The 286697-nt window shown below is 41.1% G+C and overlaps 15 protein-coding genes and 9 pseudogenes across 32 annotated transcripts; 13 read left to right on the top strand and 11 right to left on the bottom strand.

Annotated features, from left to right (window-relative positions):
- The first annotated feature begins 10079 nt into the window (after window positions 1–10079).
- On the top strand, window positions 10080–19000 carry LOC147826239 (E3 ubiquitin-protein ligase TRIM38-like; annotated as a pseudogene). Its single transcript, XR_015439370.1, has 6 exons — window positions 10080–10549; window positions 12544–12639; window positions 14846–15076; window positions 16127–16149; window positions 16240–16352; window positions 18478–19000. The product of XR_015439370.1 is annotated as an E3 ubiquitin-protein ligase TRIM38-like (transcript).
- A 1978-nt stretch (window positions 19001–20978) lies between these two features.
- Window positions 20979–28991, top strand: LOC110347639 (E3 ubiquitin-protein ligase TRIM38-like; annotated as a pseudogene).
- Window positions 28992–32716: 3725 nt separating this feature from the next.
- Window positions 32717–36708, top strand: LOC110349818 (eukaryotic translation initiation factor 4B pseudogene; annotated as a pseudogene).
- A 2220-nt stretch (window positions 36709–38928) lies between these two features.
- On the top strand, window positions 38929–57421 carry LOC101710920 (E3 ubiquitin-protein ligase TRIM38). 3 transcript variants are annotated; one of them, XM_021260514.2, is made up of 9 exons: window positions 39144–39579; window positions 40745–40809; window positions 40963–41512; window positions 43697–43792; window positions 45345–45575; window positions 46716–46738; window positions 46832–46944; window positions 50033–50548; window positions 54062–57419. In XM_021260514.2, exons 3-9 carry the CDS (start codon window positions 41105–41107, stop codon window positions 54292–54294), a joined length of 1620 nt encoding a protein of 539 aa, XP_021116173.1. In that variant the 5' UTR covers window positions 39144–39579; window positions 40745–40809; window positions 40963–41104; the 3' UTR covers window positions 54295–57419. The 3 variants fall into 3 exon arrangements, with proteins under 3 accessions (XP_087037968.1, XP_021116173.1, XP_021116174.1); XM_021260515.2 differs by having other exon boundaries at window positions 39144–39521; XM_087181842.1 differs by lacking the exon at window positions 43697–43792 and having other exon boundaries at window positions 38929–39579; window positions 54062–57421.
- A 5410-nt stretch (window positions 57422–62831) lies between these two features.
- Window positions 62832–64760, bottom strand: LOC101702641 (protein mono-ADP-ribosyltransferase TIPARP pseudogene; annotated as a pseudogene).
- Window positions 64761–66396: 1636 nt separating this feature from the next.
- Window positions 66397–84681, top strand: LOC101703013 (E3 ubiquitin-protein ligase TRIM38-like; annotated as a pseudogene). Its single transcript, XR_015439378.1, has 5 exons — window positions 66397–66813; window positions 68962–69057; window positions 70907–71137; window positions 72282–72304; window positions 72389–84681. The product of XR_015439378.1 is annotated as an E3 ubiquitin-protein ligase TRIM38-like (transcript).
- Window positions 84682–87368: 2687 nt separating this feature from the next.
- Window positions 87369–99039, bottom strand: LOC147826240 (eukaryotic translation initiation factor 4B pseudogene; annotated as a pseudogene).
- A 3725-nt stretch (window positions 99040–102764) lies between these two features.
- LOC147826241 (E3 ubiquitin-protein ligase TRIM38-like) lies at window positions 102765–110779 on the bottom strand (annotated as a pseudogene). The gene is made up of 5 exons (XR_015439379.1): window positions 110641–110779; window positions 107664–108106; window positions 105446–105534; window positions 103511–103739; window positions 102765–102911 (listed from the first exon to the last, which is right to left on the bottom strand). The product of XR_015439379.1 is annotated as an E3 ubiquitin-protein ligase TRIM38-like (transcript).
- A 1976-nt stretch (window positions 110780–112755) lies between these two features.
- LOC101710557 (E3 ubiquitin-protein ligase TRIM38-like) lies at window positions 112756–124032 on the bottom strand (annotated as a pseudogene).
- A 4432-nt stretch (window positions 124033–128464) lies between these two features.
- Window positions 128465–147654, top strand: LOC101701617 (E3 ubiquitin-protein ligase TRIM38-like). Of its 6 annotated transcripts, none has more exons than XM_021260509.2 (5): window positions 128465–128688; window positions 130327–130876; window positions 134585–134815; window positions 135778–135800; window positions 141536–147654. In XM_021260509.2, exons 2-5 carry the CDS (start codon window positions 130493–130495, stop codon window positions 141948–141950), a joined length of 1053 nt encoding a protein of 350 aa, XP_021116168.1. In that variant the 5' UTR covers window positions 128465–128688; window positions 130327–130492; the 3' UTR covers window positions 141951–147654. The 6 variants fall into 6 exon arrangements, with proteins under 6 accessions (XP_021116168.1, XP_087037970.1, XP_087037969.1 ...); XM_087181844.1 differs by having other exon boundaries at window positions 130327–130579; XM_087181843.1 differs by having other exon boundaries at window positions 130439–130876.
- Window positions 147655–162319: 14665 nt separating this feature from the next.
- On the bottom strand, window positions 162320–176457 carry H1-1 (H1.1 linker histone, cluster member). The gene is made up of 2 exons (XM_004847570.3): window positions 175556–176457; window positions 162320–162494 (listed from the first exon to the last, which is right to left on the bottom strand). The coding sequence occupies exon 1, from the start codon at window positions 176395–176397 to the stop codon at window positions 175750–175752; it is 648 nt and encodes a 215-aa protein (XP_004847627.1). The 5' UTR covers window positions 176398–176457; the 3' UTR covers window positions 162320–162494; window positions 175556–175749.
- Window positions 176458–178714: 2257 nt separating this feature from the next.
- On the top strand, window positions 178715–179245 carry LOC147826242 (histone H3.1). Its single transcript, XM_087181846.1, has one exon. The coding sequence runs from the start codon at window positions 178765–178767 to the stop codon at window positions 179173–179175; it is 411 nt and encodes a 136-aa protein (XP_087037972.1). The 5' UTR covers window positions 178715–178764; the 3' UTR covers window positions 179176–179245.
- A 470-nt stretch (window positions 179246–179715) lies between these two features.
- On the top strand, window positions 179716–180375 carry LOC101707460 (histone H4). The gene has a single exon (XM_021260508.2). It carries the CDS (start codon window positions 179769–179771, stop codon window positions 180078–180080), a length of 312 nt encoding a protein of 103 aa, XP_021116167.1. The 5' UTR covers window positions 179716–179768; the 3' UTR covers window positions 180081–180375.
- A 3395-nt stretch (window positions 180376–183770) lies between these two features.
- On the bottom strand, window positions 183771–184195 carry LOC110343840 (histone H4). Its single transcript, XM_021260505.2, has one exon. The coding sequence runs from the start codon at window positions 184142–184144 to the stop codon at window positions 183833–183835; it is 312 nt and encodes a 103-aa protein (XP_021116164.1). The 5' UTR covers window positions 184145–184195; the 3' UTR covers window positions 183771–183832.
- Window positions 184196–187946: 3751 nt separating this feature from the next.
- On the bottom strand, window positions 187947–188705 carry LOC110349752 (histone H3). The gene has a single exon (XM_087181847.1). It carries the CDS (start codon window positions 188405–188407, stop codon window positions 187997–187999), a length of 411 nt encoding a protein of 136 aa, XP_087037973.1. The 5' UTR covers window positions 188408–188705; the 3' UTR covers window positions 187947–187996.
- A 459-nt stretch (window positions 188706–189164) lies between these two features.
- On the bottom strand, window positions 189165–199014 carry LOC101708761 (histone H2A type 1-J). Its single transcript, XM_004847566.4, has 3 exons — window positions 198850–199014; window positions 190025–190029; window positions 189165–189630 (listed from the first exon to the last, which is right to left on the bottom strand). Exons 1-3 carry the CDS (start codon window positions 198944–198946, stop codon window positions 189232–189234), a joined length of 501 nt encoding a protein of 166 aa, XP_004847623.2. The 5' UTR covers window positions 198947–199014; the 3' UTR covers window positions 189165–189231.
- Window positions 199015–199171: 157 nt separating this feature from the next.
- On the top strand, window positions 199172–200316 carry LOC147826243 (histone H2A type 1-like). The gene has a single exon (XM_087181849.1). It carries the CDS (start codon window positions 199287–199289, stop codon window positions 199677–199679), a length of 393 nt encoding a protein of 130 aa, XP_087037975.1. The 5' UTR covers window positions 199172–199286; the 3' UTR covers window positions 199680–200316.
- Window positions 200317–200416: 100 nt separating this feature from the next.
- Window positions 200417–200903, top strand: LOC147826244 (histone H3). Its single transcript, XM_087181848.1, has one exon. The coding sequence runs from the start codon at window positions 200466–200468 to the stop codon at window positions 200874–200876; it is 411 nt and encodes a 136-aa protein (XP_087037974.1). The 5' UTR covers window positions 200417–200465; the 3' UTR covers window positions 200877–200903.
- Window positions 200904–207599: 6696 nt separating this feature from the next.
- On the bottom strand, window positions 207600–209077 carry LOC101709836 (histone H1.2). The gene has a single exon (XM_004847569.3). The coding sequence runs from the start codon at window positions 209036–209038 to the stop codon at window positions 208400–208402; it is 639 nt and encodes a 212-aa protein (XP_004847626.1). The 5' UTR covers window positions 209039–209077; the 3' UTR covers window positions 207600–208399.
- A 21669-nt stretch (window positions 209078–230746) lies between these two features.
- Hfe (homeostatic iron regulator) lies at window positions 230747–240626 on the top strand. Of its 5 annotated transcripts, XM_021260492.2 has the most exons (7): window positions 230747–231064; window positions 231970–232070; window positions 234381–234641; window positions 234842–235117; window positions 235853–236128; window positions 236255–236368; window positions 238260–240626. In XM_021260492.2, exons 2-7 carry the CDS (start codon window positions 232025–232027, stop codon window positions 238415–238417), a joined length of 1131 nt encoding a protein of 376 aa, XP_021116151.2. In that variant the 5' UTR covers window positions 230747–231064; window positions 231970–232024; the 3' UTR covers window positions 238418–240626. The 5 variants fall into 5 exon arrangements, with proteins under 5 accessions (XP_021116151.2, XP_004847610.2, XP_004847611.2 ...); XM_004847553.3 differs by lacking the exon at window positions 231970–232070 and having other exon boundaries at window positions 230750–231064; XM_004847554.3 differs by lacking the exon at window positions 231970–232070 and having other exon boundaries at window positions 230756–231064; window positions 237287–240626.
- A 3827-nt stretch (window positions 240627–244453) lies between these two features.
- Window positions 244454–245932, top strand: LOC110349754 (histone H4). Its single transcript, XM_087181852.1, has one exon. It carries the CDS (start codon window positions 244486–244488, stop codon window positions 244795–244797), a length of 312 nt encoding a protein of 103 aa, XP_087037978.1. The 5' UTR covers window positions 244454–244485; the 3' UTR covers window positions 244798–245932.
- LOC147826245 (histone H1t-like) lies at window positions 245770–248221 on the bottom strand (annotated as a pseudogene).
- An 804-nt stretch (window positions 248222–249025) lies between these two features.
- Window positions 249026–260561, bottom strand: LOC101703959 (histone H2B type 1-C/E/F/G/I). Of its 4 annotated transcripts, none has more exons than XR_015439384.1 (3): window positions 260135–260561; window positions 259264–259409; window positions 249026–250468 (listed from the first exon to the last, which is right to left on the bottom strand). XR_015439384.1 is itself a non-coding variant. In XM_004847549.4 (2 exons), exon 1 carries the CDS (start codon window positions 260518–260520, stop codon window positions 260140–260142), a length of 381 nt encoding a protein of 126 aa, XP_004847606.1. In that variant the 5' UTR covers window positions 260521–260561; the 3' UTR covers window positions 249026–250468; window positions 260135–260139. The 4 variants fall into 4 exon arrangements, 2 of the variants coding, with proteins under 2 accessions (XP_004847606.1, XP_004847607.1); XR_015439383.1 differs by having other exon boundaries at window positions 260131–260561; XM_004847549.4 differs by lacking the exon at window positions 259264–259409.
- A 224-nt stretch (window positions 260562–260785) lies between these two features.
- LOC101703584 (histone H2A type 1) lies at window positions 260786–261307 on the top strand. Its single transcript, XM_004847548.4, has one exon. It carries the CDS (start codon window positions 260839–260841, stop codon window positions 261229–261231), a length of 393 nt encoding a protein of 130 aa, XP_004847605.1. The 5' UTR covers window positions 260786–260838; the 3' UTR covers window positions 261232–261307.
- Window positions 261308–286697: the final 25390 nt, after the last annotated feature.

Genomic DNA, 286697 nt, shown 5'->3' on the forward strand with positions numbered 1-286697 from the left:
AGCCAAGAAGACATAAAATCTCTGAACAGTCCAATAACAGGCAATGAAATTGAGGCAGTAATAAAAAAACCAACCAACCAACCGAGCAAAACCCAGGACCTGATGGATTTACCACTGAATTCTACAAGAACTTTAGGGAGGATATAGTGGTGATATTCCACAACTCTCTCTTTTAATGAAATTGAAAGGGAAGGAGTATTTCCTAACTCATTCCTGGAAGCCAGCATCACTGGCTGATTGCAAAACCAGGCAAAGAACAAAATATAAAAGAAAACTACACATCAATCTTTCTAATGAACATAGATGCAAAAATCCTCAACATAATATTGACAAAATGCAACAAATCAGAAAATCATACATCATGACCAAGTAGTTTCCATCCCAGGCATGCAAGGATGGTTCAAAATATATAAATCAATAAATGTAATATACCACATAAACAGAAGCAGAGAAAAAAATCACATGATCATATCAGTAGGTGCAGAAAAAGCCTTTGACAAAATTCAACGTTCATTCTTGATAAAAACCCTTAAGAAAATAGATGTAAAAGACCTTATCTTAATGTGGTAAAGCCCATTCATGACAAACCAGTGGCCAACATTATATTAAATGTGGAAAAGCTGAAAGTTTTCCCTCCAATATCAGGAACAAGACAAAGATGTCCACTATCACCACTGCTGTTCAATATAGTACTTAAAACAGTAGCCAGAGAGATCAGGCAAGAGAAAGAAATAAAAGGGATATTTATCAGAGAGGAAGAAGTCAAAATATCACTATTTGCAGATAACATATAACATGATCTTTTGCATAGAAAACCTGAAAATTCCCCCAAAGGCTCCTAGAATCAATATGCAAATTTAGCAAGGAAGCAGGACACAAAATAAACACAAAAATATCAATAGTATTCCTGTATGCTAATGATAAACCCACCAAGAAAGAAATTAGGAAAATAATAATGTTCACAGTAACAACAAAATAAAATAAATACTTAGAAATTAACATAACCAAGGAAGTGAAAGAACTCTACAGTGAAAACTACAGTACTCTTAAAAAAGAGATTGAAGAGAACATTGGAAAATGGAAAGACATGCTCTGTTTCTGGCTAGGCAGAACCAACCTTGTCAAAATGGCCATATTTCCAAAACAATATATAGATTTAGTGCAATATCAATCAAAATACCAACGAAATCCTTAACAGAACAAGGGAAAACAATCCTAAAATTCAAATGAAACCAGAAGAGACACAAGATAGCAAAAGCAGTCTTGGGTAACAAAAGCAAAGCAGGAGGCAATCCAACCCCAAATTTCAAGTTATATTACAAAGCTACAGGAACAAAGGCAGTATTGTACCTGTATGAAAACAAACATGAGAATTAATAGAACAGACACTCCAGAAACAATTCCAGACATGTTCAGCCACCTGGTCTTTGACAAAGGGGCCATAAACATACATAAAGATACATCGAAGGAAAGATAGCCTCTTTGATAAAGGGTGCTGAGAAAACTGGCTATACACATGCAGAAGACTGAAGCTAGATCCTCTTATCATGTAGTAAACTAAAATCAAAATGTTTCAAAGATACAAATATTTAAAAAGTAATACTTAACCTACAGGAAGATAAAATAGTAAAATTCTTGAAGTCATAGGTGTAGGCAAGAACTTTCTAAACAGCACTCCAATTACACAAAAAATAACACCAAGAACCAACAATGGGTTTATATCAAAGTAAAAAATCCTCACAGCATAAGAAACAATCAAAAGAGTGAAGACACTACCTACAGAATGAGAAAAAAAATTTCCCAGCTACATGTCTGACAGAAGACATGTCTAGAAAATATGAAGAACTAAAAAATATGAACTTCCTCCTCAAAGAGTAGGCAACAGAAATGAACAAACACGCCTCAGAAGAAGTACAAATAGCCACTAAATACATGAAGAAATGTTCAACATTGCTGGCTATTAGATAAATCCAAATTAAAATAAGACTGAGATTTCACCTTATTCAGAAATAAAGAATATCATCAAGAAATCAAATATAACAAATGCCGGCAAAGATATGGGGGAAAAGGAACTCTTTTGTGTTGTTGATGGGAATGTAAACTAGTACAGCCAAGGTGGAAATCAGTATGGAGGTTCCTCAAAAAAGTTAAAACTAGAAATTCCATTTGATCCAGCTATTACCCTAGTAGGTGTCTTCCCAAAAGAACTAAAGACATCATACTATAGTAATACATTCATGCCCATGTCCACAGCAGCACAATTTATAAAATCTATTTTGGGGAAATGCCCTATATGTCCATCAACAGATGAATAGATAAGGAAATGTAGTATTTATACACAGTAGAATACTATGGTGCTATAAACAAAGATAAATTTGAGTCATTTGTAAGAAAATGGATGCATCTTGAAACCATAATGTTAAGTGAAATAAATCAGATACACAACTTCAAATATTGTAGGGTTTCTCTTATACGAGAAACCCAAATTATTAGTACAGAGTAAAATAAAAGATAGATAAAAGGAAACTGAGTGATAAATATTTTGCAGATGGGAAAGGAATCAAGTGATGGAATGTGGGGAGGAGAGAAGGGGAAGGAATGTAAAAGGCATTAAAATATGTCATGTACATGAAGCAACTACTCACAGTGAATGTAATTATTATGTATCACAAACATTAACTTAAAAATGGGGGAAAGGATCTAGATGGAAGGAAGGAATGAAGGAAGGAAGGGGAAGGAGAAGAGAAATTTGAAAAATTAAGAATGTTAAGTGTATGTATCTATTCCCTAAAGCGTTGCATACTACAAACATGTATTAGTAGAAAAATTTAAAAAGGAAAGCAGAAAAGCCTAAATAGGGTGAAACTGAACAAATTCATTCTCAGATACAATGTAAGCTGCTGAAAACTAGAGATCTGTTTGAAAGACTACAGATTTCTTATCAGAAGTCATGGAAGCCGGAAAGGAATAACACAATATTTTTCAAGTACTGAAGGTTGAGAATTATTGGTACTGAATTTTGTATGCAGTGAACATATCCTTTGGGAATGAAGGTGACGTAGAAACAGTCTCAGGATTTGAAAAAATAGAAAAATTCATAAGCAGCAGACTTGCTCTAAAGGAATCATTCAAGGTCTTCAGACAGATTACTGACACTAGATGAAATGGTGAGACACCAGCAAAGAAATAGAAACAGAAATGCAGCAAAGAATGGAAATAGAGTTGCTCTGTATTTACAACTATAAATAACAGTTGGTAAATATAATACTTATAATAATTGATAAATACAGTACATTTTTCTTTTTTTCTTTAGTTCCCTAAGGTATGTGTCTTAGTTGCTTTCTTGTCACTGAGACACAATATCTGACACCCACAACTCTAAGGAGGGAAGGTTCATTTTGGCTCACAGTTTGTAGAGATTTGGCTCCAAGGCAGGTGACATAGCAGAGGGGCATAGTGGAGGAGAAGTACCTTCATGGCATGGCAACAGGAGCAGAGAGAGGGAGCAAGGGTGGAGGTAGGGAAATATACCCTTCCAGGCCACGTCCTCAGTGATCCACTTCCTCCAACCAGGCTGCACCTCCCAAGTCGTATTCAGCTATAAACTCATCAGTGGATCAGTCCACTCATAAGTATCACGCCCCTGTGATCAAATCATCTCATTAAAGCACCACCTATGAGCATATGAGGCTTGGGCAGGACATCTAGATATTAACTATAACTGTCTGTCTCTGAAAGCTAAATTTATAACACCTTCTGAGATGATTATTCAAGTTTATAGATGTAATATATAACACACCTATGATTGTAATGGGAAAAGGTAAAGGAGCCAATAAACTACTAAGGTCTCTACCTGAAATAATAAAATATTAATTCCAAAGGTAATAAATGCAATGCAATGAATATAAGGAGAAAAATGAATATTATTCTTAATAGTCATCCAAAGATAATCACACTCTTGGTGTTTATAATTTCTGATTTATTCTGGTCCATAGATATGTACTCATGGAGACATACATTTTTAAATTTATTTATTTATATTTTTCCCCATTAAGTTTATTGGTACATTTTACATATAAAATACAGTTACATTCATCACAATGGATCTTGTACCATTACATGAGTATCTTGGTTCTCTTTTTTTCCCCTTCCCTTGCCCTCCCTTCACCCCTTCCACCCTTCCCTATTTGAAAAGACTTTTTTTCCACTTTTTTCCTTTTCTCATATTTTTTCTTTTCCCTTTTTTCCTTTCCCCTACCCCTCCTATGTCCCCTGCACCTTTAGACCTTTTCTTCCTGTTACACAATATCAATTATACATTTTTTTAAGTTACAATATCAAGATCTAGGAGACATTACCACAGATTTTACAGAATTTAAAAGGATATAGAAAGCATATTACAAAAATCTGTTTTGAAATAAATTTGACAACTTCTAAGAAGTACCTTGGAAGACAAATTAATGAAACTAACTCTGGAGGAAATATAAAATTTAAATAGCATCTATTAAAGAAAGTATATTCCTAGCTTGAAAACCTACCTATATGACAACAGCAGGCTCATAAACATTTTAACTGATAAATTATATCAAACATTTAAAGCAGAAAAAAGAAGGAATACTTCTCCCCTCATTTTAGGAACTCAACATTGTGCTAATCCTAAAACTGGATAAAGATAATAGAAGAAAAAAGTATGAACATAGATAGAAATTTGTTTAACAAAACAAACTATTAGAAGTCAGATCTGGCAGGATGTAGAAAGTGGTTTTGTTATAGGGATGGCAGTATTGGTTCAGCATTGGAAGATTCACCCCCAAAAGTCATCATTTTAACAGAGGAAAAGAAAAAGCCATATGATCCTGTCACTAGTTGGAGAAAAAGTATTGGACTAAATTCTACAGCTGTTCATGGTAAAAGCTATCAGGAGACTAGAAGTAGAACAGAACCTTCTCAACAGATTAAAGACATGTACTCCATACTTCCAGCAAGAACGCCTTATATAAATGGAGAAGATACAATGCTTTCTCCTTAAAGTGGGGAACAAGGGCAAATATGCTTACTCTTTATCTGTCCATTAAACTTTGAAACCTAGGCCCAAACCAAAATAGTCTGTCAATAAAATGACACAATTAGGATAGGATTGGCAAGGTAGAAGTAAAATCTTTATATGTAGGTGAAATGATCTTCTACAGAGAAAATACTACGAAATCTCTAGGAACCCCTAGAACTTGTACTTGAATTTAGCAGGATTAGAAAACACAAGATATATATAAAAATTCAGGTCTGTGTATACTTGCTATAAATGAAGAATTGGATATTGAAATTTAAAAGTTATGTAGGAGTAAAAAAGACCTAGAAAAGTTAAAAAAAACACAACAGTGTTGGAAGATGTTTAGTACCTAATTTTAAGACTTATTCTAAAGCTACAGTAATCAAGGCAGTGTTGGTGTAAGGAAAGATATATAGATCATTTGAATAAAGCAGAGAATCTAGAAATAGAACCACGCATATATGGCCCACTGAGTTTTGAAGGATTATTTAACATTAGAATTTTATAGAATATAAACTCAATTCAAGAGCTGAGGAAGAGATAGTGTTTTCAGCAAATGGCACTAGAACATTCCTCTTCTTGGTATCTTCCCTTAAAATTAAAAATATCATACCACAGCAATATGTGCACACTCATGTTTATAGCATTACAGTTTGTAATAGCTAAATCTTGAAAACAGCCCAAATGCCCATCAACTAATAAGTGAATTAAAAAGATGTGGGTTTTTTTTAATACAATGGAATACTACTCTGCCACAAAGAAGGATGAGCTTCAGACATTTATCGCTAAATGGATGGACATTGAGACCATACTCTTAAGTGAAATAAATCAGACACACATGTTTGAGTGCTGTGTTTTTTCTCTGGTGTGAGAAACTGAAAGTGGAAATAAGGACTAAAATTTGGGAGATTGGGTCAGTAGTAATCAAAAATTTGGGGTTTCTTCCTATTCTGGGCAAGAAGGAAAAGCCATCCCTATGTCCTATGTCTGGGATTGAATGAATATTTGAGCTTTTGCCTAATGGGAAAGACATCCTTGGGATGGTATTTCCTAAGTCATGGTCAAGAATCCATGTAGGTGACTAGATGAGGGCTGTGATTAAGAATGGCACCTTTGAAATAGTGGTAGTTCCAGCATGTGGTTATCTGCCCAAAGGCCTGCATTTTACCTTTTTTTAACATCCCTTTAATCAAACAGCTTGAAGCCTTTTTCCCAGATGAACTCTGACTTTCATGCTCTGAGAAAATATCCCTCAGGACTGGGCCCTCCTTAACTGTCTATCTTCCCTCTAATCTATGTAAATTTCTGGATGGCTATCTTATGTAAAATACAATAAAAATTTATTGTACATAGTTTCTATTAAATATTAAAGAAAACATAAAATTGAAGATAGAGCTATAGGAAGTAGGGAGAAGCTCTAAAAGCTCCTCAAATCATATATTCTGTGGTTTCAAAAATACTTCACTATACATGCTAATTTGTTTCATTTATACCACTAGATCATTTTAGTTCATTGGAAAGAACGTTTTGTGCTATTATCTATTTCTTTGTTTTTTGTCAGAGTCTTTTTTTTGTCTATGACTTGTACTGTAGCATTTTGGCCATTCTTCTAAAATCATGGTAATTTACTAATGTTATTTTTTAATTTATTATGAAATTTTTCTCTATTTTTCCATAGAAGATTATTTTTAACAAATATTTTCCTTATTAATATCTACTCATATTACATTGAAATAGTTTTAAATTAAAAAATAAAAGAAGAGGGGAGGAAGGTAATGCAGTTCTTCTGGAAGCTTCACTGTGCCATTCCTAGATTTATTTGCAAATAATCCTGCGGGGGAGATAGAATTTGGGCCTGAGAAGGGCAAACCTGCATTTGTTGGACAAAATGAAGAGTCCCTTTTTTTCCATAAGGGCAGCTTTCAAGTCTTTGAGCTTTCAAGAAAATGCAAGTTCTGGTTTTAGTAAGTAACAAGTGAATGACCCAGGCAAAGGTTTCTCCTCTGTCCCTACAGAGGATTTTGTCTCTGACAAAATCAAGCACTAACCCCCCTCTGGAAGAAATCTTTTCACACTTGGCTTTAATAACCCAAAAGCAATTTTATCAGAACAGTGAATAAAAATGACAAAGTATTCAAACATAGAATGGGTTGTAGAAAGAGAGGCAAGAGTGGATAAAGGGAAACCATGTATGAGGGTCTAAAATACAAGGCTACAAGTGATGGTGTTTAGCATTACATGGATCTTTATGTTTAAAGTGAATTTCTTCTAGGCAGCATATAGTGGGGCCTTTCTTTTGATTCTTCCTTTCTTTATAAATTCAGTCTGACAACCCACGACTTTTGAATTGGAGTGTTCAGATTATTTACATTAAGTGTGATTATTGACACCTAATTGCTTTTCTAGTTGCCCATGTGTTCATTGTTTTCTTCCTGAGCTCCTCATGTACTGAGTACTCTTTTCTTTCTCTCTTTCTTTCTTTCTTTCTTTTTCTCTTGGTACTGAGGATCAAACTCAGGACCGGGTGCTTGTGAGGCAGGTGGCGGCACCACTGAGCTAAATCCCCAGCCCAGTTCTTTTTTCTTTTAAATAGATTTTATTTGCAGTACCAGGGATTGAACTTATGGCCTTTTCACTGAGCTATGACTTTAGTATAATTTTTAGTTACTTTTTAAAAATTTGAAGCAGTGACTCACTGAGTCACTACATTGCTCAGGATGGGCTGGAACTTGCAATCCTCCTTCTTCAGCCTCCCAGGATACTGGGATTACAGGCTTAAACTACCATGTCTGTCTCGAATTCTTTCTATGATTTCAATTTATTGCCTTTTAAAAAGGCATTTTAGCCATAATTCTTTGTTTTTTTATTTTATAGTATGCAACATTAATTTATCATGTTTCACCTACAAAAACTCTAAAATAGTGAATTTCCCTTGCTCTTTCTTACATTTGTGCTGTTGTTGTCATATTTTTTACTTTTACAAACACCACACTATATTATTAACTATTTTTGCTAAATCAATCAGCCACTTTGAGATTTAAATAACATTTTTAAAAATGTCATCTATTTACCCTCATAGTTACAATGTCTAATGTTCTTTTTACTGTGGGGAGGGGCAGAGGCCTGATTCTGGCCTCAACTATACGGATTTGTTAGTCCACCTATCATCAGGCATGTGAAAAAAACCACAAACCTATAAATCAGTCAAGGCACAGGCCCTGAGTGAGCCCTAGACTGCTTCCAGAATCCAAGATATTTTTCCTCTTTTCTGTGTCCCTAGCTCCTTTAGCAGCTTCTTAGAACCATTGCATATATACATTTCTTACACAAGTGTTTCTCTTGCACTTAGAATAAAGGCCTCCTATACCCAGGCTATTAATGTGGCAAGGTCTTATTTCAAGGTGGTAATTCACTTTTTCCCATTTAATAGTAGTTCTCCCTTGGGTGGTGACAAAATCTGTGGTCTGGTTATGAGATGGGGAAAGATCTCCCATCAGAGCTATGAGCTGGCCCTCTGCAGACTCCTACTCCTCCATAGCCTGTGCTGGGAGTTTCCTGGGTTGTTACTTTGTTCCTTTAAAAGAGGGTGTTTCCCTGTTCTCCTTCCCTTTCAAGAAAAGCTGAGGGCAAAATAACCTCAGAAACTCCTTTAGCCCTGAACCTATGCCCTGCCTCTCTCAGCAGTTTCATGCCTCATTTTTCCTCTGACTGCCTCAGCTCCCGGAAGTGGCAGTCTTGACAAGATCGGTAGCCAGTAGGGGTTGTCCTTCTGATAGCCCCTGAACAGGGTCCTCTGGGTGGAAGATGGAGCAGGGATGGGTGTGTGAGAGCACGGTGGGGGTGAAGACAGCGTTTGCTGACAGTGCAGCCCTGTTCTCTTAGTCAGGAAATGCCTGAAATCGGCTCACAGCTCTCACTGTTTCATCTGCTCTGGATTTCACCAGACTCTACACTATATCGCAGAAGATCCAGAACATAAGGTGAGTGAGATGCAGGATGGGGATGTAGAGTCTTGAAGGAAGGGAGGCTCTGTTCCCCAGAAGCCCAGTCCCTCTAGCATTGAGGGGGCCTAGTGTACCCCTGGGGGAAGTGACTGACAAATAATAGAAGCTGCAGAAGAAATATATGGCCCTAAGAGACTGTTCCTCATTGTAAGAGGAGAAGGGCCGACTTGAGAACTTTAGTTATTTAGTAAAACCTAGTTTTTCATTCTAGGCACAGCCATTGTAAAGGAGAGATCACCTTGAACCCCCCCCCCCCACCATCTTTTTCTCTTCTGTCAAACCAACTCCATGGGAGTATGGTGGGGGTGAAGGTGAAGGTGAAGTTCAATTGGACTGTCTCAGTGGAATCCTCCACAGATCACCCAACTATCTGAGGGTTACCACCAGGTATAAAGAGATCATTCTGGTAGTGATGGTGCTTATTAGAATGGGAAGGAGTTTCTTACTCCTTCACTGAATTGTGGCTTTTGGTGCAACTTCTGTGAGGAAGCCTATTGTGATTTTCCATCTCTCTCAGCACTGGCCCCAGAGAACTTCCCAGCATGATTGGATGTTGTACGTCCAGATTGCTTTTGCTTGTTTGGTGATGCTTGGGACCGGGGCTTCAAGTATGCCATGTAAGCACCCTGCCACTGAGCTATATTCCAGCTCTTTCTGTATTATATGTTATTATAAGACAGGGATTCAATAATTCACTGAGGCTGCCTTTGAACTTACCATCCTCCTGCATCAATCACAACAGTAGCTGGAATAAAAGATGTGAGCCACAAGTCCTAGCCTGTCTATCACGTAGACATCAGCCACATGAGATCGTCAGGCAATTGAAATGTGGCTAGAAAGACTGAGAAAGGGATTTTAAATTTTACTAAATATTCATTAAGTTACATTGAGATGGCCAACCATGGTAGCGGCTAGATTATCAAACAACACAACTACATACCTGTGTATATTCTACATTCCAACTCGTTTCTTTACTCTAGGTTGAAGATTTTAAGAACTGTGGAGGCTTCACAGGCAAGGGTGAGGTGTATTTCTAGAACTGTGGAAATTTGGGCAGCTTGATTTCTATATCTGGAGCTTCTTGAGAAAAGCTACGGCCTCAACAACAATCACTCAAAAGATGAAAGAGATTGCCACCTGCCCCATATGCAGGAAAATGATGATAGAACCAGTAAGTGTCAAATGTGGACACAGCTACTGTAGAGTATGCATCATTGAAGTGCTTCTTTTCAGAGAGCCGAATAAAAAGTCCTGCCATCTCTGTAAGAAACAACTTAGCTTAGACATCATCCATAGGAACTGGCCATTGGAAAGCCTTATTGAGCTCATCCAGGAGATGGAGAAGGCAGAGCAGGAGCTGCTGTGTGAGGTCCATGGGGAGCGGCTCCAGCTCTTCTGTGAAGATGACGGCCAGCTCATCTGCTAGCACTGTGAGTGGGGACCACAGCACCAAGGGCACACCACGGTGCTGGTGGAGGACGTGTGCCAGGGCTACAAAGTGAGTGTGCAGCCAGGCCCAGGCCCCTGGGTATGTGCAGAACACAGGCAGGCAGGGACAGGGGAAAGTGAGCCATGGGCCAGGACCTGAGTGTCAGCTCCAAGTCTCAACCCTAGACAACGGTGTCACCTGTCATAGTTGCATAGTCACTTGGGAAGTAGAAGATCAGGGCCATTGAGAAAAATCACCCAGTTACTCCTAGAACACAAGAAATCTCAAATTGTCCCTTCCAGCAATGTAGCGAGATGACAGTTTCAAACAAAATTCCCGAAGAACAGTTAAAAACTTGGAAATGATGAGTGCAGAGTGTAACTGAAGGGAGAGGTCTGGCAGCTCCTGGCTGTCCCCTGAGAGCTTCTAAAGGATGGTCCTGTGTGGTGGTGAAGGAAGGAGCTGGCTTAATCCTGCTGCCCTGGGCCTTGGCCCAACTGGAGCTGAGGATCTTGTGCTCAGTGCAGGCTGCTGGCTTATCCTCCAGGGTGTGGAGCTGGGTTTCCAGGAAGTCTCCTTGACCTTCCCAAGGTCACATCAGTCCTGACCCCTGCTCGGCACTGGCACTCCTGGTGCTTCCTTAGACTCCATGGAGCTGCTAATGCCTGTAATTGGAATGGCCCTGTTTGAATTTCTCCCCCAGCAAGTAGGAGGAAGAACAGTAGCACAAATTCATGGTTGTCATCCTCAGGGCACATAGTTTAGGTTGAAATCCTACCCCTGGTCCTTACCATGTGGGCAGTTTGAGGTGATTTATTTAACAGCTTCATGCCTTGGTTTCATATCTGTGAATAGGGATGTAAACCAGGCCCTCCCCCATCAGTGGACTTTGAGGTCATTGAAATATGTAAAGATCAGAATGGCACGTGACATATTCAGGGCAATGTACCTTTGCTAAGATAGCTAGGTAGAGCCCTTCCCTGAGAGTGCTATTCAATTGCATTTGCTGGGTTTATAGAGAATAGTAGCCAATTCTTTTTCTTTTTTGTGTAATTTTTATTAGTACATGTTTGCAGTACATAATGATCATATTTTTTTACTTTTGATTATGAGGAATAATTGGTGTCTGCTTCAAACTCTTTGAAGAAAGACATGAGTAACTGTTTTGAAAAATAACCGAAAAGCTTGACACGGGTATTAAGTCTTTCTAAATTCATTCGCAGAGGTGCTATACCTGACCTGGTGTTAGGAGTAGGAACCTGGCTAGGGAAGGTGCCACTGGGAGTGTGACCTGGAAAGGTTTATCTCCCAGGTTGGTTCTTTCTTGTTTCCTGACTGCCCTGATGTGAGCAACTCTCCCTGCTCAGGCCCATTCACCATGCTGCTTCTGCCTGGAGCCTGAAAACTATGGACTGGAACTTGAACAAATTAAATTTCTCTTCCTTTAAGTCATGGCTACTGTGTACTATGTCCCAGCAATGAGAAAATGATGAAGACATGTGCCAAACACCATAGAATTGGTTATGTTTGTGCAGTGCATTCATTCATAAGATCTTGTTTAAGGTAATTATCACATCTATATGCAACTTTTCCCTGGCCACACTGTGGTAGTGGACATGGCTTAGGCTCTGGTCAGACCTGGAGACTGGAATTTCAAGCCCACTGCCTACCAGTAATTCTCCAATTTGTATGTTATTCAGCCTCTTTTGAGACATTTTTTGCAAAGTCTAGAAAGGATATTAAAAATTTCTTCCTTTCTGTGTTTTTTTTTTCTTTTCTGGTAGCAGGGATTGAACTCAGGACCTTGTGCTTCTGAGGCAGGTGCAGGGCCACTGTGCTAAATCACCAGCCCATGATATTAAAAATTTCTACTGACTTTTCAAGGTTGGTGAGGGGATCTGTATGTCATAGCATATACTGTACTCAGCAATCTCCCTGGCAAACGTTAAACCTCAAAAAATGTTCACTGTTAATTTTAGCACATCTTGAATGCTAGGATTTCCATTAGGTATCTAATGAAGAATGAAATTGAATAGACTTTACTCACCCAATTTTTCCTTTAGGAAAAGCTAGAGCAAGCTGCCAGAAATTTGAATCAACTTCAAGAGGAATATATGAATCAAAAACTGCGCATAACCACACAAATAAATGAATGGAAGGTAAGAATCTGATTCAGAGAACTTGACTATTTGCCATCCTAGTGTTTAGGGATAGAGAATGATTGAGATAAAACACTAAAATGGTTTATTCTCCCTGCACCAGACCAGATACTTGAAAATGAGAGCATAGAGTTTGGTCATCAGCCTTACAACCTTTGAGAACATTCCTAAAACAAGCTCCCTACAGACGAAATTCATGAGGCCAATAAAGAAAGACAACATGAATTATAAGGAGCATCCTAGCTGCTGCTAGAATCTCTACACTTGGACCCGCAGGCTGAAGGCTATCAGACCCTTTCCATGGTTCCTAAGGCTCCACATTATAAGATACATTCTGTGTGGCAATATATTTGTAATCCATTAGCTGGCAGTCCATGTCTCACTGGATAGTGAGTTCCACTACTTCTTTCAGGATCCTTTGTATCTTCTATCTCCTTTGTGTGTACAGGTTTAACCAGAGCTTCCAGAGAATAATCTTACATCTCTTATTTCTGAGATCTTGTGCAGGAGGAAGATCTCGAGTATAAGTGACACATAGGAAAGCCCATCAATACAGGGGGTACAGATGCACTGGTCTCCTGCACAAAACTTCCAATTCATCCTAAGTCAGTGACATTCTATAACAGCATTGTAATTAGAGTAAGTCCCTGATTAATCAAGGAGTTCCATTCCAGAACATTCCTAAGTCGCATTTGTTCGTAAGTCTGACAAAGTGAGACTTATACACCTTGACAAATGTACAATGTAAAGTATAAAAAAACAAACACACAAAATACTGTAAATAAACTATTTTTACTTTTACACTTACCTTCAAATGCTGGTACAGTACAGTACAAGTGTAAATAAACTTTTTTTACTTTTACTGGCATCTATTATTTTATCGCCTCAGTCCAATCCCTATTATTTTCACTTTCATTACTATGGTTTTTGCTTTGCACTTCCCGGCAGTTCCCTTCACTTCACCACTGCTTTTCCTCTTGCTTCCAGACATCCTGGGCTTGATTGAGCACTGTACTACTGTACACTATTGTGCTGTACAGTAAGCACACAGCAGCATAACTGTGAAAATGTCTGGCAGACATGTGAGCTACTTCTGCAATTTTCTGGCCTCTATGAATGTTCATAGATAAGTTCGTTCCTATCTATGAAAGTTCACAACTCGAATGTTTGTAAGTTGAGGTCTTACTGTATTGAAATTCTGCATAAGTTTAGAAAGCACACCTGGAAATTGCAATTCTACACTTATTTAAATAAAAGCTAAGTCTATTAACATGTATCACTTAATCTGGGCTTTTATACATAGAGATGATTACAATGACCCTGGAAAAGTGGATAAATATTGTCCATTAGCCATAACACAAGCCTGATATACCTGTGTTCTCTCCTCTAAGAATTTGGGACTATCCTACAAGACAGCTTATCTTAAACTCACTCTTCCTGATAGTTTTTACCAGTTTTGCTTTCCCTCAAACTCAAAGATAGCTCTCAAATCCCAAATAAAAAATAGTTCTCTCCTTGTAATTGATAAAGTAATTGAAACTAATCCTAGTTCCACAAATGAATTATCTTCTACTCCTATTGTCCTCCTGTATCTGGCTTTATAAGAAAAAAATTAATCTGGTGACTGTAGAGGAGTCAGGGTTAATCTCTCCCACATCTGAGTGTCTGTAGGAAGCTTGGAACATTCTTCCAGCTCTAGTGACCCATGGGAAAATTGTGTCACTGTAGCTGACTATATTTTGTGTGTGTGTGTGTGTGTGTTAAAATAAACATAAGATTGAGTACCCTCACTATTTTAAGTGTGCAGCTTAGTAGCATTAAGTACTTTCATACTGTTCTGAAGCCTCATCCATTTCCAGAACCTCTGTCATATTCCAAAGTGAAACTTGGCCCCCATTAAACACTAAATCCCATTCTCCCTTCCTCCTATCACCTGGTAGCTGCTATTTTGCTCTCTGACTCCACAAACTTAACTATTGTAGGCACCTAGTTTAAGTGAGAAGAACATGATGTGTCTCCTTAATTCTGGCTCATTTCCCATAATAGAATGTCTTTGAAGTTTAGCCTGGTACCATGGTTCAGACTCTCATTCTTTTTAAGGTTCAGCAGTACTCCCTTTTACCTATATACCACATTTTGTTTATCTATCATCTATGCATGGACACCTGGTTTGTTGACACTGTTGACAATACTTTCTAAACTCTAGCAGGAGATAGAGATCCAGAAAGAAAAAATCAAGTCTGACTTTAAGCATCTGCAGACTTTTCTCCATGAAGAAGAGCAGTTGTATCTCTGGAGGCTGGAGAAAGAAGAAGAGAAGATGCTGAGGGGACTGAGGGAGAGTGAGGCCAACATGCAGCAGAAGAGCAATGAGCTCAAGAGCCACATCCTGGAACTGGAGGCTAAGTGTCAGGGTTCAGCCCATAAGCTGATGAAGGTGAGACTGTGGACTTGGAGAAGGAAAGGAGGATTCTGACACTGAGCTGTTAGGAGGAGGATGGTCAGGAAGCATGGGGAGATGAGCGATTTGCTTGTACTCCAACATGAGCATTAGTGTGGGCACTTAGGCATTGTGCACTACTCTGTAAACCCAGCTACTTGGGAAGCTCAGGTAGGAGGACTACAAAGGTAAGACCATCCTGCATGACTTAGAGAGACTCTGTCTGAAATTAAAATTTATGAGAAAATACTGGGGATATCAGTCAGTGGTAGAGAGTTTGCCTAGCCTGAGTAAGGCCTTGGATTCAATCCCCAGCACAAGAAAAAAAACTAGTTTGAAGTAGGTGAATGTAGAGTGGGAAAATGGAGACAAGGGTTAGCTTTAGGTATTTTCCCCTTGGCTATGTGCAGAGATCTGAGGCAGGTTCTTTCCTGAAATACTTTTCTAGATGACAGATGAGGCAGTGGGGCAGCCCAAAGAAGGGCCTTTCCCTGATTTGCTGGTAGAGTCCTTGCTGCTGAGCAATCATGGGCTTTCTTACAGCTGTACAAAGGTAAATAACTGGAGCTGTGCACTCGGCATCTCGCTAGTGGGATTAGTTGTGAAGGTGGCATAGCACCACCACCCCTCGATACGGGCTGCTACCTTCTAGGTGCCCCAATTTCAGGAGCTGCCTGTGCAGTCACCACACACAACTGTGGTGACAGATGATCTCTACAAGGGCTCACTCTGCAGGACATCAGGTCCCTGAGAGCCAGTCTTGCCAGAGGGAGGCTGAGCAAAGCTCCTGCCACATCCCCAGTAGCCACAGGCTGATTCCACCAAGGCCACTGCTCTTCCCCACAGGCTTCTGCAGGGAGGTCACAGCCTCCTGCCGAGTGGGCAGAAGCTGGGTGGGATCATTGCTTCTGATGCTGCAGCAGTGTCTCCGGCTGGGTCCCTCTTTCCTTCTTGGGGAGTTGTGTTTATAGACAGAGGACTCCGATGTCACAGCCCACAGAATGCTGATGTTAACACCCTCACCTTTTGTTTTTTTGTTCCCTACAGGATGTGAAAGACACCTTGAGTAGGTGAGTCCCATGTGAATACAGGAAAGGAGGGTCTGGGTGGGTAGAGCTGAAGGGAGAGGACCACTGAGGCTCTGCCTCTGCTTCTTCCAGGGCTTGTGCTGTGAAGCTGGAAACACCTGAAGCCTTTTCCTTGGAGACAGGGACTGCATGTGATGTTGCTGAGCTTTACTTGGATGTGAAGACGATGTTAAGGTGCCATCAAGGTATAAGAGATCAGGACTCCCTCAGTGCTGTGTGGGGAGGGTCCTTAACCACTTACCTCTGTCTTGGGTAGGCTGGAGTAAAGGTTCCGTGATTATTTTGTGCAGGGCTTCCTCATTCTCGTTGTCCTGTGTGCTCTATGCTGAGTTAGTACTACCTCCTGCTATCTGTGGGAAGCTTCCAGCTCCTGAGCTCTAGTGTGGTGGCCCCGTCTCCCCCATCAGTTCCTGTCTTTCAGTATCCCTGTCTGAGAAATGAGTGTATTCACAGTTCCCACTACACAAAATTGTCCTGATAACATAGTGTCTGGCGTAGGATTCGGGCCCCAGCATAGATTAGGTCTGCTGTTATGTTTCTTGTGACTATTTCCAATACCGAGAACAGTGCAGAAAGATAGGTGAGCATGATGGACAATGGTTTGAAAAATTTTAAGGAATTGCCTCATACAGCACAGGAAAATGTCAGAATCATGACAGAAACTAGTTCTAGCATCTACTTGCCACCTTTGCTCCATTTATCAGTGATTGCTAGATTTCTACCTACTTTTTCTCCATAATTAAAAATATAAAATCTATGAAAATAGGAAGTTTTACTGTGATAACTTGCCTACATAATTAGACCTTAATTGAAGTTATATGCTGGTTATATTAATTATCTATTGTTATCAACTAATTAGCAAAGTTTAGTGTCTTAAAACAGTACAGTTACATTATCTTACAGACTTTATGAGTCCAGAGTGTGAACACAGTTTGAGGGCCCTCTGCTTAGGGTCACAGGAGGCTGCAGTGAAGGTGTGGCCAGGCTGTGTTCGCATTCGAACACTGGTCTAGGGAAGGTACCTACCCTTGCCCTCTTAGGTTCCTGGCAGGATTTATTCTCCTTGGGTTGCAGGGTGTATGGCCCTAGCTTCTTCCTGCCCTCGGTTCCAGAGGCCTCCCGTTGGCTCCTTTCACACAGGTACCCACATGGCCAAGTATTTCTTCAGTGTGCTCTCAGGAGAGGGTTGTTATAGCTCGTATACTGACATTATAAAGGTAGGTAACAAAACTTATCTGCCATCATAGTCTGAGAACGTTTTGATCATAATTGTGATGATGGAGAGAGTTGCTGTGTGGACGGGGAGACTTCTTCTACATCACACCTTCTCATATAGAAATTGTGTTCATGTTTTATCAAACTTTTCTAAACATATTTCTTTTCCATACCTCTTGCCAGTGTTGCACATATACATTACATGTTTGTTCCACAGATTGACTAACTGATGATGAAACCGTCTGGCCAGTTTTTTATGTAGAAACACAGAGAGAAAAAATATAATAACATGTATTGTATAGCAAGCCAAACATTGATATATGTAATATGAAAATTGCATGTTTGATGTAATGTATTATAATAAGATGCAATACAAAAAATACTGCATATGTTAATATATAAAAAATGGGCTTTGAATTTATATATTATAAATATAGCCATATATAACATGAAGTGCACATGTTATAAACATATTTTAAAAATACACATGCTGTTATATATTAATATGCAGATAGCTGTACATAAAACTTGGTTTGTTATGGTTTATACTGATTAGTGCACAGTTTCTTCTTGCACGTGTATGTGGTTATGCAATGGAGATGGAGGAGCACTCCCTGTGGCTCCTCTGTTCCCTGATTCCTGGAGATCAACAAGGGAGAGGAAGGGCTTTGGACAGGATGGGAACCATATTCACTCTGGTTAGTGCTAGTCCTCGGCAACTCTGAATGACTGAGATGGGATGATGATAATGATGGAATTTTTGAAATTATTATTACCTCTACTTGTTAAGATATCACTGTGTCCTACGAATTTTAGTGCTGGGTAAAATTAGCTCTCTGGATTCTCCATACCTTTCTCTGGAACAGATATGATGATTTTCACTGTAGAGCTAGTTCGTATAACTATTAAGAAATCTTAAGGACTGGGATGTAACTCAGCGACTGAGCACTTGCCTAGCATGCCCAAAGTCCTGGGTAGAATCCCAGGCCAAAACCAAACCATTCTTGGATTTAAAAATAAGTTGATTTTATTTAAGATAAATTCTGTTCTCAGCATCAAAAATATATTTAGTTTTCTTGACTTACATTTTTGCAGTCAGTGTGACTTGGGATCCATACGAAGCTCATCTTGCCCTACCTCTGTCTGAGGATCAGAGACAAGTGTCTCCTGGATGAAGCCAGCAGAATCCTGGGCTTTCCTCCAGGAGATCTACCACCTTTCCCTGCTTCCTGGGCAGAAAGGGCTTCACCTCAGGAAGACATTACTTCAAAGTGGATGTTGGAGAAGGAACAGCTTGGGATGTGGGAGTCTGCATGGCAACTGTGCACAGAGGCCTAGACACGAAGCAGAAGCCAGAGTTGGATTCTGGACCATTCAGCTGTGCACAGAGAATGGCTATGTAGCACTGACCTCTCCCCCCACTGCCCTTGAGCTGCATGAGCAGCCCCTGCTGGTGGGGGTTGTTCTGGACTATGAAGCTGGAGCTGTGTCCTTTTACAACATGACCAATGGCTCCCACATCTTTACCTTCCCCAGGGCTTCCTTCTCTGACACTCTGAGGCCCTTTTTCCAGGTTTATCAACATTCCCCTTAGTTCCTGTGTCCATTAGGTGAGTAGGGAAAGGAGCAAAGTCTCCTTGGCTTGAAAATATGGGAATCTTGTAAGGACAGAGTTGGTCAGTTTTCTTCTCTGGTATGTCTCTAGTCTATTAGAATGGTGCTGGGCTGTTAGTCTCTGAAAACACACCACATGATAAGCCTGAGAGGGAAAAACAAGATAATGTCATGACCAGACATTGTCCTCTGCATCTCTCTTCATTTCCAGTGGTGACTGATTGATGAGTAGGGTGACTCTGAGGCCAAGAGGTCCCAATTCTCTTACTTTATGTGAGCCATTTGGAGTCATGTATGGCGGATTAAAGAAAGTTGCATTTTTTTGCCAACTCTCTAAAGAACAGGAAAATTAAAAATGTGTTGTTTTATCCAATCAATAACACATTTATTTTTAATTTTTAATGGGAGCTGCAGTCTTGGAGTGAGCCAGACCTGGTGAGCTTGCCTGGAAAATCACCAAGAAAGGTTGAGAAAAGCTAAGGCTGGTGTACTGTGAGAGGCTTCAAATGGAAACAGGAGTAGGAGTAAAACATGATTTTCAAAACAAGACTCAGTTCGAGAAAAGAGAGTAATGGGTATTCTGCAGGCTGGGCTAGAGGCAGCTATAGTGAGACATTTTGAAATCTCAGTAAATAGTTATTTGTGGGATAACTGTCGGCAATCTTTGTTATGGCTATGATATGATCAAACAGACCTTAATTCTACACATGAGTTTGTTTAGGAAGTAAATTCCAGTTGGTTTTACATGGTCTTACCTGAATGGGGTAATGACAGGACAAAGCCAAAGAACCTCAGTGTTCATGATAGAATTCACAAAATTGCTAAAAGTTATGATAATTTGTAGCTGATATAAAAATTAATGTTTGCTGATGTTGAGGTCCTCTGATGTCATGTCTCTAAGAATGAGAGAATGAAGCAGAGCAGTTTCTGGATGGTGGAGTCATTCTGGGGCCTCCAGCTCTGCCCAAAACAGGACCTAGACGAGGTCAGACCATCGGCCAAGCTCCCAGTGTCATAACTTCTCATCAGAATGGTGGCACATGGATTTTCAAGAATAGGTGAAGGGTCTTGAAATATGCTACCCTACTAGATGTCATTTCAGCATGGGATTATTTGAGCTAAAAACAATTAAGAAAAATGAGATACAATAAGCACACTCTACCCTGTTCCATCTTCCTAGAAACAGAACCTCAATTTGTAAAGGTATCTCCGAGACTCTAGCCTGGAGTAATTATTCTTCACAAACCTTGTAAATACCAGCCTTTATCTACCATTTCTTTTCCTATATATTTGCTTTCCTGTCATTTACCAACCTGAAAACTCAAAGTCCTTTGCCTTTGCTTTGTCACTTCTCTAGCAATGTATATACTTAAAATACAGGAAAGCTCAAATTCAAACCACTCATTTGCCTTACTTATCTCTTGCTATTCTATTATGTGCATGTGATGGACATGGTGAAAACTTCTATTTGCTTTTCTGTTCAATGTGTCCTTTTAGTCTAGTTTCTAGAGACTCACTTACTTTTCCTCTCCCCCTTATAAATATAGTGCACTAGCCTTCATTGCATAACTGATGAATTCACTTTTGTGAAGCACCCATGAAAGGGCAACCGGGTTATGGACACATTTCTATTTCTTGCTTTTGTGGAAATAAAACAGAGTATGGTGAAAACAATATTTCAAGAGCTTGTAAAGGTAGGGCTTATGCACAATTCCGGTTGCAGCCTGGTTAAGTCACCTCCACCACTTGCCTATGGTCATCTCAAACAATGGTGTGAAAAGAATAATCATGGGCTCCGGGACTGAGGGGCTAGTTCCTGCTCAGATGTCTGTGTGCTGGTTTCCCAGGAGTTAAACTGTCCTGTACTGTGTGTGGTCTGCTCCCATAGGACCTGCCAGGACACAGAGAATTCCAATGTGGAAAATGGCAGAAGGCTCTGTGAGCACCCAGGAGGAAGAGTGCCCTAAAGAGTGCCCTACTGTTTAGGGTGGGAGAAGAGGACCCTATTTCACTTTCTTGCCGCTAGCCTGGGCTGTTGAACCAGGAGGGATGTGATCCCCTGAAGTCCATTCTCCCCACACAGCCTATTGCCAGTAACTCACTATGGGCAGCTGTCAAGGTGAGCAGTGACTCTGGGCAAGATTTCAGTGTCAGGCGGACTAGGAGCATGGAGTTGGCCCTAGAGAACACCCAGAATCCACATTTATCTCCTTTCTTTCATTATCTCCAGGGCCCTATACCAGCTCCTGAAAGAAGTGCATGTGGTAATTTTTGATACAAACATTCCTTGTGTATGTACCATAAATGCCTCCTCCATCTGAGGCTGCAATGTGTCTTTTTTCAAGGTGGCAATGTGCTTTTCCACATTAATAAGAATTGTGTCTTCGGTGGCAACAGTCTTTTGCTATCCTATACCAATGGAGGGCCTAGGCTGAGTCCCTCAGGATGTGACATCTTACTCCACAGTCTTCTCTGCAGTGTGCAGAACAGAATTATGGGTCTCAGGGTCTCAGGGTCCTTTGATGAGGGAACTCAGTGCTGGGCCATTAGTGGCTCCTGTCTCCTGTCTTGGGTAGGGGCCACTGGCTACTGAAAAACATCTGAGTCCCCCAGAGGGATAATGAGGAGGAAAAGGAGACACAGAGTAAGACAGGGAGGAGTGGGAGATTGGCTTGGGAGGATGTTGTGTTGCCAAGGAGCCCACTGTGCTGCTTCTCCTTTTCATGCCATCAGAACTGTGAGACAACCACAAGTCACCAGAAGGGGCTGAGATTATCATAGGTCAGGAGGCTGTGGACTCCAAGAATGTTGAGGACAAAAGAGAAAGATCTCTCATCAGAGCTGTGAGCTGGCCCTCTGCAAGCCTCCTCCTCCTCCACAGCCTGCGCTGGGGTCACAAGGGAATTTACTGGGCTTTTATTATGTCCTTTGTTTCTGCTGCTTTTGAAGAGGCTGTGTTTCTTTACTTTGAGGACAAGCTGAGTGGAGAGGAAATGAACATTATCATTGGTTCAAATCTACACCCTCCTCCCGCAGTACCTTCCCTTCTCATTTCTCAGGTCTGAGGTAACTGACTGCCTCAGCCCAGGAAGTGGCAGTGTTGGCAGGACTGGCAGCGGACAGTGAGTGTCTTCCTGACATGCGGAAGGAGGCTCCTGTGGGTGGAGGATGGAGCAGGGCTGAGTGTCTGTGACAGTGTGGTGGGGTGGAGAGAGAGTTTGCTGACAGCTGAGCACCTGGCCTCTAACTCAGGAAACCCCTGAGTATCCACTCACAGCACCCACCCTTCCTCTGCTGTGGCTTTCACACTGTCTCTGGGAAGAGCCAGCATGTAAGGAAGTGAGGCCAAGTCTGGCCACCTAAGATCTACAAGCAGGGGAGGCTCTGGTCTCCAGGAGCCCAGCACAAGGCAGAGAGGGGCCTAGTGCACCCCTGAGGGAAGGGACCACCAAAGAACAGAAGCCTGCAGAAGAAATCCTGTATGACTCCAAGAGACAAGACCCAGTTATTTGAGAAAAATGACCTATTTGGTAATATTATTCGAATTCCTGTTTTTAAATCTAGGCATAGACATTTTTTGAAAATTCACCTTTCTCACTTTCCCCCATTTTGTACTTCCCCCAGATAATCTCCCCGGGGTGGAGTGGAGTTTGATCAGGACAGGGAGGGCTTCAAAGCAGACACAGTACTGGAAAGAAGGACACAGACTTGGCTCCCTCTCAGGGTCTGGTCATCAGGTCTTCTGGGGGGGATACAAAGGCGTCTAGTAGCAGGATCCCACAGAGACCTGATCCCCATCTCCTTTGCACCTTCCTCAAGCTCTGATCACCTGCACTTCTCCTGGAGGAAGTTCTCAACTTGCAGAAGACAGTAAGCTCACTGGTCACCAGATTTCTGTCCCCAGGAATAACTGGACCTCAAGTCCCACCTTCCCTCCCATAGCTCTTTGTGGTTCTCTTTCTTTCAGCTTAGGGAGAAGGACAAGAATCGAATTCTCCTATATGCCCTGGTCATGTTTCCCATCCTCCTGGTTTGTTCTTTACTGATACTTTCTGAATATCATCTCTTGTAATTTATGTGGGCTGGGGGTCTAGATGAAGGTGGAGTGCAGTTTAAATATTGAAGTAGCATCCTCCATACACCCCCCTTTTGGGCTGATTGTTACCACCCAGTATAAAGGGATAATTCTGGTGCTAACTGTTCTTGATGATTATTGGAAAAGGAAGGAATTGCTTACTCTCTGGCTGAGTTGTGGCTCTCGCTCCAGCATCTGTGTGGAAGCATGCCTGGTTTTTCCATCTCTCAGCACTGGTCCTTGGGGCCTTTGAACAGCGATGTAATGTTCTATGGCTGGGCCATTCTATGAACACTTGCCACAGGAGGCTATTGGGCAACTGACTATGGAGAAACTGGACTTTCAATTTTATTAAATATTCATTAAGTTATATTAAATGGACACAAAGAGTAGTGGCTACAATATGAGACAACACAGCTAGATATCTGTATATGTTCTTAACTCTGACTTACTTCATTCTTCCAGAAAGAGGTCTGCATGACCTGTGGAGGCAGTCACAGCCAGCTCCTTGTACACAGGCTCACTTTGGCTCTCCTTGTATCTTGTGCAAATTCTAACTGCTTCATCTCCATGTCCAGATCAGCAGTGGAGGTTCTTGAGAAAAGTCATGGCTTCAGCTACTGGCACCAACAAGGTGAAAGAGATCGCCACCTGCTCCATCTGCCTGAACCTCATTATGCACCCAGTAAGCATCACCTGTGGACACAGCAACAGTCAGTGTGGTTTGAAGCTGCACCTCTGCCAGATGTCCCAAAAGCAGGGTCAAAAGAGATTTCCCCGTCCTGAATGTCGGGAGCCTTTTCATAAAGATAGGCTGTGTTCCAACAGGCTACTGGGAACTCTCACTGAAGTTATACAGGAAATGGAGGAGACAGAGGATGAGCTGCTGTGAGGCCCATGGACAGCAGCTCCAGCTCTTCTGTAAAGATGACAACCAGCTCATCAGCTGGCACTGTGAGCGGGGACCACAGCACCAAGGCATGCCCTGGTGCTGGTAGAGGATGTGTGCCAGGGGTACAAGGTGAGTATACATCCGGGCCTCAGCAGGGACCCACCCTGTGCTGCTTGCAAGACCTGAGCTTATTGGTCCCAAAGCTAAAAATGATGACCCTGAAGCACAGAGATGGTATTCTTTTGAAAAATACCTTGTGATGGGTCTTTGCTGAATCCATATCTAAGTGTCCCCCTGACATTTAGCAGGATGCTCAAACTCCTGTCCCTATTCTGTGTGTCATCATGGACTTCTCCCTGCTCTGGGACATGCCAACCAAACACCTACCTGGGTTCTGCTTCACACTGTGTGTACTGGAAGGGGAGGAGATTCTAGAGTTCAGAGTCTTAATACTTCAGGAAAGTGACTTCCTGGAGCACCTGGCTTTGGTGCTGAGAGAGGAGTGGTTCATCCCAGAGGTGGCTCCTGAGACACCTCTACTTAGCCCCTGCAGGGTGCCCAGGCACAAGGATCTGCACATGCAAAGGCACAGGCATGGGGTTTCTGATTCACCTTGGCCAGGTTATGGGCTGTGTGCAGAGGACAGGCAGCTGGGAACAAGGGAAAGGAAGACAGGCCACAGCATCTGAGTGGCAGCTCCCAGTCTCAATCCTAGACCGTAGTATATGTAACCTGCCACAGGGGCATTTCTACATGCAGAGTAAAGATTCACTACCATTGAAAAAATTATCCATGCAGTCTGAAAATACAAGGAATATCCAGTTAGAATTCAAATGATCCCTTCAAGAAAGGAAGCCAGAGGGAAGTTTCAAACAACATTCTAGAGGGGTGATAGATTTAGGAAGTGATGGACGTTGAAGATGAGTGGAGACAGTGGTTTTGAAAGCTCCTAGGTATCCACCGAGAGCTTGCAGGGGACTGGACTGTGCAGTGGTGAAGGAAGGAGCCAGTTCTGCTTCACTGGCTCTGAGCCCTGTTAGAGCTCAAAAGCATGGCTGAGCTTGGGCTCCTGGTTCTCTCCTTTGTGATAGAGAGCTGAGGTCCTATGAAAGATCCAATGCCTTCCTAAGGTCACATCAGTCCTGACCTCGACTCAGCACACAGTGCTTCCTTAGACTCTATGGAGCTTCGAATGCCTGTAACAGGGGTGCTCCTGTTTGAGTTTCTCTGCCACCCCCAGTGGGGACAGGAGCAACACAGGATCATGGTTGTCAGCCTCAGAGGCAGACAGCTGAGGTTGAAATCTTAGCTCTTGTGTTACTAGAAGGACAGTTTGAGGTAAGTTATTAAGTGTCTTCAGGGCTTGGTTTTCCCAAGGAATAAAAGCATTCCCCTCCCTCCCTAACACACATGTCCAGGGAGTGCATGAGTTGTAAGGATATTATCACATGTAGAGCTTAGAATAACATGTGGCTGGTAGCCAGAGCAAGGCAGTCTCCTAAATCAGTTTGGTTGATAGCTTTCCTGAGAGCGTGAGAGAATTCATGCATGTCCTTGTGGGGCTTACAAAAGAAGAGCCATTGCTTTTGACGATGAATAATTGGTGTTCACCTCAACTTGCTTTCAAGGAAAGTTTGAGAGATTGCTTTGAAAGATTGGCTAAAATTTAACATGGGCACTAAGACGTTTTAAATTGGATTCATGATTCTGTCTTCACTGCACTCTGGAACTCTTCAATGGGTGTTACCTGCTTCTAATAACTTCAGTTGTCATCCTGCTCTTTCCTTTCTGACTCACCCACAATACTAACAAAGTTAGAGGTCTCAAACATCATGGAAGTGGTTATTTTTGGTTCAGCACATTAATGTATAAGATTTTGTTTTGATGATGGTCGTATCTGTTTGTAATTTTCCCTTGGCCCTAGTGTGGTGGGGCACATGGCATAGCCCCTGGTCAGCATGGGGCATGAGAATGGCAGCCCATTTGCCTACCAGGTATTCTCCCATGGCAGTTATTCAACCTCTTCAGAGGCTCCTTTTCCACAGTAGAAAGGATATTCAAATCCTTACTAACTGTTCAGTGTTGGTGAGGGGATCTGTACGTCACAGCCCCTGCAGCATGCAAGAGTCTCTCGGGCAAACCTAAGAACTCAGTTAATATTCACAGTTATTTTAGTACATCTTGGATGCTGGAATTTCCATTAGGTGTCCCAGAAGAATCAAATTGGGTAGACTTTATTCACCCAATTTTTCCTTCAGGAAAATCTAGAACAAGCTCCCAGAAAGTTGAATCAACTCAAGAGGAATGCGTGAATCAAAAATGTTTATAACAATCCAGATAATGGAAGGTAAGAATCTGATTCCTGAACCTTGAAATATTTTGCATTCTGGAGTTTAGGGACAGAGGATGATTGGGAAAGACAAAACACAAGGATGGTTTATTCTCACTGCACCTAGCCAGGCCCTTCAAACCAAAAGTGCAGAGTCTGATTCTCAGCTTTACACCCCTTAAGGGCATTCAGTAAATAAGCCCCTTCTTGGTTGGGATTCATGAGGCCAATGAAGGAAATTAACTTGTGTTATAAAGGACAACATCGATGCTGCTAGAAACCATACACTTGGCCCTGCAGACTGAAGGCTTTCAGAGCTTTCCTGTGGCTCACCAAGCTCCACGTTACCAGAGAAACACTCCTTTTGCAACATGTCTCTGTGATCCTTTAGCCTACAGTCCATGTTCACAGGCCAGTTAGCCAGTCTGCCTGTTTCAAGGTCCACCCTCTGCCTCCTTTGTGTGTCGAGGTTGATCTCTAGCTTTCAGAGGATCATCTTATTTCCCTCTTTTTGGGGATCTTTGGCAGGGGGAAGACTTTGACTGTAGCTGGCACATGGGAAAAGCCTCAATACAAAAGGCAAATGTGTACCAAGTTCTTAAACAAAATGTTCACTTCATCCTAATCAATGACCTCCTGTCACAGTATAATTGCCATTGAAATTCTGTATTAATTAATTCTGGGAGCACTCCCAGAAACAGATAGGCCTACACCTAATCATAGGAGAGCTATGTCATTTATTTCCTTTGTCTTATACATAGGGATTATGAAGGTGACCCTGGGAAGGTGGGTGAGCACTTGTCCATTAACCATGACACGACATGCCACAACTGCCCACCTACACCTCTAAGAATCAAGAGGTGCTCCTACCAAATAAACTTTATTAAAATGTACTCTTCTTGATGTTCTTAACTAGCTTTTGCTATAACGGATTTCCTCAAACTCTAATATACTTCTTGCATCCCAAACAAAAACTTGTTTTTACACATCCCTAGTTCAATAAGTAAATTACCTGTACACTTATGCACTCCTCTCCTGCGTTTAGCTACATAAAAAGACATTAATCATGTTCCATAAATAAATAGCATAGTGCTCCTGTCCACTTTCCTCTTGTATTTGTCTGCATGAGGAGTTTTATCAGTCAACTATTGAGAAGTCAGAAACAATCTCTCACACATCTGAGTGCCAGCAGGAACCTTAGGAGTTTCTTCTTGCTCTAGTGACTCATGGGAAATTTATATCACAGTGTCTGATTATACTTTATTTTTTATGAGTAGAAAAATATAAATAATATACACTGTGTCATTTTTATTAAGTATACAACTCAATGGTAGTGAGTACTTTCACAGTGTTATAAAAACATTGCCATAACCATCTCCAGAAGTTTTCATGTTCCAAAATGAAACTGTGTCCCCAGAACAGCAACTCCCATTCTCCATTTCTCCCACTACCTAGTAACCACAATTACGCTTTCTGTCTTTGTCAATATAACTACTGGACCTTCCTGATAGAAGTTTAATCTACAATGTTTGTCCCCTTGTTCCTGGTTTGTATATTTTAGTAGAAAGTCTTCAAGGTTCACCTTTGTAGAAAGGAGTAGATTTCCATTCTTTTTGCAACTGGGTAAGACTCCATGGTATCTGTATAGCAATTTTGTGTATGCATTCATGCAGGTGTAGAGACTTGGTTTGTTTGTAGTTCTGATCATATTTTCTTGACTCTAGGATAAGACAGAGATTCAGAGACAGAAAAATCAAGTCTGAATTTAAGAATCTCCACACTTTTCTGCACAGTGAGAGGGATTCTTATCTGTGGAGGCTGGAGAAAGAAGAGCAGATGCTGATGAGCCTGAGGGAGAATGAGGCCAACTTGGAGTGGAAGAACCATGAACTCAAGAGCCACCTCCTGGAACTAGAGGCAAAATGTCAGAGCTCAGCCCAGAAACTGGCGCAGGTGAGGCTGGAAGAAGAAAGAGAAATTCTGATCCTAAGCAGCTAGAAGAATGGTCAGTAACCATAGGGAGAGTGGGAAGACCTGCTTTCACTCTAATGTGGGCATCAGTGTGGGAATTTAGGTATATTCCACATCAGTACTATCAGCGGAGCTCCATTAGTCTATGAGGTCTCTGTATGTGAAATATAAAAGCACACTTCCCCACAGCATGGTGCTCCACTCTGTAATCCAAGCTAGTGGGGAGGCTCAGGCAGGAGCATCGCACATGTGAGGCAATCCTGGGTGGTTTGGTGAGACTCGGGAGGAAATTAAAATGTATAAAAATGGACTTGGGATGTTGGTTAGTGGTACAGTGCTTGCCTAGAATGTAAGAAACCCCAGGTTCAACGTCCAGCACTGGAAAAAGGAAAAGCCTCTAGTCAGTACAGAGTTGCCAAATGGACAAGTATAGAACTTTAACTATTGCCCCCACCCCCTATATCATGTGCACAGAAGCCAGGCTGTCAGGCTTTCCCATCAAATGTTGTGCCAAGTAACAGATGGTAACAGAGGGGTAGCCCAGCATTTTCTCTGATTTGCTGGTATAACCTTTGCTCTAGAGATATTGTGGGGCCTCTTACAACTGCATAAAGGATGCATCTCATAATGACAAACAGCTGGAGCTGTTAATTCAGGATCCCACAAGTGGAACAGAAGGTCTCACCCTGGGGCTGAAAAAGGTAGCACATCTATTCCACCGACTGTGATGCCTGTTGCCACCATCTTGGTGGCCCAGCTCAGGAACTGTGTATACAGCCAGAGCAGAAGATCTCAGTAACAAGTCATTTCTACATGGGCTCACTCTGCAGGACATCAGGTCCCCGAGAGCCAGACTTGCCAGGAGGAAGCTGAGCAACGCTCCTGCCTGCATCCCCAGCAGCCACAGGCTGATGCCACTGCAGCCATTGATTGCTCTTCCCCACACACTTCTGCTGGGTCACAGCCTCCTGCTGAGTGGGCAGAGGCTCGGTGGGATCATTGCTCCTGCCTCTGCAGCAGTGTCTCAGCCTGGGTTGAGCTCTCATTCCTTTTTGGGGAGTTGTGTTTATAGACGGTGTCTACCATGCCACAGTCCAAGGAGTGCTGAGGCTAGCATACTTCCTTTTGTTTTTCTTCCTTAGAGGATGTAAAAGGCATCTTGTGCAGGTGAGTCCAGTATGAATACAGGAAGGGAGGATCCAGTTGGTCTGGGCTGAATGGAGAGGACCACTGAGGAGTCTCTGCCTCTGCTTCTTCCAGGACTTGTGCTGTGAAGCTGGAAGCACCTGAGGCCTTTTCCTTGGAGGTTCAGACTGTGTTTGGTGCTGCTGAACTTTACAGGAATATGAAGATGAAGTTAATGGGTTATCAAGGTATGAGATCCAGGGATTCTCTCAGTGCTGTGATGGGAAGGACTTCAAGCAACCTCAGGGATCGTGTGGGTATTTTCAGCAGGGCTGCCTTACTTTCCCCATTTAGCATGATCTTGCTGAATTTGTTTTGCATCCTGGGCATATGAGGAAACCTTTAGTTTCTGCTCTGCTCTGTCACCTCAGGCAGCTCCTGTCACTGTTTCCCCTTTGGAGAAAGAAGTGTATTCACAGTTCCCAATATACTGAGTTGTCCTGAACACTAACTGCAATCACACATGAAAACTGTTCTCATGGTGCTTGGCACCGGATGGAGTTAGGTGGAGTAGGATGGATTTTCTTTGGCGCAGGTGACTGTCATGCTTCTTGTGACTGTTTCAAATTCTGACAGGAGTCCAGAAAGTTAGATGAGTATTACAGACCATGTTTTCAACAGTTTTAGGCACTTGACTTAGACAACACAGGTAAATATGATAACCTTGACAAAAATTATGTTTCACTATGCCAATGGCTTGTCTTCCTGTTCCATTTTTCAGTGCTTGGTTTATTTCTATAACTTTTTCCCATAACTACAAAATGCAAAATCTGTGAAAACGGAGTTTTATTTTGATTATTTTTCCTGCATGAGACCTGAACTTGAACTGTTTTGCTGGCTGTAGTACTCATTTATTGTTACCAACAAAATAGCAAAATTCAGTGTCTTAAAACAATTCAAATATCTCATCTTTGTGAGTCAGGAACCTGGGTGCAGCTCAGGGGACCTCTGTTTAGAGCCTCAGGAGGCTGCAGTGAAGGTGTAGCTGGGCTGTGTTCTGATCCTGACTCTTGCCTGGAAAAGAAAACCTCCCACACTCACTTAGGTTGCTGGCAGGATTCATTTCCCTTGGGTTGCAGGTTAGAGGGTCCTGGTTTCTTGCTGGCTGTGGCTCCAGGCTGCCCTGACTCCAGGGTCTCCAGTCAGCTCTTTGCACATAAGCTTACACGTGGCCGAGTATTTCTCAAGCATGAGCTTAGAAGGAGCCTCCATAGGGAATGTGTCAGTGAGATAAATAATGTGTATAAATAATCAATCACTGTCACAGGATTCATATCCTAACATTTGTGCCATACTGCAGGGGTCAGAAGCAATTCTCAGGCCCTGCCTGCAAGTGAAGGGAAGGAATTTCACTATGTCTGAACACCAAGAGGCAGTGTCCTCGGATTGCCCCCCACCCTTCCTTTGAGTCTGTCTGTCCCAGGGGACTCACCTGAACTCCACTGATGTGAAGTTATCTGGAGTCCTACTTTATCCCATGTACTTTGAATATAGGTTTTGCTACAGAAATATTGGTGCTTTTGGTCACAAAATTCTGCCTTGAACCCTGTGGGAAGACACATCATATAGAGACTAGGACCTTGAAGAGAAAGTGCTGATGTTTGAGATGCATGTGCCATGTTCCTAGATCCTACAGAGAATGCAATTTTGCCTCTCCCTACTCTTCCAGCAGCAATAGAACAACCAGTGTTCCACGTCTTCTTGATTGTATGTATATAATTTTTTCCCAACTGATGGATTTGAAATGGTACCTAATTGTGCACCCAATTTCTGTTTCTCCATTTTCACTAATGAGTTTGGGAGTTTTACTTGTTCATGTTTTCTTTGTAACGGTTTATGTCTAAGACCCTTTGGGTTTCTGTGATTTACCTCTGATTTACTGGAGTTTAATAATTTTTAAACTCTATGTTATGGCTTGTGTCTAGATGTCTGCCCAAAGCGTCATGCATTCATAGGTGGGGCTTTTTCTGAGGGGGCTGAATATAGAATGTGTGATTCATGGTGCAAGGCTAGGCAGGCGAACACTAGGTTTAAGAAGGTCAGTAATACCCACCTAAGTAGTCAGAGTAAGACAAAAGGGACAGAAAGATACTGTTGAGGTCCCCTGTTGCTTTTGCTGTCTTTTGCCACCATGAACTGTTGCCCCTCTGCCAAGCCACCCTGCCACGGAGCCAGCTGATTATGGATTGAAACCTCTTGAAACTGTGATCTAATAAACCCTTTCCCCTTTGTCTTTGAATGTCGGGTATTTTGTCTCAGCAGTGAGAGAACAATAACTAACATATTTAGGTTCTTAGATCCTTATTAATTTCTAGGAGACTATAGCCAATGTTTCTCCTGTTATATGCGTGGCATTTTCACTTTCTTTTTTCTGATTAAGTTTCAAACTTAGGGTGACCATATTTTCCTTTACAGTTGGTGACTTTTGTTTCCAAAGAGCCCAGTCATCAATGGGCATTGAATTTCACCAATGAGTTAGTTGCATTCACTGCGAGCATCCTGTGATTTCTTTCCTTAAATGTGCTGAGGAGGTGATTCAACAATTTACTTTGTAATGTCAGTCTTCAGTTGTATTCACAGGATAAGCCAAATTTGTAAATATAGATTTTATACATATATGTACATATGCTATATATATATGTATATATGCTATGTGTACCATACTGAGTCAATACCTCAGTTTGAAGTTAATTTGCTAATCATTTCTGTGCTGCATTGTTGTCAGATAAGGGCTGGTTTCCCAGAATAGTTAGCATACACATAAGCCACTGCACAAGGAAGACTCTCAAAATTATAAAAGTGGGTAAAACCAGTTAGCTGCCAACTAGGCTTACTTACAATTTGATCATATTTGTGTTGGAGGTGAAGACAGTTGCTAAGTAGATGAAAAATCTTTTTACATATCAGTCCTGCTCATGTAGAAAGTGATTTCATATATTTCATTAAAGTTCTGTAAATATATTCTTATTTCTTTATTATAGTCGGCATTGTATCAGCTCTGTATGTTTGCTCCACAGCTTGATTTTTCCAATTGGTAATGGAACTATCCAAGTTTTCAATTTATCGATGGGGGAGAGAAAACTGTATCTCAAATAATAATGTAGTATATACAGAACTAAGCTTGCATTTACATATACAATATGTGGATATGCATGTGTTTGATATAATGCATTATATATTATGTACTATAAATAGCATATAATATATATTAATATATAAAAGTCTGGCTTTTAATAAAATATGGTCATATGTAACAGGTATAACACGTATGTTGCACTATAAACATTATTTTAAATGTAGCCTTTGTGTTCTCTCTCCCTCTCCCAACATAGCGACCTCATCAAAAGAGAATAGGAAGGGGAAACTATCTCCCTAACAGACTTTCTGGATGACAGCAGAGGCATTGATAGAGGAAGAAGCACTTATGGCCTCAAATCAATCAGCTGGGCTGATGAAACAGATGACTGGGAAGAGGATGTTTCAGCCAGATGGCAGAGTGGGGATGAGGATGTGTATGGGGTTCCTGGAACTGACCATGTTGTCCTTGCCACCGCTCCATGTGCTGCTCAGGAACCCAGTGTCGACTGGAGCTGTCTGCCCAAGTCTCTGCCCTACCCTGCTTTTCTTGGGAACCTTCCCAAAGATCTGATCAAAGATTTGGTTAAGAACTTCTTTAGAGGATTAAATATCAGGGTGGTGCATTTACCATGTGACCCCTGCAATCCAAAAAGGTAGAAAGGTTTTGGTTCTGTTCAGTTTGGGAACTTGGATTCCCTGCTCTGTGCCCTGAGTCTCAATAAACTGTGTCTAGGCAAAAGAATAGTTCGAGTTGGATTAGCTGATCAAGCATAGCAAGACAGCACACAGGAGCCTGACAAAACAGACACAGACTGGAGGGCCCGACCTGCCACAGACAGCTTTGATGATGACAGCCCACCCAGAAGCAGTGATGATGGCTTTGGATGCAAGTATCAAGACTGTTATGATTCAGATAGTGGTGGGTATCAGAATGGCCTATCCTGGCCTATGAATCCATATAGGAGCCGGGATCATTAGGGCCACCAAGGCAGCAGAGACTCTGATAGAGACTGTGATTCCAGAATAGGCAATGGCAGAAGAGCCCTCCATAGTGAGTGCCATAGAGATAATTACTACAAAGGAGGTGGAGACCATGGTGATGACCCATATGCTGACAGCTCATGGGGCTCCAGAGATGATTACTAAGACAATTCTTGGTGCAATTGTAGAGGTCTGCCCCACAGACCCAGACTGAATCTGAAACCTGGGAGTACTCCTAAGGAAAACGATTCTTCCACCACCCCCTTCCAGCCCAGTCGAGCACCTTCCATCTTTAGAGGGGTAAAGCCTGTTGACACAGCTGCTAGGGAAAGAGAAGTGGAGGAATGGATGCAGAAGGAGCAGGAGAGATCTTCGTGGGGGCCAGATAATCCAAAACTAGAATGGCGGTCAGGCTGGCAAAGGGAAGAAACTCAGGTATAGGAAGGAAAAGTGAATCACTGAAGACTGGAACCTCAGGCCCACCTGGCAAAAATGCATAAAGAAGAAAAAGAAGTCTCTAGAAAATCAAATACTCGGTAAGGTGGAAGATTGTCACTCTCCAATTTCTAAGCTTCCCCAAAGGTGATCAGCTTCTAAAGGTAATGCCAGCCACCCCACCAAAGGAGAATGGGTGGTAAAGCACCATCCTGCTCCATCTCAGAGCTCTGGCACAGAGCAGAAATCTCCTAGAGATGGTAGTGGCTTGGAAGGTAGCTCCAACTCAGCCACCTGAAGAAAGACCAATAAGGAAAATTGCAAATAAAATGGATGGGGTGTGTATCCAAAAAGGCTAACCTGAGAACTCCTGTCATAATTCAGGAGACAGAGAAAAAAAAATCACTAGAAGGAGGTAGATAGGAAGGAGGGCAAAGAGAATCAAGACTCCAGCTCTGCACTTGTGCAAAGGAAAACAGGAAAATCCAGCCTCCAAGTTCAGTTCTGCAAGCAGGTAAGCTGCTCTCTCCATGAGTGGTGAAGATGGAAACGAGGGAGAGGACTCTACAACATAGACCTCTGTATCCTATGCATTCTCCTAATCACTTTCCACCCTGGAACATTTGAGAATAAATCAAACCTCTCTGGACAAAATGAAACTTACCATGTTCTGAAGATGTTCCATTTTTCAAAAATGCAATTCCTTTGCATAATTCTGCATCCTTTAAAGTACTGAAGTAAGCAGGGAATCACCAATGTAGTCAGAGACAGAGTCTGCAGCTTTATTTTTTCAGTATTTCTTTTATGAGTGCATATTTGAAGTACTTAATGTTTACACTCCTTGAGTGGAGTTGGTACATATACATAACATATCTTAATTTCCTTTTCTTCATCCCCTTTCCCTTTCCTTCCTCACCTTTCCATCCATCTCTTGAGCCTTTTCCAGTTTGGTTTTAAAGTTGTGATGTGTTCTTCTAATACCGTGTCACTTCCTGTGTTATTAGTACCTAGGGACCTCTCTTTAGCAGAAATCATAATGACAAAGATGTAAAATCTGAATTGGTTGAGCAGTAGAGGAGATGTAAGAGGGAAGTTTCTACCTTTTACTTCTCATCCTATTCTGACATATATGATTTATCAAACATTACCTGAATATATTTCCTACTCTTGGAAAAGTAGATTTAGTGTCTCAAATTGTTTCCCTTTCCAGGAGGCCATCAGTCCTATCTCTTATTTTTATTCTAGAATTTTGGGGCCAACCTTAGGAAAATTCATTAATTTTTTTTTACCCCTCAGAGTAGTTGGGAGTCTCCAGACCACTAACCCTTGCTCCTTTGAGCATGGAGTATTTGAGCTGAAAACAGCTGAGAAAAGAAAGATACAATAAAAGCTCTCCACCATCCCCCTGCATCAAAAAGCAGGACCTAGATTCATAAAATTGTCCACCCTGCCAATGTTCACCAGTAAGGCCAGATGTCAATCTCCAGACTCCCAGAACGCAGGCAGTCCCTGAGGAAACTTCATAACAAATTTTGTAAAATTCAGGCTTTGTCTACTGTTAACTTTCCTATATATTTGCCATCTCACCAGCTTTCACCCAAGAAACTCAAAATTATTTTCCTTTTCCTTGTCACTTCTTTAAAAATTTACTTTTCTATTTAAATGTTCCCTAAGCTCACATTTTAACAATCCTTTGCATTTCTTATCTGTTGAGGATGCCAACATGCATGTGTGATAACGTTCTATTTCTGTTTGCATGTCTCTTGCTGATATGTCTTCTGTTAGTCTAGTTTACAGTGACTCAGATGGAGAATTTAAGAGGCTGGAGAAAACATATATCTTCTTCTCCCCAACAAAAGAAGCATCACACTTAAAAAAAATGGTACTGGGGATTGAGTCCAGGACTTTCACAATTAATTTTTGTTATGAGTCAGAGTCATCCTAAGTGAATAAATTGTCAAGGCTTGGTTCAGTTTGGAATCCTTCTGCCTCCACCTCCCACAGTTTCAGAATTACAAGCATGTGTGAACATTCTGGGCATGAAAGAGCTTCAGTCTTACTTGTTCTTAATTCCCATATCTCTAGTGCACTGGTGCTCATTGAGTAAAATTCACCTTTGTGAAAGACCTATCAGGTTGAAATCTGGTTATCTATAAATTATCTTCTTGGTTTTATGATAATAAAAAAAGTCTTGAAAGAATTTTTCAAGAATGGGGCTTGTGCACAATTTCATCTGCTGCTTGTTTATATCAACTTCACCCTTTCCATGCAGTCATCTGGAACAATTTGTATCACTAGAATGAACCCTGAAACTACTTACAGTCTGTTGTCTTGTCAGTCAGATGCCCCTTGTTTACAAAAGTTAAGTTTTGCTTGCAAATAACCAACAACCTGTTCCAACCACCCACCATCAGTGGAATTATTATATACCCCCCACTGGCCAGTAGATGGCGCCAGACGTCTCCAATGGCTCTGGAGGCCACGTGGACCAGAGCAGTTTGAGAATATAATGAGAAAATTAGATTTATGAGATTGCAATGATAAAAAAACACACACACCTGTGCCAGACATATCTGACCATGTATAAATTAGGGAAGAAAAGAGCTGACACCTGCTTCCTGAAGATCTGCTCCTAAAAATCCACAATGAAAGATGAAACAGATTAGAAAATTAAAAATTGGACTATGGCAAGTTATAGGAAGAAAAAGAAGACCTACTTGTCTACCATCATTTAATCTTTCTGGGAACATGTTTAAGTCCATTCCTTTTCTGGGCCTTCATTATTACAAAAATGTAAGAACTCAATTTTGAAAACGAGAAAAACTTTTCACTAGCTTATGGGATTCACCCCAGCTAGCAGATCTGGACTTCTGGAGCACACTGTGTCCTCCAAAGAGCACTTCAATGACCCACTGACCCTCAGCCTACTCTATACAAATTAAAAGGGATGTGGATAAGGGAGTTCAGGAGAGGACTGATGTCTTGCAGATCTACAGTAACACAGAAAGGACATGTCCCAAGGCTGTCACCAGGATTCAGTTCCTTGGCTTTGCCTTGATCCTCACCCATACCAGATGATCCCCTAGAATAATGTCAGCTTCTCCCTTGTCCCTCACTCTCTGGCTTTGTGGGGGTCCTGGAGGTAGTTAAGACCCCATGGTCAATGGGCTTTCCTTTGGGCTGGGCCAGGCCTTGGGCTCCTGAAATGAGAGGCTCTGAAACTCTGATGTTTCTAAGTGGAGCAGGGCAGGACACAGAACCCAGGGATAATTATCCACCCTAAACCTCAGTTCACCCATGAGTGAGCAGGCTTTGGTGAAGCTTTCCCCCCATACCGTGGAAGTTTGAAAAGCTATGATTCATGCTTGCATGATGAGTATGTACAATCTATTTGCATAGAATCCCAAAACTTTCTTGAAAGATGTGGGTTTTTTGTCATTACTCTCTTAAGTCAGTGTCTGCCCAGATTTTGCCCCCTTTGTTCCTAAATCCTTTCTACTTTTGAGTGGTACTTACTGTCTTGCTTATGATCATCTGGAAGTTCATGCTCAGGATCGTTTTGATACTTGCATGTTACCAAAGCTCTCAGCTTTCATTTGCAGTATTCAACTTTTGTCATACTTTGTGTGTAATCTTTTCCCCAGTCTAAACCATCATCATTTTCTATTGGAAGGAGAGAAGTAGTTTTCAAGAAAACCAGTAACTATCATGCATTTTCATACTTTCTGATAATATTGGTGGCAGTAAGTTGCCTGCCCAGCCCAACACACATGTAAGTACTATGTATATACACTCCAGGACATATTAGCACACAGCCACATGCCGGTCAGATCACATCACACACATCGGATGCACAAGTGTGGATACATTTCCTAAGATGTTTGTTGAGTGCAAGTCAGGCATTCAGTCTTTCATTTAATACATATCACTGTGCCTGATGTGTAGTCATCTGGGATCTGCCAGAGAATAATATTGATGAGTTTCTTTGCCCTTATGGAACCTTCACTCTCATAGGGGAAGCTGAGAAAAAAAAAAACCCAACATAAATAGGTGAAAGATTCCATGAACATGTCCTGGAAAGAAAGTAGTGGGATTTAAGTGAATGTGAGAGTGAGAGAGGGCATAGGTATGAACAGATGGTCAAGGAGAGCTGGGTGAGAAGGAAGCCTGAAAGCATGTGTTCAGGGGCCACCTGGGCCAACTCTTCCTAGACAGACACTCAGTCCATGGCTCTTTCAGGAGAGTCTGGCGATCCAGTCCCCACACAAGGCCTGGGTCCTCTGTAGCCTAGACTCCCAGGCTCAGCCCAGCATTACTTACTGGTGATGACACCTTCCTCTATAGAGAGTTCCTGTTGGCATCACCCTAGGTCTAGCTTTGGGGATGCAGATGCTTCTCTGCCCCTTTCCCGTTCTAATCCCTACAGCTCCTGCATGACCAAGTTCCTCCTTCATGCAACAGGAAAGAGGTGTGAGGAAGGGCAGCTCTCACAACACAGGCTCAGTCTTATTTTCACCTTCACGGTGGTGCTTTTTGGTGGTGGTGGGTTTTGTTTTTTTTTTAAGAATTTGCAAGCTTCCTTTTCTCGTTGGTTTGATAAGAAAAATTTGGAACACACTACACCTGAATCCACAGTTGAGGTACAGAACTAAAAGGGAAGCCTGTGTACAAGGAGTCCTTATGAGATCTGAGATTGTGGGGCTCATTCCTGCTTCAGTGTCTGTGTGTTAGCCTCTCAGAAGTCAACCTATTCTGAGCTGTTTGGACTCTGTTCCCACAGGACCTGCCAGGGAACAATGAGTTACTAAGTGGCACAATAACAGAAGGCTCTGCGGCTCCCAGGAGTGCAGGGTGCCCTAAATAGTCCTGTTTAGGGTGAGAGGAGAGCATCATTTCACACTCAAGGTTGAGGTGAGGACCTGATGGACTGTAGCCCCCTGATGTCTGTTTTCCATCTGCTGCCTCTTGACCCAGCACTCAGGGTTATCCCTGGGTCAAAGGTACTCATTGCTGGGCCATTAGTGACTCTTACTTGCTGTCCTAGCTGGATGTCTTGGGATACTGACAAGCACCCGAATCCTGCACAGGGGCAGTAAGGAAGAAAAAGAGACTCAGTCCGCACAGAACAGAGAGGAGTGGGAGGCTGGCTTAGAGGATGTTGTGAGGCCAAGGAGTTTGCTGTGTTGCCTCCCCTCTCTACCCCAATCAGAGCAGTGAGAAAACCACAAGTCACCTAGAAGGAGTTAAAAACACCAAAGGTCAGGAGGCTGTGGACTCCAGCCAGGTTGAGAACAGAAGAGAAAGATCTCTCATTAGAGCTGTGAGCTGGCCCTTTGCAGGCCTCCTGCTCCTCCATGGCCTATGCTGGGGTCACAGGGGTTTACTGAGTTATTAATAGGTCCCCCTTATATTTGCTATTTTTAAAAACCAGTTTTTCCTATGCTCTCTGTTCCCTTTCAGGACAAGCTGAGAACAGAAGCAGTTTTTTGGCGCCAAATCTATGACTCCACCTCCCGCAGTAGTTTCACTTTCGAACTGCCTCAGCTCCAGAAGTGGCAGCTCTGCAGGACCAGCGGCTGGTAGGGGTTGTTTTCCTGATAGGCCCAAGCGGGCTCATCAGGTGGAGACTCAGAGCAGGTGTGGGTGTCTGAGAGCGCGGTGGGGGTGCACAGTGTTTCCTGACAGCAGAGCACCCTACTGTCTACCCCAGGGAAGGCCAGAGAATCTGCTCAGAGAAAAACTCACGAACCCGACTTCCCTTATTCTACTCCCCTCCCAATCTCCCAACAGTGAGGTGGGGTTGTAGGGCGGGCGACATGGATGGGTTCACAGAAATAGCTACTGCAAGAGACAAGGGGACAGACACGGCTCCTGGTCCTGCCTCCACAGCATCTTGTCAGATTCTCATTGGTAGACACAGAGCTTCTGGCACACATCCCACGGAGGCCCGATACTCACCCTCTTTCCGTGCTCCCCTTGTCCGAGCTCTGCTCCCTCCCTGCACTCCCAGGACCTGCAGTTTTCCTTGAGGAAGGTCCTGTCCTGGAGAAGAGACAGCGATCTTCCTATTTCTCCAGTGCTCTGTCCCCAGGAATAATTGAGCCCTACAACTCACTTCTCCTCCATCAGCCTCTTTCTAGTTCTCTTAATGTCAGTTCACTCAGTGGTCGTAAAAAGAATACACCCTTTCTTCCAATTGCCTTGGTTTCTTTTATTCGGGGCTGGTTGTGTCTCCACCAAAACTGTATGAACATGATTTTTGTGACATGTGTGGAGCAGGATAGGCATTCAGGTGGAGTCCAATTTGACTGTCTAAACAGAATCCTCTGTAGAATACACAGGGTTCCAATGTTTGTTAGTGCCAATTATAAGGAGATAATTCTGATGCTAACTGACTAACTATTCTTGATCCTTATTAGAATAGGAAGGAGTTTCACATTCCCCCACCGAGTTGTGGCTCTTTCTGTAACTTCTGTGAGGAACTCTGCAGTCATTTTCCATCTTTCTCAGCCTGTTGCTCCTTAGACTTTCCCACTGTGATGGAATGTTCTATGTCCTAGCTGACGTGTGTGTGTGTGTGTGTGTGTGTGTGTGTGTGTGTGTGTGTATGTGATGCTGGGGATGGAACCCAGGGCATTACATATATCAGGCAAGTGCCCTACCACTGAGTTACATCCCCACCTATTTTATTATTATTATCATCATCATCATTATTATTATTTTGCTTTTATTTTGAGATAGGATATCACTGAATTGCCCAGGTTGGCTTTGACCTTGTGATCCTCCTGTATTACCCTCCCAGATAACTGGAAGTACAGATACTCACCACCACATCAGGCTGGGCTCTTCTATAGCCACCAGTCACATGTGAGTATTCAGCAACTGAAATGTACATAGCAGGACTGCTGGATTTTAAATTTCATTAAATTAAATTTAAATGGCCACATATTGCAGTGGCTATAGTATTAAACAACTCATATTTGTCCATGTTCTAAATTCTGACCTGTTTCTTCCTTCTAGAGAGAGGCCTGCAACCTGTGGAGGCTAATCCCAACCAGCTCCTGTTACAAAGGCTCAGGAGAGACGATTTCTATCCCTGTGGAAATTCTGGGTACTCTTCTTCACCTCTAAATCCAACATTGGAGCTACTTTGGGGAAAGCTATGGCCTTGGCTATCATCACCAAAAAGATTAAAGAGATCGCCACCTGCTCCATCTGCCAGAACCTAATGATGAGCCCAGTGAGCATCACCTGTGGACACAGCTTCTGCCAGATGTGCTTGGAACAGCACCTTTACAGGGTGCAATCCAGTCAGGGGCAGAAGATGTTCCCCTGCCCTCTGTGTCATGTTCCATTCAATAAAGACAGCTTCCGGGCCAACAGGCATCTGGAGAGCATTACTGAAGTCTTCGAGGAGATGGACCATGATCTGGTGTGTGAGGCCCATGGAGAGCAGCTCCTGCTCTTCTGTGAAGATGACGGCCAGCTCATCTGCTGGTGCTGTGAGCGGGGATCACAGCACCAGGGACATGCCATGGCGCTGGTGGAGGACGTGTGCCAGGGCTACAAGGTGAGTGTGCCTTTGGCAGGGACGCACCTGGTGCTCCTCCCTAGGCCTGAGGGGAATGACCCAAAGACTAAGATGATGGCCTTGAAATACAGCCTTGTTTTTCTAGTTGAAAAATAGCTTCTGATGGATTTTTTGCAGAGTCCAGTCCGAACTGTCCATAATGACATTCTACAGGATGCTCAGACTCCTGTCCCCATTTCCTGTGTTATCATGGATTTCTCCCTGCTCTGGGACATGTCCAGCCAGACACCTGTATAGGCTCTGCTTCACACTGTGTTTACTATGAGAAACCACAGTATGCAGGACTCTACAGGAGGATCTGGAACCATGACAGAGGGGAAGAGGATGCACACACTACCTGTGGGGACCCTATAGTCTAGTAGAGTTAAAAACCAGTAAAGTGATTGCCTGGAGCCCCAGCCTTTGGCAGTGAGAGGGCAGGAAGGGAGGGAGTGGTGCATCCCAGAGGTGGCTCCTGAGAAAAAATAAGCTTAACCCCAGCAGGGTGTCTAGATAGAGGAAACTACACATGGTGCAGAGGCACAACTTGGGGTGCCCCTGCCTCACCATGACCAGGCCCTGGGGTTTATATAGGTGGGGACAGGTGAAAGAGAGCAGGGCCCAGGACCTGAGTGTCAGCACCCAGTCTCAATCCTAGACCACAGTGTTACCTGCCACTGGGTATTTTCACTTGCAGAGTAAAATGGTAGTAACTGAAAAAAATCACCCAGGAACTCCTAAAATAAAAGGAATTTCAAGGTTAGAATTCTAATTATCCCATCAAGAAAGGCAATGAGACGATAGTTTCAAGCAAGTTTTTAGGAAGAGCCACAGAGTAGGAAATGAGTGTGTGGGGTATGACTGGAGGGAAAGGTCTGGGCAGCTCCTAGGTATCCCTAGAGTTTGTAAGGGACAGGCCTGAGAGTAGTCCTGCTGCCCCCGCCCTCAGCCTTGCTGGAGCTGAGAACCCTGTACTCAGTGTGGGTTCCTGGTTAATCCTCCATGACATAGACCTGGGTTCCTATGAAAACTCTGTGACCTTCCTAAGATCACAGCAGCCCTGACCATTGCTCAGCACATGCAGTGCTTCCTTAGAATCCATGGAGCTGCTAATACCTGTAATGAAGATATTCCCATTTGAGTTTCTCTACCACAAAGTGTTAGGCTAAGGAGCAGCACAGGTTGTCAGCCTCAGAGGCCTATGGTTGAGGTTGAAATCTTAGCTCTTTCATTTACTGGAATGACAGTTTGGGGTAAGGTATTAAATGTCTTCATGCCTTGGTTTCTCCATGGAAAGGTGGAAATAACTCACTCCCTCCCTAACACATACATCCAGATACTGAATTAGCTTTAAGGACATTAATATATGTAAACTTAGACTAGCCTGTGGTATACGGCAGGGGTAGTGCAGTCTTTTGCTAAATCAGTTAAGCCCTTTCCTAAGGGTGCTAGAGAATTCATGAATGTACTTACTGCACTTCCAGGGAAACAGGAGGGAATTTTTTTACTTCTGAAAATGATGAAAAATTGGCACTAGCTTCAAATCACTTTCAAGTAAAATATGTGAAACCAGTTGTAAAAATAACTCAAACCCTTGGCATGGACACTAAATCCTTATAAATTGACTTCATGATTCCCTTCTTCCCTGTCAGAACTCCTCCAACTGTATTAAATGTTGCTAACTTCAGCTGATGTCTTCATCTATCTGGCACACCTATAAGTTCCTCAAAGATTCACATGTGCAAAACACACTGCAATTGGTATTGTTGACTTTAGTGCATTATTGCATAAGATCTTAGATTAGCTGATTACCATATCTATGCTCCCAGTTTCCCCCGTGACAGTGTGGTGTTGGACATGGGTCAGGCCCTGGTCAGCATAGCAGATTGGAATTACCGATCTATTGCTGGCCATTGATATCCATTGTAGGTGAGTTACTTACCTGCATTCATGCCTCTTTTTCCACAACCCTTAAAGGATATAAAAAATCCTACCACCTGTTCAGGTTGGTTAGAAGATCTGTGTGTCACAGCACATATAGCCTTCAGCAGGCTCTCTGGCAAAGTGCAAGAACTCAACAAGTACTCAGTTATTTTTAATACATTTTAGAGTACCAGGATTCCCTTTAGGTGTTTAATGAATAATCAAATTCAATAGACTTTCTTCACCCAATTTTTCCCTTAGGAAAAGCTCCAGAAAGCTGTGGCAAAACTGAGTGAACTCCATACAGAATGTATGAATCAGAAATCATTCATGACAACACAGATAATTGAGTGGCAGGTGAGAATCTGAGGTTATCAATCTCAAACTATTTTCCATTTTAGTGCTCAGGCACAGAGAGTGACTGGGCTAAAGTACAACAATGCTTTATTCTCACTGAACCTGACTAGAAAGATGAAATCCAAAGGAAAAAAACAGTTGTTTTATGACTGCTTATTTACTTCCATGAGATGTCATCACCAAGGCCTTCAGTCTTCCAATACTAATTGGTTGAGATTCCTGATACTCACTTAAAAGAAGTAGAATTGTGGTAGCCATGTGAATAGGCATAGCCTTGGCTTGATTTCACATGTTAACCACATCATATGGCATACAGGATTTAAACTTATCTCTTTATTGCAGTTACAATAGGACAGGGTCTGGCTGTCAGCTTTCTAGGTGCAGAAACTGCCTTGGAGAACATTCAGAAAACAGGCTCCCTCTAGGGAGCTTCATGTAAACGACTTCATTTACATGAAGTCAATAAAGGAAACCAGTTTGAGTTATGAGAAGCATCACAGCTGTGACAAGAACCTCAACCTGCAAGCTGAAGGCTTGTGGACCATCTCCATGTCTCTCCAGGCTTCACAGTATCAGAGACACATTCCTTTGTGGAAATATCTTTGGACTCCATTAGCTGTCAGTCCATGTGCACAGGCTAGTGAGTCAGTCTGCTTCTCCCAGGGTCATTTCCACCCTTTGCCTTCATGTATGGAGGGTGAGCCAGAGCTTCCAGAGGATGCTCTTCTGCCCCTCATTTCTGGCATCCTGGCCAGGGGAAGACCTTGAGTGTAGCTAACACATATGGGAAAGCCTTCAGTACAAAGAGGAACTCTGCTCCAGTCTCCATTAGGATCAGTCATCCTATACATAGGAACCATTAGGGTGACCCTTACCACAACACAAGCCTGCCACAATAGGACCTTCCTCGGCCAAGAATCAAGGACTTTCCTTCCAGCGCGGGTACTTAAAAGACAGAAATTCTTCAGGTGACTTTAGAGAAGTCAGAGCCAACCTCTCTGAGTCTGAGTGTCAACAGGGAGTTTGATACATTCTAAAATCTTGAAAGACTTATAGGAAAATTATGTCATAGCATACTATCATACATTCATTTTCTATGTGTGATAAATAGACAAAATTTGAAATTTGTGATTTTCTCAATTATTAAGTGTGCAGTTCAGTGGTATTAAGTACTTTCCTATTGTTTTGAAGTCATTACCCTATCTATCGCAGAACTTTTTCATCTCCAAGTGTGAGACTGTCCCCATTAACTAACTCCCATCACCTAGTAACCACTAATCTGTTTTCTGTCTCTACAAATTTAACTACTGTATATATCTGGTTTAAGTATAATCTATAATAGTTATCCTCTTCATTCTGGCATATTTCACTTCGTGGAATGTTAAGCTCTGATTCAAGGTTCATGCTTGTTAGCGTGGCCAGATTTTTATTCTTTTAAAATAACTACTCGCAATGGGTGATTCTCCATTATGTACTACATTTTGTTTATCCATTCATGTTGTATGGATGCTTGTTTTCTTTTATACTATTTATTATATTTTCTTGTTTCTAGGATACAGTAGAGATTCACAGACAAAAAATCAAGTCTGATTTTAAGAATCTCCATAGTTTTCTGCATGAGGAGGAGAAATCTTTTCTTTGGAGGCTGGAGAGGGAAGAAGAACAGATGCTGGAAAAACTAAGGGAGGTTAAGGCGAAGCTGGAGCAGAAGGGTGATGAACTTGAGGATCATAAGGTTGAGCTGGAGGCAAAATGTCAGGGCTCAGACCAGAATCTGCTACAGGTAAGGCTGTGGACTTAGAGAAGGAAAGGAGGATTCTGATATTGAGCTGTTGGGAGGAGAATTGTCAGGAATTATGAGAAGATCGGCTTCCACTGCTTCCACTCCAATGTGTGCCATAGTGTAGGAAATTATTCTCTATATTTTGCATCAGTATCATCAGGATAGCTTCATTAGTCTATGGGGTTCCTGTATGTGAAATATAAAAGTATACTTCCCCATGACACAGTGCTCCACTCCTGTAATCCCAGTTAGTGGGGAGGCTCAAGCAGGAGACTATCCTGGGTGGTTTGGTGAGACTCAATATGAAATTAAAATTTAAAAAATATGGACTGAAGATGTTGGTCAGTAGTGGAGAACTTGCTTACCATGGGCAAGGCTCTGGGTTCAATCCTCAGCAGTGTTAAAGAAGAGAAAAGAAAAGTTTCTCCTCTAATGGATAGCTTATGTCATCATTTCCCCTTGGCCCATCTACACAAATGCCTGTCTGTCTGTCTTTTTCCTAAAATACTGTTCCAGATGACAGATGGTGACAGTGGGGCAGCCGAAAGCAGGATAAACTTTTTCCTGATTTGCTGGTAGAGTGCTTATTCCACACCTACTGTGGGGCTTCTTACAGCTGCATGAAAGGTACACCATTAAGATAAACCACTGCAGCTGTTAATTCTGGCTCCCACTAGTGGGACTGGAGGTCACACCCTCCTTGAGAGGGTAGCACATCTGCTCCACCACCTTGTGATATCAGTTGCCACCACTTTGGTGGCTTAGTCTCAGGAGCTGTGTATGCAGCCACCATGGAGGACCTTTGTGACAAGGGCTGTACATGGGCTCACTCTGAAGGACTTCAGGTCCCTGAGAGCCTGTCTCGCTAGATAGAGGCTGAGCAAAAATCCTGCCCCAGTCCCCAGCAGCCACAGGCCAATCCCACTGTAACTACTGCTCTTCCCCACAGGCTTCTGCAGGGAGGTCACAGCCTCCTGAGGAGTGGGCAGAGGCTGGGTGGGATCATTGCTCCTGCCTCTGCAGCAGTGTCTCAGGCTGGGTCCCTTTTTCCTTCTTGGGGAGTTGTGTTTACAGACAGTGTCTCCCATGCCACAGCCCATGGAATCCTGATGCTAACACACTTGCCTTTTTTCCTTACAGGATGTAAAAGGCACCTTGAGCAGGTGAGTCCTATGTGGACAAAGGAAGTGAAGGTCCAGGTAAACAGAGCTGAATGGAGAGGACCACTGAGGAGTCTCTGCCTATGCTTCTTCCAGGGCTTGTGTTGTGAAGCTGGAAATGCCTGAGGCCTTTTCCTTGTCGATTAAGACTGTGTGTGATGTTGCTAAGCTTTACTTGGATGTGAAGAAAATATTAAGACGTCATCAAGGTATTTGAGCACGGCACTCCCTCAGTGCTTTGAGGCAGAGATTGTGGAGTTATATTCAGCAAAGCTGTCATGCAGTCCCTGTTCTGTGTGCTCAGATGATGAGTATGTACTACATCCTGATCACCTGTAGGACCTTCTGATTCCTGCTGTGTGCTATGGTGACAGCAACTCCCATCATTCAGTTTCCACATCTGAAAAATGAGATAGTGACAGGTTCCTTTCATTCAGTTGTGCTGAAAACCCACTACATTCACATGTGTGAGCTTCTAGTACTTGTCTGGCAGGTGGGCCCAGGGCATGCTGTTAGGTGTGGCTCTAGTACTTCTTGTAAATATTTCAAATTCTAAAATGCAAGAAAAGTGGGTGAGAATTATAGACTAGGTCTTAACTCATATAACACAGTTAAATTTAGAACCATGTAAGAAGAAAAAGAATTAGTGCTGCAAGCTTGAGTTTTCTGCTCCCTTTTCTTTTGTTAAACACTGCTTTCTATAGTTCCAAAATTTCATATCCATAATTGCCAAATTGACCCAAAAGCTTTGAGAATTTTACCATTCATTTGGCTGCAGAATTGCCTTTAACTTGAAATGATTTGGTGACTGCTTGAGTTATCTATTGCCACCAACAAACTACTAAAATTACATAAAACAGTGCAAACATATGTCACAGACTTTATGAGTCAGGGATCTGGGTACAGCTTGGGGGGCCCTCTCCTTAGGGCCTAAGGAGGCTGCAGTAAAGGTGTGGCCAGGCTGTGTTCTCATTTGAACACTGTTCTAGGGAAGGTTCTTGCTTTCTTACTCGCTGGCAGGATTCATTCCCCTTGGGTTGCAGGATGTAGGGCCCTGGCTTCTTGCTGGCTGTGGCTGGAGGCTGCCCCAGCTCCACAGGCCTCCTGTCAGCCCCTTGCACATGGGCATCACATATGGCCAATTATTTTTTCAGCATGAAGTCAGGAGAAGATTCTCCATAGCATATCTGCTGGTAAGATGGGTGTAAATGATGAATCACAATCACAGGAGGTATATTCCCTCATCTTAGCTATATTCTGCTGGTCAGAAGCAATTCTCAGGCCCTGCCCACACTTATGGAATTGTACGGGAGCCTGAACACCAAGGAGGGGGGTCCAGAGATAGGTCCCCCTTGACCTTGAGTCTATCTGCTTCAGGGTACTCATCTGAACTGCCCTGATATGCGGCTACTTAAAGTTCTGCTTTATCCCACTTACTTTGAATATACTTTTACTTCAGAAATACTGATTCCTTTAGTCACAGGATTCTGCCTTAGACCTTGCAAGGAGAAGATATAATTTGGCGAACAAGACCTTGAGGGATATCAAGACCTTGTGCTGGTATCTGAGATTCATATCTTAAGATTAGGAGATCCTATGGATCATGAGATTGTACCTCTTCAGTTGAAAAAAAAAAGAACAACTGCTGCGCCACACTCTGCTGTTTTTCAGGGTACAATTTATACATTTTGCCTAGTGGATTTGAAATGGTACCAGTTGTATTCTTAATTTCAGTTTCTCCCATTTTACCAGTGAGGTTGAGATGTTTGTTTTGTTTTGTTTTGTTTATTTTTCTTTTTGTATATCTATTAGTCCTTCAGATGCTCTGGTTTAACTGTGATTATCTGTGATTTAACAATTTTTATTTAGTTCTGTTGTATTTAATTTCTGGAAGCTTATTGTTGCTAATAAGCTCCGATTTGTGAATATCATTTTACACTTTCATTCTGTTTCTTGATAGAATTTCAAATCTAGGGGGGAGTTGGTGATCTTTGAATGCAAAGAGAACAGTCCTCATTAGGCACTGAATTTCATCCATGAATTAGATTCATTCGTGGGGATCACCTTGTAGTTCTTCCTTATAACGTCATGATGTAGTGATATGATGAATTACTTTCCAATATTAAATCCAAGTTGTGTTCTTAAGATAAACAAAATTTATAAATACATCTAACACAAGTATTATATATAACATACAAATCTGACAGCACAGTTTAAAGATACTATCCCCGTCTTTATTGTGCATCAGCCATATAGCCAGATAAGAGCTGGTTACCTAGAGTAGTTAACATAAATGTAACCAATGGGGCAAAGAAGAACCCTGACATCATAAAGGTAGGTAAAGAAAATTTAGCTTCCAGTTGTGGTCTAAGAGCATTAGGATCACAGCCATGATGTGCAAGGCACTTGCTAAATAGGTGGAGATCTTCTTATGCATCAGATCTGCTGATATGGAAATTGAGTTCCTATATTTTATTAAAGTTCTGTAAACATATTTCTGTTTCCTTACCATAGTCACTGCTCCGTGAGCTCTGTTGTGATGCATTGTTATGTTTGCCCTACAACTTGATTTTTTCCAGTTGATAATGAAACCATCCTTCTACTCATTGTATTTACATAAGAGGAGAGAAAAACCTACACCTCTAATAACATGTAACGTATATAGACACAAAGTTTAATTCATGTATGTAAAATCTACAGCTTGCATAATGTATTGTATATTGTGTACTGTAAATAACAAAATGTATTAACATATAGATGACTGGCTTTTAATTTATTATAAAATATGTATAACAGGTATGCCATATTTGTTATATTATAAATATTTTAAATGATATGTGTGTATATGGATATAACATTTGATTTGCTCTTTATACTATTTTTACACTCTTTCTTCCTGCATGTCTATGTGATTATGAAGTAGAGATGGGTAAGGGCTCACTGCAGCTCCACTGTTCCACGACCTGGACACCATCAGGGGAGAAGAGGGGCTTCGGACAGGACAAGAACCATGTTCTATTTAGTTCTGGTCTTTGCCAACACTGAATGACTAAGTGATCATGAAGATGATGGAAAAGTAGGAAATTACTGCATCCCTGGAGTTTTACTAACAATAGGCAAAAAGTAACTCACTGGATTCTCCCCAACATTCTCTGCAGTAGATATTACAATTTTCACTTTATGGGACTAGCTGATATAACTAGTAAAAACTAATTATTGGATTTTAATACAGATTGGTTTTATTTAAAATTGTATTCTCAATATAAAAAGAAATGTTTGGTTTTATTTATATTGCAGTCATTGTGACTCTGGATCCAGATACAGCTCATCTGGCCCTAACTCTATCTCAAGATCAGAGGCAAGTGTCTCGTGAATGCAGCCAGCAGAATCTTGAAGTTTCTTCCAGGAGATTTACCACCTTCCCTTGTGTCCTGGGCTGTGAGGGCTTCACCTCAGGAAGACATTACTTCGAAGTGGATGTTGGAGAAGGCAGTGGCTGGGATGTGGGAGTTTGTATGGAAAATGTGCAGAGAGGCCTTGGCATGAAAAAGACACCTGAATTTGGATTCTGGGCCATCCAGCTGTGCACAGAGAATGGCTATGTAGCACTGACCTCTCCCCCCACTGCCCTTGAGCTGCATGAGCGGCCTCTGGTGGTGGGGGTTGTTCTGGGCTATGAGGCTGGACCTGTGTCCTTTTACAACATGACTGGTGGCTCCCACATCTTCACCTTCCCCAGGGCTTCCTTCTCTGACACTCTGAGGCCCTTTTTCCAGGTTTATCACCATTCTCCTTTGCTCTTGTCTCCACGAGGTGAGTAAGGAAAGGAGAGAAGTCTCCTGGGCTTGAAAATATGGGAATTCCATAAGGGCAAAATGTGGTCCAATTTCTTCATTGCTATTTCTCCAGTCCCTAGAATAGTGTGGAGTTTTAGGAGGATATTTAATAAGTCTGTATTGAATTAATGGATCTAAAGACAGTAAGGATACCATAGAGAGTCAGTCTGACTGAGGGGAAACCGAGATAATGTGATGATTACTTATGGGCCTCTGCACCCTCCTCAGTGCACTTAGCAATTTGATTTCCAGTGCTGATTGGTTGATGAGTGGGGTGACCCCAAGGTCACAAGCTCTCCTTTTCCCACTGTGTTTGAGCCATTTGTGTTCCTCATGGGGGATGAAAGAGACTTTCAGTTGTCTGCTTACTGCAAAAGAGAGTGACTGTTCCAAACACTAGCATATTGATTGGAGCTACAGTCCTGGACACTGCCAGACCTGTGAGCTTGCCTTGGGAATTATCAAATAAGCTATGAGAAAGCTAAAGTTAGCTTACCGTGAGAGGCTTCAACTGGAAAAGAGAGTATGAGTAAGAAATGAATTTCAGTGGAGCTGAGTTCTAGGAAAAAGACGGGTTGGTCTTTTCCAGAGCATGCTAGAGCCAGCTACTTTGAAATATTTTAAAATCACAGTCAATAGTTATTGTTGGAATGACTATTGGTAGTCTTTTTTTATGATTGTGTTATGATCAAACAGCCCTTAACTTAATATATAGGTTTATTAGGAAAAGTAAGTTCCAGTCAGTTTTACATGGCCATACCTGAGTGGGCAAATGGCATGTCCAGAGTGAAATTAGTCAAATCACAAACAACCTTAAATTTGATGAGCACAGTGACAAAATTGCCAAATGTTATGATAATTTGTAGCTGATATAAAGATTAATGCTTGCTGACGTTGAGGTCCTCTGACATCCTGTTTCTAAAATCAGAGCAAATGAAGCCAGAGATGTTTCTGGATGTCAGAGGTGTTCTGGGGCCTCCATCTCTGCCCAAGGAGACCTTGAAGAGGTCAGATGATCCACTAAGCCCCCAGTGTCAGAAGTGCTCCCGGTCAGGCCAGTGGGGGCTAAGTTGTCACGAACAAGGGAATGGTTCCAGAATATGCTACTCTAAAAGATGCCACAGAGCCTGGGATTATTTGAGCTAAAAACAGTTGAGAAAAACATTTAATGAAAACTCCCTACTCTCCCCCTTTTAGCCTGAAGGCAGGACCTAAATTTTAAAGGTGTCTCCCCCTTTCAATCTCTAGCAAGGACAGAAGTTAATTACCAAAGACCTTCCTAGTGTAAGTATCAGAGGAAACATCACAACAAATCTTGTAAGAACCAGGCTTCCTGTGCCATTAGATTTCCTATATATTTGCCCTCCCACAGCTTGTCACCTTAGAAATTCAATGTCTTCATTTTTTGCCATGCAATTTAGCTAACAATTTATTGCTCTTTCTTTAAAATGCTCTAAAAGTCCAAGTTCTAATCACTCTTTTACATTAATTATCACTCTTATTCCCCTTTGCATGTGATGCACTTGTTAAAAAGTACCTGTTTGCTTTTCTCTTGTGAATGTGTCTTACATTAGTCTAGTTTATAGGGCCCTCTTATTTGTTCTTTGACATCGGAACTGTAGCCCTCTAGCACCTATTGAATAACTGAGAAGTTCACCTTTGTGCAGGAAACAGGAAAGTGTGATATGGGTATCATTAAATTCCCTTCTTCCTGCTCTTTGGAAAATAAAAGGAAAAGTGTGATGAAAGCAACACCGAAAGAACTATTGAAGAAGGGCTTTTGCAGAATTCCTGCTGCTGCCTGGTTATGTTCCTTACACCCTTTGCCTGCAGTCACTGGAGCAATGGTGTCCACAATTGGACCCTGAAATTTCTTGTTCCTTGTAGGGCTGCCAGTCAGATGGTGCTTGTTTGCAAAAACTTCAACCTGAATGCTGACAATCACATGCTCATGCTGCCAGCCACTCAGATATCACATATCTCAACTGTCCATCCTGGGGTGTGGGCAACTCCTGACTGGTTCTTGGGGTCCACAGCCCACATTGATACTCTAGAGCATCTTAGGCTCATTTTAAGGAAAAACTAACAAAAAGGCCTACGGCCACCATGAGAGATCCAACCAGGCATTTACTAGGGAAGACGAGAGGTGGCATCTGATTCCTAGAAATCTCTCCTTCTGTTAAGAGCTCTCGGGGACAGCTTGTACACCATATCCCCTCCCAAGTCCCAGTAAAAATAGACACCCCAGACCTTCTGGATCTGAGGTGCCTTTAGAGTAGCAGCTCCCCTTCTGTATTCATGAGCTAGTGAATAGAATTTCCTGCCTGCTCCCAGAACTGTTTGCTCATTTGCTGAGGGTATGGAGTAGGCAAAGAAGCTGCTGCTTAGTAAACAGGACAGTTACACTGGGCCCTGTGCCCAGAGGCTTCAGATGGGCATTGAGAGGGTAGAGGACTCTTATTCTGTGGAACTCTGTCTTCTGTTTATCTATTATTGTCTTTATTTTCTATTAGTCACCTATCCTATGTTCCTTGTCAACATTTAGTAGTCTATAAGAGCTCCCACTTTTCCTGGCTGGTGATACCAATTTGGAGTTATCTGAACCTGTGTGATCTGAGTTTCAATTCACGGGGCTATAGCAAGGTACAGGAAGAAAAATAGGACCTGCTTGTCCACCACACTTAATATTTGAGGGATCACGGGTTAAGTTTGTTCCTTACCTGGACCTTTGTTACTCTAAAAAAGTAAGAACTCAATTTTAGATATGAGGAAGAAATGTTGTTATTGGTGTGTGGAACTTGCCCCAAACCAGAGAATCAGAACCCATGTGGCTCCTTGGGTTCTCTGGAGAGTACTTCTGTGACCTACTGAAGCCTGTTCTGCTCCAAAAAAATTAAAAAGGACTCGGGTGAGTGGTGCAGTAGGGTACTGATGTCCTGCAGCTCTGGAGTGACATGGAGGGACTTGACCCAGGCTGTTACCAGGGGTCAATACCTTGGTCTTGCTTAGGGCCTCCCCTACTTCAGGTGAGGCCCAAGACTGACATCAGCCTGTCTCCTCTCCCATGCTCCCTGTCCTTATGAGGTCCTTCATGTGTTCAGGCCCCACGAACAGTGGGCCTGCGCTTGGACTGGATAAAGCCTCAGGTTTCAGGACCTGATATGAGGAGGCACCAGGACTTCGGATGTCCCCAGGTTGAACAAGTTGGGATGTGGGACCCTTGGGGCCCTCTGAACTGTAGTGTCCCCTTCCTTATGGGTTCCTGCAGCCAGGGGAGCAGCAACTCCCAAAGGAGAATGCAGGGGTTTAAAATACTCTTTCCTTGCCATTGTCACATATGAGAGGCAACAGGTTAAAGCTCTGAAAGAACAATGTCACGAATAAGAGTTTATTTCTCGTAAACCTATTCACCAGTTTGTCTCTTCTAATAACTTTTTCTCTTGTTTTTCTTTCTCCATTGGACCTTCGGGCCATTTCTGGTGGTGCACAGGGCAAAAAGAGGATGCCCAAGCAGAGGATTCCTGGAGTTCCTGCAGAGAGTCCCATGACACGAAGTACTGGAGGTCAGGACATCACCTGAATCCCACTGCAGGACCCTGGGGACAGCGAAGGGTTTTCCCAGACCCCAGTGCTGGACAGGATGACACTCTGGTGCCATCCAAGCGCCAAAAGACCCTGCCTGCTGCCCCAGCCCTGCCTTGCTCAGACCACATTGAGCCCTAAACCAGCCCTGTCCATCTCTGTAGTCATCAAGGTCCCTCACCCACATACTGGTTGCTTCTTACAGTTACAGAGAGGCTGGCTGTACTTGGTGACCTTGACTCTTTCTCTGATGGGTCTCTGTGAGGGGCTGAGGCCAGGGGACCAGGCTGGTGTCTCATAGGAACAGGACCTTCCCGTAGAAGACTCTTAAGTAGGTGTCTTAGTTACTTTTCTCATTGCTGAGACAAAATACCAATATCCAAAGTTAAAGAAGGAGAAGTTTATTTGGTGTACAGTTCATAGAGGTTTCACTCCATATTGGCTGGCTCCAAGGAAGAGTGGTACATGGCAGAGGAGCATCAGAGAGGAGAAATAGTTCATTGCAGAAAGAAGACAGCAAAAGCAAATAAGAGATGGCCACAGCTCTTTCTATCCCTTATATTTTATCCAGGCTACTTAGGGAGGGTAGCGCTCACACCCTTAATCCTAGTGCCCTTGAGCCTAGCATTGCACCATGAATCAATCCCAGAGTCACACACTCTAGATCCAGCCACCTCTGAAAAAGCCCCACCTGTAACTGCCTGAGGCTTTTGGGGGGGGGGGGGCGAAACGGGACCATCTAGGCACAAGTCCTGACACTGGAGAAACACAAGAATAATGTGATGGAACTATGCACACTCATTGTGCCCATTTCTAAAGCTTGACATGTGACTGAGATGTTGTTTACAGATTTAAAAGGTGACAAGGGACACCCAAAGAAGAATGTGTTCCGAAACCCCTTAGAGGGTCTGAAGAGTGTTTGTATTCTCTCAATGCCTGTTTTTAATAGAAATATAAAAAGAAGTTGCCCACACATGATTTAGGTGGATGGTCAAAGAAAGACAAGTCAGTGTCAGTGCATTGCTATCTCCCCTGGCTTTTGTATGTGACCTCTTCTCACTCACTTTTCCCTGTGATGGTACTGATTTCATTTCAGTTCTGTAGATTCACACACTGGAGTCCATGACGTAGAGTGAAGCCCTGTGGGACCCACAGCACACACCACAGTGCGAGGTCCACTGTTCCATGCAAGGACATACACGTGTGCTGCACACTGTAGACTGCAGAGCTGCTGACTTCCCACTTGGCTCCTAAATTTGGGATTTTTAAGAACTTTCCACATGGCTGTGTCTCCCTTAATGGCCCTCAAGTGCTCCTCTGGGGTGCGTTCACTTCTCCTCTCCTCCAGGCGTCCTGTTCACTGTCTCCTTGAAGTATCCCCATGAGGTATTTCCAGTTCCAAAAGTAACTAAGTGCCACCAGGTGTTCTTTCACAGGCTCGAGAATTGTAGACCCCCATTTTGGTTTCTTCTACAGCCTCAACCACCAGCAGTGTTTTCTAGTGTTGTCACTGGGGAGTAAAGTGATAAGTATGACCGCTGCTTTGTTGTCCACCAGTTTCTGTTACTAAGAGTTGTAAATCTCTTTACATAATTGTTAGCATTTCAGTTTCTCCATCTGTAGTCTGCCAGATGATATATTTCATCATGTTTTCTTTGTCTTTTGTATTTTCTTACTAAATTTCACATGTAACAGTCTGGATATTAGTCATTCATTGTATCTCAGTATTTTAAGTACTTTCACACAAATATGTTAGCGTTTTTGTAGATCCTTAATTGAGGAAACTTTCTTTTAATGTAATAAAATCATTAATTTCTCCCTTCTGACTTGTGCTAAGAGATTTACTTCAAGAAATTCCTCCTTATGCCTAATTTGCCTCTTTTATTATATTACAAACTTGAGAATCTACCTTACACTTTAGGCATCTACTGCATTAGGTTCCCACCTCCGTTCAGGACTAAGAATTAATTTTGCAAAAAGCAGACTAACAAGAGAAAAACATAGAGGAGGGAAGTTTTTTCCCTCATCCCTCTGAAGATAGTTTGGGTCCAGTGTAGTGACTTCATCCAGGAAGGGATTTTTCCTGGCTATCTGTCCCTCCTCGGTGTGTGCTGTCTCTGTGATATAGTTCAGTCCCCACCATCAATGTAGAAGGGTTCCTTTGCCCCTGCAGCATTGCCAGCATTTGCTTATTATTTGGTTTCTTAATGGTAGCCATTCTTTCTGGAGTAACATAGAGTCTCAGTGGTGTTTTAACTTGCATTTCTCAAATGGCCAGCAATGTTGAACATTTTTTCATATGTTTATTGGCCACTTATACTTCTTCTGAGAAGTGTCTATGCATTTCACTTGCCTATTTTTTATTAGGCTTTTTTTGGGGGGGACTAATTTTTTTGAGTTCTTTATATGTTCTAATAGTAGTCTTGTGTCTGAGGAATAGCTGGCAAACATTTTTACCCCATTCTGTAAGGTGTCTCTTCACTCTGTTGGTTGTTTCCTTTCCTGCACAGAAGAAATTCTATTCAATCCAGTGATTCCACTTCTGGAGATCCTGCCAAAAGACTTTAATTTATCATATTACAGTGATACACGCATATCTATATTTACAGGAGCACAATTCATAATAGCTAAATCTTGGAAGTGGCCTATATATCCATCAACAGATGAATGCATAAAGAAAATATGGTGTATATATACACCACAGAGTACTGCTCTGCTATAAAGAATGATAAACTTGAGTCATTTGTAGGAAAATGGATGCACCCTGAGACTATAATATTAAATGAAGTAAGTCAGATACACAAGCTTAAATATCACATGGTTTCTCTTATATGAGAAGCCCTAAATATAAATAAAGAGCAAAATAAAAGACAGATGAGAGAAGTAGGGAGACAGATCTGTTTTTTTGTATGGGAAGGGGAGGAAGAGATGAAAGAGGACAGGAGAGGAATGGTATGAAAAAAGAATTGAGATGTATTATGTACATGAGCCAACTCCCCACAAGGAATGTAATCATTATGTATTGCAAATGTACTAATAAATTTTAAAATTAAATAAAAAGCTATTGAGACTTGTTTCATAGCCTCATAAACAATCTGTTCTGGAGAATGTTCTATGTGCATGTGAGAAAATTTTGTGTTCTGCTGTTTTTGGATAAAGTATTCGGTAGATACCTGTTAGTTTGTTTAGTTTTTTTTTTTCTTTAGTGTTAATAAATCTCCTCTTTCATTATTTGTCTTCCATTAACTTTTTGATCAAGTACTTAAAATAAATCATGAAGGCCTCCAGATACTATCATTAAATTTTTTATTTCTTTGATTCTGCCAGTTTTATTTCATGCAGGTGGGGCTCTATTGTTAAGTGCATATATATTACAGTGTTATGTTTTCTTGATGATTTGATGCATTTATCATTTTACAATATTTTTCTTAGTCTCTTGTAACAGAGTTAATTTTAAAATTTATTTTGCTTAATCATCATGTAGCTAATCCAGTTTTCCCTTGTGTATATTTGTGTTATGCCTCTCATTCTTTAATTCATCCTATTTGTGGTTTTGACTCTAATGTACGTCTCTTGTATATAGTTACATGATTTTAAAAATTTATTCTTCCAACATCCTGTTTTTAACTCACCTGTACTTACTCTGTTGCTGATAAAGCAGGATTTACATCTTTCATTTTGAGGTATACTCATTTTTGGTGTTATTTTTCTCCATTACTACTTTATTTTGTGTTAAATATTTTTCTTGTATACCATTTTAATGATTTCTCATTTCTTTTAGCACACTCTTTGTGTTATTTTCCTAAGGGTTGCTTTGAAGATTACAAGTAATATTTTACATGAATTGGTTTGAATTAATACTAACTCAATAATATCTGAAAATTGCTAATCTCAATAATATCTAAAAGTTTTACTACAACGTAGTTCCAGTCAACCTCTCTTCCTTTGTCCTATTATTGTCAGACAAATTGTATTTTTTATATCCCATGCCTAAGTACCCAGATTTATTACAACTTTAGTGCTATTTCAAAAGAAATAGAAGGAAAAAAGAATTATGAATAAAAAATACATTTATGCTATCTTTTATATTTCTTAGGTAGCACCCTTTCCTGGTACCTGTATTTCTCCCTGTGGATACAGGTTCCTGTCTTGTGTCCTTTCATATCGGCCTGAACCATTTTTTGTAGTATTTCTTATAAAGCAAGACTTTTTGTGATGGACTCCGTTTTATTAGTGAATGTACTCATTTCTCCACTTTAGAAAGAGTTTTTCTGGTTGTAGAATTCTTGGCTGACTTTTCTTTCAACAAATTTTAATGTGTCACATGTGGACCCCGACCTCCGTGGTTTCTGATTAAGGTGATCTGCTAATCATCTCAAAGATCTGTTATATGTGAGTAGTTGCTTCTTTCTTCCTTCCTTCATGATTCTTTGTCTTTTAATCACCTGCTCATTATGTATGTAGACAGAGATCTCTTTGAGTTTATCGTATGTGAAATTCATTGAGCTTTGAATTTGGGGAGTTTGAGGCCATTATTTCTTCAAATATTCTTCTCCTCTTCTATTTCTTTTTCCTCTGGAGTTTCCTTGTGCATATACTAATATATGCTGATTGTACCCCGCAGGTTCTGTACTTTCCCTTTATTCTCTCTTCTTTCTGTTCCTCTTCCTGGAGAATCTCTACTGACCTTTGTCCAAGCGCACTGACCCTTTCTGTGCTCTCTGCTGATGATTGTTGGTGGATTTTCCTTTCACTCATTAGCCTTTAATCCTAAGAGTGTTTATTTGGGTGGAGAACTTTAATAAGTAAATATTTTTGTAGCGCTTGGAACATAGCCATTATTTAATAAAGCTTAGCTGCCTTTAGGTGCATTATTGCTAGCTGCTTCTGGGACTACTCAAGGAAATTATCCACTATAAACTTCAGCTTACCCTTACAGCAGGATTTAGTCAATTATTTATCCTTATCAGGGAGATTAAAAAGCTATATTTCATAGTCTTGTGACAGCTAAGTACAAACTATTTTCAAAGGATTCTAAGACTCTCTTAGGGGATGTGCTTTGCCAGGTCTATCATTCTGAATTCTTCAATACAGTCTCTTCTTATATTTATACTCTTCTTTATTCCTATATTCTTCCTCCCACTTCTTTGTGGTACTTATTCCCTTCAGGTTTATCATCTGGAAAGTTTGTTCTCGTGGTCACTTTGACTCTTTGATGTTACTAAATCTCTTCTCAGTTTTCATTCCCTGAAGCTCAGTGCTTCTCAAAATTCCATTTTCATCTTCTCCCAGTCCAAAGCATCTCTGTATCTTACAGAGTGGAGTGAAGCAGCTCTCTGGAAAACCAATAATCACTATGCGTTCTGGGATTTTCTGGTAGCATTTACATTGCTAACCTTCTTAAACCATCACCACACATGTACATACAATGTATATATAATCCAGGACACACAGGCACACAGCACTTATGCCACATCACACATATTAGGCACACAAGTGTGACTACACCTTTGAAGATGTGCATTTAATGCTGTTCACACAATTAGTCTTTCATTTACCACACATCACTGTGCCTGAAGCTGTCGCAGACATTTGGAATCATCCAGTGAAGAGTGCTGAAAAGGATTTCTGGCCTTAAAGAACTTTATTTAAAGGGAAAGCAGAAATTAAACAACATAAATAAGTAAACTATTTGGTGAAATGTGCCATGGTAAGAAAATAGAGGCATATTTGAGGGGTTGGGATGAGGGAGAGCATAACTGTGAGCAAGGTGGGCTGGTTGAGAAGGAAGACCAAAGTAGTCTAAGGGAGACTCTCAAGGCCTATGTGGGGCTAACTCTTCCCACCGAGAGAATACTCAGCTCTAGACTCTTTCAAGAGACTCCAATGATGCAGTCCGCACTCAGGGTCTCTGTCTTCTGTACCCCAGACCCTCAGGATTGGGCCCAGCCTTACTTACTGGTGATAATGCTTTCCTCCATGGGAGAGTTTCTTTTGGCATCACCCTAGGTCTAGCTTTGGGGACACAGACCTGAGGTTCTTCTGCCTCTTTCCCCCTTCTAAACCCTGCAGTTCCCTGCATGAACAAGCTCATCCTTTATGCAACAGGAAGCAGATCTGAGGTACGGCAGATCTTAGCACATAAGCTTGTTCTTGCTTTGGTGGTCCGATGTGTTTTAGTAGCGGTAGTTTGTTTGTTTATTAGCATTTGCAAGTTTCCTTTTCCTTCCTTTCTTCCTTCCTTCCTTCCTTCCTTCCTTCCTTCCTTCCTTTCTTTCTTTCTTTCTTTCTTTCTTTCTTTCTTTCTTTCTTTCTTTCTTTCTTTCTTTCTTTCTTTCTTTCCTTTGTACTGGACCTTGCACTTGTGAGGCAGGTGGTGGCACCACTGAGCTAAATCCCCAGCCAGCTTCCTTTTCTTGATGATTTGATAGGACAAATTCGAGATGAACCAATCTGAGTCCACAGTTGCATCCACAAAAATGAAAGTGCGGAGTATCAAGAAGGAGTCTTCATTGGCCCAGGGATTGAAGGGGTCATTGCTGTGCGGGTGTCTGTGTGCTAGTTTTTCAGAAGTTAATCTGTCCAGTGCTATGTGGAGTCTGCTCCCAAGAATCTGCCAGGGTCTATTGAACTACTCTGTGGCAAAATAACAGAAAGCTGAGGAAGGGACAGGGCCTCAAAGAGTCTCCTGTCTAGGGTAGGAAGAGAATACCCTGTTTTACACTCTTGCCTCAATCCTGGTGTTTTGGGCCAGGACTGTGGCCCACTCATGTACATGTCCCTCTGCTATCAGCTGTCCCATTACTGACTGTGGGTAGCTATCAAGGTTAACACCTGGTCAGCCAGGTCAGGAGTCAAGAGTTGGCCCTGGAGAGAGACAATACAGCTTTACCTCTTCTCTCCCCTATCCCCAGTGCCATTATCAGCTCCTTGAGCCACTGCATGTGTTAATATACACAAGTATTTCTGGTGCATGTATCCCTACATCTGAGGCTTTGAATGTGCTGAGGGCTTATCCCAAGTTTGCAAACTGCTGTTTCCCAGCCAATAATAATAATTCTGTCTTAGGTGATGACAGTTTTTGTGCTATGATTTGGCAACAGAGACCTTGCAGCTGAATCACTCAGAACATGATTCATGACACCACAATCTTTTCTCTCCAGTATGTTGGGTGAAGTTATGACTCACAGGGCCACAGGGCCCTAGGACAAGGGGACTCTTTGCTGAGCCATTAGTTACTTCTATTTCTTGTTGGGTAGCTGACTCTGCCTATTGAAAAGTAGGAGAGTCCCACAGAGGGACCATGAAAAGGAAAAGGAGACCCAGCGCAGGACAGAGAGGAGTAAGAGGTTGACTTGGGAGGATGTCGTCATGCCAAGGAGTCTACTGTGCTGCTTCCAATTTCCGCTCCCAATCAGAGCAGTGAGAAAACCACAAGTCACCTAGAAGGAGCTAAAAATATCACAGGTCAGGAGGCCGTAGACTCCAGGAGGGTTGAGGACAGAAGAGAAAGATCTCTCATCAGAGTTGTGAGCTGGCCCTCAGCAGGCCTCCTGCTCCTCCACAGCCTGTGCTGGGGTCACAGGGAGCACACTGGGTTATTATTGTGTCCCTTGTCTTTGCTGCTTATTTTCTATTTTTTAAACTTTAATTTTTATTGGTATATGTTTACAGTAATAAGGATTATCTTCCCAGTAGGGAGTTGGTGCATATATTAATATGTGCTGCTTTTAAAGAAAGAATTACTATAACTTTTATTTTTGCATAGTTTTATTAAAAATAAATGTCTAAAGCTCTCATTTCCTTTAGGGAGAAAAAAATGGAACAAGTTTTATAAAAATCAAATCATCAGTGGTAAAATGTCTTAACTTGAAAAGATTTGGATCAAGTTATACCTGAATGAAAGAACAACTACCATAATTGCCTGTTTCTTGCCGAAAGGCAGTGAAAAACAGGATCAACTGGGGTAAAAATAAATAACTGCGTGGAAGCTCTGGTAAGTACCTAAACAGGGATCAACTGAGTCACCAGCATAGCAGCACCTTGCTTTAACCAACATAGAAGTTCCTGAAAAGTTGCGGATAAATGAAACAACCACAAACAGACTAGGAGACTTGGTATCTGAACAATACTGTGGTAAGTTATTTTGAGAACAACCACTTCCACTTCAGTAAATCTGGGTATTTAGTTTGTTTAAGTGAAGTAGATCCAGCTGCTGCCTCTCTGAACTGAAGCAGTAGCACATTCGCCTAATAGTGTTCTAGCCGGGCACAATTTCCAAGTGTGCGTTGGTATTAAGCAAGTAGAATAAAGTCAGACAAGGAGCCAGCTGCATCTAGTAAGGCAGTCATAGGGGTGGGATTTTCACCTTTAACAATAATTTCAGTCCCAAGTACTTTTGAGAAGCTACTTGGTGGGAAGAAAATTCTAGTCTTTCCCACACTGAGTATACTAACAACAATTAATAAAAAAAGAATAAGTGGTCCTTTTAAAACTTGATTTTCTTTTAAAAAATTACACTTCCTCAGTCTTTAAAAAAAAAAAAAGGGCCTGAAAAGTGCCCTAGTATTGCTCAATGCTGATTCCCGTGCAATACCCCCCCCCCGCCCCCCGCCCTTTCAAAACCTGCTACACATGCTGGCTTGGGTTCATATTGAGTAACAGCATACCACAACTTTTCAGATGAAAACAGTGTCATTGACATCTTCATATTGGATAATAAAATAAGGGTAACTCTGATCATCCTTAAAAAGGACAAAAATCTGAGGCTCAAAGAAATTATTGAAAGTCACACAGGTCATTGGCGATGGTGCCAGGATTGACAGGAGGGGCCTTCTCAAGCCACAACTGCCCATTGTGCATCTGCCAGTCAGGCCTTACACCAAAACCCCAAAATGGATATTCCGCCAGAGGAGCTTTTAGAAAAGTGATGAAAGCGGCTTTCTTCCTTTGCAAAATAACTGCCTTGTCTGAACATTGCAGCAAGCTTCTACTGACTCAAGAATCAAAGCTGTGTGGCTGATTCTATCTGCCACATCCTGGGTTGTTTCATGAAATAAATATCTCTTGTTTATTATTCTGTCATAGAATATTTTTCTGATCATGTAGTCCTTTCTCCTTTTATATTTCTTGCAGAGACTGGTCATGGAGTCTTAATATTAGTAAAATTCTATATTTAAACTCAAGGATAGTCTTATGAAAAAGATGTAAAGTTTTTGGTAACTTTTATCCTCTGCAGAAACAGGTACTTGAATACCATCTTGAGATGGATGTATATAAACCCAAGTTTCAGGGTAAAAGTTTGTTGAGGCGATGCCATCTGAGCAGATTATTTGTGAAGCTAAAGTTGTTTCAAGAGGTGCAGGAGCCTGAATAGGGACCCTACCACGTATCTGTAAATATGGAAGCAACATAAAACCACGGAGGAAGAGAGGTCTCCTTTTAATTTCTCTCCTTAAGGATGAGTTGTGCAAGTTGTAGTGGTTATTCTACATCATAAATTAGATCACTTTCAGATCCCAAGAGCCAATTTCTTTAGTTGTTCAAGTAATGGGCTCAAGACACTCTCTATCCAATGTGGTCTCCACAGAAGAATTCCAAAAATGTATGGTAAGTAGAGTTGACACTGCTATAGGGTGGTGTGGATAAGGCTTCATAGTTGATCCAATTCAGTTGTTTTATACATGTTCATGGCACTCAAATCTGACCCAAATTTTTCTCTTCCATACTTCATTCTTATTCTATCATTTTCTGTATTATAATAAAATCCATGTACTCCTGAGCATCATGGGATACACTCTGCTACTTTTGAGTAGTTGTCTTCTTGATCTTCCAGTGGTATGGCAAGACCTTGTGATACTTTAAACAATCCCTGCAACAAATACAAGTGCCTTGAGTGGCTAGGAGAAAGTCCATACAAATTTCAACTCCATTCTCTTGGTGATTGTGGTACTGTCACTGGTTTACCAGCTCAAACAAGAGGTCAAGAGAAGCCTCTTCACTTTTATCCTGGAAGAACTCAGTACTTAACTTACCACTGGTGTCCCAAATGTACTAGATTGTAAAACTATTGCCTTGAAAAACCCCTAGAACATAGTCTATGATTTATCCAAACAATCAGGACTAATAGGAACATCACCTGAAACCAGCACAAAAGGGCAGTCTGGAAGGGCCCTGCTGTAGTGTCTGGTGGAAAGCTGTGATCCTGGATAGGAACTGCTTGTCCTGAAGCATCACTGGAAGGATGATAAGCTTCTTGGTTTTTGCCACCCGATATTTGTCCCATCAAGAAGCAGGACAGACATTCTGTTTTCTGCATGTGGACACACTGGATTGATTTCCTATAGATTCATGTAGGCTGGTTTCATCTGCACTCTGGTCTCTAGTACTATAAACCTCAAGTGAGCCAGATACTGGCAAAGTGTTTAACATTGGCCTCAAAAACCTCAGGGTTCCAGTTCCTAATCTCTTCTAATTCTGCTTTTTCTTAAAAATCAATCAAAAATAGACTTCAATGGGTTGATCTCAGAGAGCTTCATTTGGCATGAAGAGTTATCAAGGAAGAAGGGCTGCACTGCACAATCTGGCTCAGGTTCAGTGGTTTCCATTTTTATTTCCATGTGATGGATTAGCTCCAAGTACTCCTCGAAATCTAAAACTCTTCAGTGGGAGGCTGAGAGAATGGAAGACAGGAGCCACATCACTGGTGGCCAAGCATTTAGGGAGGCACCGCCCATTCAGCCCCAAAGAGTGCAGAAATCCGCTACAGGCCAGGTCACTCCCAAAATGTGGTGCTTTAAGAGGCTGTTTTCCTTGTGTTCTCCCTCCCTTTCAGGACAAGCTGAGTGCACAGCCTTCTCAGTGATCCTCCTTATTGGCCCCAGTCTGTGGCCCCACCTTCCTCAGTAGTTTATTTCTCTTTCCTCAGTCTGAGGTAACTGATTGCCTCAGCTCCCAGAAGTGGCAGCCTTGGGAGGTATTAGCAGCAGACAGGTGAGTGTGTTCCTGAAAGGTGCAGACCTGGGTCCTGTAGGTGAAGGATCGAGCATGGGTGGGTGTCTGTGTGAGTTGGTGGGGGTGGAGAGAGTGTTTGCTGACAGCAGGACCCTGCCTTCTTCTTCAGGAAATGCCAGAGAATCTGCTCACAGCTCTCACAGTAAAGCTTCTGGGTTCTGCAGCACTTTGTCTCCAGAATAATCAGGCTCCTGTACCCTTCTAGGGTTCTTTTCAGTTTTTTCCTTAAGTTGAGAGAGGGAGCACAAAAAGAAATAAACTAGTTCTTCTGATTGCCTTGGTTATATTTGTCATCTTCCTTGTTGGGTCTCCATTGCACTTTATGAATCTTACCTCCTATAATATATGGATTGGGAGTTGGGATTATAGTGGTGTCCAGTTTGATTGTTTAAACAGAATCCTCCGTAGACCACCCAATTGCCCACAAAGTAAAAAGGATAATTCTGGTGCTAATTGTTCTTTCAAACAAGAAGGGGTTTTACACTGCCTTACTGATTTGTGGCTTCTGCTGCAACATCCCACTCTGATAGAATGTTCTTTGGCAGGCCTGTCCTATAAACACCAGTCACAAGGGGCTATTGGGCAATGTAAATGTGTCTAGCAAGTCAGAGAAAGTGGATTTTCAATTGTATTGAATATTTATTTGTAGGAGACCAAATAATGAGGATTGAGGCCTAATTGACCTTCTCTGAAAGCATAGAGAAGAAAAACAACAGGCTGTGTCTCCTTTGCCAACATATAGACATACTGGCATGTTGCAAGTCCTAGAAAAGAGTCTATAGAGCTGAGATCTGGTTGTTTACCTCGGTATATGCTATGGCTAACAGGAGGCAGATGAATCTTCTATTACCCTGGTTGCTTGCTCCCCTGTCTGAGTGAATAAAGGTGAGGTGAGCCAAATGCTCAGGACTCCTATCCAATAGAGGGAAAGAGCTTCCTGGCCCCATATTCCAAATTAACTCTGTGTTCTTTCTTTCTTTTGTTCTCATTCATCCTGCAGTCAAGGCCAAACTTGTAGGCTGGCTCCCCACACTTATTAAATTAAATTTAAATGTCCACACATGACAGTTTCTATTGTATTGACAACACAGCTAATTACTTATGCATTTTCTAAATTAAAAAGACTTTCTTCTTTACAGAGTTAAGACTGCCACATGTATTGAGGGCAAGAGCATTCAGCTTCTTGTACAGTGGTTCATCTTCACCTCTAGATCCACCTTAGAGCTTCTCTAGAAAAGGGAAGGCCCCAGCCACTCCCATGGAGAAGATGCAGGAGATCACCACCTGCTTCCTGTGCTCAAACTTGTTGGCTCACCTGGTGAGCCTCAACTGTGGACACAGCTACACAACTTGTGTATGTGGATCTTCTGTACAAACAAGCCATTGCCATCAGTGTTCCTGTGTCCTCAGTGTGGGTCCCCATTTCATATGAACAGCTGGAGGCACAATAAGCATCTAGAAAGAATCATTGAAGTTATGGAGGAGATGGAGAAGATGGAGTACAATAGAGAATGTGAGGCCCACAGGGAGCAGCTCCAGCTCTTCTGTGAAGACGATGGCCAGCTCATCTGCTGGCACTGTGAGTGGGGACCGCACCACCAAGGGCACGCCATGGTGCTGGTGGAGTACGTGTGCCAGGGCTACAAGGTGAGTGTGTGTCTGTGTCCTCAGCAGGAACCCATCCTGTGCTGCTCCCAAGGTCTGAGAGTATTGATTCTGAAGCTAAGATTAAGACTGAAACACAGTTTTACTGTAGTGTTCTGAAAACTGGTTTATGATGGATCTTTGCTAAATCCTGTCCAAACTGTCCATGCTGACCCCATCCCATCCCCATCCTGAGTGTTACCATGGATGTTTTCCTGCTCTGGGCTATGTTCAACCAAACACTTGCATTGTGTCTGCTTCACTGTATATAATTTGTGAAAGCACAGTGTGCAAGACTCTGCAGAAGGATCTGGAAATGAAGGGGAAGAGGACACAGTGGGGATCTCAGTGTCCTGTTGAGACAATGACCAGCAAAGTGACTACCTGGATCCCTGGATTGGATGGTGATAGAGGCAGGAGGGGAAGGAGTGTTACATCACAGCAGGGACTCCTGAAAGACACATAAACTCAACCCCTGCATTGTTTCTGGATAGAGGGACTGACACATACAAAGGCACAGCCATGAGGGCTCCTGTCTCTGTGACCAGACCATGGAGCACATGCAGAAGACAAGACTGGTATGGAAGAAGCAAAGAGCCAGGACCCAGGACCTGAGAGCTCCAAGTGTAGTTCCTAGATTCCAGTGTCCCATGCCTGTGGAAAATTTCATTTGGGCAATGAAAGTCACTGACATTGAAATCATCATCCTGGCATGTGAAAACAAAGGGACTCTCAAGGAGTAAAATGCAAGTTATCTCTATCAGAAACAGAATGAAATGGCAGATGAAAACAAGATTTCAGAAGAATAGTCATAGATTTGGAAATAATGGTGGTGAGGGGTAAGTGGGAGATGGGTTCTTGGTGGCTTTATGTGTCCCCTGAGAACTTGGAAAGGGTGGTCCTGTGTAGTGGTGAAGGAAGGAATAAGCTTAGTACTGCTACCCCAGCCCTTGGCTCTGCTACAGATGAGAACATTGTGTACATTGTAGGCTCCTAATTCATCTTCCATGACACAGAGTTGGGCTCCTATGAAGGCTCCATGATCTTCCCAAGGGCACATCATCCCTGACCACCGTTCAGTTATGCAGCACTCCCTTAGACTCCATGGAGCTGCTAATGTCTACAACAGGTATGCTCCTGTTTGAGTTTCTCTCCTACCCAGCAGTAGGGATGGGAGCAGCTTGGGTCATGGTTGTCAGCCCCAGAAGCAGGTAGCTGAGGTTGAGATCTTAGTTTCTGACACTTACTAGATGCACACTATGGGGTAAGTTATTTAATGTCATCACGCTTTGGTTTCCCAATCTACAAGTGTACATAACACAGTCTTATCCTTTCCTAACACATTTAAGTACATTAAAATATGTAGAGCTTAGACCTGCACATGGCATATAGCCAGACAACACAGTCTTGCTAAATCAGGTAGGCTGAACACTTTCCTGAGAGCACTAGGGAATTCATAAATACACTTACTGGATTTAGAGAGGACAGGAGACAGTACTGGTATCAGCTTCAAGTTGCATTCAAGAAAAATAGTTTTGAAAAACAATCTAAAATATTGACCTAGTTACTAAGAGCTTTTAAATCGTTTTTATGACTCTGTTCTCTAACCATATCAGAAGAGTCAAAAATGTATTAACTGTTCTAAAACTTCAGGTGGTGTGGTCTTTCCTTTCTGCCTCACTTATGATACCATGTTCCATGCACACCAAACACCCTGAATTTGATTATGCATTATTCAGTACATTTTTCTAAAAGATCTTATTTCCCATGATGACCATATTTGCACTAACCTCTTTGGTGACACTGCTGGTGGACAAGGGCATGGTTGGACACAGTTGTCATCCTGGTCAGTGTAGCCTCACTGCCTCCCAGCTACATACCACATTGGGCAAGTTACTCAACCCTTCCAAGACTCTCTTCCTACAGTGCACAAATCATGTTAAAAATCCTGCTACCATTCCGGGTACTGAGCATATCAGTGTTACCACCCATGTAGTCCCCAGTGTTTTCCAACAAAGTATAAGAATTCAATACAGAAGTGAGAGGGGAGATTCATTCTATTTTAACACATCCTGGAGTGCCAGGCTTTCTCTTAGGTGTCTAATGAATAATCAAATTAAATAGACTTTCTTCATCCAATTTTCCGCTCAGGAAAAGCTCCAGAAATCTATGGAAAGACTGAGTGAACTCCACACAGAATGTATGAATCAAAAAGCATTCATGGCAACACAAATAACTGAGTGGCAGGTAAGAATCTGAGTTTATTGGTCTCAAACTATTTTCCATTCTAGTGCTTAGGAACAGAGAGTGACTAGGGTAAAGCACAAAGCCAAAGTAGAAAGTTGTTTATGCCCTACTTCTTTACATTCATGAAATTCCATCATCAAACTTTTAACCTTCTAACACAAATTGACTGGGATTCCTACTAATACCTTATTCAGGAGAAGTAGAATTGTAGTGTCAGCAGGGATTTAGCTCAGAGGTGCCGCTGCCTGCCTCATAAGCACAAGGTCCTGAGATCAATCTCCAGTACAAGGAAAGGAACAAAGAAAGAAAGAAAGAAAGAAAGAAAGAAAGAAAGAAAGAAAGAAAGAAAGAAAGAAAGAAAGGAAGAAAGAAAGAAAGAAAGAAAGAAAGAATTGTAGTGTCTATTTGCCTAAAAATAGCCTTCCTCAGATTTGACATGTTAACTGCATCTTCTAGTGTGCAGGCTTTAAACTTATTCCCTCATTTCATTTACCAAGTGGAAGGACTGGCTTTCAGCCTTCCGGGAGGAGAAACTGCCTCTCAGAGTATTAAGAAAACAGGTTCCTCCAGAGTAGGCCAATAAAGGAAACCGGCCTGAGTGATAAGGAACATAATAGCTGCTACAAGAACCTGCGACTTGCACCTGCAGGCTGAAGGCTTCCAGATGATTTCCATGGCTTCCCAGGCTCTCCATAGTATCAGAGACACCTTCCTTTGTGGAAATATCTTTGGATTCCTTTAGCTGGCAGTCCAGGTCCACAGGCTGGTAAGCCATTCTGCTCTTCAAACATCCTTTCCACCCTCTGCCACTTTTGGGTGTGGAAGTTTAATCAGCGATTTCAGAGAATCCTCTTAGCTTTCACATTGCTAGGACCTTGCACAGAGGGCAACACTGAGTTTAACTCACAAGTTTAATTAACTCATTTAAGGGAAGACTTTCAGTACAAAAGTTAAAAGTACACCAGTCTCATACAAGAAACTTCCACTTCTTTCTAAATTGATCAGTTTCTATCACAACATCATAGTCATTGAAACACTGCAAGTATTTAGACAGCACTCCTGAAAATTGCAATTCTACATCTACTCAAATGAAAGTTAAGTCTAATGAGATACATCATTTATTTCTGGCATCTTATACATAGGGATAATAAAATGACCCCTGGCAGGTACATGAATATTTCTCAGTAAACAATAACACAAGCCTGCCTCTGCAGGACCTCACATTGCTGTTCTGTCAAGAATCAGGGACTCTCCTACCAGCCTGGGTGCTTAGAAAAAGGAAAGAGGTCAAGGTTAATCTCTCCAATAGCAGAGTGCCAGCAGGAAGCTTAGGACATTCTTCCAGCTTGAGTGACTTATTGAAATATATCACAGTAACAGAACATACTTTTTGTGTATGGTAAAATAGACATAACATACACTTTGACACTTTTACTATTTTAAGTGTACAGTTCAGGGACATTAATGCCTTTCCCACTGTAGAGCCATCACTGTACCCAGCTCCAGAAATTCTTTTATCTTGTAAAATGAAACTTTGTCCCCATTAAATATAAACTCCCATTTTCCACTACTCCTAACCAGCTGGTAACTACTATTTTTTTTTTCTATCTCCATGAATTTAACTATGGTAGGGTCTTCATATAAGTGAGAGCTACACTCTTTGTCCCTTTATTTCAGGCTCATTTTACTTAGCAGAAAATCCCCAGGTTTCATCCTTGAAGGATGGGTCAGATTTCCATTCTTTTTAAGGTTGGATAAGACTCCATTATATCTATAGATCACATTTTGTTTACCCATTCACTCAGCATGAACACTTCATTTGTTTGCCACACTTTTTTTTTTACTCTAGGACAGGATAGATATTCGAAAACAAAAAATCAAGTTGGACTTTAAGAATCTCCACACTTTTCTACATGAGGAGGAGTGGTTGTATCTCTGGAGGCTAGAGAAGGAAGAAGAGCAGATGATGAGCAGGCTGAAGGAGAGTGAGGCCAACCTGCAGCAGAAAATTGATGAACTCAAGAGCCACATTCTGGAGCTGGAGGCAAAATGTCAGAGCTCACCCCAGAAACTGCTGCAGGTGAGGCTATGGACTTGGAAAAAGAAAGAAGTATTCTGAGGAGAATGGTGAGGAAGCAGGGGGAGATTGACAAAGCTTGCTTCCATTCCAGTGTGGGCATTCATGAGGGAATTTAGGTAATATCTACCTAAGACTATACATGAATATCATCAGGGTAGCTCCACTAGTCTATGGGGTCCCCTTATGTGAAATATAAAAACATATTTCTCCACAGAATGGTGCTCCATTACTGTAATCCCAGTTATTAGAGAGGCTCAGGGTGGAAAAGCACAACTATGAGGCCGACTTAGTGAATCTGAAATTAAAATTTAAAAAAGGTTCCTAGGATGCTGGTCAGTAGTAGAGCACTCTCTTAACATGAACAAGATCCTGGGTTGAATCCTCAAACAAAACTTGAGTTTTCTGGGTAGATGAACATAGAGGGGCCAAATCAAACCATGGAATAGCTTTTGCCATCATTTCTCCTGTGGTCCATTTGCAGATCTTGACTACCAGTCTCCTGAAATATTCACTCAGGTGTCAGGTAGTGACAGTGGGATAGCCAAAAGGAGTAGTAATCTTTTCCTTGATTTGCTGGTGGAGCCCTAAAGTTATTGTGGGGCTTCTTACAGCTGCATAAAGGATATATCCTATAAGATAAGCAGCAGGAGCTGTTAACTCTGGCTCCCACTAGTAGCACTGAAGTCATACTAAGTTGAAAAGGTGGCACATCTGCTTTAGCACCCTGTGATACCTGATGCCACCACTTTGGTGGCCCAGTCCAGGAGCTGCACATGCAGTTACCACAAAGCACCTTGGTGACAAGTGATGTCTACATGGGCTCACTCTGCAGGACATCAAGTCCCTGAGAGCCAGTCTTGCCAGAGGGAGAGTGAGAAAAGCTCCTGCCTATGTCCCTAGCAGCCACAAACTGATGCCACTGCAGCCACTGGTCTTCCCCCTCAGGCTTCTTCAGGGAGATCACAGCCTCCTGTTGTGTGGGCAGAAGTGGGGTGGGATCATTGTCCCTGGCTCTGCAGCAGTGTCTCAGGCTGGGTCACTCTTTCCTTCTTGGGGAGTTGTGTTTATAGACAGCAGACTTCCATGCCACCACTCATGGAGTACTAAAGCTAACACACTCGCCTTTTGTTTTTGTTCCTTATAGGGTGTGAAAAGCACCTTGAGCAGGTGAGTCCTGTGTAAAGGCAGGAAGGGAGGGACAGAGCTGAATGGAGAGGACCGTTAAAGAGTCTTCACCTCTGCTTTTTCCAGGATTTGTGCTGTGAAGCTGGAAGCACTAGAGGTCTTTCCCTTGAAGATTCAGACTGCGTGTGATGTTGCTGAGCTTTACTTGGATGTGAAGGCGATGTTAAGGCACTGTCGAGGTATGAGAGCTCAGGACTCCCTCAGTGCTGTGATAAGAGAGATCTTCAGCACTCACCACTGTCCTCACCATCCTGGGCAGCCTGGAGCACAGGTCGTGTGGGCATTTGCAGCAGAACTGGCTTACTCTCCCTGTCCTGTGTGCTCAGAGGCTGAATATATACTGTATCCTGTTCTCCTATATGAACTTCCAGTTCCTGCTGTCTGCTTTGGTGACCCTGTCACCAGGCAACTCCTGTCACTCAGATTCCACATCTGAGAAATGAGATAGTTTCCATTTCATGGAGTTGTGCTGAAAATGCACTGCATTCACTTGTGTGAGCTTCTAGCACCTATCTGGCAAGTGGTGAGCCCCAGGGCAGGGTATTAGATGTGCCTCTAATGGTTCTTATGAGTATTTCAAATTCTGAGAGACGTTCAAGAAAGGTAGGTGAGTATGGTGGACTATATTTAATATTAGAGACCTGACTCAGGTAACAGAGGTGAATATTAGAAATACAACAGATACTATGTGATTAATCCAAAACCCACATTTACTATTCCTTTTTCTGCTACTGCTGCCTATATTTCTAGAAATTCTTATACATAATTACTAAATTTTAAAAATGCTGATAATGGAAACTGTCACCATGATTAAGTTGGCTAGAAAATGTGACTTAACCTAAAATGATTTTGTGCCTGTATGAGTTATCTGTTGTCATTTACAAATATCCAAAATTATCTAAAGCAATATAGATATATTATCTCACAGTCTTTGTGAGTCAAGAAACTGAGCACAGCTCAGTGCCGGGGGGGCGGGGGAGGGGGCTCTGCTTAGGGTCTCAGGAGGCTGCAGTGAAAGTGTGCCTAGGCTATATTCTCATCCAGATACTCACCTGGGGAAGGTCCCCTCTCACACTCACTTAGGTTGCTGACAGGATTCATTCCCCTTGGGTTACAGTATGTGAGGCCCTGGATTCTTGCTGGCTGTGGTTGCAGGCTGCCCTCAGCTTCAGGGTTCTCCCATCAGCTCTTTGCACAGTGGGCATACACATGACCAAGTATTTTCTTCAGCATGAGCCCAGGAGAGGGAGTCTCCATAACAAATCTTCTGGCAAGATGGTGTGTAAATAACGAATTGTAATCACAGGAGTTACATTCCATCATCTTCTCCATATTCTGCTGATCAGAAGAAATGCTCTGGCCTGCCTATCTTGAAGGGAAAGAATTTTACAAGGATTTGAACTGTATCCAAGGATTGTCCCCTTTGGTCTGTCTACCCCAGGGGACTCATCTGAACTGCACTGAAATGAGGCTATTTAAAGTCCTACTTTATACCATGTACTTTAAATATACATTTTGCTGCAGAAATATTGTTGCTTTTGGTCCCAGGATTCTCCCTTAGGCCTTGCAGGGGCAACATGGAATTAAGAGAGTAGCACTTTGAGAGAAAGTGCTGATGTTTGGGATCCAAGTTACAATGTGCTTAAACCCTAGGGAAAGCAAAATTGTACCTCTTCATCCTACTCCAGCAATAACAGGATAACCCCTGATCCACATACTCCTGATTCTGTGTTTACAATTTGTAATGTCTTCCTATATGATAGATTTGAAGTGGCACCGAATTGTGTACTTATTTTCAGTTTTTCCAGTTTCACTAGTGAGTTTGGGGGTGTCTTTTTTGTTTTTGTGGGTATTTTTCATACTTTTTACATGTCTATTAACTCTTTAGCCTTCTGTGATTTAACCCAGATTACTATAGTTTAATAATTTTATTGCTTCTTTCCTTACTGATTTCTGGGAGATTATCATAGCCAATATCTTCTCTTGGCATGTGAGTGACATTTTTCTCTGTCTTTCTTTCATTTTTTTTGATGCTTTCAAATTTAGTATATACATATTTTCTTTTGAAGTCAGTGACTTTTATTTTCCAAGAGCCCAGTCATTAGTGAGTATTGGCTTTTATTCCTGAGTTGGATGTATTCTCTGATAGCATCCTCTGGCTACTTTTCCATAATTTGATAATGTGGTGATTTGATGAGTCACTTTCTAATGTTAAACTCCAATTGTATTTTCAGAATAAACCAAATTTATAAATACATATTATGCGTACCCTGCATATAACATACAAATTTTATAATTCTGTTTGTAGACAATATACAAATCATTACTGTGCTATAATTATGTGGCCAGATAAGACCTAGTTACCTAGAGTAGTTACCAAAATGTAATTCACTGGGCAGGAAGAATCTTGACATGATAAAAGTAGATAAGAAAAATTTAGCTACCAACTATAGTCTGAGTGCATTATGATCATGTATTTGTGTTGATGGGAAACACTGTTGTTAAGTAGTTGGAGAGTGTCTACTCACAAATCAGACCCATTTATGTAGAAAGTTACTGTATATAGATTCCTGTTCTTTACTGTCTTTTTCTTTACTAGCTCTGTTGTGATGCTTGACTCTGACCAGTTGGTAATGAAACTATCTCACCCATTTTTTATTTTATAGACAGAAAGAAAACTGTATCTCTGATGGCATGTAATATACAGAACAAAACACACACACACCCATATATTAATATATATATAGTGGAAATTACATAGTTTGATATAATGTAGCATACACTATGTATTATAAATATCATAAACTCATAAAAATTGGCTTTTAATCTTTGTATATATAACAGGTAATATATATTTGTTGTATTAGAAACATATATCAAACAAATAAATAATGTTATAGATGTTAATATCCATAAAACTTCATTTGTTGTTATAGTATTTTGCACACAATTTCTTCTTTTCTGTAATTTTTATTTTTAATAGTACGTGTTTGCAGTACTAATAAACATGTTTGCAGTTTCTCTTTCAATTTCATGAAAGATTTTTGAGGAGTATTGACTTTAGATCTTCCTTGAAGTCCTTATAGAATTCAGTGGTGATTCCATCAGGCTTTTCTTAGTTGGTAGGTTTTCTATTACTGCCTCAATTTCATTGCCTATTATTTGATCACTCAGGGGTTTTTTGTACCTTCTTGGTTCAGAGTTGGTAATTCACGTGTATCTAGAAATCTCCATTTCTTCTGGATTCTCCAATTTATAGGAGTTCAGTTATCAAAGTAGTTATTAATAATCTAAGAATGAGAAAAGAAAATCAAAGGGGAATGAAGTTTTTAAAAATGAAAAAAAAATTTGATATCTGCTGCTATCTGGAACAATATTCCAATCGTATTGCTCTTGAGAGTAAATTCTTTGAAAAGTTTACAAAGAATAACAAGGTCCACAGATGATTAAAGTAGTTTGAAATACAGGAGAAAAAGATCAGTCCTCTTGGATGACAACATCATAGTGGGAAAAAAAAGAACAAAGAGATCCTGGGACAATAACTGGGACCTCACAAACAGACTCCAGAGGCTCTGGGGACTGAAGTAGAACAAGAAGTCAGCACCTACTAATTGAAAGGGACAAAGAACAGATGGCCTGGAAAACTCCCTCCTTGGATAACAGATGCTAAACAGGACCTGACTTACTATACTGTACAGAGGTGGGCTCCCAATGCATTAGACACCTAAAGTTAAAGGTAGATTCTCAAGATTGTAAGAGAAAATAAAACTAGGAATGGGGAAGAATTCCTTGAAATAAATTGCATAACCACAAGTCAATATGCAAAAATTAATCATTTTTACCACATTAAATTTTCTATCCAGTTAAGGATATTGTGGTGGTTAACTAATTGTCAATGTGAGTGGGGAACACCCAGTTGAATTGAGTCAGCATGGTTGTTGGCACAGTATAAAAGGACAACATAGGGAAGTATTTCAGCTGATTTCCCTTGCAAGAGCTTTGTTCCAGCTGCTTTTTTTTTTTTTTCAGAGGGGCTTTGGCTTTTCTCTAGAGAGCAGACAGTTCTCTTGCACTCTTCTATATTTGACTCTGTGGGTAAATATTGTAACCTAATCTTATAAATTTCTGTGTACTGCATCACATCTGATTCAGAACATGTGCAATCTTTTGAGGAGCCTTGCCCCAGCCCTGCAAGCTCTTGTAAGCACTGACTAGAACAGATATATAGCAACACTAATGTTTATTAAGTGTTTAAAATATTGAGAAACAACACATCATTGATATTGAGGCTATAATAACTTCTGAACAATTAAGAAAACATAATGGATGAAATAATTTTTAAAGAATATTAAGTAGCAGTACATCAATGAGAAAATTGTAGTAGTCAAGAGATTTACAATTCATAGTAATAAAAAAAGGCAGAGAAATAAAACAACCATCACGTATTATTTCACTACTATCTGACTGGCAAAAATGAAATTGTTAGACAACATCATGGGCTATCAGGGATGGAACTGAGAGAGTAAAATGGATCTTTAAAAACTAGGATTTTCATTAAAGCTAAAGTTTGCTTATGCTGAGTGTGAACTGATTCCCTGGGCCTAATACTATTAGTGTTATAGGCCCGTACACTCAGCTTCATTTCCTCTCCTTGGATCAAACCAAAGGAGCCTATTTATTTTGGTAAAGAGAAAAAAGAATTCACTCAAAGCTAGCTCCAAAGAGATGGAGGGTCCACATCATTCAAATCACCATCTCACCATTGTAAAAGAAAAAAAAAGTTTATTTAGTTAGCTTATGAATGGGGCCACTATCTAGGCAAAGGGCCTGAGATGGAGTTGGGTGGCTAGCCATATTGGTGAGAACTAAAATAAGAATGGACAGTGAATTAGGATTTTGGACCAAAAAAGAACTTAGTCAACATAGAACACAACCTCACACACGCTAAAAGGAGTTGCAGCCACTCCCTAGTAAGCTCCTGAGTTTCCAGGAATTTAAAGTAAAAAATAACCAATTTTCTCTAAAATCTCAGTTTCCTTTAAACCCTATGTGATGAGTGAGTGAGTTAGAGAGGCTGACTTCCAACTGGTCATTTTAAATTCAGAGTCACCTGTTATAGGTGGCCATTAATCAACTGAGCAATTCCCATGCTCTGCTTATCCATAAAAAGTTCTGGACTGAGGGGACATGTGGAAATTCCACTTTTCAGATTCCTCTCCTAAAGAAACCAAGAGCCTTTTTATTCTTTCTTTTTATTTTCAATAAAACTTTTTAAAATTCCTCCTTTTCATTTGTGACTTCATTCTATGATTTTTGTGAAACCATGAACTTGGTTTGTACAGAATTAACTGTTTCACCATGTACAACTGTAGTAGGTTCTTTAGAGCACAAAACAGTGAAGTGAGGGAATACAATGAGGGAATAGACATGTCCAGGCTTGTTTCATCTCTTCTTGGACTCTGACCTCAGTTCCTTCCCTGTGGAAATGAAATTGGAGTTAGACCTCCTTGTGTCAGCATCTACATATTCTGTTCTTTCACCTGACCTGAGAAGTAGGGGTAGCTGTTTATGCCTAGGCCTGAGGAAGTCTGAAGAAGCCGCTTGTCTCCAAAGAAAATATCTAACTTTTAATGTGCCCCCCCCCAAAAAGAGCCAGGTGTGTTGGTGCATGCCTGTAATCTATGCACTCGAAAGACTTTGTCTCAAAACAAACAAATAAAGTTCCAGTTTGCCATGATGATTCCAATTCCCCCCTTGCTTTAGTCTTGTCCTCAATCCTGAGGGCTTGAGGGGTCATGTCATCTGCCTGTCACCAATGTTGGATTGGTGAATATATTCCATCAAAGGTAGCTGATGCATATGCAAAGGGAAGCCAAATGCTTCAGCCTGAAAGGGTACTGTTACTAGATGATGAGTCCCAAGAAATTCTTTCCAGGTTTTTGGTGTTCTGAACAAAGAATTAGACAAGACACACAGAAAAGGTAGCAGGGATGTACATTTATTGAATGTGGAAAAGAACAGACCAGTGAACAGACTTGCAAAAGCCATGAAGATAAGGGAAAGGGGTCTTTTATATCTGGAATTCCTAGATTAGCTGTTTCCTTCATGTAAATAAGGCATTGGGACAGTTGTCCTATCAAATATTTGCTGGGCCTAGAGCCAGATTTAAACTGTACAACAAAGAGTCCCTTGATTTCATGCCAAATGTAAATGTAGAATGGACAATAACACTTTTCTGATTGATTCTGCATGCAAGTTTTTAAGGTAATCTCAGAGCCATCTTGAAATATGGCCTTATACTTGGTAAGACATTCTCTGGTCAATCACAAGTAACCTTTTATCTCAAGAATAGCACTGAGCTGATGGGTAGTTAGGACTTTTATTTTTTGTTCCAAAGTTAATTTTCTGGTTTCTTCTGTTAGCATAGCTATAGCTGCTACTGCCTCCAGGCAGGGCAGCCACCCAGAAGCCACTTTACCTAATTTTTTTGAAAAGTAGGCCACTGGGTGGGATCCTGGTCCCTGCTCTTTTGGTCAAGACACTCAAAACAATTCCTCTCTTTTCTAATATGTACAGGAAGAAGAGCTTTCTTAAGCCAGGTATTCCCAGTGCTAGAGCCTGAGTGAGGGCTTGCTTTACTCCTTGAAAAGCATTTTCAGTCACTTTTGTCTATTCTAAGTGCTCAGGCTCAGAACCTTTGACAGCCTCAAATAAAAGTTTTCCAATTAGTACAAAATTAGATATCAAGAATTGGCAGAAGCTGGCCATTCTCAGGAAGGAACAAAGCTATTGTTTGGTGTCAAGGGGCCTGAGGTTACACATAGCCTGGATTTGGTTCCTAGAGAGTTGTCATTCCCTGGGTGTAAGAATGTATCCCAAGTATTGACTCTCTAAAGGGATATCTGAATCTTTTCCTTTGAGACTTTGTATCTTTTTTAACTAGAAAATTGAGAGTTTGGATAGTATTATGGTTGCATAGCTCAGTAGTTGGGCTGGAGATTAGAATATCATCTACATACTGTAGGATGGTCCCCTCTTTAAGCTCTAGGTACCATAAATATTTTCCCAGTGACTGAGCAAAATGGTGAAAAGCCCTGTGGGAGAACTATCCAAATATTTTTTTTAGTATTATTTTTTGTTTGAGATTGGATTTTCCCATAGAAAAGCAAATGAGAACTGGGAGTCTAGATGGAGACCAATAGAAAAGAAAGCATCTTTGAGGTCCAAGACTGAGAACAAATTTGTGTCTCCTGAAATTTGGGAAAGGATTATGTATGGATCTACCACTAGATGGTGCTTTGGGATTACAGCCTCATTAATGAGGCAGAGAGTTCTTGTACCATCTGATTGTTCTTCTGAAGGTTTTGCTACAGGGAGAATGGAGATATTGCAAGGGGACTGGAAAGGCCACAGAAGGCTATATTTGAGAACTGTCTATAAGAGCCTGAAGGCTTTAATAATAATAATAATTGTTTGATTGGATATTATTTTTGGTTGGGAAATTGACTAGGATCTGTTAATTTTATCACTGCTGGCATTAATGAATTTGCCTTCCCAGGTATTGCATTACACCATGCATCAAAATCCACCTTTTGGCTATTTAGGTAAGGGAGGTCTGGTGTAGTCTCACCAGGTGATATCTATTTCAGCCTTTGCTGAAATTGGAGAACTGCCCCCAATTTTACTAGTAAATCTCTTCCTAGTAATGGAATGGGACATCATGAGACAAGGAAAAACTCATGGTTGGACACTTGACCAAATTTATATGTCAAAGCAAGCACAAAGAGTTTCTGACATGGGCTCTCCTCAACCAAATTATGGCTATAGATTTAGAGGAGGATTTTCCAGAGAAGGGAGGTAAAACAGAGTAAGCTGCCCCTGTATTTAAAAGGAAATTGAATTTGCTTACTCATGACATCCAGGGTCATATGAAGTTCCTCACAAGAAATGGAGATGTACATGGACAGGGGCATTGCAATTTGCACTGAGCCCCTTCAGTCCTCTTCGTCAGAGAGGGAGGTGAGGGTTTTGGCTGGCCTAGCTTTCTCTGGGAATGGGGACAGTCATTCACCCAGTGCCATGAATCAGGCACATCAGCCACCTAACACATGGAGCAAGACCTGGGTGATGGCCTAGGACAGTCACATGCCTAACATTCAGTTTCTTTGCATAAAAAAGAAACACTTTCCTTGATTTGCTATGGGTTTTCCTTTGGATAACTTGGGTGTGCTTAAAGTACTGCCAATTGCAGCAGCCATAATTCTGGCCTGAGTTTGTTCTTCGTTTCTCTCCTTATTATCATCCTCCAGATCCCAATTGTTGAATACAGAAAAGGCTGTGTCCCCAGGTGGATCAAAGGTGTTTGGGGGTCCATTGGAAGTTTTGGTCATTAATGCCAAATATCTGAGGCTGATTGACTAATGAAATGCTGTCCCATTAGTGCCTGTCCTTCCTTAGAAATTGGCTTTAAGTGTGTCTTTATGGGAATCTTCTACTTATGAAGGACAGTTGAATTTTCCTCTTTGCCTTGTGTAACCTCTCTCATCTTTTTATAATTAATAGGTTTCTTCATGCATCTTTTCATTTCCATGATAAGAGCAGTCATCATTGTAGACCTCATGTTTAGTCAGTCCCCAGTATTATCCCCATTTGGTTCTGTCAGAGGGGCAGTAACCTCTCCAGGGTGAGAGGTTCCTTCTCCTTTGGCAGCATATTGTTCATCTGCATATCATCTAGCCTCTTCTTGAATTCTTTGTTTTTCATCTAGAGTATAGCAAGTGGCCAAGAAAAATTGAGCATCTTGCTCTGAGATGTCAAAAGCAATGGTCAAATTCTGAAAGCCATCTGCAAATCTATTAGAATCTTCTGAAAATTGGCCTAAATGTTCTTTGCACTATTGGATATCTGTCCCTGAAAAAGGCACCTGAACTCGAGTACTGCTCTCTGATCCTGGCACCTCTCTTAGGGTCAGGATGAACTGTGAGTTGGAAGAGTAAGTAACTCCACTCTGAGTGTGCCCTATCTGTAGAGGACAAGGAGGGGCCTGGGGATTACTGGGTCTCTCCAGGGAAGTAGCCACTGATGGAGTTTCTGAGACATCTGGAAAGGATGGGACTGACTTACTAGCCTGAGGATTATAAAATCATAAAAATGTGGTTGAAGAGACCTCCCAGTGTAGTTTCTTTTATTAAACAAATAGGGGCGATCCATATCCTCTTGAGTGACAGATGGGGATCTGGGGATGAGATCATCAGTGATAGCAATCTCCTCTTCAGGGTTTCTTTAAGTACCCTGTCTCTTGGGCAGTTGATGAAGATGAATGGTTTCTGACAAAGAGTCATAAAAGCCTAAGGGATTTCAGACCACTTTCCTTGCTTTTTGCAGAAATGATCTAACTGAACAATAGTATTATAATTTAGGCTGGCATTCTGTAGCCATGTCTTGTCATTTTCTAGTTTATACTTCTATTTAAAATGGAAGATATGGGGTTTTTTTCTCAAATTTTCAGTGTCAAATTGTTTCCATTTTTAAAGGATACATCCTGATGGTGAGATTGGTGGGATCTGTGCAATGTTTCCCGTGATACTTTGTGAGGTTTATAGAGAAAGAGAAGTTCAGGTTTGGGGTCCTCTTAAGGCTGTCCCCACAGAAAGATGGACAGCCATTAAGCTCTGAAGCATCCCTCACGAAACCCAAATTGCATTACCAGATGTCTCTGGTGAAGTGAATGGCACTGTGCCTTTTCTTCCCTCAGACCTCTCCAAAATGGCCCAAGATAGTTTCTTAAAGATCAAAGTGGAGCTCCTCTCAGGCTCCATCTAACTACTTAAGGAACAGAATGTCTCGCATTTATCCTGATAACAAAAGGTTTGTTAATTATTTTTTAATGCAATGAAAACAGAAGCCTATTTTTCAGCATTTAAGAAAAAAAGCCTTGAAAAGTTCCACATACAAAGAAAAAATGTATTATCTATTGACTAAAATACTCCAGCTCTACCTTTGCCTACTCACAGTCTAAGTGACTCACTAAAGGGAAATAAAAGGCTATCTAGGAGAAAAGCCCAAATGAGACTTTGATCACGGTGGCACAAAAGGGGGCAGGTTGGGATGAGTGGCTAATCAAGCAGGAGATCAAGTTACTGATAGCCATTCCCCCTCAAAAGAATGAGAAAGCTGAATTAAAGTATTGGTATTGGGAAGGAAAAAAGCATGGGAGCAAAATACCTATTGAACTTTAGGTCTCACACAGCTAGAACCTATATTGTGTGTAGAAGATTTTTTTTTGCACTTGGCAGAGCCTAAAATGGTCTAGTCTGTGACTAGGTGAGAGGCAGAAACCCTGGGTTAGAAGCATACCCACAATGAGTGACCAAAAAAAAAAAAAAAAAGGGATAAATGTTCCCCAAAGGGGTTCTACCTTCTGGCCAAGAGTATCATTAAAAATCATGAGGTCAGATAGGAAAGAATGGCAAAGTCAGGAGCTATCTAAAGCTACATCTGCTTCTGGAAGGGCTTTTGTTTAAAGTAATCATGGCTGAAATCTTTTATAACTTCTACAGCTCCATTTATCTTCAGCAGAGTTGAAACACAGGTGACTCTTTCATCTTCACAATTCTCCCCCTTTGTCTCTTAATGAATTCCCTTTTCTTCTGATGCCATTCACCATTTGCAGTCCTCTCCCTCTGTACCGAGGTAGATTTCCCCAGTGATGATCAATCAGAACATGTCCTAGTTTGGAGAGGATACAACAGGTATTGAAGTTCATGTCTTAAAACATTTTTCCCCCAAATTTGAGCAATAACAGATATTTTAAAAGAATAGATCTTAGGCTAAATTTTACTAGAGTCTATTGTCAAGTCTAATCTTACCTATTCTGTAGACAGCACTCAGAAACTGTAATTTTTGTAACTGGCACTGCAAAATGAAATTTTAAAAGTTAGAATTTTTTTGCCCAGGCTCCTAGGGCAGAGAAGCTCAGCTGGTCCCAGCACCCAGAAGGAATCTCCCCTGCTGCCATCCCAGGCCCCCAGGGCAGAGAAGGTGAGCCATATGGGCTCCAGAAGCACCCCCTCCCATGGAAATGAGAAGACACATAAACAAGTCTCAAAAACAGACTTCTGGATCACCTACAGAAACCCCAAAGGAAAACGAGATGGAACAATCTGATATTCAACCACCTGGACTCTCTGAACTAGCAACAAAAGAGGATCTGGGAAAAATGAAATCAGAAATAATTACTCAGATAGCAGCAAAGATTTTGCTCATGGTGCAAGACATGATTAATAAATCTAGGGAGGACACAGATAAAAAAAATAGAGGATCTGAGGAACATGATGGAATCCCAACATAGGAAACAAATGGAATCCATAAAACAGATACAAACAGATTTCCAAGAGATTAAAAACTCCATTGAAAGTCTGTGCAGCAGAATGAACCAATGTGAGGATAGAATTTCACATATAGAAGACAAGATTGCAATTAGTGACCAGGAAAAGAAAAATTGCTTTAAAATTGTAAGGAAACATGAGAAATCAATCCAGCAGCTGCTAGACGATGCAAAGAAGAATAACATAAGACTGATTGGAGTCAATGAAGAAAGAGGAGAGAGTGCAGATGACATAAAAAAACTATTCACAGAAGTGATGGCAGAAAATTTCCCAAGGAGGGAAAAAGAACTTGACATACAGATAAGTGAGGCATATAGGACTCCAGCTAGCCTTAACCAAAAAAATCTGCACATAGGCATATAATAGTTAGGATTCCAGAAATCTAACAGAAGAACAAAATTCTACAAGCAGTGATAGAAAAGAAACAAATCACATACAAAGGAAAGCCCATCAGAATCACAGCAGACTTCTCAATGCAAACCCTCAAGGTAAGTAGAGCTTGGAGTGATATATTTCAAGCCCTAAAGGAAAACAGCCTCCAACACAGATTGATGTACCCTGCAAAACTATCTTTCAAAATTGATGGAGAAATAAGATAATTTCATGACAAAGAGCACCTCAGGAACTTCATGAACACCAAACCAGCACTATAAATATTTTAGACAATACCCTAGGAAAAGACAATGAGGATCACAACCTCAGGAAACCCAGCAGAATTAATCCATTGGACGTGACAAATTAAACGCAAAGGGGGAGAATCCAACAAAAAGAAAAAGTCATGACATGGCTTTTAAAACTTTGAACTTCATCTCCCTAATGAGTGTATAATTCAATCTTATTATTGTACTGATTAGTATTTTTCTGATTCTAGAGTTGCACACCTTTCCTTGTGCTATACTGGCTATTTATCATCTTCTTTCATCTACATTTTAGTTGGATTGTCTATTAATGAGCTCTAAGAATTCTTTATATATTCTGGTCATAGGTTATATGTATTGTAAATATGGTCTGTTTAAGGACTACTTTTCATTTTAATGATGTCATTTAAAGTTCTAAATTTTGATGGAATCTCATTTATCAATTTTTTTCTTTTATACATCCTGTTTTTTGTATCCTAGGTAGTTCTTGCCTACCCTGAATTCATAAATATTTTCCCTTATAATTTCTTCTTAACGTTTTATATTTTTAGGCTTTCTTATTTAGGTTCATAGATCCCTTCAAGTTATTTTCATGTATGGAAAAAAAGAGTTGAGGTTAATTTTTTATATACGGATACCAGATGTTCTAGTGCCGTTTGCTGCAAACACTATCTCTTCCTCAGCTCTTGAATTGAGTTTATATTCTATAATATGCTAATGTTATATAATCTTTCAAAACTCAGTGGACCATGTGTGTGTGGTTCTATTTCTAGATTCTCTGTTTTATTCCAATGATCTATATGTCTTTCCTTACACCAACACTGCCTTGATTACTGTAGCTTTAGAAGAAGTCTTAAAATTAGGTACTAAATGTCTTACAACACTGTTTTTGTTTTTAACTTTTCTAGGTCCTTTGTACTCCTACATAACTTTTAAATTTCAGTATCCAGTTCTTTATTTATAGCAAGTATACACAGACCTGAATTTTTATATATACCTTGTGTTCTCTAATCCTGCTAAATTCAAGTACAAGTTCTAGGGGCTCCTAGAGATCTCTTAGTATTTTCTCTGTAGATGATCATTTCATCTACATATAAAGATTTTGTTTCTGCTGTGCCAATCCTATCCTAATTGTGTCTTTTTATTGCCAGACTATTTTGGTGGGGCCTAGGTTTCAAAGTTTAATGGACAGATAAAGAGTAAGCATATCTGCCCTTGTTCCCCACCTTAAGGAGAAGGCATTCTTCTCCATTCACACAAGGCATTCTTGCTGGAAGTATGGAGTACATGTCTTTAATCTGTTGAAAAGTTTCTGTTCTACTTCTAGTCTCCTGATAGCTTTTACCATGAACAGCTGTAGAATTTAGTCCAATACTTTTTCTCCAACTAGTGACAGGATCATATGGCTTTTTCCTTTCCTCTATTTAAATGATGACTTTTGGGGGTGGATCTTCCAATGCTGAACCAACACTGCCATCCCTATAACAAAACCACTTTCTACATCCTGCCAGATCTGACCTCCAGTAGTTTGTTTTGTTAAACAAATTTCTATCTATGTTCATAATTTTTTCTTCTATTATCTTTATCCAGTTTTAGGAGTAGCACAATGTTGAGTTCCTAAAATGAGGGGAGAAGTGTTCCTTCTTTTTTCTGCTTTAGTTTTTTAATATAATTTATCAGTTAAAATGTTTATGAGCCTGCTGTTGTCATATAGGCAGGTTTTCAAGCTAGGAATATACTTTCTTTAATAGGTGCTATTCAAATTTTATATTTCCTCCAGAGTTAATTTCATTAATTTGTCTTCCAAGGTACTTCTTAGAAGTTGTCAAATTTGTTTCAAAAAAGATTTTTGTAATATGCTTTCGATATCCTTTTAAATTCTGTAAAATCTGTGGTAATGTCTCCTAGATCTTAATATTATAATTTAAAAAATGTATAACTGATATGTGTTACCAGAAGAAAAAGTCTAAAGGTGCAGGGGAATTGGGAGGGGTAGGGGAAGGGAAAAAAGGGAAAGGGAAAAATATGAAAAGAGGAAAAAAATGGAAACAAGGTCTTTGCAAATATGGAAGGGTGGAGGGGGTGAAGGGAGGCAAGGGAAGGGGGGAAAAGAAAAGAACCAAGAGACTCATGTAATGGTACAAGATCCCAATGATGAATGTAATGTATTTTATACCAAAAATGTACCAATAAACTTAATGGGAAAAAGTTAGAATTTTTTGCCTTAGGGACAAGTGGTTTCTTCAAACTTTCTCAGGCCTAGAGCATAAATAGCCACCCTTACTTATCCTCACTCCAGATGAACAGACAGAATATGGAGATATTGCTACAAGGAGATCAAAGTCCAGTTTCATTTTTACAGAGAAGAAAGTGAGAGGTCAGAGTCTGGGAAGGATGAAATAAGCCTGGATATGTCTACTGTCCCTTTTTATTCTCTCACCTCTATGATTCTTGCTATAAAAGAACCTACTATACCTGTACACAGTGAGATGGTGATTTGAGTGATGAGGCCCCTCCATCTCCTTGGAGATAGCTTTGAATAATTTTGAAAGGACTTCTTTCATTTGGTCAGGAGTGAGCAAAGAAACCTGAGTGTATGGACCTAAGGGTCTGGTAACACTTTAACAAAAGAGTCACAAAATTTTCAAGCAGTTATAAAATATACTAATAAGAACAAAGCATAGCCAATCTCTACGGTAGATTTGAGCTAAGAAACATGGTATTCAGTTAATTAAAGAAAGCTAGTTGGTCCGTGAAACAAGACATTTCTGCCAGAAAGGTGCATTAAGAATTTGTTTGAGTCTCCTTCTCTACAAACCGATGTGAATTGTTGAGACAGGAGATTAAGGCATGGCAAAGCTTGCTGAGAAAGTACACATGACCTGCTAATTACAAAATCCCAGGATACATGCACAAAACAGTTCCCAAAGCCTTGCACATGGACTTCAAGCAAGAACTCCAGCAGGTTTTTGATAGGATGGCCTATACCTGATGTCAGTCTGAAGAGCAGGTGATATAGAAAAGGACAGTCCACATTGAGTTTTTGCCACTGTGTTCTCTCTTGTTGTGGTGGTCCTACCATCACTTTGTAGGATGCACTTCTTTTCCTACTTTTAGTTGGCCCAAACTTGCTCTGCAGAGCCTGTTTCTTTTCCTACCTTTAGTAAAACGTTGCTATCGTTTGCACTTGACTTGACCAATTCTTTGCTTAGGACAGAAAGAATCTAGAAACCACCTCCAGAAGGAGACTCTAGCACCCCAAAACCTGGTAATATTACCATACAGTGGGAAGCCTGCTATTTACTTATGTTCAGACCAAGAATCACAGTGTAGTAACACATTTCAAATTTTTATTATGTAAATACAGTGGAACTGCAAAAATTTTGAATACAGCACATAAGAACTAATATCTATTTTAACAACTAATTACATGTATTTTTGTAATTCATTTGTAAACAAGACTTATTGACTAGAAAGAATATGGATCGGTCCAGTTAAATGATCATAAGTAATACACAAGGTAGTAAAACAACTTATTTACTTTTACTTAAAACTTAGTTACTTTTAGAGCATATTAAAAAAAGAATCACAATAGATTGCCTTATACCAGAACAATTAGACTTTTAGTGTATGGTATAGCAAATATAATAATAGGTTATTTAATCAGAATTATGACACAAAACTTTACAGATATGTAAGTGCACCTTAATTTGCTATACTTGATTTTTTAAACAATTAAAACCTAACAAAAGACAATAGAGAACACAAGAAATTAATATGACAAAAGTAAAACCTCTCAAGTTAGTGTAAATTTTACCAAGAACAGATCAATATTTTAAGAAGCTCTGTTATTATGAAACAAAGATGGCATTATCCTTGTGTTGTATTTTGCATTGTTTTATTTAAATATTTTTCTTAGAACAAAACTTCTTTGATTAAAAATGTTCTACTTAAAATACATATTATTATGACATATGATAATTTACAACAAAAACTCAGATCATTATAAAAATGATTCTATCCTGTACATAGGTTAGAGTAGTTTTAAAATAATGCTATTACTCATATTTGTGTCATAAATCATAAATGTCATATAGATGTTACAGTCATGACATAGTGACATATCACCATAGGGATGGGAAATGGGTAGAATCCTTGGCCCTTCACCTGCTACTCATTAAAAGCACAATTTGGGGCCCGGGATTTAGCTCAGTGGTTTCGCCACCTGCTGCGCAAGCGCAAGGACCCAAGTTCAATCCCCGGTACCAAAAAAAAAAAAAAAAAAAAAGCACAATTTATGTTTTCTTCTAGGACAGTCATGGACTTAAGCCACTTTTACTAAAATCAGTTAGCACTTCACTTGGGCCTACAGATCTCCAATAGTTAACTAAAAGCAGAACAAATCTTGATCTTTATTTTGTATCCTTTGTTACTATAAAACTTTGGGTTAAGTCACTTCTGGGATTTGGATATAAATACATTGATCATCTAGAGAGTGTGGATCTGTCTAGGAGCTGACCAGACAGGGCTCATTAGCTCTGAATTTATGTGCTCTAATCCTTCTTCAAGACTCCAAGGTAAGGCATTTACAGGGTTATTCAACTGTGCTCAGTAAGCTCCAGACATTGTCCTAATCATATGTTCACCCAGATTCCAGGAGCCCCACCTAACTGAATCCACTGGGAACAGAAACGCTTATTTTGTAGGAAAAGAGCCACCCCACAACAATGAGGATTCCAGACCTACGAACCCAAGGCTGAGATGATGATTGATGGGCCACAGTTAACTAGCTATTCCAAAAAGCTAGCCTCCTGCTTTTGTGTAAGAGGGCAGTCTAAGCCCTACATCGTCAGACCCTCAAGTGAGAGACCTTCCCTGTTTTTGTATTTTGTGTTTTTGATACAGGTCTCACTATGTAGTTGAAGCTGGCCTTGAACTCACTATGTAGCCTAGGCTGGCCTTAAAGTCACTGTGTTCTATAGGGAACAGGAAAGAGGATGTTATCAGAGACCCCTGCAGTGGGTTCTGGTCTCCTATGAGCCATTACATTGTCCAAGAGATAGAAAAGTGGGGAATAGACACAGAGAGAAACTTGAGAGAAACTGACCTAAGCTGCTCAGTGTGGCAAAGACAAAGATCTCCCAGAACATCCAGTGTTTATTTATTACAAGTGTGGGAAGTTGGGGGGGGGGGCTGGGCAGGCCTTGGGACACCTGCTGATAACAAGTATCAAGCAGGCAGGACTGTAGAATGAGGGCACAAGCATACCTTTGCTGAAGAGAACAAATGGTTAATTCAGAGGGGAAGAATTTAGTTGGAGTCAGTTGACCTTGACTGGGAGTGAACTCAGCCAAGCTCTGCTACTTCCAGTGTAACACAGGTGAATTATGGAGGGGCAAGAAGCTTGTACCACTATAGCCTGATAATACTGGGCAGAGGTGTATGCTACAATATGCCTCTTGACTCAGCCTCTCAAGTGCTGGTATTATAGGCTTGTGCCACAATGTCTAGCTATTTTTCTTACTATACTTTGTTAAGGGCTGGCCTTACCTTTCTCAGCTCCTCAAGCTTTATCCCTTACCATATTTCTTCTTATTTTCTTTTTTTCATTTTTTCCCATGAAGTTTATTGGTACATTTTAGGAATAAAATACGGTTACATTCATCATTGGGATGTTGTACCTTTACATGATGCATCTTGGTTCTTATTTTTTTCCCCTTCCCCTGACCTCCCTTCTCCCCCTCCACCCTTCGCTATTTCCAAAGACTTTGTTTCAATTTTTTTCCTTTTCTCATATTTTTTCTTTCCCTTCTTTCTTTTCTCCTACCCCTCCCACTTCCCCTACTCCTTTAGACCTTTTCTTCCTATTATACAGTATCAATTATACATTGTTTTAACTATAATATCAAAATTTAGAGGACATTATCACAGGTTTTGCAGAATTTAAAAGGATATAGAAAGCATATTACAAAAATCTGTTTTGAAATAAATTTGACAACTTCTAAGACGTACCTTGGAAGACAAATTAGTGAAACTGACTCTGGAGGAAATATAAAATTTGAATAGCACCTATTAAAGAAAGTATATTCCTAGCTTGAAAACAACAGGCTCATATACATTTTAACTGATGAATTATATCAAATATTTAAAGCAGAAAAAAGAAGGAACACTTCTCCCTTCATTTTAGGAAATCAATGTTGTGCTAATACTAAAACTGGATAAAGATAATAGAAGAAAAAAGTATGAACATAGATATAATTGGATAACAAAACAAACTATTAGAAGTCAGATCTGGCAGGATGTAGAAAGTGCTTTTGTTATAGGGATGGCAGTGTTGGTTCAGCATTGGAAGATCCATCCCCACAAGTCATCATTTTAACAGAGGAAAGGAAAAAGCCATATGATCCTGTCAGTAGTTGCAGAAAAAGTATTGAACTAAATTCTACAGCTATTCATGGTAAAAGCTATCAGGAGAGTAGAAGTAGAATAGAACCTTCTCAACAGATGAAAGACATGTACTCCTTACTTCCAGCAAAAATGGCTTATATGAATGGAAAAGATACAATGCTTTCTCCCTAAGGTGGGGAACAAGGCCAGATATGCCTATTCTTCATCTGTCCATTAAACTTTGAAACGTAGGCTCAAATCAAAATAGTCTGGCAATAAAATGACACAGTTAGCATAAGATTGGCAAGGTAGAAGTAAAATCTTTATATGTAGATGAAATGATCACGTACAGAGAAAATTCTGAGAAATCTCTGGGAGCCCCTGGAACTGTATTTGAATTTAGCAGGATTAGAAAACACAAGGTATATATAAAAATTCAGGTCTATGTATGTATACTTGCTATAAATGAAGAATTGGATATTGAAATTGAAAAGTTATGTAGGAGTACAAAGGACCTAGAAAAGATAAAAAGAAAGAAAAATAGTGTTGGAAAACATTTAGTACCTAATTTTAAGACTTCCTCTAAAGCTACAGTGATCAAGGCAGTGTTGGTGTAAGGAAAGACATATAGATCATTGGAATAAAACAGAAAATCTAGAAATAGAACCTCACATATATGGTCCACTGAGTTTTGAAAGATTATTTAACATTAATATTTTATAGAACATAAATTCAATTCAAGAGCAAAAGAGTGTTTTCAGCAAATGGTACTAGAACACCTGGTATCTGTATGTAAAAAATTAACCTTAACCCTTTATTTCCATACATAAAGATAACTTGAAAGGATCTATGAACCTAAATATGAAAGACTAAAACTATAAACTTTAAGAAGAAATTATAAGGGAAAATGTTCATGAATTTCGGGTAGGCAAGAATTTCCTAGGATACAAAGAACATAATGTATAAAAGAAAAAAATTGATAAATGAGATCCCATCAAAATTTAGAACTTTAAATGACATTGTTAAGAAAATGAAAACTAGTCCTTAAACAGACAATATTTATAATACATATAATCTATGACCAGAATATATAAAGAACACTTACAGCTCATTAACAGACAACCCAATTAAGAAGTAGACACAAGAAGATGATAAGTAGCCAGTACAGCACAAGGAAAGGTGTGCAACACTAGAATCAGAAAAATACTAATCAGTACAATAACAAGATCATATTATACACTTATTAGGGAGATGAAGTTAAAAGTTTTAAAACAACAAATGTCAGCTTAGGTGTGAACCAGTTAGAATTTTCGAATACTACTAAAGTGAATGTAAAATGATAAAATCATTTTGGAAAACAATATAGAATGTTCTTGTATTACTGTTAAGAACCAACAATTCTGTTCTTAAATTTTTATTTAAGAGGAATGAAAACACATGTTCACAATAGATTTGTACATACAAGTTGACTATCCCTTATCTGAAATTCTTGGGACCAGAAGTGTTTCAGATTTTGGTTTGAAACCCACTTGATCTTCAAAGAGGATGGCTACTCCTGCTTTTTTTCAGGTTTCTGTCATATGGGGTATTGTTTTCCACCCATTAACTTTCAGTCTATGAGTTTCTTTTTGAATTAAGTGTATTTCTTGTACACGGCATATTGTTGGATCTTGCTTCTTAACCCATTCTGCCAGTCTGTTTCTTTTGGTTGGTAAATTGAGACCATTAACACTAATGGTTATAACTGATACTTATTGACATATCATTGTCATGACTTTTTCTTTTTGTTGGATTCTCCCCCTTTGCTTTTAATTTCTTGTCATGCCTGGTGGATTCATTCTGTTGGGCTTCCTGGGGTTGTGTTCCTCATTGTCTTTTACTAGGATATTGTTTAAAATTTTTTAGAGTGCTGGTTTGGTATTCATGAAGTTCCTAAGGTGCTCTTTGTCATGAAAGTATCTTATTTCTCCATCAATTTTGAAAGATTTGCAGGGTACATCAATCTGTGTTGGAGGCTGTTTTCCTTTAGGGCTTATGTCACTCCAAGCTCTTCTTTCCTTGAGGGTTTGTGTTGAGAAGTCTGCTGTGATTCTGATGGGCTTTCCTTTGTATGTGATTTGTTTCTTTTCTCTCACTGCTTGTAGAATTTTGTTCTTCTGTTAGATTTCTGGAATCCTAACTATTATATGCCTATGTGCAGATTTTTTTGGTTAAGGCTAGCTGGAGTCCTATATGCCTCACTTATCTGTATGTCAAGTTCTTTTTCCCTCCTTGGGAAATTTTCTGCCATCACTTCTGTGAGCAGTTTTTTTATGTCATCTGCACTCTCTCCTGTTTCTTCATTGACTCCAATCAGTCTTATGTTATTCTTTGCATTGTCTAGCAGCTGCTGGATTGATTTCTCATGTCCCCTTACAATTTTAAAGCAATTTTTCTTTTCCTGGTCACTAATTGCAATCTTGTCTTCTATATGTGAAATTCTATCCTCACATTGGTCCAGTCTGCTGTTCAGACTTTCGAGAGAGTTTTTAATCTTCCAGAAATCTGTTTGCATCTGTTTTATGGATTCCATTATTTTTCTTTGTTGGGATTCCATCATGTTCCTCAGATCCTCTATTTTTTTTTTAATCTATGTCCTCTCTAGATTTATTAATCATGTCTTGCACTATGGGCACAATCTGTGCTGTTATCGGAGAAATTATTTCTGATTTCATTATTTCCAGATCCTCTTTTGTTGCCATTTAAGAGAGTCCAGGTGGTTGAATATCAGAGTGTTCCATGTCATTTCCCTTTGGGGTTGCTTTAGGTGATCTGAAAGTCTGGTTTTGAGACTTGTTTAAATTTCTTCTCATTTCGACGTGGGTGGGGGTGTGGTTCTGGTGGCACCCGCATGCTCACCTCCTCTGCGCTAGGGAGGTGGTGATGGGGGTAGGGCAGCTGGGAAGCCTTCTCCTGGTTGCTGGGAGTGGCTCACCTCCTCTCTTTCTTCTTATTTTCTAATGAAGTGTTTCTTGTTAATTTATACTTTAGTTTTAATTTCCATTATTACTAAAAAATAAAAATGGCCCAAGCTAGCCAGTAACAGATTTAAGTATTGTACATTTATCCAGGAAAAATTACATAAGCCATATTTGGGGGGGTTGAGCCCAAATTTTTGTTTCCAAATCTTACAAGGCTTTCTTGAGAAAACAAAATGATTTTTAAAGTGTATTTTTAAGTACCTAATTTAAGCAAGTACTAGACTGGTAAACAATAGCTGTTTGCCTCTTAGACAGAACCAAGCAAGCTTTTCAGCATCTCCTAAAACTACTAGCATTTAACAAAATAAATAAACCTATTAGCAGACCAGTTAAGTAATAACTATAACCTTTGGAGCAAAAGGTATTTTCTTGTAATTGGTTGTTGCCAAAATATTGAGTGAGGTGTCCTTATACAAATTATTGATATCTTAAAATGATGAACAAGTGCAACCCTCAGTTATTTTGAAACATCATATAAAGCTCATTTTGTAAACTTGTTAATCTATAATAACAAAAGTTTCCATTTCTATCATCCCTATAGAAGAGTTATTATTCTTATTATAGGATCAGATAACTTTTGATTTTATACCACAGTGTTATATATACATATATATCAACAATCTATGAAATACATTTAAAAGGTCTAGTATATCATTCTTCATAGATTTAGAAGCCAAGAATAAGTGAGTGCTAGGATGCTGCTGGGTGACCAGATTTAACTCAGTCCTGCATTCAGTCTTGCCAAAATGAGTGGAGCCCAGACAGAGAAGGAGAGACCAAAGGTCCTAGGCTCCTGTGGATCCTGTGCCTTTCCCTGCTCCAGCTAGGAACATCAGAGGTTCAGAGCATTCCATTTCAGATCCTGGAGCCCAAGGCCTGGCCCAGCCCAAAGGCAGGGCCACTGACCATGGGGCCTTGACTACCTCGAGGACCTCATAAGGCCAGGGAGTGTGGGACAAGGGACAGGCTGACATTATTCTGGGGGTACATTTGGGGTGGGTGAGGATTGGGGCAAGGCCAAGGAACTGAATCCTGGTGACAGCCTTGGGACAAGTCCTTTCTGTATTACTGTAGAGCTGCAGGATATCAATCCTCTCCTGAACTCCCTTATCCACATCCCTTTTAATTTGTATAGAGTAGGCTCAGGGTCAGTGGGTCATTGAAGTGCTCTTTGGAGGACACAGTGTGCTCCAGAAGTCCAGATCTGCTCTCTAGGATAAGTCCCATACAGTAGTGAAAAGTCTTGCTTATCTCTGAAATTGAGTTCTTACATTTTTGGAATAATGAAGGCCCAGAAAAGGAATGGACTTAAGCATGTTCCCAGAAAGATTAAATGATGGTAGACAAGTAGGTCTTCTTTTTCTTCCTATAACTTGCCATAGTCCAATTTTTAATTTTCTAATCTGTTTCATCTTTCATTGTGGATTTTTAGGAGCAGATCTTCAGGAAGCAGGTGTAAGCTCTTTTCTTCCCTAATTTATACATGGTCAGATATGTCTGGCACAGGTGTGTGTGTTTTTTTATCATTGCAATCTCATAAATCGAATTTTCTCATTATATTCTCAAAATGCTCTGGTCGACGTGTCCTCCAGAGCCATTGGAGACGTCTGGCGCCATCTACTGGCCAGTGGGGGTATATAATAATTCCACTGATGGGTGGTTGGAACAGGTTGTTGGTTATTTGCAAGCAAAACTTAACTTTTGTAAACAAGGGGCATCTGACTGACAAGACAACAGACTATAAGTAGTTTCAGGGTTCATTCTAGTGATACAAATTGTTCCAGATGACTGCATGGAAAGGGTGAAGTTGATATAAACAAGCAGCAGATGAAATTGTGCACGAGCCCCATTCTTGAAAAATTATTTCAAGACTTTTTTATTATCATAAAACCAAGAAGATAATTTATAGATAACCAGATTTCAACCTGATAGGTCTTTCACAAAGATGAATTTTACTCAATGAGCACCAGTGCACTAGAGATATGGGAATTAAGAACAAGTAAGACTGAAGCTCTTTCATGCCCAGAATGTTCACACATGCTTGTAATTCTGAAACTGTGGGAGGTGGAGGCAGAAGGATTCCAAACTGAACCAAGCCTTGACAATTTATTCACTTAGGATGACTCTGACTCATAACAAAAATTAATTGTGAAAGTCCTGGACTCAATCCCCAGTACCATTTTTTTTAAGTGTGATGCTTCTTTTGTTGGGGAGAAGAAGATATATGTTTTCTCCAGCCTCTTAAATTCTCCATCTGAGTCACTGTAAACTAGACTAACAGAAGACATATCAGCAAGAGACATGCAAACAGAAATAGAACGTTATCACACATGCATGTTGGCATCCTCAACAGATAAGAAATGCAAAGGATTGTTAAAATGTGAGCTTAGGGAACATTTAAATAGAAAAGTAAATTTTTAAAGAAGTGACAAGGAAAAGGAAAATAATTTTGAGTTTCTTGGGTGAAACCTGGTGAGATGGCAAATATATAGGAAAGTTAACAGTAGACAAAGCCTGAATTTTACAAAATTTGTTATGAAGTTTCCTCAGGGACTGCCTGCATTCTGGGAGTCTGGAGATTGACATCTGGCCTTACTGGTGAACATTGGCAGGGTGGACAATTTTATGAATCTAGGTCCTGCTTTTTGATGCAGGGGGATGGTGGAGAGCTTTTATTGTATCTTTCTTTTCTCAGCTGTTTTCAGCTCAAATACTCCATGCTCAAAGGAGCAAGGGTTAGTGGTCTGGAGACTCCCAACTACTCTGAGGGGTAAAAAAAAATTAATGAATTTTCCTAAGGTTGGCCCCAAAATTCTAGAATAAAAATAAGAGATAGGACTGATGGCCTCCTGGAAAGGGAAACAATTTGAGACACTAAATCTACTTTTCCAAGAGTAGGAAATATATTCAGGTAATGTTTGATAAATCATATATGTCAGAATAGGATGAGAAGTAAAAGGTAGAAACTTCCCTCTTACATCTCCTCTACTGCTCAACCAATTCAGATTTTACATCTTTGTCATTATGATTTCTGCTAAAGAGAGGTCCCTAGGTACTAATAACACAGGAAGTGACACGGTATTAGAAGAACACATCACAACTTTAAAACCAAACTGGAAAAGGCTCAAGAGATGGATGGAAAGGTGAGGAAGGAAAGGGAAAGGGGATGAAGAAAAGGAAATTAAGATATGTTATGTATATGTACCAACTCCACTCAAGGAGTGTAAACATTAAGTACTTCAAATATGCACTCATAAAAGAAATACTGAAAAAATAAAGCTGCAGACTCTGTCTCTGACTACATTGGTGATTCCCTGCTTACTTCAGTACTTTAAAGGATGCAGAATTATGCAAAGGAATTGCATTTTTGAAAAATGGAACATCTTCAGAACATGGTAAGTTTCATTTTGTCCAGAGAGGTTTGATTTATTCTCAAATGTTCCAGGGTGGAAAGTGATTAGGAGAATGCATAGGATACAGAGGTCTATGTTGTAGAGTCCTCTCCCTCGTTTCCATCTTCACCACTCATGGAGAGAGCAGCTTACCTGCTTGCAGAACTGAACTTGGAGGCTGGATTTTCCTGTTTTCCTTTGCACAAGTGCAGAGCTGGAGTCTTGATTCTCTTTGCCCTCCTTCCTATCTACCTCCTTCTAGTGATTTTTTTTTCTCTGTCTCCTGAATTATGACAGGAGTTCTCAGGTTAGCCTTTTTGGATACACACCCCATCCATTTTATTTGCAATTTTCCTTATTGGTCTTTCTTCAGGTGGCTGAGTTGGAGCTACCTTCCAAGCCACTACCATCTCTAGGAGATTTCTGCTCTGTGCCAGAGCTCTGAGATGGAGCAGGATGGTGCTTTACCACCCATTCTCCTTTGGTGGGGTGGCTGGCATTACCTTTAGAAGCTGACCACCTTTGGGGAAGCTTAGAAATTGGAGAGTGACAATCTTCCACCTTACCGAGTATTTGATTTTCTAGAGACTTCTTTTTCTTCTTTATGCATTTTTGCCAGGTGGGCCTGAGGTTCCAGTCTTCAGTGATTCACTTTTCCTTCCTGTACCTGAGTTTCTTCCCTTTGCCAGCCTGACCGCCATTCTAGTTTTGGATTATCTGGCCCCCACGAAGATCTCTCCTGCTCCTTCTGCATCCATTCCTCCACTTCTCTTTCCCTAGCAGCTGTGTCAACAGGCTTTACCCCTCTAAAGATGGAAGGTGCTCGACTGGGCTGGAAGGGGGTGGTGGAAGAATCGTTTTCCTTAGGAGTACTCCCAGGTTTCAGATTCAGTCTGGGTCTGTGGGGCAGACCTCTACAATTGCACCAAGAATTGTCTTAGTAATCATCTCTGGAGCCCCATGAGCTGTCAGCATATGGGTCATCACCATGGTCTCCACCTCCTTTGTAGTAATTATCTCTATGGCACTCACTATGGAGGGCTCTTCTGCCATTGCCTATTCTGGAATCACAGTCTCTATCAGAGTCTCTGCTGCCTTGGTGGCCCTAATGATCCCGGCTCCTATATGGATTCATAGGCCAGGATAGGCCATTCTGATACCCACCACTATCTGAATCATAACAGTCTTGATACTTGCATCCAAAGCCATCATCACTGCTTCTGGGTGGGCTGTCATCATCAAAACTGTCTGTGGCAGGTCGGGCCCTCCAGTCTGTGTCTGTTTTGTCAGGCTCCTGTGTGCTGTCTTGCTATGCTTGATCAGCTAATCCAACTCGAACTATTCTTTTGCCTAGACACAGTTTATTGAGACTCAGGGCACAGAGCAGGGAATCCAAGTTCCCAAACTGAACAGAACCAAAACCTTTCTACCTTTTTGGATTGCAGGGGTCACATGGTAAATGCACCACCCTGATATTTAATCCTCTAAAGAAGTTCTTAACCAAATCTTTGATCAGATCTTTGGGAAGGTTCCCAAGAAAAGCAGGGTAGGGCAGAGACTTGGGCAGACAGCTCCAGTCGACACTGGGTTCCTGAGCAGCACATGGAGCGGTGGCAAGGACAACATGGTCAGTTCCAGGAACCCCATACACATCCTCATCCCCACTCTGCCATCTGGCTGAAACATCCTCTTCCCAGTCATCTGTTTCATCAGCCCAGCTGATTGATTTGAGGCCATAAGTGCTTCTTCCTCTATCAATGCCTCTGCTGTCATCCAGAAAGTCTGTTAGGGAGATAGTTTCCCCTTCCTATTCTCTTTTGATGAGGTCGCTATGTTGGGAGAGGGAGAGAGAACACAAAGGCTACATTTAAAATAATGTTTATAGTGCAACATACGTGTTATACCTGTTACATATGACCATATTTTATTAAAAGCCAGACTTTTATATATTAATATATATTATATGCTATTTATAGTACATAATATATAATGCATTATATCAAACACATGCATATCCACATATTGTATATGTAAATGCAAGCTTAGTTCTGTATATACTACATTATTATTTGAGATACAGTTTTCTCTCCCCCATCGATAAATTGAAAACTTGGATAGTTCCATTACCAATTGGAAAAATCAAGCTGTGGAGCAAACATACAGAGCTGATACAATGCCGACTATAATAAAGAAATAAGAATATATTTACAGAACTTTAATGAAATATATGAAATCACTTTCTACATGAGCAGGACTGATATGTAAAAAGATTTTTCATCTACTTAGCAACTGTCTTCACCTCCAACACAAATATGATCAAATTGTAAGTAAGCCTAGTTGGCAGCTAACTGGTTTTACCCACTTTTATAATTTTGAGAGTCTTCCTTGTGCAGTGGCTTATGTGTATGCTAACTATTCTGGGAAACCAGCCCTTATCTGACAACAATGCAGCACAGAAATGATTAGCAAATTAACTTCAAACTGAGGTATTGACTCAGTATGGTACACATAGCATATATACATATATATATAGCATATGTACATATATGTATAAAATCTATATTTACAAATTTGGCTTATCCTGTGAATACAACTGAAGACTGACATTACAAAGTAAATTGTTGAATCACCTCCTCAGCACATTTAAGGAAAGAAATCACAGGATGCTCGCAGTGAATGCAACTAACTCATTGGTGAAATTCAATGCCCATTGATGACTGGGCTCTTTGGAAACAAAAGTCACCAACTGTAAAGGAAAATATGGTCACCCTAAGTTTGAAACTTAATCAGAAAAAAGAAAGTGAAAATGCCACGCATATAACAGGAGAAACATTGGCTATAGTCTCCTAGAAATTAATAAGGATCTAAGAACCTAAATATGTTAGTTATTGTTCTCTCACTGCTGAGACAAAATACCCGACATTCAAAGACAAAGGGGAAAGGGTTTATTAGATCACAGTTTCAAGAGGTTTCAATCCATAATCAGCTGGCTCCGTGGCAGGGTGGCTTGGCAGAGGGGCAACAGTTCATGGTGGCAAAAGACAGCAAAAGCAACAGGGGACCTCAACAGTATCTTTCTGTCCCTTTTGTCTTACTCTGACTACTTAGGTGGGTATTACTGACCTTCTTAAACCTAGTGTTCGCCTGCCTAGCCTTGCACCATGAATCACACATTCTATATTCAGCCCCCTCAGAAAAAGCCCCACCTATGAATGCATGACGCTTTGGGCAGACATCTAGACACAAGCCATAACATAGAGTTTAAAAATTATTAAACTCCAGTAAATCAGAGGTAAATCACAGAAACCCAAAGGGTCTTAGACATAAACCTTTACAAAGAAAACATGAACAAGTAAAACTCCCAAACTCATTAGTGAAAATGGAGAAACAGAAATTGGGTGCACAATTAGGTACCATTTCAAATCCATCAGTTGGGAAAAAATTATATACATACAATCAAGAAGACGTGGAACACTGGTTGTTCTATTGCTGCTGGAAGAGTAGGGAGAGGCAAAATTGCATTCTCTGTAGGATCTAGGAACATGGCACATGCATCTCAAACATCAGCACTTTCTCTTCAAGGTCCTAGTCTCTATATGATGTGTCTTCCCACAGGGTTCAAGGCAGAATTTTGTGACCAAAAGCACCAATATTTCTGTAGCAAAACCTATATTCAAAGTACATGGGATAAAGTAGGACTCCAGATAACTTCACATCAGTGGAGTTCAGGTGAGTCCCCTGGGACAGACAGACTCAAAGGAAGGGTGGGGGGCAATCCGAGGACACTGCCTCTTGGTGTTCAGACATAGTGAAATTCCTTCCCTTCACTTGCAGGCAGGGCCTGAGAATTGCTTCTGACCCCTGCAGTATGGCACAAATGTTAGGATATGAATCCTGTGACAGTGATTGATTATTTATACACATTATTTATCTCACTGACACATTCCCTATGGAGGCTCCTTCTAAGCTCATGCTTGAGAAATACTCGGCCACGTGTAAGCTTATGTGCAAAGAGCTGACTGGAGACCCTGGAGTCAGGGCAGCCTGGAGCCACAGCCAGCAAGAAACCAGGACCCTCTAACCTGCAACCCAAGGGAAATGAATCCTGCCAGCAACCTAAGTGAGTGTGGGAGGTTTTCTTTTCCAGGCAAGAGTCAGGATCAGAACACAGCCCAGCTACACCTTCACTGCAGCCTCCTGAGGCTCTAAACAGAGGTCCCCTGAGCTGCACCCAGGTTCCTGACTCACAAAGATGAGATATTTGAATTGTTTTAAGACACTGAATTTTGCTATTTTGTTGGTAACAATAAATGAGTACTACAGCCAGCAAAACAGTTCAAGTTCAGGTCTCATGCAGGAAAAATAATCAAAATAAAACTCCGTTTTCACAGATTTTGCATTTTGTAGTTATGGGAAAAAGTTATAGAAATAAACCAAGCACTGAAAAATGGAACAGGAAGACAAGCCATTGGCATAGTGAAACATAATTTTTGTCAAGGTTATCATATTTACCTGTGTTGTCTAAGTCAAGTGCCTAAAACTGTTGAAAACATGGTCTGTAATACTCATCTAACTTTCTGGACTCCTGTCAGAATTTGAAACAGTCACAAGAAGCATGACAGTCACCTGCGCCAAAGAAAATCCATCCTACTCCACCTAACTCCATCCGGTGCCAAGCACCATGAGAACAGTTTTCATGTGTGATTGCAGTTAGTGTTCAGGACAACTCAGTATATTGGGAACTGTGAATACACTTCTTTCTCCAAAGGGGAAACAGTGACAGGAGCTGCCTGAGGTGACAGAGCAGAGCAGAAACTAAAGGTTTCCTCATATGCCCAGGATGCAAAACAAATTCAGCAAGATCATGCTAAATGGGGAAAGTAAGGCAGCCCTGCTGAAAATACCCACACGATCCCTGAGGTTGCTTGAAGTCCTTCCCATCACAGCACTGAGAGAATCCCTGGATCTCATACCTTGATAACCCATTAACTTCATCTTCATATTCCTGTAAAGTTCAGCAGCACCAAACACAGTCTGAACCTCCAAGGAAAAGGCCTCAGGTGCTTCCAGCTTCACAGCACAAGTCCTGGAAGAAGCAGAGGCAGAGACTCCTCAGTGGTCCTCTCCATTCAGCCCAGACCAACTGGATCCTCCCTTCCTGTATTCATACTGGACTCACCTGCACAAGATGCCTTTTACATCCTCTAAGGAAGAAAAACAAAAGGAAGTATGCTAGCCTCAGCACTCCTTGGACTGTGGCATGGTAGACACCGTCTATAAACACAACTCCCCAAAAAGGAATGAGAGCTCAACCCAGGCTGAGACACTGCTGCAGAGGCAGGAGCAATGATCCCACCGAGCCTCTGCCCACTCAGCAGGAGGCTGTGACCCAGCAGAAGTGTGTGGGGAAGAGCAATCAATGGCTGCAGTGGCATCAGCCTGTGGCTGCTGGGGATGCAGGCAGGAGCGTTGCTCAGCTTCCTCCTGGCAAGTCTGGCTCTCGGGGACCTGATGTCCTGCAGAGTGAGCCCATGTAGAAATGACTTGTTACTGAGATCTTCTGCTCTGGCTGTATACACAGTTCCTGAGCTGGGCCACCAAGATGGTGGCAACAGGCATCACAGTCGGTGGAATAGATGTGCCACCTTTTTCAGCCCCAGGGTGAGACCTTCTGTTCCACTTGTGGGATCCTGAATTAACAGCTCCAGCTGTTTGTCATTATGAGATGCATCCTTTATGCAGTTGTAAGAGGCCCCACAATATCTCTAGAGCAAAGGTTATACCAGCAAATCAGAGAAAATGCTGGGCTACCCCTCTGTTACCATCTGTTACTTGGCACAACATTTGATGGGAAAGCCTGACAGCCTGGCTTCTGTGCACATGATATAGGGGGTGGGGGCAATAGTTAAAGTTCTATACTTGTCCATTTGGCAACTCTGTACTGACTAGAGGCTTTTCCTTTTTCCAGTGCTGGACGTTGAACCTGGGGTTTCTTACATTCTAGGCAAGCACTGTACCACTAACCAACATCCCAAGTCCATTTTTATACATTTTAATTTCCTCCCGAGTCTCACCAAACCACCCAGGATTGCCTCACATGTGCGATGCTCCTGCCTGAGCCTCCCCACTAGCTTGGATTACAGAGTGGAGCACCATGCTGTGGGGAAGTGTGCTTTTATATTTCACATACAGAGACCTCATAGACTAATGGAGCTCCGCTGATAGTACTGATGTGGAATATACCTAAATTCCCACACTGATGCCCACATTAGAGTGAAAGCAGGTCTTCCCACTCTCCCTATGGTTACTGACCATTCTTCTAGCTGCTTAGGATCAGAATTTCTCTTTCTTCTTCCAGCCTCACCTGCGCCAGTTTCTGGGCTGAGCTCTGACATTTTGCCTCTAGTTCCAGGAGGTGGCTCTTGAGTTCATGGTTCTTCCACTCCAAGTTGGCCTCATTCTCCCTCAGGCTCATCAGCATCTGCTCTTCTTTCTCCAGCCTCCACAGATAAGAATCCCTCTCACTGTGCAGAAAAGTGTGGAGATTCTTAAATTCAGACTTGATTTTTCTGTCTCTGAATCTCTGTCTTATCCTAGAGTCAAGAAAATATGATCAGAACTACAAACAAACCAAGTCTCTACACCTGCATGAATGCATACACAAAATTGCTATACAGATACCATGGAGTCTTACCCAGTTGCAAAAAGAATGGAAATCTACTCCTTTCTACAAAGGTGAACCTTGAAGACTTTCTACTAAAATATACAAACCAGGAACAAGGGGACAAACATTGTAGATTAAACTTCTATCAGGAAGGTCCAGTAGTTATATTGACAAAGACAGAAAGCGTAATTGTGGTTACTAGGTAGTGGGAGAAATGGAGAATGGGAGTTGCTGTTCTGGGGACACAGTTTCATTTTGGAACATGAAAACTTCTGGAGATGGTTATGGCAATGTTTTTATAACACTGTGAAAGTACTCACTACCATTGAGTTGTATACTTAATAAAAATGACACAGTGTATATTATTTATATTTTTCTACTCATAAAAAATAAAGTATAATCAGACACTGTGATATAAATTTCCCATGAGTCACTAGAGCAAGAAGAAACTCCTAAGGTTCCTGCTGGCACTCAGATGTGTGAGAGATTGTTTCTGACTTCTCAATAGTTGACTGATAAAACTCCTCATGCAGACAAATACAAGAGGAAAGTGGACAGGAGCACTATGCTATTTATTTATGGAACATGATTAATGTCTTTTTATGTAGCTAAACGCAGGAGAGGAGTGCATAAGTGTACAGGTAATTTACTTATTGAACTAGGGATGTGTAAAAACAAGTTTTTGTTTGGGATGCAAGAAGTATATTAGAGTTTGAGGAAATCCGTTATAGCAAAAGCTAGTTAAGAACATCAAGAAGAGTACATTTTAATAAAGTTTATTTGGTAGGAGCACCTCTTGATTCTTAGAGGTGTAGGTGGGCAGTTGTGGCATGTCGTGTCATGGTTAATGGACAAGTGCTCACCCACCTTCCCAGGGTCACCTTCATAATCCCTATGTATAAGACAAAGGAAATAAATGACATAGCTCTCCTATGATTAGGTGTAGGCCTATCTGTTTCTGGGAGTGCTCCCAGAATTAATTAATACAGAATTTCAATGGCAATTATACTGTGACAGGAGGTCATTGATTAGGATGAAGTGAACATTTTGTTTAAGAACTTGGTACACATTTGCCTTTTGTATTGAGGCTTTTCCCATGTGCCAGCTACAGTCAAAGTCTTCCCCCTGCCAAAGATCCCCAAAAAGAGGGAAATAAGATGATCCTCTGAAAGCTAGAGATCAACCTCGACACACAAAGGAGGCAGAGGGTGGACCTTGAAACAGGCAGACTGGCTAACTGGCCTGTGAACATGGACTGTAGGCTAAAGGATCACAGAGACATGTTGCAAAAGGAGTGTTTCTCTGGTAACGTGGAGCTTGGTGAGCCACAGGAAAGCTCTGAAAGCCTTCAGTCTGCAGGGCCAAGTGTATGGTTTCTAGCAGCATCGATGTTGTCCTTTATAACACAAGTTAATTTCCTTCATTGGCCTCATGAATCCCAACCAAGAAGGGGCTTATTTACTGAATGCCCTTAAGGGGTGTAAAGCTGAGAATCAGACTCTGCACTTTTGGTTTGAAGGGCCTGGCTAGGTGCAGTGAGAATAAACCATCCTTGTGTTTTGTCTTTCCCAATCATCCTCTGTCCCTAAACTCCAGAATGCAAAATATTTCAAGGTTCAGGAATCAGATTCTTACCTTCCATTATCTGGATTGTTATAAACATTTTTGATTCACGCATTCCTCTTGAGTTGATTCAACTTTCTGGGAGCTTGTTCTAGATTTTCCTGAAGGAAAAATTGGGTGAATAAAGTCTACCCAATTTGATTCTTCTGGGACACCTAATGGAAATTCCAGCATCCAAGATGTACTAAAATAACTGTGAATATTAACTGAGTTCTTAGGTTTGCCCGAGAGACTCTTGCATGCTGCAGGGGCTGTGACGTACAGATCCCCTCACCAACACTGAACAGTTAGTAAGGATTTGAATATCCTTTCTACTGTGGAAAAGGAGCCTCTGAAGAGGTTGAATAACTGCCATGGGAGAATACCTGGTAGGCAAATGGGCTGCCATTCTCATGCCCCATGCTGACCAGGGGCTATGCCATGTGCCCCACCACACTAGGGCCAAGGGAAAATTACAAACAGATACGACCATCATCAAAACAAAATCTTATACATTAATGTGCTGAACCAAAAATAACCACTTCCATGATGTTTGAGACCTCTAACTTTGTTAGTATTGTGGGTGAGTCAGAAAGGAAAGAGCAGGATGACAACTGAAGTTATTAGAAGCAGGTAACACCCATTGAAGAGTTCCAGAGTGCAGTGAAGACAGAATCATGAATCCAATTTAAAACGTCTTAGTGCCCATGTTAAATTTTAGCCAATCTTTCAAAGCAATCTCTCAAACTTTCCTTGAAAGCAAGTTGAGGTGAACACCAATTATTCATCGTCAAAAGCAATGGCTCTTCTTTTGTAAGCCCCACAAGGACATGCATGAATTCTCTCACGCTCTCAGGAAAGCTATCAACCAAACTGATTTAGGAGACTGCCTTGCTCTGGCTACCAGCCACATGTTATTCTAAGCTCTACATGTGATAATATCCTTACAACTCATGCACTCCCTGGACATGTGTGTTAGGGAGGGAGGGGAATGCTTTTATTCCTTGGGAAAACCAAGCCCTGAAGACACTTAATAACTTACCTCAAACTGTCCTTCTAGTAACACAAGAGCTAAGATTTCAACCTCAGCTGTCTGCCTCTGAGGCTGACAACCATGATCCTGTGTTGCTCCTGTCCCCACTGGGGGTGGCAGAGAAACTCAAACAGGAGCACCCCTGTTACAGGCATTCGAAGCTCCATAGAGTCTAAGGAAGCACTGTGTGCTGAGTCGAGGTCAGGACTGATGTGACCTTAGGAAGGCATTGGATCTTTCATAGGACCTCAGCTCTCTATCACAAAGGAGAGAACCAGGAGCCCAAGCTCAGCCATGCTTTTGAGCTCTAACAGGGCTCAGAGCCAGTGAAGCAGAACTGGCTCCTTCCTTCACCACTGCACAGTCCAGTCCCCTGCAAGCTCTCGGTGGATACCTAGGAGCTTTCAAAACCACTGTCTCCACTCATCTTCAACGTCCATCACTTCCTAAATCTATCACCCCTCTAGAATGTTGTTTGAAACTTCCCTCTGGCTTCCTTTCTTGAAGGGATCATTTGAATTCTAACTGGATATTCCTTGTATTTTCAGACTGCATGGATAATTTTTTCAATGGTAGTGAATCTTTACTCTGCATGTAGAAATGCCCCTGTGGCAGGTTACATATACTACGGTCTAGGATTGAGACTGGGAGCTGCCACTCAGATGCTGTGGCCTGTCTTCCTTTCCCTTGTTCCCAGCTGCCTGTCCTCTGCACACAGCCCATAACCTGGCCAAGGTGAATCAGAAACCCCATGCCTGTGCCTTTGCATGTGCAGATCCTTGTGCCTGGGCACCCTGCAGGGGCTAAGTAGAGGTGTCTCAGGAGCCACCTCTGGGATGAACCACTCCTCTCTCAGCACCAAAGCCAGGTGCTCCAGGAAGTCACTTTCCTGAAGTATTAAGACTCTGAACTCTAGAATCTCCTCCCCTTCCAGTACACACAGTGTGAAGCAGAACCCAGGTAGGTGTTTGGTTGGCATGTCCCAGAGCAGGGAGAAGTCCATGATGACACACAGAATAGGGACAGGAGTTTGAGCATCCTGCTAAATGTCAGGGGGACACTTAGATATGGATTCAGCAAAGACCCATCACAAGGTATTTTTCAAAAGAATACCATCTCTGTGCTTCAGGGTCATCATTTTTAGCTTTGGGACCAATAAGCTCAGGTCTTGCAAGCAGCACAGGGTGGGTCCCTGCTGAGGCCCGGATGTATACTCACCTTGTACCCCTGGCACACATCCTCTACCAGCACCAGGGCATGCCTTGGTGCTGTGGTCCCCGCTCACAGTGCCAGCTGATGAGCTGGTTGTCATCTTTACAGAAGAGCTGGAGCTGCTGTCCATGGGCCTCACAGCAGCTCATCCTCTGTCTCCTCCATTTCCTGTATAACTTCAGTGAGAGTTCCCAGTAGCCTGTTGGAACACAGCCTATCTTTATGAAAAGGCTCCCGACATTCAGGACGGGGAAATCTCTTTTGACCCTGCTTTTGGGACATCTGGCAGAGGTGCAGCTTCAAACCACACTGACTGTTGCTGTGTCCACAGGTGATGCTTACTGGGTGCATAATGAGGTTCAGGCAGATGGAGCAGGTGGCGATCTCTTTCACCTTGTTGGTGCCAGTAGCTGAAGCCATGACTTTTCTCAAGAACCTCCACTGCTGATCTGGACATGGAGATGAAGCAGTTAGAATTTGCACAAGATACAAGGAGAGCCAAAGTGAGCCTGTGTACAAGGAGCTGGCTGTGACTGCCTCCACAGGTCATGCAGACCTCTTTCTGGAAGAATGAAGTAAGTCAGAGTTAAGAACATATACAGATATCTAGCTGTGTTGTCTCATATTGTAGCCACTACTCTTTGTGTCCATTTAATATAACTTAATGAATATTTAATAAAATTGAAAGTCCAGTTTCTCCATAGTCAGTTGCCCAATAGCCTCCTGTGGCAAGTGTTCATAGAATGGCCCAGCCATAGAACATTACATCGCTGTTCAAAGGCCCCAAGGACCAGTGCTGAGAGATGGAAAAACCAGGCATGCTTCCACACAGATGCTGGAGCGAGAGCCACAACTCAGCCAGAGAGTAAGCAATTCCTTCCTTTTCCAATAATCATCAAGAACAGTTAGCACCAGAATTATCCCTTTATACTGGGTGGTAACAATCAGCCCAAAAGGGGGGTGTATGGAGGATGCTACTTCAATATTTAAACTGCACTCCACCTTCATCTAGACCCCCAGCCCACATAAATTACAAGAGATGATATTCAGAAAGTATCAGTAAAGAACAAACCAGGAGGATGGGAAACATGACCAGGGCATATAGGAGAATTCGATTCTTGTCCTTCTCCCTAAGCTGAAAGAAAGAGAACCACAAAGAGCTATGGGAGGGAAGGTGGGACTTGAGGTCCAGTTATTCCTGGGGACAGAAATCTGGTGACCAGTGAGCTTACTGTCTTCTGCAAGTTGAGAACTTCCTCCAGGAGAAGTGCAGGTGATCAGAGCTTGAGGAAGGTGCAAAGGAGATGGGGATCAGGTCTCTGTGGGATCCTGCTACTAGACGCCTTTGTATCCCCCCCAGAAGACCTGATGACCAGACCCTGAGAGGGAGCCAAGTCTGTGTCCTTCTTTCCAGTACTGTGTCTGCTTTGAAGCCCTCCCTGTCCTGATCAAACTCCACTCCACCCCGGGGAGATTATCTGGGGGAAGTACAAAATGGGGGAAAGTGAGAAAGGTGAATTTTCAAAAAATGTCTATGCCTAGATTTAAAAACAGGAATTCGAATAATATTACCAAATAGGTCATTTTTCTCAAATAACTGGGTCTTGTCTCTTGGAGTCATACAGGATTTCTTCTGCAGGCTTCTGTTCTTTGGTGGTCCCTTCCCTCAGGGGTGCACTAGGCCCCTCTCTGCCTTGTGCTGGGCTCCTGGAGACCAGAGCCTCCCCTGCTTGTAGATCTTAGGTGGCCAGACTTGGCCTCACTTCCTTACATGCTGGCTCTTCCCAGAGACAGTGTGAAAGCCACAGCAGAGGAAGGGTGGGTGCTGTGAGTGGATACTCAGGGGTTTCCTGAGTTAGAGGCCAGGTGCTCAGCTGTCAGCAAACTCTCTCTCCACCCCACCACACTGTCACAGACACTCAGCCCTGCTCCATCCTCCACCCACAGGAGCCTCCTTCCGCATGTCAGGAAGACACTCACTGTCCGCTGCCAGTCCTGCCAACACTGCCACTTCCTGGGCTGAGGCAGTCAGTTACCTCAGACCTGAGAAATGAGAAGGGAAGGTACTGCGGGAGGAGGGTGTAGATTTGAACCAATGATAATGTTCATTTCCTCTCCACTCAGCTTGTCCTCAAAGTAAAGAAACACAGCCTCTTCAAAAGCAGCAGAAACAAAGGACATAATAAAAGCCCAGTAAATTCCCTTGTGACCCCAGCGCAGGCTGTGGAGGAGGAGGAGGCTTGCAGAGGGCCAGCTCACAGCTCTGATGAGAGATCTTTCTCTTTTGTCCTCAACATTCTTGGAGTCCACAGCCTCCTGACCTATGATAATCTCAGCCCCTTCTGGTGACTTGTGGTTGTCTCACAGTTCTGATGGCATGAAAAGGAGAAGCAGCACAGTGGGCTCCTTGGCAACACAACATCCTCCCAAGCCAATCTCCCACTCCTCCCTGTCTTACTCTGTGTCTCCTTTTCCTCCTCATTATCCCTCTGGGGGACTCAGATGTTTTTCAGTAGCCAGTGGCCCCTACCCAAGACAGGAGACAGGAGCCACTAATGGCCCAGCACTGAGTTCCCTCATCAAAGGACCCTGAGACCCTGAGACCCATAATTCTGTTCTGCACACTGCAGAGAAGACTGTGGAGTAAGATGTCACATCCTGAGGGACTCAGCCTAGGCCCTCCATTGGTATAGGATAGCAAAAGACTGTTGCCACCGAAGACACAATTCTTATTAATGTGGAAAAGCACATTGCCACCTTGAAAAAAGACACATTGCAGCCTCAGATGGAGGAGGCATTTATGGTACATACACAAGGAATGTTTGTATCAAAAATTACCACATGCACTTCTTTCAGGAGCTGGTATAGGGCCCTGGAGATAATGAAAGAAAGGAGATAAATGTGGATTCTGGGTGTTCTCTAGGGCCAACTCCATGCTCCTAGTCCGCCTGACACTGAAATCTTGCCCAGAGTCACTGCTCACCTTGACAGCTGCCCATAGTGAGTTACTGGCAATAGGCTGTGTGGGGAGAATGGACTTCAGGGGATCACATCCCTCCTGGTTCAACAGCCCAGGCTAGCGGCAAGAAAGTGAAATAGGGTCCTCTTCTCCCACCCTAAACAGTAGGGCACTCTTTAGGGCACTCTTCCTCCTGGGTGCTCACAGAGCCTTCTGCCATTTTCCACATTGGAATTCTCTGTGTCCTGGCAGGTCCTATGGGAGCAGACCACACACAGTACAGGACAGTTTAACTCCTGGGAAACCAGCACACAGACATCTGAGCAGGAACTAGCCCCTCAGTCCCGGAGCCCATGATTATTCTTTTCACACCATTGTTTGAGATGACCATAGGCAAGTGGTGGAGGTGACTTAACCAGGCTGCAACCGGAATTGTGCATAAGCCCTACCTTTACAAGCTCTTGAAATATTGTTTTCACCATACTCTGTTTTATTTCCACAAAAGCAAGAAATAGAAATGTGTCCATAACCCGGTTGCCCTTTCATGGGTGCTTCACAAAAGTGAATTCATCAGTTATGCAATGAAGGCTAGTGCACTATATTTATAAGGGGGAGAGGAAAAGTAAGTGAGTCTCTAGAAACTAGACTAAAAGGACACATTGAACAGAAAAGCAAATAGAAGTTTTCACCATGTCCATCACATGCACATAATAGAATAGCAAGAGATAAGTAAGGCAAATGAGTGGTTTGAATTTGAGCTTTCCTGTATTTTAAGTATATACATTGCTAGAGAAGTGACAAAGCAAAGGCAAAGGACTTTGAGTTTTCAGGTTGGTAAATGACAGGAAAGCAAATATATAGGAAAAGAAATGGTAGATAAAGGCTGGTATTTACAAGGTTTGTGAAGAATAATTACTCCAGGCTAGAGTCTCGGAGATACCTTTACAAATTGAGGTTCTGTTTCTAGGAAGATGGAACAGGGTAGAGTGTGCTTATTGTATCTCATTTTTCTTAATTGTTTTTAGCTCAAATAATCCCATGCTGAAATGACATCTAGTAGGGTAGCATATTTCAAGACCCTTCACCTATTCTTGAAAATCCATGTGCCACCATTCTGATGAGAAGTTATGACACTGGGAGCTTGGCCGATGGTCTGACCTCGTCTAGGTCCTGTTTTGGGCAGAGCTGGAGGCCCCAGAATGACTCCACCATCCAGAAACTGCTCTGCTTCATTCTCTCATTCTTAGAGACATGACATCAGAGGACCTCAACATCAGCAAACATTAATTTTTATATCAGCTACAAATTATCATAACTTTTAGCAATTTTGTGAATTCTATCATGAACACTGAGGTTCTTTGGCTTTGTCCTGTCATTACCCCATTCAGGTAAGACCATGTAAAACCAACTGGAATTTACTTCCTAAACAAACTCATGTGTAGAATTAAGGTCTGTTTGATCATATCATAGCCATAACAAAGATTGCCGACAGTTATCCCACAAATAACTATTTACTGAGATTTCAAAATGTCTCACTATAGCTGCCTCTAGCCCAGCCTGCAGAATACCCATTACTCTCTTTTCTCGAACTGAGTCTTGTTTTGAAAATCATGTTTTACTCCTACTCCTGTTTCCATTTGAAGCCTCTCACAGTACACCAGCCTTAGCTTTTCTCAACCTTTCTTGGTGATTTTCCAGGCAAGCTCACCAGGTCTGGCTCACTCCAAGACTGCAGCTCCCATTAAAAATTAAAAATAAATGTGTTATTGATTGGATAAAACAACACATTTTTAATTTTCCTGTTCTTTAGAGAGTTGGCAAAAAAATGCAACTTTCTTTAATCCGCCATACATGACTCCAAATGGCTCACATAAAGTAAGAGAATTGGGACCTCTTGGCCTCAGAGTCACCCTACTCATCAATCAGTCACCACTGGAAATGAAGAGAGATGCAGAGGACAATGTCTGGTCATGACATTATCTTGTTTTTCCCTCTCAGGCTTATCATGTGGTGTGTTTTCAGAGACTAACAGCCCAGCACCATTCTAATAGACTAGAGACATACCAGAGAAGAAAACTGACCAACTCTGTCCTTACAAGATTCCCATATTTTCAAGCCAAGGAGACTTTGCTCCTTTCCCTACTCACCTAATGGACACAGGAACTAAGGGGAATGTTGATAAACCTGGAAAAAGGGCCTCAGAGTGTCAGAGAAGGAAGCCCTGGGGAAGGTAAAGATGTGGGAGCCATTGGTCATGTTGTAAAAGGACACAGCTCCAGCTTCATAGTCCAGAACAACCCCCACCAGCAGGGGCTGCTCATGCAGCTCAAGGGCAGTGGGGGGAGAGGTCAGTGCTACATAGCCATTCTCTGTGCACAGCTGAATGGTCCAGAATCCAACTCTGGCTTCTGCTTCGTGTCTAGGCCTCTGTGCACAGTTGCCATGCAGACTCCCACATCCCAAGCTGTTCCTTCTCCAACATCCACTTTGAAGTAATGTCTTCCTGAGGTGAAGCCCTTTCTGCCCAGGAAGCAGGGAAAGGTGGTAGATCTCCTGGAGGAAAGCCCAGGATTCTGCTGGCTTCATCCAGGAGACACTTGTCTCTGATCCTCAGACAGAGGTAGGGCAAGATGAGCTTCGTATGGATCCCAAGTCACACTGACTGCAAAAATGTAAGTCAAGAAAACTAAATATATTTTTGATGCTGAGAACAGAATTTATCTTAAATAAAATCAACTTATTTTTAAATCCAAGAATGGTTTGGTTTTGGCCTGGGATTCTACCCAGGACTTTGGGCATGCTAGGCAAGTGCTCAGTCGCTGAGTTACATCCCAGTCCTTAAGATTTCTTAATAGTTATACGAACTAGCTCTACAGTGAAAATCATCATATCTGTTCCAGAGAAAGGTATGGAGAATCCAGAGAGCTAATTTTACCCAGCACTAAAATTCGTAGGACACAGTGATATCTTAACAAGTAGAGGTAATAATAATTTCAAAAATTCCATCATTATCATCATCCCATCTCAGTCATTCAGAGTTGCCGAGGACTAGCACTAACCAGAGTGAATATGGTTCCCATCCTGTCCAAAGCCCTTCCTCTCCCTTGTTGATCTCCAGGAATCAGGGAACAGAGGAGCCACAGGGAGTGCTCCTCCATCTCCATTGCATAACCACATACACGTGCAAGAAGAAACTGTGCACTAATCAGTATAAACCATAACAAACCAAGTTTTATGTACAGCTATCTGCATATTAATATATAACAGCATGTGTATTTTTAAAATATGTTTATAACATGTGCACTTCATGTTATATATGGCTATATTTATAATATATAAATTCAAAGCCCATTTTTTATATATTAACATATGCAGTATTTTTTGTATTGCATCTTATTATAATACATTACATCAAACATGCAATTTTCATATTACATATATCAATGTTTGGCTTGCTATACAATACATGTTATTATATTTTTTCTCTCTGTGTTTCTACATAAAAAACTGGCCAGACGGTTTCATCATCAGTTAGTCAATCTGTGGAACAAACATGTAATGTATATGTGCAACACTGGCAAGAGGTATGGAAAAGAAATATGTTTAGAAAAGTTTGATAAAACATGAACACAATTTCTATATGAGAAGGTGTGATGTAGAAGAAGTCTCCCCGTCCACACAGCAACTCTCTCCATCATCACAATTATGATCAAAACGTTCTCAGACTATGATGGCAGATAAGTTTTGTTACCTACCTTTATAATGTCAGTATACGAGCTATAACAACCCTCTCCTGAGAGCACACTGAAGAAATACTTGGCCATGTGGGTACCTGTGTGAAAGGAGCCAACGGGAGGCCTCTGGAACCGAGGGCAGGAAGAAGCTAGGGCCATACACCCTGCAACCCAAGGAGAATAAATCCTGCCAGGAACCTAAGAGGGCAAGGGTAGGTACCTTCCCTAGACCAGTGTTCGAATGCGAACACAGCCTGGCCACACCTTCACTGCAGCCTCCTGTGACCCTAAGCAGAGGGCCCTCAAACTGTGTTCACACTCTGGACTCATAAAGTCTGTAAGATAATGTAACTGTACTGTTTTAAGACACTAAACTTTGCTAATTAGTTGATAACAATAGATAATTAATATAACCAGCATATAACTTCAATTAAGGTCTAATTATGTAGGCAAGTTATCACAGTAAAACTTCCTATTTTCATAGATTTTATATTTTTAATTATGGAGAAAAAGTAGGTAGAAATCTAGCAATCACTGATAAATGGAGCAAAGGTGGCAAGTAGATGCTAGAACTAGTTTCTGTCATGATTCTGACATTTTCCTGTGCTGTATGAGGCAATTCCTTAAAATTTTTCAAACCATTGTCCATCATGCTCACCTATCTTTCTGCACTGTTCTCGGTATTGGAAATAGTCACAAGAAACATAACAGCAGACCTAATCTATGCTGGGGCCCGAATCCTACGCCAGACACTATGTTATCAGGACAATTTTGTGTAGTGGGAACTGTGAATACACTCATTTCTCAGACAGGGATACTGAAAGACAGGAACTGATGGGGGAGACGGGGCCACCACACTAGAGCTCAGGAGCTGGAAGCTTCCCACAGATAGCAGGAGGTAGTACTAACTCAGCATAGAGCACACAGGACAACGAGAATGAGGAAGCCCTGCACAAAATAATCACGGAACCTTTACTCCAGCCTACCCAAGACAGAGGTAAGTGGTTAAGGACCCTCCCCACACAGCACTGAGGGAGTCCTGATCTCTTATACCTTGATGGCACCTTAACATCGTCTTCACATCCAAGTAAAGCTCAGCAACATCACATGCAGTCCCTGTCTCCAAGGAAAAGGCTTCAGGTGTTTCCAGCTTCACAGCACAAGCCCTGGAAGAAGCAGAGGCAGAGCCTCAGTGGTCCTCTCCCTTCAGCTCTACCCACCCAGACCCTCCTTTCCTGTATTCACATGGGACTCACCTACTCAAGGTGTCTTTCACATCCTGTAGGGAACAAAAAAACAAAAGGTGAGGGTGTTAACATCAGCATTCTGTGGGCTGTGACATCGGAGTCCTCTGTCTATAAACACAACTCCCCAAGAAGGAAAGAGGGACCCAGCCGGAGACACTGCTGCAGCATCAGAAGCAATGATCCCACCCAGCTTCTGCCCACTCGGCAGGAGGCTGTGACCTCCCTGCAGAAGCCTGTGGGGAAGAGCAGTGGCCTTGGTGGAATCAGCCTGTGGCTACTGGGGATGTGGCAGGAGCTTTGCTCAGCCTCCCTCTGGCAAGACTGGCTCTCAGGGACCTGATGTCCTGCAGAGTGAGCCCTTGTAGAGATCATCTGTCACCACAGTTGTGTGTGGTGACTGCACAGGCAGCTCCTGAAATTGGGGCACCTAGAAGGTAGCAGCCCGTATCGAGGGGTGGTGGTGCTATGCCACCTTCACAACTAATCCCACTAGCGAGATGCCGAGTGCACAGCTCCAGTTATTTACCTTTGTACAGCTGTAAGAAAGCCCATGATTGCTCAGCAGCAAGGACTCTACCAGCAAATCAGGGAAAGGCCCTTCTTTGGGCTGCCCCACTGCCTCATCTGTCATCTAGAAAAGTATTTCAGGAAAGAACCTGCCTCAGATCTCTGCACATAGCCAAGGGGAAAATACCTAAAGCTAACCCTTGTCTCCATTTTCCCACTCTACATTCACCTACTTCAAACTAGTTTTTTTTCTTGTGCTGGGGATTGAATCCAAGGCCTTACTCAGGCTAGGCAAACTCTCTACCACTGACTGATATCCCCAGTATTTTCTCATAAATTTTAATTTCAGACAGAGTCTCTCTAAGTCATGCAGGATGGTCTTACCTTTGTAGTCCTCCTACCTGAGCTTCCCAAGTAGCTGGGTTTACAGAGTAGTGCACAATGCCTAAGTGCCCACACTAATGCTCATGTTGGAGTACAAGCAAATCGCTCATCTCCCCATGCTTCCTGACCATCCTCCTCCTAACAGCTCAGTGTCAGAATCCTCCTTTCCTTCTCCAAGTCCACAGTCTCACCTTCATCAGCTTATGGGCTGAACCCTGACACTTAGCCTCCAGTTCCAGGATGTGGCTCTTGAGCTCATTGCTCTTCTGCTGCATGTTGGCCTCACTCTCCCTCAGTCCCCTCAGCATCTTCTCTTCTTCTTTCTCCAGCCTCCAGAGATACAACTGCTCTTCTTCATGGAGAAAAGTCTGCAGATGCTTAAAGTCAGACTTGATTTTTTCTTTCTGGATCTCTATCTCCTGCTAGAGTTTAGAAAGTATTGTCAACAGTGTCAACAAACCAGGTGTCCATGCATAGATGATAGATAAACAAAATGTGGTATATAGGTAAAAGGGAGTACTGCTGAACCTTAAAAAGAATGAGAGTCTGAACCATGGTACCAGGCTAAACTTCAAAGACATTCTATTATGGGAAATGAGCCAGAATTAAGGAGACACATCATGTTCTTCTCACTTAAACTAGGTGCCTACAATAGTTAAGTTTGTGGAGTCAGAGAGCAAAATAGCAGCTACCAGGTGATAGGAGGAAGGGAGAATGGGATTTAGTGTTTAATGGGGGCCAAGTTTCACTTTGGAATATGACAGAGGTTCTGGAAATGGATGAGGCTTCAGAACAGTATGAAAGTACTTAATGCTACTAAGCTGCACACTTAAAATAGTGAGGGTACTCAATCTTATGTTTATTTTAACACACACACACACACACACAAAATATAGTCAGCTACAGTGACACAATTTTCCCATGGGTCACTAGAGCTGGAAGAATGTTCCAAGCTTCCTACAGACACTCAGATGTGGGAGAGATTAACCCTGACTCCTCTACAGTCACCAGATTAATTTTTTTCTTATAAAGCCAGATACAGGAGGACAATAGGAGTAGAAGATAATTCATTTGTGGAACTAGGATTAGTTTCAATTACTTTATCAATTACAAGGAGAGAACTATTTTTTATTTGGGATTTGAGAGCTATCTTTGAGTTTGAGGGAAAGCAAAACTGGTAAAAACTATCAGGAAGAGTGAGTTTAAGATAAGCTGTCTTGTAGGATAGTCCCAAATTCTTAGAGGAGAGAACACAGGTATATCAGGCTTGTGTTATGGCTAATGGACAATATTTATCCACTTTTCCAGGGTCATTGTAATCATCTCTATGTATAAAAGCCCAGATTAAGTGATACATGTTAATAGACTTAGCTTTTATTTAAATAAGTGTAGAATTGCAATTTCCAGGTGTGCTTTCTAAACTTATGCAGAATTTCAATACAGTAAGACCTCAACTTACAAACATTCGAGTTGTGAACTTTCATAGATAGGAACGAACTTATCTATGAACATTCATAGAGGCCAGAAAATTGCAGAAGTAGCTCACATGTCTGCCAGACATTTTCACAGTTATGCTGCTGTGTGCTTACTGTACAGCACAATAGTGTACAGTAGTACAGTGCTCAATCAAGCCCAGGATGTCTGGAAGCAAGAGGAAAAGCAGTGGTGAAGTGAAGGGAACTGCCGGGAAGTGCAAAGCAAAAACCATAGTAATGAAAGTGAAAATAATAGGGATTGGACTGAGGCGATAAAATAATAGATGCCAGTAAAAGTAAAAAAAGTTTATTTACACTTGTACTGTACTGTACCAGCATTTGAAGGTAAGTGTAAAAGTAAAAATAGTTTATTTACAGTATTTTGTGTGTTTGTTTTTTTATACTTTACATTGTACATTTGTCAAGGTGTATAAGTCTCACTTTGTCAGACTTACGAACAAATGCGACTTAGGAATGTTCTGGAATGGAACTCCTTGATTAATCAGGGACTTACTCTAATTACAATGCTGTTATAGAATGTCACTGACTTAGGATGAATTGGAAGTTTTGTGCAGGAGACCAGTGCATCTGTACCCCCTGTATTGATGGGCTTTCCTATGTGTCACTTATACTCGAGATCTTCCTCCTGCACAAGATCTCAGAAATAAGAGATGTAAGATTATTCTCTGGAAGCTCTGGTTAAACCTGTACACACAAAGGAGGCAGAAGATACAAAGTATCCTGAAAGAAGTAGTGGAACTCACTATCCAGTGAGACATGGACTGCCACCTAATGGATTACAAATATATTGCCACACAGAATGTATCTTATAATGTGGAGCCTTAGGAGCCATGGAAAGGGTCTGATAGCCTTCAGCCTGCAGGTCCAAATGTAGAGATTCTAGCAGCAGCTAAGATGCTCCTTATAATTCATGTTGGCTTTATTGGCCTCATGAATTTCATCTGTAGGGAGCTTGTTTTAGGAATGTTCTCAAAGGTTGTAAGGCTGATGATCAGACTCTATGCTCTCATTTTCAAGTATCTGGTCTGGTGCAGCAAGAATAAACCATTTTAGTGTTTTATCTCAATAATCCTCTATCCCTAAACACTAGGATGGCAAATAGTCAAGTTCTCTGAATCAGATTCTTACCTTCCATTCATTTATTTGTGTTGTTATGCACAGTTTTTGATTCATACATACATTCCTCTTGAAGTTGATTCAAATTTCTGGCAGCTTGCTCTAGCCTTTCCTAAAGGAAAAATTGGGTGATAAAAGTGTTTGAATTTGATTCATTAGACAACTAAGGGGACTATCAGCTCCCTAAGATGTTTTAAAATAACAGTGAATGTTTATTGAGTTTTTACCCTTTTTGAGGGAGCCTGCAGAGAGCTGTATGTGCAATGACATACTGACCTCTTCCCCTGCCCTGAACAGGTTAGTGGCTTTCGACACCCTTTCTCCACTATGGGAAAAAGTCACTCAGAAGGAATTGAGTAAGTTGCTCCGGCAGGGATAACTGCCCATTGGGCTGGGATTGCAATCTTCTCTGCTGACCATGACCTAGCTATGTCCCTCACCACACTGTGGCCAGAAAAATACTGCATACAGATACGATAATCATCTAAAACAAGATCTTACAGAATAATGTGCCAGAAACCATCTAAGTCCAGGGTATTTAGCACACATGGAACTTTGTGGGTATTTATGGATGAGTCAGAAAGACCAGGATGCCAGCTGACGTTATCTGAAACAGGTAATATAGACATGAGAGTTCTGACATAGTTTAAATAATAGCATCATGATATCAACTTTAAAGTATCCATTTCAAGTTTTTCTGGTAATTTTCAAAACTGTGTATCATATTTTCCTTGAAGTAATTTGAATTTGGTCATGGATATCAGAATTAGAAGAATTAGAATTAGAATAATTAGAATTAGAATTAGAAGAATTGCCCCCTGTCCTCTGTACAAGCACTTTCATGAATTCTGTAGTGCTTTCAGGAAAGGGCTCCACCTAACTGATTTAGCAAAAGCTTGCATTGCCCAGGGTATATGCCATGTGTCTTTCTAAGCTCTACATATTTTAATGTCCTTAAAGCTCACAATCCCCTGGATATATGTATTAGGAAAGGAGGTGGCTGTGTTATAACTACTTGCAAATGGGGAAACCCAGGAAGATATTAAATTACTTACTGCAGACTGTCCACCAAGCCAGACCTGAGATTTCAGCCTCAGGTACCTGCCTCTGAGGTTGACAACCATAACCCTCTGCTGCTTCTTTCCCTACTACTTGGTGGGAGAGAAACTCAAACAAGAACATCCCTGTTACAGGAATTAGCAGCTCCATGGAGTCTTAAGAGTGCCCCATATGCTGAATAGGGATCAGGACTGATGTGCCCTTAAGAAGGTTGTGGAGCCTTCATAGAAATCCAGGTCTGTGTCCTGAGAGAGAACCAGGAGCCACACTGAGCACAAGCTCCTGAGCTCTACGTGGGGCAGCAAGACTAAGCCAGTTCCTTCCTTTGGCCACCTCACAGTCCTACTTTACAAGCTCTCAGGAGCTGCCCAGACCTCTCCCTCCAGTCATCCTCCACACCCTTCATTTCCAAATCTGTGACTTTTCTTCTAGAATCTTGTTTGAAACTGCCCTGTTCCTCTCTTTTCCATAGAGGTAATCTACATTGTATTCCTTAATATTACTTTTTATATTAGGAGGGCCTGGGTTATTTTTTCAATGTCCTTGACTCATACTACCCAAATGAAAGTCTCTGGGGGCAGATGAGACTGTCTCCAAGACTGAGACTGGGGGTGACACTCCGGTCCTGGGGCCTGGCTTTTTTCCCCTTTCCTATCTGCCTGTCCTCTGTACATGCCCTGAGCCCCACGGTTGTGCCTATACTTGTGCAGGTCCCTCTGCTGGATGCCATGTGTCCTCAAGATTCCCAGGGATGCACCACTCTCTCTCCTCCTATACTTTCACCACCCAAGCCAGGGGCTGCAGGCAGTAACTTTGCTGCTGTGTCCTTTCTATTGAATTGTAGGATACCCACCGAACTAGAGCTTTTGTTCCTTCCATTTTTCAGATCCTACATCAGCAACTGTTACATTGTGGTTTCTCACAGTACACACAGTGTGAAGCAACAAAATATGCAAGTATTTGGTTGTATATGTGCCAGAGCAGGGGCAGTCCATGGTAACACAGAGAATGGAGGCAGGAGTCTGAGCATCCTGCTGAATGTCAGCATGGATATTTTGGACTTCATTCAGCAAAGATCTGTCACAAGCTATTCTTCAGAAGAATAACATGAAAAAAGTTGTGTTTCAGAGTTATCATCTTAGGCATCAAGGTCCTTATTCTCAGGTCTTATGAGCAGTATGGGCAGGTCCCTGCTGAGGCCCGGATGTACATTCACCTTGTAGCCCTGGTACAAGTCCTCCACCAGCACTGTGGCATGCCTTGGTGCTGTGGTCCCCACTCACAGCGCCAGCAGATGAGCTGGCCATCATCTTCACAGAAGAGCAGGAGCCGCTCCCCATGGGCCTCACACAGCAGCTCCTGCTCTGTCTTCTCCATCTCCTGGATGAGCTCAATGAGCCTTCCCAAGTAATGATTGTATACCCAGCTTCATTCTTTGAATGAGACACCACAGTGAGGACAGAGGAACACCTTAAACCATGGTTTCTCCTTACAAAAGGTCTGAATGCATAAGTAGTAGTAGCTGTGTCCACAGCGGATGTTGACTGGGTGTTCCATTAGGCTTGAGCACACAAAGCAGGTGGCAGTCTCTTTTAGCTTCTCAATCATAGTGGGTGAAGCCATGACTTTTCTTTAGAAACTCCAATGTTGGATCTGGAGGTGGTGATGAAGCACCCAGAATTTCCACAGGGATGGAAATGGCCTTTCCTGAGCTTGAGTGAAGGTGGTGGCTGCAACTGCCTTTCCTCAGGTCTTGCAGTCTTCATGCTGGAAAGAAGAGAAACAGATTTTAATTTAGAAGATGGATAAATAACTAGTTGTGTTGTCTAATATTCAGAAAGTATCATTTTGGCAATTTAAATTCAAATGAAATTTAAAATCCAATTTCTCAGTCTTGCTAGCCACATGTTGATTCCTTATTAGATCACATAGCTGATGTTTATAGAACAGCCCAGCCACAGTGTCACCAGCTCTGGGTCTGAGGGGTTCCCAGAGGCTGAAATAAGGAACCTATCCCACCCTCTTGAAATAAGTTTGTAGGTTCACTGAGTCCTAGCATAGAAAAAGAATTTTCAGCACACATCAGAAAGATCTATGAGTAGGGTTTATTAGACAGAGATTATAGGATGCACCCAAGAAGAGAATGAGGGTACTCAGAGATGTGAGATGCCTTACAAGCTGGAGTAGGGTGCATTTAAGGGGGTGTCTTCAAGGTAGGTGGTCTGGATGTGTGTTTTCACTGTCTGTCAGGTTACAGTACAAGCCATCTAAAGGTATTTGAAGTCCAGAAATGCTATTTAAAGTTGAGATATGTTGTTGCCAACATTGCTGCTTCCTGGGCTGGAGGGAAGGAAGATTTGCAGGTGAAAAGGACTGGGACAGTGCCTGGGAACTTACAGGCTATTGTAAAAGGACCTTTAGGGATTTAACACTATTATCTGTAGAGGGAGCATCACAAGCTAGGGTGACCTCCAGAAGCAGGGGGAAAAAAATTTGTCTTAAAGCTGTTTTTCTTAAAAGTACAATTTTAAAGCCTCAATTTTCTTGTCTCCTTTTAACCTATTCTTCTATTTTTTTTATCCTACCTCAATAGAACATTTAATCAGGGTAGGAAGTTCTCTTGGGCCAGGACTTAGAGAAATGGAGAAGCAAGTCAGGCTTCCTGACAAATGTTGCAGCAAGAGCCACAGCTCAGCGAGGGAGTGTGAAACTCCTTCCCATTCTAATAAGCATCAGAAACAACCAGCATCAGAATTTTATTTTAACTGATGGTAACACTCAGCTAATCGGGTGCTCTATGAAGGATTCCACTGACAGAGTCAAATTGGTCTTCCCCTTTACCCCAGTGCTGACCCACACAGATCACAGGCCAGTAGGGCTATAAAGTCTCAATGGAGATTCAACCAAGAAGGGATAAAAGAAACCAAGACATCCTGAAAAAAATTTTATTGTCTTTGTTCCCTCCCCTCCTTGGACTAAGGAGAAGAGAACTGGAAAGAAGATAAGAGAGGGGAGGTGGGCCCTGGGACCCAATTATTCCTAGGAACAGAGTTCTAGAGAACCAGGGAGCTTACTGTCTCTTCTTCAGGGGGCACAGCACAGGATACAGGAAAGATGAAAAGGAGATAAGGGGTCAGGACTCTGAGGAATCTGGGCCATGGACGCCCTCATGTCCACCACTGAGGATCTGACACCAGATGTTCTGGAGGAGCTACCAGAAGCCATGGCTGTGCCCTTGATTTCTCCAGAAGTGGTTCCCGTGACCCCATCCCTGTTCTCTCCAGACCTTCATTGCACCCCAGGGTTTAGGGGAGAGCAGCATGGGGGGAGGTTTGGATGGTGACTTACTTTCCAATGGCTATACCCAGGTTTAAAAACAGGAACTCTAATAGCCTTATACAAATCAGCAGCTCTAGTCTAAATAGGACCAGTCTCTTGGAGTCACATAGGATTTCTTCTGCAGGCTTCTATTCTTTGGTAGTCACTTCCTGCAGTGGTATACTAGAACCCTCTCTGCTGGGTGTTGGGCTCCTAGGACCAGGGCCTTGCCTTAAGACCATGGGTGTCCATTCTGAGCTTTGGTCACCTTATATTCTGGATCTTCTGAGAAGTGGTGTGGCTTCTGGTGAAAGTAAAAGCAGAGGAAAAGTGAGAGCTGTGAGCAGATTCTCGGGCATTTCCTGGGGTAGACAGCAGGTACTGTGCTGTCAGGAAACCCTCTCTCATCTTCCACCACACTCTCACATACACTAGTCCTGCTCCATTCTCCACCCAGAAGACCCTGGCCTGAGTCTGTCAGGAAGACACCCCCTACCTGTTGCCAGTCCTTTCAAGAGTTCCCACTTCCTGAAATGTAAGTGAAGTAACTCCCACGGAGTCAGTTCAGAAGTGAAAATACTGGGAGAGGTGGAGCCAGAGATTCAGGGCCAATGAGAGGCCTCTGTTTTGAAAGGAAGGGAAAACACAGGAAAGACAGCCTCCTTTATAGCAGGGAGGACAAGAAGACAGTAACAACCCAGGATAATCCCTGTGACTCAGCACAGGCCTGCAGGATGTAGGACAGGGAGCATATGAAAATGGAAGCAATAGAAGAGCTATACCTCTGGGCAAGAAAGCTGAGAGGAGATTTAGTGGGGAGAAGGTCACTAGAGGCTCCTGAAAGAGGCTCCTGGACTGAGTGTCTCACTGGGAAGAGATGGCCCAGGAGGCCCTTGAGCACCGTCCTTGGACTCCTTCAGGTTTCCTTCTCACTCAGCCCTCTCTAACCTGCTCACACCTGTGCCCCTCCCTCACTCACGGACCCCTTCCAAATAGCTCTATTTTCTTTCCAGGGCATGTCTCACTTGTTTATGTGGTTTAGTCTCTGCTTTTTCTATGAGCATAATGTTCCACAAGGGCAAAGTTCCATGAGAATATTGTTCACTGAAGGGTCCCAGATCTCTAAGACAGCTTCAGGAATAGTTACGTGGGATAAGTGAATGACTCTCTGACTTGCAATAAACATGTGTCTTAGGAGATGTGTTCACATCTGCCTAATGGTATGTGGTATGAGTGGTATGTGGCTGTGTGCTGATGTGTCCTTGATTGTACTTGCATGTATGTTGGAAAGGCAGATATGTTAACATGGCCAACATTATCAGAAAGTACTAGATGCATGGTAGTTGTTGATTTCCAGACTCCCTCTTCTCTTAGTCCTGCAGGATATAGTGATGGCCTGGACAGGAGCAGATGAAAATGAAAGCAATAGAAAAGCTGGACCTCTGGACAAGAAGGCTGAAAGGAGATTTAGTAACATCAAAGTGTGAGATAACCAGGAGGACAAACTTTCAGGATGATCAAACGGAGGATGCAAGAACCACTCAGAGGCTGGTGGAACAGCATAGGAATAAAGAGAATAACACTGGGTGGAAACTAACTGGAAGTATTCAGAATGACTGCCCTGGCAAATCACTTCCTCAGAGGAAGTCTCAGCATCCATTGGAAATAATTTGTACATCCATGTCATGAGATTATGGAAGGCAGTTTTTCAATCTACCTGACATGGATGAGTGATTCACTGACCCTGGCTCTAAGGTTGACCTGAGGTTGAGGGTGAATAGTTTCCCTGGGTGGGCCCAGAAGCAGTTAGTAAATAGTGCACCTAAAGGTAGTTAGATTTTATTGAACACTTGTTTCATGATAGGGCTATGCTGATATCATAATTTGTCAGTGTTCCTCTCCCAAATAAACACTGTGGAGATTAAAGTGTAATGAGTGATGAAAATTCACTAGAGATTTCAAAGGCCAATTTGAGCAGGTCACAGAAAAGATCAGTGTACTGGAAAATAGGTCAGGGAGATTCTCTACTGAGAAGAACAGGAAGTAGAAAGAAGAGAAAGCAGTAGAGGCTCAGGGATCTGTGGGCTACAATCAGCATATACCATCATGTGCACACTGGGATTCCAGAGGAACTGGAAGAGGAGGAGAAGAAGAGTATTTGAAGAAAGAGAGGCTGGAAGTTCTATAAATTTGTTTAACAGCACTAAACTACATTGAGGGAGCTCAATGAATTTCAGCTGGGAAAAACTCATAGAGATCCTTGCCTGGAAGTATCATAATCAGATGATCAGTGATAAAGAATCATGAAGACAAAAAGAAAGAGGCAACTATTTACATACAAATGATCCTTGAAATGACTAACAATGACCTCTCATCAGAAACTACAGAGATCAGGGGCCTTGAATGACATACTGAAATTTGTCAAAATGAAAAGTCAACCAAAAATTCTATATCCAGAAAAACTCTTTCTAAAATGAAGAAATTAACACATTCACTAATAAAAATGAGTCCATCATAATAAGTCTTACTCTATAAGAAACATTACAAAAAATGTTCCAGGCTGATATAAAAGGACACAAGACAGGAACCTGAATTCACAGGAAGAAATAAAAGTACCAGGAAAGACTGCTATTTAGGCAAATATAAAAGATGGCATAAATGTACTTTCAAATTCACAATTTTCTTTCCTGCTGTCTCCCTTAAAATATCACAAAATAAAATAGTTATAAATTTGTGTTCCTTGGCATGGAATGTATAAGGATATAATTTATATGATAATAACAGGGCAAAATAAGAGAGAGTGAATGGAACTATATTGCAGCAACAGTTTTAGATGTTACTAAAATTAAGTTAGTATTAATCCAAACTAATTCTTGTAAAATGTTAGTTGTTATCCTAAAAACAACCACTAGAAAAAAAAATCAGGAAAATGTGCCAAAAATAAATGAGAAAGTAATTAAAACAGTACATAAAAATATCTGTTTAACATAAAATAATGCAATAATGGAAAAAAACAGAAATGACATAAATATATACATACATATCTGATGTAGATCATGCTTTATCAGGAATATGTTAAATGTAGGTACATTGAAAAAGAGGAATATTGGCAGGATGAATAACCTAACCCTAACATATCTACAGAACACTTTACCCAGCAAGAACAGAATACACACCTGCAAGTATCTCAGGTGCACAGGGAACCCTCTCCAGGCCAGACTACTTATGAGGCCATGAAAGAAGTCTTCGTAGCTTTGGAAGGATCAGTGCTGTAGAGCATATAAGGAATGAAGATGACAAAAGGAAAAATAGAAAATTTAAATATAGAGAAATTAAGCAACATACTTCCAACTAATCAATCAATCAATGGCCCAAAGGAAAAAAAAGCACAAGGAAAATTAGAAAACAATTCAAGATGAAGAAAAATGAAAACACAAGATGCAAAAATTTATGAGACACAATTCGACATCAGTATTAAGATGGAAATTCATATCTGCAAGTGTCTACATCAGGAACAAAAACCAAACTCAAATCTGAAACCTGGATGAGGTGGCTCATGCCTGTCATCCCAATACTCTGGAGGCTGAAACAGGAGGAGTGTAATTTGGGGCCCAGCCTGGGCTACATAGAGAATTCAAGGGCAGCTTGTATATAGAATGAGACCCCTGTCTCCAAAAAAATCTCAACTCAACTCATCTCAATTCAACTCATCCAAATACTAGCATTCATTGTCTTTCATGTGCTCTAGGTTTACTCTGTTCTCAGTATAAGTTGCCTTTATTCTTTCTGTCTCTCTAGGTAGAATGAGACATCACACATCCCCGCCCTAAATGGAAATATTCATGAGGACAAGCCAGCACATTCCTCTAAGAGTGAAGTAGGTGAAGAAAATTTACAATGGGGAGGTAAGGGATGATTAGCTACCTAAGAAAACAACTAAGTCAGTCAAGGGCATCCTGAAATATTCACACCCAGAGGTATAGCCAGTTTGAGTTAAAGGCCTGTGGAAAACAGCAGATGTAAGAACATTATGATCTCCCTTCTTTGCCTTAAAAATAGGGTATATAGGGCCAGGGATTTAGCTCAGCGGTGCTGCTGCCTGCCTGGCAAATGCAAGGTCCTGAGTTTGACCCAAAAAGAAAAAAAAAAGGGTATATAATTCCCACAAGAGAACTTCCTTTGCCTACAGCAGGAGAAAAAATAATATTCTTAACACCAAAGACCCAAAGTCAGAGAGAATTGTGCTATAAACAGAATGCATTTAGAGTAATTCTAATCATCCTTCGGCCTCCTCACATTTTAGTTCCTTTTCCACAGTGGCCTCTTTCTGTTCAACGTAGCACAAAAGCATTCTGGTTTTGCAATGCTTAGAGTCTTCATTTCCTCAGGGTTACATATGATATGAATCTGTTTTGACAGAGTTCAGGAAACGCCCTCCAAAATGTGCCACATGGGCATACTGACTATTTCACGCTAAACACCCATGAGGAGCAGCAGACATAGGGAGGGACAAATCCTGCATGGGACCACGAAGAGGAAAAGGAGACCTAGCACAGGATAGAAAGGAATGGAAGGCTAGCTTGGGAGGATGTCGTGATGCTAAGGAGTCCACTGTGCTGATTCCCCTTTTCACCCCATCAGAGCAGTGAGCAAATCATAAATCACCCACTAGGAGCTAAAAATATTACAGGTCAGGAGGCCATAGACTCCAGGAGGGTTGAGGAAAGAAGAGAAAGATTCTCTCATCAGAGCTGTGACCTGGTCCTCTGCAGGCCTCCTGCTCCAACACAGCCTGTGCTGGGATCAAAGGGAGTTTTCTGGGTTATTAATATGTCCCTTGTTTGCTGCTTTGAAAGAGGCTGTTTTTCCTATGTTTTTCCTCCCTTTAACAACACAAGCACCCTCATTGGTCCTGATTCATTAGCCCCACCTACCTCAGGAGTTTTACTTCTGAATTTACTTGCAAGTTTACTTTTAGATTCCAGGAAGTCAAAACTCTGCAGAAGGGCAACAGGCAGGGAGTGTCTCTGAAAAGTCCAGGCCAAGGAGGGAGCAAAGATCTGTGTCTTGTGAGTTGGTGGGGCAGAGAGACAATTTCCTGCCAGCAGGGCCCTACCTCTAGAAATGCTTGAGAATCTGCTCACAGCTCTCACGCTTTGATTTCACCTTCACCAAAATCCACACCATATCTCAGAAGATCCAGAATATAAGGTGAGTGAGATGCAGGGTGGGGTCCTGTGGTCTTAAAGGAGGGGAGGCCCAGGTCCCCAGAATCTCAGTGCCCATAACAGAGAAGAGGCCTAGTGTACCTCTGGCAGAAGTGGAGGGTCAAAGAATGGGAGGCTGTGGAAGAAATCCTGTGTGGTCCCAAGAGACTGCTCCTGGTTATAAGAGAAAAATGGTCTATCTGGTAACTTTAGTTGAATTCCTGTTTTTAAATAAAAGCACAGTCTTATCAAAAGAAAATTCACTGTACAAACTCCTCCCCTCAACTGCTTTCCTCCCATACAATCTCCTGTGGGTGTGCTGCAGTTGCTATGAGGACAAGGATGAGTTGACAGAAGCACTCACAATAGGTGACAAGGGAAGAGAGACGATGATTTCTCTGTTGCCTCTGCTTGTCAGGTTCTTAGTGGTGGATACAAGGGTGTCCAGCACCTTGTATGCAGCAGAGGCCTAACTCTCCATATCTTTTATCATCTTCCCCGTGTTCCTATGACCTGTACTTCTGGATCAAGTACCTGGTCTGGGCAAGAAACAGTAACCTAACTAGCTGTCCAGTGCTCTCTCCCCAGCAGTGAGTAGGCTCCAGGACACAACTCCCCTCCCTCAGCCTCTCACCAGTTCTCTTTTCTTCAGTTCAGGGAAGGGAAACAAAGAGTGTTTTCAATGCCTTGTTTACCTTTGTCTCCACCTGATTTGCATCTCCACTGATGCTTTATGACATAATGTCTTCTGGCCTATGTGGGGTGTGAGATTAAGGTGGAGTCCAGTTTGACTGTCTAAATAGAATCTTCCATTGTCTTAATTACTTTTCTCTCCTTGCTGAGGCAAAATACTCGATACCCACAGTTAAGGGAGGAAAGGTTTATTTGGCTCATAAATTGTAGAGGTTTCAGTCCATGGGCAGCTGCCCCAAGGCAGGGTGGCATGGCAGAGGGGCATCACAGAGGAGAAACAGTTCTTGGCAGGCAGAAGACAGCAAAACCAAGCAAGCAATAGCGACCAGTCTCTTTCTGTCCCTTATATCTTATCCAGGCTACTTAGGACAGGTAACATTCACACTCTTAATCCTAGTGCCCTTCATCTTAGCACTGCACCATGAATTAATCCCAGCCTCACACACTCTAGATCCAGCCAACTGTGAAAAGCCCCATATATGACTGCATGAGGCTTTGGCGGGGACATCTAAACACAAGCCCTAGCATTCATAGATAGTGTGGCTGAATGTTACCACCAGGTATAATGAGATAATTCTGTTGCTAAAGGATTCTGATGCTCACTAGAATGGGAAGAGTTTCACTCTGCCTCATTGAGTGGTGGCTTCTGCTGCAGAGTCTGTGAGAAAGCCTGGTCTCTATCAGCACTGGTCCCAGGAAACTTCACAACATGATGGAATGGTGTGTGGCTGGGCTGTCCTATAAACACCAGTCATGGTAGACCATTGAGCACTTAAAGTATCAGAAGCTAGCTGAGAAGGAAACTAGCCAGAGAAATGGAACTTTCAATTTTATCAAATATTCATTAAGTTAAACTTAAATGTCTACATTCCTAATGGCAACCATATTAGAAAACACAACTAGCTGTTTGTACATGTTTTCAACTCGAATTTATTTCCTCTTTCCAAAGAGAAGTGTGCAAGACCTGTAGAGCCAGGAGCAGCCACCTCCTTGTACACAGGCTCACATCAGCTCTATTTCCATTCCTCTGGAATTGTTGGATGCTTCATCTCCATCTGTAGATCCAATATCGGAGCTTCTCAGGAAAAGTCGTGGCCCCATCCAGTAGGACCAAAATGATGAAAGAGATGGCTACTTGCTCCATCTGCCTAAACCTGATGACAGAGCCAGTGAGCATCAGCTGTGGACACAGCTACTGCCAGGTATGCATGGAGCAGTACCTTTCCCAGGTACCCAGAAGTCAGGGGCAGAGGATGTTCTGTCCTCTGTGTCAGGCCTCATTTCATATAGACAGCATCTGGTCCAATAAACAGCTGGGAAATCTCATAGAGCTCATCAAGAAGATGGAGGATGCAGAGGATGAGCTGGTGTGTGAGCCCCACAGACAGTGGCTCCATCTTTTCTGTGAAGAAGACAGCCAGCTCATCTGCTGGTGCTGGGGACCGCAGCACCAAGGGCACGTCACGGTGCTGGTGGAGGATGTGTGCCGGGGCTACAAGGTGAGTGTGCCCTCAGCAGGGCTTAGGCAGGGACCAGCCACATAGTGCTTGTAAGACCTGAGCATATTGACCCCAAATCCTAAGATGATGACCCGGGAACACAGCTTTTAGCATGATATTCTTCTGAAATATACTTTGTGATGGATCTTTGCTGAATTCAGTCCAGACCATCCATCTTGACATTCAGCAAGACGGTCAGACTCCTGTCCCCATCTTCGGTGTTACCATGGGCTTCTTTCTGCTCTGGGACATGCTGAAACATACACCTGCATATTATGTTGCTTCACACTTTGTACTGTTGGAAAACACAATAAATCAGTCTCTGCAATTGGATCTGAAAAAGGAAGGAACAGAGATCCAACTGTGTAGCTACTTTAAAGTTCAGTATAGAGGACAAATCATCAAAATGCTAGCTAGAGCCAGGGGGTTGGGTGGTGAGAGGGGCCAGAAGGAGAGGGTGGTGCATCCTAGAGGTGGCTCCTGAAGACACATACACTTAGCCCTTGCAGGGCATTCAGGCAGAGAAAACTGCACCAATAAAGGGATAGCCACTGGGGCTCCAGCCTCACCATGACCAGGCCCCAGGGCCTGTGCAGCAGACAGAAAGGTAGAGGGAATGGAAAGGTAGCCAGGCCACAGGACCTGAGGGTCAGCTCCTAATCTAAATCCTAGGCCACTTCCCACTGGAGATTTTCATGTGAAGAATGAGAGGTCCAAGATTGAAAAAACTCACCCAGATACTCCTAAAATAAAAGGAATGTCAAATAATAAAATTTGTATTATCCCTCTAAGATAGGGAAGTGGCAAGCAGTTTTAAACTGGGTTCCAGAGCAAGAGTTGCAAATTTGCAAATGATTACTATGTGGGGTCCCAGAGAGGGAGAAGTTCTAGGCAATTTCTACGCATCTTCTGAGAGCTTGTAATGAAAGAGCCTATGGAGGGATGAAGGAAGGAGCTGGCTTAGTCCTGCTGCCCCAACCCTTGATTCAAGAATCTGAGGATCATGTGCACAGTGTGAGCTCCTGGTTCATCCCTCATGATGAAGACCTGGGCTTCTATGGAGGTTCGACTACCTTTCTAAGGTCACATCACTCCTAACCCCTTGTTCAGCATATGGGGCACTCCTGAGACTCCATGGAGCTGTTTGAGTTTCTCTCTCCAACCAAGCAGTAGGGAAGGGAGCAGTGCAGGTTGTGGTTCTCACCCTCAGAGGCTGACAACTGAGGTTGAAATCTTAGGTCTGGCCCTTCACTGATGGACATTTTGGGGTCAGTTATTTAATGTTTTAATTCCTTGGTTTTCCCATCTGTAAATGGGAATGAAAGAAGTCGGTTTAATTCCTCTGAAACACATATATCCAGGGATTGACATTAAAATATGTAAAATTTAGAATACCTTTTGGCATATACCCAGAGCAATGCAGCTTTGCCAAATCAGTTGGATGGAACCCTTTCTTGAGAGTGCTACAGAATTCATTAAAGTACTTTCTGGGTCTGGAGAGGACAGGAGATGATTTTTTTTTTACTATTTAAGAAAATGAACAGTTGGGGTCATCACATTGCTTTCAAGGAAAGTATGAGAAACCATTTTGAAAAATAACCTAAAAACCTTGTCAGGTATGACAAGTCCTATTAAATTGGTTTCATGTTGCCATTTTTCAAAATGCAAACTAATTAATTAATTGTATTAATTGTTTCTAATAACTTCAGCTGGCATCCTGGTCTTTCCTTTCTGACCCACAATACACACAAAGTTCTATGTGTGTCAATGGAATTTATTATGTTTGTACAGCACATTATTCTCTAAGATCTTGTTTTCAGTGTTTACCATGTCTGTGTGCAGTGCTTCTCTGACCACTAGGTGGGTGAGGGAGGAACATGCCTCAGGCCTTGGTCAGCACAGAAAGAATCCCAGCCCCACTACCTGCCATCTATACCCACTTGGGTGTGTTACTCAAACCCTTCCAAACCTCCTTTGCCACAGTGGAGAAAAGAAGTTGAAAATCCTACCAACTGCTTAAAGTTGCTAATAAGATTAGTGTTACCTGACATACAGCCCTCAGCAGACTCCCTAACAAAGTGAAACAACTCAATAAATATTTACAGTGAACTTAACACATCTTGGACTGCTGAGATTCCTATTAGAGTCTAATGAACAATCAAATTGAATTTTCCCTCAGGAAAAGCTTCAGAATGCTGTGACAAAATTGAGTCAATTCCAAGAAGAATACATGAATCGGAAAGCATTTATGGAAATGCAAATAACTAAATGGCAGGAGAGAATCTGACTTCCTTGATCTGCAGCTATTTTCAGTTCTAGAGTTTAGACACAGAAGATGACAAAGCAGAATCCCAGTTTATTCTCACTGCACCAGATTAGGAAGATAAAATCCAACATGTAGGATCTGGCTCTTGGCCTAACAAGTACAGAAACTTTTTGAGAACTTTCAGAAAATAGGGGCTCTCCAGGTTGGGTTCATCAGGAACAATTTGACAAAGAATGCCTTAGCTGTTTCAAGAATATGCACACTTGCACCTGCAGGCTGAAGGCTTCCAGACCATTTCCATGGTTTACCAGGCTCCACATTATCAGAGACACGTTCCTTTTGTGGAAATGTCTTTGGAATCCATGAAGTAGCAGTTCAAGTCAAAAAGCCTGTAAGTCACTCTGCCTCTTTCAGGTCTTTTTTACCCTCTGCCTTTTTTGGTTGTGGATGTAGAACTTAGACTTCCAGACAGTACTTTTATAGCCCTCATTTCTGGGACCTTGGGGAAGGGAAAACCTTGAGTGTAGCTGAAATATAACCCCTTCAGAGGAAGGGTTAAGTCTGCACCAGTTTCCTTCACGGAACTTGTACTTCTTCCTTAATCGGTGAACTTCTATCATGACATCATGGTCACGGGAGCAAGGCAGAAATTTGGAAAGCATTCTTGGAAATTGTGAGTCTGTGTTTCCTCAAATGAAACTGACGTCCAGTAACATACATCATTACTTTCTGGTATCTTATCCATAGGGATGATTAAGATGACCTGGCTGGTAGATGAGGTTTTCTCAGTTAACCATAACAAAATTTGCCTCAGTAGGTCTTCCTCCTGTCCAGAAGAATCAAGGACTTTCTCTTAGTCTCCATGCTTAGAAGAAGAAAATTAATTGGGTGACTACAGCGAAGACAGGGTCGATATTTCCAGCATTTCTGTGTGCCAGCAGGAACCTTTAAGACATTCTTCCAACTTGAATGATACATTGAAAAAGTATATCACGAGTAGTAACTGATCATATTTTCTTTTTTTGTGGGGGGTAGAATATGCATTACATAAAATTTGCCATTTTTACCATTTGAAGTGTACAACTCTTAGGCACTAAGTGTAGCTATCACCAAATCCATTCCAAGAAGTAATTTTATCTTCCAAAGTAACATTCTGATCCCATTAAACAGTAATTCCTTATTCTTTCTTTTCTCCTACCACTTAGCAGCCACTATTCTGCTTTCTATCTCTATGAATTGAACGACTGTGCTTCCTGATATGCCAAATGTATAATACCTGTCTCTTTGTTTTGGGTTTATTTTACTTAGCAAAAAATATTCAAATTTCATCCTTGTTGTAGCATGGGTATGATTTTCATTCTTTTTAAAGACTGGGAAAGACTCCATTGCATCTACACTGAACATTTTGTTTATGCTTTTGATCATACTTTTCTTAACTCTAGGATGAGAGAGAAGCTCAGAGACAAAAAATCAAGTCTGATTTTGAGAATCTCCGTACATTTCTACATGAGGAGGAGAAATCCTGTCTCTGGAGGCTGGAGAAAGAAGAAGGGCAGATCCTGAGCAGACTGAGGGAGAGTGAGGCCAACCTGCAGCAGAAGAGTGATGGGCTCAAGAGCCACATCCTAGAACTGGAGGCAAAATGTCAGAGCTCTGCCCAGAAAGTACTAGAGGTAAGGCTGTGGACTTTGAGAAGGGAAAAAAGATTCTGCTAAGGAGCTGTTAAGAGTAAAATGATCAGGAAGCATAGGAAGATTGGTAAGCCTGCTTTCTGTTGAACACAGATATCAGTGTAGAGATTTTAATGTTTCTTTTACCTTGTATATCAGTATCATCAAGGTGGCTCCTTTGTTTGATATGTTGGCCTTATGAGAATTACAAAACCTACTTCCTCTGGGTGAAAATAGAGTAACCAAAGGGAACCATGGGATAACTTTGGCAATCATTTCTTTTTTGTTTCCTTGGCACAGATCCCTGACTGCCAGACTTTCTCCTAAAATACTCTTCTAGTGGCAGATGGTAACAATGGGGCAGCCTAAAGCAAGGATAGCTTTTCCTTGATTTGCTGGTAAAAGCCTTGCTCCAAAGATACTGTGGGTTCTTACAGCTGCATGAATGGATACATCCAATTAAGATAAACTGCTGGAGCTGTTAATTCTGGTGCCCACTATTTGAGCTGTTAATTCTGGTGGTCACATTCTAGATGAAGTGCAGCACATCTGCTGCATCACCCTGTGATACCAGCTGCCATCATTGCTGGGGCTTAGTCTCACAAGCTATGTATGCAGTCACCGTAAAGGAACTTGGTGACACATGATCTCTATATGGGCTCACTTTGGTCCCTGAGAACCAGTCTTGCCAGATGGAGGTGGGGCAAAGCTCCTGCTCACGTCCCCAGCAGCCACAGGTTAATGCCACTGTGGCCATTGCTCTTCCCCGGGTTTCTTCAGGGAGGTTACAGCCTCCTGCCAAGTGGGCAGATGCCAGGTAGGATCATTGCTCCCGACTCTGCAGCAGTATCTCAAGCAGTCACTTTATTTCTTTGAGAGTTGTGTTTATAGACAAGTGTCTCTCATGCTATAGCCTATGGAATCCTGATGCTAGCACACTCGTCTTTTGTTTTCGTTCCTTGCAGGATGTGAAAGGCACCTTGAGCAGGTGAGTCCTGTGTGAACACAGGAAGGGAGGATCCGGTTGGGCAGGGCTGAATGGAGAGGACCACTGAGGAGTCTCTGCCTCTGCTTCTTCCAGGGCTTCTGCTGTGAAGCTGGAAGCACCTAAGGTCTTTTCCTTGGAGATTCAGACTGAGTGTGATGTTGCTTAGCTTTACTTGGATGTGAAGATGATGTTAAGATGCTATCAAGGTATAAGAGATCAGGACTCCTTCAGTGCTGTGATGGGAGGGACCATGTCAGCACAGCACTACTGTCCCAGGCAGCCTAGAGCAGATGTTGTGGAGTCAGATATTCAGCATATCTGAGTTTGTGCTGCATCCCAGTCATGCCTGGGGACCTTCTAGCTCCTGCAGTCCCTTGTGGTGATCTTGTTACCCTAGGACACTCCTGTCATTCAGATCAGCCAGCTGACAAATGATTGCATTCACATTTACCCAAGTCATTGAGTTGTCATGAAAATTAACTATATTAAGGTAGAAACTATTCATCAGGATGTCCTTCAAGTGTTCCCTCCCGGTAGAACCTCCTGGGTTCAATCCTCAGTACTGCAAGAAAAAAGAAAGATAGACAGACAGAGACAGAGACAGAGGAGAAATGAAATATGTAAGCTTGTATAAGAGTTCTATCACATGATTAGGGCCACTGCATCTTATTAGATCTGTTTACAGTTTACTTGTGATATTTCAGATTTGTTAGGCAATTCGAGAAAGTTTAGTAAGTATTGTGGATTATGGCTCAAATGATTTTAGTGAATTGACTCAGATAACACAGGTAAATATTAGAACCATGACTGAAGGTCCAAAATCTAAGCTTCTTACTCCCTAGACTGTGTTAATCAGTGCTTGCTATATTTCTAAAAGTTCTTATCAATAGCTATGAATTCTGCCAGGGATTTAGCTCAGTGGTTTTGCTGCCTGCTGCGCAAGTGCAAGGACCAGAGTTCGATATACAGTACCAAAAAACAAAACAAAAAAAACCCATAAAATTTGTTGGGCCAGGGATTTAGCTCAGTGGTTCTGCCGCCTGCCTCTCAAGCACAAGATCCTGAGTTTGATCTAGTTATGAATTCTTTTAAAAACCTATAAAATGGAAACGTTTGGCTTTTGACTGCTTAACTTGAAATGATTTGGTGGCTGCATGAGTTATATATTGCCACCAACAAATTACCAAAATATATGGCTTAAACAGTACAGATATATTATCTCACAGTCTTTGGGAGTCAGGAATCTGGGCATAGCTTGGGGTGACCTCTGCTTAGAATCACTGGAGGGTGCAGTGAAGATGTGGCCAGTCTGTGTTCTCATTTGGACACTCACCTGGGGAAGGTCCCCTCCCACACTCACTTAGGTTACTGGCAGCATTCATTCCCCTTGGGTTGCAGTACGTGGGGCCCTGGCTTCTTGCTGACTGTGGCTGTGGGTTGCTCTCAGCTTCCAGAAACCTCCCATCAGCTTCTTGCAGGTAGGTGTCCCACATGGCCAATTTTGCCAGCAGAGTGAGTCTCCATAGCAACTCTGCTGACAAGATGGTGTGTAAATGGTGAAACTTAATTACAAGAGTTACTTCTTATCATCTTTTCCATGTTCTGTTGCTCAGAAGGAATTCTCAGCCCCTGTGCACACTTAGGAGGAATTTCACAAGGGAATGCACACTTAAAACTGTGCTTCATGCTTAGTGCTTGTAGCTGCATTTATTTACATCTTGACAGAAGATATACATAGAGCTTCAAATATCAAATGCTCATAGTTTACCATATAATGCAAGTTTCTTTCCTTTTTTTTCATTGTTTTTTGCATGTAGTGATATATAATAGAAAATTTTGGACTACAATTCTAAAAGTTTGTTAGTAAAATCACTGGCTTTTTCTAGGTATACATTTTACACACACACATATAAATACGCACACCACTTGGAAACAAACCAGTTAGGTTGATTTTGCAGGGTTTTTTTTTCTTTTTTCTGTGTTTTGTAGTTCCTGATTCTTAGTGATGGCTAAATACTCTGAATACATGAGTTTCAGTTATTTTAGTTGATAGCTTTCTTTAAATTATATCACTGAACCTGAGATTATCAGTGATATAAAATTAAACTATTCTTAATATTTAATTTCTCTTTCATGGATTATTCATATGAAGTTCTTATGAAGGTGGATGTTTGTATTAGTCAGCTTTCCTGGTGCTGGACACAATACCCAACACCAACAACTTAAAGGGGAAAAGGTTTAACTTAGCTTAAAGTTTTAGGAGATATAGTACATAATCAGGTGGTTCCAGGGCAGAAGCATGTTGTCAGAGGGACATGGTGGGAGGAGTAAAGCTTAGTTCATGCCAGCCAGGGACCAGAGCAGGTGGACAGCACCAGAGTGGAAAGGGCCAGGGATCGTATAGTACCTGACGCCACACCTCCATGGCCCACCCAGACACACCCAGGAGGATGCTTTACTAATTTACTGGACAATTCTTAATTGATCAAAGTTGGCAAATCAAGATTAACGATCACAATGTTTCTGATAGTTTTCACATGTTCACTTTTATTTTCTTTGTGAAACATGCTATTGTGTAGGTTGTAAAATACATAAGTGTGTCTTAATTTAAAAACACTTTTCTCCTTAATTTGTTGTATAGAAATCACTATATTTAGAGAAAATAATGTTTTACAGACAATAAAAGTGTATGTCTTACTTTGACACATGTATAAGCATGGTGGGAAAGTCACTAGTCTTTTAGGAATTACTTACTTTTGTTCTATTTGAATTTTTCCTATACATGGAAGTTAGTATTTGAAATTACCACTAGGAACAGTGTGATGAAATCTAGGTTCAGAGAGAATATAGTAAATTGGGAACAATCATTTCTGAGACTGAAAGCAGAGGATTGCTGCCAGTGCCAAGTAATGGTCATATAAGAGCAGCATTTCCACTCTACAAGCACTGAAAAGAATACACAAAGCCAGAGACCCCGCTCTCATGGAGACAGGCAAGTTTCTCTCCTGCTAAAGTGGCTGTCAGGGGAAAAAATGATCTGAAATATAAAATGCAGTGTTGGTGCTATACCTTAAGCTCTGCCACAATTATGCATATGTAATTGGTACTGATCACAGTTTAATTACTTCATTGATTTTATTTTCAAAAGGAAGACTGAATGTCAGAAAATCTGTAATGTTTTAGTTGACAGATGCCAAGTAGTACGGACAGATTCGTATGTGATGTGCCAGGAAGTATTTAAATTCTAGGTTTTTTTAAGTTGAAATAAATGTTTATAAGGGAAAACAGTTATGTTCAGCCATGAATCCTGAAAAAACAAAGACAAACACACAAAACATAAACTAAAACAAGAATGTGAACACCAACATTGCAGAGATAGGTTCTCTAGAGTCTGTCTCCTCTGTGACAAAATATGAACTGCATTGTGTGAGGTTCTTTGAATTCCTGCTTTATCCCACATACTTTGAGTCTACCTATGGCTGCAGAATAGGCAGTGCTTTGGTCACATGATTCTGTCTTCATCCCTGCAAGGAGGAGATGTACTTTAGAAAACAGGACCTTGAAGTGAAAGTGCTAATGTTTTGGATGGACATCTTAATGCTCCTAGACCCCATGGAGCATGAGATTGTCCCTCTTTGTACTCCAGTAGCGGTAGAACTCCCACTGATCTACATATCCCTTATTGCTGTGTATAATTTCTTTTTTTCCAGTACTGGAGATTGAACTCAGGACCTTGTGCTTGCAAGGCAGGCATGGTGCCACTGAGCTAAATCCCCAGCCCATGCTATGTATAATTTCTAATTTTTGCCTCTCTGATGGATTTGAATTGACCTTTCATTTTGCACTTATTTTCAGTTTCTTCAATTGCACTAGTTGATTGAAATTTGCTTGCTATGGATATCAGGCCATCAAGCTTCTGTGTTTTATTCCTGATTTTCTGTGCGTTAGGAATTTTTATTGGGTTCTTTTTTATTGATTCCTGCAAGCTTATTATATACAATATCTTCTTGTGGTATGCAAGTGGTGTTGTACACTTTCATTCTATTTTTGATAAAGCTTCAAATTTAGGGTAGATATATTTTCCTTTGAAGTTTGTGACTTGTTTCCAAGGAGCTCAGTCATCAACATGCATTGACTTTTATTCCTGAGTTTATTGTATTCATTGATAGCACCCTGTGGTTTCTTTCCTGTGATCCCATAGTATGATTTGGCAATTTATTTTCTAATTGTAAACCCCAGTTGTGTTCTCAGGATAAATGGAATTTATAAATACACATTCTATGTGCACTACACATAACATACAGATTTTACACCCTAGCTTGAAGGTAATATGCAAATCTTTATTGTGCTTCAGTCACCTTGGCAGATAAGAGATGGTTATGTGAAGTAGTTAACATAAATATAACCCTTTGAGCAAAGAGGCATTCTAACATCATAAAAGTAGGTAAAGAAAATTTAGCTACCAATTGTAGTCTGAGAGCATTAGAATCATATCTGTGGTGATGGTGGTGACAGTTGTTAGGTAGGTGGAGAGATCCTTACACATCAGACCTGCTCATGTAGAAAGTGAGGCCATACATTTTAATAAAGTTTCATAAACACATTCTTGTTCTTTTACTTACCCAGTGCTCCACTATTTCTGTTGTGACACATTCTGATTGCAGCAAAGCTTGACTCTGTTTTGTTGATAACAAAACCATCCAACCGGTCTTTTTATTTATAAATGAAGTCAGAGAAATGTGTACCTTTGACAATATGCAATATATTGAGCCAAACTTTCATATATCTGTAATACAGAAGGATTACATGCCTTTGATATAGTGTATTATATGCTATACATTACAAATAACGTATATTAATATGGAAAAGACTGCCTTTTAGCCAATTTTGATGACACAGGCCTGTAGTCCCACCACTAAGGAGACTAAGGAAAGAGGATCACAAGATTGAGGTCAGCCTGGGCTACACAGTGAGATTATGTATCCAAAAAAACAGAGCGAAACAAAAAATTGGCTTTTAGTTATATAGACATATAAAATGTTGAACATATATTTTGTATTATAAACACTCATGTTAAATATACATACAATGTTATACATGTACAATATGTATACATGAATGTAGATGTATGTTGAAAATTTGATTTTTCAGTTAAACTGTTTTGCACACACTTCTTGCATGTCTTTGTGGTTGTGAAATGGAGATAAGGAAGGGCTCCCTTCAGCTCCTCTGTTCCCTGATTTCTGAAGGTTTACAGGGCAGAGGAATGGCTTTGGACAGAACAGGAACCATCTTCACTCTGGTCCTTGGTGTCTCTGAGATATTAAATGGGGATGATGAACACAAAGGCATGGAGGATATTATTGTTATGGCACCATATTGGGAGTTTACTGTGTCCAAAGAATTTTGCTAAACACAAGGGAAACATTAGCTCACTGGATTCCCCTCACCATTCTCTGCAACACATATGATAATTTTCACTTTATACCTAGCTCATATACCTAGTAAGAAACAAATGATTGAATTTGGACATGGGCTGGTTTTTACTAAATTGTGTTCTCAGTGACCAAAATCCACATGATTTTCATTGCTTGTGTCTTTGCTTCATGCTGGTTGGTTTTTGCAGTTGGCGTGGCTCTGGATCCAAATACAGCTCATCCTCACCTATTTCTGTCTAAGGATCAGACACAAGTATCTTATGGATGCAGCCAACAGAATCTTGAATTTTCTTCTAGGAGATTTACCACCTTCCCCTGTGTGCTGGGCTGTGAGGGCTTCACCTCAGGAAAACATTACTTCAAAGTGGATGTTGGAGAAGGAACACCTTGGGATGTGGGAGTCTGCATGGATAATGTAGAGAGAGGCCTCAGCATGAAGCAGAAGCCTGAGTTTGGATTCTGGGCCATCCAGCTGTGTACAGAGAATGGCTATGTAGCACTGACCTCTCCCCACACTGCCCTTAAGCTGCATGAGCGGCCCCTGGTGGTGGGGGCTGTTCTGGACTATGAGGCTGGAGCTGTGTCCTTTTACAACATGACTGGTGGCTCCCACATCTTCACCTTCCCCAAGGCTTCCTTCTCTGACACTCTGCAACCCTATTTCCAGGTTTATCAATATGGACCTTTGTTCCTGCCTTCATGCAGTGAGTAAGCATAGAAGCAAAGTCTCCTTATTTTAAGCCGACAGAAAATGTGTAGAGCCCATAAAGGCAAAAATTTGGTCAGTTTTCTTCACTACTATTTCTTCAGTACCTAGAACAGGGCTGGACTTTTAGAAGACATTTAAGAAATCTATACTGAATTAAAGGCTATAAAGACTGTAAGAATACCACAGATGGTCAGTCTGACTGAGAGGAAAGCAAGATAATGTGACAATCTGACATTATCCTCTGAATCTCTCTCCACTGGGTTCAGTTCTATGATTTCTGGTAGTCATTGGTTGATGATTTGGGTAACCTTGAGCCTAAGAGCTCTGTATTCCTTCACCTTTTTTTCAGCCATTTAGACTCATGTGTGAGAAATGAAAGACACTCCAGAAAAGAGCAGGAAAATCCAAATAGCAGTGGCTTCTCAACCACTGACATATTCATTAATAATGTCCACTGCAAAGAGTGGACATAGAGTCTGCTAAACCTAGTGAGCTTCCCTGGAAATCACCAAGTAACATGTGAGAGAAGAGAAAAACTCAGTTTACCAAGAGATGCTTCAAATGGAAAGTGGAATGTGATTAAATAATTAATTTTCATAGGGGACTTAGTTCTGGAAAAGACAGAGAAGTTGGTATTTTCTGGATTGTGCTACAGCCACCTGTTTTGAAATATATTTAAATTTTAGTAAATAGTATTTGCAGGAATGATTGTCAGCAGTCTTTGTTATGACTCAGATATGGCAAAATAGTACTTAACCCAATAGTAAGTGTATCATGAAAACTAAAATCAATCAGTTTTGCATGGTTATACATGAGTGGGTTAATGACAGGACCATAGTGAAGTCAACCAAAGGACAAACAGCATTAGTATTGATGACTGAAGTCCAAAGTCACTAAATATTACAATAATTTGTTGCTGATATAAAATTGAGGTTTGCTGATATTGTTGAAGTCCTCTGATGACATCTCTGTAAGAACAGGAGGAATAAAGCTAGAGGTGTTTCTGGACATCAGAGGCATGTTGGGGTCTCCATATTTGCCCAAAGAGACTTAGGAGAATTTATAAAGATTTCCCACATTTCAGAAAGGACAGATGATAATCACCAGAGACTCCAGCTTGGAGTGAGGATCAGAGGAAACTTCATTACAAACCTTGTAAACAGCAGGCTTTACCTACCATTAGCTTTCCTATATATTTGCCCTCCCACAATTTGTCATCCTAGAAACACAAAGTCCTTTTTTTGCCTTGTCTCCTCTCTATCAATGTATTTTCTTTTGTTAAAATGCTCTGTAGCCCAATTTCTAACACTTCTTTGCATTACTTATCCCTTGAGTATTCTCCTGTGTATATCTGATGGGCATACTAATAAATTTCTGTTTGGTGCTCTCTTGTTATGTGTCTTCTGTTAGTCTAGTTTATAGGGACTCACATGGAGAGCAACAGAAGCACTAGTCTTATTTGTTCTCTGTCCCCATAATTCTAGCATCCTGGATCCATTGTGCATCAGGGGCTGCCCAACCACTTGACTGAGGGTATGACAAAGATAAAGAATAATACAAAAGACAAAATTTTTAATAGACGAGGGTCTAGGAACTGATCTAAGCTCTTCCAATCCTAAGACCACGAGGCTCAGACTACTCAGTATTTATTGATTACACAACATAGCAGCGGGTGTAAAGGCAGATGTAGGGAATAGTGGGACTAGGGACTAAGGTGCTAAAGAAAGCCAGGCTTGTAAAAAGGAAGGAGCAATGCATTCCTGCAAAAGATCGGTTGTAATGATCGAGTAGCCCATGTTATCTTTAATGTTTGATCTGGGAGAATGGCTGCACAAGAGTCATAAATCCTCAGCTGCAGTGTCATTGTGCTTTCAGAGACACCACAGTATCACTGACCATTAAGATCTCAATTTTGACCATTGGCATAGGGAGTTTTGTTTCCAAATTCCAGCCGAAGGCTCATCTAGCAAGTCACATAAGCCTAGGACAGACTCATAATTTTAATCAATAGCTAATTCATAAGCCAATTCAATAATATTTTATAGCCTGCCCAGCGTGGTTTCAAGCTGGTCTCCTGCAATTGTGTAACTGACAAGTTCCCCTGGTTACAGATACCTTTTCCCTGGTTACAGATACCTTTTCCCTGGTTACAGATCTTCCCCCAAAAGATCCTGGTTACAGATACATTTTCTACTTCTTGGACTTGTGAAAATAAAATAAGAAAGTGTGATGAAAACAGTATTGAAAGAGCTTTTCAAGAAGCAGTGCTTATTCAGAATTCCTACTGTTGCCTGGTTATCTTGCCTTCACTTCCTTGCCTGTAGTCATCTGAAAAACATAGTATCACAGTACTGAACCCCAAAACTACTTATACCTTGTTGCTCTGCCAGTTAGATTCCTCTTGCTTTCAGAAGGTAAAGCCCAGGTGTTGATAACCACATATTCCGACTGCCTACCATGGAGCATGGGGAAGCTCCAGATAGCTTGATTGTTTTGGATAGGCATGCTGACACTCCAAACCATCTTGAGATCATAAAAGTTAAAAATGAAATAATACAGAGAATGAGATTACAATGATAACAAAATGCACCCACTCTGTACTAGATCCATCCATGACTAAATAAGGGAAGAAAAAAGGGGGCATCCTGGTTTCTGACAATCATCTACCCTTCCCACTAAAGGTTCCATAATATCTAACTCCTACTGAAAATCCAAACCCTAGAAATGCTGGGGGAAAAGGGCCTTTAAAATGTGAGTATTGGCTATTGAATAAACTTTCCTGCCTGCTTCCAGAACTGATTATTCATTTCCCAAGGACTGGTGTAGGAGAAGAACCTTCTAATTCAGTAACAGTAAGACAGTTACACTTGTGCCTTGTGCCTAGAAATTAGAGATATACATGAGAAGAATAGAGGATTCTCATTTTATAGATGGTACATTCTGTTTATATACTCTTTTATTTTATCAGACACAGCCAATGTCTTCACTGATTCAGTGCTATCTAAACTCATGTCTTGTAAATTGTAATTGCTAAGACCCCATGTAAAGTCCTTTTACTTTTGCAGTTCATGAGTTTGAACTGATGGACAGTGTCCCATAGTCCTATTCCAAGTGTGTTCTAACATTGGCAGAGCCTGGAGAATTCTGCTCAGAAGATATGCTATACCCTTAAACCCTTTCATTGCCAGCCAAAATAAGCACTCAATTACAGAAAATGTTTTTAGAAAATGAATAAGATAACTCTCTGGGAGCCAAATGAAGGATGGAATAGAGATAAAATTAGAAATTGAGTTACAGCACATTAAAGGAAAAACAATAAGGCTTGTTTGTCCACCATCACGTAATATCTGAGGGACCATGGGTTAAGTCTATCCTTTTTCTGGCCCTCATTACTCCAGAAAAGTAAGGATTCCCTTTTAGAGATGAGAAAGAAGAGTTGTTACAGTGTGGGAGATCTGACTCCTGTGCCACCTTGGGTCCTCTTAGAGCTTCAGTGACATACTGGTAACCAGCCAGCTCCTGACAAATTAAAAGGGACACAGGTGACAAGTTTCAGCAGAACACTGACATCTTGCAGCTCTGGAGTGACACTAGACTCCTCATTACAGGCTGTCACTAGGGGTCAGATTTTTTGGCCTTGCCCAGGGCCTCTCCCAACCAAGATGAATCCTGAGAATAACATTAGCCTGCCCCTCCTCCATGCTCCCTTTCTTGTGGGGTCCTGCATGTTTCCAAGATCTCTTGGCCAGTGGGCCTCCCCTTGAGCCTGAGTCAGGCCTTAGGCTGCAGGACATGAAGCAGGGAGGCACTGGCACCTGGGATGTCCACAGCTGCAGCAGGGCAGGATTAGAGTCTGTGTGAGGCAGGAAGTAGAGAGGAGAAATTCCTGGAAGGATGGAGTCTGAAGGTTAGAGGAAAAAGAGGAAGCTGGAACCCCCAAAACCACAGAGAGTGTTCAGTTCTAGCAGCTGGACCACAACAAGTACATACAAGAGGGCTCATGTGCCACAAGCTTCTGGAGAACCCAGGATGAGCTCTCTAAAAAAACACAAAATTCACCTACCTCTAAAAACTAAGCTGTACATGGGGATGCATGCACTACAGAATATCCTAAACAGCTGAAAGTGACTCACCTCAATCCTAATTAAGTACAATCTCATTTACATTGTGGTTTGATGCCCTCTTCCTATAGGCTTTGGCTGCCATGATAGTTCCTCCAAGGTCCACATAAGGACAATCCCTCCTCCAACAGAAAGGATACTTATCCTGTATTGGAGTAAACTGTCTTACCAGTTCAAAGTCCTACAACCTCCTTGTAAAAACTACATATAGACTTTGACATCTGGCTTCTTCTGAACCATGAGCTCTTTCACTGGCCCAACCTACCCTGAAGAGTGGATCTTGGACAATAAATCCATGCTTTCACCTCTACTTCTGAGTGTCCCGCTCAATGCTTTGTTCAGGATACCAAGAACCTAAGACAGTCTCAAGCTCCCTACACAATACATGGGCCCCCCTGAGCTGTGGTTTCACCTTCCCTATAGGCTCCCTGACCCTTAGGAAGACCTGTTGCAGGACTGAGTTAGGTCCGCATACTAGGAGGCATCCTAGAAGGATGCAAGGGATTTAAGACACTCTTGTCATCATCACCAATTTCAAGCAACAGTTTAAAGTTCTGAAAGGACATGGTCATGGGTTTATTTCTTACAAAGGTCTTTTATCATTTATTTATCATTCTAACAACTTGTTCTCCTCTTTTATTATTTTCCCATTAGATATTAGAGCAATTTCTGATCTGTGCTCAGGGTGCAGCAAGGGCACTGAGAGTCCCTCTGGTTCCAGCTGTGAGTCCTGTGCAGCAAAGGGCTGGCAAGAAGGACATGCAAGTGTGCTGCACAATATGGACGGGAGAGCTGATGGCTCTGCCACATGGTGTACACTGCTTCTGTCTCCTGGACTTCAGAATTTAAAAACCTTTCCATGAGGCTGTTTCTCCTTTGTCTGACCTCTAATGACCCCTAAGTGCTCCTCTGCAGTGTGATCCCCGCCCCCCCTCCTTCAGTGGCCCTTTTCACACTCTCCACAAGGGACCCAGAATTCCAACAGTAACTATAACCAGGTATTCTTGCACCAGGCTTGAGAATTTTAGGTCTCAGTTTTCGAAGTCTTCCCATGCCCTTGCTACCCACAGCACTGTCTCACAGTATAGTTTGTACATCAATAGGAGTAAAGTGATAGATGCTGCTATTTTACTTGTTCATCATTTTTGTTACTGTGAATTGTAAATCTCTTTAAATAATTGTTAGCATTTTCGTTTTCTTGTCTGTATTCTGCCACATGACATATTTTATCAATTTTTCTGAGTATATTATATTTTCTTACTAATTTTTTCAGATATTTTTATAGTCTGGATTAATAATTTGTTATTTATCAATATTTATTTTTTTATTTATCCATTTATTGTTTTGGGGTTGTTGGTTTTTTTGAGACAGGATGTTGCTATGCAGTTCTGATGAGCCTCTCCATCCTCTGTTCTCAGCCTCCCAGAGGACTGGGATTACAGGCATGCACCACCACACCTGGCTTCTTTTCATTTTCTGAACTGTGTTTTTTAAAGAACAAAAATTTTACATTGATGAAATCCAGTTTATCTTTTTGTAGTTTGAACTTCATGCTATTGCATCTTTTCAAAGAAACTTTTGACTGTCCTAAGATACTGATGTTTTTCTATACAGTATATTCTTTTAGAAATTTTGTAATGTTAGTTTTACATTTAAATCTATCATCCATTTTTTAGTTACTTTTGGATAAGATTTGAGGTAAAAGTTGGCTTTCTTTTGTTTTCTCTTAGAAGGATATTTAGTTCTCTAGCTTTTTAATAAAGACTTGAAATTGAGTAATTTAACACCTCAGATTTTTTCCTTTGAAAGATTTCTTTAGTTATCCTTGGCCCTAAGTATTGCAATATAAATTTAAAATCAGGTAGGCAATTTATACCAACAACAACAAAAAACAAGTGTAGTTTTAGTAGAACTGTTTTAACCCTATATACTTGGCAGAGACTGAAATCTTAATTATCCGTATGGATTCCAATTTATGGATGTCATATGTTTGTCCAATTATTTAGATCTTACTGAGTTGACTTCTGCAAAGCCCAAGGAATCTTTCTGGAGTCACTGAAATATTCTGTGTTCTGGTTAGAGTGGTGGTAATATAGTTGTATACATTTGTCAGAAATCATCAAACAGGACAATTAAATTTGTCAGTTTTATTGTGGTTGAGTTACATGTTAATGAAGAATTTACTTCTGTTATTACAGTTTGTTTGTTTCTTTGCAGCCTAGGCTGACCTCAGGCTCACAATCCTCCTACTTCATCCTCTTTAGTGCTAGGATTACATATCTGTACTACCACAGACAAATTCTTTTCACATTTACATAATTTATAATTGTCAGACTCATCTGACAGCACCATTTCTCTAGTTGCTCAAGATGGTGCAATGGTGTACTTCTGTCCTAATATCCCAGCCCACCCAATGCAGGGTAGATGCTGGTTCCTGGACCATGGCAGGAAAAGACACAGGCCTGGCTAGGCACAATGAGAGTCAGCACTGCACCTGGGTCAAGGTTATCCTGTGTCTGGTGCAGCCCCAATACTCTTCCCCCTCGACTCAGAGTTAGACTCTTTCTCAGCCTCACTCAGCAGTGAGCAGAGCCATGTGACTGAGTTGTGGGTAGTAGGAGGTGGGCAGAGGTGATGTATGTCCCCTTCTAGACCCTCCCATGACCACCTATCTTTCACAGCTCTTCATGCCTTTGTCCTTTGAGACTCCTGGGTTTAGAAATCATCCTGATTCATGCCTGGAAGCTGTGCTGAAGATACCAAACCCCATGATGAAAGGAGCTGCTAAGTTACCCATGGAGAAAAGTCTCCGCCATTAGAGAGGTCGTCATTAATGCCCACCTCTAACTAGTCTAACTTGGAATCCACTTATTTTTTATGCACCCAGCACTCAGGGTGGTGATGGGGATTGGAGATTCTGGAATTTCACACCACCGTGGTCCTGGGAAAGAAATGAAAAAGTTTGACACACTTGTCAGGTTAGGATGGCAGAGCCACTTACAGCAATAGGGAGAGCAGAGCAGGGGTACAGGGCCAGCAACTAGGGAGGGGGCAGTGCCGAATAGGAGTCCCTTGGGAGCCACAGTATCCACTAACAGAGCAATAGAGAAAAACTGATGAAAAGCTTTGCCAACCACCGTCATAAAGGATAGGTCCAGAAAGATGGGTAAGTCAGAAATTAAGATTATCATTTCATTGATAAAATAATAAAGGTGTATAGATATTGGAATGTTTTCCTTTGTACCTAGCCCACGACTTAGTTTATCACAGATGCATAATGTATAATTGTCTAATGAATGAATAATTCATTAGCTAAGACCTTTATTGTGACATATTTAAGCCTTGCTCCAGGGATTGGGAACTTGCCTACTTGGTGATGAGTAGAGGGGTGTGATGCTGGTACCCAGGAAAGATGCCTGTGGTCATGTACATTTTTTAAATTTGGCATATTAGTGTGCTTTCCTGTGTGCCCTAGACCTGAATGCTCCCCGTTGTCTTTTAACTCACCCAGTTTACAACTTGGTCATCCACCTAGCTCCTGTGAGCTTTGGTTGTTAAGTTATCCCTTCCTCCACTTTGCTGTCCACAGGTCCCCTTTGAAAGAGAGCTTGTCCTAACACTGTAGGGAGGTTTTTCTGTCTCCTCTCCTTACTGCCATCATCACTTGCCCATCTTCTATCTCCCATTGTCTGTCCACATATAACTGAGACTTTATTACACGTGCTTAGATGGTTATCCCACTTCCACAATGAAACAGAAAACCAAAACAAATAGGAATCGAGTTGCACTCACATATACATTCAAGTTAGTGTTACACATGTTTAGAAGTATGTCAATATTGTACTATGTATTTATTAGGCAATCTTAATAAACAGTGCTTATGAATTATATGTAACATAACCTTTATAAATGTGTCACATTTTAGAGTCAGTTCTGTTTTTATTAGCTTATTAGCTGTCATTAAATGCCCAGGCTCCTTCATGACTCATTTTCTTGTAATGTTTTTGTATGACCTGAGCAAGGGGGTAGAAGCATGGTCATATGGAGCTTTGAGAGTAGATGTCCAAAGCTCTGTATTTTTATGACTATGGCTTAGGTAGATAAATCCTCAAGCAAATGAAGGGAGGGAATGATATAGTGCAGGATAGAAGTTTTCTGTACACTAATTTGGCAAAAATTCTCTCAGAAATAATCTCCTGGGAAGAAATCCAAAAATTTATATCATCAGAAAATGGCTGGGACCACTTTCTCTGACGTCTTGAGATCAGATTGTCAGGTAAAGCTTTCCATTCTGTTCCTTCCTGGTCACAATCTTCCTCCTACTCTGCTTGCTGCCTCCTCTGTGGCCTCAGATGCTAAGGACCAAGCCCTCAATATTTCAGTTAAGGGCTGAGCTAATTAATAAAAGACATTTAATAGCACATTTGGCTTTTAAAGTAAAATAGAAAGCTTACATCTTCAGAACAAAATAGAACAATCTTCTTTTGTATGTCTCATCCTTTATTTCTCCTTCATTTTGGAAAGGTCTTTTTCTTTGGCATAGAGTTAGTGGTCTCATTACTTTATTAAGATTGTACTTTTTTGATTTCTTGTTTGTATCATAGCCATGACAAAATGTTCAATTTTATAAGTGCTCATCTGTGAAACATTTGTTGTTGTTGACTGCATTTAAGAATTTTCTCTTCATCCTACTCACTTTGGGTTTAATTTAATTTTCTTTCTCCTAGTTTATTTAGTGGAAAGTAAGTTCTTCATTTGAGATTGTTTTTCTGTGTGGATGCAGAAGCGTTAAGATATGAATTTCCTTCTTAGTACTGATGTCACTGTGACCCATAAAGCTTTGCATCTTGTGCTTTCATTTTCATTCTCCTCAAAGTATTTTCTAATTTTGCTTATGGATTTTTTCTTTGAAGTCATTGATTCTTCAGTAACATGTTGTTTAATTAGCACATATTTGTGAATTTTCCAAGTTTTTTTCTGTCAGTGATCCCTGTCTTCCCTGTACTGTGGTTGGAGAACATGCAGTGTATGATATCTATCCTTTAATGCTACTGAGACTTTCACAGTCTCATAACTGATCTATGCTGGAGAATGTTCCATGTACATTTGAGAATAACGTGTTTTCTGCGGTTGTTGGAGAAAGTGACAAATACCTGTTAGATTTACAGTTCTTAGTATTGATAAATCTATTTTATTTTTGATTGTCCCTCTGCTTCTTCAATGCATTACTGAAAGTAGGTTATTAAAGCCTGAAAATATATTTTCTATTTCTTTCTTCTATTCTGTCAGCTTTGCTTCATGAATGTTAGGATTCCATTCTTAGGTACATATATGTTTATAATATTAATTTTCCTTGATGGATTGATAGGTCTATCACTTTAAATAGTCTTTCTTTTTTATACTTGCAATATTTTTCTTATTGCCTGATATTACTGTAGCTACACCAGCTTTGCTTTGTGTATTATTATGCCTTTCTCATTCTTTAATTCATCCTATTAATGTTTTTAAATTTAATATGTGTCTCAGACAGTCCATAGTTACATGAATTTATTTTACTTGTTCTGTTAATATCTTGTTTTTAATCCACTTTCATTTAATATGTTGTGATAAAGCTGAATTTACATCTGCCATTTTGCTAAATATCTAAATCTTAGGTCATTTCTATTCTTAGTTTTCTCCATTACAGCTTTATTTTGTGATAAATACATATTTTCTTGCCTATTAGTTTAATGCTTGTCTCATTTCTTTTAGAATATTTTTTGAGTTATTTTTTATGTGGTTGATTTGAGGATTACAACAAATTCTAGCTAATGTGGTTTGGCATAAAACCAACTTTGCTGCAGTATATTTCCACTTAACCTTTCTTCCTGTGTGTTATTTTTGTCATGTAAATGATACCTTTATACACTGCATGTCTATCAACATAACCTACTTTACTTATTTGGTTTTAAAAAGCACATAGCTGGAAAACAACTTTAAAAAATATATTTATGTTGTCTTTGAGATTTACCTGTGTAGCACCCTTTTTTGGTACTATATGTGGATTCAGTTTCCTGTCTAGAGACCTTTCATGTCAGCCTGGAATACTTTCATAATATTTTTATGAAACAGAAGTTGTAATTATGGACTAATTTTTATCAAGGAATATCTTATTTCTCCTTCATTTTTGTAAGCTAGTTCATCTGGATACAGAAGTATTGGTAAGGTATCTTTTTTCTTTTGACCATTTCAACATATCATTAATATTTTCCTGACATCCATGGCTTCTGATAAGAGGACATCTGCTAATGTTATCTAGGATTTGGTTCTTTCTGCCTTCAAAATTCTTTGTCTCTCTCTTTTAATCATCTTATTATGGTTAGTCCAGGCAGGAATCTGTATGAATTTATCCTACCTGAAATTCACTGAGTTCCTTTGATGTGTAGATCAGCGTTGTTCAGCAAATTTGGAGTTTTCAACCTCTATTTCTTTAAATATTCTTCTTCTGCTCTGCTTCTTCTTCTTCTGGGAGTCCCAGTGTGCATATGGTGGTATATGCTGATCATATCCCACAGATTCCTGGGCTTCTATCCTTCTTTTTTCATTCTTTCTACTTCCTGTTCCTCCAACTAGAGAATCTCTCCCAATCTATTTTTCAGTGTTCTGATCCTTTCTGTTTTCTGCTCAAATGGCAGTGGAAGCCTTTGGTTAATTTTCTTCCTACTCATTAAACTTTAATCCCCACAATGTTTATGTGGGAGCATAACTTGAACAATTAAGGATGTTGATTGGCACAAGTGTGGCATGAGGCTATTATTCAATAAATGTTAGCACCTTTAGACGTTCTATTGCTACCTACTTCTGGAATTTCCCAGAGAATATTATCTACTGTAAACTTCAGTTCATCCGCTGAGCAGGCTTCAGTGAAGCACTTGGCCCAAACCATGGGAGTTTGAAAAGCAATCTTTCATGCTTGCATGGCAAGTATGAACAGACTATTTGCAAGGAATGTTAAAACTTCCTTGAAGGCTGTGGTTTGTCATGGTCACTATTCTGAGTAGTTAAGTCGGAGTCTTAACAGACTCTTCCTCCTATAGCCTTATGTCCTTCCTACTACCTCTGAATGGTGCTTACTGTCTTACCTATGATTACCTGGAAAGTTTGTCCTCACAATACCTTTGAGACTTTAATGCTTTCAAATCTCCTCTTGGCTTTCTTTCCTAAGAGGGTAACTTCTTTTGCTTTCATTTTCATCTTTTCCCAGTCTAGTCCCTCACTGTATTCTACATGACAGTGTGAACCAGCTTTCTGGAAAATTAATAACCATCATTCACTCCAGAATTTTCTGATACCACTGGCAATGATAATATGCCTTCTACCCCAACACACATGTACATACAATGTACTTACAATCCAGAACGCATCAGCAGCACACAGCCACACATCACTCATATCATATCACACATATTAGACACAGGTGTGAATGTACTTCTTAAGATGTGTGTCTAGTTTAAATCAGACATTCTTTGATTTAATACAGATCATTAAGCCTGAAACAGTGTAGACAACTGAGACTGACAAAGAATAATATTAATGAGAATCTCTGCTCTTATGGAACTTGAATTCTAATAGGGAAAGCTGAGAATAAACAACATAAATAAGTAAAATATTCAGTGAATATTTTGCAAGAAGGTAGTGGAATTTGGAGGGGTTGAGATGAGGGAGGCACAGATGTGAGCAGAGGATCAGGGAGGGCTGGTTGAGGAGGAAACTTGGAGTCCAGGGAAAGTGCTCAAGGGCTGTATGGGAATGACTCTTCCCACAAAAAGAACACTCAGGCCCAGATGTTTTCAAGAGTCTCAAATGACCCACTTCACACGCAGGGTCTCTGTTCCTGGTACCTCAGACTCTCAGGATTAAATGCATTCTTACACACTGTAGACGATGGCTTCCTCTATAACAGAGTTCTGCTGGTGCCACCATAGGCTTTGGGGATGCAGACCTGAGGCTCCTCTGGCCTCTTTCTCTTTCGAAGCCCTGGAGCTTTCTGCCTGAATAATCTTCTCCTTCATACAACAGGAAGCAGGGGTGAGGCAGGACAGTTCTTACAACACAGGATCTGTTTTGGTGTTGTTTGTTGGTAGTGGTGGTTTGATTTTTTTGGAATTTGCAAGCTTCCTTTTCTTAATGGTTCAGTAGGACAAATGTGGGTGAACTGAGCCTGAATCCACAGTCCTATGTACAAATATGAAAGTGAAGTCTATCAAGGAGACATCATAGGGTTGGGAATTAATGGTTTATTCCTGCGCAGGTGTCTGTGTGTTAGTTTCCTCAGGAGTTGATCTTTCCTGGGCTGTGTGAGCTCTGCTCCCACAGGACCTGCCGGGACACCATGAATTACTTCCAAAATGACAGAAGGCTCTGTGACTTCCAGGAGGGCAGAGTGCTGAGAAAGAGTCTTTTGTTTGAAGTGGGAGCAGGGACTTGTTTAATATTCTTGTCTCTACCCTAAGCTGTTTGACAGGAAGAACTGTGGCATCTGAAGTCTATGTCCCTCTGCAGTCTGTTGCCCTATCACTGACTGTGGTCATCTGTCAGGTCAACACCTGCTCAGCCAGGCTAGAGGCCAAGAGATGGCTCTAGAGAGCTCCCAGAATCCAGCTTTGTCGCCTCCCATGTCTCCAGGGCCCTCTACTAACTTTATTTCTTAACACAGCATTTCTTGCACACTTACAATAAATGCCTATTTTATCCAACACTACAGATATTTCAAGGTGTTATTTCAAGGTGATGATCTGCTGGTTTCCATTCAGAAATAATTCTATCTTGATAGTAATTGTCTTTTCATTTGTGAAGAAGCTGGAGCTGAAGCTCTCAGGACTTGACCACCAAACCCAGATCCTTTTCTCCACAGTGTGTGGGCCCCAGGACAAGAGTAGGCCACCAGTTACCCCTGTTTCCTGTCCTAGGTCAGGGAGACCTGGTGTTGAAAAGTACCTGAGTCCTGCAAAGGGGCAGTGAGGAGAGAAAGGAGACCCACCACATGACAGAGAAGAGTGGTAGGCTAACTTGGGAGGATGTCCCAATGCCAAGGAGTCCACTGTGCACTTCCTCTTTTCACCCCATCAAAGCAGTGAGAAAAACCACAAGTCACCTAGAAGGAGCTAAAAATACTACAGGTCAGGAGGCTGTGGACTCCAGGAGGGTTGAGGACAGAAGAGAAAGTTCTCTCATCAGAGAGCTGAGCTGGCCCCCTGCGGGCCTTCTGCTCCTCTCTTCCCTGTGCTGGGGTCACAGGGAGTTTCCTGAGTTATTAATTTGTCCCCAGTGTCTGCTGCTTAAAAGAGACTATTTTTGATATGTTCTCACTCTCTCAGGATAATCTTTGTGCAAAGGACATGAGCATCCCTTTGGCCTGAATCTATGGCCCCACCTCCTGAAGCAGTTTCATTTCTCAAGTCTGATGTAACTGACTCCCTCCACTGGAGGAAGTGGCACCTCAGAGAGGACTGACAGCAGATTGGTGAATATCTTCCTAAAATTTCCAAATAATGCAAATAATGGTTGCCTGGAAAGAGGATTGGGGAGCTGGGGTGTTGAGAGAGTGTGGTGGGCTTGGAGAGAAAGTTTCCTGAAACAACAGTGCCCTGCCCTCTACCTCAGGAAATACCAGGGAATCTGCTCAAAGTCCTCACCCTTTGTGTGCTGTGGCTTTCACCGGAATCCACACTGCATCTCAGAAGATCCAGAATATAAGGTGAATGAGGCCCAGAACGGGCACCTGGGGGCTGAAAGAAGGGGTGGCTACCAAAAAATAGAAGCCTGCAGAAGAATGTGGCCCCAAGAAACTGACCCTGGCTATGAGAGGAAAAGAACCTATCTGACAACTTTGGTTGAATTCTTGGGGTTTTTTTATGTAACTGAATTAACTATTTATTTATTTGGGGTATAAAGATTGAACCCAGAGCACATTGGCCTGCATTCCCCACCCTTTATGTAAACATGTATGCATATAAATATGTAAATATGTGTGCGTGTATGTATGTAGACATGTATGTTTTTATTTTTAGATGGAATCTCCCTAAGACCACAATTTGGCCAGGCTGGGCTGGAACCTAGGAGATTCTTCTTTCTCAGCCTCTCTTAGTGATGGGATTTAAAGTGTAGACCACTAAGCCCAGCTGAATTCCTGTTTTTAAAACCAGATTCTGCCATTTAAGCAGAAAAGCCAGCATCTAAACTTTAGCCCATTCTGTTGCCCTCCCAGAAAATCTCCCTGGTGTGGAGATGGGAGAAGATAGGGAGGATTTCCCAGAAGCTTCTCCTGCCAGAGATGGGTACAGATGTGGCTCCTGCTCCCTCCTCACAGTGTCTGGTTGGCAGCTTCCCAGGAGTGGACATGAGGGTGCCCAGCACCCCAGGTCCCTCAGAGGCCTGATCCCTATCTCCTTTCTATGTTCCCTGTGTACCAGGCTCTGTCCCCTCCCTGTGTTCCCATCACCTGCACTTCTCCTGGAGGAAGCCCTGACCTGGAGAAGACAGTAAGCTCCCTAGTTCTCTAGAGCTCCATCCCCAGGAATAATGGGGTCCCGGGGCCCATTTCCCCTACCCCAGCCTCTTACCAGTTATTTTTCCTCAGCTCAGGGAGGGAACACAGAAAGAATAAACCAAGAGTTTTTAATGTCTTTGTTACTTTTGCCCCTTACTGGTTGAGCCTCACTGAGACTTTATAAATCTGATGTCCTGTGTGGGGTGGGGGTCATTGTGAAGGTGAGGTACAATCTGCTGTCTCAGTGGCATCCTCCATAGACCACCCAATTGGCTGAGGGTTACCACCAGTTATAAAGTGATAATTCTGGTGCTAATTGTTCTTGATGCTCATTAGAGTGGGAAGGAGTTTTATGCTCCCTCACTAAACTGTGGCTCCTACTCCAGGCAGCACAGTGATGGGATGTTCTATGGCTGGCCTGCCCTATTAACACCAGCCACAGGGATCTACTGGGCAATTGAAGAATGGATAGCAAAATGGAGAAGCTGAAGTTAAATTTTTAAAATATTCATTAAGTTATATTTAAATGGCCGTGAATGGCAGTGGCTGTAATATCAGACAACATAGCTAGACATTTGTACATGTTGTAAATAAACTCTGACCATTTCATTCTTTTAGCGAGAGCCCTATGTGACCTGTGGAGGGCATGCACACAGGCTCAAGAAAACTGTATTTCTATCCCTGTGGAAATTCTACCTGCTTCATCTCTACCTCTAGATCCAATACTGAAACTTTGCAGGTAAAATCATGGCATCAACAAGACGAAACAGATCACCACTGGCTCCATCTGCCCAAACCTGATGACGAACCCAGTGAACATTCAATATGGGCACTGTTACTATGAGTTGTGCACAGAGCACTACCTCTATGGGGCACAGCACAATCTGGGACAGATGATACGCTTCTGTCCTCTGTGTTGGGCACCATTTCACATAGACAGCCTCTGGGTCAACAAGCAGCTGGGAAGCCTCATTGGACTCTTCAAACAGATGGAGAAGAGAGAGGATGAGCTGGTGTGTGAGGCCCATGGAGAGCAGCTCCAGCTCTTCTGAGATGACAGCCAGCTCATCTGCTGGCACTATGAAAGGGCACCATAGCACCAAGGTGGAGGACTTGTGCCAGGGCTACAAGGTGAGTGTGTCTCAGGGCCTAGGCAGGGTCATAGTCCCAAGGCCTGAGAGGATTGACCCCAAAGCCTAAGATTATGACCCTGAAACACAGCCTTTACAGTGGTATTCATTCCCAAAATAGTTTGTCATAGATCTTTGCTGATTCCAATCCAAAGAGTCTACCCTGACATTCATCAGGATGCTCAGATTCCTGTCACCATTCTCTGTGTTATCATGGATTTTTCTCTGCTCTGGGACTGTTCAACCAAACACCTGCACAGGTCCTGCTTCACACTGTGTGTACTGTGAGGAACTATAGCATGAAAGACTCTGCAGAAGGATCTGGAAATGGAGCAGAGGAAGATGCACTTTCTGCAGGGACTCTAGAGGCCAATAGAGACCCATACCAGTAAAGTGACTCCTCTCAGTAAAATTTACTTTGAAAAAATAAAGGCCAGTTTTGGATTCTATCTCCACTCCAACCCACACTCTCTTAATTTACCTTATCAAAAATTCTAGTTCTGATACAAACCTTTTACTTTTTCGTTCTTCTAAGTCCTGGGTCTGAGAAGTAAGATGCTAAATTCCAGCAATGGCTTAGGTGGTGAAAGTGGCTGGAGGTGAACAGTACACCCCAGTAGAGATGCATAAACTTAACCTGCATGTGTAAAGGCACAGCTATAGGGGCTCTTGTCTCACCATGACCAGGCTACAGGGTATTTAAAGAAGACAGGAAGGGAGGGACAGGGGAAAGTGTGCTGGGGTCCAGGACCTCAGTATCAGCTCCCAATCCCCATCCTAGACCACAGTGTCACCTATCCCTGGGGCATTTTCATTTGAGGAATGATGGGCCAGTGACATTGAAAAATTCACCCAGGTATTCTTAAAATAAAAGGAATATCAACCCATACATCACCTTCTGCCCACCCCCTGTCAAAGAACAAAAATTCACTGTTATTTTCACACATGTTGGAGTGCTGGTATTCCCCTTATACATCTAGTGAAGCATTAAACTGATAGACTTTACCCATGTTTTTCCTTCAGAAAAAGGTGGAGATAGCTATGCCAAAATTGATTTAACTCCAAGAAGAATGTATGAATAAGAGAGTGTTCATGACAATGCAAATACCTCAATGGCAGGTAAGAGTTTGAATTCATTTGTCTCAAACTGTTTTCTGTTCACTAACATAACAGGAAGAAGAAAAAACTACAAAACAACCAATCAAAAGAGCAGAAAATGCAAATTAAAACAGCAGGATATCATTTCACACTGACAGTGTGTAGTTGGGCTGTGGGGAGAGAAAGGCCCCTTGGATAGCAGTTTGGTGTTTGGAGTCCAATAAGCAGTGTATATCCCCTAACATACATGTATTCCTTTCTTAGTACATACCTGCAAAGACTTGCCCACATTCCCAGGAACATGAAAGCGACTACAAGGTGCAGCCTGTTTGCAGAAGTTAGAAAAGATATAAATTAAAAAAAATATATGGGTGTGTGTGTGTGTGTGTGTGTACTTATTAGGCAAAAGTTTATGAACAAGAACAAAATAAACTATTAGTTATAGTCATACAATGGGCTCAGTAGTAGTTAAAGAAGCAATTAAAGCTCATTTTATCACTTTTTTTTTTTGGTACAGAGCATCAAAGTCAGGGCCTTGCGCTTGCCAGGCAAGTTCTTTTTCTCTGTAAACCTTCATAAATGAGCAAACAATTCTGAGAGCAGGCAAAGTCAAACTTCTCAGTGTGGTCCTTTTCCCCATGTACTAGAATTATGAGGACAGAGAACAAACAAAACTGAGGATATTTTAGGGGAGTATATCTTAAATTCTCCAGCTATGTTCCTATAAACCCAACCAAAACAAGACAGAAGCAAGGAAACAGCACTCATAAATTTTTTAGCCTGTGTATCACACATGGACAACTGAATATTCAAGAGATACGTAATGCATGGGCTTACAGGACATCTTAACAAAAGAATGATAAAATTTTAGAAAAGAAACAAAGGTCGCTTTTAGAAAAGGAGTTTTAGTTTCTAGAGTGGCAAATTGTGGGAAGGCAAATATATAAGAAAGACAAAGACTGGTTTTACAAGGTTTGTTATAAAATTTCCTTTGCTACTATCTCAGGCTGCTGTCTCTAGTAATTAACATCTGAGTTTTCTGGTAGAGAATGGAAGGAGAAAATCTTTACCAATTTAGACAAAGAGGGAGAGTGTAGAAAGTTTTTGTTGTATGTTTATTTTCTCATTTCTTTTCAGATCAAAATAATCTTATGCCAATATGTTTGTACTATTTTAGGCAACTTTGATAATTTGTTGGTGTCAATAGATAATTCATTCAGGTACCAAATAATTTAAGGTTAGGTCCAATTTTGCACTCAAATGAAAAATAATAAAACCTTCCATTTTCACAGCTTTAAAAAATTTTTGTAGTCATGGATAAGAACTTTTGGAAATACAGCAAGCACTGATTAACAGAGGCAATGGAGCAGGAGGCTTATGCTTTGGATTAATAAAACTTAATTTCTGTTGTGGTTCTAATATTTACCTGCGTTATCTGAATCAACACCATAACAATTATGATTCATAGTTTATAATACTCACCAACCTTTCTTGCATTGCTTAAAATTTTTGGAATATTCACAAGAAGACTATGAACATATCTAATACCATGCTGTGGCCCTTATCTGTGCCAATACTCTGCTCACTTTCCTTTCTTTTCCTTTCTCTCTCTCTTTCTTTCTTTCTTTCTTTCTCCCCCCCCCCCATTTTATTTTTTTGTTGTGCTGGAGATTGAACCCCGGACCTCCCACATGATAGGCAAGAGTTCTTTCACTTATTGACATTCTAACCAATTAGTTGCAAGTTAATTCAGTTAATTTTCATGACAACTCAATAAAGGGGGAACTATTAATCTACTTGTTCCTCAGACAGAAAAACTGAGTGACAGGAGCTTCCTGGGGTGGCATGGCCACCACATGAGGCAGGAAGAACTAGAGGTTCCCCTAGATGGCCCCACAGCAGTACAAACTTAGCATAGAGCATACTAAACAGGGAGAGTGAGTCAGCTCTGCTGAAAATAACCACACAACCTCTCTTTCAGGTGCCCAGGCAGGTGTGACTGTGGTGATTACATAAGGTTTCTTCCATCACAGGAAGAAATTGCATCACTATGCCTGTCTTCTTTTCATTTTCTCAACTGTATTATTTAAAGAATAGAAATTTTTAGTTTTGATGATGTCAGTTCCCCACAATGAATGTAACCATTATGTACTCCAAACACACACTAATAATAAATTTTTTAAATTTTAAATGATGGGTAAATCAGGAATTAACATCTCTATTTTATTGGAGAAGTTAAGTTTATAGCAATTAGAATGTTTGCCTCTCTATCTAGAATGATATTTAGTTCATATTGAATGAATGATTCATTAACTCAGACCATTAATGTAACATGCTTAAGTTTCCTCACAGGGATTTGGAACTTTCCTATGTGGAAGTGAATAGAGAGGTGTTTACTGGTTCCCAGGACAGACACCTTGTGGTCAGGCACAGTTTTGTTTGTTTTAAAGTTTGAATATTAGTGGGCTTTGCTGTAACCTCTCAGCCCCAATCCTCCCTATTGCTTCTAACTTACCCAGTTCACATGCATGTCATCTACCTGTCTCCTGTGGGATTCCCTTCTAGGGGCTCCCTTCCTCCACTTTGCTGTCCAGAAGCCCCCTTTGAAGCAGAGTTCCTCCCAAACTGTCGATTTGTTTTGCCCTTTCATCTCTTTCTGCCATCACCACCTACCCATCTTCTCCCTCTCACTGTCTGCCACATACATTCTGGTTTTTTTCAGGTTTTTAACATTGATAACCATAAATACTTAGGCAGTTATCCTTCTTACAGAATGCATTGGAAAACCTAAGCAAACACTCAGATACACTCAGATGCACCTTCTAAAGTTAGTGTTATACTTATTTCAAGATACATAAGCATTGAGCTCTGTGGTGTTTTGGGCAATCTCAATAAACATGAACTTAATGCGACCTTTATAAGCATGTCACATTTTACAGTCAATTCTGCTTTTACTAACTGCTGTTGAGTGCCTGGGAATGTTGCTTGAGTCACTTCATTATAATGTTTTTATATGTGCTGAACAAGGGGTAGAGGGATGGTCTTACAGAGCTTTGCAAGTAGACGTCCAAGACTCAGTCCTTTTATGACTATGGCCTGAACAGATAAAACCTCAGTCAGATGGGCGGGGAGATGAACTAGTACAGGATGGAACTTGCCTGAACACCAACTGGGCAAAAGTTCTCCCAAAAATCATCTTCTGGAAAAGAAATCCAAGAACCTACATTGCCAGGAGATGGCTGGGACCTGTTTCTCTGGTTTTCCTGAGACCAGATTGTCAGTAAAGCTTTCCATCCTGTTACATTCTGGTCATGACCTTCTTCCCAGTCAGCTTGCTGACCTTCTGTAACCTCAGTCTGGGCACATCTGCAGTGCTGGTGGAGGAAGGAAACTCTGCTCTGCCTTATTCACTTCCTGTGTGACCAGATACTGCTGCAATTCCAAATTTCTCCAGTGTGCTGCTTTTTGAGGAGATCTCTTCTGGAATTCGCGTTAGGGTTTTGTAATCAGTCTTCTCCCCGTTTTCCACAGTGGCTTCCACAGACTCTTCCTTCCTCATTTCTGTTTTGCCACAATGTCAGATATGACCTCCTGCCTCATCTTAAAGAAAACCAATGCTGTCACCAACATGGAATCCAATTTATTTTTCTGCTCAGTTGAAACATGGGACCTATAGTGGTAAAATATGGCAAAAATATGTCTCAAAACTGCATATCATTTGGAGCCTGTGTCATATTTCATAACAAGCAAAAACCATATGATACGTTGTAATAGGGAATTCTTATCTCTTTGGACAAAAGTCAGTAAAATATAAGAGAGAAATCCATTTGCTTTGGAAGTTTTAAACATTTATCCTAACAAATCCAGTCAACATAGAAATCTGCTGATTAAATACTCATTCTATTAAAGTAGAAACAGGCGGTCACGCGGAAGATGCCAAATCAGCCCGCTGCAGACAGGCAGGTCTGTGCACACCCTACCGAGGTGCCCAGTTGCGTGGAAGACACCGAATCACCCTGCTGCAGACAGGCAGCCACCTGGTTCCACACTACAAAGACTCAGAGGACACCAGACCACCAGACCAAGGTACTGAGTCCCGCTGCTCCTGGTCCAGAGGAAGGGGCTTCCCGGTCACCATCCCTCCCGTTGCTCCCAGCCCAGAGGAAAGGGCTTTTGGGTCACCATCCCTACCACTGCTCCCGGCCCCTGTCCCACCTCTACCAGATCAGAGGAGGTAATCCATGCAGGTGCTAACAGCCCCCTGCCCCAGTTGAAATGAGAAAACATGTAAACAAGTCTCAAAACCAGACTTCCAGATCACCTACAGCAACCCCAAAGGGAAATGAGATGGAACACTCTGATACTCAACCACCTGGACCCACTGAACTGGCAACAAAAGGGGATCTGGAAAAAGGGAAATCAGAAATAATTTCTCAGATAACAGGAGAAATTGTGCCCCTCGTGCAAGACATGATTAATAAATCTAGAGAGGAGCTGAGGAACACGATGGAATCCCAACATAAGAAACAAATGGAATCCATAAAACAGATGCAAATAGATTACCAGGACATGAAAAACTCCATTGAAAGTCTACACAGCAGAATGAGCCAATGTGAGAACAGAATTTCAGATATAGAAGATAATATTGCAATTAGTGACCAGGAAAAGAAAAATTTCTTTAAAATACTAAGAGACCACGAGAAATCAATCCAGCAGCTGCTAGACAATGCAAAGAAGAATAATATAAGACTGATCAGAGTCAATGAAGAAACAGGAGAGAGTGGAGATGACATAAAAAATCTCTTCACAGAAATAATGGCAGAAACCTTCCCAAGCAGGGGAAAAGAGCTTGACATACAGATAAGTGAGACATATAGGACTCCAAATAGCCTTGATCAAAAACAATCTACACATAGGCATATAATTGTTAAGATTCCAGAAACTCAACAGAAGAACAAAGTTCTCCAAGCAGTCAGAGAAAAGAAACAAATCACATACAAAGGAAAGCCCATCAGAATCACAGCACACTTCTCAACACAAACCATCAAGGCAAGAAGAGCTTGGAGTGACATATTCCAAAACTAAAAGAAAACAGCCTCCAACCCAGATTGATGTACCCTGCAAAACTATCTTTCAAAATTGATGGAGAAATAAGATACTTTCATGATAAAGAGCACCTTAGGAACTTTGTGAATACCAAGCCAGCACTCCAAGGAATTTAACACAATATCCTAGGAACAGACATTGAGGATCACAACCCCAGGAAGCAAAGCAGAATGAACCCATCTGGCATGACAAGAAATTAAATGTAAAGGGGGAGAACCCAACAAAAAGAAAAAGTCATGGCAATGACAAGTCCATACATTTCAGTTATAACCATCAATGTTAATGGTCTCGATTCACCAAGCAAAAGAAATAGACTGGCAGAATGGGTCAAGAAGCAAAATCCAACAATATGCTGCATACAAGAAACACACTTAATTCAAAAGGAAACTCATAGACTGAAAGTTAAAGGGTGGAAAACAATACTCCATGTGACAGGAACCTGAAAAAAAGCAGGAGTAGCTATCCTCTTTGCAGATCAAGTAGATTTCAAACCAACACTGATTAAGAGAGATGAAGAAGGACACTACACCCTTGTAAAGGGAAGAATCCAAGAGGAAGAGATGACAATCATAAATATCTATGCACCAAACACTAGTGCACCCAACTATATAAAACAAATACTAACGGACATGAAAAGTCATACATGCACTAATACAATTGTAGTGGGGGACCTCAACACCCCACTGTCACAAATAGATAGATCAACTAGACAAAAAATAAGTAATGAAATACTAGAACTCAATTGAACTCTTGAACAAATGAACTTAACAGATGTCTACAGAGTGTTCCACCCCAAAAAATCAGAATACACATTCTTCTCAGCTGCACATGGGTCATTCTCCAAAATAGACCACATACTCACACATGGAACATGTTTAAGTAAGTGCAAAGGAATTGAAGTTATCTCCTGTATACTATCAGACCATAGTGCGATGATATTGGAGATCCATAGCAAAAGAAACTCAAAAAATTTCATAAACACGTGGAAATTGAACAACACACTTCTGAATAACCAATGGGCCACAGAGGAAATTAAAGAAGAAATCAGACAGTTCCTTCAATTAAATGACAATGACAATACAACATATCGGAATCTATGGGACACAATGAAAGCAATCTTATGAGGGAAATTCATAGCAGTGAATACGCATATTAGGAAAACAGAACGAGCCCAATTAAACAACCTGATGCTGAACCTCAAGCTTCTAGAAAAAGAAGAGCAGGACAACCCCAAAATTCATACAAGGGAGGAAATTATAAAGATCAGAGGAGAAATCAATGCAATGGAGACTAAGAGAACAATACAAAAAATCAATGAAGCCAAGGGTTGGTTCTTCGAAAGAATCAACAAAATTAACAAACCTTTAGCCAACCTTGTCAGAAAAAGGAAAGAAAAGGCCCAAATCAATGCAATTAGGAATGAAAGGGGTGAAATTACAACAGACCCAGCAGAAATCCAGAGGATCATCAACACCTACTTCCAGAACCTATACACCAATAAGATGGAAAACACAGAAGAAATGGACAGATTCCTAGATACATATGAATTACCAAAGTTGAACGAAGAAGACCTAAAAATTCTGAACAACCCAACATCAACCAATGAAATTGAAAATGTAATTAAAAACTTGTCACCTAAGAAAAGCCCGGGCCCTGATGGCTTCACTGCTGAATTCTACAAGACATTTAGAGAGGAATTGCTGCCACTACTTTTTAAACTCTTCAGTGAAATCGAAAGGGAAGCAATACTCCCAAATTCATTCCTGGAAGCAAGCATCACCTTGATCCCCAAAGCAGAGAAAGACCCAACTGAAAAAGAGAACTATAGGCCAATCTCACTAATGAACATAGATGCAAAAATCCCTAATAAGATAATAGCAAACAGAATGCAGAAGATCATCAAGAAGATCATACACCCTGATCAAGTGGGATTCATCCCAGGGATGCAGGGATGGTTCAATATATGAAAATCAATTAATGTAATACACTATATCAATAGAGCCAAGGACAAAAACCATGTGATTATCTCCATAGATGCAGAAAAAGCATTTGACAAAATCCAACATGCATTTATGATAAAAACCCTACAAAAAATTGGAATAGATGGTCTCTACCTCAAACTGATAGAAGCCATCTATGAAAAACCAACAGCCAATATCATACAAAATGGTCAAATACTGAAATCCTTCACACTAAAATCAGGAACAAGACAAGGATGTCCACTATCACCACTCTTGTTCAATATAGTTCTGGAAACATTAGCCATGGCAATTAGACAAGAGAAGGAAATAAAAGGAATAAAGATAAGAAATGAAGAACTCAAACTGTCATTATTTGCAGATGACATGATACTGTATATAGAAGACCCCAAGAACTCCACCAAAAGTCTTCTAGACTTAATAACCAAATTCAGGCAAGTAGCTGGTTACAAGATCAACACACAAAAATCAATAGCTTTCCTCTACACTAATGACAGACTCACTGAGACAGAAATAGGGTAAATAATTCCTTTCACAATAGCATCCAAAAAACTGAAATACCTAGGAATCATCTTAACAAAAGAAATCAAAGACCTCTTCTCTGAAAACTATGGCACTCTGAAAAGAGAGATTGAAGATGATATCAGAAAATGGACAGACAGCCCCTGCTCCTGGGTAGGAAGGATTAATATAGTGAAAATGGCCATACTTCCAAAACTGCTATATAGATTGAATGCAATTCCAATTGAGATCCCAGCAGCATACTTCATGGACCTTGAGAAAACAATCCAAAAATTCATTTGGAACAAGAAGAGACCCAGAATAGCAAAAGCAATTCTAGGTAACAGAGACATGGCAGGGGGTATCATAATCCCCAACCTGCAACTATACTACAAAGCTACTGTGATAAAAATGGCATGGTACTGGCAAAGAAACAGACTTGGGGACCAATGGAAAAGATTAGAAGATGCAGAAATAACACCAGACACACTCAGCCATCTCATCTTTGATAAAGGAGCCAAACACCCTCACTGGAGGAAAGATGGCCTCTTTAATAAATGGTGCTGGAAAAATTGGACTTCAACTTGCCAAAGATTAAAACTAGACCTGTATCTCTCACCACACACTAAACTAAAATCAAAATGGATTCAAGATCTAAATATTAAAATAGAAACTCTGAACCAGTTGGAACAGAGGTTAGGTAGAACCCTTGAAGACATTGGTGTAGGAAAAGATTTTATGAACAAAATCTCAGATGCCCGTGAACTAGCACAATCAACAAGTGGGATCTCTTCTTATTAAAAGGCTTCTGCACAGCAAGAGAAACCACCAGCAGTGTGAAGAGACAACCCACAATGTGGGAAAAAATCTTCACCTGCTCTTCCTCAGACAAAGGTCTACTATCTCAAATCTATAAAGAACTTAAAAAGATCAGACCTCCCCAATTTAAAGACCCAATCCAAAAATGGGCATCTGAAATGAACAGACATTTCTCAGACAAAGAAGTAGAAATAACAAATAAATACATGAAAAAATGTTCAACATCACTGGTCATTTGAGAGATGCAAATGAAAACAATGCTGAGATTCCACTTCACTCCAGAAAGAATGGCTGCTATCATGAAATCCACCAATAACAAATGCTGGCGGGGCTGTGGGGAAAGAGGAACCCTGCTCCACTGCTGGTGGGAGTGTAGACTGGTGCAAGCACTGTGGAAATCAGTATGGAGATACCTCAAAGAACTAGGACTGGAAGTCCCATTTGACCCCGCTATTCCACTGCTGGGGATCTTCCCCAAAGAATTAAAAGAATCATACCACAGTGATATATGTGCACCCATGTTCATAGCAGCACAGTTTGTAATAGCTAAAACTTGGAAACAGCCCAAATGCCCATCAACTGGAGACTGGATCAAGAAAATGTGGTTTTTTTATAAAATGGAGTACTACTCAGCCATAAAAAATGAGAAATTAGAGACATTTATAGCTAAGTGGATGCACATTGAGGCCATACTCTTAAGTGAAATAAATAGGACACACATGAATAAATACTGAATAGTTTCTCTGGTGTGAGAAACTGAAAATGTAAATAAGGACTAAATGTATAATAGGTAATGTGAAATAGGAAGAAAAGGGGCAAAGGGGAAGGAAGTGGGAGGGCTAGGGGAAAGGATAGAAGGGAATGGGATTAATATGAGAAAATGGAAAAATAGGAACAAAATCTTTGTAAATAGGGAGGAATGGAGGGGTTGAAGGGAGGGCTGGGCAAGGGTGAAAAATAAGAACCAAGAGAGACTATGTAAAGGTGCACATTTCCAATGATGAATGTCATTATATTGTATACCTAAAATGTACCAATGATTAGAATGAATAATCAATAATGTAAAATAGGAAGAAAAGGTCCAAAGGGGTAAGGGTAGTGGGAGGGGCAGGGGAAAGGAAAGAAGGGAAAGGAAAAATGCTGAGAAATGGAAAAAATGGAAATAAAATCTTTGTAAATAGGGAAGGGTGGAGGGGGTGAAGGGAGGGATAGGAATGGTGAAAAAATAAGAACCAAGATGCATTATGTAAAGGTACAATTCCCAATGAGAAATGTAATTGTGTTGTATACCTACAATGTACCAATAAAAGAATTTAATAAAAAAATAAAATTTAAAAAAAAGTAGAAACAGGCATGATGGGGAGGAAAAAAAGTACTTTAATTATTTTGTTTTTATACATATATAAGCAAGCTTGGAGGAAACATTTTCTTTAAACACATGACTACTTAAATTATGGCTAATCTAAATCATATATAATTCATGACTTTATAAATTTTAAAAGTCTGATAAAATCAATACAGTAACATGATGAGATCTTCATAAATACCTATAGTTTTAGAACATTTTAAGAAACTAACTCAAAAGAAACCCTTACCCATTTTCAAAAATATATTATGAAATTAAGTAAGCTAAAATATTCATGAATTATCCAGGCTTAGTGGCACACTGAGGAGGCTGAGGCAGGATGGCAAGCTCCAGGGTGACCAAGATTCTGTCACAAAATAAAAATATATAAATAAAAAGGACTGGAATGTAGTTCAGTGTGGAGCACTTGCCTAGCGTACATGAGGCCCTGGGTTATATCCTCAGACAGCAAAATACTTAGGAATATCCTCAAGAAAAATAGAAGAATAACTTTGTAAATATAATCATTTCAATAAGTTTGAAGAATTATACTGCATAAAAATGATTATTATACCGTGATAATCTAGTAAAACTCTTTAGTTAAATGAAAAAAGCAAGGTATAAAACTGAATATGAAGTATGACAAAATATGAAAAAGATTTATAAAATCTTAGTTTTTATGTAAAAAGTAAGTATAATTCTTTATCATCTTATTTTGAAAATTTTAAAGAAATTCTTGAATTTTAAAATTTTTTTCTTTTTTTTGTTTTGTTTTTGCTTTTGTTTTTATTTTTGTGGTACGCAGCATTGGACACAGTGCCTTGAATGTGGTGGGCAAGCATTCTACCACTGAACTGCACCACCAGGCCTCCCCCCCTTTTTTTTTGGTACCGGGGATTGAACTTGGGACCTTGCACTTGTGAGGCAGGGGCCAGCAAGACTAAGCTAAATTCCCGTCCCCAGCCCCCCATTTTTTGTATTTGCTTAGGGCGATTTTCAACATTTGATTCTCCTGTCTCAGTCTCATGAGTATCTGGCATTACAGCTATTTGCCACCATGCCTGGATAATCTCTCTTGTCTCTCTCTCTCTCTGTCTGACTCTGTTCTCCCCCCCCCCCCGCCCCCAGCAATAGTGGACAAGATAGGTATTAAAGGCTCCCAATTTGGGCCTTCTTTGGGTGTACAGTCAGTCTGCTATCAGCCAGATACCTCCCTCTGCTGCACAAATCTGGGAATGCAGTAAACGTCCTCTTTCATCGTTTCTTCCAGGTGAGGATTTCCCCTTGGATCTCCATTCTCTGTCCCCTCGAAGCCCTACTACCTGACAGTACCTTGAGTGTCTTATTTGTAGTCTAAAATTATAGTTTATGGTCTCTAACAAGGAAAGCTCCCTTCACCTGCAGACTTCACTTTGAGTTCTATTTTTTTCCTGTCTTGTTCTATTTTTTAGATTAACATTCTCAGTGTACATCCTGGAGTAGATTAGGAGCCCTATGTTGCAATTGGAAGGGCTCTGATTGGTTGGTGGAGATACAGGCTAAGAGACACTTGCAGGCTAGAGAAAGCTGCCTACAAACAGAGAAACTGAGCAGAAATTCAGAGAGAGGATAGGGATTTAATGAATCAGTATATGCTGAAGCTGCACGAATTAAAGATAAGCTTCCTCAAGCAGTTACAGTCTTTCCCTAGGATGGGTTCTCTCTTTTGACAGTTTAGCAGTAGTTCTGAAGAAAATATTGAATCTACAATCTGGAGGATGGAGTTGCCCTTACAGTTCCCCTAGGTAAACCCTGTGCTCGGCAAGATGGGCCATAAGGCAAACTCTCAAAGAGATGAATGAATAGCAGGCAAGACTTAAAAGTCAAACATTTCTGGGGAAACAAACATGGCTTCTTCTTGAGGAGTAAGCTGGCTGATGTATTAGTAACTATCCTTATTGCTGGCACAAAATACCAGGCACCCACAACTTAAAGAAGGAGAGGTTTATTTTGGCTCACAGTTTCAAACCATGTTTGGCTGACTCCAAGGAAACCTGCTCATGCCAGGGTAATTAGAAGCAGAGAGAGAAAGGAGGAGCCAGGGAGGGAGATGCACCTTAGACCACGTACCCAGCGACCCACCTCTTACCAGGCCCTGCCACCTAACAGCAAGTTGGCTATAGCATGATCCAACCCTCTTCCAAAAGTCCCACCTATGGGCACCATGAGGCAGACATTTAGATGTAAACCAAAATAGCTGGTTCCCATAGTTGTACTGGGGGTGGGGGGCACTTGGGTCCCAGGGAATCTAACACTGCAAGGATCTAACACTGCAAGGCTCTATAAGGAGGCAGTAAGTTTCCAACTTTAGGATGTTTGACCTCAGTTGCTTTCAAGTCTGGATATTTAAGACAATGTGATTATGGTGCTGCCAAGGCCTAAATTTCAATCACATATACATTCAGTGGACAATCACTTGGTATATGTCCAGAGGATTTCCTGTACATTTGCAGATCAAAGTGGCAGTTATGGGTCCTGCACTCTTGGTTAGTTACATGGTTACTTGCAATAAATAATAAATGTTTAGTACAGATGTGGGAAAAAGTGACTATAAAAGAAGGAACAAAACTTTAGTGACAGTTGAAGATAGAATTACGTCTGATAAGGGAATATGCATGGTATAAAGACAGGACTTTAAGAGTAGATCTTTGTTCTGTCTCATGTCCACTCCCTTCCCTCATTAGTACTCCAAACAGTCTATTTCCAGATCTCAATTTCTTTCTTCATGTTTTTACCAGTTCCCAGACACAGCTGTACCTTGACTGTGAGCAAGCTTGTCCTTCCTGCACCTATACCCACAGGGTTGAACACATAAGAAGACAAGTACCACATTTGGGACTTTTGATCAATATAAATTCATGGGCACAGACTTCACCTGGATTTTCTACTTTGCCCATCAGTCCTACTGAGTTTCTAAGATTTGTTCTATTTCCACTTCATTGATTCAACTAATATTACTAAGCACCCACTTTGTGTTTGGCTTCAGTGTAGGTATTGACCTCCTGGTGAAAAGCAGGCTCTGCCTTCACGGGACCAATATGCTATCTGACAATTGCTTCATACATTTTGCTCTCTAAGCTCTGAGCTCTTCCCAACCCCTTATATCACTTTCAGGGGTCACCTCATTTCCACATATCCCTTCATGGGAACTATAGAGGGCATCAGAGCCGAATGCTAATATCACAGTAGAATGAATGAACTGTTTACCATCCTTTACTCTTTTGCTACTGTAAAATCAAAGAGTGCCATCTTAGGATGCCAAAAAGAAGAAATTAAAGCAATAGAGTATAGGAAGAGAATGTAATGAATCTAATACTGTATTTACAATAGTACAATAAACCTAAACGGAACAGCAAGAAATATGAGGCAGCCCAAGATCATTAGAGGTGATGATTCTACCCTGACCATGAAGGTATCTACTCTCTTCGATCCTCTTTGATGGGGCCTTGTTACCAACTTTCTCCAAATAGGTGGCCCTGGAGGAGGAAAGGGCTGGAAGGAGAGACTTCTCACTCGCTTTGTTTGTTTTTGTATCTGCACCACAGCAAGGGTTCATCCTAGCAACTACAGTTGACAGAACAGCTTCAGCCACATTGTACTCCACAGACATACCAATACCAGGGTCCCAGCATCCATAGCCCACAATCAGCTCTCAGACAAATTAGTATTCACTCCACATATACTCAAATAAAACCACAATGCACATAAAATAATCTCACTAGATCTAAATGTAAAGCCTAGCTTCTAAAAGTATACAGTGGGAATTTAACCTTAACCAAAGAAAGATATGCTATTTGCCCTCAACTTCTTGGAGGTTACCTCTAGGCCCTTGGAATGTCCTACCTGGTAAGACTCCCTTTATTTACCTGTAGTCATTGGCCCCAGATAGTCAATATGATTATAATAGATAAACAATATGATTATAATGGGAATTTTAGGTCACCAGTATCTGCTCAACCTCTAGAAGGGCTGGAGACTAAAGGTCAGCCATGTGAGTAAACAACCATAGAACTCTAACAAAAACTCCAGCCACTGAAGCTCCTGTGAGCTTCCTTGATTGCCAGTAACTCTCTCTGTGTTGTCATGTGTTAATGCTGGGAAGCGACACTGTTCGTAGCACCACAGTGGCGGGGAGCCTGGAAGTTCACATTTGGAACTTTCCTGCAGTGTTCCTGAAGTGGTTTTCTAGGACTTCTATAACAAAGTGCCAAAAGCTGGGGTGGCTTAAAGCAACACATTTATTGTCTTTCAGTTCTGGAGACTAGAAATCTGAGTCCAAAAATCAGCAGAAGTGTGCTTGCCCTGAACCCTGAAAGGGAATTCCTTGCTCTTCCTAGCTTCTGGTGGTTTGCTGGCAATCTGTGGGACTCCTTGACTTACAGCTGCATGAGTATGGTCTCTACCTTTGTCGCCCCATGGCATGAATCTCTGTGTGTCTGTCTTCACATGGTCATCTTACAAGGACAACAGTACCTCTAAGTCACCAGCCCATCTTGCTCTACCATGCCCTCATAATGACATCTGCAACAACTCTATTTCCAAATCAGGCCACATTTTGAGGTACTAGGAGTTAGAAATTAAACATGTCTTCTTGAGAATGGGGGGAGAACAGGTGCCAGGTCAGTACCTACACAGTTCTCTGTGCCTCTTTCATTGGCTGATTTTAATCTGTGTCCTTTCACGGCAATAAACTAACGGTAAATAATGAGTCTTTCTGGCAAATTATTGAACTGCAGGGTAGTTAGGACATCTACCTCCAGCAAATTGAAAAATGGTGTTAGAAGTGTGAGTAGTCTTGAGGACTGTGATTGCTCCCCTAATTTCACAGGAATATGGAAAAGGAACCTCAGCAAAAATATGACTCAAGACATAAAAAAGCTTTAGCATAAAAGAGCACTGTGATTAATTTACAATATATTAAATTAGCATGAATTCATCAAAAGATATTTCTAAAAGAATGAAAAGGTCACAGATATCCGCAACACATAAAATATACTGGGCAAAAGGCTTGTGCCAGAATTAAAAAGAAAAAAACAATTATTTTAAGCCAGCAAACAAAACAATCTGTCATGAGCAGGATTGCACCCCCACCCCACATATTGAAACTGTAACCCCTAAATGAATTGGAGTTAGAGACCGGGGCTTTAGGGAGATAATTAAGGTTAAATGATGTCATAATGATGGGGCCTTAGTCCCATAGATCTGGTGTCCTTATAAGAGGAGGAAGAGACAGGTGCTCACTCTCTCTGGGCATGAATAAATACAAGGGACAAGGAGACCACTGGCAGCCAGTTAGGTAGCCCTTACCAGAGCTTGCACCTCCACCTGGGATTTCTGCCATCTGGAACTGTGAGAATAGCTTCTGTTTAAACTACCCAGCCTGTGGTGTTTAGTTATAACAGTCCACACAGACTAACACACAACCCAATTTTTTAATAAGGTAGGGGAGCAAAATATACAAAATAAAAACAATGACCTGCACACCTACCTAATGGGCCCATTAAATAGACTAAGAGGGCCGGGGATTTAGCTCAGTGGTTTCACCACCTGCTGCGCAAGCACAAGGACCCGAGTTCAATCCCCGGTACCAAAAAAAAAAAAAAAAAAGACTAAGAGCTGTCTTGGATAGTGCAGGCCTGAAACCCCAGTAACCTGGGAGCCTGAGGCAGGAGGAACATGAGTTCAAGGCCAGCCTGAGCAACACAGTGGGAACCTGTTTCATAAAAGCAAAATACAAGGGGCTGGGGATTTAGCTCAGTGGTTCAGGTGCCTGCCTCATAAGTACAAGGTCCTGAGTTTGATCCCCAATGCCAAAAAGAAAATATCCAAAAAACCCCAAAAAGCAAAATACAGAAAGCAAAGTAAAACAAAATCCTACTTCAAAACAAATAGAAAATAAAATACAAAAAAAATATATTGGGAAGGATGTGTAACTACAGAAACTCTATATAGATTTCACTCAATAATTTGTGAGGTTTAACCATAACATTTTAGAGCTGTGGTTTTATATTTCATTCATAGCACTTTCAAAGAGATCAGATGATTCTGTTCCAAGGTATATAAACAACAGATGTGTGTGCACATACACTTAAGACATGCACAAAAATGTTCACATTATTTGTAATAACTAGAAAGAACTCAGATATCCATCAGAGGAGGACTAGATGCCTAGACTGTGGTGCATTAATTAAGGTGAATTAAATTTAATTCATTAAAAATGAATTAAAGTTATACACATTACATGAATCTGTTCAAATCTAAGGCTCTGAAATACTATATAGTTTTATTTCCATTTTATGTTTCAAAAATGATACATTAGTGCTGGAAATTAAGATAGTGATCATTTTCAAGGAAGATGAAAGAATTAGTAACAGAAAGCAAATGTCAGGACACTGGGCAGGTTGGCAGATGTTCTTTTTTTGACTAGTCAATCGCTTGTGTTCAGTGACATTTACATTTAGTATTTTAGTTTATATGCTTCTCAATTCTAAAAAACATTTAATGAATTTTGAAACACCCCATCAAGTCTAAGCCTCCTTTACAACTAAGGTCTCAAATCCTGACGCGCCCTCCCAGCCCACTCAGGTTAGGGCACCGCCCATCAAAACGACCCTTGTTCTTAGCTGTAGCTATTGGCGTAGCCAGAGGTGGGTCTCCGGGACACCAGCCACAGCTGCGGACCACTGGCACTCCCGAGGGCAGCCTTAGCCACCCGCATGTACAGGGAGGTTGTGGCTCTATCACCCCCACTTTTTAGAGTTATCAAGAAAGCAACATCCTTCCTTTGATCTTAACACAAATTTGTGCAGGCAAGAAGCACGTGGTACACCCTCGGAGCCTGGGCCTAGTTTGCCCTAATAACCTTTGGCTAGTTTAGGGCTTGGGCTCTCCCAGAAGTCCCCCAGGTGACTCTAATGTGTAGGGAAGTAAGGATTTACTCACTTCCAAAACTGGTGACCCTTTAAACCCTGAAAACGTCAAGCTCAGATGGCTCCAGATTAACGGAAATATAACAACAGTTCACCACCTGAACGCTGTATAACCGCTAACGTGTGCAAAGCTCTTTTCCTGAACTGCGTAATGGTGGCTCTTAAAAGAGCCGTTGGGTTACCGGAAGGACCTTCCAACCAGACTGCTCACTTTTTCTTGGGTGCTGCCTTCTTGGGCTTGGCAGGCTTGGGCTTAGTCACCTTGACCTTAGATGCTTTGGGCTTCACGGCCTTGGCCTTAGCGGGGCTCTTGGCTACTTTCTTGGACTTTACGACTTTAGGCTTTTTCGGGCTCTTGGAAGGCTTCTTTGCCAGCGGAGGCTTCTTAGCCTTCTTCGGAGTCTTGACCGCCCTCTTCGCGGCTGCCCCGGGAGCCTTCTTTGACTTCTTGGGAGCGCCTGCCGCCTTAGCCTTTGCCGCCGCTTTCGTGGTGTTGGGCTTGAGCTCGCTAGGGGTCGCTTTCTTGTTGAGCTTGAAGGAGCCGGAGGCGCCGGTGCCCTTGGTCTGCACCAGGGTGCCTTTGCTCACCAGGCTCTTGAGCCCCAGCTTGATTCGGCTGTTGTTCTTCTCCACGTCATAGCCGGCGGCCGCCAGCGCCTTCTTGACCGCGGCCAGAGACACCCCACTGCGCTCCTTGGAGGCGGTCACGGCCTGCACAATGAGCTCTGACACCGAGGGGCCCGCAGGCTTCTTAACGGCTGCTGGAGTCTTCGCAGGTTTCTTGGCTTTCTTGGCAGCCGCTGGCTTCTCCGGGGCCGTTGAGGCCTGCTGTGCAGCCGGCGCCGTCTCGGACATGGCAACTGAGAAAGCAAAAGAGCAGAAAGAAGACCTACTGAACAGGAATGAGTGAGAGACCAAGCACCGCCTATTTATAGAGCGGGGCTGCACCGTGATTGGTGCTCGCTGGCACCGCCCCACACCGCAGAGCTCCCGGCGCCGCCACCGACCTTCCCGGGTTTCGGAGAGGCCCTATAACCGAGCCCGAAATCTGGTCCAGTCGACTCGCTAAAGTAGAGATTTAGGCAGAGCCAAGGTGGGCTAGGCCGCCTGGTAACTTTAGAAAGAGGTATCTCCTTCTCAAAAATCCTTCCGGGGGCAAGAGGCAGCTCTTTGTAAAGGCAAGCAGGCAGGCAATCTCCTACGAGGAACTTAGATTGAAGTTACTAGATGCCTCGGCGGGAATGTTCGCGTCTAGTTCTCTAGGAATGAAAAAGAGCACATCTTGGATAAGTGGAGACAGCAAGAGCAGCTCGGGTGTTGGCCTTGAGTGCGTTTAGGACTGGTATTCAGGCATGCAATTGCTCCTGTCACGCTAAAGAACTGTCTGGTGCCCCCCCCCATGTTTTGGGCAAAGAAAAATGAATCAAAACTGCATAATCCAGTAAACGCAATTGTCACTAGCTGCACATGTGGCATTTCCACAGTTGTAACTTCGTCTTTTCTTGCAGTCCAACGCATTCTACAGGTTTGCAGTGCCATCACCCCTACAACATTCCCGAAGTGAGTTCTTCCACCTCAGCACGTAAAATGCCAGCGCACTGACAATTTCTTCATCACGCGACTCCAATTTACAGGGCTCACAAGTGAGCCTAGTTCAGGCATTAAACGATAGGTGGATGAGCCGGTTCTGTGAGAGGCATTGTCCCAAGAGTTTAGATCCCTTTTGTGTGAAAATGAGAAGGCCACACCCCAGCCGTAAGATTTTAGGACGCTCTTCTTTTAACATGCTAAAATGATTTCTCGTTGTGGAGCAATGGCTGTAAACAAAATAAAATGCTACTAAATCCTCATCCTCTTCCACAGGCCGACTGTAAGGGCCTAGTGCTTGGGAGAACAAGGCAGTGGACTTCTTCCCATCTACACTGTCGGTTTTCAAAGTCCCCGGCAGCCTAGGAACTCAATAAATAACGTAATAATCCAGCATTTTGTTCATTTTGTCATTTTATTGGAAGCTGTCTTTTCAAATTATTACAGAATTTCCAAGAATGTGGAACGAAGTAAATGGAAACAAAATTATGCATCTCTGTTTGAAAGATAGGAATTACAAAATAACATGGACAAGATTGTCAGATTTTTAAGTAAGTCCTTTTTGTAACAAATTTTTCCTACAGTAACAGCATCTAACCAAACGAAGCTTTCTCTACGGATACACAGAATTATCTGACTGGAACTGTTTCGGTGTGATTTTCTTATTTAAATAGCTGTGTCTGCCTCCTTTGTTTCCATTATGTTAAACCGTGGCTTCCCGCCCCTCCCCCCGCAAAAAAAAAAAATCTGCAAGTTCCTACGCAAATGAAGGATGCTAGAACTGCTTTCTCAATGGACATATGGGAGAATGGAATAAACCAATCAAAACACTGAATCAGTTCTACCTCCTGTTAGCTCTGAAGAACCCACATTTTAATGTTTCCCACAGGTATGGTCTGCTTTCCCAAACTAAATTATGCCCCTAGCCATCAGGTCTAACCGGGCTGATTGGAATGGCGCGCTCCATTGACCCGCCACTGGGCGGGAAACAGGACAGACCGCCATTTTGCACCTGTGTATGCGCTAGGCCTTAATAGAAAAAAAGCTTTCAAAAGGCTCCAAATCTACAATTCAGAGGAGCGTGAGCATTTAACATTGACATGTGTTACTACAGAAAATGTTTCTGTGAGCGATGATGTAATTTTACTAAACATGATGTCTAGGGTTCCATAACAGCTCAATGTTTGCTCAGTGCAAACATTACAGGAATCCGATTTTTGCAAAAGATATCAGAAACTAACCCTATATCAGACAAATGAACAAGTGAAGTACAAATGGGATATTTCCAGAGTGGATAGGCACTATTTATCCCCATCTTCCCCAAAACAGAATTGGTTTATTACAATTATCATGGAAATCAATGTCAAATTTTATAAAAACAAAACGTGCTTTTAATTTATGAAGATGAAATGCAGAAAAGGGAAGAGAAAAACCTGAAAAGAACAAGGGATTGAAAAGAGTAACCAATGAAACTGCACGGTAGTAGGACATTTTAAAACAAACCAATCAGAGCCTGTTACCTCATAAGGACACATTGTTGTCATCCAATCACCACACGGTACATACTATAAATAAAGGTAATGCGCCCCGTTACGAGTAGTGTATATAGTTCTGAGAGTCTCACGAAGTGTGTTCATGGCCCGTACGAAGCAAACCGCTCGCAAATCCACTGGCGGCAAGGCCCCGCGCAAGCAGCTTGCCACCAAGGCTGCTCGCAAGAGCGCGCCGGCCACTGGAGGCGTAAAGAAGCCACACCGCTACCGACCCGGCACCGTGGCGCTGCGCGAGATCCGCCGCTACCAGAAGTCCACGGAGCTGCTGATCCGCAAGCTGCCGTTCCAGCGCCTGGTGCGCGAGATCGCGCAAGACTTCAAGACTGACCTGCGCTTCCAGAGCTCTGCGGTTATGGCGCTGCAGGAAGCCTGCGAGGCTTATCTGGTGGGGCTGTTCGAGGACACCAACCTGTGTGCCATCCACGCCAAGCGGGTCACCATCATGCCCAAGGACATCCAGCTCGCGCGCCGCATCCGTGGGGAGAGGGCATAAACCAATCTGCAATTGAAAAGGCTCTTTTAAGAGCCACCCACATTTTCAAGTAAAATAGCTGTAAATGTCACTAGGTCGACCGGAATTCTACTTTAGCATGGAAAACGATGTATAAGCAGTTTGTCGGATACTGGGTGTTTTCCAGTATGTACGCAGAGGATTTTAGCGGGGCTAGAGGAATCTGCATTTAGTGAGTTAGGTAGTTTCGGATGTCAAATTACGTAAAGCAACGTGGTTGGATATAAGAAATGACAATCTGGCTTTTAACCTGATCAGTTCTATCTTCATAAAGTATTTTTTATAATCAAAATCGAGTTGCTTGTGAGAGATTTGCTTCTAAAGGTATTTACAGTGCTTAAACCAGTTCCCTTCCAAATTCAGGAAAGAACAGTAACTGATGCCTGCCACTGCCAGTTCCTGAGATTTCCTGGGGTTTGGAGGCGGGTTGGGGGCGGGGACTGTTAGCGTCACATTTCCCGCCTTCACCTTTCTCCGCCCCTGCAGAAGCTAGGCGTGGGGGGCGGGGAGGGAGCGTAGATATAAACGGACTGCCTCGGTCTTACACTCTCACTTGCTGCTTCTTCTAAGGAGTTATGTCTGGACGTGGTAAGGGAGGCAAAGGCCTTGGTAAAGGCGGCGCCAAGCGCCACCGCAAGGTGCTGCGTGACAACATCCAGGGCATTACCAAGCCCGCCATCCGCCGCCTGGCCCGTCGCGGCGGCGTCAAGCGCATCTCCGGCCTCATCTACGAGGAGACGCGCGGAGTGCTGAAGGTCTTCCTGGAGAACGTGATCCGTGACGCTGTCACCTACACGGAGCACGCCAAGCGCAAGACGGTCACGGCCATGGACGTGGTCTACGCGCTCAAGCGCCAGGGACGCACGCTCTACGGCTTCGGCGGCTGAGGTTTTCTGATTTTTGCCACCGCTTGTACTTTTGAACAAAGGCCCTTTTCAGGGCCGCCCAACTGCTCAAAAAGGGCTGTAACGCCGAGCCAAACAACTCCAGAGTAAAATGTGTGCCAGGGTTGTGGGAGTGGAAACAATTAAACCCTATTACCCATATTAGTTACTCAAGTATTTATCCACTAGTTCCTTCCGTTCACTACGTCAGACTAGGAAGATTTAAACAAAAAGGACGTGTTGTAAGGACCATGTCAGTTTACCGAACAAAGAAAAGCAACCCTATCAGCGAGCTCTTGTCAGCCAATCAGAACCAATGACCTAATGTTCCCGGAGGCCAGCAACAGCAGGAAGGGGGATGAGAAAGTGGTAGGCTCTGTTCTACAGAAAATTACTTTACCGAGTGTGAAGTAGAGGAGTAAATTCCTCTCATTCATGTGCTGAGAACAACACAGAGGTTTTAGCCACCAATAAAATGATTTATTTCGGTAGAGACAACTAGAAGTGGAAACCAGATTCCGACTGCCAGAATAGCCTCAAACTGGATGCAGGGAAATCAAAACCTGGTTTAGAGAGAAAAGATGCATCCCTTTCTCAGTGTCAACACACCCCTAAGGAATCAACCATACACACTTATTCTTTGAAACAGAATGGAAATTAGGTAATTCCTACAATTAGTTATGATGGCTGTACAACCAGAACATACAACAAATTCATTCAATTGTTTACCTAAAGTGGGTGAATTTTATGTTGGTAAACTGTATCTCAAAAAGCTATGTAAATGGAAAAAAAAAAAACAACCATGAAGACAGGAAAGCAGATGAGAGGTGCTGTTAATGTCCTCATGTGCTAGACTCAGAAATACTGCATAGGCATTGTCTCGTTGTAGCACAGAATTTTAAAGGATCTCTAATCCAATTATGTGATCTACTAATATGTATCAGATTTCAGAACTCACTTTAAAAAAAGATGTGAACTCACTTGAGGGCTAATGAAACATTCTTATCTGAAGAGATACTCAAATGCTTCTCAAGGGGCTCTTTTTGGTATCATTTTTTTATAAGCGACTGATTTTAGCCTCAGTATGCTTGCTTTTGCGTGGGTGTCTCTCCTTGATTCGAAGATCATTTTCCACCTGACAGTGGTCATTTAAAATTTGTTGGGGAATGATGAAAGTATCGTTTGGTTTAATTTAAAACTGACAATGGAATTCAGAGCTACATCCTAGATAATTTCAACATTTCTGGAGTCAGACTAGCAGAAATGGGCCTAGCAGGAAATATTGTAATTTTCTATCCTTTTTAGCTGATGTTCTTTTAAGAAATATTTAATTGCTTGTGCAATGTGCCAGTGAGCAAATGAGAATTCCCTGAGAATTCCTCATAACCTGAGTCAATGCAGACTGGCAGACACAGATCTCCTGTATGTGAGGTATGCAGTCACCACTGGCTTCCATCATTCTGTAACTGATGTTTTTACAGTATTTCAGACCAGTGCTGACAGCACCATAGTCATTTTAGTCATACCTACCGCCACCATGAGTAGAAACCTCTAAGCCTTCTTCAAAGCTTTCATGCAATTCTTGCTTGATTTGCAATCCCTGCTCCAGCCCTTAAACCTAAAGAGAAACTGCCATGCTGAGTGCAAAATCAGTTGTGGTAACACTCTTGTAGGCCTAGAGGAGGCAGCCTTGGAGACTTGTTTAAAAAATCATACATATATGCATTTGATAAACTCCCATAGACTACGTATTAGATTTTAGCACTCTTCTGTGTGCTACTGAAACTTCAGAAACAAAAGTTCTCACTCTTAAAGAATAACATTCTAGTTGAGGAAGACAGAATTGTAAACAAAATAAAATTTAAGAATATATTGTTATAGATAAAATAGCACATATGTGTGCTATTTACAAAAGTGAGTAAAACGGTGTATTATTTTACAAAATATGGTCAGAGGCAGTCTCTTTAGTGAGCTGTATATTTGAGCTGAATCCTGAAAGAAATGAAGCAGATATCCATTATAAAACATTTCCAGACAGAAAAATGCATTAAAATTCTGACTCTGATGTTTCATTCCATTCAAAAAATAGCAAGATCAGCAAATAATAATGCAATAGAAAATGAGGTCAAAGGAAAAGCCAGAAGCCAGATCTAGTAGGACCTAGGTAGGTTCACCAATTCCTCCCTGTTTGGCTGGGACTTTCCAGTTTTTAGCACTCACTGAAAGTCCTGAGAAACCACTAGGACTTCGGCAGATTCGAATGATTGATCACCCTATTATTGAGCTGTAATAAAGGACCCTAGCACTTGGAGTATTATGAAGACAGTGGAAATCACTGGAAATATTCTGAGCAGAAGAAAGACATGAATATCTTTCATGAAGTCAGGAATACTCTTACTGCTAGATCGAGAAGAAACTAGGAGGGTGGCATAAAGGGGAAAACAAAAAGATTAGAGGTCATTGCAGCCATCTAGACAAAAGATGATTGGCTTCCCCGAGAGAAGCAGGAGCAGAAGGACTGGAAGTGGATTTGGGGTGCAGAGCTAACAGGATACGATGGAATAGTGAGAAAATTGGATGAAACAGGACTGCAAGATTTCTAGCCTACTTGCTGGAAGAATGGAGTTCCATTTACTGAAATGGAGAATAACGAAAAAAAAAAGATTTGGATTTATATGTCAAAGTAACTTTTAGACAAGTCTGGTATGCTTATTAGATATTCGAGTAGATACATTAGGCAATTGAATGTGTCTGGCCATTAGGGGAAGGTCACAAATGATTTATATGGTAACCAGTATTTTTAATTTTTTTATGAAGGTGGAAGTGGGTGGAAGCAAATTTATAGAATATAGAGATGTGGTTAAGGGCACTTTGTTTAAAAAAAAAAAAACACTGGGATGAGAAATAGCTGCACTGGACTGCCACCATAGGCTTTGGCCTTGCTACAAACTAGCATGGAATAGCTGTAATATAAACTATTTCACTAAACACAGAACAAATAAGTAATGAAACTGGACTTCACTGCCGATAACAATAAATCGCCCAGAACCATGCCAAAATATAAAAAACTCCATGTATTTATCACGGAGTATAATTTTCATTTTAGTAGGACTATATGATATTACACTTTGGGAATCGTCATTATTTACCTACTTCTAATACTTTTTCTGCTCATTTACTAACAATGCTACACTAAATTGTGAAGTTCTTAGCTTTCCAACTGAACTATTCACTGCCATCCTACATTGTATCTGTGACACCGCAAGTGCCAAAGTACCTTACATATAATAGAATTGTACTTACCTACAACCTGTCTCCCAATACACTTCAATTTTAGGTGACATATAGTACTTATGTACACTCCATGGAACATTCTAAATGTTCAGCACAAATCCTACCCAGTATTTTCCAACTGCCATTTAATACACGGATTTATACCCCACGTTTCTGAGGTCCGAGCTATTTTCTAGCTAAAAGACAGCTTCCCAGAACACCAGGCATGGGGTAGTTCACACGGCATTGGAACTCAACCTCCTAGGTGCACATAGCGGGGACTGGGCACCCCCACTGTAAGGGTGACTAGGCCCGCATTCTTATTTCTTGGGCAAAGGTAAGAGTCACGCACTAGGGAAGCGTGGCTTAAGAGCACCCTGACCGTAACCTGGACTCAGACAGTAAAACAAGGCTCTTTTGAGGAGAAAGTGGTCGGCCCTGAAAAGGGCCTTTGGGGAAATAGCGAAAGAAATTTAAATAGTTCAGCCACCGAAGCCGTAGAGCGTGCGTCCCTGGCGCTTGAGCGCATAGACCACGTCCATGGCCGTGACGGTCTTGCGCTTGGCGTGCTCCGTGTAGGTGACAGCGTCGCGGATCACGTTCTCCAGGAAGACCTTCAGCACTCCGCGCGTCTCCTCGTAGATAAGGCCGGAAATGCGCTTGACGCCGCCGCGGCGGGCCAGGCGGCGGATGGCGGGCTTGGTGATGCCCTGGATGTTGTCGCGTAGCACCTTGCGGTGGCGCTTGGCGCCGCCTTTACCAAGGCCTTTGCCTCCCTTGCCGCGTCCAGACATGGCGAACTCTCCGCAGACAGTGGTTGGAACGAGTGAAATGCTCCAGTGTAACCTGGGTAGATATAAAATGCTGTCGGACCTAATTGAGAACTACAACCAGGAGGGGCGCTGGAGGTGCTGGCGCCATCCCCTTAGCTCCGCCCTTCTCTGGGCTGTGACCTGAGGCCTGTGAGAGCAAACACGGTAAATACTTTCTGGCTTTAGTTACTGATTTTTTTTCCCCCCTCACGTTGACTACACTGCTGTTTGAACTTGTAGTTTTATCATCGCCAAAGAATTTTACTAAGGGCTTCAGTATTAATGACAAAGCACATGAAGGAGGGAGAAATATACCATTCTGGTGTATTGGTGATGTAGACAGATTAAAAACATATAGAAAGGTCACTGCTGTTTCATGGAAGCTGAAGTTGAAATTCCCATGTGATTGATGTTTTCCCTATACTGGGGAGGAGGGCAAACAAGCAACATTCTTTTTATAAAGGACAGGAATAGAGACCGAGAGAATTCTATGCAAATGAACCTCGTTGTGTAAACCACCCTTCTTCCTCATTTCCAAGGCCCTTTACCTTGTCACATTTTGTTTGCAGTTATTGATCCAATTCAGCATGTAAGTGCCTCCCTATCCTCTAGGTCACCGTTACTATAATAGGGTTCCTGTGCTACATAACACGTATTAAATACAGTTCTATGCCTTTTTGTGGTTGTCCTATTCTTTTAATTTCCGGGTCCAATTTGAACCCCAATAGGATGGTGAAGTTTTGCCACCCTTACACATCTGACTTTCTCATTGAAGAGACAATTGTGACCTTGGAACTATGCCATGACTTTTTTATATTTCTAACACCAAGGTAGTAATTACACTATTGCCCTTCTGTGAGAATTTGGTTTAGCTGAACGTAAACAAAATGTTAGAGAAAACAAAGGGGTGCGATATAAATATGGCTATTTTTAGCTGTTACTTTTAACGTGCACTTAGAATTGGGATACTGCTTTCACTTCCTTTTAGAATTTTTACTTGCTGCATAGGGTCACTAGCAGCAAATATGTATACACTTGTGAGGGTTTTTAAAAATAACAGTATATAGTAAAGCACGAGATGCTGACAATTTGCTTTATATGTGACATATTTAAAATGATTGTCCAAAAATATTTCTTTGTTCTCTTCCCCACAGTATTCTGATGCTTCTTTCCAGCATTCTCCCAGCCAAACCTGGAATGAAGTTCAGATTTCCAAATCTGCATATGGAATTTCAATGTTGTGTTATAGATCCCTAACACTTGTTAATTAATAAGCCATTTACTATTTGAAAAATTGCATGGGCTAATACTAAATTTTTAAATCTGAACAATCACATAGAATTTGAGTTATTTCCCTTCTCTGAGAATTTTGTTCTTTTCACACAATTCTCTGATCAAAACTGGTTTGAGACTCCAGGAATATACATCAGTTTGTGGTATAGTATTACTTTGTGATTACTTTCTGGAAAAGAAAAACTGTGTTTTACCTAAGCCCTTGAACAACCAACATTTAACACATATAAGGTAAGACTTTACCTCTATCCTATTAGGGTCTGGAGCTAACATGAGAATTGATTTCTCATAAAACAGATTAAAAGCATATAAGCAGCTGGGCGTGGTAGCACATGCCTGTAGTCCCAGGTGGCCGGGGCAGGATTGCTATGAGTTCAAACCCAGCCTGGGCTACATAGCAAGACACTGTTTTAAAAATAAATAAATAAATAAAAATAAGGAATACAAATGTATGTCATATTTTTATGGACAGGGTAGCCTTCGTGAAACTAAGTCCTAAATAAATGGCAAGACCTAATTGTTTTTATACTAAGTTGAATAGAGGCAATTTTAAAATAAACTATGTGAAGAAGCTGAAGAAAGGCAGTATCTTAAGAAAATTCTCTCAGTTATGACTTCCTGCTGTTTGTACAAACTCTTTGATTACACCCTCCTGAAGAATATTTCTTTTCTCCTAGTAAAATGAGGACATCTTTCACAAGGAAATATTTTTCTTTTTAAAAAGAAAAAGGCCTATAAGAATGCACTCTTTGCATCACTATATTTGAAGTGTCTTTAGCTTAAAATAATCCTTTTATATTAGTGGCAATTTGGGAGTAGCATGTCTGTCCGTCTTTCTCTCCAGCCCACCTTAATCACTATCCTAATACAAAGTAACAGGTGCCTCATGCAATGATAAAATACTGGCAATGCTCTTCATGAAAAATGCTCATTGAGTTGTTTTCATAAATGTGGATTGTTTTTCCATACCTTGATTTATAAAAGTATACAGAAATTTTATTTCTAGACAGATTAATTTCTAAACATAGATTAAAGCAGAATCTATGAAACTAAGACCAAATGAAAAGTTCAGAATCTAAAATTTAGGTCATGTCAAAATTTTTTTAATCCTAGGGTATAAATAATATACAGCTGAGAATAATTAATATTTCTGTAATTCTTGATGTCTGCAAAATAGACTCATGTCTTCATTACAATCTTCTAAATATTACCTCCATTTTTCTGATGGACAAATTTATTTGTCTTAGATGATAAAGTAGGTAGCGTGGATGAGATTTAAACCTAAACAAAGTACCACCAAATGATACTATTTCTGGCCAACTTCTAATCTTCCTATGATGATTCTAGCAGAGTCGTGAATTCTAGTGGTGCTAAAATTTTATTTATTTACTTACATTGTTCTATATTGTTGAAGACTCCAAGTAAATGAAAACTGAAAGGAGAATCTGTGTTTTGCACTTGCCCAAAAGGAAAAATCAAGTCCACAAGCAAAAGTAGCCAGGCTGAGTAGCAGTAGACACTGCTCCTGTACAGCTGACCCTGGGACATATTGAGAACTTTGGCAATACTCCCTTCAGAACCTGTACCTAAAGCACTTTTTTTTGGCAGAGAGTGTGTGTCAAACACTGTATAACAGATCCAGCATGGCTATAACCAGAATACTGAAATACGGCCCTTCAGCAGGGGCCTAGAGCTGGAACGCAGGCACTTTGGATAGGACAAGTAACCAATTCTGACACCTATGGATGACAGTTGTCTGCCAAGCAGTTGCTTGTTCTAGTCTAGAAAAATTCTACACACTCACACACTCACACATACACACGAACTTTTATTTTCACCACTTAAAATATACAAATACTATTTCATAAACCAAAAGTTGCTTTATTAAAACCCCAACACACACGTAAATCTATACAAACTATACTTTAGTGTTTTGTAATGGTGCACATTTGCAAGGGTACAACCATTGCATTGCACAGTACACAAATGAACAACTGAGTTGTAGAAAAGAGGCCTTAAAACCTCGGGGGAAAAGAATTGGTGGGTCTCAAGTTTCAGCAATGTTTACTTGTTCTAAACTTCAAAAATGTCAAAAGAAATACACTGTAAAAGTTAAGCAGAAGTCAGCTTATTTTTCTTCTCAAAGATATAAACTAGTGCCCTCCAAATCACTTTTACTCCAGTGTTTAGTCACAAAATTCTGGAAAGCAAAGCAAAAAAAGTAATCACTCTAAAATTGTAAACTCCCATTTTACAGGCACAAACTACTTTTGTTGCACAGGAAGGTTATTAGACACAAGGCAATCAGTCAGCAAAACCTAATCATTAATATTGCACACAAAGCCACTATACCCAGTATGAAGGATATCAAGCTACTCGGGAAACGCCCACCTACTTTTAACAAAATAAAATTAGACAAAGACTGTTTGCTACTGAGTTTCACTATTTCCAGATTCCGTTTATATGGTTACAGCTATTTTCCTTGAAATAATTGGGTGGCTCTTAAAAGAGCCTTTGGGTTTTAGAGTCTTAACACTTAATTTATGCTCTCTCCCCACGGATACGGCGGGCGAGCTGGATGTCCTTGGGCATGATGGTGACTCGCTTGGCGTGGATGGCGCACAGGTTGGTGTCCTCGAACAACCCCACCAGGTAGGCCTCGGACGCCTCCTGCAGCGCCATGACTGCAGAGCTCTGGAAGCGCAGGTCGGTCTTGAAGTCTTGCGCGATCTCGCGCACCAGGCGCTGGAACGGCAGCTTGCGGATCAGCAGCTCGGTAGACTTCTGGTAGCGGCGGATCTCGCGCAGCGCCACGGTGCCGGGTCGGTAGCGGTGCGGTTTCTTTACGCCGCCAGTGGCCGGCGCGCTCTTGCGAGCAGCCTTGGTGGCAAGCTGCTTGCGCGGGGCCTTGCCGCCGGTGGACTTTCGAGCGGTTTGCTTCGTACGAGCCATATGGCTTCACCAGAAATGTCTTCAAAGACTACAGGAAACAAGAGCCACCCTGCTTTTATAGAAGCAGACTATCAATGATTGGACCCAAAACCATACAAAATTTTGCGCGCTTTTCTCTGATTGGTCCGTCTTCTTGCTATGTCCCCGAATTGAGAGCTGCATTGAGTTTGGTGAACCAAAACAACAACCTACTTTTCACTGTCGCTACTTTGACGTCATTACATTCTTTTGTTTCTATAGCAACTGTGAACAAAAACCCAGCCCAGCAAGATTGTGACCTCTAGAAATTAAAATAAGGAAAGCACACAAAGGAACATATAAACCTCCAATAGATTATGACTGAAAGCAAGGATATGTTGTGGCGACTGGGGAAATCAACCTGCTTTTGGGGCACATTTTAATTTTTTTTAGGTAGGGTATTGTCAGAAACTGGGAAAATATTTTGGAAAAATTGCTCCTAAGTGTAAAGTGTTAAGGTTTGATTAATTTACTTAAGCAAATATGTCTCTTTAAACTTTAGAACAGGTGAAATATGGAGGCTCCTTGACATTTTAACCTAGTAATGACTTAAAACGCAGTGCTCCTTTTTTGTGCGTCATAGTGAACTGCACAGTAATGTTTTCCTGCCATCTCCTCCCACACAACTTAAAATCCTTCAGATCCAAATGGAATTGGACTGCTGTACTACAAGTAAAACTCCTTTTTATCTCATGCTGAAGGTTCAAGTATAACAAGTGTAACAGCTAGTTTAGTATAGTGGGTGGCTCTGAAAAGAGCCTGTTATTAGCGTGATTTTTGTCGCTCGTAAAAAATACAGTGCCAACTCATTTGCCTTTAGTCTTGTGGTGGCTCTCGGTCTTCTTAGGGAGCAGCACGGCCTGGATGTTAGGCAGCACGCCACCCTGTGCGATCGTCACCTTGCCCAGCAGCTTGTTGAGCTCCTCGTCGTTGCGGATGGCCAGCTGCAGGTGGCGCGGGATGATGCGCGTCTTCTTGTTGTCGCGCGCCGCGTTGCCCGCCAGCTCCAGGATCTCAGCCGTCAGGTACTCCAGCACGGCCGCCAGGTACACTGGGGCGCCGGCGCCCACGCGCTCGGCGTAGTTGCCCTTGCGGAGCAGGCGATGCACGCGGCCCACGGGGAACTGCAGCCCGGCGCGGGAGGAGCGCGTCTTGGCCTTGGCGCGAGCCTTGCCGCCCTGCTTGCCGCGTCCAGACATCACTATCTTCACAGAAGAGAACACGCTTCCGTAGGAAAGTGCAAAAGGACTACCACTGAGACCTGTGGTATGAGAAGTATTTATAGTGAGTGGAGGTAGGCTGTATGCTATTCTCCCATTGGCTAACGCAAAGTAACCAATAAAAAATTGTAATTTGCATCCTTCATTTGCATATATTCCTTCCCTCTGACGTGAGGTTTGTGTTTTACCCAATCACCGATGTTTAGCTTGATGATACTCTCCTTGAATACCAATAACTAGATCAGTTTGATAGTCTCAGAACTTCTTAAACAGAGCGGGAGTATATATGTTCATTGACTTTTGGCCACTGGTCCTTTTCAAGATTGCAGCTAGGGTTTTGGAAATAAATAGGATAATTTCTGAGTAGACAACATTTAACACATACTTCTCTGTCGAGCGTTGTTTTCCCTCTTTAAATGTCACAATGGAAAAGTGGGAGAAAATGAATAAATCCAGTCACATCAAGAATCTATAGTATATTGAGTCATGGATGGGAAAAATGTCTTCCATTATCCATATTATTTTGAGTCAAGCAAATCAATAAGCACATGGCATCTGCTACTTGTACAATAACTTGACATCCTGTCAGCAAGTACCTCAAAATCAGTAAATTATTCTTTTCAGTACTGAGGTTTCATTATGTAGAGGCAAAGTTTTTTCTCTATTATTACTCATTTGGGCTCTGTAATAGTACTTGCCATAACCCACATGTCAAGAGATGTTGTCTACAGCAGAGCTAGTGGGAAACTGATACTGTATTACCCAAATGTGGCCTCCCAAATTAGTAATTTTAGTTGTCTGAGAACAAGTAAACCTAGAAGGCTTATACAGCTTTATGTATTGGAAATAATTGCTCATTTCATGCAAATATTCTGACTCCCTGGTTTTATCAGTGTCACACGATGGGTCTTTTAAACAGAGCACAAGTATACAGAAATAAAACATCATGCTGCAAACCAAATGCCATTGTGCTTGGAGGGGGTTATTTTGTTGTCTCAGCCTTTGTTCCAGCACAATGCCAAGAGGGTCCCTAAATAGCTCAGCCACTACCTATATGTCAGGCATGTGGAATTTAAAAGCAAGGCCTGAAAATCTAGTGTGGCAAGGAAACAGAGAGAACCACAGGACTCCAGAGATGGTAGTGAAACTTCCCTGAGGTAGGGAAAGGGTGAAGGCCAGGATGAGTAAAGAAAGAAGGAGATTCTGCTTTCATACAACACTGTAATTCCAAGGATACAAGTGTCTGATCTTGAAACACAGCACTTCAAAACACTGACCACTAGTCCCACGTAGCTGTTAAGAACCTGAAACAGGGTTCATCCAAATTAAGTTATCTTATAAGTATGAAAAATAGTATTTAAAAGATGTAAAATGTATTACTCGTAATTCTTTTTATTGATCATATTATGGTAATATAACTACTAGAAAACTGTAAGTTATATTTATTACTACTGGACAGTGGAGCCCCCAACAATGTTGTAGATGTGGTATGTGTGTATATACAATGGGAGCTAACCTTATGAAGTGGTCACAACATAGATTTTACAATTTATTTCACAATGGGAAAGGAAAAGCTTTTGACAGAGCCTAGTTTTCAGTGTATTTGTTCAATAGTAGACTCTGTCATCATTGGACAGTACAAGAACTGGAAGCAAAAATACTTTTAATTTCTTGATAATTTGCTGAGGGCCATTTGTATACTTTTAGGACACTGGTTAAAACAGAAGATATGTGTCCCTTCTTTGAAACAGGTTATCGATGGTAACAAATCTTCAAAGAAAGCTCTAACTGATGTTTTCCAGATCTGTAAATTGCATTTATCTAACTGAAGTTCTAAGCCAGTTAAGATACATCCAGTACTTCAAAAGCCACTGTTAGAGAGAGAGAGAGAGAGAGAGAGGAGAGACTGTACCCATTGAATATAAAAAGAAGTTAGCTCGAAAATAGAAACTAGAGATCTACTCTCCTATGTTATCACATTGAAGCAACGAATATAATCATTTCAAAAGCATAAAAATTTGTGGGTTTCTGGAATCGAAAAAGAGTAGGCCACATTTCTCTGTAATCCTTCTGATAAACACAGTTAAAAATCACTGCCAGGAATGGTGGTACATAGCTCTAATGCCAGCACTTGGGAGGCTGAGGCAGGAGGATCACCATGAGTTAGAGGCAAGCCTTTGCACACAGTGAGTTCAAGGCCAGCCTTAGCTGCATAATGAGACCCTATCTCAGAAAAAAAGAAAGAAAGAAACATACAAGGCCAAAATTATATGTAAGAAAACCACAGGACATGATAGGTGGAGAGGGGGTAGATTGGCTGTGAACCTGAATGTCTGAGGAACAATTCAATGTTATGCTCCTGGGTTTTCTCTTTATCTCATATATCCTAGACTATACCAAAATACCTAAACTCATGAAGTTCAAATTCAATTTTAAGAGAGGATGATGTAGAGAAGAGGTATTTGAAGAATGATTATTGAAATTTTCATAAATTTGACAATAGATTTCAAGAAGCCAAACGGCCTTCAAATAAAATAAACCTAAAGAAGCTTATGCAAACACACACATTAATGAAACTTATAGACACTAAAGACAAAGAAAACAGTGCATGCTATGCAAATTCTCTGCCACTAAACTACGTATCCAACCCCCAAAGCAAATAGCTTGAAGGCAGCAAAAAGGGAAAACAAAACTTTATCTATAAGGGAAAAGTCAATTCTGATTTCAGATTTTGCACCAGAAACTATGTAAGGAATAGACAGTGCCACAACATTTTTCATGGGCTAAAGAAAAGAATTGGAACCATCAACTGTGAATTTTTTATCTCTGAGAAATTAAGGGAAATAAAGACATTCACAGATGAATGAAAAATAGAACTTATTGTTAGTGTACCTGTTCATAGTCTAATGACAACAAGAAGTTCTTGAAAAAGAAGGAGATTTTAGGAACATCAAGTAACAGTATTTTTGTTTGTTTCTTGGTTTGGTTTGGTTTGGTTTTAAGACAGGGTCTCACTATGCGGTTTAGGCTGGCCTTGAACTCCCTATGTAGCCCAGGCTGGTCTCAAATTCGTGGCAAACCTCTTGCCTCACCCTCCCAAGTGCTGGAATTGCAGGTGTGCATCACCATATCCAGCATAACAGGGCTTTTTTAATTGGGAGATTGAATGGAGGACCCAATGTCCTGACTTAATTTCATTTCTCTAACTTGTTATTTTTAAGTCGTTTCTTCTTCCCAGCTTCCAGCAGGCCATCATCTCATGCTGGGAAGGTAAACTGCCCCCCAAAACATGGCACCAGCAGCTCCGACCAGACCTCACAGAACCAGACCTGCAAGTAGACCACAGCCTGGCTGAGACTGCTATGCTCAAGCATACTCCTGGCTCCCTGCTCCCGTCCTTCCTCTATATCTTGAAGCTGTTATCCAAACAGGAAGAGGGTTTTCTACACCAGCTGTCTTCCCAGTCTGGCCAAACCAAAATGAACTCCTTTTCTGCTTCACCTGCATGTCTCTGTTGCTCTTAATTAAACTTTCCTGATAGCCTCTGGCCAGATCTGAACTGTTAAGATCCCCAGAAGCCAACTTCTGGCTGCCGAAGACTCTGACAACAATCATAGGAGGGAAGAAAAGAAAAAGAAAATGCTAACTTATGGGTACATGCAATCTCCTTAAATTTTTAAAATTACATTTAGAGCAAAGTTGATAACATCCTCTGATGTGGTTATTAATGTATGTATGCAAAGGAAGTATTTAAGATCGTTATAGAAGAGGGTATTGTATATAAATTGAAATTTAAAAATTTATGCAATCTACAGGAAAGCTGGAAGTAGAGAAATGAATAACAGAGAACATTAGAAAACAAAAAACACTATAAAACAAAAATAACGTGGCAAATCCTGGGGGTGGGGAGAACATTTTGGCCTTTTCCTTTCTTCATAGCTGTGGCCTCTATAACAAAAGCTACATTGACAAGAGGGAAAACATTTATTTCATATTTTATATGATATGAGAGCCTCCTTTAAGAAATGAACACCCAAAGGAGCAGATGAAGAGGAACATTTGAGCAGCATATTGGACAAAGAGCAGTAAAATATAAAATCCTGACGAGATAAGAAAAAGACCAAGTCTCTAGAAGTGACAGATTATGGTAAGCAGATGGCTTAACACTAACAGAACAAAAGGGACATTGCAGATGCCTCTGGTGCCTTCTCTTGCTTGAGAAGTCTAAAGTCTCCCAGTAATTAACTTTTGTCCTTCCTGATAGAGAGAGGAGGAGGGACATGTTTGTAAATTTATGTTCTGCTTAGGGAGAGAGCAGAGAGCTTGTCTTGTATCTGCTTCTCAGTTTCCTTTAACTCAAAATAATCTATGCCACAGTGATATACTGTGCTATCGTTCACAACTTTAAACCCTATGGTATTAATAGTTGTGCTAAGTGAAAATGGTATAAGTATACCAATTCAAAAACAGATTATCCAAGTGCATTAAAAATGTGCATTCCAGCTATAAACTGTCTAGAAAAATTTCATTCCAAATATAACTAAAAATATAGGTTAAAAGTAAAGATTCAAAAAGACAAGTCTTGCAAAGTTAACCAAAAGGAAGCAAGAGTATCTATATATATTAGTATCAGATAAGAAGACTTCAGAGTATAGAAAATGAGCAGGGACTAAGAGGGACAGTACATAATGATAAAAGGACCACACCAATTAGAAAAACAAGCAAGTCTAAGGATGTACCAAAGAACAGAACTGCAAAACAAGTATACAAAAGCCGATAAAATTGAAAAGAGAGGGCCGGGGATTTAGCTCAGTGGTTTCGTTGCCTGCTGCTCAAGCACAAGGACCCAAGTAAAAAAAAAAAAAATTGAAAAGAGAAATAAAAGAAACCACAACTATAGACAGAATTCAACATCCCTCTCAGCTGTTCAAAGAAAAACTAAGCAAAAAATTATCAAGTATATAGAACTCAAGTGGTTATATCATTTTTTTAATCTGTAAAACAAGAATATTATTCATACCTCACTGAGATTTTGTGAAGATTAAATGAATTGGTACCTGTTAATAACCTAAAAATGTAACTTATAATGACAGTATTATAGGCAGCGAAGTTAGATAGAAATTCTCCGTGTAGAGGATTGGGCACTCAAGGAAGTTAGCACAAAAATATATAGACATCAGAATTGTGGCTGGAGGTGAACTGACGACGAGAGCCAGGCCTTAGGATGGAGATGCTATAGCCAGGCCTGAAATGTCAACAGCAACTTGAGATTACCCTGTAACTAGCACTACCAGGTCCAGTGGGCCCAGGTTGGCATCAATCACTTAGGTGAGTGACAGAACATCAGGCCCATACTCTACTTCCCCAAAATGCCTTTGTTCTTTCCATGTACCCTTGCTATGTGATTTGTTTCCCATTGGATCAATATTACCTAAGCAGCTATACTTATAATCTTATAGGTTGATTGTAGTTAGACCCACATTATACCCATGTTGTCATTTTGTTGTATAAATTACCCGAGAAAAGGCCTCGGTGCCCACCTACTCAGGACCCCTCGTGAAAATCCAAGAGCTAGTCTCCTTTTCCTTATTTCCAGTAAAACTCTCCTAACTTTGTCTTTTGGTTAGGAATTTCATTCCTTGATGTTGTGAGACCACAAATTCAGCACATTTGACATCTAATAGGTCGGGAGTTGTATTTCTCCTGTATCAATAACGTAAGCTATTAACACATGGAAACCATCTCTGTAAAAGACCATAAATACAACACTATTCCAACAGGGAAACAAAGAGGCACGAGCAATCAAATAATAGAAGAAGGGTCACTATCTAAATGCATAGTCTCAAATGATTGGTTTCAAAGTGAAAATAAAAATAAGATTTAACTATCATGTCTCTCATTTGGAAAGGTTTAAAAGACTGACAATACTCATTGTTTAAGAATATTTATAGAAGTCAGCATTCTCTGGTGAGTGTACACAAAGTTTCAGGATAGCAACTTGGAGATACGTTTTAAAATATTGTATAGATTTTGCTTGATCTATAAAAGCCACCTCTGTTATTTCCCTTAAAGCAATCTCCTAAGTATGTACCGAAGCATCAAAAAGTATTGTCATGGTAACACATTTTATAACTCTAAAAAATGGAAAGTCAAAAAAGCCAATTATGTACCCCTACAATGAAGTACTATTATGAAAGTTAAATTCTTTATTTAAATTTTAAAGATAATAAAAAGCAAAACTTGTCTCTCATTCACTTACTATTTATATATCTTCATTTATTTATATATCTTCATTTGTAATATATTTATATCTTCATTTATGGTTTATATAGTAACATTTTTGAAAGATTCCTTACCAAAATGTCCTGGATGGTGGAATTACAGTTGATTTTTAATTTTTAGGGGAGAAAAAATGTATTTTTTCTTCACTCATCACAAGGTTTATGGCTGAAGCTCCTATCAGACAAATCAAAGACAAGCACACAAATGTACTTAACATAACATTTATATAACAATGTAGACTTCAGAGACAAATATCCAAGGAAATACATGCATGCTTAAGTTAAATTTGGTGAAGAACTGGATAGCTATGAAGTGTGATCGACAAAGGATTATGATCCAGTGGTGACACAACATGGGACGTAGAAAGACCTGTTTATTCATTGTTAGGGCCCTATGTCTTCAAGCTCCTTACTTCAGTTATTTGGAGGGTACCTGCTTCAAGAGAAGATTAGAGAATTCCTTTATACCCTCTGTCAGAAGAGAAGCACTCTTCTACTATCGTCTCAAATATCATGGTGTCTTATTTGGGGTACTTGTCCTGAAACCCATCAGTATGTATTTGAAATTACTACTCACGTTGGTTATTTTTAAGCAATAAGGAGGTCATTATTTTTCCTGAAACTTTTTATAAAACAACCTTATTTAAACATGTATATTACTTAATGGAAATGAAGACAGGAAAAACATATGAACATTGCTGAGAGATGCCAAAGACAGAACTGAGAAGTCTGTGCCTTCCCACTTACATGAACGAGGTCCAGGACGGTTCTCAACTCCTGACTATGTTCTTTCCCAAATCATAAGTAGTCCCTGGACCTTCTGTCATCTATATCTTTGTAGGCCTTTTCTTTTCCAAATTCTTTTAATCTCTAAAAATTTTCTCAAGACCGCTCCTTTTAGTTTCAGTCATCCAGAGCTCAGCCAAATACAAGTCCCTTTACAAATTCAGCTCTTCCTATTCATCTTTTTACTATTCATCTTCTTTGTTGGATAGAAGGAAATGTTTCCCTCACCTGAAGGAGAACCGAGAACATTATACTTGGGTTTTCTCTCTTTTATAGTAACAGAGACGGCAGCTATGGAGAAAATGTGGGAGTTTATTATGGAAGGAAGTGTATAAAACCTTGTAGTTTCACTCAGGCTCCTGGGATTGCCCCCCGAAGGACTGTGTCTAAAGGTGATGCCTCATGAGGATGGACTGGAAGATTTACAAATATTTCTGACTTCTCACCACTCCCCAGAAAACAACCATTATTTGAGAGCGGGGGAAAAAAAACCACTTCATGCACTTATTGAATATCAGTATAGATGACAGAAAGGCCAAGCTTTGATCTTAGGAGGCCTGAGTCTTGGTGTGTGCCTGTCAAAGGTACAATTTTAGTAAACATCAAATATTCTTGTTACTTTATTACAAAAAGAAGAAAGGAGCAGGCAAGCAAAACAGCCATGAAAGACAACCTGGAGAGAAAATAATCCCTACTTCAACAGATCACATCAAAAATGTTAAGAAACAATACTACTATTAAGATTTTCACCCAGAGGAAGACCAACAATGTGTCAGACTGCAGCCTGGCCTTCTTTATCCTTAGAGGAGGGGAGTTTTACAATTCAGGACATTGATTTTTAAACCAAGCCTTTCACAGCAGCACTGTGTACACTGAAACTATTCTTACACAGTGGTTTATTAACATATTGTGTGCCATCCAGAAAATTTTTTAATCTTTTTAATTTTTTAATCCACTTTCGAGTTTTCTTTAACCGCGTTGCTGAATGTGACTGCATAAGGTGCTCACAGGCTTATTGGAACTATTTCATTTTCATAGGAAGCCCTTTCCATCACCACCTCACTCACACACCATTTTTCTCCTCCCTCTGCGCTAGACCCAGACAAGCTCCTACTGACTCACCCAGTGCTCTTCCCGGTTTTCTAGCAATTATTCATGGAGTCTCGGATTCTTGAGAAGGCTTGTAGAAGAAACCCGTTTCCCTCCCCATTAAGTGGCGCAAGACTCAGAAAGGCGCGAAATTCAAACCCTTTGTCCGCCTCTGAAGTCCAGACAACACTCGTTCCATTCTAGCCTTCAGTACCAAGCAGAAAGCGGCCCACGATTTCTGTGATGCGAGAAAACTTTGCATGGTTTCGGTGTAATCGTCAGCGTCAGTAAACAACCATAACGCGAAATCGATAATCTCTATTCTTCAGAGAACTGCAGGTATACTCCACTGAGGTCCTCAGGAAAAGCAGTTCTACTCACTTATGTTCTATGGTCCAGTACAGAATTTGCATAGCTAGCCAAAGCTCTAGAAGCAAAACTTCCCTACATTTCCTACCCTCACTCCGGAACTCCCTTCCCCAAACCAAGGAAGCTCTTCCTTTGAAATTCGCTAACGGATTCCAGGCCCAATAAAGTACTTTCAAGTCTTATCAGAAGCGCGCTGGATTAGGTAGGGGAGTCCTGGGCGTGTCCAAGTAATTGAAAAAGAACCTGTAAACTTTTGAAAGACATAGACCTAAGACTTAAAAGTTGCGATTTACGTCTTGGGTGTCATTAGGTATAAGTGAGAGTTACAGCTCTCTTTGAACAAAGTGAGTGGCTCTGAAAAGAGCCGTTGATTTAAGAAGTGCCGACAATGGCACTTACTTGGAGCTGGTGTATTTGGTGACGGCCTTGGTGCCCTCAGACACGGCGTGCTTGGCCAGCTCGCCTGGCAGCAGCAGCCGCACGGCCGTCTGGATCTCTCGCGACGTGATGGTCGAGCGCTTATTATAATGCGCCAGGCGCGACGCCTCGCCGGCGATGCGCTCGAAGATGTCGTTGACGAAGGAGTTCATGATACCCATGGCCTTGGACGAGATGCCGGTGTCGGGGTGGACCTGCTTGAGCACCTTGTACACATAAATGGAATAGCTCTCTTTGCGACTGCGCTTGCGTTTCTTACCGTCCTTTTTCTGCGCCTTAGTGATAGCCTTCTTGGAGCCCTTCTTTGGGGCGGGAGCCGACTTAGAAGGCTCTGGCATTGCTGCAACTAAGAGCGGGAAGAACTGACCTCACTCACAAAGAACACAACAGAGACTAGGAGGAAAAGGTTTGAAGCCTTTTATTTATAGCCCCGTAATGCAAATAAGGATTTGAGATTCGTCACTACTGATTGGATAAAAAAAGAGACATTCTTTTTTTTTTTTTTTAACTAAAGGGGAGGGCCTAATGTAAATAAAGGACTCACATTCTCTTTTTCTACTGGACAAAAAAACAGCCTTTTTCACCAATGAAGTGGTTTAGTAGCGCAGCCCGCAGTAACTCTAAGAGTCTTTCTTCAGGTTTTTCTTTTAATTTCCTTTGTTTTTGTATCATTTAGCAATGTCTGGACGCGGCAAGCAGGGCGGCAAGGCTCGCGCCAAGGCCAAGACGCGCTCCTCCCGCGCCGGGCTGCAGTTCCCCCTGGGCCGCGTGCACCGCCTGCTCCGCAAGGGCAACTACGCCGAGCGCGTGGGCGCCGGCGCCCCAGTGTACCTGGCGGCCGTGCTGGAGTACCTGACGGCTGAGATCCTGGAGCTGGCGGGCAACGCGGCGCGCGACAACAAGAAGACGCGCATCATCCCGCGCCATCTGCAGCTGGCCATCCGCAACGACGAGGAGCTCAACAAGCTGCTGGGCAAGGTGACGATCGCACAGGGCGGCGTGCTGCCCAACATCCAGGCCGTGCTGCTCCCCAAGAAGATCGAGAGCCACCACAAGGCCAAGGGAAAGTGAAAACCATGACACAGCAAAAGTCTAAAGTCTCATTTGTATCTAAAGGTTCTTTTCTTTTCACCAAAAAAGCTAATAGCTTTTATCCTATCCTGAAACCTGGTGTGGGTTTTTTTTTTTTTTACAATTATAGTAAGGACTCAGGCTTTTTTCCCCCCCTGGGGGGGGGGGGGTTAACCGGGGATTGAACTCAGGACCACGGGTTTGAAAGGCAGGCGCAGTGCCACTGAGCTAAATTCCCAGCCGAGGACTAGGGCTTTTTAAACGCTTTCACTAGTCACTTTAAGGTTTACCGGATCATTCCAAACTAAAGATACTTGGAAAAATGAGCGGGAATGGCAGTTGGGATGGGGAACTTAATGTTTGGGGAAGTAGCGCGTTTCCCAAAATGAATTTAGACAAAAATATAGCAAAAATATCTTGAAAAGTTGGTTGTCAGCGGTACTGGTAACTGGTGTGTTAATTTACAACCTCACATCTCATTCAGACTTAATCAGCAATCACATACAAATAGGATACTAAAATGGTTCCTAGTGCACATGTCATTTGGTGACAGGATACACTAATAGAGTTCCAGAATTTGTTTTTCAAACAATTAAAATGGCGTTGAAGCCATCTGGCCAATCAGATTCTCTTTCAACTAACCAATTACACAGGTCACCTTTCAGCCAATGATTTTGTCGCGCCGGACTTTTGAAAAATTTAAGGCCAATCAGAGTGCTCCTAAGTCTATTTAAGGACAACTTGCACTGACCTTCGTACTTTCGGTTACTGTGCCTTTTGGTCCAGATGGCTCGTACTAAGCAAACCGCTCGCAAGTCCACCGGTGGCAAGGCCCCGCGCAAGCAGCTGGCCACCAAAGCTGCTCGCAAGAGCGCTCCGGCTACCGGCGGCGTGAAGAAGCCCCACCGTTACCGTCCCGGCACCGTAGCCCTGCGCGAGATCCGTCGCTACCAGAAGTCCACCGAGCTGCTGATCCGCAAGCTGCCATTCCAGCGCCTGGTGCGTGAGATCGCGCAAGACTTCAAGACCGACCTGCGCTTCCAGAGCTCTGCAGTCATGGCGTTGCAGGAGGCGTCCGAGGCCTACCTGGTGGGGCTGTTCGAGGACACCAACCTGTGCGCCATCCACGCCAAGCGAGTCACCATCATGCCCAAGGACATCCAGCTCGCCCGGCGCATTCGCGGGGAGAGGGCATAAACCAATCTGCAATTGAAAAGGCTCTTTTAAGAGCCACCCACAATATTTCAAAAGCAGCTGTAAAACGTTGCACTAAAGTTGTTAATCTGAGATCGACCATCTTTTAAATTTTCGTTCAGAATAGCGTAACATGCTAAAAATACCTGCTAGATGGTGGGATTTCTGGACTTGTAGGGACATTATTTGCTTATCAATCACTATCCAAATATTTTCCCAAGCTCATTAAAATTAAAATAGCTACTCTTTTTAAAAACTTCTTGAGCCTAACACCTTTCGAGTGTGGCAATTTAAAAACTACAAAACTAAACTGGTGTTTGGATTGGGTTTTTATTATTTTTTGAGGGGGAGGGAGGCAGAGTGACTTGTGTGTGTAGTCCAGGCTGGAGTTGAGCTCAGTACCCAGGCTTGCCTGGAACTCAATGATCCTCCTGCTTCAGCCTCCCCAGTTCTGGAATTACAGGTTTGCATCATGATGCTCAACTAAAATAGAAAATTATAAATACACTGAATATAACGGGAAAATGTAATTCCAAAAAAATTTTTTTTTAAAGTCAACGCTAAATTTAGAAAGCATTTTTATTGACTACTATAGCATTATAATGCTGTTTCTATACTTTTGACTATCTTCAGAAAAAAATTACTTTTTAATCTCTGTAACTTGGGAAGAGAATTAGTCTTCAGGTAGTTAATTCATAATTTATTTTTCATAACTTTGAAGAGTTTCTGCTTGAAAACAAATTGGTAATGTCAAGTTTTATGTTTTTATTTAGCATTGTTTTCAAATTTGGGAAAATTCGACTAAAATATCCCCTATTTAAACCGAAAGCAAAACACAGCAAAAATTTGAGACAAATTAAGTACAAGCCTAGAGCCCACCCTAGGCCTTAGAAGTGGGACAGACTTGACATTTTACTTTGTTTTAGCTTCAGAGTAAATCTGCCTCTGCTCCTTGTCATTTTCAAGTTATATAGGGCCTGTCTCTGACATTGCGTGGTATATACCTCCACAGAAGTACCCTAAGATGAGATTCACCAAGTTGTAGGTGACTTCCAGGCCTCCAAGTTAGGACACTTTGGATAATGGTACCATTCTCAGAAGGATGGGGGCGGGGGGGGGGGGGGGTATTGTGGATTTAAAGGCAACTGTAAGCAATTTAAACGTAACATGTTCAGTGCTAAGGTCAGTTTGGAAAGTTTTATAGATCCATTCAGTACTGAATATCATCCTCTTTTACAGAGGTTTTCATGGAAGGAAATGACAACAGCTTCCTAGAGGCTGCCTATGGATCAAGTGCTACATGAAGTGCCTGGCTAGTTACAAGGCTCTCTGCCTCTCAATTTACAGAGGAACTTTAGCCTAAGAGATTTCAATAAATTGCTCAAATTCTCACTACTAGCCAGGCAGTTTCATCAAGCCCACACCCTTAATATTTTCTGATTAATAAATTTACCCCAAAGCGAATTATCAGATATAGTTTCTTCCTCAAAGGTAATTGTTTCAGAAACAGGGCTACCGCAGGGTAGATGTGGAGGGGCTGTGGTTAGCCTGGCCTGGGCTACATTCTGTCACCAGAGTCAGCTGGTCAGAGATCTGGTGTGAGTTGAAGTGGGTAGTGTTGTAGCAAATAGTTTATTTAATTAGTTTATGAGTAAGACAGCTAGCTAGGGGAAAAGCCTGAGAGAAAAGTTGGGTGGCCAGCCATATTGATAAGAATTAAAATAAGGATAGTAAAGTAGGACTTTGGATCAAGAATGAACTTCCTCAGGCAATACGAAATGTAGCCCCCTTCCTGCTAAAGGAAGATGCAGCTACTCCCCACTAAGCTCCTGAAATTTGACAAATTTAAAATGCAATGAATGTAAATAAACATTATGTACTGCAAACATGTACAAAAATAAATAAATAAAGTAAGGTGATGGATGAAGGAAAAGGGGAAGGGAAAGGGGATGAAAAAAGGAATTAAAATGTGTTATGTACATGTACCTTCTTCCCACAAGGAATGTAAACATTATGTACTGCAAAAGTACTATTAATAGAATTTTTAAATTTTTTTCAATGAACTTCCTCAGGCATCACGGAATGCAGCCCCCTCCCTACTAAAGGGAGGTGCAGCCACTCCCTGTTTAGCTACTGAGTTCTGAGAAATTTTAAATGCCAAATAACTAGGATTTCTCTCTAAAATCCCAGTTTCCTTTAAACCCTGCTTGTTGAAAAGCTGGGTTAGAGAGTCTCAGTTCCAACTGATCATTTTAACTCCAGAGTCACATATGATAGGTGGCCACGAAACAGTGGAGCAGTTCCTGTGCTCTGCTTAGCTATAATTAGCTCTCTATCAAGAAGCTATGCAGCTACAGGCTTGAGACTTCTCCTGGAAATCCAGGAGCTATTCTTATTATTTCCAACAAAAACTCTCCTAATTTCCTCCTTTAGGTTCATGACTTTATTCCTGGGCCTTGTGAGACCACGAATTCAGTACGTATAGTAATAGTATCACTTCAAAGGGACATCAGGCCTTAGGCTACATTTTAGGACCAGGACAGAATTATTGTTTCCTTGAAAACATCTAGAGTCTGCCCCAGAGCAAGTACAGAGTCCACCAAAAAAAAATGTATACACACTTCACAAAAAGGAAAACTTGAAAAAATATTTTAATACTAAGTTTATTGAGACATCATGAAATTAATACAAAATACAATTACAAGAGGTGGTCAAAGTGGTGGCCATTAGCTTCCAGACATTAGCAGTAGTGTGGCAAACTGCTACTTGGGTTAGCTTGGTCATTGATATTGCTGCACATGTATTTTCAATTTCTTCTCTAAGGGCCAGCAGTGTAGTGGGTTTTCTGTGATATAAGACATCCTCTAGGATGTCTACCCATACGAGGGTAACACTATCTATTGAAAAAAATCATACTATTTTTCTTTTCCTGAAATGTGCATATGTGTCTGTGTGTGTGTGTGTGTGTGTGTGAGTGAACTCTGTATTTGTGTTTTTACCATTAGTTTAAGAGCTGTGTTGGTAGCAGCCACTCGTCATATGTGGCTATGAAGCACTTGGAATGCGGCTAATCCAAATTGAGATGTGCTTTAAATATAAAATGCTTACCAGATTTCAAAGACTTAGCACACAAAAAATATTAATATTTTTACACTACTTATTGAAATAATACTCATGAACATATTAAAATAATTGTAGTTCTTTGTTTTTACTTTAATACGGCACTAGAAGATGTTAAATATGTGCCTTTCAAATTTCTGAGGCACTTGTAGGTGTCTGCAATGCTCACAGACCAGAAGCTGTAAATAAGACATTGAAATGGAATTTGAAAGTTAAGCCTTTTGTTCAGCTTCCTCATGCTGAAAGTGACAAAGGCCACCACCAGGCCCTGACCCTGGTATCATGGAAATAGAAACAGAATTACACTCAACATTTTCTGAACTCACTGGTCTGGTCTCCAGCCAGTCACCTGTAACAAAGCCTCAGTTCTTCAATTCTAAAAGTGGGAGTAATAATGGCACCTACCTCAAAGTGCAGCAATAAGAATGTGTTCAAAACAAATGCAATCAGCAACAGCACTTGATGTGCTTTATGTAAATAAATACTAAGAAATTACTAGTTCTTAGCTGGGGATGGTGGTGCACAACTATTATCCCAGTACTCACTGGGGAGGATGAGGCAGGAGGATCACTGAAAGTTCAAGGCCAGCCTGAGCTACTTACTAAGTCCAAAATCACCCTCCACTACATAGTGAGACTCTGTCTCAAAACAAAATGAAAAAAAAAGAAATTGCTAGTTCTCAGGGGTGTTGCTGCCACTTAATACTGTTTTCTGAAATGATGCAATCCTTTCAACAGGGAGCAAGTTCACCTCTGGCATGGATTTCAAGCACAGACACTGTCTACCTTGCCCTCAGGTGTACATAGCCCATGCTTGAAATTTTATCTAGGGAAGTAACAGGGTATTTATTTTTTCAGTCATTAGATCACTACATATGAAAATGTGCATTAATGTATTACAAGTAGATGTAATTTCTGTTACTCACACTTCTATCTACCTGGACAATTTCTTAAATTTTCATGGTTGAGTCAGTCAGCAAGTTAGTTTTTGAAAAAGTCATTGATTTTTTTTTGCTAAACACCAGTGCTTGGGGAATTATATGAATATAATATCGCTATTTGTCAATATTTATTTATAAACCTAGACAAAAAGTTGAAATGATAATATTAATAATACATATCATAAATTTTGAAGGGAATCAAAATGTTACCATTAAACATGCTATATTGACATAAAAATTATTTTGAGCTGAGGGCAATTTAACATCGACAGGAGAATTCTGTTTTCCTCTCACCTAACTAAAAGTAGGGCATAAATTACACCTTGTAAAGGCAGCATTAAGTTTCCAGAATGAGATATTCTCTAGAGGAAAAGAGCAACTCTTAGCAGTGCAGATAGGGAGGTGGTACTGAGACGAGCCTTCATAAACAATCCTTACTAAAATAAGTCTAACTTTCCATTAGCTTTGTCCATATACTTCCTACTCACTTGCCCCAAACACATCATTCCTTGCCTCCCAAGCAACCTTTCCATTGTTATAGTTCTCCTGTTGCTGCAATTTGATTCAACCTGAGCTAAGGAAGGTGGCTCAGTGGCAGGCATTCAGATGGTTCAGAGACTCAGGAACTGAGATGACAAGAAGCCAGGCAGTATGGCTCCATACATCTCTCACCCATTCCTGTCCCTGCAGTTCTGTTCTGTTCTACTCTTCCCGCCCAGCGGGTGTCTTGGTTTCTTGTTTGTGGTATAAGAAAAGCCACCCCCAGGCCCAGACATCAGGTCATCTGTTTCTAAAATTCAATTCCAGTTTCTGAATGCAAAATTATTGATTGGCTAAAATTGGCCCATGACTTCTGGATCAATCTATTGTTTAAGGTCAGATATTCTGCCTTCAAAATTTTAGTACACAGACGATGGTATATATTAGAAAATACTGTTAGTTGAAACTAAGTTGAGACCAGAAAAGGCCAAGATGACACCAGAGGGCATTCTAGAGCTGCACTGTCCACTTTGTCTCTTTAAGCCACAAATGGCTGAACGCTGGCCATGGGCTCCTAGAACTGAGATGTATCACATAAAAACACATGGAGGGGCTGGGGATTTAGCTCAGTGGTTCTGCCACCTACCCTGCAAGCGCAAAGACCAGAGTTTGATCCCAATACCAAAAAACAAAAACGCATGGCAGACTGCAAAGACTTAGTATAAAAAAAAAAAAATGCAGGATATCTCACAAATACTTTTATATTCATTTTATGGTGGCTGATAATATTTTAGCTATATGGAGGTAAATAAAGCATACAATTAAAACAGATTGACCTACTTCTTTTTTCCTTGTATACATTGCTTTTAGGAAGTTTTAAACTACATATGTGGCTTGCTTTCATGCTCATCTTTCTGGCAACAGACAGAACTGTTCTACAACTAATTCATTTGCAGGAACCTCTTCAATAACTAAGTAGCATTAATGTGTGCTTTATGAAATGGCCCTCAAGGAATTTAACATATATGTTGGCCATTCCCAACAGCAACAAAGATGAAGTAGGAAAAGAGGCAGCAAGGAATGCTAAAGTGCCCAGCATGGTGGCCAAACCTGTGATCACAGCACCCTTGGAGGCTAAGGGAGGAGGCTCACCAGTCAAGAGCCCAGCCTGGGCAAATCCCGGAGACTGTGTCTCAAAAAGAAGCAGGGGAAGGGGGAGGTCAGGGAGTGTACCTCAGTGCAGTGGTCCTGGATTTAATTCCCAGTACCAGGAAAAAAAAAAATCTCAAACTTCAATAAGAAAACTCAATCCTCACAAACTAATCTATAAATTTAACAAAATCCTATTAAAACAATCAATGGATTTTAATGAGTAATGCAGGGAGGCTGGAGGACGCAATGAGAAGAATTTCACACCTATTGGCTATTGGTCATACCATGATATCAATTAGTATGAGTACCTATTATGTCAAGTATCCTGAGCATTAAGGAGAGGGCTGTGAACAATATTTACATATGCTTGATCCTACCTTAGAAATGGCCAAAAAGACCAAAGGAATAAAAGAAATCCAAGACTTAGTCTAGAGGGAATTTAGACTAAGATGTAAGTGAAATCCAAATTAGGAAGGAGATGCAGAATGAGCACTCATAAATGGTCTTAATAGATGTGAATAGGGCCATGTACGTATTCAGACTTCAGAGAGCTCAATTATTTAATGTTGATGTAAAATTATCAACACAAAGCCAGGAGGGGTGGCACAAGCCTGTAATACTAGCACTCTGGGAGGCTGAGGCAGGAAGATTCCAAGACAGGATCCAGCTCTGATCCTTTAGCGAATTTAATGAGCTCCTGTCTAAATAATTAAAAAGGATTGGAGATGTGGTTAGAGCAAAGGCCTTGAGTTCAATCTCCAGTACTGCGTGGGGGTGGGGGGGACACCTCAAAATTACTGGAAGAAATCCTAGAATTTTCTCCCCTCCTCCCTTTTTCTTCCTAGCGCTTAACTCCAAGGGGAACGCACACTAGATTACCCTTGTGGAAACTGTGCCTTAGGTCTCCTGAAACTGTAGTTCTTGTAATTTACATTTCATCGAAATCTGTATTCAACAGAAATAAACAGGAGCCAGAACTTCTGGGTCCAGGAGAAATTCCGCGGTTATGAAAGAAAGCAAGAAAAAAAAACTAATCCTAATGAAAACTAAAGCCTTTTATTGGAAATAGAAATCTCGTCTGCGCAGTTAACACTTTGTTCTGCTTTGCATAGAAATGTTTAGATGCACAAATCAGTATTTAAAAACCTCGAACTTTAAGACCCAAATTTAAGTGGAAGACTTCGTCACCCAGAAAGTAACTAAAGCTACGTTCGCGGCACCCAGTTCCTCATATCTGGGGACCCGGCTCAAAACACCGGAACCCTTGGCCTAGGCCCCCAATCCCCCACACCCTCACTCCCGGGGAATGCAAGGCCTCTGTCACCGCGATCATTTGAATCGCTCCTTCCTGCAGAAAAACGCAGGGTGTGGCTGCAGGTTCTTACCCTCCTCACAAAGTCGGCAAGGCCAGTTCTGAGGATTTTGCCCCACTACTGGCTGCTGCAAACTTTAGTAAAAGGACTACCGCTGGCTTCCGCCCAGAGACACCGGGGAATACCTCGGAGGACGCGTGGGCCAACCCAGGCGCAGGGCGGGACTTTCGAATCCCCTTTAGTCCAATCCAGATGAACACCCGACACGGAAACTATTCTCGCAGTTCAGCGTAGGATGGGGCTGGCGGCCAAAGTCCACCACCGCGGAAAAGGTCTCCGTCCCGGCCGCTGGGCAGAACGCCGAGGGAAGGGACGAGAAAGCGCAGAGCAGTCCCAGAACCGGCGGACACGCCCCAGCAGCACGAGGAGTAAACAAGTGTCAGCGCTTTCTCCCGAGATCAGTGGTGGCTCTGAAAAGAGCCTTTGGGGTTGAAGTAGCCACCGAACTGCACAAGAACAGCCTACTTCTTCTTGGGCGCCGCCTTTTTAGGCTTGACAACCTTGGGCTTGGCAGCTTTGGGTTTCACAGCCTTGGAGGTGCTCTTGACCTTCTTAGGCTTGGCAACCTTCGCCTTCTTGGGGCTCTTGGCAACCTTCTTGGCGCCAGCAGCCGCGGCGGGCTTCTTCGCCTTCTTGGGGGTCTTCCTGGCACTCTTCTTGGGGGCTGCCGCGCCCACAGCCTTCTTGGGTTTCTTGGCGGCCCCCGCGGGCTTCTTGGGCTTGGCCGCGCCCGCCTTCTTGGCTTTGGGCTTGGCCTCCCCAGAAGCCTTCTTGTTGAGCTTGAAGGAGCCGGAAGCGCCAGTTCCCTTGGTCTGCACCAGGGTGCCTTTGCTCACCAGGCTCTTGAGCCCCAGCTTGATGCGGCTGTTGTTCTTCTCCACGTCGTAGCCAGCGGCCGCCAACGCCTTCTTGAGCGCGGCCAACGACACCCCGCTGCGCTCCTTGGAGGCGGCCACGGCCTTGGTGATCAGCTCGGACACCGGAGGCCCGGTCGTCTTGCGCCGCGCCCCCGCAGGTTTCTTAGCAGCTTTTTTCTTGGCGGGAGCCTTCTCCGCCGGAGGCGCGGCGGCCGGTGCGGCAGCAGGAGCGATCTCGGACATCGTGAGGTTCCAGGACGCGGTGCTTGGGAGGCGCCTCCGAAGCTGTATATATAGAGCGCAGGAGTACGCTGATTGGTGCGCCCGCCACCCGCCTGGCTGGCAGGCTCTAAGCCGCTGCGCTACGCCCGAGTTGTGTTTGTTATACCTCACAAAAGAGAGAAAATATTAAAATGCCCCGCACCAAATCACCTGAATTTGATCAGGAAAGGATCCCTGAAGCCTCAAGCTTCGTACTGTTCATTTCTTTTCCCCACAACCTCAAAGACAACTCGTTAAGGCGTCCCCAAATCCCCCAACTCTAAAGGAAGTTCATGGCCGTGAGAGACCACTTTCTGTTTTTCTTCTAAATTACCTGGTCGCTCCTTTGCCTGTCAAAGTTCTTTTTCTCAGGAGTGGTTAGGCACATCCTTCCCTTAATTTAGGGACAAAAATGAAATGATTTCCACTAGAATTTTCAGGATAATTTTGTTTCTTCGCAAGGGAAGTAACACAGGTACTGGTGACTTCTTCGTAGAGAGCCACAGTAACTGTGGAGTGGGACAAGGAATTCCAGGGCCAGTCCAGAGCACTGAGAGTGTGAGGAAAGGGGGTAGTAAGCCTTGGAGTAGGGCTCCTGGGTGGTGGAGGATTAGGGACTTCAACCTTTGATTTAAAGGCATTGAAACTATCAAATCCCTCTTTTCATAGGCGGGGGCGGGGCATCCTTTTCACCTCTCCAAAGGCAAGAAATTGGGCTGCGTTTATAAAACTCTCAGGATCCCCTTGGAGTTGTGCAGGCAGGGGGTCTGCTCTGGAGAATAGAGGTAATAAAGGAGAAAAGAGGCTCCGTAAGCCTGCCTAGTAGACTCAAGCTGCCCCCAATAGACTTGGCAGATACGGACATTCAGATGATCTGCTTTCAAAGACAACACGCATACATGCCTTCATTCATTTATTTGTTTATATAAAATGTCTTTTGTGTATAAAATATATAAAATCCCTGCAATATACAGATGAATTTCAGTCCAGGAAAATTCTAGGCTACGCCAGTAACAATACCTTACTTATTTCACGGTAGAGAAGAACCCTCTATAACTGGGAACCCAAAGATGAAATAAAACAGTTGACTTTAATAAAACAAACGTTTTACTTAGGTGAACCACAGCTTTGCGATAGGAAAAAACCTACAAATTTTTTAACAGAAAGACAGGGAATGTACTAAAACATGTAAGTTATACCATCTGTGGTTGATGAATGCAGTATCACCTCTTATCCCCTCTGAAACCTAGCTATCTGTAGTCTATTCTAAAGTTTTATTTGCTAGTTTAAAGTTTGCTACTTCATATTTTTATGTCAGCTCTAGGAAATTGCATTTTTCCCTTGAGACAAAAGGCAGAATAAACGTTCTACTTATATATTTAGTATAATTATGTGCTTAGATTTAGGAAAGTATTAAAACTTACCCAAAATTCTTGTTCAAATATATATCTGCATGAAAATAGATGTTAAAGGTATCAGGTTCAGATTGTGGTAAAGTAAAGAAGGGTTATACAAATTGAGTTCAATAATGTTTGAAAAACAAAGCATATTCTTTTAGACTAAGAATGATCCCGTGCTTTCCCTGAATAACATTTAACATTTGAGAACACTGCCTACTACTGTTTATGCCCTCTGGGAATTAACAGCCTAATGAGGTTAGGGATGGATGAATTAGCAGCAGAAAACCACTTTAGACTGGCCTCCTTCTGGGTGAATTCTGGTATGGGAATTGTGAGAAAGTATTGACAGTATGCAAACAACTGAAGCACCTTCATCATACTGATATTTTAAAGAAAAAAAGGAAGAACATGTCACTTTGCCCTGATTCTATGTGCAGTGAGTCCCCTCCTCATTGGAACTCAGCTAAGTGTTCATATCCTCCAGGATCACACCTGGGTGGGGTCTTGATTACAAGCTCAGTGGTCTTCTCTTCACTATAAATCACCACACACACTGGTGTGTAAGTTTGATTCCTGTGATTCAGTATTCTAATACAAGCATTCATGTTGAATCAATCAAATCACATCTATTTATATGCAAATCTCTAATCCAGACCTCAAGCCATAAAAATAGCCAGCCACCCAGGATTCTGCCCCCAACATCCTGGTAATGGTGGAACTGAGAGGCAGAAATATAAGAAATCCTTCTTCTGATCCCTTGTGAACCATATTGAGGAAATTGTGCAAAACCTAAAAGCAAGACAAAAAATTTCCTTCATGTCCTTCGAAGCCATAGTATAGAATTATTTTAAAAGCCCCTTTATGCTGAAAGTCAGTGTTAGAAAACAAAACAAAATGTGAGTTACATACATAAATTTTTTAGTGGTCACATTGAAGAAAAAAAAAGAAACAGGTGATATTAATTTTAATATATTCTAACTCAATGTATCAAAATAATATCAGCTCCACATATAGTAAATATTTTTAAAAACAAGATAGTTTACATTCTTTTTTTTAAAATAGTAGAGCCTCAAAATCTAGTGTGTATTTTACACTTTGTGGAGAGCGAAAGGTTGAAATAACCTTGAGAGACCTCTGAGTCTCTTGAGAACATAATGAATCCTGGATATGCAGCTGGCACAAAAACAAGGATGGTTACTTGTAACGAGAGTGGTTAAATAGAAAGAGTTCGAATGTCTGTAATGCAAGGGAATGTTATTCCCGGAGTTGTAAAGATACATTTGACCTTTTCCATGGAAAATAATTAGTCGCCCGAATTATGTGCTGAGGAGGGGCTGGGGGTTGTGGAAAAGGTATATAAAGGGCAATAAAGTGGGAAGAGGGGTCTCTCCTCCGCCTCTCTCTTTTTTCTTTTCCTCAGAGGTTTTCTTTTTCTTTCATCCTCTCCCCTCCTCTCAGGTATTGTTCGACTAGTGACGGCTGGCACCGTCACAACACTTGTACATTGTTTCAGTGTACAATGGGAACATGTACAACGTACATGTATGATGTACAATATGCAATGGGAACAATGTACGATGGGAACATCAGTCCAATTTCAAGTTTTCGATGACCATGTGTGGTTGGTAGCTACTGTTACGGGAAATAATAGCAGAGATGAAATATGAAAAATTTGTATCTCCCAACCTGTTAACTGTATGATATGCCGAGTTCTTGTTCTCTAGAAATTGAAGAATGAGTCCCAAGAACAACAGAGGTTAAGAGTAGGAAGATATTTATTGATAGGAACACTCCTGAAGGGCAGGAGGGGTCCCAAGTGGGTAGCCAGGACCCCACTTTATAAAAGAGTTTTATAGGGTGAAATCCACGTGGGTACAACGTGGGCCACAGCCATGCTCATCCAATAAGGTTACAAATATAGTCACTTAGGTATTAGTGGTCCAATTGGGAAACAAGTCATGTAACAAATGTGTATGGGAAGAACAAAGATTCTCCTAGGAAGTGGTGGATCCAGAGGTGTCTGGTCACCATCTGGGTTGATTGATGTCTATCTAGACTTCATTAGACGCAGTGTTTGTTCTTTGAGGAAGTATGTAGGTCTGGTAATCTTGTCTTTATCTTGAGGCCTGGATTTCAGTCGATGTGTCTCCAGTCACCATTGTGGTGTGTTTCACCTTTGTCCTGACCTTCTCAAGGACCTAGCCCTATCTGACTGCCTATAATATTTCAACCTAACTCATCTGTCTATAATATCACCATACTGGATGAACAACACAGCTTATGGTAAAGGTAACTTTGACTTCATGCTTGATGGTTTGGTTTGATTTAGTTTGTTGGGGGGGGGGGTGTTTGGGAAGGATTTTTTGTTATGTTCTTTTGTTTTGTTTTGCAATACTGGAGTTCAAACCCAAGGCTGCTCCACCACTGAATTATATCCCCAGCCTTATGTTTTTGAGACAGAGTCTTGCTAAATTGCCCAGACGTGAACTTTTGACTTGAGACAGGAGATTAGAGAGTGGCAAAATTGGCTGGGGTTAAGGTTAGGGTTGGGGTCATTGACCCTAATTCAAATAATTAAAACCTACTTTTACCTGGCCCATCAAGGAATGGAGTTAATAATAGTAACTGTCCCACTAGCAGTGCTTGTTTTGGAATGGAAAATGACAGACCTGGGGTCTACTGAGACTGTCAATGTAGGGGGCCCAAGAAAAAATATGCAGGAAGGGACTGTAGGAGTTTTGCACCAGACATAAGACTACAAACTCTCTAGGTTGCTTTTTTAGCTCAGGCTCATAAACCATTTTTACAAATAATTCAGCAATTTTCTTTTTTCAATCTTTACAGGCAAATGGCCAAAAATTGGGAGATTAAACATGAGCCAAAATATTTTCTCCATCAGCCTGTGGACACCTGAAGGGGTAAACCAAAGTTGCTGCATTTTTATTCCTTGATGGGCCTTCAAAATGGATTGGGGAACTAATAGAGAACATAGAAATGCACAGTGTCAGAGATTATTGAATACACAGAAAGTATTCTAAGAAGAATAACACACTGTAAAATATCTTTACCTAACTTTTTGGAATTGTCATTAGAACTGTTGACACAGAAAACGTAACTCATTACTAGCTGCTTTATTCTTCACTTTTTCAAATGACTTTAAACTGTTTCAGAAAGTGAGACTTACCCTTAAAGATAAAGATCTGTCATGGAGAATATATATTCTTTTAGCTTCCCAGGCTAGAACTATAATGAACCAATTATAAAGCACAAGATCCAAATATATTAGATAATAGCTTTTATCAGCGTAAGTACATTGTCTCACACAATGATTATTTTGTAGAAAACATGGCTGTAAAAAAGTTTTGCCAGATTTGTTAAGACATTATTTTTCCTGGCCCATGAACATGATGTGCATTAATATTTCACACACTTACTGAGAACTTGGTTAAGCACATGACACCAAGAGTGAATAAAAACAAAGGTCAACTAAGTAGAAGATCTCCTCTCAAGGACTTGTACCTATGAGACTAACACAGATAAGCACAATTGTCACGCAGTATACAAAATCTGATAGGACAACCCAAGCCACTCAGCGAATAGAAGAATGAGAAAATAAAAATTTTAATGGGGTGGTTAAGCCTTTCCCCCAAGTATTTACCAATTGGGAAACTACAACATAAAATTACACTTTAAAATAGTGATTATCAAACTTAAATTTCAACTCCTCTTTGTATTACAAAAAGTTAGCAGGACCTCCAAAAATCTTTTGTAAACATGTGCTGTGACATTTATTACTTTGGGAATTGAAATTGAGTATTAAGTAATTTAATAACTGACAATGATTTATTTGATAACTTTTAAGATGTCATACAATTAGTTGTATTTATTTGTAATTATGTTATATATAAGTATACAGTTTATATATTAATTTATATTTTATACTATAGGTTTATAGTCTCTATAAAAATGCTAGAAAGCCAATCAGAAAGTTGCGCATTCACCAGTTTATTCAAATCCCCGCAGTCCCAGGCAAATCTGGACTCTGCTGGTGATGCAGAGAAAGGGAAAGACAACAGCTTAGAGCAAGCAGGTTGCTTTTAATCCCAATCCCTGTACTCCAGAAGTAGGTGACCTACCTGCTCCTCAGCCCTTCCTTTCATCTTCTGTAAAATGAGAATACAGACTCCCCCCTTATGAATATAGTGAGGATGAAATTAAGTAACATGAAACCATTCCTGGGACCTGTAAGCATACAGTAACAGCCATTCACTGAAAGTTTATCCCTTTTAAATCCTCACACTGTGACACCCTCAGGTTTTATTGGTATATGAAAAAGTTTGTCGTCTTCTTAATTTGAAGATGCATGACAGAAATCTGAGTCCAACAAGCTCACTCATTTTTTTCTAATTGTGTGTGTATTTCTTAGCAATATCTAAAAGGTCATAGCCTACCAAGAGGAGATGGAGCTAGGCATTAGAAAAAAGAGAGAGTGCACATGCTCTTGCATGTATGTGTGCATCCAGGTGATAATGTGTGTGCATTGGGAGTGACAGATGAGTAAATAATCCAGGACTATCACTCTCACTCTCATGTGAGGATCTATCCCTGACTTGCTGGGTTGGTCTGGGAACTCACTCCTTGCCCATCACAGTACGATGTGACATGATCACCCAGTTCCTGCCTCCTCCATCCCAGCCCTGTGCATACTTATGATGGCCAGCAGGTATAACTGGCTACTACCTAAGAAGAACCATGGAACTATCCATCCTGCAATCATAGCTGAATTTACCTCAGTCTGCTCACACTAAACAAAGCTTCTTGTTGAGACCAAATTCTATGTTAGCTCATCTAAAGATTTGTAGCTATGTTTCCCTCAATACACAAATTCTATTTTTTATGTTTAATTGTAGCATTATATTTTCATTTTTTAAATACAGAAAAAAACACTGAGGCAGCATGGTGTATTGATCAAAACATTAATTATCCTGTCTCAAATCTGGGATGTCTATGTTACATTCAGTTTTGCTGTTTTCCACCTGTGTAACTTAGACAAGTTAACTTCTCTACACCTCAGTTGTATCATCTGGAAAATGAGGGTAATACCATAGATTGTTATGAGGATTAGTGAGCTCATATTGATTGTTCTGAGAATCATGCCTAGAATATTTTAAGTGTGATCATATATGAGAGACCATTAATAAAAACAGTTTTACAATATTGTACATACACACTTGCATATAAACTAGTGGCACAATTCTGTAACTGTTGCTTTATGTGTCTTAATACTAATTAGGATGCTGGTTGAACCCTTCCTGTGCTGCAGACATCATGTGCACTGTTTCTATTCCAACTATAAACATTATACGAGATAACTACAATCGGTCATGAGCACTTCACTGTAATGAAGTGAAGACTGAGGATTCAGACTTCTCCAAGAAGTCCTGCAGACTGTAATTAATATATATATACATATACTGTATATATAAGATTATGACTTTATACAAATATATCATAGCACCAGTTAGACTAAAGTTGAACAGGATAAGACTTTTGTCTTTCTATATGTGAAATGACTAAAATTAAAATATACTCTCAACTACTAACTACTTAATAATCTGTGTAGTAAGTTTTAGATGGAGATATTTTTACTACTGCAAATATACCCTGTGTGGAATTCACATCTTCGCTCCAGAATCAAAATTGATCATGTATCCTGCTGTTTTTTCTTATGAACACAAGATGGCGCTCCAAAACAGTAATGCTTGTTTTAGAAACTACTACAGTATACTTCAAAGTCCTCCTGACCCAAGTAATTATTAACCCAACTGTACACCGCATTTTCTATCTTTTTCAGTGCAGAGAAATTATTATTTGACAAATAATAATTCTGAGTACTGGGGAGCCATGAGACGGAATTCTACTGGCAAGACAGACGACTAGGAGAACACTGGCTGGTTCCCTCACTCTGAAGATTCCTCAACACCTTCAATAAGCGAAGAAATGTGTTGGGCTCACAGACCAGTAATGAAAGAGGACAGGCTCCTCTGTGGTGCTGCTGGAGAATAGGGACCTAGGGAAAGTTAGGTAGCAGTGAGGCCAGAGTGGATATAAAAAAGGAGAGCAGAGTTAATTTACTTAGGCATGGAGGTTAAATAGAGACATTAAGTAATTTTAAAGGGAAATTTTGAATATTACTGTCAAAGAAGAAAATCTTTAAAATATTACATAAGTTCTTTATATATTAAAGTAAAATGACCACAGTGAAGAGGGAAAAAAAGCCCTGCCTTGCAAAGATGATCACATGAGAACTGGCTCTAAACTGATAGAAAAAAATACCTGATTGAATTATATCAATTCTGATGGTAATAATAAATTTACTGATGATCATAAGCCAATAAGAATAAAGAAATTTAAGGAATCTGTAACCTTACTGTCTGCTTGCAATTAACCCATCACGTTTATTGTAACCCACATTTCCTTAAACAAACTCCAAACAATATCCCAAAAGCAAGCTGCACCAAAGTCCAGGTTGTTAAAAAGTTAAAATCCAACAAAAGAGACATCCCTATTATCATTCCTCATCTGCAAAATGAGAGACGTAAATTAAATATCCAATTGATGACTAGTAATTTTAAAGAGCTTTAGGTGAAAAACTAACATAAAGTTGTTTTAACTCATAATTTCTAAGGCTAATGGAACTGCTGAAGAATAATAATTTCTGAAACAGACTTTCTCTGGCTTCAATTTTTTGCTGCCCAAAGATATTTGCAATGTAGGAAGTTGTTTATGTGAGCACAGCAGAGATAGTCCTCCAAATTAAACTGTTGGTCCAGGGGAACCTGTGAATCATTAACTCTGGACTGACACTGTATTACTCAGCAGATTTTTAAATTCTTTCCAATACAGAGTATTTTGGTGGACAGCAATTATTACCCACAACTGACCGTGACAGTGTGGAAAGGCTACGAGACAGAAGAGCCCTGAACGAACAAAGCCTAGGGAGTCAGCATATCCCTGAAGAAGAATACACATTGTGAAATGGATAAGAAACTCACTGGGTACAATCATTCCACTTCCTCAAACAACTGTTAAGCAGGGGAACTAATCACTCCTAAACATTACTCCTTAATGTATATAGGGCAGAACCAAAAAAGGAAGATCAGTTTTACTGAATAAAGGAGTAGAAATAGCCTCAAAGAGAAGCCACTTCCATGGGTCATGAATATAAGGAATGAATTAAGCACAACTCCCAGAACCAGCAGAGATTGAATATGTTTTACTGTTGGTTTGTTCTTTCTTATTTTAACAATGAGACAAGCATACCACAGGCATCTTATAAGAGGATTCTGAACTATTACGTGATACACAACAACATCCTTAGATCAGCATTGCAATTTAACATTAGTAGTATAACAAGCTGTGATCAAAACTATGGTGAATGCTTAAAAGAAAAATTAAAAACTTATTATAATAGAAAACACATTTTTATTAATCTCCCTTGAAATATTCCCCCTCACTTCGGATACATATATGCCATTATTCTTGTCACTTTCTGAAGTAGTTCTGAAAGTCCTCTGTCGTGAGTGTCTGAAGATGAACAGTGGTGGTTGGCTCAAGGTTCTGAATCAATTAAAAATGTTTAATTTCTGTAAAAGGAGTGGGGCAAGGAAGGAAGGAGGAGAGAGAGACAGAGAGAGAGAGCGAGAGGGAGAGAGAGAGACGGGGGGGGGTGTCCTCATCCACCTTATTAGAGATCTGGCACTGTGCAGCTTCGGGTTCTTCCCCAAAGTCAAAATGACCATGGAAAGTAAATGTTTTTAATCCATTCAGAATATCAAGGCAGCCACAACAGTATAACTAAAGACCCTCACGAAAGAGAACTTCCAGACCACTTCAGAAAATGGCAAGGATGGGATAAGTATATTCAAAGAAAGGGAAGGAAGATGCTATAAATTTTCAAGTCTTGTTTTCAGTTTTGCACTATACCCCATCTTTAAGCATGCCTGGGGTCTCTGAGTTTAGATCCTTCTGATTCATCAAAGACCCCCCCATCTTATGCTTGGATTGGATTGGTAAACTATCATTTGCATGGCTGCTAACATGGAGAGGTGATACAGCAGCCAACATGCTTCTGACCCAGATCAAAATCCTCCCCCTTCTTCATTTTAACTCTTCTCCTTGTATTTCACACCTGTTTCCTTCTAAGTATGTCTGTCACTGTGTCCAAGTTTCACCTTTTCACAAAGATACCAGTCATATTGAATTAAGGCTTATCCTAATGACTTCATTTTAGCTTGATTTCCCTTGTAAAGATTCTATCTCCAAAATGATCACGTTCTGAGGAGCTAGAAATTAGGGCTTCAATATAGGGGAGGTGAGTGGTTCTGGAATGAAGGCTTCAGAAAAATGAATTTATAACTATAAATCAAAATTTGCATGGAATTTATGTTCTAGGAAATACATATTGTCTTGGGTATCAGATTGTGTTATAATTTTTGTTTTAATTATCAAATATGATTTAGAAACTGGATAAAAAGAGAAGGGATAGTTTATTTTGTTTGTCCATATCTTTGGCCTTTTTCCATTCTTCCAGGAGTCTTAACATCGCTGCTTCCAGAATTTCTTTTCATCATTCCTTAAAGGTAGAAAAATATTCCTCTAATTTTTCCTTATCTGAGAATGTTTTTATTTCCCTACATTCCTAAAGGTAGTTTGCCCTAAAGAATATAGACTATAGTTATTTTCTTTCCGAATCTAAAAAAGATGTGCCTCTTCCTCCTTTCTTTCCTTCCCATTCCTTTTTTCCCTTTCTTTCTTCCTTCCATTCTTTTCTTCTTTCCATTCTTTCACATAACCAGTCCAACCTTATTCCCCTATACATAAGCACTTTCTTTCTGGCTGCTGTCAAGATTTTTTTTTTTTGTCTTTGTTTATAGTTTTCAGAAATTTATGTTGTGTTTGCCATGAGTATCTTTGTGTTTATCTTATTTGGGATTTACTCTCCTCCTTGAATCAGCAGGCTTATTTCACCAAATTCTGAAATTTTCAGAATTTATTTTTTCAAATACTCTTTCAGCTTCAATATCTTTCTCTTATCCCAGAATTCTGATATCAATGTTAGGCCATTGATTTAAATCCTCTCAAAGTAGCAAAAATATACATGCTCACTAGTAGACCCAAAGATATATCCTTTCCAGAGCAGATTAAAAATGAGAAGCAAAAGCATATGAAAAAGTTGTTTCAGTTTCTATCTTAGTAAGAAATTATCTTGGGGGCTGGGGATTTAGCTCAGCAGTTTCACTGCCTGCTGCATAAGCACAAGGACCAGAGTTCGATCCCTGGTACCAAAAAAAAAAAACAAAACAGAAATTATCTTGGCATTTATGTGATGATAATACGCTAACTAAATCAATTTAACATAAGTGCAATTTTCTAAGCTAACTAAAGACCTTCCCTGAGTATCTGAAATTGTTACTTTTTCCTTTTGAAAACCTGTTAAAGAATTTTGTTTTTCCTATTTTCTCACAAATTCCTTTGTTTTTTTGTTTTGTTTTGTTTTTTGTACTGGGGATTGAACTTGGGACCTTGAACTTGCGAGGCAGGCACTGGAACCACTGAGCTAAATCCTCGGCCCTCCCTTTGATTTTAATATTTTGGGCTTTTGTTGTTATTTTTAAGACTATTGGTGTTCTGGAATGTATACATTATGTTATGGCAGAAGCAACTGTATATCCTGTGCTGATTAGTCTCAGAGCTGCAGGATTATGAAGAAAAGGGAGAGTCTCTGTCACTGAGGAATCTAATGGAGGAGCTGTAGAAACCCTGGGTTACAATGTTATAGTGAAGTGCAACAGTTTAGCATTAGAGCCATGTGTTACAGCTATCCTTAGGTCTCCAGGGAGAAGGAGGAATTCTGACTCTTTAATCTGAGCCCCAAACAGAAATGGAAGCAACCTTATATAGAGATCTATGGGGCAAGGGATTTGAATTCACCTGCCGGGCAAGCACATTTATAGAAGTGGAAGGGCAGAGTTAACAGAACATGTTGGACTATCAAGTCAGAGCATCTCGCAGTTTGTATAGTTACATTTGCAGTCAGGATGCTTGAACAGTTACATTGCTTGAACCTTTACATTTGCAGTACATGTAGCTTTAACAAAACATCTTATTGATTCCTGGCAAAAACATGGTGGGGGGGGCAGTCAAAGGCCTGTCATGTGCATTATTTCCTTATCAACAGAACCACTTGCACAGTTAGAAGTGTGTACGTTGAGTTAGGTATAGGAGAAAAAAATAGCAAAGAAAGAAAGCAGCTAAATTGTAGATGAAGGCAGATGTTTAGCGTGTAGCTTTGTGAAGGCGTAAGAGGAGGCCCCGGGGAAAGAGAGAGAGAGAAGTACTAAGAGAAGCCACTGGGCTTCAGTGTTCTGGTTCTGCTCATGTAGGTGACTCTTTCTATTTTGTTAAGATTAATTAGAACCAAAGCCTCATCTATTCCTGTGCCTTTTGAGTCAGGAATTACTTGCCAAGAATTCCAGCCTTAGAAGAGAATGTGGCCCAGCTACAGGATCTTAGGACATCTATGGGCTTGATCCATAATCTCACTGGCCAGAAATCACAAATTCCTTGGGTGGCTGTGGGTGGGGTCCTCGGCCGTCCCGAGAGGATTCTCCATGTTGGAGAACTCATTTTTTGAAGAGTGCATCTTTTTTTCAGGTTTTTCTTTCCCCTACATTCTCTACATGACCATAGCTCAATCAGCCAAAGGCAGTATCAAGACAACAGGCCTTGCGTATGTGAACAAACAACTTTTTTGAAGTATAGGAACCAAAGTGTTCAGAACTGGGGTCTGTAGAAACCCATGGAGGGGTCCAAGGACTGGGGGGCTCTTGGTACAGAATATGAACCTCTTTGGAAGGGAATCCAGAGAGTTGCTGTGGAACATCATGAAGCAAAACCACCAGCAGGCTGGTGAGTACAGAAGTGAGCCCTAGAAGCCCTAGAAAATGAGTCCTGAAATTGAGTAGGACCAAGACCCAGGGAGGGGTGAACCTAAGACGTTCTGTCTTCCCCAGTTTTTCATGAACATACCAAACACTCAGAACCCTAAAAACCATCCATTTGGAGTCAGCCCTGCCTCAGAGTCTCTCTGATGGAAGGTGGTAGGTCCTCTCTGCCTACATGCTATGTGGGGAAGAAAAAGAAGAGGGAGCTTTTGCTTTTCTGGCCTGAAATAATGCTCACTTTTGGGCTTTGGGACTCCAGGGCCTCACATTTTGCAGATGGCTCTGGGTTGTGACCTCAAGAAATATGACAAATATGAGAGCTTCTGGAAATATGGTTATGAGTAACAGGACTTCTTCACCTCCCATTCAAGGACACTCGGCTGGAAGGCTAACATCCCTGAAGCACAAAACATGGTGCAGATATTATCAGAAAATAAAGATTTGACCCTACACTACCACATCTTTGTCAATGGTGACAGTAAACACTGTCTTCAGAAGTACCCAGGACCTGGGATGAAACCTCTGGTGCAATTAGGTAACTGTCCTTCTAATGGAATCTTTAAGGCTGGCTTTACTCCTGTAGCCATCTGTACCTTCATCCTCCCATCGCAATCTGAAAAGCCAGAATCCATCACCAAGGCTTAGTTTCTAGGGATTCATCCATGGTGAATGGGTCTGAGTTCTGTCAGAGCAGGGACTTGCCTAGAGCCCTAGGAAAAGCAGGTAAGGGAAGGTCCATAACTCCTGACCACACCACAATCACAAAAGAACTAGAGTAGGGACCGCAATGCCGTTTGGTTTCTAGTCTGAACACTGACCAGGGGATTGAAATTCATGTTTCAACCTGGAAGAGAAACCTGCTTCCTGATCAGAAACTCAACATGGCAAGCCAAATTACTTTTGTTTTCCATTAATAACATATAGAGCCAGAACTAGGTAAATTCTATAATATAAGTGAAGTATCTCTTCACCTAAGATAAACTATAGTTCTCTCTCTCCCCCACACTTAGTAGATATGGAGTTAAGTTTTCCTGTTGTGAATCAAGGACTCCATTCTCACTCGTAGTGCTTTTATGTTTTTCCTAACTCCTTCATGAGTATTCACGGATCATTCTTTTTCCTCTTTTTGCACATTGTTTCTTCAGACAATGTTTTAATAACCATAGCTTGGACTATAGGGTGTGTTCATCTGTTGTTGGGATGATCTTAGTCAGGACACGAGGCCAGATAAAGGCTGTGTCTGGTTGAGATCATTTATACAACTATACCCTGCACCCAGAAAGCTGGGAAAGACAATTGAGCCACTTCAGTAAAGTGCAGTTGTTCTAGGGATCTGGGCTGGAAGAGGAGTCTGTGACAGGCTAAGTTGCCTCTTCAGAGACTAAAGGCCTAGAATTATAAAATACAATCAGTTTCTAAAGAATTCATCTTATGTAGCTTCCAAAATCATTATCTGACCCAAAATCTCTAGTTATCATGCAACCATCATCGGCTAAAGGGAAATCCTCAATGATTTTCTTGATCAGGCTAGGAACCCCACAGCTGTCAGGGCAGGATCACAATAAGGAGGAGGTAAATGTGTTTTAAGCACAGGGAAATGTAAATTTATGTTATAAACGATGAAGTGAATCAAATCCATTGTGCTGATATTTTGTGTTAAGACAGAACATGCAGGACTGTCTGCAAACTGACTTAGGGGGTACGAACAAAGAATAAAGAGACAAAGACAAATTTCTAAGCAAAGAGGACCAGGAGACCCCTGCCTCAAGAGGACAGGAACATGGGGAGTCTGTTAAGTCACGTTTTTATTAGTAAACCAAGGCAATGTAGCAAACATGCTAGTCAAGGAACAAAGAACTGTCGATGATTAGGAACATAACAACCCCATACCTGGATATGTAATTTTCTTCATTTAGCCCTCAGCTGATGTTGTTCTGCCCCAGGGGTATTGCAGCTGTCCTCATCCCTGCCTGCATATAAGGGAGGGGGCAGCATTCCATCCCCTCTCCTGCCCCCAAGAGAGGTCAAGGCCTCCGTATCTGTGTCTGATCACATAGCCTTGTCTCCCACGTCTCCCCCTTTTTGTTTTTGTAATTGCATTGGTTGAATCATGGTCAGATGAGGCTGCATGTCTCCTAAGCACTGTTTGGTCTTTCTTCTGAGGCAGCAGGCTATAAATAATATAAGCAGATAGATTGATAAAAACACAATAATCCAATATACATTCTAACATGAGCTTTAATATATGCTCACAGATTGAGCTGATGAGCTGATTGAGCATTGGCAAATTGATCCCATTCTTGTACCCGCTTATCAAATTTTTGAGTATGTTGTGACATGGAAAGTACATCTTTTTGTAATTGTTTCAGATCAAAAGTTATATTACTATCCATAATGCCTTGTAGATGTTATTTAACCATTTCCCTGGGTGTATTGATGAATTATACTGTAATGGTGTCACACAAAAATATGTCATATTAAAATGACATCGTAACCCTTGATTTGGCTATAGGCTCTCAGTTTGATTCCCCATCCACAGTACTGTGATTTCTAATATGCTAATCTGAGATTATAATTTTGCATCAATGGAACATTGAATGCCCCAAGCCTTATCAGCAGGATGCATCCAGTTGTCCATGAAATGAGCAGTTTGAAGGGATTAAGTTAAAGCAACTGAGGACACTGTGACATTAAAAATTAATAAGGCCAAAGTTACTATTCCTGCAATAATGAAGCCAATCATACATTTCACACTAATGATGTTTAATGTATTGGTTGAAGCAAAAGGGGAGTTAGGTACATATGCCCAATAGGCAGTTCCCTCAGTGGGTATAATACATACAGTGCAAGCTAAAATGGCTATCATAGCAATGAAAAGGTTATCAGGAGTACATGGAAGACTCTGTCTTGACACCAACCATTCAGCTTCCTGTGTGGTCTGCTTCATTTGCCCCCACGTCATTGGCCTAGCTACTTGCATTCTGGTCAGCAGCTGCTATGATGGAACATTGTTCAGGGACATTTGGGAGAATACTGTGACTAGAAGGAAAGGTGGCATCAGACTCCACCATAGATCGTGAGCTGGGTGGTTTTCTCCATAGTAGTACATTCCAGGATGGCAGCTCTTGTCAACTAATTAAATTCTTTAAATAGTCTAAAAAATAATTTAATTTATTTGAATTTTGCTTTGAGATTCCAGCAAAGATTTTTTTCTGGAGGCATAGACTGTGTGATTCATCCTTTCTTACCATATCAGTCACTTTCGATTGTCATCGCTACCCATAAAAATAGAAATTGATTTCCTCATAGTGCTGGAAGCTAGGACACCTATTGAGACTCGGACTAATTCTGTTCCTAGTTAGAGATGCCCTCTTAGTTTGTGAGAAACTGCCCTGTCCCCATGCTCACATGATGTCTGGTCTGTGTGTATGGAGGTAAAGGAAATAGAAACAGATAAAAAGAGGGTTCTTGGGTCCTTTTGATAGGGACACTAATCACATTATGAGAGCCGCACCTGCAGCCCAAAATTACCTCCCAAAAGCCCCATCTCCAAAGAGCATCGTATTAGGAGTTAGAGCTTTAACATATATATTTTGTGAGGGGCACAAGCTTAGTCCATAGCACCTTCTGTGTTAATTTTATGGAGATGGGTGACTAAGTACCTCAAATAGGGTGTTTAAATAACAGATTCTGATTAACTCACAATTCTCAAAGCTTAGAAGGGCCTAAAGGGAAGGTGTCCTCAGGGTTGATTCTTTCTGAGGCCAAGTGGGAAAAATCTAGCTCCTGGTAGCCACAGGCATCCTTGATTAGAATGGGCATTCTTCCTGTTTCTTTTCACCACATTTTTCCTGTGTTAGTCTCTGTGCTGATTTTTTCCCTGTGCTAAGGATACCAGTCATGTTGAATTAAGGAACTCTAAGGAACTCTTCTTATCTTGATCATCTGCAAAGACCTTATTTCCAAACAAGGTAACATTCACAGCGTTAGGACTTCATAACTCTTGGGGTGGGGGAGACACATCATCCTAAAATGCCTGTGCTTCCCAGCACGTTTCCGGAGATGTGAAGGGCTGAGGCTGCAGTCTTGGCCTAGGGCTTGGGGCCAGCCTATAAGTGGATCTGCATCACACAAATTAAACTAACATCTCCAAGGAGGAAGAAATCAGCCCTGAGGAGAAGAGAGCTCAGGATTCATTTTTCAGTCTACCTTGCTCCTCAGAACCACCTTCAGTGTATGTGACAAGCCATTGGGCCTCTCCATGGGAAGTGTGGCACCCTGTGTCTCTTCCCCTGTGCTACCACACTGAGCTTGTTGAGGGACCAGGAAGCCCTGGACTTGGACGACAAAGGGTGCCAACTGAGTAGGAATGGAACCTGTCAGTGCTGTGTGAATGTGGCCATACCTAGAGGAGAAGAAGACAGATATACCTGCCATGCTAAGCACAGAGGCCTGAATGAGACCCTCACTGTCAAGTGGGGTAAGGACCAAGTTGCTAGGGTTGGTAGTACAGGTGGTTCTGCCAGATCCACCTGAGTAGGAGATCAAAGTAAAGCTTCTGGAATTCAACATGTGGTGAGCTGGGGAAAGGAATCAGAAATGCCATCCTGATACACCCAAATATTGCTTCTCCTTTCAGAGTCCTCATCTGGCTCCACAAACAGCCCTGCTTGGGTGCTCATTTTAGCATGCACTTTGGCCAAGGCTATAATTATATTCTTTGAAAAAAGCTCTTCTAATCAGGTAGGAAAGATAAGAAAGGCATGGTGGGGCTTACTCTCTACTACAGTCAGCTGCTGGAGTCCCGGACCAGAGAACAATCTCCAGTCTCCACTCATGGAGTGAGAAATCAGGCTTGGCCCTTTGCTGAGTTCAGCAAGTGGGTTGTATAAGGCCTTTAATCGTCCACCACAGCCACCTGTTCCTACCAGAAACAGCATGAGAGAAAGAGGGGAATTATGTATTTACATATTCCTTTTGTCCTCATCTTTCACTCCTAATCTGCCCTTGCTTGCAGAAAACCTTTTTAAAGATCTAAATGAATATTTTTATTGAAAGTGTCTTATTGAAAGTGTGTTGGTTTGCATATACCTGTTTTTCATTTACTGAAGTAGTGTCTTGTGGATTCTTCTAGTTGACCATAAGAACACTGGAGTCACACTGTTTCACCTCTCCACAGTCTCAGTGAAGGAAACCACTCTGTCCACACCTGCTGTTCACCCTTATGGGTTGTACTCTTTGGAAAACATTCCCAGGAGTGGAGCTGAAGCCCCTGTCTCCACTCCCATCAGTACCATACAAGGATTCCTGTGTCAGCATACCCATACCATGGCTGGGCACTTCTCAGCTCTCTAATTTGTTAATGATCTAGTACAATGATATATCATTTTGCATTTCTTTAGTTATTAAATGCTTTTGGTTTCCTATATATAAATTTCATGTCCATTCTTTCATTCCTTTTTGAGTTTGTCTTTTTCTTGATCTAAGTTCCTTTTATATTCTAGCTACTAATCCTTTATCTCTTTCAGACATTGTATTTAAGTTCCTGCCATCCTGTCAGCTGTGTATTAACTTTATCCATAGTAACTTTCATTAAACAAAAGTCTTTTTTCCTCCAGTAGTAGAGATTGAATTCACGGCCTTCACAGTGAACTACATTACTAGCCACTCTTTATTTTTTATTTTGAGACAGGTACTCCCTAAGTTGCTAAGCTTCCCAGCCTGGATTTGAACTTGCGATCCTTCTGCCTCAGCCTCCCAGTGTTGAGATTGCAGGCATGAGTCACCACAGTCATCTATAAATACTTACTTTTGATATTTAAAAAGTCATTTATCTGTGTTTTATAATATAGCTCATGTTTTTGACATTTCTAACTGTGCTACTGGTATGTCCTTTAGTAACTGCTTTTTATTTCACCATTTGTCTCCACTAGAGTTAGGTATATGTTTATATTTAGGAGTAGGCAACGAGAGGGGTTGGTATATATGAATATATAGAAGAAAATTACGTATTTAAACAGATATGAAGGGAGGTCAGATAAATATCTATAAATGGGAAGAAGATTAATGAAAGTCAAGTATACATGAATATACGGTGTGAGGGGATCCCAGCTCTCCTCATCCAGGTGCCCACTTCTTGCCATAGAAGGTGACGGACAGACTGAGGAATCAAGACAGTGTCCCACCTTTATTATTATTATTAGCCCCTTTTAACTTATTTAAGTCTTTATACACCTTGTTTAAATAAGTGTTAAAATCACAGGTGAGAGATAAGAATAGGCCAAAAATGTTTTAAAAGCTTAACAACAACAAAATACACAAATATCTGATAAGACATATCTATTGCAGTATTACCAGGGAAACAGATCATTGACTGAGAGAACTGGCAGGAATTCAGACATTTTAGAAAGACATTTTTAATAATAGCACATAGTGACAGTTGTCTTCTCAACAAGTGACAGTGGAACAACCAAAGGTCCACATGAAAAGGAATGAAGCTGAATTCCTACCTCGCACCACATAACACTCAGAAGATGGAGAATCAGGAAAGCCAGTGGTATGCTTTGTTCTGAGCCTGAAGGTCTGAGAGGCAGGTCAGAGAGACTGTTGGTATACACCCATACAATGGTTTGCATGTAGTTTTTCCACACCAAAACTCATAGCTTAATCCTCAATCCTTTGGGATCTGATTAGGTTATGGGAGCACCATTCTTATGAATGGATGAATGCCTTTCTCTAGATATGGAGTTAGGGTTCTTGAGAGTAAATCATCTCTTGCAGGAGTGAACTGATTCTCATTTTGTTTTTTTGGTACCGGGGATTGCACTCGGGTCCTTGCGCTTGTGCAGCAGGAGGCGAAACCACTGAGCTAAATCCCCAGCCCCAGGAATGAACTGATTCTCAACAGACTGGTTTACTTCCCTCAAGAACAGGTTGTTGTTAAGCAAATTTATTCCTAGTGTTTTACCATCCACTGTGTTACAATGTTACAGGTATTCTGTTACAGCAATACAAAATGAACTAAGTCTTGGAGCCTGAAAGGCCAAGGACCGGGAACTCCTGTGTTCAAAGAAGGAGAAGATCAATGACCCAGCTCCTAAGAAGAGAGTAATTTACCCTCCCTCTGCCTTTTGTTCTATCTGTCCCTCAAAGTACTGAATGGTGCCCACCCACAATGGTGAAGGCAGTCTTCTTTACTCAATCTACTGGTTCAAATGCTAATCTCTTTTCAGATTAATCCTCACTGACACACTCAGCAATAATGTCTTACTAGCTAGCTGAGCATCCCTTAATTCAGTCAAGTTGACAAGTAAAATTAACCTCCATATATGCAAAAAATGAATTAAAAATGGATCAAAAATCTAAATGCAAAACTTAAAGCTATCAAACTCTTAGAAAAGAACATACGTGTAAATATTCATGACTCTGGATGTGGCAATGACAAAGACATGACACCAAAAACATAAGTAACCGAAGAAACAGATAGGTAAATTTTATTCTGTCAAAATTAAATTAAAACGTCTATACTTCAAAAGAATCCTTCAAGAAAGTAAAAGGCAACCCAATGAAATAAAGAAAATATTTCCAAATAACATATGTGATATGGAACTCATATCCACAATGTTTTTTAAAAAAACACAATTCAATAATAAAAACAACCCCATTTTTTTTAATGGGCCAAGAAACTGAATGGATATTTTCAGAAGATTTACAAATGGCCAACACGCAGGTAAAATGAGCCTCAAAATCAGTATTCATTAGGGAAATGCAGATCCAAGCCACGAGTTACTTCTCACTCAGAATGCTAGAATTATAAAAATAGACAAAAGAGTGGTTGGCAAAAATGTAGAGAAATCAGAACTCTGACTTACTGCTGATGGAAGGGTAAAATGGTACAGATACTTTGGAAAAAAGTGTGGAGATTCCTGAAAATGTTAAACTGAGTTACCATATAGCCCAACAACTCTTCTAGTTAGAGATACCCAAGGGAAAGGAAAACTAAGTCCACAGAAAAGCTTGTACACTAATGTGATAGCAGCATTATTCCCAATAGAAAGTGGAAACAACTGCAAAGCCCATCACTTGAGTGGATAAATACAATGTGGAGTGATACATTCTTACTATGCAATATTATTGGTCCACGAAAAACATACAAGAAAACCTTATACTAAATGAAAAGTTACATACACATACACACACACACACACACACACACACACACACCACTTTGTATGATTCTCTGTGTGGAGAGCCTTAACAGAGTACAGTAGTGGTTGCTAGGACTGAAGGTGGGGAGGGATTTAGGAAGGGGAAGTCTCAAGTGGACAATTTCTTCTGGGGAGTGTGTAATGCTCTAACACTGATTGTGGTAATGGTTGCACACCTCTCCAAATATAGTAAAGCCAGTTAACTTTTACATTTTAAATAGTATGGCATTTGAATTATATGCCATTGAATTGTATGGCATTTGAAGAATTATATTTCAGTAAAGCTGGTAGAAAAATAGTGTAACTAATCTCAATATACTGAACATTTTCTCAGTTTTATTTCATTTATCTGCCTACTGTAAAGAAACCCCAATTTCCTACTTTGTTTTTTTTCTTGAATTGCCAAAATGTGCACGCATGCTTAGAAAAGTATTGCTCGTTGAATTTGTTAGATACTGAAAGGTACTGAGCAAATCAAATATACGAAATTTGTTAATATAGTTTGAAATGTCTAAGGAAGAATTCTTCAACTTCAGGGAGTTGAGGGAAGCTTTTAAAATCCCTGTGCCCTGCCCCGGCGTGCTGGCACAGGCCTATAATTCCAGCATTTGGGGAGATGGGGCAGGGGAGGATCGCCGCGAGTTCAGGGCCAGTCTGGAATACATAGCGACACCTTGTCTCAAAAAACTGAAAAATAAATAAATTAGTAAATAAAATCCCAGTGCCCAGGTGAGCACCCATACTAGTTAAATCAGAGTGCCCCAAGGCAGGGCGCACTTTCCAATGCGCTGGAAAGTCTGTGACATAGTTCTCAAGGAATTCAGTTATGTAAATTGCAAAAGATGTTTCAGTAAAATCTGATGTGCTAATCTCAGCATTTAATTTTAATCAAAGGACAAAATCAAATTTCTAACCAAAAAAACTTGTAATCCTAAATCAAGATTGTCAAGTTCGGTTAGAAATAAAAGTTCTGAAAACGAATCGTTGAGGTTTTAATGCAATATTTAAATATTGACTGTATCAATCCGAAAACTGTGATACGCTTTTCCCCTAGAACAATGCTCGCCCCAACCCCCATCCCCCAGATTTCAAGGCCAGGCGACGACCTTAGGGGCTCCAAGGGCGCCACCAGCGGGCACCTCGGCCTGCAGGGTAAAGTTTGGTTCTAGACGGACACTGGTCTGTTTCCCCAGATGGCCCGGAAAGGGATCGCCCTCATCAGGAAGTTTCGGCAGGCGTCCCGGAGCCTGGCCACGGCCCCGGGGTGACTTCTCGGGTCACTCGGGTCCCCAACCTCACGGGCAGGCCGCGTCCAGAAGATGTGCGCCTGGGCCGGGCGCGCGCTGCTGCTGCTCCTCTTCATGCAGACCGCGGCCCCGCAGGGGCGACCGCTGCGTGAGTCCGGGGCGCGGGGACGCCTAGCGGGCCGCGAGCCCTGCTTCCGGAGCGCGTGGGCGAGGGCTGTGGGGGCCGGGGTGTGGGAGGTGCAAGGTCCGCACACGGAACCGCAACTGTGTCCGAGGCCGCCATCTACAAGCGGGTCTGAGCTGTGACTCCTGCTCCCCCGCCCCCACTCCCCACCCGGCCCTGGCGTCCCAGGTCCTGGGAGTGGCGTTCGGAACTACCACCCCGCGCCGCCACCGTGAGGCTCTTAAATCAATCTCTTGCTTTCTCACTTAAGTAAGCTGAGCCTGGTGTCCTGGAACTCGATTCTCTGATTCATTGTTTCTAGTACAGCCTGAGTGGTTTCCCCCAGTCTTTAGCGAACAGGAAGTTCCTTCCCAGGGTGTCCTCGACTGGGTCGCCCCTCGGGTGTCACGGGGCAATAGGCGGACAAGGGGCTGAGTGCTCGCCGAGTATTGACGTAGGAGTCTGGTTAGGATCCCGATTCTACCCCACCCCACGTCCCACCCCACGGGCCCGGGTGAGGGCGCCGCAGAGAGGCCTGCCTTGGGTCTTCCTGACTCGGCAACGGTTCTTTTCCCTGGAAATTTATGTTATTTCTGAAGGTTCGCTGATGTAACAGGTTCTCTTTTTTCAGCTAGACTTTGTGGATTTGTGATCTGCTGTATAACTAAGGGGCCTTGTCTAAAGGATGCCGAAGTAATGATTAATGTTTAACCAGTGAATCCACCTTTAAACCGCATTCTGATCTGGAATCTTGTTGATTTCCCCTTATGCTTTGGGAAGTAGGGACTATTTGTAGGTTTACTGGTTCACCAGCCCTCAGGTTACAAAGAATACAATCAATCTGGTTTTTCCCTGCCAAATTAAATTCTACCACTGCTCCTAACTCGTAGTGACTTCATCCGGTTCACCGAGAGTCTGCACTCAGCACTTTACATACATAATCGCATGTCAGCCTCAGAAGAGCACTATGTACCATACCCAAACTTCACAGGTGAGAAGAGTGAGGTATGGCCAGCTTGCACGTAAATATGTTCACTGTTTTGGTAGCTTTAGCAGTAGAACTTGAGTCTCCACTTCACATTTGTGATTCCTAACATCAGTGGTTACAGAGTGAGTCATAGAATTTGATGTTAACTGGAAATACTCATTGCACAGAATGAGTTCCAACCTTGTGTTGCACTGCTCTGGGCCCAGAGGAGGTGCGAGGAACCAAGTCTTTGCCCTCTGATATTTTGCATTAAAATGAGAGAGATGACAGTTTAAAAAGGGGAGGGGGGGGATAGAGAGAGAAAAGAGAGGGAGAGGGAGATAGGGAGAAGAGGGAGAGAAAGAATGAGAATGGAGAAAGAGAACATCAGAGAACTGATATCTGATGAATACATGTGAGAGAGGAAGGTCAGGACAAGCCACTCATTCTGATATTTGAACAGAGACCTGAAAGAAATAAGAGTAGCCAAGCTTGGCGGCACATGCCTGTAATTCCAGCACTCTGGGAGGCTGAGGCAGGAGGATTACAAGTTCAAGTCCAACCCGGGCAACCTGGTGACTTAGCAAGTCTTTGTCTCAAAATTTTAAAATTCAGAAAGGGTGAGTATGTAGCTCAGTTAGAAGGGCCTAGGTAGTCCTGGGATGTAGTTCAGCAACACAGTGCCTGGCAAGCTTGAGGTCCTAACTTTGATCCCTGGTACCAAAAAAAAAGCCTAGGTTTAATCCTCCAAAAAAAAAAAAAAATAGAAAGAAAAGATGAGAAAGATTGGGAGCCAGTTTTCTAAGCAATGGACTAGACCAGCAGATCCTGCAGGCGTTCTCAGTGGTACTGACATTTTTGGTTCGGGGTAGAGGCTGTCCTGTGCATTGCATGATGTCTGCCAGCATCCCTGTCTTCCATTCACTAGATACTACTAGCTAGTAGCAAAGTGTCTACAGATGTCACAGCCAGATGTCCTTGGGAGACAAAAATCTTGTTAAAAACCACTAGATTAGTGTTGTGTGTTGTGGGGGATGCCAGACTGGGGAATTTATCAAGACTGCATGTCAAAATAAAAAATAAAAGGGGATGGGGATGGAGCTCAATGTGAGGCCCTGGGTTCAATCTTTGGTGCCACAGGAAGGAAGGGATGGAGACAAGAAGAACCACTGGGTTGAAGAAAGAGCTAGAAGTACAGCACTGGAGGCAGAGAAGTGGGTGGCGGACTCAGAAAGGCCCCACAGGTAAGGTCCCAGGAGACCCATAGGCAGGGGCATAGACTCTGAGGAGTGACAGGACCTGTCACAGGTTTTAAAAAGCTCACTCTGGCTGCTCTGTGGAAAGCAAAACAAAGAGATCAATGAGGCAGAGGGACCAGCCAGGAAGCCTTTACACGAATCCAGGCAAGAAATGGTGGAGCAGGCTAAGCTGGAGCTGAAGGGGGAAACAGGAAACATTTGAATTTTGGATGTATTTTTTAAAGGAAATTGCTGAGAGATCCATGTATGTATGACACGAAAGAGAACATTCAAAAGCAACACTGGTCTTTACTTATTTTACTTTATCAGTCTCGAAATGGGGTAATTTGTGATGCTCTTCTTAAAATGGTAAAGACAAAGGCAAACAGTTTTGGGGAAAAGTGATAGACCAGTTTGGGATATAAGTTTCAGATTTCAATCAGGTTATCTAAGTGATATTGTCAAAGCAGTAAGAGTCTAGCATTCAGGGCCAGAGGTAAAAATCTAAGAGTCATTTATTCATCCAACAAGCATTTATGAAGTACGTACCATGTGCCAGGTGACAATGTAGGCACCGGGGATGCATCTCTGAGCCCCCTCATTTTGTCATGGGGGGACACCTGCCTAGAGATCTTATCCACTCAGCTTTCAGGGGCTCCTTCTGTGTTTGCTGGACATTTGTCTTAAGCTGTGTATCAGCAGATCTCCCGGCATTTCACAGCCAACATTTGCACAGGAAAGTGTTTGGAGGTGGAAGTTTCGTAGGACTGGATCTAATTAGCTGTGAACCCCACCTGCTGAGCTCAGCTGCCATGGCTGGAAATGCTTCAGGATTCTCTAGAGTCTGTTGGCTTCAGGAGAAATTGCCCAGTCAGGAGTAATGGGGTAGAGGCCAGCTAGTGGGTGGCAGCCACCTGTGACAGAAGAAGTGCACAGGAGACATAGCCAAGCTTGTCATGCGGAAGGTGGCAGAACCGTGTCTCACTCTCCACAGGGTGACACAGACCCAGCGGGTGGTGTGAGCTGATTCAGTTGTGTGGACTCTGAAGCTGGGCCCCCTGCTGCCAGTGCTGAAGGCCTCTTGCTCTCTCTCCAGGCTCCCACACCCTGCGCTACCTCTTCATGTGTGCCTCAGAGCCCGAGCTTGGGCTGCCCTTGTTTGAGGCTCTGGGCTACGTGGACGACCAGCTGTTCGTGTCCTACAATGGTGAGAGTCGTCGTGCTGAACCCCGGGCTCAGTGGATTGGGAGGACCTCGAGCCGGATGTGGCTGCAGCTCAGTCAGAGCCTGAAAGGGTGGGAGCACATGTTCATTTTGGACTTCTGGACTATCGTGGACAACCACAACCACAGCAAGGGTGAGTGCAGAGGGCTTGCCTTCCTGAGGTGCTGGAGCATCTCACTGCCTAGGGATGCTTGTTCAGGAGAGCTGGGAGCTTGAGGGCCTAGGGGAAGGAAGAAGAGAGGCATGTTCTTCCAGGCATCGTGTGGGCCTTAGGGATGGTGGGGACAGGGACCTACTCCTCTGGCTTCAGTAACGAGCTGGGGGTGTTGCCAGAGTCCCACACCCTGCAGGTGATCTTCGGTTGCGAGGTGCAGGAGGACAACAGCACCAGGGGTTTCTGGAAGTATGGATACGATGGGCAGGACCACCTCGACTTCTGCCCTGAGACACTGGATTGGAAAGCAGCAGAACCTGCAGCCCATCCCACCAAGCTGGAGTGGGAAAAGAACAAGATTCGGGAGAAGCAGAACAAGGCCTACTTGGAGAAAGACTGCCCCGGGCAGCTCCAGAAGTTCCTGGAGCTGGGGAAAGGGATTCTGGACCAGCCAGGTATGGTGACAGAACCGTCCTATCCACACACTCTAGTGAGGGAGTGGAGGGATTCGAGGTGCAGGGTTCTTAGCTGAGGATTCAGCGGTGGCCAAGGCTGTATACAGTATCTCAAAGGACTTTCCCAATCCTAGGGTATCCACCTTATGATTGAGATATATGATGCAGCCATGAGACATGATTTTATTTTTCCCCACGCATATGACCAAAGAAGAAGTATCTATAATCTTCTTTTGAGCTAGCCAGAAACATTGTGTGTATTTATACCTTTTAGGAGTTTAGAAATGTCAACAATCACATGAATACCCAGGCAGCAAAATGCACAGTGAAACAGTCCTTCAGAACAGCAGGATCTGTGCAGGTTAAAGTTACTTTTACAAAACATAGCAACAATCACTAAGGCCTGCTATCTTCTGAGAGCCTTTCTTACAAGAATACTTACAGGGTTGAGCCCGATGGAATTGAGAGTCTGTGTACATATTTACGTAGAAAGCAGACAAGAGAGACATTGACAAGAGAGCAGACAGCTGGGTCTGTGGTGGTTCTCCATATAACGCTACGTTGGAGCTGAATCTTGGAACAAGTTGTAGGGCACAAAATGGTGTCTCTCTTGCAGCCCATTTTGTCTGAAAAACATGTGTCCTTCCTCCAACCCATAGAGGGAAGTGAAAGCTGAAATCCTCTAGGCAAGGGTAAAAAGATCCCCTCTCTTCATCCTTCCTCTTTCTCGTTAAGTACCTCCTTTGGCGAAGGTGACTCATCATGTGGCCCCTGCGGCGACCACTCTACAGTGTCAGGCTCTGAGGTTCTACCCCCAGAACATCACCATGAGATGGCTGAAGGACAAACAGCTACTGGATGCCAAGGAGGGTGGGCAGAAGGACGTGCTGCCCAATGGGGATGGAACCTACCAGGGCCGGGTGGTCTTGTCTGTGCCTCTTGGGGAGGAGCAGAGGTATACTTGCCTAGTGGAGCATGAAGGCCTGGATCACCCCCTCACCGCCACCTGGGGTAAGGACAAGAGCCTCAGGCTGAGAAAATCTGTTGTAGGGGTTCAGGGGTGCTCACTATGGAAGTGAGGGGAGGGTCTGCTTTGGGGGAGCAGACAAAGGCTTGAACTTGCTCTTGCTTTTTTAGAGCCTTCGCCATCTAGTGCCCTGGTCATTGGAGTCAGCAGTGGCATCATTGTCTGTGTCATCATCTTCTTTACTGGAATTTTGTTCCGAACCTTAAGGAAGAAGCAGGCTTCAAGTGAGTAGGAAGGAGAAGAAAGTGTCATTGTGCCTCTGCCCCAGAATGTAACTCGTCTTCTTGCAGAAAATGGGGCAGTGGGAAAGCCTTGTCCATGAGAAGACTTCTCCTCTCTTCCTTTCTTTGGGAGCACCAGCACCTCTGGGAAGCAGGAAAGGAAAGAACGTGGGTTTCCCCCCAGAGTTAAATTTCTTAATTTAACCTTTTGAGGACTTAATATTATACAGGTGCTGTGAAAGGCAAGGGAGAAATTCTGAGGTTGATAAAGTCACTGTAGCTATTCTCAGGAGGGAATAACATGCATGACAAGTAAACACAGGTGAAGAGCCCTGAGGTCCTAGGGCAGATATGGAGCCCTTGCTCTAGGTGGCAGAGGATCACAACAGCTGGGGACCAAGAAGGCTTCTGAATCTTGAAAGAGAACTGACATTTCCTTAGATGAGGTTTAGGACAAGGAAAAGTCTACAAAGGTGGAGTAGCTGTGTGAGTAGGAAACTGTAGAACATACAGGAAGTGAGAGGTAGTGCACCTTGGTGTCCCTGGTTATGTACCTGTGGGTCACCAGTTCTGCATATCTATGCTCTGAACATCTGTGGTGTGGGGAAGAAGAGAGAACAGAAGCCAAATAATGTATCCCTTTGGGACATTAGAGTATGACCACTGGGGTATCAGTTTAGGAGAGATATAATCTCCTTCCGATGGTAGATGGATTGTTAGGAGGTGGGATGGGCAGCAAGACCAGGTAGAAAGCAAAGGAACGATTTCAGAAGAGGGAGCAGCAGGACCTGAAGTCCGGTAGTGCCCCTGGACAAGAGTGGCCCAAGTTGAGATGAGTGAAAGAGGAGGGTAAGGGACCGGAAAGAGGCCAGATGATGCCAAGGTCTGTGACACTTCTCCCTGGGTCCCTTATCTCCCCAGGAGGAGCCATTCAGGACTATGTCCTAGCCGGGTGTGAGTGACTCAAAGCCTGCAGACCTGTTCTGTGGAGGAGACACAACTAGAGACTCAAAAAGGGAGCATCCTTGTGGAGTTCTCCATATTTTAGAACAGTAGGACTTAACAAATAGAAACTGCCCAAACAACTCTCTGCCCTTAGCTTTCCCTGTTCACTTTCTAAAAAGTCTACCTTGGGTAGCTCTTTGAGTTCCGGCATGACTGTGTCCAGCACGGACTTCCCGGAGAGCTACTTTGTATAAATCTCAAACTGCATCCAGAAGGTTCATTTCCTCCATCACTTCAGACCCTGTACACCTATACCATCTCATCTCCAACCTCTGAAAGAAGGCTTTTCAAATTTGGGTGTTTCTTTTTAACATCTGAGAAAAGCTTCACCCTGGCACATGGACACTCGCTCCCCTTCTAGAATTTTGCACACACGTGCTGGCATCCAGGACCCACTCAACTTTCCCTGTGAGTCCACTTTCTCTGCTGTCCAGTAATTCATCTGTTACCAAGCCCTGGATTCCCTTCCTTCACAGCAAGGTATGGGTGATTGCGCAGCTGTGAAGGCTGTGCACTGCTCAATTTGAAGAGGCACCTTTCCTGGAAAACAATGGGTATTCTGTGTGCTTTGGTAGTTTTATAGCATGGGGGAAGGAAGTACCTTAAAGGGGATTTTCTAATTTGTACAAAGGCAGCGTATAGATTTTCAAAGATTAGTGACACCTGCAGGTTGGTTCCACCCTAGGATGCCAGAGCTGAAATACCATTTCTCCTGTTCTGTAATGAAAATCATGGAAAGTATAATTATAATAACAAAAGTATGGCTGACACTTATTTTTTAAAAGCATATGGTATCATATTCTGTTCTGCACACTGCTTACAGGATTATTGCATGCAATTCTTATAATATTCTATGAGGTAGGCACTTAATCCTCTGTCCCTTTTGTAGTGTCGATCCCATGGCATACCTACCGGAGCCAGCTGTTTGTTATCATTGAAAACTCTAAAAGGTTCACCATCACTGGTATACATGAAGAAAGTGAAGTAGAGAATCATACAGCTTGCCCAGGAAAGATAGCCCTCAATCCCAGCTATTCAGCGATGTAATCCATGCCAGTACTGATACATCCTGGTGGTACAGAGGCAGTGGGTAAATGAAGGAGGAGGACATGGCTCTTCTCTGTCTCTTTGCATTTCTTCTCAGTGAGCTTGATCCATATGAAGGAAACCAAAACAATCTATGGACCTCAGCTGCATTTTCAAATGGACCAGATGGTGACTCCCTTGAGCCTCCATTGCTCTGTCTCTTTAGCTCTGCACACAGACTGGGGTCAGTCAGTGACTGTGCTGAACTTCACATTGTCCTCCCCTGAACAGTGTCTGTGGAGTCAGAATCCTATCAATTCCCCTGACAAACTGTGGCTTGGAGGATGCCCAGGAATCTTCCTGGGGCTGCTGTGATTCTGACTGTCTCCTCCAGCTATAGACATTTGAAACAGTTTGAACCAGGCCACATGGGAATAGCTAGACTCTGGGAAAGGGATTTATCCAAACATGACCCAAAGAATCATATACACCTATATCTCCATCCATAAGGCACATGTTTACTTTATGCTGCTGCATATATTGGCCACATAACTGTACTACAAGCACTGTGTTGGAGGGTGAGTGGCTCAGGAGACCAAACACAGTTCAAAAAGTTTTAAATTTGAGCAGAAATCTCAACTTTTTTTTAAAATCCCTTTTTTTTTCTGGTTGTGGAAGTTACACAGAAAAAAGTAAAAATAATTTGCACTTGTAGAAAAGGTGAAAAATGAATAACATTAAACTTAAAATTTCATTAGCTTTTATACTCTATTAACAATTTGTTTAATATCTCTTAGGATCATATTGCTGTGTTACAATGTATAAAATTAACATATTTTAAAAAGTGTACACTTGTGTACTGCTTAATTTTACCAGTGTCCATGTCCTCCTTATGTATATAATTGTAAGGTCATTTCAGGACACAGCACTTCTAATTTTTTCTTACATTTTGTTTCATGGAATATTTTCATTAAACTGTGGTAGCTGAGTTGTTTTTCTTCACTGTAGGGACAGTCATACCTAAGTCATAAGTCACTGACTGTCGTATCTCCAAGCCAAGCTAGAAGCACATTGATGAGTTCTTCATAAACATCATCCTATATTCAAAGCAGGATGGCAAAGGTCTTCTCTTACTCTTCACCTCATGTGTGGCTATGTTTCAATTTGGTTTGATTATACTCAGACTGAGATTGTAAGAAACACCATACCCTTCACCACAACATTTAGTCTATTAATTTTTTGTCACAGAAATAATAATTAATAAAACTCCATTTTCTTTTGTTGTTCCTGACCTTATCCATTTTTAAAATCAACCACATTGAAAAGTCAAAGACTTACATTTTCAGTTCTGTACTGTATTTTCTCTCAATTCTGGCAGTGTGGCAGTAGGGAGGAGGGCGACACCTAGTGGCCTTGGTCAGATGTATCTCACTGGTCAGGACACTGGAGAGCTAGGCCTGGGCTTTTCCTGAGGGTAAATGGTTGTACTAGCTGGTGCAAGTGATACCACTTGCAGAGTCCCTGAAAATCAAAGAAAGCAAACCACTTACCAGTTGTTTGAACAGCTGGGATCTCAGGCCACTGCTGAGCTCCTGAACTGTTAACAAGAGAAAGAAAACAACCTAGTAATCTCTTAGTCAAGTGGAGCAGCTGATTGAGGCCTGCTAAGAGGTACAAGCCAGAGGTCTCATATCACATGGTAATGCAAATTTCATGGTGCTGTGTCTACCTTATGTATTATAAAACATTCTTTGGGGACATACGCACATTTAGAAGCAAAACTCTGTAAATGCCAGAATTTCTCATAAAGTTATCAGCTTTAATCTACTGTTCTCTAACTACACTCTGATTTAAAAATGATTAGTAAACTAATCTGTGCCTTTAAACATCAAAAATGTTTTTGTGTGGGCTGGAATTTGTAATTGCCATTCTCTCTGTAGACTTTGGTCATAATTTGTTCTCTCTTTTTGCTTTCATGAATAACTTGCATTCTCTAACTTGTAGAACATTAATGCAATATTAAAGGATAGTGTATGATGATTTTATTAGCCTGGACTGCTTTGAAATCCTGCATACATTTACATTTTCCTGGACATTCTGATAGCTCGGGCATTCTGTTTCTTAGTAACTGTTTAAGACATGAGAGATAAATATGGTGTGTTTTGAGTAGAGGCTTCTATTTTTTGGCTGGATGGATTTTCACCCTCAATAAAGTTTTCTGTGGCATGAATTTTTTAAAATTTTTAGTTAATTGTTTTCGAATACTTACTAATGCCAGGTTTTGTCTGCATTTTAATTTAATTCTTCCAAAGACCCCTCTTAAGTATAAACTATTATTATCTTCATCTTTATTTTGAGTTTATGGAAACCAAGGCACAGAAAGGTTAACTTGCTAAAGTTTACACAGAAAATAGTTTTGCTGGAATTGGATTAAAATTCTAACCATTCTGGCTTAGAGTAGAGCTTCTAACTATAACGCAATACTTACCTCTCAGGCAAGAAAACATGGTGTTACCAACTTCTTGGGATGATATTTGAGTTATTCATTCTGGGAGCTCATAGCAGCAACTCTGATGTTTTCTACAGTGACTTGGAAATCTGCTTTAACATTTCAGGATTTACCATATTCCTATTATTTTATCGGAAGTATCTTGAAGTATTTTTCAGGTATTTATACTTTTTAATTTAAGATATTTTTCTTAACGTACACAAATTTCTAACTACTGAATTCATGCTTCTGTTTATTCTTTTTATCATTCATGGAGAAATCAGATATGGGTAGTTTTAAAATGCCTATACAACATTTTATCCACTACATTTGGGTATTGTTATTGTTTTTTAAAAACCAAACTATGGCTTTTGGGCGTAAAACTGCAAAAAATTTTGGACCTATCAATGAACTTTTTAGGAGGTTAATGCCAATATTTATATAAATGTAAGTATAAGTATCATTAATTAATTTTGCAGGTCAATTAAATATGCTATGTTTGTTCCAGTGAATAACCAATTTCACCTACTGAAAGAGCTTGGTGTGTGTGTGTGAGAATATGTGCTTTAAGTACAAATGGTTAATGGACTTCTTTTTGTCTGTGTTTAGGCTCATAATTTCATCATTAACCCAAGTGCAAAATAGTTTATTTTGTGTGTGTCATTGAGAAAGCATTCAAGAAAATTTTGAAAAACTAATCTAATTGCAAATATGTTTATAAAAATTTTGAAACAAATATTTAAGAAGGATAATGTTAGAAATCCTCCGTATAAATAACTTTTTTAAACACAAGTCAAAGTGTGTTGAGTGTTTATAGGAAAGCGCTCACACAGGACCCAGGCCAGGAAGTACACATGAAGAAAAAATTTGGACTGAAAGGGGAAAGCAGGAGCATTTTCTTAGAACAGGAAGGATAGGAAGGAAGGGAAATGGGGGCAGACATAGATTAAGTTATGAAACCAAAGTCATGTCGATACCAATGACAGTGAATCCAGGGAAGGAGAAAAAGGAAATGGGCCTTCATAACTAGAATAAAGGTGAGGCACCTGAAATGAGAAATGCTGTGAAAGCTGAGTGGAGAGTGAGATCATTCTGCCAGCAGCTAGAGGAACTTTCTACACCAGACCAGGGGTGGTGGCCAGAAAAGACTGTGATAAAGCTCCAGCAGGCCCAGCCTAAACACTCTGAGACTAAACATAAGCATTTCCTCAACTGTAACAGAGCTTGTAATCCTTGGATTTCCTTACTATAAGTACAGTTATACATTTAAAAGTACCGGTGTGTGCAGGGCTGCCTTTGATTCAGAATTATTTGAAAAAATACATATATGCTATTTCATAATTCCAATATTCTGATGGAATTAGACTGAGGAGCATCCTGGGCATTTCATACTTTGTTTTTTCATTTCATACTTTTTTAATACCTCCAATTAATATAGTTTCAAGTCTGAATGTTCCATGGGTCCTATTAGCCACAATGTTGCTTTGTAGAGCCTTTATCTGAAGGGCTTGATTCACCTGTCAAAAGAATAGTATTCTGCCAGGCTAGGTTCACCTGGAGGATGAGAAGAAGGTGACAAGAAAGGAGAATAGTAAGCCACATGGACTGAAGGGTGAGCCACCCCTCTCTCAACCCACACATGATTAATATCTGTACTCTTCCTACAGTGGAAAAGATCAAGTACTGTATATTTTTACTTGGACATATTTTTTTTTAATTTTTTATTTTTCCAGTCCTGGAGATTGAACCTAGGGCCTCACATATGCTAGGCAGGTACTCCACCACCAAGCTACATTCCTGGCCCTTTTCATTTCTTATTTTGAGACAAAGTATAGCTAAATTGTCCAGACTGACCTATAACTTGTAATCCTCCTGCCTCAGCCTTTCAAGCAGCTGAGATTACAGATTGTACCACCACACCAAGTTTACACATTCACTACTTTTGAATCATTGTTATTGCAAAAAATTAGAAAATGAGATTAGAAGGAATAGAAAAAAAACAATAAATTAAAATTTCCAAATAAAAGTGAGGGTTTTGTTTTTAATGCTGTAATAAGCAAAATTGATTTAGGGAAAAAGCAACCTAAATGTGCAGTTATACTTAAAATGGCATTTCCTGGGACATATTTTAGAGTAGTTCTCACCATGAATTTTTTTCCCCCAAATTACCATGTTGTATACACTATATTTTCACGTTTATGAATTTAAAAACATGTTGCAATTTCAGAGTTTTGCCAGTAACCTGGCACTTTTTCTCAGTAGTGTTTGACTTTCTTACTAGCTAAGTCTCCTGTTATGAAGTGCGAGGTGTGGTGAGTTGATAATCAGGAAACTAAAAATTTTCAATTTAGGTGCAGAAAATAACCACTTATTTTAGAAGTGTAACAAAACCCAGCATTTAGATATCCTGCCCTGAGTCTCTTCTCCTTTTGTGCATCAGTTTTCATGTATGTTTGAGGTTGTAATATGTTGTCTCAGGCCATAGACTAAATCTCATGTATACACAATAGGCATTTGTTTACTAACTAGGATTTTGTTTTTAAACTACAGTGATTCTTACCATGAAAACTTCCAAAAGCTGCAGCAGGAAGCTAAGGAGAAAATTTGGAGAAAGTCTAAACTACAGCAGACTGAATTCTGCTATTCTACCTTATTTTTTTTTAACGGGATTAGCCTCAGCATTACTAATCTCATCAAAGGCCTTTAAGGGGAAGAACTTGTAGGCTTTGTAATGACCTTAATCAAGTATTAGCCCTATACAATTATTCCCAATTCTACAAATGTATGTTCTTGTCTCTAAAACTGGAGCAGGTTGAAAAGGAATTACTAAAAGAAGGAAGAGAAGCGTGTTTGGAACTGTAGGCACGTCAGACAGGCACAGGGGCCCTGGAATAGGGCTAACTGAATACCCAAGCTTAGCTTCAGGTTTCCTGCCTCCCTCGCAGAGATTCACGGAAAAGGGAGTCACTCAATAAATGTCTGAATTGAGGTAGGGAAAAAGACGAAAAATTTGCACTTACAAGGTTTTAATTTGCAGTTTTCTTCCACTTTTGTCTGCAAACATAGAGGCTATGAGGGCAGAGTTATATCATGGCCAGGTTTGCACTCCGTCCAGCACAAGGTTTTGACTCTGTCCGTTAAAATGAGTTGGTTTGAATAGAAATGTAAGTATCCAGAGGGAAACCCACTTGCTATATTAATCCACTTATCTTAGATGTAATTTGTGCTTCAAGGAATCGATCTCTAATTAGTGGAAATTTTTAAAAAGAAAATGGAACGGGAATCTTTGCTTATAGTGATTGACCTGATAAAAATACTTTTAATTTAGAAATGTGCAAAGAAACAGTAATGCAATACAAAAGAAAACTGAAGCATTTCGGGCCAATGAAATCTGTACCTCTCCATCCAGCCCGCCCAATGAAAAGCAAGGTTTCACTGGCCAATCAAAACACTGAAATTTTAATAAAGCCTTGACCTTCCCCCACCCCCTCGGTGAAGTAATTTGTGAAAAAAAGCCTACCAACCCTGTGGTTTTCAATGAGGTCCGCAAACCTAGTATTTAGGGGCTGCACCCAGCTTCTGTAGTACTGTAGTCTGAAGCATGTCTGGACGCGGTAAAGGTGGTAAGGGCCTCGGGAAAGGCGGCGCTAAGCGCCACCGCAAGGTGTTGCGCGACAACATCCAGGGCATCACCAAGCCCGCCATCCGCCGCCTGGCCCGCCGCGGCGGCGTCAAGCGCATTTCTGGCCTCATCTACGAGGAGACACGCGGGGTGCTGAAGGTCTTTCTGGAAAACGTGATTCGCGACGCCGTCACCTACACGGAGCACGCCAAGCGCAAGACGGTTACGGCCATGGACGTGGTCTACGCGCTCAAGCGCCAGGGACGCACGCTTTACGGCTTCGGCGGCTGAGATTTCTGGGTTTTGCCATCGCTCGCACTTTGAACAAAGGCCCTTTTCAGGGCCACCCACTAAGTCACGTAAAGGGCTGAGTACGTTGCCAGGCTTAGTTTAAATCTGATCAGTTAGACTAGTTATAGCAATCTTAGGTGGCTGCTAGGCAGACAACTGGTTTCCTAGTCTGGTTGGTTTTACGACATTTCTTACGAAGTTGGTGATGAACTAAGATCTGAAGTGAACGCGAGATGTGAGCACAAATTATACCAACAATCTCTTCCCTCTGCAGGATGCGCGTACTTCGGGCTTTTTGAGAAGCCTCTGCGCTGGCGGCAGCTAGAAGCCTCTGTGTGCATAAACATCTCTAGCGGCTCTTACTGATAGATGCATAGGAAGCGACTTCCGTAAAGAGCGCTCGAAGGAATGCAAAAGTAGTTTTGCAAAGAATAGGGTGAGTCCATCGCTGCTATCTTATAAGGCAAAAACAAGGAGACCTAGTGGAGAGGCTCAACCTAGAAACGGGGTTAACAGCTTTTAACTGGAGCTGTTTGAGGCGCTAGGAAGCGGGAGGCTCAAAGGTGCAGTCCCATCTAGAGGATCCCCTGGTGCCAAAGGACCTGCTGGCTATTGGTGAGGGCAGCACGTCATCATCCTGGGACGAGGACCGGAGGACAGCCACTGCAGTGCACAGTGGTCGACAAGTGCTTAATTTATGCCAGGCATAATTGCACCACCTTCAATTCCAACCTCATAGGAACAGTGACCCTAATATCTAAACAAGGCAAGGGCTGGAGATGATTACGAATTGAAACCATTATGCATATAGTCATTTTCCATGTTAGTATACAATTTTAAATTTACCAAAAGCCCTAACTATACAGTTTCATTGAGCTACCCAGAGAACATGCTTGTAATAATATCAAATAATGGTCAAAGAAATGGTTTCCACCTTTGCTCAAAGTTGCCCCCAAAACAAAAAGTTCGAAATAGATTAACAGTATGGCTTTATTGTGTGTTAAGGAGGAATGCAGAAGAATGCTAAATCACAGATTAAGAAGCAAACAATCACAGATCAAGAAACAAATTTCACAAAGTTATTTCGGGTTGGACTCGAGTCTAAATAAAATTTTTATATCTTAGGAAGGTTAAATTCAGCTCTTTATTGTGCAACCACAAACATTTCCATAAAGATAATGGGTTCCGTTGTTCAACCTGTGGAGTGCCCTGGCAATCTCATGAAGCCTGTACATTATTTTCATTAAAAAGATACATGAATTAGTATTTAGGATTACAATCCTATAGGCCAATAGTATTAGGTCACTTTTAAAGACACATCTGCTTCTATTTATACACCAGACATGTAATAGTATATACCACTGGTGGCATCTAGCTGTTTATCATTGAAAGCTTTCAAAGATTCACCACCACTGTTATACTAAGATTCATGTACACTGAAAGTACTGTCAAACTCAGAAAACTGTAAAATTTCAACTGAAAGCTATTAAGAATTTTAAAAAGGTAAAACTCTCCTATAGCCTAAATTCTAGGACACTTTGACTTAATTTACTGATCCCACAGAAGTCTGTGGACACCAAGGAACCTCTTAGATGACATTAAGTAAGAGTAAATTTTAAATAGCGCTAAGCAGGTTAAAAAAAAAAATATGTTAACATGTTTTCTGATGCTGAACCCATTTGTTCTCCCATTTCCAGGGGCCTTTTCTAGAAAAAAAATACAGGACACTTAAGTGACAAGCCCTACCCTGTAAATTCTTGCATATTCACCTTTTGGAATGGGCAACACCCATGAATTTAAGCATTTTTACACCTATAAATTTATGTCTTTTCACCTAATCAGAATGCAATTTGTTAGTAGACAATTAGGTTAAAAACATATTGTTCCATTAACTTATAGAAGTTTTTCAGCATCACGCTACTCTAAAATTATTTAAGTGGCTCTTAAAAGAGCCTTTGGGTTCTTTGAAAACTGGGCTTTTACTTCTCAAGCTGCTCACGTCTTAGACTCTGCCTTCCTGGAGTTCGACTTCCGCAGGGCCGACCTTGGCCTCTCGGCCTTGGCCACTCTAGCCTTGCCAGCCTCTTCCACTGTTTCAGGCTCTTAGACCTTTGGGCCTTCTTCTTGCTGCCTGAGGTTTCCCTGTGTGGAGTCCTCTACTTCCTGCTCCCCCGTTGGTCTTAGTGCTCTTTGGGGGTCTGGAGTACCTGGGCAAGCCCGGTTTCTTAGATCTTCACAGAAGGTCTTCTGACCTTGCCCTTGGCGGCTTCAGGAGCAGCTTTCTTGCTGAGCCGGAAGGACCCAGAGGCACCAGTCCTTCAGATCTGCACCAGAACTCCCTTGCTCTCTAAGCTCTTAAGAGCCTGTTTGATGCGGCTGTTGTTTTTTCACATTATAGCCAGCAGCAGCCAAGGATTTCTTGAGCCCGGCAAAGAACATGCCAACTCGGTTTGGTGACTCCACCAGAGCCTCAGTGATCAACTTGGGACACTGAGGAGCTCTGGACCTTCTGGTTTGTACTTGGGCTGCCAACCGCCTTCCTGCCTCCCGCCTTCCCTGCCTCGTCTTTTAGCAAGTAACTTCCCTATGGGGTCTGGAGCACGAGCAGCGAGAACTGTAGGTAGTGTTTCAGACTTAAGTGACTAGGAGACCACAGTATAATGGCCACTGGAAGGTGTAAAGGCTGGGCATGCTGCAGGGCCTTATATAGGGTAGGACGCACTCTGATTGGTGCATCGCTGGGGCACCGCCCCCACCCCTCAGAGGCGGAGCATTTGTGTTGGTTTTACCCTCAAAAGTTGAATCCTACAAAACTGCTCCTTAGGAAATCACCCAGGTTTCCCTGCTGATTGATCCGTGGGGATTCAAATTTCACCTGACTTTTTACTTGTTAGTAACAGATAACCCTACCTTCCAAAATTATTCAAGAAAACCCTCAATTTTCAGCCAGGTTCAACAGGGCGAACAAAACTTCCTCTTCTCCTTGCAATTTAAAAATTAATTTTTAAGTGAAAATTGGTCTCATCTCTTCTGAATGGTTTTCCATAAGGGTGGCTTCTAAATGGTGAAGGAAAAAAATTAGTCATCCCCCAATTTTTAATGAAAACGACTTGTATATGTGAGGGAAGTAACACAAGTCTAGCTGCCTCATTCCAGAGTTCATAGAATGAAAAACCTCAGTGTTTTTGTATTTAGGCAAGCCCACGTGGAATATGGGTTTTCTGGGATTTAAACCATTCCCCACTTCCTGAAGCCTTGTAGAAGATCTTCATGGATGGGCTAAAGACAAGGCTCTTACATATGAAATCTGCTTGGCCAAAATCAGGTCATTCTCATGGCTGTTGTCTTCAACTGAGTTTAGCTTCCATTTACATTAATTCCACACTCTCACCCCGGTTTTCCCCCACCCAAGGTAAGGAGACATAGTCCCTACTCCTCATTAAGCACCAGGAGACAGGAGCCCTGGCCTGAGAGACCAATTAAATCTGCAGATCCTATCTCTAACAAGATTGGGCTGGCAAGTGCTGCAGTAGATGCTTTGGAAAGGTGGTACTGGAAGAATGTCCAAAAGGCTCCCCTATGCATCTCCTGGGACTGTCTTGTGACAGCCCTGAAAATGAGAGTTTGCTCATGAAGGCCAGTCCTTTCTGGGGGTGCTGAGAAAGCAGCATACTGTGAACAGAGGTCAGTATGTTAGACAAGCAAAACTGCAGAAGCACAATTTTGTAAAGATCCCCAAATGCCTGTATGAGAAACTTGGGAGAAAATTTACAGGCCAGAAGCCATGAGGGGAGACATTGTTACACTGTTATTGTATTTGCCTCGGCTTTAGATTTATTGCACAATCATTATTAAGAAGGGCCTAAAGTCAGAGGTCAAAGTCCATTGCAATTGTCTTAGAATGGGTTTTGCCTGAGACAGGATGGGGAAGAGTGCACATTTAAAATATTTGTAGGGCTGTGGATTTAGCTCAGTGGTTCTGCTGCCTGCCTCACAAGCACAAGGTCCCGAGTTCGATCCCTGGTACCAAAAAAAAAACCTTCATTAAAACATTTGTGAAATAAAAGCTAAAACATGAGACTTCACATCTGTTTGCAAAGTACAAAAAGATTCTTCTTCTTCCTCCTCCTCCTCTTCCTCTTCTTCCTCTCTATCTCTCTCTCTCCCTCTCTCTCACACACACACACATACACACACCTGAAACAAAAACTTGGAAAACTACCTTAAGCACTTGCATTAATCAATTTTATTTTTTTAAAAACTACTTGTTTCACATCATGAGAATGATTTTGCACCCCACCAATGGACTGTGATCCTCATTTTGGAGTATATCTGTAGGGAATGTATTAGTCTCTTTCCCACCACTGAGATAAAATACCTGACACCAGCAACTTACTGGAAGAGAGATTTATTTTGGCTTATGGATTCAGTGTTCAGTCCATAATTGACTGGCTCCAAGGCAAAAACAGCAATGTAGAAGGGCATGGCAGAGGAAAGCTGCTCAATTCATGGTGGTGAGGATACAAACAAAGAGGAAAGGAGCCAGGACAAGGATACATCTTTTCAGATTATGTCCCTGGTGACCTTCTCCCTTGCAACCAGACCCCAACTCCTAATAAAGCTTTGAGTTGGGAACTCATTGGTGGATTAATTCACTGGTAAGTTTAGTGCTCCCATGGTCCAATCACTTTACAAAATCCAAGTTCTGAATTTAAAAGACACATTTTAGATATAAATCATAACAAGATTATAGGTCCATTTTTCTGAGCACCCTAATCTTATATATCTGTTTGGATTCTCTGACTTTTGATGATCTCCAAACTTTTGTGTCCTTAAATATCAATAGCTTATGGGTCAGAAAGTAGATCAGGTTGAGCCTTATATTTAGAGGTTGACAGGGTATATAGCATTCTATTGCTTTAAAAATAACACACAACTGGTGAGTTTAGGAAATTCCTAGACTATAATTTATAACCCAGATAAAGAACCATGATTCATATTTTGCCTTAGATAACTGAAAAAATACCATAAAAACAAATAAAAGATGACCTGTGCCAGTTGTTAAATCAAGTCTTTCTCCTAAAAGAAAATGCAAGAAAATTTACAATTTGCAGGATCTACATGGCATATAAATGGGAGTCAATCAAAATAGTCAAAAACAGAAAACTAATTACATAAGTAATGATACAACCATAAAATACATATCCATAAAAATTGTGTTTCTAACCACATTTAGTCACCTAAAATTTATTTATGCATATTTGTACCATGATATTTATTTATTATATGTACATTATAATATACATTCATATTCTTATGGGTAGCTACCTCACATCTGTATAAAAACAACAAGAGACACTAGGAGTTATTTTAATTTTCTTCTTTTTATGTTTCTCTTTTCAAAAACTTCTACCACTAACATTATTTTTATACTCAGAAAAAAACCCAATATTTTAGCCAGGTGCTTATTGGTCTTTCTTGATTCTTTTAATGCTTCTGGTGATCTTCCAGTAGCTATCATATTTCACTGGGTGATTTGTGAGATGAAACAGTGTCCAGCAGTGGTAAGTGGTAGAAAAGATAAGTCTAAAGGCTATTTGCCCCTCTTGGCAAAAAGAGACTCATTGATTCACGTCTGTGATTCATCCAATCTTCATCATTGTACTTGACTCTGAAAACAATAAAAATTATAATGATGAATTTCACTGGATCTTTTCTCTCGGCCGGGCAGCGTTCTGAGCACTATAAAGATACCAATGTATTTGGTTATTGCAATAACATTATGAGGTACCCCCATTACTCTCCCTGTTTCCACATGAGGAAATTAAGGTATGGAGAGAGTGAGTTTTCCAGATGGCACAGCTGCTGGGTAGGGGACCACTGGAGTAAGCCCACACACACCATGCAGTACTTGAATGTATGTGTTATGGTTTGTTTATAGATGTCCCCCTAAAACTTCATGCAGTCATAGGGCTTTTTCAGAGGTGGCTGAATCTAGAGTGTGTGACACTGAGAGTTGGCACTGCCCTAATGCCAATAGTCACAGTGGCACAGTGACACAGGTCAACAAGTAGAGATTGTCTAAGGAGGAGGTAAGCTTGCCCAGGAGCCCTGCGGAGCTGCCTGTGAGGGATGCAGAGAGCCTCATGTCATGACAGGCAGGAGAAGTCAGGCTTGTGATTCCCATGTGGGGCAGCTGTTTCCAAGAGACTCCCTTCTCTCCAGCGATCATCTTCCAGTCAGCTGGTAGAAGTCACTCCCAAGCTCCCCACATCTCTCTTCCTTAAAATTAGTGCAGTCAAATGAAATATCTGATGGAGAAGTGCCCAAATAAGTGCTGAGTCTGTTTCTTGGGTTGTTATACAATGTATTTTCTCCCTATATTGTCATCAAAGACAAATCTCATTTTATGCTCTCCACATGTCTAAATACAGTTCAGGGAATGTATGCAAGGTTTACTTAACAAAGAATCCCCCTTTAATTCCTGTGAGGTGACACATTATTCTGGTGGGGCAATGTAGGTTTCTGTGGCAAATGTTCCCACATCCAGCTAATCCAAGAGTATGTAATTGTGACACACTAGACATATCTTAATGCTCAGGGCCTCACCTTACTTTGGAAAGACAGAGACTTTTGCTATATATTTAATATATACTACTTGTTTAAAAACTAATAAAAAGAAAAAAGTCACATTTAGAAAATTTTTTACAAAAAGCCAGTCTGGAAGCAGAGCCTGGGGACAGTGGCAATAAGCTGGTGAGAGGCACAGCCTCCACCAAAAACCTTTGGCCACCTCTACTACTCAAAGAGTGACCTCTGATGTAATCGCGCATTTTATAGACTTTCTGTTGTTTCCAGTACTGTGGTCTTAACACATCCAAGTGCCACACTCTCAAACACTACTGCCAAAGCACCAAATTTAGGGACCGTGTGTATCACACTCACATGTCCCCTTCTCATCTCACAACACAATGATGGTAGTGAAAATGCACAAGAGAAGACCACTACTCAGAACAGTTAAAAGACAGAACACAAACGGTGTTATTTCTCCTCTCTTCCACCTTATTGGTTCATCCTTCAAGGACTTCCTTTATGCTTCCTTGCTACCATTTTATTATCTGAGGATTAATTGAGTTAATATAGTAAAATAAAACAATGCCTGTCTCACGTTAAGTACCATACTGCTATGAGTTGCTCTTGTTGTGTGAAGCATTTGCATTAATATATTAATGTTAATATGGATATTATCACATCTCTGACTATGCCTGATGCCTGTTTGCATGCTCTTTTTCTATCCCCAGACCTTAGTCTTTTCTCCCACTCTATATAATTACTCTTAAAATTACTATATAATTAATACTTATAATTACTTTACTGCCATTCTTCCCCACTGAAATGTAAGCTCCATGAAGGTGGTATCCATTTCTAAGGAGAAAGGCTCTGAAGATTAGCTCCTTAGCAGCTGGAGGACTAAGAGATAGGAATGTTCCTTCAGGGAAGGAAGAGAAAGAGAAGAAGCCTTCTTTTAGATCATCCCCAAACTATGGCTACAGGCAGTCTGTGCTACATAGATGCTGTCACTGGCTGATTTAAAACCATTGTGGGGCCTTGTAGTAAAAAGAGAAAGGTAACAGGAAGAGGGGAAGGGAGAAAAGAAAATGAGGACCAAGAAGAACTGGACATCATGGCTGACACAATCCGCTTGCTCTTTATCTACTAATCCTTGTTTGTTTTTCTGCACAGCCACAGAGCCAGTCTGCATTTCCTTGTTTCCTAGGAAAGTGGGTGGGGCTAAACCTGAGATTTGGCCAAGGAAGAAAGGCAGAAATGATAAGCATCACTTCCAGGCCCAATTCATAACAATTTCTCTCATAGAGGCATTTTTTTTTCTTTCTTCCTCTGTCTGTTAGCTTGATATTGAGACTCCAGGAGAAATCTCAGAGGCCCAAGGATGCTCTAAATCCAAGGTGGAAGGAGACTTTCTCTCTGGAAGCCTAGAGAGGAGCCCCATTCCTCATTATGACACAACACATTGTAACAGGTGATGAACTGCTATAGTATTTAGCCACTAATTGATACAACAGCAATTATTACTTGCTGTCTTAGCTATTTTCTCTCCTTGCTCAGACAAAATATCTGACACCCAAAGTTAACAGGGAAAAGGTTTATTTAGCTCACCACAGGTAGAGGTTTCAGTCCATAATTGTCTGGCTCCAAGGCATGGTGGTGTGGCAGAGAGGCCTTGCAGAACAGAAACAGTTCCAGGTGGCCAGATGCCCCTTTTATCTTATTCAGACTACTTAGGCCAGCTAGCACTCACACCCTTAATCCAAGTGCCCTCAGGCCTGGCATAACAACATGAATCAATCAAACACTCTAGATTCAGCCACCTCTGAAAAAGCCCCACCTATATCTAAAAAAAGCCATCACACTTCCTTAGTTTTGATCTAAGGGTTTTTTTGAAGCAAGCTCAACATTGCCAGTTCATAGTAGTACAAACCCTCCACTAGTCCATAATGACTAGGCCCTAATGCCAGATCTGGTTTCCTCCTGAATAAATAACGAATTACCCCTAGCAAACCTCAAATACCTCAAAACTTTGGAACCACTAGCTGGCTCCACTGGGACCCCCCCCCCCAAAATCAGGATTTTATGTTCAGCATTTTTTTCATTGGTTCATCATTGCCATCCCCCAACCCCTACTCAGTCCTTATCCCCCTAAACTTGCTATGTTCTTTGTTTCCTTTGTTTTTCTCCATGACACTCACTTTCCAACATGCAAGTATTTCCCAGGGTCACTGTTTTTCTGTGTTAGGAGAGTCCTGGCCCAGGGCAGGGATTTTGCATCTCCTGACCTATACACAATAGAGATCAATGTTTGGTACATAGAAGGTATTCAAAACCTTTCTCAGATAGATTGATCAATCATTATCATGCACCTATTGTGAAGCAGTCTAAGTGATAGACCCTAGGGATATTATGGTGATTAAATCAGAGATCAGAGCCTGGGGTTGAGGTGGGGGTGATAGCTAGATAAGTAACGATAATTAAATGCAAACTGTGCAACACTTGGGCAGAGCAGCTAGGAGAGGATGCTCAGAGACACTTTCTGGAGAAGGCAGCAGCCAAGCAGATGCCTGTACAATGAGTATGAGTTCTCCAGTCAGAAATGAAAGAAAAAATTCCAAGAAGGAGGTCTAGCATATGGATTAGGCAGGGAGCCAGGGAAAGCTGGATGTGTGTATATCTGACTGCAGGACACAGCAAGACAGAGAGAGGGACAGAAGAGACTCCAAGAAGGGGCAGGGATAGATAGAGCAAGTCAATCCATGAATGTCTTAGGAGCTTGTAGAGTATCCTGAAGGCAAGATAAAACTTTCAAATCCATTCCAGATCACCCTTGCAACCAGTTCACTTGCTAGCAGGATGGGGACCCATTGCCAGTGCCTCTCATTTACAGGGGATTAAATTCCAGCCTTATTTGTGTTTAGAACTAACTAGGTCAAGTTCAGTCTAGTCTAGAGTCCTAGGCACTCTCTTCAAACTCTCCAAAAAATCCCATATGCTGTTTTCTGCTAGGCAATTTTGAACCACACTTGAGGCTACCAGATTTTCTTCCATCGAAGATCTTCAAACGCTCATTATCTGTATAAAATTCCTAAACACAATTTTATTATATATTTTTTAATTTTAAAAAATTATTTCGCTGCATTAAAGCACAAATGTGTTTGTTGTGTTTCAAAATCTAGTACCAAGGTCCATGACCTCACTTGTTTAAGCAAGTCTAACAATAAAACTAAAAATTTATTTAAAAATTAACAATTTCAATATTTTTATGTTCTATTCTATACCTGAATTTAGGCCAATGAAAGTATAAATACGAATGGAAAAGTAAGGAGAAGAAAATAAAGGGAGAAGGGGAGGAGAGGAAGAAAAAAAAGTGAGAAAAAAGTTTATTCTTATTGCTCTGGAATCCATTTTTTTTTACTGTTGGAGAACACGATGTAGTCAGAGGATGACCCTAGGGCTCTCAGCCATTGGGTCAAGGTTTTACTCAGGGCTGCTTCTTCTAGGCAAGTGTCTCCCTTGGAATGAAACAAGCCTCGTCATTTCTGTCCCTTCATCCCTTCTGAGCCAGCTGTGAGGAGATCTAATATAGGGCACAAATGACAATAGTGAGATGAAGCCAAACCTTTCCACGAACTATTCTCCAAGTTGCTCTCTGGATGATAAGGCTACACAACAAGTCTTTAAAGGAGCAAAAAAAAGGTTCATTCTTTTTTCTCTTTCTCAGAACTGGGATGGGGAATAGTAGAAAAGTAGTTCACTCTCCAAATTGACTTCCTGTTTCCTAACTTATGATCAACCCATAGTGCTTGAGAACATATCGAGCTGATTTTCAGAATCTAAAGAATTTAGTCAGAGCCTTGAATGTCTTGTAGGAAAGGTCACAGGCAACTGTATATTCTACCTAATCTAATTTTATGATTAATCATCCAGTATTATACACACTGAAGATTTTAAAAGCTTTCAATGCCTTTTAATTTAGGATTCTTGGATTGTCTGATAATGTGCTGAATGTATATACCATTCCAACTCTGGAAGAGTAAAGATTGATAGTTGTGTTTTTTATATCCTTAGGAATATACCTAAATAAATAAATAAGTGTGGAAAAACATGCATTTCTTCTAAATCTATTGGATAAGTACAATATAACCAATTGTCTTTTTTATATTAAATAATTTATAAAATTCTTATTATTTTTCATAGACTAACTCCCACCAAGGTCTCTCATCATAAGCTGCCTTGAGTCCTTTTAGTGTAAGGACAATTATAAATAAATATTATTTGAAAAAAATAAAAGTATAAATAAATAAATATTATTTGGCAAACAGCAGTAAACACAGTGCTTTATATTCATCTTAATCTTTACCCACCTCCAGAAGTTATGTGCTGTCCCTCATGCTCAAGGTGCAGATGAGCAGAGATATGAATGACTTGCCTCAGTCTCACATCCCAAAAATGGAGACTGGAGTCAAACCTGAAGATTCTGTCAAGAGACTGCACTATGTTTATCATGGAACAATGTTTTTGCAACTACTTTCCCTATATGATACCATTTCTGGAGAGTATTCTTTAGTTACTATTTCATTTCATCTTTTCCGTTTATGAGTAGGTAATTAGTAGCATAGTACAGGATCAGGGTAGTTCAATAAAGCTAAAAAATATTATAAAATTGATATATAACTCATATATAGACACTCATAGACTGTCTACAAATAGGAAATTGTGTCACTAAAAATGTATTATTTTTAGTAAAGAATTCAGTATGAAGAGGTTGTTCTGGCATAGCCTATGAAAGACTTTCAAAGCATTTGTTTTATCTATTACAATTAGATATTCTCTAGAAACTCGCAAATGCAACTAATTATTTTAGCATTTTTATGGTGAGGGAAAAAAATTATTTGTTACTCAATGACTATCAAGGGAACCCCAGAGATAGACTCTTTTTTTGGTACAAAATGTGTCTTAAGAGTTTCATTACTTTGAATTTAGAGCTTGAATTTAGAATAGGTTTAAAAAGTTGTCAGAGAAAAGTTTCATTACATTAAGATAGGAACATAGATTATGTGCATATAAAAAACAAGAAAAAGACTGCAGTTTCATTTTAAAGTGACTACACATATTGAAATGAATTACAAGATTACTAAATAATACCAACTTCCTTAAATAATAAACATATCCATTATCTTCTATGCTTATTCATGGTTCTATGTAGCTATATTACCTGGCTGCATCAGAGTTGTTTATATTAACAGCAGCCCTTAAACACAGCAGGCAGTTGTCTTCCCTCCAGTATAAGGAGAAAAACTAGTCATATAAACCTACATGGTCCTCAGGGCCCACACATGCATATGACGTATCCATCCATTTTACAGATCTAAAGTGACCAAGGCAAAACTATTTACTGCCTTTCTCTTAAGGCAACCATACATTCTCTAACCTGATAGTCAATGGTCAATATAAGCTGTATAGAAATATACTTCCATCAAGAACGTTTTTTAGTATTTTGTATTTTGTAAACTCCACGTTAGAAAGTGTACAGGTACTCAAAGATTAGGCATTAATTTCCTCAATTTAATGTTCATCTAAATTCTTCAAGTTATACATTGTGAGGTCAGTTTTTATTATTAATTAATTATATTAAAATTATTATTTATAATTCTATTATAAATTATATTAAAATAATTTAATTTTTAAATGATATTATTTAATTTAGTTCAATTAACTTACAATTTTAAAATTATAGTAGTGTTTACTCATCTGACCAATAAATCTAGTAAAAGGTTAATTCAAATTGATTAGGTTTTTTAATAAAACAAATGCTAGGCTGCTGTAACTAAATTATGCTAACACTATTTTTATATTATAATAAAGATATAGAACCATTTTAAAGCAATATTAAGTCAGTGAATTCTTCCAAAAAGTAATCTTAATTAAAAACATGATTTTCCTTATAAAAATGTATACCATGTATAGAAAATTTTGTTGTTTTTAAATAGTGAAGTACTTTTTTTATTCCTTTAATCTGTTAACTAAAACCACTAATTAGTCATGCTGAAACTTTTCTTTCAGTTACAACCTAAAGAGATAGAACTGCTAAAGACTTTTTTGAAAGAATTCTTTTAGGAGAATTCTTTAGAAAAATTGGAGTTTTTAATTTAAACTGATGTATTTTAAAATTTTATATAAGCCACATAAAATTTGAATGTACATTATAATTTATTAATATCCTGTTGAAATGCACAATTTGCTCAAACTTACTTGCATTCATGAAATAGAAAACATTTTCAATTGTCCTGCAAATTAGATGAGCGAAGTGTTTTACAAGAACAGTATTTAAGATACATGAAAGCAGCCAAAAGCCTGTGTTTCCCCCAAAATAACCCCTAACAACCTTGAAAACTAGAGACCAAAAATGCCAACCCCAATCAGCCTATCCTTGTCTTATCTGCCTTACAAAATAGCCAAAATAGCAGAATAGTGAGGTTTAATCTTTTGCACGACTTTGGCCATCACCATCATAACAACCAGCTAGGGCTTATTTTCTGATTAAGCCTTATTTTCAGAGAAACACAGAATCTATTAAGTATATATGTTGACTAGTTAAAGAAAGGTATGTAATTAAGATTAGAAATCCTGGCCTGGGGATTTAGCTCAGTGTTGCAGCACCATGCCTCAAAATCACAAGGTCCTGAGTTCGATCCCCAGTATCAAAAAAAAAAAAAATTAGAGATCCTTTAGGAATTACCATTGCTGAGAATATAAATCTCTAACCTTATAAGTTTGGTAGAAAATTCCAGGTTCATGCCATATACCTTATAATAAACTTATTGTTTAGAAAATGTGAAATCTACAGTATGCTTTATATGAATATTGGAAGCACCGTCTTTTTTCTGACTCAGTTTTATCTGTAATGACGTGCTTTCTCTCTTCTCTGTAATATTACATAAAGAGTCTGAAGAAACAATAATTTGGAATCACTAAACCATGAACTCTAGAACACTAGAGTCAGAAAATTTTGTTTCTTTGGTTTCCTTCTTGTCCTAAGTCTTTTCTTAGGCCTGACAGTTTATTAAAGTCAAAAGTTACTGTAGGCTGCCATTTTATATGTGGATTATCTTTGACACAAACTGCTACTTTTACATATATTGACAACCATTTGGACATATATCGTGTAAAGACATACGCAGACACACACAAAAAAAGTTCTGGAAGCAGGAAAGAAGCCTACAAACTCAGGCCCATGGTGGATCCCATCAATGATCAGAGAAAAACCACTAACTCCCAGATTCTGTTCCCAAATTCACAAAGTATCAACAATCCTTAGACAAACACCAACAAACTTCTAAAAAATAATAAATAAACCACATTTGCAGCCCTCACCAGCAACTAATCAGAATGAGAACCAGAACAGGAAACAAACTTGGGCAAGGCTAAATAAAGTTTTAGCATGCAAGAGCCAAGAAAACATAAGCAAAAACCTCAGAGGAAAAAGCTAAGAGAGAAGTGCTTGCAGGCCACATTGCTGTGGATTCCTGTTACATTCAAACATTATCTGGTGAAATCCCCAAAAATAAATGGTCAGTTATTGATTAGCCTACTGTTTCCTTGTATTAAGGAGAGCATTACTTCATCACACACAACGAAAGTAGCATTTATATGAGTGAAAAGACCAGAGGGGAACAACTTCCATTCTGCCTACGAACAGTAAATCCTGTTCCAGTTTTTGTTTAACTGATTAGTTGCAGTTAGAACAGAGGTTAGGCTGAAATGAACATCAATCCTTCCACAAACCACCTAGGGGCATAGCAAAGACAGCTGTGAAGGGCTCTACAAATCGTGAGGCTTGGTTGTGGAGCCTGTGTGACAAGTATCGCTAATGTCTTGTATTTGCATTTTCACCTTAAATGCTGCACCATTTCTCGTAGGAATCTCGGGTAACTCAAATCAGGCAGCCAGTGATTGCAAAGCAGTCTTCAAGGCAGGCAGCGTTTATTTTACACTCCCATATCAAAGAAAACTGGAGATTTCAGGTCACAGGGTCTTTTCTGTAATTTTGTAACACAAAGTACAGGGTGTCTTACTAAAATTGTAAAACTACTTTATTCGTAACATTTTGCTTGTACTTTCCAACATTAAGGGAGAAAGCAATTTCTAGATGCAGAAAATATTTCAGACTTTAAAAGATGAGTAAAGAGCTTCTATTTCATCTTAAAATCTCTATGTGGAACAAAGATCCTAAGAGCTAAAAGGAAGGTTGAATTTCCCAGTCCCGGAAAACAGCCTGCATTGTCAGACTTGGAAGCACTCCAGACTAGGCTACTCCTACCGGCTTCTCTATTGTCTCACCTTTGTTCTAGGACCTGCCCGGAGCTGTTTGCGTTCAAGGTTTCCCAATTGATCTAGCGCTTCCAGCTGCTCTTTCCAGAAATTGAGCTTTTCAAACCTTGATGGCTCCTTCTAAGAACCATACCTTTAGTTCAACACTACAGCAACTATGGCAGACGGGGAAGCCTGAGATTTATGCAAAGAACTGTTTTCGGTCTGCATAGGCAGACTAGTGAGATACATATTGGGGACATTAAATGTCTAGCTCACTACTAACACCTTAGTCCCATTAAAATGTAATCTTTTTTAACAGCGGTCCCGTTGTCATTCAGGTATGCTTCACCTGCCACCCCCACCAACACCCAATAGTACGTGAAAACAGCTCTTTTTGGGGAAAATAGGTGGCTCTTAAAAGAGCCTTTGGTGATAGAGAAAGCATACTTGCCAAATTCACTTGGAGCTGGTATACTTGGTGACGGCCTTGGTGCCCTCGGACACGGCGTGCTTGGCCAGCTCGCCTGGCAGCAGCAGCCGCACGGCCGTCTGGATCTCCCGCGACGTGATGGTCGAACGCTTGTTGTAATGCGCCAGGCGCGACGCCTCGCCGGCGATGCGCTCGAAGATGTCGTTGACGAAAGAGTTCATGATGCCCATGGCCTTGGACGAGATGCCGGTGTCGGGGTGGACCTGCTTGAGCACCTTGTACACGTAGACGGAGTAGCTCTCCTTGCGGCTGCGCTTGCGCTTCTTGCCGTCCTTCTTCTGCGCCTTGGTCACTGCCTTCTTCGAGCCCTTCTTCGGGGCGGGCGCGGACTTCGCTGGCTCTGGCATGTTTAAGATCTCAAAATACAAGTAGAATGAAAGTACCAAGCGGATTTCTGCTATTTATAGAGCATTTATGCTAATGAGGGATTCAGAGAGACTCTTAGATAATTGGAAGAAAAACGGCGAGGCCGTCATACATGGGCAGAACCATGCAAATAAAGGATGGAAATGCAACTTTTCTATTGGCTACTTTCCTGATGCTTTTTCTAGCCAATCAGACAGTGTTATTTACGATCCAGGAAATGGCTATAAAAGCCGCCATGTTTTACATTCTTCCCTACTGCATTTGCTTTTTTGTGAACCTTGTCTGTGTTTTTGTTTGAGATGTCTGGACGCGGCAAGCAGGGAGGTAAAGCCCGCGCCAAAGCCAAATCTCGCTCTTCCCGCGCTGGGCTGCAGTTCCCCGTGGGCCGCGTGCACCGCCTGCTCCGCAAGGGCAACTACGCCGAGCGCGTGGGCGCCGGCGCCCCGGTGTACCTGGCGGCCGTGCTCGAGTACCTGACGGCTGAGATCCTGGAGCTGGCGGGCAACGCGGCGCGCGACAACAAGAAGACGCGCATCATCCCGCGCCACCTGCAGCTGGCCATCCGCAACGACGAGGAGCTCAACAAGCTGCTGGGCAAGGTGACGATCGCGCAGGGTGGCGTGCTGCCCAACATCCAGGCCGTGCTGCTGCCCAAGAAGACCGAGAGCCACCACAAGGCCAAGGGCAAGTGATTTGATAAGCATCTGAGCTTCCGGAAACCACTCTAAACCCAAAGGCTCTTTTCAGAGCCCCCACCCATTCAAATGAAGAGCCAAAAACACTTACAGGTCCTACCAAGGTAAGTTTTAAGGAAGAAAGGGTTAGTGTTACTGATCGGATGTGGTGGCGTATGCTTGTAGTTGCAGCACTAGGAAGACTGAGGCAGAATTGCCGCGAGGTAGAGACCACCTGGGCTATAGTGAGTTCAAGGCCAGCCTGAGCTACATAGCAAGATCCTGTCTGAAAAACAAATTGGCAGGAAACGGGAATTAGGCAATTGTTGACAGTAGACTATTCTTAAAAGAGCATATTGTACAGTTGAATGATTGACTAATAATCACCCAGAGCTAGCTGGAGAGTAAAGTGACATGAAAACTTAAGATTCCCGTAAAAAGCATGAGATTCTCAGAAAAACTCCCTGACATTTTAACTTTTGACATAAGCTGCGTGTAGATTGTGCCTTGGCTAACTTCATTCCCTAATAACCTGATATTCAAAGACCTGTACTACATAGTAGAAATATTTTGGGTAGTTGAAATCCCTAGGTTCCAACCCAGGCTAAAAAGCAATTGTAGAGGGACCCCAGGCCTCAGACACTTTTGTTACTATAATAGGTATCTGGTAATAATTTCTCCAACCACAAGAAGTGCAGATCTGGGGCCGTGCAAAAACCTCTAGCGTACTGTTCTGGGTTCTTAGTCCTACTGGGCTTTAGGAAGACATGGTATGTGACTTGAACGGGAAATGGCCATTGAGGGACGCACAGTGGCTAAAGGCTAGCCAATGCCCTTGGGCTTCCACTGGCCAAGCAGGCCAGCCAAGTAATCGAAGGCTTCTGGAACTCTACAGAAGCATTTTTTTTTTTTTTTGTACCAGGGATCAAACTCTGGACCTTGTGCTTGCAAGGCAGGTGGTGGAACCACTGAGCTAAATCCCTGGCCCATCTATGGAAGCATTTTGAGTGGAGTCGTTTGTCTAGAGTTCAAAGCCATATGCGGTGTAAAGAATTTTTTTTTTTTTAATCCAAGCAGAAGCTGGTTCCTGTGGACACATCTTTCCAGATGTTGACATCTCTCCCCTGCATTCTTGTGGCAACCTCTACTTTCCTATTTTGCCCCAGCAGCATCCTAAAAAGGAAACAATTGAGAGTCGTGGCACTTGGTGAAGGCAAGGAAAAACCAAAAATAATATTGATGAACACATATTAAAATTCTCTGAGGTGTTTTTTAAAACACAGTGATTGTACAGGCTGGGCTGAGGATCATCAGACTGGGAGGAAGTCTGACCTCTTAAGTGTCCTGGCCCGGGTCGCCTGTGAGGATCACGTTCTTTCAGCCTAGCATTTCTTGTATGTGGAAACACTTGGGGGTTTTAGGTTGAAATTACTTCATTTGAGGCTTGGGACCCTTTTCATTTACTTGCCAGGCTGCCCTGGAACCCAGCCCCCACACGCCCTAGGTGTGTGACCTGGGCCTAGTTACTTCACTACTCTCTGCTGCCATCTCGTTTCTTTATTCACCTTGCTATGAGAAAAACCCAGTTCAGCAGTGTGGGTTTAGAAATCAAAACAAAGGCTGATCAAGAGAGATGTTGTGTTGGGCATTTACTGTATAAGACACGTTTTTGTATACTCCCAGCATATGGGCTCATTTAATATATTTCAGAGGTAGGTTATATCCCTATAACATTTATGGTGAGGAAACAGAAACATTAAAATACTTAAGTCCCAAGGTCAGGAATCTAGAACTTATAATGGCGATTTTTTTCATAACCACACTTTTCTTTGAAGGGAAAGTCAGAAAAATGGAAACGAAAAATAAAATCAATATGCAGTGTGTGAACTTTACCCACGTACTAGAATGTTTCTGATGCCATCCTAAACTCTGAAGAATTTAAGGAGAGTTGATTTTCCCCAGAATCTACATAAAGAGATAAATCTACAATGCATTAGCACAGTGAACCCAGAAAAAAAGCCAGTAATGTTTGATTTAGGGTGTGATAAATGAAACAAAGGGACTTGGTTTGGTAGGAGATGGTTTTCTAAGGGCTACAAGAATTGATAAACTGATTTATTATGGTGAGTAAGGAAAGAAGATTGGGAAGACTAGGTTTGAATTCTCTGGACTCCAATAACAAAACTTTTTTTTTGATTGTTTAGTAGTCAATGATACATTTAGTAGTCAATGATACTTTGTTAACCAGAATGTTTTCATATTTAGCAAGACCTACATAAAATAAAGGACTTCATCTTGTTAAATTGTAGATAATCAGCATAGATCATGCCACACAAGAGACCTTACTTACTACAGGGACACAGATTAAATGTTGAGCTCAGTGAATCCCAGGCTAGACAGCCAGGAAGCCCTGTGTCCTACAAAGACAGTTTCTCACCAGGAAGACATTAAGCAGTCACACATACTGTCAAAAACAAAGAGAGTTCTTATCTGATACTTAACTGGATAGTCTGCATTTGTGTTTGCTGAATCTGGCAACCTTATCTAAAGGGCAAAATTACAGTATCTTCTCTAGGAGTCTGGGCCTTTTAGCCATGGGGAGTTGTATTTGAGAAATCGAGAAGAGTAGGTACCTTGAGAAAGACCAACTCATTACACAGAAAAGAGTCTATAAGCTTTCTATACATGTGAGGAAGGCTGTGCAGGAAGTTTCCAGATACATTTGCTTTGATTTCTTCTTTTCCTTTGGTTTCAAACCTTATTACCAAGAGATGCCAAGATCCCAAGGGGCTGCTAAAAACAGCAATTCTTGAAATAAAAGGATAGTGTCAAAGTTTTATATCGCTGATTGAGTGCTCACCTGGCCTTGCCTCGATGAAGGAATGAGTGAGGGCTCTCGTGACTCTTCTTACAAGGGCATAAGCTCTACAGAATTTGGGCTCCATCCTAACCACTTTCTTTACCCCTAATAACTTTCTAAAGGACCTGTCTCCATATAACTGTCACATTGGAATTTCAAGCTTCAACATATGAATTAGGGGAGCACAAATCAGTCTAGCATTTCCTCCCGGAGCAACAAAGTTCATCTGTCTCTCATGCAAAGTGCTTTCATTCCATCCTAACAAATCCAGTTTTATCCCATTCCAGCATCACTTCTATAGTCAAAAGTATCATCTGTATCATCTATTATACGAGTGAAGCTCATGGTACAATTCATCCTGAGTGAAAATTTCTTTCTAGCTGTAAAACTGTAAAACCACACGTTTTTTCCTCCAAAAACACAATTATGGAACAGATCTTGTCTAGATCTTTCCATCCCAAAGGGACAGATAATGAAGAAGTAAAGGTTCTCGCTTCAGCAGCACATATACTAGAAAGAAGTAAAGGATGATGGGTCCTACATAAGTCCATGAACTGGTGGGCAAAGCCCATTAGCTCTTATATCTAGAGAATAAGCCTCCTCAGCCCAATGTCCTGCCACTGAGGCCTACTAGGGTGGCAGTGTTACCCATGGCTCTTTGTGCAGCCTGCCACTTCTCTGCAGACCTTGCTCCTCCAGTTTGCAGTGTGTGCTCCTGAGCAGTTCCGTAGGGACTGGCCCCTGCATATCTCCAAAAGGTGGAGGTAGAGCAGCTCTCCTTCAGTCCTACCTCCTCTATCCTGTCTGTCCACTCAGAGCCTGAGGTGGAAGTGAAAGCCCCAATGGTCTCTGCAGTGCCTTTGAGTCCCTTCTTCCCTTATTCTTAAGAATAGTACACATTTATAGCTGGAGAGCTCTAGAGTCTTATCCTCTAGAATGGAAAAAGCCTGACGACCTTCCCTCCTTTTCATTTTCTATGTTTAGTTTAAAGTGGCAGCATCTCTGCTGGCATCTCGTCTTTCTTTTCAGCTTCTGCTGAGATGGCTGATTAAGTCCCTAGTCCTAGGACATTTCTATTAAGTGGTTACTCAACTGTACCTCTTTAAGAATACTTTTCTCTAGGGGCCAGGAATTTAGCTCAGTGGTTCTGGCGCTGACCTTGCAAGCGCAAGGTCCCACGTTCAATCCCTGGTACCCCCCAAAAAAGAACAACTTTCTCAACTTTAATAATACAGATGAGCTGACAATTTTCCAAATCTCCAAGTTTTAGTTCATTTTACTTAACAATTCCTAATTCAATTCTTCTCTTTCCTGTAGCATCTTACTATAAGGAGTAAGCAGAACCCAAACTGCACTTTCCAAACTTTACATGGAAATCTGCTCTGCTGAATATCCATTTTGTTGCTTGTAAATTCTGTCTTCCAAGAAACACTAGAATACAGTTCAGCCAGGTTTGTACCACTTTAAAGGAAAAATCACCTTTCCTTTGGTTTCTGACAACCTGTCCCTCATTTCCAAAACTTCATAAGAATGGTCTTTAATGCTCATACTTGAACCAACATTTTGTTCATGAATATTTATGTATTCTCTAGAAAAATGGAAGTTTTCTCTCCAGTTCTCTTCTTTCCTTTCTTAACCTTCACCAGAATTGCCTTTCACATTTATCAACAGTCCTTTCACAGCAAATGACTTTTTCTAGCATGAACCTCAAGACCCAGCCTTTACCTTTTGCCTAGTGCAAAAGCCACTTCCACAGGTTTAGATGTTTATTGTGGCTATGCCCCATTTTCTTGGTAGCCAATCCATCAGTCGGCTTGGGCTGACATAGCAAACTACCAGACTGGGTAGCTTAAACAACAGAAAAGTATTTCTTCACCATTCTAGAGGCAATCAGTGCCCACATGGTCACTTTCCTGTTAGGCTCTCTTCCTGGTTTACACTTTATCCCCTAGGTCCCAAGCAGATGAACATGTTCACGCTCTCTTTTATTTAATAGCTTGAGCTGAAAGTATAAGGCTTTGACTTTATGCCACCGCAAGTAGTCCTTGCATTAAATATCTGCCTCAAAGTGATCAGTCTGACCTGTGCTCTAAATTTTAGAAATCCAGAGCTTGGTTTGGGTCCCTGCTTATTATTCTGTCTCCTTGATGACTTCATGAATATTGCAGTTTCAAAGACCGTATAACAACAGTAAACCTCCAATTTTACATCTCCAATCCTGACATTTCCCTGAAATGCGAACATCCATCTACAAACTTTTACTTGATATTCTCACTTGGAACTCAGGCCTCTACACAACACAGCGGTACCATAGTGCTCCCTAAGCCAGTTATCTCTTCCTGACTTCTTAAACACAAGAAGTAACACAAACGTAATTTCCCTTGCTCAAATCAAGATTCTAGGAGTGAGACTTGCTGTTATTCCTCCATCTCCACAAACACAAACCAATCGTTAGTCATGTCACCTACCTCTTCAACAGATTAACTTACGCCTCCACACTTCTTCCTATGACCTGAGAACTCACACAAGACCACCTCTGGCCTCTGTCCATCTCTTGTTCTTTGCTCTGTTCCAGAAAGGTAATCCCTCTTCCAACTACACAGCTAAGCCCCACTGCTTCCTGATATTTGTATTGCTGATTTCAATCTCTGATCCTCTGACTTTTCTTCTGGTAGTTCATTTTCACCCTTCAAATCTCAGAACTTCCTTAAACAATCCTATCTAAATAGATTTACCTAGAATGACTGAAGATCTAAAAAGATGACCAAAAAAAAAAAAGCCAAAAGTGGGGCCAGATGGGACAAGCCTGTAATCCCATCACTGAGGGAGGCTGAAGCAAGAGAGTCACAAGTTCATGTCCCACTTGGGCAACTTAGTGAAAATATGTCTCAAGCTTAAAAAAAAAAAACAACAAGTATAAAATATAAATATCAGATGACATTTTAAGAGGCCTTTTGCATACCTCAGTGTGTATGTGTCTTTTGGGTGAGGGGTGTCATTATTAAGAAAGAAAGAAAAGAAAGAAAGAAAGAAAGAAGAAAGAAAGAAAGAGTATATAGGAAAGTGTACAGACCATATAAGTGAAAGAGATTTAATATACAATATATATAAATAAAACGTACAATAAATTGAGATAAAGGATTTACAAAATAATGCATATAAAGTTAATGATCTCACTTGACAACTGCAAAATGTTAGGAAAAGCCAAACAGTGTACCATGAAAAAGGAATAAACAGAGTATTTTATATCCTTTATTAAATTCAAATGGCCAATACATTTGGAGAAAAAAACTTCTAGTAGTTAAGTTATGGACATTGCAGCAATGAAAGAATACCATTTCTCCCCTACAGATAGAGAACCACTAAAACCAGTGAGATCAGTACTATCGAGGGTAAGAAATAGCTGCCACTGTCATGCAGTCTTCAAGAAGTTACCCCCAGTGACATCTCTGAATCTTGATTATAGACTCTTGGGGAGGAAAGTATCTATCAACTAACAATAAATGCAAAACTAGATAAAGGGATGTGTCTGAGAACTGTTTTCAACACTGTAATGAAAAAAATCTAATTATAGTTGTAAGTCACCTAAATAACATAAAAAAAGGTTTACTTAAACTACGGGACATCTATCCACACTCTGGACTATTTATGGGGCTCCCAAGAATAGTAAGGCAGTGAGACAGAGTCACATACACAACAGAGGAAAATAAATAAAGATTAAAAAAAAATTGGAAGAAAATCCATCACACTATTTATCTTAAGGAAATAAAAATAGATGAAATGTGAAAAGATTAGTAACCTATACAGAAATGTGTTTGTCAAATGTTAAAATGATCATGTATTGATCTTGTAACTTAAACCATAAAAAGAGAAAAAACTAAGTTCTCTCTTTCCACTTTCCACCCCTAATTTTTTTTTCAGTGATCCTGATAAGTTTATGTAAAATACAGTCTGAGATAATTTTATCATTTCTTTTGTTATACATGTCTCCCCACTATACTCTGTTAAATTAAGCAGTGAGCTGGTCTGTCTGTAAACTGTTATGTCCCAGCACGTTGCAGAAGGCTCGGAATTTTTGTGCTCTCAAATGTCTGGTCAGTGAATGTTTTAGCCACAATAGCCCTTTCACTGCCCAGGCCATGGTTATCCAAATTTCTTTATAAAAATATCTACTCACAAATCATTGCTAATATGTTACCTACTCACTTACCTGGGTACCAGGAACACAGGGAAATTCAAAAGTACATTTTGTTTGTTTTTCCACATTCTGCTTTCCCCTGTTTCTGCACTAACCTGTCCAGATTTAGTGTCATAATAATCCTCAGGGGCCAGGGATTTAGCTCAGTGGTTCTGCCACCTGCCTCAAAAGTGCAAGGTCCTGAGCTTGATCTCTGGTGCCAAAAAAAAAAATAATAACCCTCAGTTTCCCCAAAGTATTGTAGCTGTTAAATCCTTAACAGGCTTGTTCTCTGCTCTCTGGGTCATACATAAAATAATCCTTTCTAAAATGCCCTGAGTCTATGGCAGATAGATGATTGGTTAAAATGATGGAAAGAGGAGGGTCACATAGCTGGCATGTGCAGCCAAATCAATGCTGTTTCACTCATTTAAATGTCTACTTGCAGTAAGGAAAACTCACTGGTTTTTATATTCTAATTGCTGGGATTATTCAGTTAACATTTTCATCTCCAGGGTAAATTTGTTGAAAAATTAGATTTTACTCAATTCTATACTCTGGCGCTTCACATGCTTCCCATAAAATAGACCGTTGATAAATACTTGAAACAAATACTAGAAATAAACATGTTAACAACCAAACATATTTGCACAGAATGGGGTATTCACTATCTAATGTATAGGAACCGGTGGCTCTATTCCCAGTTTATGTACCATTTTAGTCATCACTTGGTCATAAATTCTAGTAGCTAAATTTGGAGAGAATATATATGACTAGTTCTAGAGCTATTCTGTCCGATACAACAATCATTAACAACCCATGACATTTTAAATTTAAATTTAATAATTAAAAGTTCATTTTCACAGTCTTACCACATTTCAGGTTGCTAGAGGATACTGTATTGGACAGTGTTATGGTTTGAGTTTAGATGTACCCCTAAAGCCTCATGTGGTCATAGGCTTGATCTAGAGTATGTGAAGTTGGAATTGATTCACAATGCAATGCTAGGCTCAAGGGCACTAGGATTAAGAGTGTGAGTCCTACCCACACTAAGTTGTCTGAATAAGATAAAAAGGGCAGAAAGACGCTGTTGAACCCCCTTGTTACCTTTGCTGCCTTGTGCACGCCATGTTGTTTCTCATCTGTGATGCTTGTTTGCCATCCCAGCCTGAGAGCCAGCTGATTATGACCTGAAATCTCTATGAACTGTAAGCTAAATAAACCCCTTCCTTTTTAACTTTGGGTGTCGGGTATTTTGTCTCAGCAAATGAGAGGAAAGTAATTAACACAAACAGTATGGATATACAACAGTCTATCATCACAGAAATTCTGCTGGCTAACACTGGTCTAGGTATTTCTTGTACCTTTGAACTAACAAGTATACTTAACCAGTTTTGTCCAGGTGGCATCTGAGGATAAGTTGACCAGATAAAATATAGGACAACACTGAAATCTGAATTTCAGATAAGCAACAATAATTATTTTAGTATAAGTATGTCCTACTCCAGTACTGCATCATACACACACACACACACACACACACACACACACACACACAAACTGTCAAAAACAAAGAGAGTTCTTATCTGAAACTTAACTGGATAGTCTGCATTTGTATTTGCTAAATCTGGCAACCTTATCTAAAGGGCAAAATTACAGTATCTTCTCTAGGAGTCTGGGTCTTTTAGCCATGAGGAGTTGTATTTGAGGAATTGAGAAGAATAGATACCTGGAGAAAGACCAACTCATTACACGGAAAAGAGTCTATAAGCTTTCTATACATGTGAAGAAGGCTGTGCAGGAAGTTTCCAGATACATTTGCTTTGATTTCTTCTTTTCCTTTGGTTTCAAACCTTATTACCAAGAGATGCCAAGATCCCAAGGGGCTGCTAAAAACAGCAATTCTTGAAATAAAAGGATAGTGTCAAAGTTTTATATGACTGATTGATTCTGAACATACAATTTTTTTCTTATTAAAACTTACTCTAGATTTGTTTCTTTGTGTTTACACATGTGTACTGGAAATAGGAGGGGGGGGGATGATATTATCAAAAGGAACTTTGGTCCCTACAAAATGTGTCTAAAACAAATGATACATTCACAGAGTTCAAACACCTTGAAATAACAAGGTATATAGTAAGAATCTATCCCTCCATCTCCCTAGTTGATCAAATTTTTCACTTACATATCTTCCCGGTGTAAATTTTTGCTGATGACAGTCAGGAATTAATATATGTTTTGTGTCTTCCCTCCCTCCTTTTTATTCTTGAAATGGAAGCAGGTTGTATACATTGGTTTGCATTACTGTTTTAGTTAAAAAAAGAAAAAAGCTTCCCATACATGTTCGAGTGGTAATACAACCCAAGTCTGTAAATTAGTTTATGCAACCCCTCCTGCATTAGTCAGAGCTCTCCAGAGAGACAGAATCAGTGGGGAAAAGGGAGAGAGAAAGACAAAAGGGATTTATGAGGGATGTTGGCACACTCAATTACGAAGGTTGAGAGAAGTTCTATAACTGACTATTTGCAGACTGAAGACCCTGGGTAGGAGGTAACAATGCTGAGTCCAAGTCCAAAGGCCCCAGAAGGAATGAAGGACAGACACTGTGTTTCTCTCTGTTCAAAGCCAGAGCCTGAAATCCAGTGGGTCGCTGGTGTTAAGTGCTAACTCCAGAGGCCAGAGAGCCAGAACATGTAATGTCCAAGTGAAGAAGAGAGTGTCTCCCAACTCCAGGAGAGAGAACAATCATCATTCTTGTTTATGTTCCCTCCAGGCTTCCAATTGATTGGATGATAGTCACCCACAATGAAGGTAGATTTTTCTCCCACCACCAAGGTCCATCAACCCATGACTTGTGGTATTAAGTTTATAACACATGAACTTGGTGGGGGAGCAAACTATAGCCTCTTCATTACTGGTAGGCACTTGAGTTGTTTCCAGTCTTGCTATTAAAATAATTCTGGAATGATTAAACTTAAGTCATAATTAAATTGAAATTACTCATATCCTGCTGGGATGGTGGATAGCGAACTAAAATTCATATCACTCTTGGATTGAACTTGGGATTCTTCCCCTTAGAAACTAATATGGCTCTGAAAAGGTTAGTCATCTTGAACCTCAACATCTTCATCTCTAAAATAGAGGTAATGCCAGCCTAAGAGACTCAGAAAATGAAAAAAAAAAAAAAAAAAAGTGCAGCAAGTATTTGAAGCACCAAAGAACAGCCCAAATAAAATGATTTAATACTCAACATCATTTCTTCTGTGGAAGTTTTTTATCTGTTACATGTTGTGCTAGGAGCTGATTGGCCACATTCCACTCTGGTGTGAAGAAATATAAGGTGAGGCAAGGGAGGAAGGCAGTGTCGCCAATTGTCTGCTTGGGACACCTCCCAGGTTAAATTGTCATTTCCTGCCCTTCCTTGTAGGAATTAGGAAGCACACCTCCCACCCTGCTGGACCCTGTGCCTTCAGTTTCTTTACCTGCCGTAGAGATCAGCTTTTTAAGAATGTCTCTGCTGTGCTGGGGGAGTAGCTGACTGGTAGAGCACTTGCCTTGCATGTGTGAGGACTAGGGTAGATCCACTACTTGGCAAGAAAAAAGTCTCTGCTGTTGTAAAAACTTCTCTGGATGTCAGGGCCAGGGCTATTTGGTCTACCACTGTGTTCTCTGTCCCCAATATGGTACCTGACATTGCCTGGCATACAGTAGCCCCTTAAGAAATATCTGATGATTTCATTATGCCCACTCTGAGTAGAGATTTACTTTCTGTCCATGAACTTCCAGGAACTGGAGGGACAGTCACTCAGTCTTATAGGCTGATTTGGAAGAAGGGGACCCTCAACTTACTCTTAATACCGCTATACACACATCCATACACACATACACACATGTGTAGAGACACAGAGAGGTGTTCTGGAAAGAGAGGCTAATCTGGAGCTAAATATCTTGAAGTTGTTTTCCAGCCCTGTCATTTAACAAGTATCTCACTGTGGGTTAGTCACCTGCCATCTCTGGAGATCAGACTTTTCATCTATGAAATGAAGTAATGGCACCTTTCAAAAATTAGGTGGTGGGCTGGGGATTTAGCTCAGTGGTTCCACCACCTGCCTCAAAAGTGCAAGGTCCTGAGTTCAATCCCTGGGACCCCAAAAAAAGAAAAAGAATTAGATGGCACATAAGAAAGCACCTGGCTCCTAAGAAACCTAATATAAACATGGACAAAATTAAGGACAAGGATAGTGAAATTTCTGCCGAGAATTTCTTGGCTTTCACCTGCAGAGATTGAAATTATTGAGATTGTAAACCACAGCACTGTTTTATCCATGACATCTGGAGGAGCCACCCGGCAGACATGTCCTACTGTAGTGCCAGTGGGGTGCACCCACATACTCCTACCAAGTCTGCTCTGGCTAGAAAAACAACAGCCCCATTAGAATGGGTGGGTATTTCAACCTCAGCCAAACCCCTTTTCAGGAGCAGAAGCTCTCAAGACAGAGAAGTTTCCTTGCAGCCAATTCTGCTCATCTCTGTGGGATTCTTGAGCAACTGTGATCAAGGAAAGAAAAATGAGGAATAGCCGAAAGAGAATGGTCCTAGGCGTGTTGGTCCTGTGTGTGGATAAAGTGAAGAGTGGAGCACAGAAGGAAACTCCCATTTCCTTTATCACTATTCAGTTGTAGATGAAGAGGGTGGAGCTCTGAACTAATAATTGGTCTTATCTTGGTCACAAAAACGGGCCAGTGGTTTATTCACATTCACAAGCTGAGTTCTATTTGTGTCCTGTTGTGATCCCTTCAGATCTCCAGTTGAGAAATTTGTCTTGTTTTCAGTATAACATCAGTAGCCTGAAATTGGCCATTCTGACAGTATTTACACCATGGGAAAAGCTACAAATCAAGATTTTGTATTGTTCCTGCAAAGCATTTTCCAGCACACCACTATCTTGAGTATTCCTGGAGCCAGTCCCTCCCTCCCTCCCTCCCTCTCTCTCTCTCTCTCTCTCTCTCTCTCTCTCTCTCTCTCTCTCTCTCTCTCTCTCTCTCTCTCACTGGCTTAATCTGTTGTGTTGTTTTCCTACCTAAAAGGCTCTTTCTCACTTCCCAAATGACTGGATTCTTCTGAATTGATTCAGGTTCCACACTCTCTCCTATGATCTGCAGTGATCATATTATATTTCTGTATCGTTTCTCACCTCCTACATTTCTATGTCTGCTTTGCAAATTTTATAAGGAAACCTAGAACACTCTTCTCACATAATCTCACCTGCCATGACCCCTCATTTCCATCAGTCTTTTATTCAAATATCCCCTGTCAGTGAGGCCTTCCCTGACAGTCCTCCTATCCCCAGAGGGGCAGAAGTGTGTCCTCGGAGGATGGCTGTGGTCTGGTGGATGCTGATGCTGGGACTGTGGCCTGTCAGCACACCTGGGCCAGAAGCACCATGACCAAAGGCACCGTAGCACTAAGCAGAGCTCTTCAACCAGCAACCCCAGGGACTTTCTCTGGGTTGCCTGGTGATGAGCTCCATAGGAATTGTGCCTGCTTTGCTCCTTTGAGAGGATTAGCCTGTGTTCCTCCTGCTGGGATCTGGTTCTCTTCTCTGACACCAGCATAGAAAATGTTCACTCTTCTTATTCAAACCTGAGCTCTTGCTTCCTTGTTGAGTGTGGGTCCTTTTATGCAGCATAGCCCATCTGGCATGAGGCTATCATTTGCCTGCCACATAGTGAAAGCCACAAAGCAACAGTCTTCTTTGTAATTTTCCATGTATTCCTTTGAACAACCATCTTTTTATTATCCATTTTTTACACTGTCTTGCTCTCCTCTTCATTTTGCACCACTTTTAAAGAGCACTTTCTAAAAGTATCTTTCCTCTTTCCCACTGGATAGTCAGGGCTGAAACACGTGGAGGCCCTGCTGCTGCACTGCAAACATCTGAGGGAACTCAACCATGCGGCAGGACCCAGGAGCTCAACTGTCCATCTCTGATGCCCACATCCCCATTGTGGAGCAGCACACCTCGCATAGTAACCTGGCTTCAGAGTTCTCTGGTTTAACTGGAAGTTCAGAAGCTGTGCCTCAGAATCAGATACATATTCCTGGTTTCCAAAATTCACATTGATATGCCAGACATGGTGGTGCATGCCTGTAATCTCAGCACTTGGGAGGCTAAGGCAAGAGGATTGCCCAGAGTTTGAGACCAGCCTGGGCTACATAAAACCATAAAAAGCCTCAAAAAGCCATGAAAAAAAGAGTACACAGGGCCGGGGATTTAGCTCCGTGGTTTCGCTGCCTGCTGCACAAGCTCAAGGACCCGAGTTCGATCCCCGGTACCAAAAAAAGAGAGTACAAATTCAAACTAGATTAGAATTGTGAGAAATGTAATTCCTACCTCCTTTCATTAGTTTGTGATGTTCACTGTGGACCAGAGAGTAAGATTAACTCGTTAACTTAGTTAACCCTCACAATATATTTATCAATCAAGTACTATTATTGTTCCTTTTTTTTAAATGAAGAAACAGGCCTAGAGAAATTAAACAACTTCCCCAGGTCAAGTACCTGTAAAATGCAGAGTTCAGAGGATGACTTCCACACTGGAAGTCATATTTAGGGTTAACGGGAAAGTAAACAAAGTAATACATGTAAGAACCTCAGAAGAGCACTGAACACAAAAGAAACCTTCAGTAAATGCCAGCTGTTGTTTGTTAGTGGGCACTGCTGTGATTTGCATGATAGTATATTTTTATGCAATGATACCAGTGGTCTACTAACCCAGTAAGCCAAGAACCATCTACGTCTTTGGAGATTTTGTTTTATTTGGCATCATTTTTTTATTATCATGTGGCACCCTGTATTTTACTCTTCAGTAAGAAATAAAAACCTAATCCTTTAAAGAAGAAGAAGAGGAAGAAGAAGGAGAAGGAGAAGGAGGAGAAGGAGAAGAAGAAGGAGATGGGGAAAAGAAAGAAGAGGAAGAGTAAAAAGAATAATTTAGGTTAGTTATAATGTTCTGTGAGAGAGAAAAATGGGGCTTGGATTTGTTTTGTTTTGTTTTGTTTTTTTGGTACTGGGGATCAAACTCCGGTCCTTGCACTTGCGCAGCAGGTGGTGAAACCATGGAGCTAAATCCCCGGCTGGGATTGGATCTTTTAAACGAACTGATTTTAGACAATTTATTTTTTTTATTTGTACACAAATGAAAGCAAATGACAATAGCCTTGAAGGTTAGTCATTTTGATTTCTTAGATAGTGAGAGATAATAGAAATAACAGCACAGGTTTGGCTATCCCTCAATCATGTATTTTGAATCATTACATGACCTTGCATTAATTATTTTCCCTCTTTGTCCTTACATCCCTTGTCTGGAAAACAGAACTAGTCATAATTACCCACTTAAGGGGATGAGTAAGGAGATAATGTACTTATTAATGAATAGACACTGAAACCCATGTGTTCTCTTCCCTATACTTTCCCTTGTAGGTGTGTTTGGTTCATTGCCAATTATATTCATATCTGTTGGTGTGTCACAAGTTGTCCCAAAATTTAGCAGCATCAATATCTGAGCCAAGGCAAGCTGGCCCCTTCCTCAGCATTTCTCACAGGCTATAGCCAAGGTGATCACCAGGATGCTGGCATCCCAGGGCTCAGTGTGGAACTGATCACATCCAAGGGTACTGATGAGCTAATCACCAGAATTCACTTCCTGCGGGTCCATTAGACTGAGGTCTCAAGTCTTTGTTGGTTGTTTCTTGGGCTAAACAGCTCCCCTCCTGACAGTAGGCTTTCCACAGGAATGGGCAAGTGAAAGACAGAACTCACAACATTTTATACCTAATCTCAAAAAAGAGACCATCACTTTTGACTATTCTATTTGTTAGCAATTTACTAGATAAAACACAGTGGAAGGGGATTAAAATAAAGGTAAGAGCCTTCAGAGGCACACATCCCCCAAAGAGCTTAGCTACCTACCGTCCTGGGCAAACCACAACCTGCTTCAAATAAGACAAAATTGTACTCTTGATCCCCTGTTATTAAAAATAGAAGTGCACCTCTGTGATTTTAGGGGACCTATTTGAATGCAAATATAGGATTGGCTCTTAGAAATGCAAAATTTCAAAAATAAGTGACTTGTTTGTTTTCTGCCCTTTCATATCTCTTGGCAGTTTACTCTCTGTTGTGGCTGAATATCACTGAAAACTACATTTCCCAGGTTTCTTCATTGTGATCTTCATAGATTTGGCCAATGAGAGGTACGAGACAAGAGTATTTGTATTTCTCCTTACTCTTGTTTCCTGGGGCTTTTCAAGCCTCACTTCTACTGTTTGATGAGGTACCCCTTCTCCACTGTCTCAGCTCCTGCCTTTCCTGTTCTAAGAGGAGGTACAGCTCCAAGCCTGAATGCTAAGCAGTACCATTTCTGTGTCCATGTGGTCTTCTAGCAGAGGAGAGGTGGCCACCACTTTCTTCTGCTCCTTACGTTTGGTTTAGTGCCTCTCTCCCTCTCTCTCCCCTCCCCCCCCTCCAAATATACCAACACCAAGACTATCCTAAATCCTAAATATCTGCCTAGCTTCTCTTCTCACTGGAATCCTTGACTGTGGTTGCTTCCTCAAGATGAATCTTCACCACCCAGAACTCATTTCCTGTTTTGGAGAGTGAGAGACTTTGAAGCACCTGTGGTCCCTTACATCCTTGAATATTGCAGACTTCAGAATTTCTCCATAGGGAAAGGTTAGAGACTGCATTCTGGTAGAGAACGGTATGGAAAGGCTTTCTATGAGACCAGAAGGGCAGAGATGAGGGAAGGGAGAAAAAGAAGAACAAAGCAAAAACCTAAAACACTGAGTTGTATACATCATAGAAGGGAGGGAGACTACTACTGGAGACTACTACTGCTAATATACATCATGCCAGGATTTCATAAATTCAGTTGGCCTCCTTATTCACAGATTCCACATCCACAGTTCAACCAACCACAAATCTAAAATAATTTTTTAAAAAGAAATTGTATCTGAACTGAATATGTACAGACATTTTCTTGTCATCATTACCTAAACAATATAGTATAACAACTATTTACATGGATATTACACTGTATTAAGTATTAAAAAGTAATCTAGATATGTGTTATGGCTTATAACTAAATGTCCCCCAAAACCTCATGGGTCCATGGGTTCATGGGTGGGACTTTTGGGAGTGAGTGCATCGTGGGTGTGTGATACTGGATTAGTCCACTGATTGGTTCAGCATAGCTCTGGATGTGGATGATGCATTTCCTAAAGAGGAATGACACACCCTGGATGTAGGTGGCACCAATCAATAGGTTTGTAGCCTGCATGGAATAAAAAGGGAAAGAAGAGAGGCTTGCTGCTTCCTACCTGCCACCCCATGGACTGTGTCTCCTCCGCCAGACCCCTGTGCCATGTGACCCTTCCTTGAAACCAGCTGATTATGGACCGAAACTTCTACAAACTGAGAGCTAAAATAAAACTCTCCTTCCATAACTTGTGTTATATGTTTTGTCCCAGCAACAAGAAAGTAACAAAGGAAAGATGATTCAAAGTATGCAAGAGAATATGTACAGGCTATGTACAAATGCTATACTATTTCATATAAGGGATCTGAAAATCCATGGACTTTGCTGTCTGTGAGAGTCCTGGAACCCATCCCCTGAGCACACCAAAGGATGAAAACATTGCCCTACAAATTGGTTGCTGTGTTCTGTTCCAACTCCTCCTTTCTGTCCAACCCCCAAATCATAGAAGAGTTCTTAGGAATAGTTAAGAAATATTAAAATAACATTTTCTTATACGTTGGATAACAATAATTTACAAAGTGTGGTAGAATGGATCACTAAACAAATATTTCCAAAAGGAAAGGCAGCAAAGCAAATTCTCTTAGCTGTAAGATCCTTGAGCAAGTTATTTAGCATCCTTAGATTCAGCTTTGTCTTCTGGAAAATAGTGCAAATAATAGAATGAGACAGGAATGGTGGTGCATGTTTGTAATCACAGCTCTGAGGGAAGCTGAGGCAGAGGCAGAAGGACTGCATGTTAGAGTCCTATCTGGGAAATTTAGCAAGATCCTGTCTCAAAATAAAAAATAAAAAAGAGTTGTGAATCAGAGTGCCCTGGGTTCAATCCCAGCAACAATCAATAACAACAATAATAATATGGTTACTATAAGGATTAAATGAATATTTGGCAACTGCTTAGAGCACTTCCTAGTACATAGTAGCTACTGCATAGGAAACTTTTTCAGTATATTGCAATGTCTAAATTGTAACTGACTACACTTATTTTGTAACTGATGTAAATTACATAGGGACATTATGATTAGTATATGTTTAGAAAATTCATGTAACAGCAAATATGGAAGAAAAAGAAAAAGAAGATTGATGAGTGTCTTAGTTACTTTTCTCATTGCTGAGACAAAATATCTAACACCAAAGTTAATGGAGGAATGGTGTATTTACCTCACAGTTTGTAGAGGTCTCAGTCCATAATTGGCTGGCTCCAAGGCAGAGTGGCATAGTAGACAGGTATCACAGAGGAGAAAGTGTTCATGGTGGGCAGAAGGTAGCAAAGCAAGCAAGGGAGAAGACAAGCCTCTTTCTGTCCCTCATATTGTATCCAGGCTATGGGGATTAGGGCGATGACAAACCAGTCAGTGGACTGATTTAATAATCACCCATCTGTAATCAGAACACCCTTAATACTATCATTGCACCATGAATCAATCACACACTCTAGATTGAGCTGCCTCTGGTAAAGCCCTATGTATGACCACTTGAGGCTTTGAGGGAACATCTACACACAAGTGAAAACAATGAGCATCTAGAAAAGGAAGAGTTCATAGAATAGTGATTTGTTTAGTGTCTTTTTTCAACATAGCAGAATACAATGTACAAATATCCCTAAGTTAAAGGAGCTAACTGATCAGGAGAATTTGCCTTAAGAAAAATATTCTTTATTATAACTCTGTGAGGTGTGGTGGTACACACTTGTAAGCCTGAGGCAGGAGGATTGCTGCAAGTTCGAGCCCAGCCTGGGATACATAGTGAGTTCAAGGCCAGCCTGAACTACATAGTGAGACCTTGTTTTAAAAAAGAAAAGAAAAGTTATAACTCTGTGCTCAGAAAGTATCCTTCAATCTGTACCTTAGCCTCTTGATGAGAAAGTAATGTGATAAACATACCTCTTATACTCATGTTTAGTACAATATGTGCTTTAAATAAATTAATAACACATTTATAAATCTATTTTAGGTGAATTCATATTTGTGTAATCATGGCAGCAGGTCACATATATGGTTATTTACTACATGTCAGACACCTTTATAAGCACTTAAAAAATATAATCTAATCCTAGCAGCAATTCTTAGTAGGTAATAGTTGTCTTTGATTTGGCTAAACCTAATAATCCCCAAGTCTTGGTTATCCTGATGAATAACAAAGGATTATTTCAGGCCCACATTGAATGCCTTTCTGGATCTGCAGTGCCTCTGCTTTACGTCTTACTCATGAAGGAACCCATGATGAAGGAAGATGACATAAAAAGAACTCATTTCTCTTGATAATTTTGCTTGAAAATGAGTAAACATCACTTCTACTTTATCTACAAACCTACTCATAGGGAAATGATTGATGTAGATGTGGTAGAAAAAGAGTACTCCTGATGGGGAAGAAGAGTACAAATCCATAAAAATGGGAAGAGATTGTGCTCTCTTAGAACAAGAGCAATAAAAAATTGGGAACAATGGTATAAATCTACTTCAATACACTCATCCAAATTGTAGGCATGAGAAAATTGGGAAATAGAGTTTAGTAAATTTATTAAAGTCATCTAGTAAAGAATAAGCTTGAAATGTGAAGTGGAATCGTTTGTCTCCAGAACTATGAAAGCCAGACTTCAAGATGGTCCTGGTAATTCTCACTTTCTAGTATTAAAACATTTGTGTGGTTTCCTCAAAAATTAGACAGGCCTAATTGAATATTGTGACTTTTACTTTTTTTTTTGCATCATTCACTCTGCAGGGCCCAGGTATAACTTAGACCTCATGCAGCCCCATGGATAGCAACATGCACCAAGAAGCAGAGGCCTCTGCCAACTGGTACTACCAACCTGCCAGCCAGGAACCAGCAGGGAATTGGATTTTCCAGCCCCATTCTTCAACTTGAGTTGGCAGATGACTGAAGCCCCAGCTAACATCTTGACTTTAATCACATTGGCAATCCCAAGTCAAAACCACTTAATCGTTACCCCCAAATTCATGACCTATTAAGACTATATGAAAAAATGACATTTATTATTATTTTAAAACACTAAGTTTTGAGATAATTTGTTATGCAGCAATAGAGCACTATACAAGATTCTATCTGCTTAACCATTATTCCATACCACCATCACAAATGAATCCTGTTTAGTAGATAAAACTTACACTTCAAAACCAGCAAATTTATGTAGTGAACTTCCTAGTACTATTTATAATTTTAAAAAATAAGAGGATATAGAAGAAATAGTATTAAGAAATATGATTTTGCTATAGTTTGGATTTTGAATGTCCCCCTAAAGACATAGACTGGTCCCCAGCCCAAGGAGCTATTAGGAGGTAGTAGAACTTTTCAGAGGTGGGGCTTAGTGCGACAAAGTTAAATCATTTGGGATATACACTTGAGGGATATTAAGAAATCCTACTCTCCTTCTCCTGGGCTTTCCCTCCTTCTCTTCTCTCTCCTCCTTTATTTTCTTCTTTTCCTCCTTCCTCTTCTTGTTCTTCTTGTTTGTTCTTATTTTCCCTCCGTGTCCTCCTTCCTCTCTCTTCTCTCTTCTCTTCCCTCTCTCCCCTCTCTCTCTCTCTCTCTCTCTCTCTCTCTCTCTCTCTCTCTCTCTCTGTCTTTCCCTCTCTCCCTCTCTCCCTTTCTCCTTCTCCTCCTAGTCACCATGAGGTGAGTAGCTTTCCCTGCCACTGCTCCCACCATGATATGATGTCCCCTTTCCTGTCTCACCACTGGAACAAAAGCAATGGTGCCAACTGACTTTGGATTGAAACCTTCAAAACTATGAACATTTCCCCCTTGTAAGTTGCTTTCTCAGGTATTTTTTTAGAGTAATAGAAAGGTAACTAGTAGGTAGAGAAAAGCTGAAGAATGAAAATATACTAGAAATCAAAATACAATCTGTTCTTCTTCACTGAACTATCTCTTCTAAAGACACCAATAAGATATTTTTACAAATAGATCTTAAAGATATTTATCGGAAAAATGATTTTAGATTCAATATTAAGGTTAGTCTAGACTTATTATTTCTGACAAAACATCTTTTCCATGTAGAAAAGAATATGCCCCATCTCTTGCCAGGATTAAGAGATCTGTGTTTGCCTGTAAATAGCATATATGTAGGCATTTATGCTCTATATTCTTCAAATCTCCTATCCCAATAAAGTACATACAGACCTTCTTCTCATCTCCAGAGCCAACCCACCCTCTACCTGCACCTTTTACAAGGATCCTCCTTGCCTCCAGATTCCACAGGATTCCCTTCCCATAGCCCAGAGAAAGTCACTGACCTCTCTCAGGCATTTACCTTGAAACAGTAATAGACTCGGAGGTATCCCCTGCTTCTACCTTCAAATTATATTTGGAATCATTTATTAGATTTACTCTTTTCTTTTTGTTGAATTTATTTACCCTTAGGCTAATGTGAAACAATTTAACTCTGAGGTTGAGCTTAAAATGTATGTGGAGGGCACATATACATATATGTAAGGTGAAGTATATGAAATATAGATACTGTTGTAAAACATAAAAGTATATAAACAGATGAAGATTATCCCTTAAACCACTGCCTATGATAGAATGTTTCTTCAGTTTGCTAGTTAAAACCCATTATTCACGAAACAACTTGGTTGTGGTCAGTTTTACTGAAATTAAGTAAAAAAAGAGAGGAAAGAGAAGAGGAGAAGACAAGGTGGGACATGAGAAGGGAGTAGAGCAGGGGAGAGGAGGAGAAGGGAGGGGAGAGGAAAGGAGAGGGAAAAAGAGAGATTATAGCAGAGTAAATTGCATTTAAAATGGACCTCTATTACTGTTCTTCCTCATACTTTTGTTTTAGCTAGGATATGTGTTCATGAGTGCATATGAGAGAGTGTGCAATGTAAAACATGCTTTGTTATATAAGTTATGCCCAAAAAGATTTCTTTGTAAAATAACTGGTCAGTAAGTAAACACATGGAAATAAATTGAAATCATCACTCACTATTGAGGTTACTCATGCCATTTTAAAAAGGTCCCCAAAACCTAGTGTCTTGCAACAACAACTTCAGAACATGTTGAAATTCTGTGCACCAGGAATTCACGTAAGGCAGCATCTTTGTGCCAGAATGCTCAGGGTTTCAGCTAAGCAGACTCAACTTCAGGTACATGGAGACATCTGGAGGCACCTTCTTTCAGATTTCTATATTTGAATAAGGATGGTTCACAAAGTAAAACAGCCAAGCAGAGAGTCCAAAAACTTATCTCCACATGTAATGTGGTCTTCGCACAGTACGGTGGCCTCAAAAACAATAAAACAAATTCTTATGAGATGGCTCAGAAATCCAAGCCTGAAAATTGCACCAAAACTTGATTTGTTACAACTATAAGAATGTCCATGGGGAGTAGTTTTTTTGGTTTTTTCTAAATAACTTTTTTATCCAACACACACACATACAAAAATTAAAACCATTCAAAGAAGAACAATGCAAGGGAAAAAAACTACAATAATATTCAAATACAGTAGAACTCAACCAAAACAAAACTGAAAAGCACTTAAACATTTTTCCGTATAACTTAATGTGGGGAGTAGTTTATAAAAAATAAATATGCTAGGGCTACATTTATAATATTAGGCAACAATAAAAATTGATAGCCTTAAATTTTCTGCATCAACATAATACAGAGGGATGAATCTCATTGAAGGAAGAAAAGCAAGGGACAAAATAATAAATCTGCAATTGTTTCACAAATATAATTTCAAAAGCAAGACAAATTAAACCATATTATTTATGGATACATGTATAGGTGATGAATCAAAAAAGAAATGGAAATTATTTCAATGAAAGTTCAGATAATAAGAAGGCAAGAGTGGAAAAGGATCTGAATGTCCAGGGAACTTAGCATACACTTTTTTAAAAATATATTTTCAAACTTTTAAGGAAAATAGATTATTTAGACACAAGAAAAAAATAATCAGTGTCACATTTTGGGCTATTTCTTCTGTCTATTAGAAGTGCTGTAGCATAATGAAATACTAAGAAAAAAATTTTAGAGAAATTTTATTTTGACATAATTTTAAATTTGCAGGAAAGCTTCAACAGTAGTTCAAAAACTCCCTACCTCTCACAAACGACCCCCCCAGTGTTACTGTTTTACTAAACTGTGTATAATCAGAATAGTACACGCACATTGACACAATATTAATTAACCATTACATTTCATTCCAGTTTCATAGTTTTTCTGCTAATGTGTTTTGTCTGTTCCAGGATTCTACTCTGGTTCTCACATTCAATTGCTCCTTATTTTCCTATGTCTCTTCTAGACTAGTTTTTACAGTCAGTCTTTGTCTTTTATGACTTTCATCCTTTTGAAAAGTGCTGATAAATTATTTGGAAGAATGGCCTTCAGTGTGAATTTGTTTGATGTCTTTGCCTTATTGAAGTAAGTTCATATAATTGTGCCTCAAAATTCCACCTAAATGATGTAGTACCCTTCTCAATGCAAAGAATCCATGACTTACGTAGGTCTCATTACTTTGTGAGGTTTACCTTGTTTATTCAAGGTGCCCACCAGGATTCTTTACCCTAGTCTAATCATCTTTCCCTTTGTCATTCCCATCTCTGTCTTTTCTTCTTCATTTCTTAATTAGAATTATGCTATAATGAAGAGTTAGAGCTCTTCGTATTTATTTATGAATATATTTTTTATTCTATACGTTAAAATCCAATACTCTCACTTCTTATTTTGTTGCTCATATGGTGCTAACTTTGGCCATCAGGAGTTCCTTAAGATTAGCTTGCTTGTTATTGTAATAAAATTTTATTTGTTTTTTGGTTTCTTTGTTTTGTTTTATTTTGTTTTACTATGGCCTTATTTTCTAATCCAACGAGATGTTTCAAGCCTCATCTATATTTTCCCAGTCCTAGCCTTGGAATTAACCCCTTCTCTAAGGAACCTTGGTTCTTTCTGTTGAGAAATGGTGCTTAAAAAACAAAAATTGCCTACTAGTATGCTAATTGGTATTGAGGTGTTAACTACTTTAGACTCTCTCAGTTGACAAAGCAAAGGATACATTTATATATTTTGACCTTTGCATATACATATATAGACCTATGCTCTACAGATATAACTGTAGATGCATTTTAAAATATGAATTTATATGCATACCTCTGATTCTAATCCAGCACCATGAGATTCACTTTGACCAAACACTTTTTCTCCACCAGAGAGCACGACCACTGGATCTCATTATCTGCAACACAGGTAACATATTGATTTGCTCAGTTCTAATATAATATAGAGTAGAATTGAAAATCCACATACATACCTGACGAAATATTTTAGTAGATTACTATGTATATTATTGTGTTTAGCTTTCATTGTCTTTATCCAATAAATATTGTTTACCACGATTATTTAACTTTTACGTTCTTCAATCCCTTCAGTGTTAAAATGTTATTATTTTTATTATACAGTTGATTCAGTAGCTAGCCTTGTATTTAATTTTTAATTTCCTCATTCCTTTGCGTGTAGTTTATTTAATAATTTATTTTGCCAGTATATAAAACATTACTATGGTTGTATGGGTTAGTCTATATAAAAAAATTTTACTCAAAAAAAAAAAAAGCACTGTTCTCATTTCTGCTACCCTCTTCCCATATTGCATCTACTTTCCATCTCTTTCTTCCTTATCCTTCTCCTATAGATGAGCAATCTTAATTTTTGGCCTTCCTTTCCTGTATTTCTTCTGCACAAATGAGTAGAAAATTGCTTTCCTATGTTTCTTCTGTTCCATACAAAGGGAGCTATTCTTTCCTACTTTGCTTTATCAGTTAAACATATTTCTTGGAATTTATTCCCTATCAGCCCATAAAGATTTTCAGTCATCTTCTTCCTTCTCTTTATCCTCCTCTTCTTTCTTTTTGAGACAGAGTCTGGCTAAATTGCCCAGGCTGGCCTCAAACCCCAAATCATCCTGTCTCAGCCTCTCTATTAGCTCTGATGACAGGCAAGTGTCCCCACACCAAGGCCTCAGTTATTCTCACAGCTGCATATTATGCCATTGAGTGAATGTGCCTTAATTTATTCAACCACTGTCTTATATATCAACATTAAAGTTGTTTCCAATGTTCTACAATTCCAAACAATTCTGGAATGGGTAACCCGGAGCATGCAACCCACAGTTTTAGATGTTGAAATAAATAAAAAGAAAAACAATGTCACAGATAAACTACTTATCCAATGCAAAACACATTTACCCCAAACTCTGTCTTTAATAAACAAAAGAGCCAAGGTAATATCATAGTAAGATGGCAAAGTCCAGAATTAAGTACTTGAGGCCTAAAGGAACCAAGCAAAAAGCTCCCTTTCTGTTCAATTTTTCTAAAAATCACATTTTTCCTCTTAGCCCAGGTGCTATCCCATCCAAATCACTCTGGGCTTCTTAGAGGTTTAAAAATTGTCAATAGTAGGACAAAACATTTTTAGCTCACTAAAGAATAGCACAGTTAACAATATTTTATTAATACAAAAGCTAAAAAAAATTATATAAGGAGGGTGCATTAGCCAGTCTGGACACAAAAAACTGCGTAGTAAGCAATGCCCTTTGGTTGGGGCGGGAGGGTCTGGTTTTAAAAAAAAAAGATTTGTATATTTAACAAATTACACACATTGCGCTCTGTTAGTTTATATTCTGTTCTAATTCATTAAGAAAGAAAAATTGTGTCTTTGCACTATTACATTAATTTCATAATTTTTAATCATTGTTAAAGACCTGCAGTCCGAAAAACACTGGTTAACAAGAACATATGCATGCCAGTTAGAGCACTGTGAGGGAAATCTGGGATGTACCTCTCTCAGGTGAATTCCTTAACCTTTGCAAGTCTGTTTCCACCCATTGAAAATGATGATACTATATATAGCTGATTAGTATATTGACTGTGTCCAGGTAACCCACAGTACAGTAGTAAAGAAACAGAAGGTATAATTATTAAACTGGATGAAGTTAGGTAAGGCTTTGCTACACTAAGGAAGTCAAATTAGACCATTGGCACTCAAGGTTCAGTCAACCCTGTGCAGATGGAAAATAAACACAGAATGCTTAACTTTGCTCTTCTTTCTCCTTCTTGAGCCCACTAAAGTGGCCAGTCATGTGTGAATCTAAGGAAGTTAGAATTGGATTGCTGCTGCCC

The sequence above is a fragment of the Heterocephalus glaber genome, unplaced genomic scaffold (genome assembly GCF_053883595.1).
Source record: "Heterocephalus glaber isolate CG9 unplaced genomic scaffold, H.glaber_assembly_v1.0 deba00001472, whole genome shotgun sequence".
NCBI classification, from domain to species: Eukaryota; Metazoa; Chordata; class Mammalia; order Rodentia; family Bathyergidae; genus Heterocephalus; species Heterocephalus glaber.

What these genes read in the sequence shown, in the direction of transcription:
- LOC101701617 (XM_021260509.2), top strand. Translation starts at nt 130,493, where the DNA reads ATGATGAAAGAGATGGCTACTTGCTCCATCTGCCTAAACCTGATGACA. An exon ending in ATGTGTGCCGGGGCTACAAG is followed by an intron (nt 130,877 to 134,584) that starts GTGAGTGTGCCC and finishes TCTTAACTCTAG; the next exon opens with GATGAGAGAGAAGCTCAGAG. An exon ending in CTGCCCAGAAAGTACTAGAG is followed by an intron (nt 134,816 to 135,777) that starts GTAAGGCTGTGG and finishes CGTTCCTTGCAG; the next exon opens with GATGTGAAAGGCACCTTGAG.
- LOC147826243 (XM_087181849.1), top strand. Translation starts at nt 199,287, where the DNA reads ATGTCTGGACGCGGCAAGCAGGGCGGCAAGGCTCGCGCCAAGGCCAAG.
- LOC101710920 (XM_021260514.2), top strand. Translation starts at nt 41,105, where the DNA reads ATGGCCTTGGCTATCATCACCAAAAAGATTAAAGAGATCGCCACCTGC. An exon ending in ACGTGTGCCAGGGCTACAAG is followed by an intron (nt 41,513 to 43,696) that starts GTGAGTGTGCCT and finishes TTTTTCCCTTAG; the next exon opens with GAAAAGCTCCAGAAAGCTGT. An exon ending in GTAAAAGGCACCTTGAGCAG is followed by an intron (nt 46,739 to 46,831) that starts GTGAGTCCTATG and finishes TGCTTCTTCCAG; the next exon opens with GGCTTGTGTTGTGAAGCTGG.
- LOC101703584 (XM_004847548.4), top strand. Translation starts at nt 260,839, where the DNA reads ATGTCTGGACGCGGCAAGCAGGGAGGTAAAGCCCGCGCCAAAGCCAAA.
- Hfe (XM_087181850.1), top strand. Translation starts at nt 233,197, where the DNA reads ATGGAGACAAGAAGAACCACTGGGTTGAAGAAAGAGCTAGAAGTACAG. An exon ending in CAACCACAACCACAGCAAGG is followed by an intron (nt 234,642 to 234,841) that starts GTGAGTGCAGAG and finishes GGGTGTTGCCAG; the next exon opens with AGTCCCACACCCTGCAGGTG. An exon ending in AGGGATTCTGGACCAGCCAG is followed by an intron (nt 235,118 to 235,852) that starts GTATGGTGACAG and finishes TTTCTCGTTAAG; the next exon opens with TACCTCCTTTGGCGAAGGTG.
- LOC101709836 (XM_004847569.3), bottom strand. Translation starts at nt 209,038, where the DNA reads ATGTCCGAGATCGCTCCTGCTGCCGCACCGGCCGCCGCGCCTCCGGCG.
- LOC101703959 (XM_004847549.4), bottom strand. Translation starts at nt 260,520, where the DNA reads ATGCCAGAGCCAGCGAAGTCCGCGCCCGCCCCGAAGAAGGGCTCGAAG.
- LOC147826242 (XM_087181846.1), top strand. Translation starts at nt 178,765, where the DNA reads ATGGCCCGTACGAAGCAAACCGCTCGCAAATCCACTGGCGGCAAGGCC.
- H1-1 (XM_004847570.3), bottom strand. Translation starts at nt 176,397, where the DNA reads ATGTCCGAGACGGCGCCGGCTGCACAGCAGGCCTCAACGGCCCCGGAG.
- LOC101707460 (XM_021260508.2), top strand. Translation starts at nt 179,769, where the DNA reads ATGTCTGGACGTGGTAAGGGAGGCAAAGGCCTTGGTAAAGGCGGCGCC.
- LOC101708761 (XM_004847566.4), bottom strand. Translation starts at nt 198,946, where the DNA reads ATGCCAGAGCCTTCTAAGTCGGCTCCCGCCCCAAAGAAGGGCTCCAAG.
- LOC147826244 (XM_087181848.1), top strand. Translation starts at nt 200,466, where the DNA reads ATGGCTCGTACTAAGCAAACCGCTCGCAAGTCCACCGGTGGCAAGGCC.
- LOC110349754 (XM_087181852.1), top strand. Translation starts at nt 244,486, where the DNA reads ATGTCTGGACGCGGTAAAGGTGGTAAGGGCCTCGGGAAAGGCGGCGCT.
- LOC110349752 (XM_087181847.1), bottom strand. Translation starts at nt 188,407, where the DNA reads ATGGCTCGTACGAAGCAAACCGCTCGAAAGTCCACCGGCGGCAAGGCC.
- LOC110343840 (XM_021260505.2), bottom strand. Translation starts at nt 184,144, where the DNA reads ATGTCTGGACGCGGCAAGGGAGGCAAAGGCCTTGGTAAAGGCGGCGCC.